Below are 248,452 nucleotides of genomic sequence, written 5' to 3'. Positions count from 1 at the left end.
AATACTTTGTGAAGTACAGGTATTACTTGTTCTTTGAAAGTTTTATAGAATTTTCCTATGACTCCATATGGACCAGCAGTTTCCTCCCCTTCTGCCCCACCTTGGTAGTTCCTTTACAGGTAGCTCCATTTGTTTTCTGAGATTAGGTTTTGGCCTTTAACAGTCTGGGTATTTCATATTTTTTCATAGAATTCATCCATTTCTTTTACATTTTCAGTTTTGTTAGCATATACCTATGCATAATAGTACTGTTTTTTTTAATTACTTTTAGTTTTCTTGTGGTTTTATCTTGCTCACTTGCTATTTTGATTTGATTTTCTAATCTTTTCTTTTTTAATCAGATTAGCTAAAGGTTTATCAATTTTATTAGTCTTTTCAAAGAACCAGTTCTAGTTTTGTCATTTCTGTGGATTTTTTTTTGTTTCTAGTTGATCTACTTCTCCTCTTATTTTTAACATCTCCTATTTCATGATTATTTTAGGTTTGGTTTTTTTTTTAGCTTTTTTACCATTTAAAAATGCATATTCATTTCATTAATTTTCTCTATTTTATTAATGTATGTTGGTAAGAATATGATTTCCCCCCCCAAGAACTGATTTAGCTGCATCCCAGAAATTCTATTATGTTGTTTTATCATTATCATTTTCAGTCATGTAATTATTTCTTATTTCTATGATTTGGTCTTTGATCTACTCATTATTTAGAATTTTACTGCTAAGTTTCTATTTGGGTCTGTGTCTTTTGTTAGTGGTCCCTGAACCTATTACTACTTTGTATTTTTGAATGAGATGATATATCTAAAGTAATTTTGACATATAAATGTCTGCTATAATTCCCAGACTTGATGATCTTTCAAAATTCCTTGTTAAATTGTATATTTTTGGGAGGATACCACCTTAAGTCACTAGGAGAGATCTTGTTCCCACCAGATAGAACAAGAGCAAAACAAAGATTATGTGTTCATGTGTGTTGAGAGACAGAGACAGAGAGACAGAGAGAGACAGAGAGAGACAGAGGGAGAGAGAGAAAGAATGGAGGAGAGAGGGATGAAGAAATAGACTTATACCAGAATGAGGGAGAAGACACTGAAAGGGAAATGGAAGGGCCCCAAAGATAAAACACTTATTGCTTCATGATTTTCCCTTGGGCTTATGTTGAGTTCCATTCACATAAGGGATACTTACTTATTGATAATCATAAACACAAGTGGTTACACATACTTCAGTGATAGGTACCAAACCCAGACTCCTTCTTGCATGGGTACTTTTACTTTTGATTTTGGCAAGAATTAGTAATTCTACAGATATTTATTTGGTTTCATAAAGCTGAAGAATCCTTCATTTCCAGATAGATCTTTTTTTTCCTGTAGACATATAAGTATTATAATTCAATGTCCATAATATTAAATAGACCAGATTCATCCCATATCTTAGGATTTCAACTACTTTATTCTGCTCCCAATGGAAATGGAGCAAAGCCCAAAGTCATTGTAGTAGCTAGAAGTCTGATGATGTCTCTAATCTGTCCCCAAAGTCTATGTGACCACATAAAAATCACTGACCTTCTCTGGGACTCAGTTTTCAAAGCTCTAAGATAAAAATGGATCTAGCAGGGATGGTGTGAGGATCCACTTTATAATGAACCAAGTTGGCCCTGGACAGATGGGGAAGTGGATACTTCTGAGCTTAAGAAGGCATTGGTCTGTTCAGAGACAGGAAAAAAAAAGTACTCCCTCCCCCAACCGACATGACTTCCCAACAGTCCTCTTTACACAAAGGATTATGTGGTGCTATAATACTCTCCAAGTACATTAGGCAAATATTAGCTAGAACAACAGACTTAGTTAGTGTGAAATTATTTACAAGATTAAATGAGGTATCACTCAATTTTTTAAGACTTCAAAGTGAAAAGGAAAAGAAGATGATGTCCCACTGCTTTAGGACTCTTGCAAAGATCCCTGTGATCTTACTTTTGGAGAAAGTGGCAGTTAGTTGGTTGAGTACACACTAGAGATACAGCAGAGGGTGTTGGAATAGTGATGTGTTCATTTACTGCATGAATGGCTGATGAAAATGGTAGTGGTGGAGGAGGAGATTGCTTCTAGGTGCCTTGCTTCTAGTGCAGATAGTCAAGGAAATAGAAGACCAGCCCTGAGTCAATGTCTTTATCTTCCAAATCCCCCCCCCCACCTCCCTCAGAGTTTTCAGAGCCTGTACACTGCCCATCTGAGGAAAGGGTTGAAGTTAGATATATTTCCATGCTCTTGACATTGAAATAGGTGGCCCACTGCATAGAGCACTGGACTTGGAGCCAAGGAGACCTGAGTTCAAATCCAGCTTCCAGACACTTAGTGATTGTGAGAGTCTGGGCAATTCACTTAACCTCTCTGTCTGCCTCAGTTTCCTCATTTGTAAAATGAAGATAACAAGAGCACTTTCTTCCCAGGGTTGTGATGAGGATAAAATGAGATGGTAATTGTAAGGCAGTTTGCAAAGCTTAAAGCGGTATGTAAGTGTTAGCTATTATTATGCTAGCTATCCTATCTTGACACATTTGGTGAAAACTAGGTGTTGCGTAGTTAGCGCTCTCACCATTCTGTGAAAGGTCCTAATTGTTGTGACACCTGAGAAGGGAAAATTCTTGGGCCATCCCAATCCCTGCTCTTGGCACTGGCCATGGTGCTTCCTGTCCTTGTTCTGACAGGAAGCTGCTCTCTGGTTAGTAATGTTCTGCTCCATTGGTATCATCTCTCAAAAACTTCCTAGTCTCAGAAGATTCTCAGGCTGTCTGTGTTTTCTTGCCTTTGGTAAAGAGCTTTGTGAGATCTGGAGAGGAAGCAGACATCTTCCTCCCGGGCATTTGAACAGCGAGTATCGGCTAGTTTCAAGAGCAGTTGTGAAGGAAACCAGGGAAGAGGCAGATAGAGAAAAGAGTCATGCACAGAGCAAAGAGTAGCAGCAGAGCAGGGAGAAGAGAAGTCTACTTGTCTTGACAGGCCCATGCTCAGTAGAGGTGAGATATAAAATAGCCAATGAACAGTTCCTCCCAAAGATGCTGATTGCAAATGTCTCAATGAGGCAACCCCAAATACTGAACCCAGGGAAAACCTTGAGGATAAGAGATGGGGATTGGCAAAGGTCTCAAGGGGTTGCAGCCTCAGGTTAGCAGTACCTGCCTGGCTAGCCACTATGCAAAACACTTAAACTTGAGGTATAGCACCTAGACCCAGACCACATTTTAGAGACTGATGATCTAAGGGACCACAGGGTTGAGTCTCATTATTTTTTTTTCTTCTAAAATATCTTTCTTGTCTTTTTTCTTCTGTACTTTCACCTACTATTAGGCTTACCAAAAACAGGATAGATACCTGGGACAAATTGTAGCATATGGCCTAACTTCCAAAAAGAAAAAAAAATACATTTCTATTGTATTTTGAGGCTTATAAAGCACTTTCCTTAAAACTGTGAAGGAGGGCATGGATCAGGCACTCCATTTCACAGATGAGGAAACTCGAGATTGAGAGATGAAAGTAAGCAAATTAGGCAACTAGGTGGCACAGTGGAGTCAGGAAGACCTAAGTTCAAATTTGGCCTCCCATACTTACTGGTTGTATGACCTTGGGCAAGTCACTTAATCTCACCTGTAAAATGGGGTTAATAATTGCAACTACCTACCAGGGTTTTTGTAAGATCAAATGAGATATTTGTAAAGTGTTTTGCAACCTTGAAGCGCCATTTTTAAATGTTAGCCTATTACTGTTCCCCAAGGTTGCCCAGCCAGGAGGCAGCACTGCTGGGATTCAAACCCAAGCCTTTCCTGATGCCAAGTCTAGTTCTGTTTCTCTTATATCACATTATTCCTCATCATGCCTCCTGTACTCAAAATAATGCCATTAAAAGAGTCCTCAATTTGGAATCAGAATGTCTGGATTGAAATTTTAATTTGGTTCAAATTTACAAGTGGTACGACCGTGGTATGTCATTGAACCTCTCTGGGTTTTGATTCTTTCATTTGTAAAATGAAGATAATAATGCCTGTGAGTAGATATTCTCACAGGGTTATGATAATTGAATGAGATAACACAGGTAAAATTTTGATATATATCAGGCGTAATCGCCAAATTCTCAGCTAAAACTTTCTTTAGCTATCCCCAAGAGACATGGATTAATCCAGGTGGGTCGAATACAGTGCCTGGCACATAGTACATGTTAGGTTTTTCATATTAGCTTTTCTAGAAAAAAAATGTTGGATTTCTCCCCCTTCCCCCTTACGTAACATCTTCTCTCTTTTTTAAATAACTCTGTCTATTGTCTTCATGCTACTCCTTGAATACTTGGGGTCCCCTGACTTGGCATCAATCCTACCCAGATTGCGGTTTCAGACCTGTCTAGAACCTTCCTCTCCCACTGAAGCTTATTTTCCTTTTTTCAGTTCTCTTGATAGAGAGAAGCATAATGTGACAAGTATGGGACAAGTCATTACACTTCAATGATGCTCTTAGTAACTGTGGATACTTCCTTCCTATCCAGGCCTTATTAGAGAACTTTAACAAATTGCTGTGGAAAAGAAAAAAAAATTCTGCCCAACCAGGTGAAGTTTCCTGAATTTAGCTGGGTTGATATGTGAATAAAACATTCAATCTCTCATGGGGAGTTACCCTGGAAACTTTTCTAGTTGGTAGTTCTTGGCAAAACTTCAGCTCACTACAAGCCTTGCAGATCCCAGGGATGCTTCCACTCTTTGCTGAAGCATTATAGGAAGATTTAAGTTGAAATGCTAAGTTGTAAACAGCTACCACTGTTTTATTGTTGTTCTTCAGTCCTTTTCAGTCAGGACTAACTCTTTGTGACCCCATTTAGGGTTTTCTTGGCAAAGATACTGAGGTAGTTTGCTATTTCCTTCTCCAGCTCATTTGAGAAAACTGAGGTAAACAAGGTTAGGTGATTTGCCCAGGGTCACACAGCTAGTAAGTTCCTGAGGCCAGATTTGAACTCAGGAAGATGAGTCTTCCCGACTCCAGGCCCAGCACTCTATCCATGGTGCCTCCTAGCTGCCTCTTAAGCACATGCTTAACACATTTACATTTTAACAGAAGCTTCACTTACCCAAACTGTTGAATGGGGAAATGAATTAAGGCACAAAGGTCCTTTCTCATAACCACTGAAATCTCACCACCCACATGATCATATAATTTCCTATTCTCAAGGCCAAGCTTGGATGCAGCACTCACATGCTCAATGGAGGAGGGTTTTTTCTTAGTTCTGACTTTCAAGACTATTACATCTTTTCAAACACAAAGTAAAAGGACTCAAGGAAGAGTTCTGAAAATTTTGGGAGAAAGGCAACTAACCAACAGTGGAATCTGCAAAGCAAGTTGGTTTGGCAAAGCTGATGCTGGTTCTGCTTAAAAAAAAATTCAATGAAAATATTATTATATTTGGACTTAAACACCCCCTGAAGGATTTGTTAGGTAGACACTGAGGCATTGTCTGGACTCTCCACCACCAGGAAGTCTGGAGCCCTGAAACAAAAGGAACTTGATCAGTCTGTTTTTCCTACCCAAAAAGAGTGAAGTGCCCCAAACATACGAAATGATACCAGTGGGGATGCCAGGTTTTGAACTAGGATGACTGGCTAGGTATTCTTGCGCTATATTTCCAATTCAAGAGCACCAACCAGATTTCTCCAATTCATCCTGAATTAAAGTGGAAGTCGGGTGTGGCACAATATTGTCTCAAATCCACAAATCATGTCCATTCCTTAGGTAAGAGGCAAGAAATACCCAAGTTGGACAATGGACTCTTGTCCACCCCATCTGCTCTACGATCTGGAATCCCTGTGAGAGGAGGTTCAGTACTTGTCAGCTTTAGGCCTATACCTAATATATTCTAATTTCCCCAGTTACTGCTTATTTGGGGAAAGAGAGGTGATAAAAACTACAGCTTGAATATTAAAAACACCTTTATAGAAAACGATTTAAATTGTCTGAATGCTTTGAGAGATGATAGTCTCAAGACCCAGATTTTTGCAAATTTGCCTTGTTTGACTATGCCTTTTGTTTATAAGGATTTCCTTTTCTTTTTTTTAGGGAGGATATGGTTGTGAGAGGTGAGAGAGAAAATAAATGCTTATTAATTGAAAGAAATGTAAAAGATACCGTTTCTCCTTACCAGAGGACTGGGACAAGTTAATGCCTTGACAACAGAAAAGCCCTCAAGCGTAGGCAGCTGGGTGGTGCAGTGGATAGAGCACTGGCCTTGCAATGAGGAAGACATCCTTAAGAGTTCAGTTCTGATCTCAGACACTACCTGTGTGATTCTGGGCAAAGTGATTTGACCCTGTTTGCCTCGGTTCCTCTTCTCAGGAAATGGCAAACTACTGCAGTATCACTGCCAAGAGAACCCCAAATGGGGTCACAGAGTCGGGCAAGACTGAAAAACAAGTGAAAAATAATTTCTTTCCAGCACAAAATTTTGAAGCCACACTTTCCAAAGATTTCCTTTTAACTATTCTTTCAAATCTTATGAGAACAGGAACAAAATCTCAGTCAAACTCTTCATAGTTTTTAATACTCTTTCTTGAACATCTGTTATTCTTTTTAGTAAGGAGGTCCTGTTCTCTCCCTGAAGGCAGCAGATAAATTAGGGTAGCATTAGAAAGAGGAAGCAGCAAATATTCAAAATGGAAAATACTGAGCCTCAAGATGCGTCCTGATAGGTTTTTCCTATAATGATGAATTTCTCTATTCTTCTCTAACATTATTTATTATCATTATCATTAGATATCATTGCCAAATATCAGTAAAGGAGGCTGGGGAAAATCTGTTGATAGCTATAATAATTATTGTTATTTTCTCTTTTAAAGGATGAAAGTGAAGGTGCAGTCCTGTGGAATGGCAGGGGGCCTGAACTTAATGGCCTATTAAGGCCTCTCCCACGTATATTATTCCATTATAAAATTGTATATCAGGGTAGAAGGCCAACCTGGGGGTAAAGAAAATTAAGGGTCAAGGCCTACCTTTGCCACACTGCTGTCATCTTGGGCCCAAGATATTTCTCTAAGACTAAATTGCTAAGAGTTGCTCATTTGGATGAGGGAAGTGTTTTACATATTGGGAGTTCCCTATACTATTATGTGGACAGGCAGATCCCCAATAGTTGCTGCATATGACATGTACAGATATATGGTTGATCACTTTGTGCCTTAAAAACAATAGATTTTATTGTATTAGTACTTCTGTGGTCTAAGTGCATCAAAAATTAACATTATTCTGCAATGTGATTAGATAAAGGTCAAGCCTATGTGTCTGTGGATTCCTAGTGAAAAAGTGCCCAGCACCACCTTTACCAAAACATACTGGTTACTTGGTTTGGAAGAAGATGCCAAGTTTTATTGTCACTAAAAGTGCTTTCCCTTGTGGTAGCATCTGAAGGATATATGTGTTCTGGAACACATGGATTCTTTTACTTCCACCAAGAGGGATGCCACCCTCAAGCTCTGGGCCTTCCCCAACACTTCGTCTCTCTGTGTACATGTCTTTTTTTGCCCTGTTCAGTAACCTTCAATAACTTTAATAACCAGAAGGTGGGGCTATGCACCTCACCCTTATTTTTGCATACTGGTGAGGCTTCAATAACTGAGTTGCAGAGGTGGTATTTCTGGGCCCAAAGGGAGAACCTTTTCTGCTTCAGCTTTTCTGATGAACACTTAAAGTACATGTTTTTACCAGATGCATGAGTAATGACTCTTTGTAAAGGTCAGTACAATGTCGGTGAAGCTACATGTAAATATAAACAACTTGTATGCTTTTCATCCATATTAACATTGCAACAATAACTTGACATACACTTTGTTATTCCTGCATGTGTTTTCCACTTAATTTTATAAATGCAGAAACCAAGTATGAGAAAATAAATTAGGCATGAGATTTCCATCTGTACAGAAAATGAAAAAATATATGGTTACTAGAGGCATATTAAAACTGTGAACGTGTAGGTTTTAAGTACTCCTGACTGAATGCATCAATCAGAATAAGAAACTGAATGTTTCCTAGAAAATAAGTACAAAATCATGAAAGAATGTGGTTCACTTTCTACATTTTATATTCAGAGTTGATAGCTATTGGAAGGAAGACACTGGAAAGCTTTGCTCTTCTAAGACAAGGCATAAAAACCCAGGAAAAGGAAGGAAATTCACTTGTCTTTTTGTCTTGTCTCCTGAATAGATGGTGAAGTACCATTAGAAGAGTGAAAAGAGAAATAATAAAAATAATAGTAGTAATGATAACTTGCATGTACATGGTGCTCAAAAGTCTGAAAAGAGCTTTACATCTATTATCTCATTTTATCTTCATAACAAATCTGAAAGGCATTTTTATCATCCCCATTTTACCAAGCAGGGAGAAGTTAAGTGATTTGCCCAGGGTCACACAACTAGTAAATGTCTGAGGCTAGATTTGAACTCTGGTCTTCCTGCCTCGCAACCCTGTGTTTTATTTACTGTGCCACCTAGCTCCCTCAATCTAAATATAAATAGGTACAAAGGGTTTTACACACATTAACTTACTGGTAGAAAAGCAAAGCTTGATATGAAAGAGGCCAAGATGAGAAGTTAATTATCTGTCTGGGGAACAAACATAATCATGCCCAATTTATTTTTGTAATTCTCATTGCTGATGCTAAAAAAAAAATAATAACAAACTTCTTGAATAAATGAACTAAGAATAGCACATTTAAAGTAGGAAAATAATTTAACTTAATGAATGGATATGTGTAACACATTTATTGTAGTTTTTATGCAATAGATATTTCACTAGTAATTCCAGAAGAAAAAAAACTAGCATATTTTCTTTAAGTTATCATTAGCTTTCCTTTTACTAGATCTAATGTAGATACTGCAGATCATTTCTAGAGTTATTTGTTAAATTGCTTTTTAAATAGACTGGGGAAATATAGGTATTTTTCATATCCATTTAAGAGCAGAAATTTTATAAAAAAGATAACATATTTATTGCATTAGAATTTCATTCTTTACAGGAGCCATAATGCAAACTCATAGCATTAATATACATGATGCAACCAAATAGCAATATGACCAATATAAGAAAAATGCAAAACCAGAATTTAACAGGCAGAGTTTGTGGTTAATCAAAATATTTAATATGGCTTGTAATGGAAAGAAAGTGTATTTTCAAATAACTTGTTATTGCCACATTCCATTTACTCCCCATCAAGTGAGGATAAAATCATCATCTCCATCTTTAAATTGCATGTACATTTGCTCTACACTAATACTATACATATTTTGCACCACATAGTATGCAATGATATATGAACTTCATTGAGTATATATATACAGTATACAGATAATTCTGTGGCAATACCCCTGAATATCTTCAATTTAAGCGATTACAATTTTCATAATAGAAAACTACTTGAAAACTTGGTTTAACTTCTTGATATCGAAGTTTAATCCTACAGAATTTTCAGGGAAAAAAAGTGATAAAACATTGGCTATAAACAAGTTCTTTACATAAAAATTGAATTGTGGTCCCATACACATACAATATGTACAATGAAGCAGTTTTTCAAAAAGCTATTTACATCTATTTTCCTTGTTTTTTATATGAAATGTACAGAATAAGTAAATGGTGAGAAAATTGTAGGCAGATCTATTTGTTTTTTCTATTGGCACATTTTTGTGTAAGTTCCAAATTTCTTCTTTTGAGTTGTTATTTACTTCTATTTGCCTTGTATTACTGCTGCTGCTGCTGTTTCTTTTGGTGCTCTGAGAACACTGGGTGACTTTACTTCTAGGTACAGGGAGAAAAGATTTTACTCTTGAAACACCCAACTCAGTTTTTGGTTTGCTGTTGCTGCATTCTACAGTTGGACCGCTGCTGAGAGGACAGACATCCTATGCGAAAGAGAAGAAAGTGAAAAAGGTCTTAGTGACAGTAGAAACTGTCAGATGTCGAGAGAAAAAAATTCACCAGGAATCAGCAGAAGCATTTTATTTTACTTTTAAATTTAATTTATTTTCAGTTTCTGATTTTCTCCCTTCTACCTCCCCCTTGAGAAAGCAAGGAAAATAAAACCTGTTACAAATTGGTACAGTCAAGCAAAACAAATTCCCACATTGGCCATGTCAAAGAAAGAACATCTCAATTCACATAGAGTCCAGCACCTCTTGAGCTGGAGGTGGAGAGCATGCTTCCTCATGAATCTTCTTGTACTGTGGTGATCAGAGTTCCTAAGTCTTTCCAAGTTTTTTGTCTTTATAATGTTGTTGTTGTGTAAACTGTCCTAGTTCTACTCCTTTCTACTTTTCACAATTTATTCAGCCATTCCCTAAGTAGTGGGTTGCCCTTAAGTTTCCAGGTCTTTGCCACCACAAAAAGAGCTGCTATAAACAGTTTCGTAATATGGGTCCTTTTTCTTTTTTTCTTTGATCTTTTTGGAGTTATAATTCCTCAAGCATTTGTCATTTGCCTTTTTTATAATCTTAGCCAATCGATGGGTGTGAGGTGTTAACTCTGACCCATTGTCCAGGTACCATCTAATTATTAGTGATACAGAGCATTTTTTTAATATGGCTATTGATAATTTGGATTTATTTCTCTAAAAACTGCCTATTCATATCCCTTGACCATTGCACATTTGAAAATGGCTCTTATTCTTACAAATTTGACTTGGTTCCCCATATATCTTAGAAATGAGTCCTTTACCAGAAAAACTTCATATAAAGACTCTCCCACATCACACATACCAATCTCCTGCTTCTCTTCTAATTTTAGCTTTAGTGGTTTTGTTTGTGCAAACATTTTTAAATCTTATGTAATAAAAACTGTCCATTTTACTTCTTGTGAACCTTTCAATATATTGATTGGTCATGAACTCTTCCATTTTCCATAGATCTGACTGGTAATTTCTTCCATACTCCTTTAATGCTGTCACCCTTTATGTCTAAAGCAATGTAAGCACTTGGACTTTATCTTGGTATATATGGTATGAGGTGTGTTGGTATAGGCCTAGTTTCTTCCAACTGCTTTTAAATTTTCCCAATAATTTTTGTCAAATAATGAGTTCTTGCATCAATAGCTGGGATCTTTGGGTTTATGAAACACTAAGGCTACTATGCTCATTTATTTCGGTATATTGGGGACCTTCCTACTGTATTCAAATGATCAGTCTCTCTATTTCTTATCCAATACCAAACTGTTTGATGATTACAGCTCTGTAGTATAATTTGAGATCTGGTACTGCCAAGAACCCTTTCTTCGTACTTTAAAATATCCATTCCCTTGACATTCTTGATTTTTGTTAGAGCTTCATCCAGATCACACCCTCTAAACATAGGTGTCCCACAGTGTTCTTTCTTTGCTCTTCTCTCTCTACACTACTTCACTTGGTCATCAGCTCCCATGGATTTAATTACCATTTCTATAATGATGATTTTCTAATTTACCTATCCTTCCCTGACCTTTCTTTTGATGTCCAATCTCACATCTTTGTCTGCCTTTCAGACATCTGGAACTGGTTGCCTCGAATACATCTTATTCTCAACATGACCAAAAATGAACTCATCATCTTTTGCCCAAACCCCTTCTTAATTTCCTTATTACAGTCAACACCATCTCAGTCCCTCAAGCTCACAATCTAGGTGTCATCCTTGACTCCTCACTATCTCTCATCCCCCATATCCAATCTGTTGCCAAGGCCTGTCAATTTCACCTATGCAACATCTTTCCAATATGCTCCTTTCTCTCTTTTGATACCGCAACCACCCTAGTGCAGACTCTCATCACACTTCATGCCTGAATTATTGTAATAGCCTACCAGTGGGTTTGCCCACCTCAAGTTTCTCCCTACTTTTAGTCCATCCTCCATTCAGCCACAAAGTGATTTTCCTAAAGACCATGTCACCTTCCCTATTCCACAGTCTACATATGATCGAATTATCAAATACAAAATCCAATATAACCTCTCAACTCCCCTTCTCCCCATTTAAAGTCCATGAGGACTGACACCTTACTCCCTTCTACATACCCTTTGATCAGTGACACCAGACTCCTCGATGTTCCTGGAACAAGACATTCCATCTCTCTCATCTCTGAAAATTCTCTCGGGGTGTCCCCCATGCCTGGAATTCTCTCTCTCTAAATCTCTGCCTCCTAGGTTCCTTCAAGTCTCAACTAAAATCACATCACCAGGAAGCTAGGCTACACTTTTTCCTGATATTCTGGCCTTTCACTGTATCTCCTCTAATGGCATTTTAGATGAGTATCTTTTACTGGGGATTCTAGAGAAGAAATGATTTTGCTATGTATCAAAAGCCTGTATAGTATTTGCTTCTATCAAATGCAGGTTGAGTTTTAAGATAGGAGATTTTAACTTATGCCGATAACAAGACCTAAAAATGGTTCTAACATCTGCCATCCTTTCCTTCCCCTCCCCTCCCTGATTAGCCCTGTTTCCTTTCCTGTGATGGGCTAAAGCATCCCCCCCACCCCAATGAATAACATAAGGTATACTTACATAGTACATTAAGGCTTATAAATCACTTAAAAATAGCACCTTGATGTATGTAGTGCGCATATGTCTATGTGTTACAGGTGAAAAAATATGATGTTTAGAGAGGTTGAGTTGTCCAGGGTCAAAGCTGGAAAACTTCTAGAACTGGGATTCTGAAGCAGGTCTCCTGACTCCAAGCCTTACAGTTAAACTTTCACCTGAATCATCCTGCCTTGCCACAAACACTATTGTAAGAAAACTGAAATAAAATGGGAACAAAAAAGAGGAGTGGGGCATCTGAGAACCCTTTTGTACTCACCACTTGCTTTCATTAGGGCCAAACTGTTTTCATGTTGTCTCTAGACTTCCACACTTATGCACTGAATACAGATACACTTCATTCACTACCAAGGGGGTGAGGAGAAGAGGAGGAAAACAAATTCATTCCTTTCCTCAGCACTAACATTTTGCAAGAGAGATTCAATTTGTGCACAAATGATCCTAATATAAGGTAACTAGAGGAGAGGATACTTCAATGAGGCACTGACACCCAAGATGAGCCTGAAAAAGACAAATACTAAGAGGAGAGGTGGTAGAATGCATGCCATACCTGGGCAATGGTTCATACAAATGCATGGAGGTGGGAGACAGAATGGTCCATCTGGGGTACAACTAGTGGTCTAGTTTGGTTGAAATACAGAGTTTTTGAATGGAATAGGCTGGAAAAGTAATATGGATTACAGAAGGTCTTAAATGCTATGCTGAGGAGGTTTGTATTTTTATCCAAGAAACCAAAAAGAGCCAATAAAAGTATCTGAATAGGGAGTGACATGTTCAGAACTAATCTGTGTCAGGAAGGATATTTTGATAGCTACATCGAGGTTGGATTGGAAGGGTGAAGAAAACTGAAGCAGGAAATGCAATAAGAGACTATTATAGTAGTCTAAGAAAGACATGGTTAGAGTCTGGTGGAAGAAGGAACGAAGAAACAAGTATTAAGCACATACTATATGCTAAGCACAGGAAACTGAGGCAGAGCATAAGTGAGAGTTACATAACTACTAGATGTTGGAGGCCAAATTTTAACTGAGGTCTTACTGACTTCAGCTCTATGCACTGCTCTACCTGTGTCTAGTGAATGCCGTGTGAGTGGAGAGGAAAGAGATGAAAGAACTCTGGAGATGTACCTGAGTGGTTATGGGGTCAGCAAGGGAGAAGAAAGAAGCAAAGAAGATTGTGAGGTTATGAATCTGGCTGATGAGGATGCTGGTGATGACCACAAAAGAAAGACAAAAGTTTGGAGAAGGGGTGACTCATTGGGGAAGATAGTTCCATTTGGGATATTAATACACCTACTATCCTGGGCTTCAAAGAACCTTAGTCTTGGAGAAATCCTTTGAAGTCTTCTAGTCTGTTGGTTCCTAGGCAAATCATGTAATCTGGAATGGCCTTTAATTTCTCTGGTTCCCTGATCTGTAAAACGATGGGATGAAACTAGATGCTCTAAAAGATCATTTTTTCCCCTAACTCCTCAAAATAATGTAAATTCCATAAGGGCATGAACTGTTTCCTATTTATCTTCTTTTGGGGGGTTGGGCTGGGGAGGTTGGCAATGATCATTAAGTGACTTGCTCAGAGTCCCACAGCTAGAAGTGTCTGAGGCTGGATTTGAGCTCAGGTCCTCCTGACTCTGGGGCTGGTGCTCTATCCACTGCATTACCTAGCTGCCCCGCCTATTTGTCTTTGTTATTTCCAGCACCCACCGCAGTGCCTGGCAAATAGTAAGCAATTAATAATTACCTTCTGACTGACTGAAGGTCCTTTCCAGCTCTAAAATCCTATGATTGGACAAGGATATTTTACATTCGTTACCTCTCTGATGATATGGTAAAAGTTCTTCAGTGATAGAAAGTCAATGACCTTCTGGTTTTGGGTTCTCAGTGACCCTGACTGTAATGCACCTGTAATCAGAAGGTCTAGGTTTAAATCCTGGCCCTGCTGTTTACTTACTCGGTGACTTTGAGCAAATCATTTTTCTCACCCCTATGGGCTCATCTGTAAAATGAAAGGGTCAGCCTAGATATCTCAGTCTTTTTTCAGCTCTGTGATTCTATCCATCAGTGCTAGACATAGGTAATCTTGAAAGATGATGGAGGGATGCTCTTCCTGAGAGCCCTTCCAGAGGTAAAGATTCTTTCTTCTTTTCCTCATATAAATGGCCTCCACAGGGACACCACTAACCAACCTAATGCTCTTTCAACCGGTACAGAGCTTGCATTTGCCTCACTGTAATGTCAACTATGTTAAAAATACATTATCTTTTGGAGGCACTGCTTTGGAAATAAACAGATACATGAAGGAATGACACCCTTCTCCACCCCATGCAAGTATTTAATAAGCACCTAATATGTGCCAGCCACTGTGCTAAGCGCTTTACAAACATTATTTCATTTTGTTTTTACAACAACCCTTGGAGGTAGGTGCTACCGTATGCTCCATTTTATAGTTTAGGAAACTGAGGCATACAGAAGTTTGCCCAGGCTCATGCAGGTAATAATTTACCTTAGGACAGATTTTAACTCGAATTTTCCTGATTCCAAGCCCAGTGCTCTATTCCACTGTACTGCTTGGTGGACTTTTTGTATTGCTCCCTTCTTCCTATTTTGGCTCAACTGCAATTTTCCTTACCCAGCTCATCACCACCAAGGATGCTTTCAACAGAATAGAACCTAAGCTTTGTATGCTCACCATACTGTGAATGCAATTTGGTATCTTAAAGGAGATACCTCCTTCTACAACTGATGAATATAAACGAGGTTTGTTTGCTTGTTGTTGTTTTACTATTCTGTGAAACAGGGACCTAAAGGAGACTATGACTCATCTATGTGAGCTCCTTGAAGGCAGGGGCAGTTGTACTGTAGTTTCTGAATCTCTAACATCTAGTACAGTATCTGCTACACAGGAGCATGATAAATACTTGTTTGTTGATTGGCTAATTTTCTGGACACTTCTGGGTGAAAACTGAGTTGTGGGAAACCAAATATTATGGCAGGCAAACTATCCAGACTAGGTAACCAGAGACTGAGGTGGATAACAATTGCCCTGGGTCCTAGGAGAAGCCCTGTGCCTCAAGCAGGAGACATTCACCATGCCTCAAGAGTTCCACATACTAATGGGGAAAAACAGCACTAGCTTTGGCATCAGAAACATGGGTATCCTGCCTAGGATCCAGTTACTACGTGTGCTACTCTGGGCCAGTCACTTCACTGCCATCAATCTCAATTTCCTTCTCTGTAAAATGAAGTGGTTAAACCAGATTGCCTCTGAGGTCTCTCCCAACATAGTGGCATAGTGGATAGGACACTGGACTTGGAATTAAGAATATCTGAGTTGGCTGGGTGACCCTACTGGGCAAGTCATTTAACCTCTCTCTGATTCAGTTTTCTTATCTGTAAAATGGGAATAGTAAAATCTATAACATGGGGATAGCACCTATGTCACAAAGTTATTTAAAGACTCAAACGAGATTTTTATACGTAGATAGATACATATGTCTGTCTGTCTTTTTGCAAACTTCAAACTGCTACATAAATGTTTATCATTATCTGAGTCAAAAAAGAAAAAAAAACCTTAGATCAAAATCAGGGTGATTTTTCCTAAAGAAAAGGAATACAAATTTATGTGGAAGTTCTAGCAATCCTTAAAATGTCTGCCCCATAAAGGGAGGGGAGGAGTCTAGTCTGTACACTCCTCTAAGGAAGTTCTAGAGTGAGTCGAGTTCTAAGTTCTAGAGTGGAGCCCAAGTTAGTCAATGCTTGTGTTTAGTTAAAGAGCTCCTTTCCAGGGCAGGGCTGAGGAGGAGATGGGCAGGAGGCCTCCAGATTGTGAATCTAGGAAGAAGGTCATACATACTGTGCGGTACTTTGGCTAAAGCAGGCCCTTTGCCAAGAAGGAGCACACCCCATGCAAATAAACAGCTTTCAGAACAATACCCAAGACAGACTGATTATCTTCTTGCAAGCACAAAGTTGTGAAAATCAGGCAGCTGTTGAAATACAAAAGTGCGTTAATGCTCTCAATCTCTTGCCAGTTATGGCCAATTGAGTTTCAAAGTTCAGGAGATAATGTTAATACCTCCTCCTTATACTTGTACAAATGACTTGGAGGTATCCAAACCATTTTTATAAACATTTTCTCATTTTTTTTCCTCATAGCTTTCCTATGAAATAGGCAGGGCACATATTTATAATCTCTAGTTATAGCCAATAACACTGTTATCATATGTGACTTACCCACAGCTATATAGCTAACAAGGGCTAAAACCTGCCAAGGTCAAGGGAAGTGATGGTCTTTGCTGGTCACATGACATGGAGTGTTATATTCAGTTCTGGGAATTATTTGAAGGGTGTCTTAAGCTGAAATTGGTTGAGTGAGGCACAAACATTTGGGTAAAGGTTTCAGAATGCACTCCATATGAGTAAGTGGGATTGTTTAGTCTGCAGAGGACACCACTTAAGGCAGAACATGATTATTGTGATAATTTAGTCATTTTTCAGTTGTGTCTGACTTCGTGATCCCATTTGGGGTTTTCTTTGCAAAGATACTGGAGTGGTTTGCCATTTTCTTCTCCAGCTTATTTTAAAGATGAGGAAACTGAGACAAACAAGGTTAAGTGACTTGCCCAGCATCACCCACCTAGTAAGTGCCTGGGGCCTCAGTTTCTTCATCTGTAAAATGAGGGGGTTAGATAATTCCTTCAAGATCTAACCCTATAATGACCCTCCATTGATGCAGATCACAACCAATCCATGCCTGCCCTTCCTGGTTACCCTCGCTCACATCCTCCTATAAATGTACTGCAGCAGGTTCACCCAAGCTAAGGCCTATACACAAGTACCCTTCAACTTGGGTGGAAACCAATGTAGCACAGCTCACAGGCCATGCAAGGATCATCCCTATCTTGCTATGGGACTGGCCCATCATTTTTTGCTAGTCTCCAGAAAGGCAATCCCATGAGAGCTACAAAGAAGAAAAACAATCCCTCTTTTAATATTCCCATTGTCCAGAGAGCAGAATAAAAGAAACCTGGCACAGATTATCTGATAAAGGAGATATGTTGCTTTAAATATATTTGAAAACATCTATCACATTCCAGGAGCAGCTAGATGGTGCAGTGGAGAGTGGAGTCAGGAAGACTCTGGCTTCAGGCACTTACAAGATGGGTGACCCTGGGCAAGTCATTTTATTGATGAAGAAACTGAGGGCCCCAGAGAGCTTAAGTGATGACCAAGGTCACGCAGCTAGTGATTGCGGAATCCAAGTTCAGCTTCTGTTGACTACATTAAACTTCCTCTTGAAGGGGTATCAACATGGATGGAATGACATATTCATGAGATTATTGGAATAATGGGAAGCTTCACACAATACAATTAGTACTCATGGATGGAAGTTACAACAAAGTGAAATGGACTAGACTGTGTGCCTAAGCAGAGCCTGAGGCCCTAGATACTTGCTTCCTAAAACCAGCCCAGGACCAGGCAGTCAGAGAGATACACGGAAACCTCATCTGTCAGCAGGGATGCTGCAGCCATACATACATACATTCGTACGTAAGCGATACAGAACTGCTGGCTATTTAAATGAAAACCACCCCTTTCCATTCCTGCCACTCTCTTATCCATAACCATGTCAGCCATACCTCTTCTCAGGCTCCTTCTGACTCTGGCTCCCTCCTTCCATTTTGCCTTCTGGAAGCTCCACTTAATTATGAAATTTCTGTTTATCCTAGACCTTTTCTTCTTGTACATCTCCCATCGCCTCTCATTTATACAGACCCAGCTTCCACAGAAGACATTACGTCTCTGCTAATCTTGTCCTGGATGCACATTCATGCATACCACCTCAATACACTGGCACTAGTGGATGAGAAGGCACACTCCTTTCCCTCCATTGACACTTCTAGACCCTCAATTCCTATTGCTCAACAATCTTTCCTTCTTGTCCAAGTTTTAGTGGAGTGGAGATGTTCAGAGAGTAGTGTCAAGGGGGTTAGTGAACAAGCTTCCTCTCCATCCCAACCCCTGCCTATACACTTGAGGACATCAGTTTTCACGTCAATGTCCCCTCAAGTACTCTGGACTTTCAGTTCATCAATTTCTCATCTCCCTTCACCTAATCCTTCACTCCACCTCAGCCACACACAAGGGACAATCAGGACTTTGTTCTCACCAGAGTCTACATGTATTTCATTTCTAGGATGAAGAACTCTAAAATTCTTTTAACTATAACCTCCTATCTAGCCATCTCTGTCTCTTATTCCTACTTAATAAATTTCTGTCCTCCTCATGACATCCACTCCCTCTATTCAGCACGGTTCCAGTCTTTCCTCTGGCTTCTCTCTCCTCCCCTCCCAAGCTTCAATTATACAATGAAGTTCAATTATACATTGCCCCCTGTGCTCGAAACACTTTGTAACTTTGTCTTATCACTCAGTCATACCTTGCCAAACCCTCACCCTGGATTACTCTTACCATTTGCTTTTTCTTCTCTTACTGGTTTGTTGCTGAATAGTACTGGAAAAAAAATCAGAATGATGCTGATTGGATCTATTAAACATTTATATTATATAATCCCAACACAGTCCTCATTGCCACAAGGCCTCTCTTTCCCAATTAACTCTCTAATATAGAAGTGTCAAAAACAGCACCTGATACCCAAGTGTCCCAAACCGGATTAAAACTGAAAAATATTTAACAAGATAAAAAATATAACACAGATAATATTACATTCAGTTCTGGGAACCATTTTAAAGGAAACTTTAAGCCAGAGTTTGTTCCTGGAGCATATATCCAAGCCCTAATCTCTCTTCTGATGGACATTTCAAACCAGAGGCTCCACTGACATCTTCAATTCAGCATATCTAAAACAGAACTCATCTTTCCCCTGAACCCTTCCCCCCTTCTAACTTCCCCATTTCTGATGAAGGTACCAGCGTTCTTCCAAACACCCAGCTTCCCACTCTCCAAACCATCCTTCACACTTCCCTGTGCCTTATTCCCTTCCCCTATCAAACCAGAAGGCCAATATTCTTGAGCCCACCAGAGGTATACACAGAGCATGGACCTGCTCCACATTCACTCTATGCCTATCTCCACCCTTCTCCATAACATCTCTTGCGTTAGTCACCTTAGTTCCCACAACTCTCCTAGCTGAGCTCCTTGTCGTGTCTTGCCTGGACTATGGCAGCAGCCTTTTAATTGGTCTCTCCACCTCAGGTTTCTCCTACATCCCCTACACAGCTGGCAAACTGATAATCTTAAACTACAGGTCTGACTGCATAATTTAATTGTTCCGGAAGCTCTCAATGGTCTCTAGTATAAAATAAACAATCCCATGTTTGACATTGAAAGCCCTTGGCTTCAGCTTCCCTTTTTACACTTATTGCCCATTAATCCTCTTTACATTCTGCATTACAGCTAAACTGACTATTGCTGCTTTTTTGTACAAACATTTTTTCTCTTTTCTTTAGGCCTTTTACAGGCTGTTGCCCCAGAGTATGAATGCACTGGATTTTTGTTTGTTTGTTTGTTTTTGTTGTTGTTCTTAAATTCCACCACCTGGCAGAAACCCTGGCTGCCTTCAAGTCTCTGCTTGAATGTCATATCCTACACGAAGGTCTTTCTGTATTTCCCACAGGGACTAGGCCTCTGCAAATGCCTTTCTATTTTACATGTCATATATTTAAATGTACTTATTTGCATCTGTTATTTCCCAATAGAATGTAAGCTTTTTAAGAACAAGGGCTATTTTATTTTTGTCTTTGTATACTCAGTGCCTAACACGGTGCCAAGAGCAGATGCTTAAAAATGTTTACTGAATGAATTTCTAACCATTAGAGCTGATTATAAATATAAGTTAAATTATAAAATTTGGTAAGCACCAAATCACCAGAAATATTCCAGAAATTCCTGAATAATATGTCAGGGTTATTCTGGAAAAGGCTTCTCCACAGGGGGCAAGGTATAAATAAGGTTCATTTTAAAAATTCATTTATAGACATCTCCAAAGGCCTCATCATGGGAAATGCTATCCACATCCTGAGAAAGAACTATGGAGTTTGAATGCAGATCGAAGCATATTATTTGCTTTTTTTTTCCTTCTGTTTTGTTTTGTTTCTTCTTTCTTGTGGTTCCCCCTAATTTTTGTTTTTACAACATGACTAATGTAAAAATATGTTTAATAGGAATATATAGGTAGAGCCTATCAGATTGCATGCCATCTTGGAGAGGGAGGTTGGTAGGGAGGAGAAGAAAATCTAAAACTCAAAAGCTTATGGAAGTGACTGTTGAAAACTAAAAATAAGTAAATTTAAAAAATGAAGTTAAAAAAAAGGTGGGACATGTATATTTTTGTTGTAAACAATTATATTAAAAGTGTAAACTGAAAAATAGCTAATCTTTAGAGTTATCTGAAGAGATTTGTTGAAAGTTTAGAAGGACCTTGAGAATATCCAGGAAATTTTTCACTTTATTACTGTTTTATTATTATTATCCTAATAATTTTAATATTATTCAAACTCCCTAATAAATATCTTCCAAAGCAAAAAAAAATTCATTTACAAATGCAACATATTTGCTTTTTTCTAACATTTTCAAGCTTCATGTGTGGTTTCTATAATTTTACAATTAATTATTAAGTACCTCTTATGTATAATGCATTTTTCCTGCCTCAGATAATTACTAGCTATGTGACCGTGAACAAGTCACTTAAGCTGTAAAATAGTAATAATAGTACATACCTCCCAGAGTTTTTATGAGGATCAAATGATAACCTACGTAAAATAGCATGTAAATCTTAAAATGCTAAGTAAATGACAGCCATTATTATTTCTAAGAAATGTTTCATTTCACTTAAACAGTAAAAGTCAGGCACGGCAGCTTCTAAACTAAGGGGAAAGGCAGCTATGTCCCTAAAGCTGTGTATCCTCCACCACAGGACAGTCATTAAACACTTGTCATCCCAGCTCTTCCTTCAATTATGAGACCAGCCAAGGAAAATAACCAGATTGCATCAAACTTCTGGAAAAAGTTGGGCTCTGACCTTACCCAGACCTGCACTATTGGAAACGTGAGCTGGCATGAACATTTAACCAGAAAGCTCCCGAGGGTTGACCTGACTTACTGGATAGCCAAGGTGGAGAGATCAGTCAACACAACGTATGGCAGGTCCAGAAGGGAAGGGGAAAAGATCCAGGGGTAGAAATGAGAATACTTACATCCTTCTATCTCCCTGAAAGGGAACAAAAAGTAAAACAACAAACGACAGTTTTGTCAACCAAAACCCAGCGTGTCCGGTACTATCCTAGGTATCACAAACAATGCTCCTAAATCAAGAATGAGGCAAGAAGTTTTCTCCCAAGAAGTTTATAATCCAGACAGAGACACCAAATTAATAGAAAGGAATAACTGGAGAATGAGGAAGCTGGATAGTACTGTAGGCCTGCAGGAGAGGGAGAGAACTATTGCCACCCCCCAAGTGGTCAAAGTCTATACAGGCCTAAAACTTGCCTTTGGACACTAGGAGTTACCTAAGAGGGGCCATAAAGGAAGTGCCTTCTTGGCAGATAAGAACAAGCTGCAGAAATACAAGTGTGAGTTGAGGAGGAACTTCTCTGGCACTTTGACGACAGGCTGGGAATATAAAAAAACCTAAAGGCATCTAGAAAGTCTTGCAAAGCCCAGGATGTCTTTGCCTAAAAGCAAAGAAAGGGAAATTTCTCTCTGGTCCTGTGAGAACAGTGAAGTTAGAACACTTTGATGGAGGCAAGAATCAACTGGCTAAGCCAGCTGGTGGCTAGTTTTGCCAGGAACCATGAAATTTCAGGCAAAAGAAAGAGGCTTCTTTTTTGTGTGTCAATTTTAAGGAGAAGAATGAGCATCTTCATTTCCACCCTAGCCCCTTTCACAATACCTAACCCAGGGTAGCTGGCAACTCTTGGATCTGTAGTTAAGACATCAGGAGAATTTACTTTCCACTCTTAGTTTCTTCACCTTGCCCTAGTTTCTCATTTGTAAAGCAGACCTGTTACACTAAATTATGTTATAAAGGAAGTGTGATCTGCTTGACTAGAGAAAGTATCTAGAAATTACAGATGATGGAAGTATGAAAGAAGTATATTAGGTAGTTAGATAAACCAGGGATGAATAAAGACATTGAATTCTTTTGTCCAAATAAAACTCAGGATTACTGATTTCACAATCACTAGTTGAGATAAAAAGGAAGAGGTCAAAGATTTACCCAAGGTACTTCATCCCAGCTCTTTTGCTTCTGCCTAGGTGATTTGAGCATGTTATTCAACATCTTTGGCACTCAGTTTCCTCATCCCTAAAATAAAAGTCTTCAACGCTTGATCTCTAAGGTCCTTTCAGCTCTAAATTTTGTGATCTGGTTAAAGATCTGGTGTTTAATGATCTTGGAAGGATGGGTGCAGGGTTTCTTTTATTAAATATCTATATGTTATAGTAAAGACTATTTCTACGAATGCTTGCAGCCACTCCAGCAGAAATGAACATATTCTGAGTGAACTGGTTTAGGCAAAAGAAAGGTAAGCCTCTGGTTGAAAGGAATTCTATTCTAAAAAATAAACCAAAATGATTTTTAGCTTCTAATAGTTGAAAGTAATTTAGTGATAGACACAAATATACACTCTCCCTTTATCTAGAACAGAGGTCCTTAGTCTGGAACTTGTGAACTTGCTTTTATAAATATTTTGATAACCATTTCAATAAAACTCAACTTTGTTGTAATCTATGTATTTTACTTTATACACTTTAAAACATTATTCTAAAAATGAGTCTTCAGGCTTTACCAGATGGCCAATGAAGTCCATCAAATAAAAGAATTTATAAACCACTGATCTTGAAGGCACTTTCTGTATCTTGCATGTAAGACAATTTTTTTATGCACAGTGAAATAGCTAATAACTTCCATGCACACTGAGACTGCTGAGTAGTTCTCACTGAGGATAGAGGAGACCAATGACAAATCACGGAAGGCAAAGTTCCCAGTCTTTAGTAGCTATGAGTTTAAAGGGAGAAGACAGTACACAAGATTATAGGATTTAGAGTTATAAAAACCTTAAAAATAATCTAATGCCAGCCTACTTACCCTGCTCCCCACCCCCCTTAATTTATAGTTTTGAAAACTGAGACCAAAGAAGGCAAAAGTGATTTATCCAGACTTTTAGAGGTAGGAGCAAGGTCCAGTGAAATTTAAGAAAAAAAAAAACCTTAAAGGGACTGCCAATATTGAAGGAATATAAATCAAGGGACATTAGGGAGGATATTGTGGAATACAGAAAAGAAGCACTGGATAGACTTTAGAAAGCTAGAGGCTACAGAAAGGGGGAGCAGGTGGTATCCAGGGGACAGCTACTGAATTCAGCTGAGGGTGGAGAGCACCTGGATTCAAATCCTGCCTCATTACTTGTGTGACCTTGGGTAAATCATGTAATTTCCCTGGGCCTCAGTTTCCTTATCTTTAAAATGAAAGAGTTGTACTAGGTCTCTCTCTGAGATCCCCTGCAACTCTAGATCAATGCCTATCAATTATTAAAGGGCACACGTGTAGACATCAGCTGTGATCAATTTCTGTTTGCCTTGGGCCTTTGTTAGGAAAGTTTGATTCCTAACCAAAAAGAGTTGATCAAGCTAGCCTCCCTTAGAAAAGGTGTAAAGCCTGCCACAAATAAAGTCTCACTTAGATTGCCCCTGAGCCAGTGAATGTTCTAAGAGTTTGGAAACAAGAGCTAACACAAAGGAATACCAGAGACCTTGAGCCACCATGGATGCCGGACTTGTTCTGAATATAAGATGACGTTTGTAAAATGGCAGAAGGGGCCAGCCTTGATGACCTCTACAGTGCCCTTGAGTTCTAAATATACAATCATATGATCAGATGTTTGCCTTTCAGTTATGGCCAAGTAACTGCTATGCACACACAAGGTCATACAAGAGGAAGAAGAAGGATAAAAGAGGACATCACTTTATCAAAAAGAATGAAATGTTTCTTGAAAAAATAGAAAAGCTTCAAGGTAAACACAAAGAAGAAAGAGGATCTTAAGAGGCAGAAGGGAATCCTGACCTGCCAGAAGGTTGGGCAGTGAAAGAATATGATGATACACAGGGGATGACGAGGGAAGAAGGTCCACTGAACAGCTGGAGATGGCACTGGGGCAATGCAATGTCTATACCTCTCCTTGCTGCTATTCACTACTGTCTGATCCTTCATGACCAGATCTGTGGTTTTCTTGAGAAAGATACTGGAGTGATTTGCCATCTCCTTTTACAGCTCATTTTTACAGATGAGGAAACTGAGGCAAATAGGATTAATTCACTTGCTCAGGGTCACACGGCTAGGAAGTGTCTGAGTCCAGATTTAAACTCGAGTCTTCCTGACTCCAGGCCTGCCACTTTATCCACTGTGCTACCTATGTGGCAAATACCAGTATATAAACATTCAATGAATCAACAAATGAAAAAAAGTATGCAAAAAACATCTCCGAAAGAACTGAGGACAGTGTACACTGGAAAAACAACAATAACAACAAACCCAGCTGTATGTTTACAGCCTAAAACAAAATGACTAAAAAATGGTTACTTGCTCTAGTGGATTATATAACAAAACATCCCTCCCAGGTAACACCAGCCATTAAGGGTTAATCTTTAAGTCCAATGAGATAACCAGTACAGAATCTGCCTAGGTGGAGAATTGTTTCAGGAGATCCCTACAAATGCAAAAGGCCCGCTTCTAGCACAGACATGCCCCTCCATGTTGTGAGTACTCTGGCCTCACTCTCCCAGAGACTGAGGTAGTATACGGGATTCTGTGCCCCTGGGTATTAGAAGTAGGAAATGCTAGTATTTCTGTTCTTTCTATATCTTTGAACTAAATATCCTATTATAAAAGATAACATGGTTCAATGGAATTAGTTTGCTAATCATTGGCAGTAAATACGAGGAAACAAAACAGGGGTTCATTAGAGAAATACATACCATCTTCTCAGGGATATCCTAAACATTTGAATTCTTAGATAGTATTTTCTTTAAATGGGTTAGTGCAATAGGGAAACCAAATGAACAATGGTTTTGGAGTCAGGGGAACTCAGTTCAAATCTCAGCTGTCACATACTGCCCTGATAGACCCTGGGTAAGTTATAACCTTTCTGTGCTTCAGTTTCCTCATTTGTATAATTAGGACATTGGACTACATGACCTCTGATGTCCCTTCCCACCTTTAAACCTCCCTAGATTTCAGTAAAGCATTTGACAAAACCTCTCATGCTATCCTTATGGACAAAATGGAGACATAAGTGCTAAGAAAGTTAGGCAAATTCTGGGATACATTTACTGATGATAGTCATAATACACTTGGTCCAATTTGTTTTTCCTTTCTTTATTTTTTTTTAATGTCAATTCTCTTTAGGTACTCATGAAGCTGCAATGTTAGAATCCAAGTGTGGTCACATCACTATTCACAGAGAAAAGTTTGTTAAAACAATTTTTATAAATCTCTTCCATTTTTTTTTTCTGTTGGTAGTTCTCTTTCCGTTTTCCTTTTTGATTACCCTTGGGGTGGCTTTGCTTAGTTCGATATCTTGCCAAGTGTTCTTTAAACTTGTTTTACCCTCCATTACAGAGAAGTTTATATTCTTATGTAGCATTGCTTTTGGCAGTCATTTCTTTCGGTTTGGCAAGTTTACTGACTAAGGCACTGTCTGGGCTCTTTTGGTGACCTTGTGACAGTTAATTTGCATTAGTTTAACTTTTGGATGAATTATGAGCATTACTGTTGTAATTATCTAATTTTTGATTTTCAATAATTTTTAAAAATAATTCAAGGTTAAACTGTTTTGCTATATGGAGAATCATCTTTGAGGTGATACACTTTGGAGGGTGCTGACTGACATAAAAGGTATCTGAAGGAGGATAAGACACTAAAGACATATAAAAAATTTTGAATCTCATTAAGAAAAAAACTGATTCAGAGGACATCAGTAACTACCAACCTATATACTTATTCTTTGACCTATTCAAACTCTTTGTGCAACAGTAAGGGCAACTTTGATGAGAGTGTTACTATGGACATGTAAGTGCTTGCAAAAAATATTCAGCAATGGACCATATCTTTACCACTTCACAATTAACAGAAAAAGGTGGAGAATATAAGATCTTTGATTACAAAAAACAACCAACCAAACAAAAAAACCCCTTGATTTAGTAGAACAAAATACCATCTTATGGAGTCTTTTATAGCAAGGCATCTCCCATCTAAAGATTAAGATAATTCAGAATTTCTTTGAAGATATGACAACAGTTCAATAATTCTCTGATTCCAAGCAAGGGATAAAATGGGGAGATACATGTGAGCCAAAGATATGTGTCAGTGTGATGGAGGAAATCTAGGATAGATTTTAAGTCAAGGAGAGATTCCCTATGTGAGGTTCTCCAGATGTTTCTGTTTGTAGTTGATGTTGTATTGGTTACATCAAGCCTCAGGACACTGCAGAGAATTTGGAAGAAATCTATAATTATTCTAAGGAATTCAACTTCTCCATACTAAAAGGATGCAAATGGATGAAGGATACCCATTGCCCAAATTTCAACATGTATTTAGAAGGCCATTCTCCAGAGCCCATCCAAATATGTATATGCGGATAGTACAGATGGAGAACGAGGTGGGCCCAGAGTTGAAAATGAGGGGCAAAGTGGGTTGGATTGTTTTCAGGAAATCATAGTTTTTATTAATCTCAAGCTTTCCATAAAAGAAAAACTCCAGCTTTGCATTATTAACAACTTATCAGTGTTAGTGCATAGCAGAGAAACATGGCAAAAGAACAGTATTACTCTCGATGAAGACCTAAGGACCAGTACCCACACACAGGGGGCTCATGGTAGGTTTCAACACATAAAAGGTAAGTAACTTAGAAGAACAGAAGTAAAAGACATCATCATACAATGATATGAAAGGAAGATAAAATAGGCTGGTCACATGACAAAAGCAAAGGATGACAAAGTATACAAGCAGAGCACTCCATAAGTACTTGCAAGATTTTGGGAGGAATACTTCTGGCATGATTCCCGCTGATGAACTTACCAGGAATATAGACTGGAGTCAAGTAGGATGGATCGCTATTTGCATCACTAGAGGGAACTTGCAAATTAATGAGACCCATAATGTGTTATTCCTTGATAGAGTAATTTATAAACAATGATGTTAAATATCTGACAACCTTTTACCTTTTCTTAAATTAGGAACTGACTGTAAAAGATAGTTTTATTTGGAATGCTCAAGACAAAAGGCACCAGGGCTTTTGTGAATAGAACAAAACAAACTGAGGCTAAACTACCAATTAGGAGAAAAAGAACTATGCCCTGGCTTTTTACATTCATATGACAATAAAATCATAGATTTAGACCTATAGGGCACCTTAGAGATAATCTAGTCTCACCCTCTCATTTTACAGATAAAGAAAACAAGGCCTGAAAGGTAAAATGGCTTGTCTGAAGGCAAACTTAGCAGTAGGTAGCAGCAGCTGTATTAGCCCAAACTGGTAGACTGCAAATCCACCACTCTTTCTGTGATAATGCATTGTTTCAACATACTTCTGCTAACTTAGAGCAAAGTCTGCCAGGGTGTGGCTGGGATGCCTTCTGATATGTACTGTAACTAAGATAAAAACTGATAATGGGGATGGAACAATGTGGAAAATGAAGTGTTTAAGCATTAGCTATTTAATGTGTTTATAATAAACATAAAGGCAAGAACTACGTAATATAAAATGTTAGATACCCACTTCATTGAAGCTTTTTTTTTTAAAGGATGGTATTCATTACTTCATTCCAATCTAACTCACTGGATAGCACAAAACAATACTTGAATGGTTCTCAAATATCTGTAAAAAACCAGACTAGCTGAATGAAAAAAGGGAATTGATTAATTGTAGATTTATTTTGCATGCATACATTAAGGGAGGGAGGTCACAGCAATGAAAATATATGAAAGGAGGTAATTATTATGTGTCTTGTGATTATCTGGACACAGTGAATAATAAAGTTAAAGGGAAGGGAAGACCCATCTGCTAAGGCATTATTGAGAAACAGGTGTGGTACAGAAACAGACCAATTAAATTCCCTCCATGCTTGAATTCCCATAAGAAATTACAGCTTCTTAAAATGTAACTAGCTTCTTGGACTTAGCAGTATCACCCCAACTTGCATTCTGTTGAGGAAAGAGGCAAATAAAAATGATTAGAAAACAACTGAAAACATGATGGGCTGCAAAATGACAGGTTAAGGTGGGTGCTCATCACTGGAAGCAACAGGAAGCATGGTGAATCTTGGGTAAAGAATCCTGCCATTATGCTTATATGTCCTCAGGAAGTTGATATGGGTAGATGATAAAGAAATGGAAAATAAGTGTTCTGTGCAGTCTGTACATATTATTCCCCAGGGCAGAGACTGTTTATATGAGAGAATGCATGCTAAAATCACCCCCCCCTTCAATGGATCGATGACCTCTTCAATGTAGGTATTCCCTGAGCTGTGGCATGTTTCAACAACCCATCCATGCCTTCACATCCTGGATAATTTGCGTCCATGGTCTCCAATGAATCTTCTACAGAGAAGGCTATGAGCTTTTTGTATTTCATGGATACAATGTAGCATTCAGGCTGTCCATCCCTTTTTTGTCAAAGGACCGGCCCCAATGCTAGTATACGTGTCTATATTCCTGAGTCAGATTCATAAGGTCTGACGACAAATGGTGGATAAAAAGCTGTCATCCGTATGCCTAGAACACACTCTCCTTTCACTTCTGTTTTATAGAATCCCTTGTTTCATTATTACTCAATGCTCAGGGCAGATAAAACCTCCTACATGAAGCCTTTCTTGATCCCTCAGCTTCTATTTTCCCCATGCTCTGCAACAATTACCTTATATTTTCTCTGTATACATTTTGCATACACTTAAATTTATACATGTTGTTAACCCCAAGGGAAGTAAGCTCCTTGAATGCAGGGACTGTTTCATTTTCATTATGGCCTTTGTATCCCCTGGCCTAACACACTGTAGGTGACTGAAAATGCTTCCTGACTGATGACAATGGGAAAAGACTGGGCCTAGGTCAGTGAGGGACAGCAACAGTGAAAAGAAGTAAAGAATATGACGGTGCACTGGCTATTCAATATGAAGGAGAACTAATTGCTGACAAGTAAACCACATTTGGAATTATTCTTTCATGATGTGTCATTAGAAAACCAAGAAATGGGAGGGTTAAGTAACAATGCTTCTTAAAAATTCCTAATAATACCTAGACCTAAGACTCACGACTACCTAAGACTATGTTACCAGAACCATAAGATCATAGATTAAGAGCCAGAAGGAATCTTAGAGATCTTCTAGCTCAGAGATTTCAACCTTGAGGCCAGCAAAACTCCCAAATGCAGCTGGAACCAGATGAAAATGTAAAAGATGTTCAACACAATAAATAGAAATATAATACAATAATACAGTTCACAGTAATTTGTGGTTTTCTAAGTTAATGAGTGGCCCTCATGAGGTATCTGTTTCTATTTGACACCGTTAGCTAAACTAACCTCTTCATTTTGCAGATGAGGAAATCGAGGCCCAGAGAGTTAGCAACTAGTTCAAGGTCACACAAAAGTGTGACACAGCTGAGATATAAACTTGGGTCTTTTGATTCTAAATCCAATTGTTTCAACCTTCATCCTTCCTTTTTTTGGGGGGGTGGGTGGGAATGAACTTAAGATTTTGCTAGTGGAGAACACTCTACATGAGGAAGCTCCTAATGAGTGAATGAAGAAACATGTATCTTAAGTGTTTACTATGGGAAAATCATTGTGTGAAGCACTAGGAACAGCAAAACAACCAAACAAAACTCAAGGAGCTCATGTTCTACTTCGTCACTTAACAGTCTGAGGGAGTTGCTTAGGGGTACTGCAAGGGTGAGTGACTAGTCAGTCACACAGCCAGTATGTTGGACTTCAGCACAAGACTTCCTAACACTGAGGCAGGCTTTCTGTCCAGAATGCTATATCCACCTCTCTCCTTTCCTAATATTCTTCTTAAAAGTTGTATGATTACTGTCAATCATTTACATTTATGAAATCAGAAACATCTAAAACTTGTAGATGCTAGAATCTAAGAGGTGAAGAGGGAATGAGTTCAGCAGTAGCTTGTGCTAAGAAATGTAGATAGGAGACTGAATTCTGTGTAGGAGGAACTGCAAATAGGCCAGACTGGCTGAAGTATAGTGTGTGAAGGGAAGTAATAATGTGTGATAAGTCTAGAAAGGTAGGCTAGTGCCAACCAATCTATGGGGATTGTCAAAATGGGCACAATGTCAGGTCAAGATATGAGAGATTCAAGGATGCTAGTATATGAACATTTCTGTAAATACTGACAGTTCAGGTAGAGAGTCAAAGAAATTCAGAAAGGGACTGACAAATTTGAGCAATACAGTGATGAAGGGATTAAAGGTTACTATGAAAAGAGAGAGTAGGTATACTAAGAATGAGAGTGGAAACACTGTGATTAAAGGGAAATTTCAGTTTGATTATCTTAGACACAAAACATTGCTGAGTAATAAATTCTCAGGTTTGGCTATGTCTATCAATAACTAATGTGAAGAGTAGTCATTGGACTTGAATTATGAGGACAGGAAAAGGCATCAATGTGAAATGTTGATCTTATAAAAGATGATGGTAGAAGATGAAGTTGAGAAAACAAATGTGAGCCAGGTGTTACAGTTACTGAGGAAACTGGAGGACTGACCTAGAAGATGCTGGAGAGGAGAAGCAGAAAATGCAATATCATTTTAGTCCATCATCCATCCTGTGATCCTCACCTCCTGTGATTTGAATTTGAAGGTTCTCTTCTAGACCTGAAAAACTAGGCTTATAGACAGGGGCAGGGAGCAAGGAAACTGAATTCCTCTTTTTGAAGTCTAATAGTGGTTCATAACAATTTTCTAGTCAAGAACATGAAGAGAAAATAATTGATTTCATGGAAATTATTTTCTCTCACATGTTGACTAGAAAAGGACAAAAGAAAAAAAAAGCAGCATTCAACCAAGAAGATGCTGGTTCAGTCAGAGTCACCTCCACTTTCTGAAAGAAAGGAAAACAAAGGTATAATATATAGTGCTCTTACACAAAAAGAGATGACAAAAGAGTGCTGGTTGGTGCTATTATACATTCCAAAGTCTGGACTAAGGCACAGGGGAAAACCCATGCTATAATCTTTTCTGGAAAAAATTATTTTTGGGGGGAGTGAGGAGGGAAGAAGACAATGGGTATTTGTTCATTAATTACTATCTTAGTTTACATTCTTTCAATTTTCCCCTTAAAATAGACATGACGGTAAGGTGACGGACTGATTGCCAGCAGGTGAAAGGCCATTATTATGAATTTCTTTTTAAGGCAAAGTAAGGTGTGCTGAATTGCAATGGGTTTAGACCACTTCCAATAATATTCTATTTAGACAATACTATGTTGTAGCAATTCCATGATAAAGCTCAAAAAGAATTTGTGGCACATGGAATGTTTACATTAGATTGTCAAATGAGGTCACATAGTCAGCCACAATCAATACTGTCCGTGGGATACTGTAATAGGTATGGAAATCAAGAGTCTGCAAAGAGTTAACTCAGACTAATTTGTAACCTTTGAAGCTAGGCTTTAGACACTGCCATCTCAAGCTACCAGTTTGCTTATATTTAGATCACAGAATCAGGGAGCTGAAAGGGGCTTCAGAAATCATCTAACTGCCTTAATTTACAGGTAAGGAAACAGAGAGTCAAAGAAACTTGCCTATGGTCCCATAGCAAGTTGGGGGCATTTCTAGTAACCTAGAAATTAGGCTACTCTCCACTGCCCCAGGTGGATATTTCATACAGGGCATCTTTTCCAAGTGCTAACAACCTTTGTTAGGTGGAGTTTCACAAGGTAAACATTGTGGCTTTAAATCTATTCCAAATGTTGGCTAGAGACTCTGCAATTTTCATATTTTCTTAAATCACCTTGTTCAAATTACTTCCGTTTTTATTGTGCCCTTAGTCAAATTTTACTTATTCAAAAATAAAAACACAAAGTATGATAGCACATTATGGAATATCACATTCCTACTCGCCAAATAGCATTTAAAGAAGGAAAAAGACGTCTACGTTAAAAAAAACAAAACAAAACAGGGGAAAAAAACCAAAACCTCTTCATACTTTGATGCTAAAAATAACTCACTAAAATCATTTTGATTGTATCCTACTGAGGCTTAAGCCTAATGAGGGAGTGAGAAAGCATGGTGCTTTGGAGTCATGGTGATGTTATGGGGACAGATAAGCATTAATAAATTATTATTCTCCCAACGACCAGTTCATAGTTGATTCTACTCTTCCATATTACTGGGTGTGTGTGTGTGTGTGTGTGTGTGTGTGTGTGTGTGTGTGTGTGTGTGTGTGTGTGTGTGTGTGTGTGTGTGTGTGTGTGTGTGTGTGTGTGTGTGTGTATGACCTATGGGGCACAAAAGAGTAGAACAGGATGTAAACTGAAACTAGCAAAACCCGGTGTGCAATCTAAATATATTAGATGATTCTTAAGGCTATGCTCTTATGAGTGATTTTGTGTCATGTTCATTCATGGTTTTTATAAGAAATCACATCTAACCTTTCAGTAACTAAATCCAAAAGCTTCCCAGCACCTCAGTCATGGAAACTACCTGAAATTAATTCTATTTAAATCTTTACTTTGCCTGCTTTTCACTCAAGCCTCCATTACTAGTGCATGTTAACATGTGCTTTGATATTTAGTGATTTCAATGTAAAATTGTGGGCAGGCATGTGATAGGATGGTGAAAAATGTGTCGGAAAATATGGTTCAGAAGTAATAAGCAAGGGCTTAACGGCTCATACACAGAAGTAAATCACGAATACATCTAGAAAAGGTTCAGAAAGGGTTGGACATGGCAAATACCAAATAACTAAATGTGAAACTGATACATTTTAATAGAGAGGAAATAGCTTATTACTGATGTGGGAATCATTTCTGAATAAACTATACACTTACAGTCAGACCATCAACGTGTTAGAACAAAGATAGAATTAATACCAAACCTGAAGGAAGAACAAAAATGACAAAGAAATAAGATAAGGAATTAGGAAAAAAAAAAGGAGGGGGGCAGGTAGGTGGCAGTGCAGTGGACAGAGCACCGGCCTGGAAGTCAGGAGGACCTGAGTTCAAATTCAACCTCAGACACATAACACTTACTAGCTGTGTGAACCTGGGCAAGTCACTTAACCCCAACTGCCTTACCCCAAAAAATATATATATTGGAAAAAAAAGGCAAGGAATGAGAATAAAATTAAAATTAGATATTTCATGAATGTAAAAGGAAAACAATGATTTCAGTCTTGTGTTTTTTTTGTTTGTTGTTGACATTACCTCCAATCTTACCGAATTCTAAGAAGCAGGACAGTACATTTCAAAAAAGGAACAGCTGAGACATAATGATGACATCTACACTGCTTCCCTCTCTAAAGTCTATCACTCAATCCACAAACCCATTTGGCTTTTTAAGCTCCATTAAATGTGTCCCTAAAACATGAGTAGCAAAAATTGTCCAAAACAAAAACAAACACATAAACATACACCAAAGTTCCCTCTCTTTCCTTTGAATTCATAGCACTTTGCAATCAGATAAATTGTTTTACTGGTTCTGCTCACAACATTTTCCATCATCAGTTTGTATAAGTCTTTCCAGGTAAGCTGCTATAAATTTTTTTTATATGTATGGGTCCTTTTCCTTTTTCTCAGATCTCTCTGGGATCCAGGCCTATTATTGCTGTTACTGGATAAAAGAGTATGCACAGTTTATCGATATGGGACTGGGGGGAGAGTTCCAAATTGCTTTCCAGAAGACTGGACCGAGTCACAACTCCATTGACAAGGCATTAACTAGGGTCCTAGGCCAACATCCCCTCAAATAACTGTCATTTTCCTTTCCTTTCCCAATCGAATGGGGGGGAGGGGACCTCAGGGTTTTTTAATTTGAATTTCTTTAATTATTAGTGATTTAGACTATTTTAAAAATACAGTTGTTGATAGTTTTGATTTCTTCCTTTGAGAACTGCTTGCAGATATCTTTGTTTAGTGGGGAATGGCCCTTGTTATTGTAACATATTTGAATCAGTTCCTTTTATATATCTTGGATATGAAATATTTACTAAAGGATTTTTAAAAAATTTCTGCAATTTTTCATAGTTTATTGTTTCCCTTCTAATTTTAGTTGCATTTCTTTTGTTTGTGTTAAAACGTTTTAATATCCTACTGTCTATTTTATCTTCAGTGACCTCTGTCAGCTCTATCGCTGACTGAATGTAGCACTGGGCCTGGAGTCAGGAAGACCCAATTTCAAATTTGGCCTGAAACATTAGCTGCGATGGATAGTGGCCAATTACAGCTGAATTATTCTTACTCCTTTCCCTTTTGGCTGGGTGCAATTGGTGACCATTCCTAAATATGTACCTTCATTTACTTTGCTTTACTTAACTAGTTTTATTTCTCACAAACATTTGCGAAAGGCTCAGATGTGTATTTCCTCATGTCAGTGGAGAGAGCACCGGACCTGGAGTGAGGAAACCCTAATGATTCAAATCTAGCCTGAGACTGACTGGCTGTGTGACCCTGGACAAGTAGCTAACCTGAGTTTGCCTCAGTTTCCTCAACTGTAAAATGGGGATAATAATAGTACCACCTTCCTCCCAGGGTTGTTGTGAGGGTCAGAGGAGATATCTGTAAAGTACTCAGCACAGTGCCTGAACATAAGGAGATATTTCAATGTTTGTTCCTTTCTCTCCCCTTCTATAGCTCACATTTGGTCATGAACTCTTCCCTTTCCAAAGTTGTGAATAGTTTTTCCTTATTCATTCCTTTAATTTGTTTACTTTGTAATCTGTTATATCTATCTCCTGCCTCTGAGCATTTACTAAAGCAGTCCTTTCTCAAACTAAGCTGCCAAGCATTCAAACTCTACTACAGAGAGTGCAATTATGATGGGCTGGCCACATTGTTTACACATGCTCACTTAAAAGACTATTTTATGGAGAACTCACACAGGGCAAGAACTCATCATTGTGGTCAGAAGAAGTGATACAAGGACACTCTAAAGGTCTCTCTTAAGAACTCTGAAATTGTTTGTTTTTTACGGGAGACACTGGCACAGGAACGCCCTGCATGGTGTGCTCTCATCAGAGAAGGTGCTGTGCTCTATGAGCAAAGCAGAATCGAAGTAGCTCAAAAGAAACACGAGATGCGAAAATTTAGAGAATCTACCCCAAATGGTCACATGGATTATTTGCGCCTAACCTATGGTAGAGTATTCTGAGCTTGCACTGGTCTGATCTGACACAGTGGAACACACTGTAACTTGACTCTAGCATAGTGTTGTCATTCTGGTCCTCAACAACTACCACCCCACACCCCACCCCACTCCACCCCCCTTCCTTCTCAACTCAGCCTCTCAGACTCCTTATCCTTCTTCAAAGATTAGTTCAGGAGCTATCTCTTCTTTTGAAGACTGCCTGGACTTCCCTATCTTCCATTTTTGCTTTTGTATTTCCAGTGCATCTCTAGTCATCCTGATTGACATCTGGCCACTGGACCCAGCTGGCTCTAGAGGAGAAAGTGAGGCTGGGGACCTTACATAGCCCTCCCTCACTCAAATCAAAGTCAATTGCAAGTCATGTCATCATCTTGGTCCTCTTCGAGAATGAAGGACAAACCACAACCATACAGCCTAACAAAATAAATCTTGGGGATTCTATGTGCATAATAATTTTTTTCTGAATTAAACTGAAATTCTTGGTCTTTTTCAAATGATACATTTAGAATTTTAATTTTAATAAGATGAAGCACCTTGTCATTATGTATTGCCTTTGTGACAGTTTCTGTTTGTTTGGTTTTTTAGGCAATTGGGTTAAGTGACTTGCCCAGGGTCACACAGCTAGTAAGTGTCAAGTATTTGGTATGAGGCCAAATTTGAACTCAGGTCCTCCTGACTTCAGGGCTGGTGCCCTATCCACTGCACCACCTAGCTGCCCCCTCTCAGTCTTTTTCATATAGTTCTCCTCCCTATCTCCCACCCCAAGGTGGGCAGTATAGATAGGAATAGAATGCTACACCTAGAAATAGGAAGAGCTGGCTTTGAATCTTTCTATAGTTTTTTTTTTTTAGTTTTGGGACTCAGTTTCCTCATCTGTAAAAAAAAAAAGATAATAACAGTACTTGCCTCAAAGGGTTCTTGTGAAGATCAAACGAGATGATGTACAAGAAGTGTCTTTGCAAACCTTTAAGGGGCTATAAACTTCAGGTGTTATTTTTGTTATTATTCCATCTTGCACATATGTAGTTAATTCTTTTGAGAAGTATATATGTTTATACGTATTTATATTAAGTTCCCTCTTATTAGATCTGCCTCGCCCTCTCACAACTTTTTGTATCCTGATTCTGTTGGCCAATGTCATAGCTTTTTATTGGAGCTCCAAGTCTTCCACAAATTCAGTAAGCATACCAATTATAAATTCATTTATTTTAACTACCTATAGCTCCCATTCTTAAGTCATATTTGGTCCAATTCTTCCAATCTGAAGACCACTCTCAGAGAGAAGGTGGAATTAAATAGCTGTTGATCAGTTCCAGTTTATCTCTGTCGTCTGTTAACATTAAAGTTACACTCATGTCTCACAATTGTTGGCTTATTCTTTCTGACAGAACAGTGCATAGAGAACTGGACTGGAGCCAGGAAAAGCTGGGATAAAATTGTGCCTGATATACACTGGTTCTATAACCTAGGCAGGTCACTTAACCTTTCTGTGTTCTAAGCAACTCTCTAAGACTAAAAGTACTAGTAAATGTGTTGACCTGAATGGGTAGAGGGAGTTGTTTCCTCTAGGAATGCCCTATACCAATGGAATGACAGGTGTAGACACTATCCCTTATTCTCTCTGAACACAGTCTTCATTTAAAACCAATGTTACAGATTCACAGGTGTCTCTAAAACTACCAATGAGATACTAAGAATGCATGAGGTCATCATATTATCATATCAATTATTACATTATATATTTGTTATATTTGTTGTCAAAAGCCCTGATAATAAATAATAAATATAACAAATACATAATATAATAATTGATATGACAATAAATCACAAGACCTGTGATTTCATCGTGATAGGGAATTTCTAGAAGAGGCAATGCCCTTTACCAGTGCAGCCTGACAACTTCTCTGTAACTTCTAGCTTTATAAAATTGTCCAGAATATTTGGAAGTTAAGTTACTTGTCCAGAATCACTCAGAAGGTAAAACTGGCTCCAAGGCCATCAGATCTCTATGCATTATGTCACACTCCCACTGCTGTGTCAAAGGAAAACATGTACAATGTCCTACTGCTTTCTATGTGAAGTGTGCCTCGAGGCATCATCTAAAGAGTGATCACTGTACCATGATGTTTCCTGACAAGTTGATCTCTCATGGTGTAACACTGCTTCAACCTTCTGCCTAAAGCCTCCAAAAAGAGGTGTTTTGTTTTGGTTTTTGTTTTTGTCAGGCAATCAACAAGCATGGATTATATGCTTACTGTGTGTCAGGTACCAGGATGTGATGGAGATATAATGTAAGGGAAAAACAGTTCCTGCCCTCAATGAGTTCATTTTCTAACAGAGGTAACAACATGTAATTAACTGGTAAATCTCTACAGTAAATGACATTCTGTTGTGATTTGTCCTTTATTCTTGAAGAGGACCATGACATCAGGAAGGTGATGCCATGACTTGCAAGTGAATTGGACTTAATTGGGAGGGGGGGTGCTGTGCAAAGTCATCAGCTTCACTTTCTTTTCCAGAGCCATCTGGATCCAGTGCCTAGATATAGATCAGGATGACAGGAGATGGCCCCAAATGGAATGTAATTTCAGAACTGAAGGCACTAGAAGCTAGAGGGACTGAGGAAAAAAAATCATATAGGAAGCAGGACCTGAGCTGAGTTTTGAAGGAAGCCAAGGACACAAAGAAGCAGAATTCCAGGCCAGGAGAACAGTCTGGAACAAGGACAGGAAATGGAATATTGTATGCAAGGAATAGTAAGTAGGTTGGCATAGCTGGTTTGGGGAGTTTGTGGTGGGGAGTAAATTGTAAAAAGATTGGAAAAGTAGGAATGGGCCAGATTGTGAGCAAATTTAAATTTCAGAAGACTATATTAAATGCTGGATGTAAGAGTTTGCTGCTCAAGTTGAGTGTGTGGGTGTGGTGGGGTAGGAGATGACATGGTCAGATTTGCATTTTAGGAAAATCACTAAATCATTTGTGTGGGGAGAGACTAATTAGGAGGCTATTGAAACAGCCCAAGTGAAAGAGGATGAGTGCCTTACTGGGAGGTTGTGTGAGTGAGAAGAATAGGCTATGTATGAGAAACATTATGAAGATAGAAAGGACAAGGTTTGGAAAACAGATGCAAACCTGGGAATATGGTGGTGCCTTCAGCAGTCATAGAGAAGATGGGAAGAAGATTTGGAGGGAGAAGATAATGAGTTCTGTTTTGGACATGTTGAGTTTGAGATGTCTATGTCAACCATTTCAAACTGTGACCCAAAGCTAACAACAACCTTTATCATTCTCAAGGTTTCCTACTGAGGAGCAGTGGTGGTAGGGACAAAAGGGGTCCTTACCTTTTGTGACACTGGCACGCTTGGATTAAGAATGGCTGCTGAAAATCCAGGGTTATTTCGTGAGCAACCAAATATCCGTAAATCATCCCTGGAATCTGCAATCTGGAAAAATATATTGCCAGTTAAAATTTTCCCTTATGTAAATACAATGCCTCACTGTAAAATAGCTGAATTAAAAGAAGGGTAACTGACCTGATCCAGCTAGGTTGCTCAGTGGATAGAGCTCTGGGTCTGAGGTCAAGAAGACCTGAGTTGAAATTCAGTCTCAGAAACTTACTAGCTAAGTGACCTTGGGCAAGTCATTTAAACTGTTTGTTTCAGTTTCTTTAACTGCAAAATGGGGGTAATAATAGCACCTACCTCCCAGGTTCTTGTGAAGATCAAATGAGAATATTTTGTGAAGTTCCTAATACAGTGGCAGCACATAGTAGATGCATGTAAATGCTACTTATTATTATTGCTCACAATTACTAATAGCCTAACACCCTTGGCATTTTTCTGTGCAGATAAAGTGTATTTGGATCCATGAATATTTTACTTTAATGACTTTAAGACTCAATGTGAATTAAAGAAATGAATCGAAGTGGAGACTTAACAAATGGCATTCTCCATGAGAAGATTCTGATTTAAATGGAAGTTAATAGATTTAGAATTGAAAGGACCTCAGAAGCCATTTTACAGATGAGGAAACTGGAGGCCTAGGCCCACAGTCACATGGTTAGCAGAGATCAGAGTTGGGACACGAACGTAGGGACTCTGAAGTCATTACTCTTTCCACTCATCTATATGGCTACTGAACAGAATTTACACAAAAGATTAAAATTCACTTAATAGATAATGAAGGTGGTAAATTGTAAGGTTATTTACCAAAAGCTTTTCTCCCCATTAGATTCTTTTGCTTTGGTTAAACTCACACAACATTTCTAATAAGGACAACTCTGGTTTGCAGATTGCATCTATTAGAAGGAAATAGCTATTTTTGTGTAACCCAGCAAGTCATTTTATTTCAGTTCTACCTACCTACATTCCCTTCCTGGCTTAAAGACATTTTCTTGATAGGCTGGCAGATGGAAAATCTCAGTCCCTGCAAACAATGGGTAAATGTGGCACTTACACACTTTCATGTGACTCCAGGATCAAGGATGATAATTTTTGTATGTCAAATTTTGTGATGATTAAAAAGGCTAGAGAGACATAGTTTCTAGGTAATTTAATCATTTTATTAATAAGGCCAGTAGGTTATTAATAAAAGGATGGTCATTTGACCATCCCCCTTAGACCAAAGATAATCATGGCGGTGGGCTCACAGTTTATATAACCTTCCAATAGCAGCTGATGTCAACCCATCATTACCTCACCCTTGGACAGAGAAAATATCTCTATACCAGGCCATTCCCAGCTACACCAGACCACTCCCAGCCTAGGGCTATCTAGACAAAAGGATCTGTCTCTACCCAAGCTGGGGTAGAACACAATGGGTTTTCCTTACCCTAGATTAAATTCCTTGTAAGGTTGGATGGGGTCTGACCAAGATCAGGAAAGTCAATGCAATCTCATTATCAGTAATGTCTTCAAGAAAACTGAACTTTTCAAAATGAGAAATTTAGAAAAAGTGGAGCCCTCTGAAACTCCTCAAGATATTGTTTATTAATAATCATTTCTCTCATTACCTCATTTGATTCTTGAGAGGTGTGGCCTCCTCAATGAATCACCAACTGATATGACCAACACTTCATCAAGTGTTTCTAAGTATGGTACGATGTGAGGGGGAAAACGGGGAGAAATTGATAGACGCATTGACAAAGCCAAAGTGAGCAGTCCCCTTTAATAAGCAGACCTCACAGATAAAAGACACAAAGGGAAGAACAGTAAAAAAAAAATTCATAGATGTTATGCTTAATGAAATATGGCTCTTATGCCTATACAATGATGCCCAAGGGCTGATGTCAATCACATGAGCCATGAATCTTTTTAGGTGCATGAAATCTTAGCAACTCAAATCCATTCACTACCTACCTTGCTGATATCAGATTCAGATTTGCTGGAACACATACTCTGAAGTTCTCTCACAAGGTCTACCTCATCATCTGAGCCAAGAGACAATCGTTGATCTAGATTCAATCCTTGTGGATGGTCATTCTCTAAAGAGCTATTAGAAATTTTAAAATAAAAAAAAAAAGATTTAAAAATGAGAAGCTTTGCTATCCAATACAGTATTAGGTGGGAGACTTCTACAAACTATTTACAAAAATCTTACAAATTCTATCCTATCTATTCCTAAGTCTTCAGGCTTGGCCAAGAAAATCTAGCAAGAAGTTAGGACAAAATTGAGAAGGATGGTGGTCTACAGCACTATCATTGGTCCTCCTTGGTAGTACTATCAAATGAATTCCAAACTGGTTTGGACACAGAGTTCAATCCGTCAGAAGACAATGTGAAAGGAGATTTGGATGGAATGCCTCAAGAATCTATTATTGGCCTTGTGTTAACCTTTTATCAATGGCTTGGATAAAGGCAAAATTGGCATACTTAATGAATTTTCAGATTACACAAAGCTAGGACGGATAGACAATAAGTTATATGATGGAGTCAGAATCCAAAAAGATAATGTGATATTTTATTTTCCTTGACTATTTATATTTCTTTCAAAGTCATCCAAAAAAATTTAATATAAATCTTAAGCTTCATCAAGAAGCATAGTGTCTAGAACAAGGGAGGCTATGATCATTCTGTACTCTGCTCTGGTCAGACCACACCTAGAGAACTGTGTTCAGTTCTGGATGCCATATTTCAAGAATGATATCAATAAGCTGAAGAGCATCAATAAGAGGGTGATCAGGATGGTGAAGATACCCGAGATCATGCATAGTAGGATTTTTAAAGGAAATTTAGAATGTCAGCAGGGAGGAGAGAACTTAAGGAAGAAAATTATAGCTAACTTAAAATATCTGAAGGATAGTAAAAGATAGATTCAACTTTTATTTGAGTCTTGTACAAAATGAATAATATGGAAATGTTTTACATAATTACACATGCATAACTTCTATCTAATTGCTTACCATCTCAGGGACAGTGAAGGGAAGGGAGGGAGGGAGGAACAGAACTTGGAATTCACAACTTTAAATAAAAATGTTAAAAAATTGGGGAAAAAATAAAGTTGATCATAATCCAAAATTATATTTACTATGTGACATGGAATCAAAATTACCACTATTAGGGTATAAGGTGGTACAATAACTTGCTTGTAAAAGGTCCATATATTTAGGTTGCAATATACATATTCCCCAACACAGGTACTCCCTTTTGTAGGCTTTGAGAACCAGAGGTCCTGTAAAAACAGCTTTATGTAGAGAAAAAAAACCCATTCCTAAATTCTGAACTTTCTGCTTGGCATGGGAAAAACAAAAGGACTACACACCTTTATACCTTCAGGAAAATAACAGCAAAACAACCCACCTACTCCAAAATTACTTTAATTCTTAAGCACATATAACTTTATATCATCATTTAAAAATGCATTAAGATTCTTTCCCAAATTTGACATTAAAAAATGAAGCCAATGATAGTGCATATACCTCCATGAAACTAACAACAAGAAAATCAATTGCTCAAAACCTACTTTAACTCTTAAGCAATGGTAATACAATTCTTGTATTATCCTTTAAAAATGCATTAAGAATATTTCTCAAATTTGGAATAAAAAATAAAACCAATGCCATTCTGACCTGGTTGAAAGGGACTACATATAATGATACTCCATTATATTAACTATAAGAAATTTTCGAATGCCTCACACTGAATTTGTCCTAACACAGAATCATTAGGTTAATGAAATACAGTCACAGCATAAATTAGTAACCAGAAAAACACAGTCTCTCCAGCTATGCCTTCTTACTCTTTTTCATCTTGCAGACAAACTCTTATGACAAACCAGGTTAATCTTTCATTTTTGCTAAAGGCTTGAAATTTGACAACGTACTTACTTTTGTTTCATTAGAGAAGCAATTCGGTTGCAATTTGGCTGCGATGTGTTCTTACTTTTTGTACCTGGGAAGGGGAAGAAAGCCATTTAGCAGTCTTCAACAGCATCTCACTGTTTGTCTCCACCACCAAAAATAGATCATGGTGACTTTGGAACTTAAGAAAAAGCTCATAGAACTTCTTGTGCATCCTACTCATTGTCTTATGGACAGCCTCTTCTGGTTGAGTGTTACCTCTCAAGGCAGAAAATTTCAACAGAAATTGTAAATTTTCGGGTGTAGGTATTGCATATGATGGGCGCATCATAATTTATCGCTTATTTTTGATTATTATCAAAACCAGCAGGACAGAATGGCTAGAGAAATGACTTTCTTTGTTCCTGATCAAATAATTTTTGTTAGTCAAGTGCCCATTTCCCAACCAACAACTTTTTTCAGTACATATACTTAATAAAAATTTTTAATGATACCAATCTTTCCTTCCCTGGTGACTGACCTAATGGCTGACAAAATCTGTTATTTCTGAAGTTGGTTCTCTAAGATTGCTATGAGATCCCTTCAGCTGGATTAGATCACCCAATCTCCTTGCAGTTTTCATCCTTAAAACAGCCTCTTAATATAATTTGTGTCTAGAAAAAAAAAATTTTGGTCTTAACCAATTTTTTAAAAAAATGTTCACCTGGGAGGGTCCCCCCCCCCCCGCCTTTGCAGAGGTTATTCCTTTTAAGCTGCTAATGCTTTTCCTGGCCCTCTCCTTGAGTTTTTTTTTTTAACCTTACTTTTTTTAAATTAATTATTTTTAGTTTTCAACATTCACTTCCACAAGATTTTGAGTTCCAAATTTTCTTCCCCTCTTTCCCCTCCCCCCAATCCAAAACGGCATGCATGCTGAATACCCCTTTCCCCAATCTGCCCTCTCTTCTATCACATCCCCCTGCAACCTATCCCGTTCCCGTTCCATTTTCCTGTAGAACAGGATAGATTTCTATATTCCACTGCCTGTATATCTTATTTCCCAGCTGCATGAAAAACAATTTTTAACATTTGTTTTTAAAACTTTGAGTTCCAAATTCTCTCCCTTCCTCCCTCCCCATCCCCCCTCACTGAAAAGGCAAGCAACTCGACATAGGTTATGCATGTGTACTCATGCAAAACATTTTCATAATAGTCATGTTGTGAAAGAATAATTATAGTTCCCTCCATCCTATCCCAACCCCCATTTATTCTATTCCCTCCTTTGACACTGTCCCTCCTCAAAAGTGTTTGCTTCTGATTACCTCTTCCCCCAATCTGCCCTCCTTTCTATCATCTCTCCTTCTCTTATTTCCTTCCCCCCTATTTTCCTATAGGGTAAGACAGATTTCCATACCCAATTGCATGTGTATGTTATTCCCTCCTTAAGTCAAATCCGATGAGAGTAAGATTCACTCCTTTTCTCTCATCTCCAACCTTCTTCCCCTCTATTATAAAAGCTTTTTCTTGCCTCTTTTATGTGAGATAATTTACCCCATTCTACCTCTCCCTTTCTCTTTCTCCCAGTACAATTCTCTCTCACCCTTTAATTTTATTTTTACATATCATCCCTTCATATTCAACACTGTGCCCTTTATATATATATATGTGTGTGTATATATATTCAAATATATAATACATATACATATATATGTATTCCTCCAACTACTCTATGTATATATGTATGTATGTATATATAGTCCTCCAAGTACCCTATGTGTGTGTGTATATATATGTATATATACATATATACACATACATACATATGTATGTATGTATGTATATATGTATGTATATACATATTCCTCCAACTACCCTAACAGTGAGAAAGGTTTCATAAGTTACAAATATCATCTTTCCATGTAGGAATATAAACAGTAAACAGTTCAACTTTAATAAGTCTCTTATGATTTCTCTTTCCTGCTTACTTTTTCATGCTTGTCTTTGAGTCTTGTATTTGAAAGTCAAATTTTCTATTTAACTCTGGGTTGTTTTTTTTTTTTATCAAGAATGCTTAAAAGTCCTCTATTTCATTGAATATCCGTTTTTTTCTCCTGAAGTATTATACTCAGTTTTGCTGGGTAGATGATTCTTGGTTTTAATCCTAGCTCCTTTGACCTCTGGACTATCATATTCCAAGCCCTCTGATCCCTTAATGTAGAAGCTGATAAATATTATGTTATCCTGATTGTGTTTCCACAATAACTGAATTGTTTCTGGCTGCTTGCAATATTTTCTCCTTGACCTGGGAACACTGGAATTTGGCTATAATATTCCTAGGAGTTTTCCTCTGAAGATCTGTTTCAGGGGGTGATTGGTGGATTCTTTCCATTTCTATTTTATGCTGTGGTTCTAGAATATCAGGGTAGTTTTCCCTGGTAATTTCTTGAAAGATGATGTCTAGGTTCTTTTTTTTTTTCTGATCATGGCTTTCTAGGTTCTTTTTTTTTTTTTCCTGATCATGGCTTTCAGGAAGTCCAATAATTTTAAAATTATCTCTCCTGGATCTATTTTCCAGGTCAGTTGTTTTTCCAATGAGCTATTTCACAATGTCTTCTATTTTTTCATTCATTTGGTTTTGTTTTATAATTTCTTGATTTCTCATAGAGTCATTAGCTTCCACTTGCTCCATTCTAATTTTTAAGGAGTTGTTTTCTTTAGTGAGCTTTTGGACCTCCTTTTCCATTAGGCCAATTCTGCTTCTTAAGGCATTCTTCTCTTCACTGGCTTTTTGGACCTCTTTTGCCATTTGGGTTAGTCTATTTTTTAAGGTGTTATTTTCTTCGGTATTTTTTAGGTCTCCTTTAGCAAGCTGTTGACTTGTTTTCCATGATTTTCTTGTATCACTTTCACTTCTCTTCCCAATTTTTCCTCTACTTCTCTTACTTGCTTTTCAAAATTCCTTTTGAGCTCTTCCATGGCCTGAGACCAATTCATATGTTTCTTGGAGGGTTTGGATGCGGGAGCTTTGACTTGGTTGTCTTCTTTTGGTTGTATGTTTTGATATTCCTTGTCACCAAAATAAGATTCTATGGTCTGCGTATTTTTCCCACTGTTTGCTCATCTTTCCAGCTAATTACTTGACTTTTAAACTCTTTGTTAAGGTAGGCTCTGCTTCCAGTATAGAGGGTGTAGTGTCCCAAGCTTCAGGGGTTTTGTGCAGGTGTTTCTGGAGATACATCTAGGGACCTGTAAATTTTCAGTTCTCCCAAGGTGGTATGATCTAAGGAGAGTTGTTTGCTCCTTTCGTGGCCTGTGCTCTGGTCTATGAGTGACCACAAGCACTCTTTTCTGCCTTGGAACTGTGAGGAGGATTCTCTCTGCATCACTGCCAGAAGATCTGCCATGCCAGCCCTCCTCCTCACCCCAAAACCGCCATCCCCGACTGTGACCCAGATCTAAGCACATGCAAAGTAAGAGAATCCTGCCTCAGCACCAGCAAAGCGATCCCTGCAACCCCTCTCTGATCAGCCTCTCGATTCCCCTACCATCTATGGCCTAAGAGCCCTGGAAGCAGCAGAGAGCTCTGGAAGGAACAGCCACTGTGCTAGGGCTGGGGCCAGACCTCTCTCACCCAGGTCTGGCAGACCTTTCCTACTGACCTTCTAAGCTGTCTTTGGCATTTGTGAGTTGAGAAGTCTGGAAAGTATGACAGCTGCCAGTGATTCAATACCCTGAGGCCTGATTCAAATTCATTAGGGCCCTGTCTTTGCCTATGAGGCCCATGCTGAACTGCACTCCTCTCACTGCCCAGCGCAACAGACCTTTCCCATCAACCACTCAGGTTGTCTTGGCCTTTTTTTATTTTTTTAGTGAGGCAACTGGGGTTAAGTGACTTGCCCAGAGTCACACAGCTAGGAAGTATTATGTGTCTGAGGCCAGATTTGAACTCAGATCCTCCTGACTCCACCTAGCTGCCCCTCAAGTTGTCCTGGGCTGGAAATTTGTTTTACTTTGTCTTTTTGTGGGTTCTGCTGCTCTAGAATTTGTTTAGAGCCATTTTTAAAATAGGTATTTATAGATTTTTATGAAAATATAGGAAATATATTTGATTGTAAGCTCCTTGAGGGCAGGCACTGCATTTTGGCTCTATCTGTATCCCCAGGACACTGTCTGGCACACAGTAGGCACTTAATGATCAACTGATTGAAAATGGCTATCTTGAATGCATTACAAAGTGACTTCTTCCATGTGACTGCATCTTCATTTGGACAGGAAAAGAAATCAGCTTAATTACTATCACTTTTTCTTATCAAGCTTCCATTTTCACTCAGGAATATATGTTCATGTATAGAGCTGTACACTATTTAAAAAGGTATATTTAGGAGTAATAAATTTTAAAAACTAAGATAAGACAATATTCAACCTTAGAATCAATAGGGAGAGGGCCACAAGAATTTAGTAAGAGAATGACATGGTCAGATCTATACTTTAGGAAATCTCTGGTGGCTATATGGAAGATAGACTTGAGAGAAGAGAAACTTTTGATAGGGAGACCAATTAGTCTAAATGAGAGGTGACAAGATCCTTAACTAGGGCAGTGGCTATGTCAATAAAGAAGGGAAATCAATTTAAGAAATGAGGAGAAAGAACCACAAACTTTGAAAACACTGGATAATATGGAAGAGGGGAGAGGGAATGTGAAGAGGCAAAGATGACATGGAGGTTGTGACTAGAAGAATGGTGACGCTTTAAACAACATTAAGGAAGACCTGAAGAATGGTGGGTTTAGAGGGAAAGAGAACGTAATGAGTTCTGCAAATCCATTCATGCCTGTTTATCCTGTTTGTCTTACTCTGTCCCACCCAAAAGAAACAAGTGGAGGCAGGCAAAACTCTTACTCATAGGTCACTGTCCAGAAAGGCAAGGACACTTACCACAGCCACAAGGGGATACAGGTGACAGAGAGGGGCAGTGGAGTTTTTCCAGTGTTACCTACACAGATGCTGTGGCCAGCATTGTAACTGCCTTTAGGAGCTAGCAATTAGGTGATACAATTGATAGAATGCTGGGCCTGGAGTCAGGAAGACCTGAGTTCAAATCTGACCTTAGACACTTACTAGTTGTGGGACCTCAAATCATTAACCTCTACCTTCCTCAGTTTCCTCAACTGTAAAATGGGGATCATAATAGCACCTACCACCTAGGATTGTGAGGATCAAATCAGATAATATTTGTAAAGTGCCTGGCACATATTAAGCTCTTAATACATGTTTATTCCCTTTCTCCTCCTCCTTCTCTTGATACCTAACTCAGAAATGGAAGGGGGGAAGGAAAGTAGCATAGGTGAGTGCTGGGGATTAAGGGTAGATAAAATTGTATTGTAGATAAGCCCTACAATTAATTGGCTATCCTAGTGAGGATAAGATGCTGCCAGTCTTCCCACCATGCAGTTGGTTGATCACACTTTGCCACAATGGACCCTACTGCTATAGTTAATGAATCCACTGACACGTCAAAGACAAGGTGGCACGTGAATTAAGTTTTGAAGGAAGATGGGGGTCTTGAAGGTCACAAATTAGGAGGGAATATATTCCAGGAATATGCAACAGCATTATGAATATACAGAGACAAGAGATGGAATGTCAAGTTCACGTGACAATGTCTTTTCTAGGAAAGCAGAATTTTAGGATAGTCACTTTGGAAGCTACGTGGAAGTTATTTATTCCAATCTTATTATTTTTCAGAGAGGCAGCATGGAATGGTGGAGAGAGCTAACTTTGGAATTAGCAAGATCTGAGTTCAAGCCCTTCTTCTGACAAATACTAGCTGTGTGACGCTGGGCAAGAAACTTTATCTCGGTGATCTAGGCAACTTTCTAATACTACAAAATGGAAAGTAGGTGCAAGCTTCCTCACCTGGCACTTACCTATACCAATGAAATCACAGGTCTACTCTCTACCCTTTTCCCTAAATTTAGAGATAAAGAGATGGAGACCCAGAGAATTTAAGTGATTGACTTCAGGTCACAAAGCTGAGACTAGAAGCCAGGTCTCCTGCATACCAGGTTAGTGTCCTTTCTACATTTTATTATGCATAATTTTGATATTAGATGAACTAAGAAAAAAGATAAGTGGTTAAGAACAGAGTAGATATTTAACAAATACCAACATAAATTTAAATAGCAGAATGAATATTTTCTAATACTGAGACCATCAAACAGCATTTTAAAAAACATACTGTATATTAAATTGAGAGGATGTCCATCAATTGGGGAATGGCTGTAGTATATAATTGTAATGGAATATTACTGTGCAATAAGAAATGATGAGCAGATGGATTTCAGGAAAACCTGGAAAGATTTATATGAACTGATGCAAAGTGAGGTAAGCAGAACCAGAACACTGTACATAGTAACAGTGATACTGTACAATGATGACTGTAAATGACTTAGGTATTCTCAGCAATACAATGATCTAAGACAATTCCAAAAGACTCATGATGAATGCTATTAACCTCCAGAAAAAGAATTGATGGGAGTCTAAATGCATACTGAAGTGTATTATTTTTCACTTTGTGTATTTTTCCCCCTTTGTGTTTGTGTCTTCCTTCACAACATAACTAATATGGTAACATATTTTGCATGATTGAACATGTATAATACAAATAAAATTGCTTACTGCCTCAGGGAGGGGGGACGAGAGGGAAAGAGAGAGAAAATCTGAAACTCAAACATTTTTTAAAATGAATGTTAAAAACTGTCTTCAAATGTAACTGGAGAAAATTAAAATATTGTTTAAAAATTTAAGAAGAATGTAAAAAATACTGTATAATAAAGGCTCTTTATATAAGATCAGAATTTAAGAAAATGAAGATGGGAAATTGTAGGAGTTTATCTAAGTTGGTATATAACTATAATAACAAAGGAATGTTTTTTTTCATAGAGAAAAGAAGCTATTTGCAACACATCAAGTCATATTTCCTTAGGAAGCTCCTTACCTTCTGGACTTATCTCTTGTTTGCTCCAGGCTTGTGATGTGGCATGGCCAGACTTCTTTCGGGGACTAGTGTTCACCTTTCTCCAGGAGTTACTATCTCCTTTCTTCTTGCTACAATTGTAACTTGAAACCATGGAGAGAGGGAAGCTTCCTCCTTTGAAATCAGCTATATACTGATCTAGCTCTGAAACAACACATTTTGCAATGTGAAGGACTCTTCACAACATATGTACAGTATTCTGGAACGTTTCCTGAAGAACCTGATTCACCAAATCACAGATACAGATATTACCCAAACAGTAAGAGATCCCCAAGAGTACATAAGAGGGAAATGATTTAGAAATAGGCAAAGCGGATAAACAAGGGTGTTGAAAGGCAGAGATTAGGAAAGAGGTCATTCCCTCCCAAGAGGACAATTGACAAAATTTTGCTTTTATATCTAGCAGCTAAATTGAATTTCTGTCACCGGTCAAAATACTATTTCTTTATAATGAAGATAAACAATGAGATCAGAGATCAGTGGAAATGGTGAGTACAAGTAGGTCCATAACTGTATTCGGTAATTGGGAGCTATTGTGTCCTGTGATTCATTTAATGGTAGGAACAAATAAATGGGAACTTGTACCTGCTCTGGGAAGAGGACAGCCATGCAGAACTGCCTTATTTAGCAAAATACTGAGAGCAGCCTTCACCACAGCTTGCTGTCCTTGGCTGGGTTGTTTTCGAGCAGTTGTCTGTCCCAGGCCAATCTGCCTTTTCACAGATGCTCTTGACAATATTGCTTCTTGAACTCTGGGAGCAATGACAGCATTCCACAATTTGGACATCCACCTGGGAAAACGGAGAGAAGTCACCATTTGGCTGAGACAGCAAACACAGTTTTTCATTCACATGGCTATGATTGCTCCAAACCACAGCAGTACAGAAGTATTCAGGTTGTTCTGGAGATTTTTCTACCTTTTCCAGTGTTGCTTTCATTTTGAAGTAAGTGGGAATATTTAACACTTCAAATTGCACAAGCGGTTTTTTTTGTTTGTTTTGTTTTTTGTTTTTTCTTATCAGTGTGCAACCAGGAAGACAATGGCATAATGAGCTGTTAATTTCCACAATTTCAAATAACATTTTGACGTCAAAGATTAATTATGTTTGCTTAAATGCCAATATTTCCCGGAATGCTACAACGGATGAATGTGACAATCACTTGATAAATTTTCTTCTTTAGCTTATCTGCGAGAATGGCTTGCTCTTGTTCATGAGGCCGCTAGGTGGTGCCATAGTGCACAGAGCTCTTGGCCAGGGGTCAGGGAGACCTAAGCTCATTTCTCTCCTCAGATATCTAATGGCTGTGTGACTTAAGGGAAGTCACTTCACTGTTTGCCATCTAATGGCTATGTGACTTAGGGCAAGTCACTTAACTGTTTGCCTCACTTTGCTCAACTGTAAAGTGGGGATAATAATAACACCTACCTCTTAGGGTATCAAATGAGATCAGGATAAAATGAGACAATATTTGTCAATATTAGCCCAGTGTCCAGCACATAACAGGTGCTATGTGAATGTTAGCTATTGCTGTTGTTCCTGCTGTTTCCCAAAGGGCAGTAGGTTGAAGAGGGTTTTACACTAACTATACAGAGGTACATCATGGTACAAAAATGTAGGCTTGAAAAACCAGGTAAATAATGCCATAGAAAGAGCATTTATTAAGCACTTACTATGTGCCGGGCACCATAAACATTCACATAAATTGTAAGATACATGAATTAAACTGGGAACTTATTTGCAGATCAAATCCCCTATTTTTTTTAAAAACCAGGAATCTTTTTGCAAGGTAACTAGTCATACTATGATTTCCTTTTCTGTTTCTTTAAGTTTGGATTTTTGCATATCTGATTTTATAAAAGTAGGTTATGCTTATGGTTATAGTCATACTAGGAAATGGAAGATGTAGCTTCTCCCTAGGGTGCCAAATTTAAAGGGTACCAAAATATAGAAATAACTGTCTTAGCAAAAATAATTAGTTCAAAAGTAGGAAGCTAGTGGGTGGTAAGCCAACCCACCGCCACCCAGCAGTGTTTTCACACCAGCATCTCAGCATCTGTGTCTCCTCCATCACTCCATGACCCTTTATAGAGGGCGCAGGTGTACTTCCCGTAAGAGCAGCACGTGGTGGTTGCCCAAAGCATAACAATTCTTAATTATGGCTCTGCACATAGTTGCACATTCCTAAGAATTAGAATATATCTTCCTTCAATTGTCTATGGTAAAGACAGGCAGGGAACAAATGAATAAATTAAGTCCACAGATCATTTACAGCTTCATTTTAGTCAATAATTTCTATTTCCTTCTCAACCAAATGTTTTACAATAGCCTTTCATAACTAACATGAATTTTGCTTTCTATAATTTTTTTTGTCTACACTGAAAGCTGGAGATGTTCATAAGTAGGTGGAAAACAGAATAGAGGAAATGAAGAGGTATCCATACACAAAGATTTTAATTAGTGGGTTTTTTAAAATAATGAGAACATCTTCAACCTTAACCACAGTTAGAGAAGAAGTCTTTTTTCTGAGATTTAAGATTAAGATTATCTTAACTATATTTTCCAAGCTTTAAAAATTATGTCATTTATATTTGCTAATAAATATTCCTCCACTATTTAAATGCAAACTGAATGGCTTTTCAAAGCCAGAACATATCTGGACATGAAAACCAATCACACCTTTAATTATAATAAGGAACTTGAAGGAAGTTTTTTGAGAGAGAGTTTAGGGTATTAGATAGAATGCTGGACTTAGAATCAGGCTAACCTGGGGTTGAATCCCACATTAGCTACTTAGAGCTTTTCACCCTAGGCAAGCCATATTACCTGTCTAGTCTTCATCAGTAAAATAAGGGGGTGGGGGCTAAATGCCCTGTAAAGTCCTTCCTACTTCTGTCTCCAGCTCCTATAACTGTTAACAACTGAAATAAAAAAGAAGTAGGTTCTTACTGACACATTTCCCCTAAATCTCTTGATAAGAAAAAAAATATTTCTCCTCATTAAAATGATTCTTTTTGAATATAGGAAGAGTCTGAAATTCAAAATTCAGCAAGAAAAGTAAAAAGTGAGTAGTAATAAGATTCTCATACACATACATCTCCACATAGTCTTCAGATTGCCTATAATTCCCCCTTCGCCTTGAATATCACAATTTCTCTCTAGAAGCATCCATTTCTACACCTTTGAACTTGAAAACAAAGAAAAAAGTCACTTACTTCACTGTTGCCTGAGCATGTCCTGGAACTACTGGACAAGAGAGGAAATATTTCGGCCCAATCAGTGCTTCAGGTGTGCCTAACTGAGACAAGCAGGAGTTCAGCTGGTGCCAGACAGTAAGAGTCCATTCTATGACCTTACACACGGGGTCACAGGGTGAGGGCACTTTACCTCTGAACTAGAAAGAGAGGAAAACAAGACAGGCTTTAGTCTAGTCCTATTGGCCTCGGAAGAGTCCCTTTCACTTATTTATAAAGACATTTGTAAAACTATTAGTTAAAAAGATGCAACCAATAAAAATGTGGCTAATACTGTTTGATGGATATAGTGACACCTTTATTGGGCCTATACCCAAAAGAGATCAAAGAGAGGAAGCACAACCCATATATATAAAAATATTCATAGCAGCTTTTTTTTTGTAGTAGCAAAGAAATGGAGACCAAAGGTGTCTCTATCAATTGGGGGATGGCTGAAGAAATTATGGTATATAAATGTAATGGAATAATATTATGCTATTTAAAAAAAGACAAAGTTCTGAGAAACATGGGAAGACTTGCATGAATTGATATATAGTGAAGTGAGCAGAACCAGGAGAACAATTTATACCATAACAAGACTGAAAGACAAACAACTTTTAAAGAGTTTGAACTTTGATCAATGCAATGGCCAGCCACAATTCCAGGGGATTGAGGATGATGTACGCTACAGATTTTGTAACAGAGAAATTTTGTTTTCAAGATGGAGAATGAACATGTTTTTGAACATATCCAATGTGGGAATTTTGTTTACTACATATATATGTTAAAGGTTTTTTTGCTTTTTGTCTTCTTTTTAAAATGGGGACAGGGTTGGAGAAAGGGGGGGGAAATAAATATTTGTTAACGGAAAAAAAAATGAAAAAAAATAAAATAAACATGGCTGAGTTTCAACTTACCTATCACCAGACTGAAAGTGGACTGGATACAGCAGACATGGGAAGGATGGTAGAAGGCAGGCAATGACTAATATTTATTAAGTCTCCACTGTGTCTAGAACTTGGTGCTAGGTATAGAGGGAGGTATAAATTTTAAATAAGACATGGCCCCTGTCTTCATGGAACTTAAAGAGTCTAGAAGGGATGGATAGGAAAACAAGTATAGAACAATAATGCAAAATATTACATGACAAGAACATCAAAGAAGTACAGAATGAAGTTTTATGGGAAGTCTTGGAAAGCCCAGTGTGTTGAATGAATACCTTCCCTTTCAATCTGAAATGAACGATGGTAAGTGATGATCCTTCTCCCAATAATGAACTACTCTGCGGGAGGCAGGATGGAAAAGGCACTCCTCAGACTCTGAAGCTTCTCCTCAAACCAAAACTCAAGCTTTCTGACTAGATAAGACCCTAGATAAAATAAGTGAGGGACAATATAATATTTCTTTGTCTTCTGTGATTAGGAAACACCACACATTCCCTGGTGGGGGAGACAGAAGTGAGTGCAATTTCCATCTGATTTTTAAAATTATTTTTTAATTTAAAAAAATTTATTATAAATTTGACAAACATGAACATTACCTTACCCTAAAAAAACAACAAAAGAAACAAAACAAAAAAGATTGTATATGATACTATGATACTTTTTCCCCTTCTGAACTTCATTTTGATTGATCTTTTTAATGTTTTATGGATGATATTTTCTTTCTTTTTTTGCCTCACTAACCTGACTTCCCTCAAGTTCCCCTCATAAGTGTCTCTCCTTCCGCAATTAAAAAAAAAAGCTCTTCTTTGTAACAAATAAGTAAAAACTCAGCAACACAAATCTATATACATTGGTCATGTCTGAAAATATGTCTCATTTGGCCCCTCTAGTTTACCACCTTTATCAGGAGGCAAGAAGCGTGATTTTTCATGGGTTTTCAGGACTCATGATTGGAGTTCTTGAATCTATCATAGTTGTCTTCCTTCATAATATTGTCATCATAGTATAAATAGTTCTGCTCATTTTACTCTGAATTAATTCATATTCCTCGGTTATTATGAATTCATTCATTTTGTCATTTCTTATAGCACAGTTACATTCCATTACATTCATTTACCATGATTTATTCAGTTACAGTTATTTCCCAACTGACAAGCATTCATTTTCCAGTTCTTTGCTATAACAAAAATAGTTGCTATAAATATTTTTGTGCACATGTATCCCTTCCCTCTTGCCTTGATCTTATTGAAGTATATCCAGTAATGATATCACTGGGTTAAAGGATATGCACAGTTTAATTACATTTTTGGGCAGACTGCCAAGTTGCTTTGAAGCAATTCACAATTCTACCAGCAGGACGGTAACATGCCTACCTCCTCCCAACAACCATCCTTCTTCTTTTCTGTCATCTTTGCCAATCTGACTGTGTGAGGTGGAACTTCAAACTCATTTTAATTTGCATTTGTGTTATTAGTAGTAATCTGGAGCATTTTAAATTGTGATTGTTGATAGTATACCTTTTTTCTTTTGAGAACTCACTTTTAACCACTTTTTCTACTGGGAAATAGCTGTTGTTTTACTCTCTTACCTCACTGTAGTTTGGGGGTAACCCTGAGTTACAAGTCAGAGTACAGGGACAGAGATGTCTATCAGCTGAATATCAACCCATCTACATTCATAGAAGCTCACTAATAGAGGTTTAACTATCAAGTGGATAATATTTTTGGCCCAAAAATAAATAAAAACTGTCTATTTACAGTCTATTGCAATGTATCATGTATATACCTTTTCTGTATCTACTTATTTGCATATTGCCTTTCCCATTAGATTGTGAGGTCTTTGAGAGCAGGTACTATCCTTCACTTTTCTACTCTCCGGTGCTTAGCACATTGTAAGTGCTAAATGAATGTTTACAAAGTATGAAAGATTTGTGATTTTTGTCAATGTCAGCAATGCCCATGTGGACAAAATCTCAGAATTTTTGAAGTAATGGGGTTTCAAGGAGAGAGAATTCACTGTAGGATAGGTAGCCTTAGTTTGAGGTAACATGTTTAATTTGGAGTAACCTGACATTATATAGATTTATAGATTTATAGCACAATGAATTCAGGGATTCATATTTTTTCTTAAATAGGGAAGTATTTAAACTAATGGTTAGCTCATATGGATTCAAAGACATTCATTTTGGTAAAAGTAATAAAATTGAATACTCCTGAGTACCTGTAATATGTTGGTCTTGTATCACAGTTACTGGTTAAGTTTTTTTTTTATCTAAAGTAGCAATTTATCTAAATTATCTAAAATTACCTAAAGTAGCAATATTTGTAAATTTAAGGAGTTAAGAATGAATAAGAATACAAAGCAGCTCTTCCAGATCAAAGGGGCTTATATTCACTTTGAAAAAAAAAAGTGCTAATTTTCAGCAACATGCCACATAATACTTATGGTAGTATCATTTTTTTCAGGAAACTGTATTGGATGAAATTCAATTTTTTCTACATCTTGTCACACTGAGGTCATGAATCAGACTATTTACTGTTTAAAGAACTCCAAACTTTTAAACTATTGTGAAATATGATATAGTAATTGACTTTTCTCTTTCATTTTTGATGAAATAAAATCTCTGCAATGTCAAATAGAATTTTGAGAAGGAAATGTGAAATGTAGTTATGGCATGGTAGAAGCAAAGCAAAATAAGAGACTTGGTGGGGAGGGAGGGGAGAGGTTATCCAAGAACACAGGTACCATGAAAGTTCAGTTTTTTATTATCATTTATAAATATTTTTGTTTCTAACTATTACTTCTACATACATCTTTTCATAATCTTTCTCATGGAAATATTCCCATATGAATTCTTAACTCAAGATTTATAAATGAGGACTATTACAGCATCCAGACGTTGTTGAAAATCAGTTTATGGTTTAAGTCACACTCCATGGTGTGCAGGTGACTTGAGATTCCAAGAGGCCAGGCCCACAGAGTGACAACTCTGGCATCTGCCAGTCAGCCAATAACAGACCCAGAAAATTAACTCTAGTTCGAGACCAGACTAGTTAGCTTTAGAAAAGCTTATCACCAAAATATTGGCTACCAAGTGATTTTTTTTTTTGGAGGGGGCATAACAACTTATGAAACTCTCTACCAAGGTGCAGAAGTAATGATGAAGATGATAAACATTTATGTAGCATTTTAAGTTTTATAAAGCTCTTTACAAATATTATCTCATTCTATGGTCTCAACAACCCATAAAGTATATGTTCTTATTATCCTCATTTTACATTATTATTCTCATAATTATTCAGATAAGGAAAATGAGGCAGGCAGAAGTTAAGTGACTTTTCCAGGATCACAGAGCTAATAAATGTGTGAGGCTTCATTTGAACTCTGGTCTTCCTGACTCCACATCTAGTGCTCTATTGATCTGCATGGCTGACAGGAATTCCAGAAACCAATGAGATTAAAAATCACATGTAGTAATGATCCAAGATAACGCTGAAGGACTCATGATGAAAAATGCTATCCACCCTCAGAGAAAGAACTGATGATATCTGAATATAGACTGAAGCATACTTTTTTTTTCACTTTCTTTATTTTTCTTGAGTTTTTTTGGTTTTTTTTTTCACAACATTACTATTATGGAAATGTTTTGCGTGAGTACACATGCATAACCTATATTGAACTGCTTGACTTCTTGATGAGGAGTAGGGATGGGGAGGGAAGAAGGGAGAGAATTTGGAACTCAAAAGTTTTAAAAACAAGTGTTTAAAATTGTTTTTACATGTAACTGGGGAAAAATAAAAATTTTTATTTTTATTTTTATTTTATTTTATTTACTAAAAAGTATCATGTGTAGCACTGAACTATGCAAATAGATGTGAGAGTGAAAAATTTAAAAGAATTGCAGGGATAAAAATGATCTTTTTAAAAAAAACCCAGCTTTCTTACATGATGGCAAGAAGGTGAAAGAAGAAATTAATAACAAGAGGCAGTTAAATGCTTTAAGATTTGTTCTGTTTACCTTAAGTCAGAGTTCTTAACCTGAGGTCTGTGAACTCTTTTTTTTTTTGATAACTGTATTTCAATATAATTGGCTTCCTTTGTAGTACTATATTTTATTTTATGCAGTTAAGAACATGATGCTGAGAAGGCCTCCACTGGCTTTGCCAAGCTGCCAATGGGTTCCAGACCCAGAAAAGTTTAAAAAGCCCCCTCCAAATCCTTCCCCCACTCTAAGGCTGCTGATATGCTACAGTTGCTGTTCATTCTTATATGTTTTCCTCCAGAATGAATTTTATTGATCTATCTGATCTGCTTCTTTTGTAAATGAAAACACTGCTGGTTGGTCTGTCTCTGTCTCTCTCTCTCTTTTCCCCCTCCCTCCTCCCTTTCATCCTCCAATCATTCAGACACAATGGAAAAGAGAGCAGTATATGAAGCTTGGAGCTGTCTTTTCCAAAGGAAAAAAAAAGCCAGCACTTTGCTTATTGCCTGAAATAATGCCAATGCTGCAGGATGAAATCTGGCCTATTCTGTATGTGGGCATGTGACCTGAAGCAATGTAATTCATATTTTAATCATGATGAGGCTGTAAGAATATCAATAATAGGAGGAGCTCAGACACATGCTACTGATCTCTGCACACCTGGTTTGAGGGTTTGTAGTGCCTTTGGTCATAAGCCATAAAACCCTCATTGGGCAATCAATCTTCTGGTGGGAAGAACTTTTTAATAAAAATGCTAATCTTCTAGCAACAACCGTATCTTTTTCATGATGCCTAAGACTAATAGAACTGCAAAACTCTTAGCTCACCTAACAAAATCTTACTTCCACTGTTTATATAGCTAAATCCTGACCTATGCCCTCAGGCTAAGCTTCAAGGATAGTACCCCTTCCTATAACATTTAGTGGCATTTTTAATGGAATACAATAATATGACATCCTATAAAATATGGATTTCATCGAGGGACTATATAACTTCTGGTCCTTCTGCAGATCACAAAACAAACTGAATGGTGATCAAATCTAACAAAACTAGTTGGCTTAATTAGTTATTTCAGACTGACAGCTATGAGGACATGATAAAAATGTTACTTAAAAATTAATGTACACATGTAATGTGTACAAAACTAGTTGGCTTAATTATTATTTCAGATTAACAGCCATGAGGACATAAAATGTTACTTAAAAATTAATGTACACATGTAATGTGCCTTTTTAAATTTTTATCTTTTGCTCCAAATCTGTGATTTTATCAATGTAGGGAACTCCGTCAAGTGATGCAGATAGGTAAATCTCTTTGTAACTTCTCGTCCAGGGGTAGGGAACCTGTGGGCCCCCTAGGTCCTCAAGTGTGGCCCTTTGATTGAATCCAAGAAGTTCTGTGAAGTTTGGATTCCGTCAAAGCACCACACTTGAGGACCTAGAGGGCCACATGTGGCCTTGAGGCTGCTGTTCCCCATCCTTGTCTAGTCTAACAAATCTGCTTGGAGCACTGAGGAGTTAAGTGAATAATAAATGCTCATAGTTTTACAAGCAAGTGTATATCAGAACCTGAACGTGAATCCACATCTTCTTGCCTCCAAAACTGGCTCCCTTATCAACTATGCTACAATGCTTCTCAAGTAGTGTATAGGTATATGTGTGTGTGTGTGTGTGAGAGAGAGAGCATACGCGCGGAAATTACATGATTTATACATGTGTTTAGAAATGTATTATATACACACGTATAAATCTATATACATCAATGTATATAGATGGTACAATTCATATATCAAAGTAAAGGAAATATAGTACAACCTTCCTTATGATTTAGTCAATTAGAGATCACAGCCCTTACTAAGCTTCATTCAGAACACTGGATGGATAGGCCAATATGTTAGCTCCTCCTTCTCCATTACCTTATTCATAACTTTCCTTCTTAAAAACCTCTGTAGCAAGCCACGCATTGGTTCTCCATCCCATCTTAGCTGAACCCAACGGAAATGTTGCTGGACCAACAAATCAGAGCCCTGGAGACGGGATTTGGCAATTGTCCCCAACAGAAAGCAGTTCTCGTGAAAGTAATAGGATTCAGAGGTTCCATTTCCTAAAAATGAACCAAAGGTAACAAAGACATAACAATCAGGTTTCATACAGGCCACAATATGGAAGAAATGCAAGCTTAGCCATTAAAATAAGGACAGACATTTAAATTATCCCAAATGCAAGGAACCAAATGCAAGGAGATGAAGGCTTCCTGATTTGCCCTCTCTTTACCTTTTTGAAAAGTACACGGGTTTTCAGTGCCACGATTTTCAAGTGGTGCCAGAAAGTCTCCCAATAGCTCAGATAATGAAGCTTTTTCCAAATTCTCCAAGACAATGATGACTTTCTTACTTACAGGAGGTTGTTTCACTGGGATGAGACAAGCTATGAGAAAAGGAACAACAAAAGAATTAAAGATTTAATAAAATGGAAAGCAAAAAAAAGTATCTAAAAGAAAAAAAATGCAAAAATACAGTCATTTGCCCCCCTTCACATAGAATAAACAAGTGGCTAAGTGGCACAGTGGATGGAGCACTGGCCTTGGAGTCATGAAGATGCATCTTTCTGAGTTCAAATCTGGGCTCAGACATTTACCAGCTTTATTACCCTGGACAAGTCACTTAACCCTGTTTGCCTCAGCTCCTTCAACTGTAAAATGAGCTGGAGAAGGAAATGAGGAGCTAGAGGGCCACATGTGGAGAAGGAAATAGATTAGCCAAAAATCACTTCAGTATCTCTGCCAAGAAAACCCCAAATGGGCTGACAAAGAATTGGACGTGACTAAAATGATTCCATGACATGGTGTAGTAGAAAGAACATTAGGTTGTGAATCACAAGACTTAAGTTAAATACCTAACTCTGCTGCTCCATACGTGACATGAGACTTTGACAAGTCTCATAACCAGGCTGGTGTCAATTTCCTTATCTATAAAATGAATGGAGTTCAGAACCAATTAATAAAAAAAATTTTTTTTCTTGAGCATTCACACAGTGCTTTATAAATATGATCTCATTTAATCCTCACAACCACCATGGGAGATAGGGGATATTATTATCCTCATTTTACAGTTGAGGAAGCAGAGGCAAACACAGGTTAAGTGACTTGCTGAGAGATCACAGAGCTGGTGTCTGACACTTAATTTGATCTCAGGTGTTGCTGACTCCAGGCCCAACACTGTGCTACCTAGCTGCCTTGGTGAGGGTGGGGAAACAGGATAGCATAGGAGATACCATCAGACTGGTGCTTTAGGAAAATGACTTTGGCAGTTGAATGGAATATGGTTCAAGGAAGGGAAATATCTGAGCCAGGTAGACCACAAGGAGGTTATCTCAATAATGCAGGTGAGAGGGGACGAAGTCTCACAGTACTAGGGCAATGCCCATGTGAGTGGAGAAAAGGGGACATATATGAAAATTGTAGCTTTAGAGCTGGAAGGGACCTCCAAGGTCATCTACTTCAGTCTCATCTTACAAATGAGGAAACAGAGATTTGGGGTGGAAAATTAAGTGATTTTTTTTCAAACTCTTATTGATAGTAAGTGGCAGAGTTAGGATTAAAATCCCAGTAGGTCCTCTGACTTTGAATCCATCACTGAGTTGAATAAGATGAAATCCATTTTAATCTACAATCTTTTCAATACATTCAGTTAAATTCGCCAAGCACTGACCAAAGGAAAGGTGTTGGGCTAGGCACTGAGGGTGCAAAGTATCAATGCAGAAATAAGACAGTATATAGAATTGAAGTTCCTTTAAGCCAGAAGCTGTCTGATTTTTGCCTTTGTACTTCCCAGGGAACTAAAAGTCAGATAAATTGAGAGATCGCTGTTAAGTCATACAACTAGTTTTGGTGGAGGCAGGATTAGATTTTGTATTCCAGTGGTATTCTCACTATGGTATGGATTAATAAACATATATGCTTATACATGTATGTACACACACGCAGATAAGTAATTCAACAGAAAGAGGAAAGAAGATAAACCTGCTACATATTAATTCAAAATGAGATAAATAGTTACAAAAATTAATATTTTATGTAGGAAATAGATTGGCTAAAATATCACATGTAAGTTTATCATTTACATAATATAATCACTTTCTTATCAATGAAAAATTCTGAAAAATTAAATTTAAAAATTTTATTTTGAAGCTTGAGAGCCTTTATTTAGCTAACGCTCCCTAATTTTTTGAAAAAAAGAAAGAAAAGAAAGATCCATTTGAGATGTGAAGGATCATCCTACATTATTCCAACAAGCCAATAACCACCTAGTCTCTATTCTTGATGTTGTACTAATAATTCACTTTCACATTCAGAAGAACTCCTTGTGTTTTTAATGCCTATTCCTGAGCCTGAAATAGCTTTTTGAATTTTATCAAGCTCCCAGGAAAACAAATCTTCCACAACCTCAAAAAATGCCTTGGCTGCTCCCAAATTTGATTTGTATTCTGCAGTAAGCCATCACGTGAGCATCTGCTATGTGCCTGACTAAATTATTTTCATCATAAACACTACAGCAGTGAGGCTGCTGTAAGGTTCTAATTCTCAAGAGACTATGATATTTTCCAAAGATAACATTCATTACAGAGATGCGATGAACCTGTAGGTATAAATAAGCTATTAATTTTAATTAATTTTAAGCACATATAGACTGTTTTTTAAACCTCCTAGCGACAAAACAAATTGACTAGACTCAAGAGTATATGCTTTTTGTTCATTTAGCCATTTATTTACTTGTTCCTGGCAGCTGGAGGTCTTGGCTTGGTCTCCTCTCCTTGTACAAACGTGTCTGGTTCTCCACTCATTTTCAAATGAGAATGGAGCTGCTAGAAACTAGGTGAATAGACCCAGCTGGAACACGTCTGTAGAAGGCATAGCAATGGATAAGTCATTCTAATGGTGACCACAATCAATGAAAAAGCACCTATCAAGGGCTTACTAACTGCCAGGTGCTAGAGAAACAAAGAAAGGCAAAAGCACAAAAAAGTCTTTGCCCTCAAAGATTTTCCATGCTAATGGTGGAGACAACCTATAAATAAACAGGTGCATACACAATAGATAGAGGACAGATGGGAGATAAACTTAGATGAGGGGGTTCTTATTTGGGTCATGGATACAAATTGTGTCATTCTTTATTTGTGTCATGGACCCCTTTGGCAGCCTGATAATACCCACAGACCCATTCTCCAAATAATGTTTTAAATGCATTAAATAAAATACACGGGATTACTGAGGAAATCAATTATACTAAAATAGTTATCAAATTTAAAAAAAGCCAGCTTACAGACCCCAAGTTAACAACCCCTGCCTTAGGTCACATTACCAATGATCTAAAAGCTTAATCAAAAAATTCTAAATCAAAATTTACCTCCTCTTACCCTTAGCACCCCATCGCAACCTCACATTATTATAGGAAATGACATCTTATTTAAGAGAACACTGAGGCTATCTGACCTGAATACCCTCAGTTCCTGGTCTCAATTCCTCAATCCCTCCTTTTTCCTCTTTTTCGATAGTCTCAGAAGAGATATCTTCTATGCAGGCAGTATTAAGGCTACTTTTTCTTCCTGGGCCATTCATTCTCCTCCCTCTCTTTTCCTGTGTCATGCTCTAGCAATCAAATAAATCATCCCCCAGCTCTCCAGCATCTTTGTTTTCTTTCTTTTCATTGGCTCCTTTTCAGCTGCCTATAAACACCCTAGTGTCCCCAACCCAAAATAAATAAATAACAGCCTTCTCTTGACTACCCCCCCTACCACTTCTAGGCAATGTATCATCTAAACTTCTTGAAAAAGCAAGTCTATACCCAATGTCTCCATGCCCTTACCAGGCCCTTTTCCCTTTAATACCTTACACTTGGCATTATCTCCACCCCCAACCCTCAACTGAAATCAGTTTTTCAAAGATCAGCAAACTTAACAACATTTGATTTCTGCACAGCTTTTGACAATACCTATCACTCCTTTCTTGGCTTCAGAAAAGCCACCCTCCTGGTTCTCCTCTTACTCGTCTCCTCTAACTGTACCTCTGCTGGTTCCAAGGTTCTGTCAGTGTCTATCTGTCTGTCTCTTCTTTTTCTCAGCAATCTCATTAACTCCTAGGATTTCAGTTATTATCTATGCAAATGCCTCCCAAGTCTATCCTCAGAGCTGACTTCTTCCCAGAGCTCAAGGCCTATGTCTGTCTTTACCTGCCTATAGGCTATCTCCATCTGGTTATATAAAGGGACCCTAAAACTCAACATATCTAAAACATAAGTTTATAATCTTTCCTCCTAAAGATGTTTCTCTTTATTACTTCACTATTTGCTTATGGTACCATCATTTAGCCTGTTTCCCTATCTTAATGTTGGAGTTATCTTTTATAATTCCTTCTCTCTCACCTCTCATATCTAATGGGTTCTCAAGTCCTACCTACTTCTAAATATCTCTTCATATGTTGCCTCTTCCTTTTCCCCACTACTACTAATCCAGAAGAGATCTTCCTTACCATCTGCCTGGATTTGGCCAATAGGTCTTCATGCTTTGACTCTCTCCTTTCCAATTCATCTTTGAAACTTCCGTTAGCTTTAATTTTCTCCCATGGAGACCTGGCCATACCAGTCCTCTGCTCAAAAATCTTCAATTGCTACCTACTATGTGGAGAGTTCTTTTGCTTGAATGTCAAGGTCCTCCATTAATATTTGGTTATTCCACCTTTTGTAGCCTCATCATGAACCAGACTACTCTCCTGCCCCAACCTTCCACTCTGATACCCTTTGAGTTTTTCTTCCTGAAATCCTAGGATGACATTGTTCAGATCCAGAAGGGATATCAATGGATGCCAAATAATCCAAGCCTCTCATTTTACACATCAAAAACTGGTGCTTTTAAGAAGGTGAAGATAACTTGTTCAGGATGAGAGAGCAAAGAATGGCAGAGCTGAAATTCTAATCCAGGTCATCTGACTCCAAATGCACACCTCTTTACGTGTGTCTCCCAAAACTACTTTTGAATTGTGACAAAGATCTCTCTGGCAGGCTGCCTCCTTAGCCGGTTCTATTTTCCCTGTCAAATTTTCAGGCTTCTACAGATCCAACTTTATCCATTTCATGTTGGACAACACTCTTTCCTATTTCTGTGACCAAGGCTCATGACAGATGCATATCAGTTCCATGCATACCATATATTTAAATGCTATTTTCTTTATAACATCTCCCTAATGATTTACATCTTGATATTTCAAAAACAACTTTTATTAGCTTGTTGGGCACCTTTAAAAGTATGGATAAGGGCACACTTATCAGTGAAGTAGAAAATTCCACCCCACCTTTGTCTGGGGGTGGGGAGTCCATTGTAACCTCTACTAGCACTGGGGGAGTAGACTTTTTTTTAAATCACACTCCAGAAATGTAGTCACTGAATTTAGAGTACTAAGAATGTGAACTAATTTTTGAGAGATAAACTTAAAAAATTAAAGAGAATCAAACATCTATTGATGCAGGATCAAAAAATGTAGTATCACTCTAAGTTAATACTAATAATCTAATTATACATAATTACTAAAACATTAACTGTTCTTATAAAATGTGGTTATTTCATAAGTTCAAATTCAAATTTTTACTCTCTCTCCCCCTTTCTCTTTTCCCCCCTACTTCCACACCTCCCCCACTCTACACACACACACAGCATTTTAACAAAATAAAGTTATCATTCACTTCTTGCTGTTGTTCAGGCATTCAGTCATGTTGGACTCTTTCTGATCCCACGGACCATTCTGTCAATGGGGTTTTCTTGCCAAAAATGCTGGAGTAGTTTGCTATTTCCTTCTCCAGTGGATTAAGGCAAACAGAGGTTAAGTGAGTTGCCCAGGATCACATACCTAGTGTCTGAGGTCACATTTGAATTCAGGTCTTCCTGACGCCCAGCACTTTACCCACTGAGCCACCTGGCTGCCCCTTTCTCATTTACTGTTGTATCTGATTAAAAAAAAAAAGTATCATTCACTGTTGCATTTGATTTAAAAAAAATCTGTCCTACTAACCTAATTCCTTACTTAGCCTTGGGTAGAAATTTGACTCAACTCTATCATGCTAGCATCTTACCCAAAATGACAGAGCCATATGATTATTTCCAGACAACAGCAATGTGAGAAACTAGATGTATTAAAAAACTGAATCTCATTAGCTTAAATGCTAAGTCTGTTTTACATTGTCTTAAAGTTTATCTTTTCTATTTTTAGTTTCCCCCCCTCATTTTCTCAATTTTTCACTGTATCCATTTTAGATTAAAAAAAAAAACCACACACACCACAGTACAATATTTCCTTTCCTTACCCAGTGAACCAGAGAGACAAGCCTCAAGGGGGTTTAGATGCTAAGATCCCAGCATGCCTGCATTTCCACGAGCTATCTCCCATATCTGGATTGTACTCCCTCCTCAAATCTACCTGTCAGTCCTTGTCTTTCTCCAAAGCTTAGCTGAGGCCCTATCAATTTCACACTGTGTTTCCCATACTCCTTAGATACTAGTGCTCTCACCTTCAAATACGTGTATATTTCTCCCTAAACCCATTTAAATTAGGATCCTTGAGGGAAGGGACTGTGTCCTCAATATACTGAGCATGATAGATACAATGTTTGTTGAACTCAATTCCTGAAATACTGTTACTAGATGTTTTTTCCCCCTCCTAATCTTCTCCCAGTCCCTTTCCCCACTTTCTCCTAGGCTCTTCCTTTGTCCTTACTCATTCCCTTCCTCTCCCTCCTTTCAAGCCTAAGGCTCCCTCTTTAGATGAATTAAGAGTAAAGGCCAGATGTTTCTTATACAAATAGGTTTCAAATATACCCATTTTATTCATACTTCCAACTGCGGTTGAGCATTGCTATGCCTAAGTGAGATTGGACTAGTTCTTCCTCTGAAGTGCAATTTAAGACTAAAGTGAAAAGATCTGTAGTCAATTCTCGGTGTTTCACCTTCCCTATACACCACCCCCTCCCAATAAATACATCTGAAGGGGACGTAAAGTTTAAGATCAATCCAGTCAACTAGCATTTACTAAATGCCTACTAGATGCCAGGCATTTTAGTGAGCATGACCCAGTAGTCAGTCAGTACAGGGGAATATTTAGTAGGTACCTTTGGAATCACAAGATCATAGGAAGGGAAGGAACCTCCACAAACCAATACATGCAACCAAATGAACTGACTTTTAAGTAATCAATCAATCAATCCTTATTAAGCAACTACTATGTGCCAGGCACTGTGCTAAGCACTGTAAGTACTGCAGATTTTTAGGCAAATTAGTGTAATTTTCTCCCTTTAAGATCCTGTTCAAATGCCACCCTCCTACATGAATCCTTTTCTGATCCATTCAAATGGATGGATTCCCTCCACCCCAAATTATCACGTATCTATTTTGCATAATCCTGTAATGTGTAATCATACATATTATCTCCCCGAATAGAATGTAAGCTCCAGGGCAGAGACTGTCTACTGCCTCTGTATCCCCAATATTTGGCCCACAGCAGGTACATAATAAATGTTTGCTGATTATCTGAAAAGTAGTTGGGTTCTTGCTTACCACAGGATTTGATCACTTATGATACTGAGGGAAAAAAATTAAAACAGGGCAACCCAATGAGGTTTTCCTATCTCTGTTATTACACAGAGTGGGTTAGGAAATTTGGAGTTCCCCTTTCTCGGGAAGACAGAAAAAAGCCTGTCCTGGATTCAAATTCTACCTCAGATGTGCCTTGAGTACATCACTTAACTTCACCTTTAGTAGGTCTGTGAAATGGGGCTAATAACAGATAATAAAGGAGATAATAAAAAGACCTACTTCACACAGTTGTTGTGAATATCAAAGGAAATAACATGTATGGCAGTTTGCCAACTTTAAAGCTTCATATAAATTCTACCTATTATTATTATTATTTTATTTTCATTATGCAGCCTTAAGAAATTCATTTTTATCACCAGGTTGACATTATTACACATTAGCACGTTGCTACCCTACACTTTGAGCCTGTGCTCAACAGGATCTAGGAGGAAGAAGGCAATTCCAATTCTCTTATTGGTTTTGAACTTAGCTTCCACTGAATAGTCCCTCAAATTTAACTGGCTTGCCAATACTCCTAAGATGCCTGCCTTTAGCATTTGTTTTCTTGCCCTTTCTTTCTTCCAACTTCCCTGCTACCATTCTGGATTTGTTATTATTGCTTCATCGTGGGTCCCCTAACAGCAATGAGTCCCTGACACTTCCTCTTATGGCTCGCTTAATAAACCAAGAGAATCAATGATCCATTCCTGTCTCATAGCCCTTGGAAGTGCTTTACCAATTTATTCCCTTTTCCCTTCAGCGTAGGAAGGTAAAGAAAGGTATACTGAGAATCTCATCAGGTCTGTGCTAGAGCCTCAATTAAAATTTATAGCCCCTAAAATTCCAGTCTGTAGTTTCATCACTCTCAGTTTCCGTGAAACATTTTTTGCTCTGCAGTTAACTTTACTGTATAAAGGACTGACTTGCTGAAGCTTCCTTTAGAGATAGAAAAAAGAATGGTGATGTTTGGCACCTGTTTATTACTGACATAAATCAAAGTAGCATAGTGGATAGAATATTATACTTGAAGTCATGAAAGACCAGAGTTCAAATCATGGCTTTATCACTTATCAGTTATATGATTCTGAGCTAGTCACTTAACCTCAACCTCAGTTTTTTTATTTGTAAAATGAGGATAACAGTAGTATCTACCATATAAGATTGATGTGAAGTTCAGATGAGATAATATATATAACATGAACTTTAAGGATCTATAAAAATATTCTCTATTATTATTAATGAAAGCACCTATATCCTATCCTTGTGTGTAAAATATGTAATTTTACTGCATAAATAATGAAGTCATAGGTTGGGGATTTTTTTTTCATTATGTTACTCCCCTCCTCAAAAAAAAAAAAAGCCACTAAATCAAATCCACGTAGGTCCGCATTGGCCTCAAGGCTTTCCATCAGTTTTTCTATGACAGGCCACATGGTTCATTGGACAGAACATTGGATTTGGAATCAGAAACCTAGCTCTTGCTATTTAACTATCTGTGTGACCTTGGGCAAGTGATTAAATCTCTTTAGGCTTCAGTTCTTTATCTGTAAAACGAGGAGGGTTGAACTAGACAGCCTGTGAAGGCCATTCCAGTTCTAACTCCGTCTTCTTATGATCACTCCTCCCAGACTTCTCCAATACTATTTCTCAGTATCCTTCCATTATGGTTCTTCTATTCTAGTCAGGCTTACTGTCTCTAAAACACCATCGCTGATTCTTTTTCTGGAAAGCCTTTTCTTCCATTTTCTTTGCTAATATTATCCATTGAATCCTTTAAAACCTAGTTTATTAGTCATATACCCCAGCAAACTCTGGATCCCCAGTTAACTCTATCCCAAAGAAATACAATTAAATTAATTTGCATATTCTGTTTTGTTTTACTTTGCAAATGTTCTTAAATTCACAGAATCATAGCTAGAGAGCTGAAAAGGGTTCTAGAGGCATTAGACTCTTTTTCTATGATTAAATAGCAGAATGGATTCATAATTTCATCATTCAACAAGCAATTATTGAGTGCTGACTATATGCCAAGCACTGATAAACTAGGTGCTGGGGATACAACAAAAACAATCCCATCAAAATAAGTACTCCTTCCAACAGTGCATTTCACAACATATTTACGTATTCCATCTCAACTATGTGACTCTTGCTTACCTGGCCTTCTCAATGTATTTGATGTCTTCTTCTTGTTCTTTTAACATGTAACTGCCATTATACCATCATGGTCATCTATTTATTATTGACCATTCTCAATACATGATCAACTTACTTTTCCAAATCAGAAATTTCTTGGATCCTATCTTTTATATCACTTCTCATACAGAAATTATCATTGGTTATATATTTCAGGCTGATCCCACCATATTTTTCTCCAATTACCTCTGGGTTTCCTGCATTTTGATGCTTACACTAATTATAAGGTACCACAATTAGTAGTCATATAGAATCATCCAAACAATACTGGTGTTAAAAAGATAGGGTCTGTGTTAAAGAAACAAATTAAGATTGTTGGTTGTACTATGTAATTTCTAATCTTTTCTCTTCTTCCTATCCAGAGGAGTGAGCATGATGCAGAAAAAAGAACACTCAAATTCTGAGTCAGAGAAACTGAGTGTGAATTCTGCCTCCGCTACTGACTATCTATATGACCTTGGGCAAGTTACTTAATCTCTTTGGGCCTCAATGTCCACATATGTAAAACCACATTGCAAAGTTTCCTTTTAACACTAGATTTATGCCCACCTGAAGTGTCTTTTCAAGATTAATATATCAGTGAACCAGCTCATTGGACATCCCCATCCAACTGCACATCCTAGACTGCACAGTAATAATGCAGGTCAAAGCATACTAGTTTCACTTTATTTTTTTCTGTTTCTTTTTTTGTTTTTTCCTTTTGGTCTGTTTCCTCTTCCACAATATGACTAATGTGGAAATATGTTTTACATGATTGCACATCTATAACCTATATCAAACTGCTTACCATCTTAAGGAGGGGGAAGGAATGGAGGGAGGGAGAAAATTTGGAACTCAAAATTTTTTTAAATGAATGTTAAAAATTGTCTTTAAATGTAATTCTAAAAATTAAATACTATTTAAAAAGAAAAAATATGGTATTATTTTTGCTTATGCTGTTAAATTACTAGAAGGAAGGCCCAACTTGGCAGAAATTGGGGAGAGATATGGAATAAAAGCTGAATACTTAATAAGGGATGGCAAGTATAAAAGTGATTGGAAAAAGTGGTTAGATCATGGAAAAAGACTGGTATCAATGGCCAAATTTTGCTAAAGAGTATTGGTTCAGTGGTAGTTGAGAGACAATCAAATGTAATTGTCTACGGAAAACAGAGCTCCCACTTGAAATACAGTGTTTGCCTATTTCTGCTAGGCTTGCTTGGACTTTTTGAACTTCCAAGTGAAGTTAACATGTATTATGTGCAGATGATCATTTCCAACTGGCATGAGAATGAATTGGTGAGGAGTTAGATATATACAAGGATGGAAGACAAAGTGCTGTGCTAGGTTGAGAAATGAGAGTTTTTAGATTCACATTCATCTTGGGAAAGGTATACAAACTGGAAGGCAACCAGAACAGCATGATCAGGATGTTGAAGGACCTTGAGATCACACATAGGAAGACTGAAGTAACTGGGGATGTTCAGCCTAGGGAAGAGAAGACTTAGATGGACAAATGAAAAAGTATTGGAAGGACTGTGAATAAGGGATCCGTAGTTTGTTGTAGACAGCAGAACCAGAGTCATGGATGGATGTTGGAAAGAGGCAAGTTTAAGAAAAAGACAAAACACAATAACCCCTTACTAATCCAAGCAGTGTCGGCTTCTCCTCACTGGAGTTCTTTGAGCAAAGGTTGAATGGACATTCATTATGAATGTTAGAGTTTGGAATTCTTATTCAGATTTCAGTTGGACTAGATGTCATCTGAAGTCCTTATCAACTTAGACTGTATTTTACTCTTCTATCTACTTGAAATGTACTGGACAAGTATGTTATGCATTTTCCTTAAAAAGTATCAGGAATATTAAAAGCACATGTTTCCCACGTAGGATTTAAAACATTTTAAAAAACAATTGGGACTTAAAAATTTACTCTCTTATTGTACCACCAGTCAGTCATATCAAATGATAGTATAACCCCAAATTAAACAGTCCTTCTTTTTATTGTACTTTTAAAAAATATGGAATCAAGGGACTGATAATTGTATGTCATCTTTGAGGGGATCTGTATGAGTTACTGAAAGAGAAAAGAAATTAGTTCCTGAAAAGAGGAGACAGTTAATTGTCAAGAAGAAAGAACATGTGAGAGACTTGAACAGTTAACCCTCTTGGAGAAAATGTTTGTGAGAGACTGACAGTTAACTGACATTGGAGAATGAGCCTGGTAGGGACTTGGAAAATTTACTGTCATCCTTGAAAGAGTCTGGAGTCATTTTGAAGAAAGTGAATGTAACATTTTCATTTCTGCTGAAAACTGAACTGAGTTAATTTTTACTCTTTAGAAGAGGAAGACACTTTTATGGAGAAGAAATTCTGAGGGGAATTTCTGAGGGAAACCAAGACATATTAACATCTATGCAAACTCAAACAAACCTAAGTGCTATATTCTTAGGAGAGAGGTGCAGTTAACTGCCAATTCTAAGAAAAATTGAGTATAATGACATTTTGAGAGGATATGAGTTAATTACATTTTTTAAGAAAATGAATTATCTGACTGCAGTCTCAATGTTTTGGAGGAGTCAGCAGCGATAGCCAATGGTGAGGGAATTCTAGTCAACAACTTCTTTTGCCTACTTTTCCAAGGCACAAAGACTCTGGCTGTGACTTTTCTCACAGGTGCTAAATGACTTCAACATTTATTCCTGCCCTTATATTATTTATTATCATTAACATGACATTGTTAAAATCAAACTGTGCATACCCTTTGATCCAATAATACCACTATTAGGTCTGTACCCTAAAGAGATCATTAAAAAGGTAAAAGAACCTACATATACAAAAATATTTCTAGCAGCTCTTTTTGTGATGGCAAAGAATTGGAAACTGGGGAATGGCTGAATAAGTTGTGGTACATGAATATAATGGAATACTATTGTGCTATAAGAAATGATGAACAGGTGGATTTCAGAAAAACCTGGAAAGACTTAGAATGAACTGATGCTGAGTGAAGTGAGCAGAACCAGGAAAACACTGTACACAGTACACAGTACACTGTGTGATGATCAACTACAAATGACTTAGCTCTTCTCAGCAACACAATGATGAAGACAATTCCAGAGGACTTGTGATGGAAAATGCTATCTACCTCCAAAGAACTAACAGAGTCTGAATGCAGGTGGAAGCATACTCTTTTCACTTTATTTTTTTCATGGATTTTTTCCCCTTTTTGCCTTTTTCTTCTTTCACAACATGACTAATATGGAAATACGTTTTACATGACTGCACATATATAACCTATTTCAAATTGCTTAACACTCACAGAGAAGGGAGGTGAGGAAGAGAGGGAGGGAGAAAATTTTGAACAAATTAAAAAAATGAATGTTAAAAATTATCTTTACATGTAATTAGAAAAAATTAAATACTATTTTTTTTAAAAATGGCATTGTTTTTGCATTTTCTTCATACCCTTAGCACTTAGCACAATGTCTTGCACATAACTTCATAAATGTTTGCTGATTTATACATTTACCTAAGCCTAGACATTTGCAGTCTGAGCCTCAGGCTAATTAATTAACTAGAGATTTTAAGAAATATCTGATATAATGTTAGATCATATTTACTAAGAACCCATTAAGAGAAAAAAGATGCATAAGGTAATAAGTCAGTAGCAGAATGAAGGAAGATGATGTTTGTCCAGAGAATACCTGAGAGGTTTTGGTCACACTCTATATCATAATACTTCCATATCTCCAAAAGAGCTCTCATCTATGGAACTGTTAGATATTACTATTAAATGTGTCAGCTATGACAGCTTTGCAAATACTTTAATTATTCAAGAAATGCTAAATAAAAGAACTAAGGGACTAACAAGAGAATAAATGAAGCATTTTTCTTCACTGAAAGGAATCCAAGTTCAATTTTCAAATAAATAGCCTACTTTGGAAGCCAAATGCAATAGTGAGCATTATTATAAAAATAATATTCAGCGTGACTGAACTTAAGAGGTAACATTATGCAGGGGAAAAAGCACTGGCTTTGAAGTAGGATGATGTGAGTTCGGATTCTAGCTTGGTTACTTAATAATCATGTGTCTTTGAGGACCTACTGGAGCCTCGGTTTCTTCAATTTCAAATGGCATTCATATACTTGCCCGACATCTGTTACAGTGTTATTTATCAAAAAAGATAAACATTGTAATTTATTTCAATAGAATTGAAATCCCATGGGGAAACCTGCCACCCAAACTTAGATGAGATTAATCAGCAAGATTTGAAAAGGCCAAAGACAAAGAAAAGGAAAATAGGCTTCTAAGTGGTAAACAAAATTATATTTACACAGATCTGGTCTGTCATTTTTCTTAAGAGTTCACTTGACACAGGTGTCTTCATCTCGAGGTTATCTGAATAGCTAAAAATGTTATTAAAATCTGCTGAGGGCTACAGAAGGTTTTTCTGTCAGTCATTAAAAAAACCCCAAAACAGTGAAATCTACTGAAATGGTCTTACCACTACTGATGAATAATTCTACTAGCTGATGCTTGGAGAAATCAGCATCCACTTCAGCTCTCACTATTTCACAGGTGAATCCTGCAGCTGTTTGCTTTTGCTACGTTCAAAAACAAAAAACAAATCGAGTTTCACTGAAGCTGTGCAGCCTCTAATTTCTGAAGGAAGATGGCAAGTACGTGAACTGTCAGTACCTTCATGCAGAGTGCAATCTGATGTGCTATGTAGTCTTGTAAGCTTCCTTCTGGGCCATGAAAGATAACATTATGATATTGCTCAACCTGTTGAGAAATTAAGGGAAGATCACTTGAGAAAACGTCACACTGGTAGCAAATATATATGTATGTATGTAAACAAAACATTTTGTGTTACATATACATAGATTTATAGATATCTATTTTTATGTGTAATATTGGCCCTTTGTTGTCTTTAGATATGGATGAGGATAGAAAGAAAAGTAGAGCCTGCCTCATTTTTCCTTTCCTACCCTATTTTTAAGAGCAAAATGTGAGTCCTGTTCAGTCCAATATCCTTTTCAGGTGCTGAACAAATGTTTGTTCACTTAATCCCAAATTACGATAAGAAATTCTACTTTGGTATCCTACAAGTATGAGGCAGACACAGTAAAAATAATGTCAACAAGTGAAATCAGGACAGGTTTCTAAGACTTGCTAAATAGCTCACCCCTGAGATTTACAAATATATTGCTTAGCTTATCTTGGTTGCCCTTTATCTGAATTGATGAGGGTGTCTCAGTACAGAAAACAAGAGTGTTCCATTCATTATCGCCATCCTGTCACATTGCTTTCAGAGTCTGAAGATTGATGCTGGGATGATATAACAGCAAGGCAGCCAATCTCAGAGATAAGATGTCTTCAATTTCAACACCTCATTTGTTCTCGGATTGTAGGTTGGCCAGCACTGCAGGCTGGCAACATTCAATTAGGGTTTTCAATAAAAGGGTCATTGAGGAAGAGCAAGCCCTTTGTGTTTACATGAAGGGCACACACTTCCAGAACACTCCCTAAGTCACACAAGCTATTATCAGACACTCTCTTCAACTCAGCTCAATTGTTGCACAGAATGGCGCCTTCTCTCTTATCAAACATCTATGTATGTATGTTGAACAGTGTTCAGGATCTGACTTAGAGCCCTCAAATAAAATGTCCTCGATTCTGTTTCTCTGACCAAGGAAGAGATCTATAATTACTACATTACTCCCAAAAGGTTGATATACTGGGCACACAGAACGCATATAGTTCATGCTGCCAGCAGAGGGAATCTTATGATTAAGCATTTGGATGCCTTAATTGCATCCTCAAATCGATTTGTATCTCTATACAAATGATCATGTCAAAATAGCTGAATTCCTGTTGTTCAATTGTCCCATCATCTATCTGATGACATGCTTCTATGTCTGTAACACACTGAATGTGTTTTCCATTTATTCTGTGCATTATGGCTGTCATGATCTGTACTGATTACTTTTATTTGGATAACTTTAGAATCTATTCAAAAACACTTTATCACATTTCAATTGGTTTTATGAGTCAAATGGCTTCTGGACTAAAAGGAACAGGTTGACACTAACACTATGTTCTCTTTGGTTTTGTTTTCCCTCTTCCCCTACAATCAATGGCTTTCATTTGAATAGATGCTATTAGAGAACATAACATATTTGCAACTATTTTGGATTTCACGTTCACAATGTTTCAGGACTCCAAACATTTTTGAACAAAACCTTGACTCTCCCCTTAGAATTTTTGCTGTTCAAGAGGCAGATTTAGGTTGAGTTTTGATGAACAAGTAAGCTTGAAAAATAATAACAGAAAATGGGTTTTACAAAGTCAATAAAAGTGAGATAACTCTAACCAAATGTCTCATGTTTCATATATAGTAATTTAATTCTAAACATGTGTGACATTACAATTTAAAGAACTAATTTATTCATTACTTGAAATCTACACATAGACATCAAAATACAATGTTTTCATGTAAAATTCCTTAATGAAAAATCGGAACAGCTAGAGTTTAGGAAATAAACAAACAGAATGCCTTACATCTGAAAAAGCTGAAGCCACATCTCTACATCTGAGAATCCAATTTCATCCAACAAATATTTATTAAGTATCTACCCATGCAAGACATGATTCTAGGTCTTCGAGATACAAAGACAAATATCAAATGATCCATGCCTTCAAGAAGCTTACAATTTATTAAGTAATCACAAAGGCAAACTAGTGTGATTTGCCACTGTGGAGCGTTAACAAGTTTCTGCCTTGGTAACCCAGGCCTTTGAATCATGGGGATTTGAAGATAAGAACAAACCTGGCTAGCCGCCTTTTGCCACCTCACACCTCCCCTTCCCCTCAATTACATTTGCCACAGGTACCAGAATTTCTAGTTACAGCATTGCTAATAATATCCTGAGGCTGTTCTAAATTCTAAAAGGCCAAAACGTAACTGTCAATTGAATGCTTTACGATTATTATAGCCAACTTATCACTCTTTGAAGCAGCTAGGTGGTTCAGTGGATACAGTGCTGGGCCTAGAGTCAGGAAGACTCATCTTCTTGAGTTCAAATCTGGCCTCAGACACTTATTAGCTGTGCAAGTCACTTAACCCTGTTTGCCTCAGTTTCCTCATCTATAAAATGAGTTAGAGAAGGAGATAGCAAAGCACATATTGTGTTTTCTGCTCCAAAGTCATCAGAACCATAATTGGCTGGCTGTTTTTCACTAATTGAGATCCTTAAAGGTATTTCCAGAGCATCTATGAAGACAATCAGAGAATTCAAAGACAAGAAGGAGATGGCACTTTGCCAAGAAAACCCCACATGGGGTCATAAAGTGTCGGACACAACTGAAATGACTGAACAACAACAATTACTCTTTAATGTCACTTTTTTAAAGGTGTTTTTTGTCCTATATGTACATTTTATATAGAGGCAAGATAGCATTGTGAATAAAGTGCTGTCATCAGAACTTCGACAGGAAGGCTTTCCTGATTCCTTTGAATTCTAGTGCCTTGCTTCTGTTGATTACTTCCAATTTATCCTGTCTATAACTTGTTTGTACATAGATGTCTTCATGTTGCCTCCCTCATTACAGTGTGAGGCAGGGACTGCCTCTTGCCTTTCTTTGTATCCCCAGTGCTCAGCACGGTGCCTGACACATAATAGACACTTAATGGTTTTTTTTCCAGCCAAAGACAAGGTTTATTAGGAGCCTGAATATTAGTGAGCTATTGGCTAGATTATAAGAATCTGAGCCACTTAATGTTTATTGACTGACCATGTAACTGAGCAGTGTGAAAATAATAATGCACATTTTTGCAACATTTTAAAGTTTATCAAGCACTTCCCTTAAAATAGTCCTATGAGGTAGGACACTGAAGTATTAGTACACCCATTTTACAGATGAGGAAACCGAGGCTCTGAGACATGCAGTGGCTTGCCTTTGATCACACAGCTACTAAATGTCGGTACTGAAATTTAACACCATGCCTTCTGACTCCAAGATGCTTTCATTGGTAACAGAAGCTGAGTACTAGAACTCTGTACATGACATTGTGTAGCATACCTACCAGTCGGAGGTAGTTTTGTAGGATCTGGAGAGGGATCATGGATGCATAAGTCACACTGCTGAGGCAGCCTTCTTGAGGTCCTTTGAGAAATAATACATAGCAGGGATAGCAATTCTTTCTTGACATAAAAAAATTACTAGGTGAAGTACACGAGACTTTAAATGTTTCCCAAACAAAAGTGGTACCCAAATATGTGTGTGTGTGGTGTGTGTGTGTGTGTGTGTGTGTATACATATACATAAAAGAAGCACATCATCATACCATTGTGAAGCACTTTACATACATTCTCTCAGCAACCCTGTGATGTAGGTGCTACTGTTAATCCCATTTTATAGGGTAGGGAAACTGAGAGAAGGAGAGGATGATTTACTTGCCCAGGGTCGCACAGCCAGTAAGTTTCTGAGGTCAGGTTTGAAATAAAGTCACCCCAACTCAAAGTCTAGCATTCACTCTACAGTGCTACCGAGCTTCCTTATATCAGACAATGTTGATTTCATAACAAGTACTGCTGATCCATCAGGAGGTCTGAGTTCAGGATCTGCCACACAGATGGGGAGTTCAACACTAATTTTCTTCATGGTTTTCATAATGGTTCTTCTGCTCCTTTGATGTAAGGGCGTAAGGTTAAATACCAATCCTATTTCAGGACAGTCTTACAGAATATTTGTTTATTTTGGTGATGTTTTTTAAAGAAACATAATGAAGTTTCACTAAGCAGAACTCTGAAATTTATAATGAATCTGAAGTGTATTTCTGATTCTTTGATTATTTAAAGTCTTAATGAAGAATCTACTCTGAAATGAGGAGCTGCTTTAAGGCTCAAGAAATTAATGATTTTATCAGTGTGCTTTCACTTTTTGGAGTCTAGTAATTAATGCTTATTGCTTACCAATCAACAGTTATCAAATATCTACTATATGCCATGTACCTTAGACATAAACAAAAGCAACTAAATGTGGTATATTATTATGAATTGCATTTTAAAAATTAACTTATGAATGATACTATAAAGTATTATATATTTGAAAATGTCATTAATCTTAGTACATATATGTATGGAGGTAAAAACAAATGGTATTTCTAAGAATATGTTCTATGATTCATGACCTATTGTTCTTCCTCTAATGATCCCAAATGAAAGAAGTTTTACTGTAATCAGAACTAAAGAGTAAAGCACAGGTCTCAGGACTGCAGGCTTTTCCTCTTTGCTTTCTTTTAACTAAATATCTCAGATGCTCCCTTTCCACAGCAGAGCCACAAGAAACATGTCAGATATAATATAAAAACTCAGATTAAAAGCTCCCTGAGGGCAGTGTAAGCTCCCTGAGGGCAGGGACTATGTTACTTTCATATTTGTATCCCAGTCAGTTCCTGGTATGTAACTGGCAATTAATAAATGCTTTTTGATTTATTAACAAATTGCTGCAAAAACAGTCATGTAGGAAACATTTTTCAACCATTCAATTTGTGTCAAGAGCCTTTACCTGACAAAAACACAGTAATATGGTCAGCTTTATTTTTCCTCATAAAATCCCATGGTGATTGAGGCAAAATCTGGCCTGTTGACCATGACATATTTCCTGGTTGAAAAAATAAAATAAAATAAATGTTAAAGGGAAAATGTATTATTGTTTTCATCATCAATTATTATTACTTACCATGTAGTCAAATTTATGAATCCATTTGACATCTGAAGGCAGGTTAATAATTAAGTTCTTAGTTATACAAAAATAAACTCAAGTGCTAGGCAAATGACATCCGCACCTCACAAGGTTTTAGGCGATGACATTGTCACTAAGTTGGGTTCCTTCAGCTTCCTGATATCTCAAGACTCAATATTCACTGAATGAGCTGACCCTCAAGTCTTAGACAGTGCTTAGAGTAATGCACTATTATTTTCTGCCCCATCAATTACTGCTGGATAGGGGATGCTAATAATGGCAGCTCCATAACTTCAGTCAGATGGAGCATAAATGGTTGTGGCTAGAGTTAATAGCCAGAGGTAAAGGGATCGGAAGAGCACTCACTCTGGTGCATGAATGGCTGTACAAGAATATGGGCAAACCAAAAGAGGTGTTCAGAGGCAGATTTTGAACCCAGGTCTTCCAGACTCCAATTCCAGAACCCTACTTCCACCACGAACCTCCTCAAAATCTAAAATTGGAGCTACATTTTGAGACTTTGTTCTCAGGTTTATAAGATGGCATCTATAATGTGATTTTTTTGGTTTACAATTAGCTACAAAAGCAAATACACTGCAAAGCTTCAAAAACTGTTAGTATTTAAGTATCATTTGAGGCATAAAAACCATCTTTAACATGAAGAAGCTACTTTATGTAGCTGACATATATCATACAAGCTAGCAGCTGCCCTAAACAGGCATTGAATATACTTAATTAACAAATTACGCACTGTACTTCACACACCCCACAGATACCAAGGAGGCCCCAGATTTAACTTTTTTTTCTTGTTGCAAGACTTCAGCTACCTAGCTTGATGGATTGGATGCTGTTCAGATTTAGGCCGATGCTGGATTCAGTAGCGTTATTAAACGTCAAGTTCTCCAGACTTCTCCATCCATCAGAAGAGATTGCCTGGAAATGGTTTGTCAGAGCCTGACTCACTGCTTTCGAAAGATCATCCCATGTTGTCTGTTTGTGGATATTTAAAGCACATATTGTGTTTTCTGTTTCAAAGTCATCAGCAGCATAGTTGGCTGGCTGTTTTTCACTAATTGAGATCCTTAAAAGTATTTTAAGAGCATCTGTTAAGACAATCAGAGAATGTAAAGACAAAATATGAGAGAGGAAAAAATAACAGTGAAAAAGACGGAGTCTTAATAAAAGTGATCATTCAAAAAAATTTAGCTATCACAAGGTTTTAAATACTGTTCAATTATTATTCAATTTATTTATTCATTTTTCAATTAATTTATATGGAACTATGTATACTGTGGTTGCCTTCTTCCCTTTAAAACTTTCTCTCTAGACTTACTTCTCCTATACTTAAATCTATAGGACACACCACTACTTACATTCAGATGACTCATCTATATTGTCTTCCTCATCATTTCACCTCGTTCCAGTCACAAAATCATAAATCTTAGAGCTGGAAGGAATTTCAAAACAGAATCTAGCACAGATCTCAGGGTTCAGACACGTATTATTCGCATTCTTTTAGGGAAGAGTTTAAATTGCTTGCCAAGACAGCACAAACAAGAAACTGAGGAAGGGAACAAGGACTCAGATCTCCTGCCTCATTATACGGTATTCTCTGTTATTCCCAAACCCTCTTAATTCTAGTGTCTTTCCTCTGATAATTATTCTCTATTTACCCTGTATATGGCTTGCTTTGCATATATTTGTTTGCATATTGTCTCCCCTGTTATATTGTAAGCTTCTTGAGGGCAGGGACTGTCTTTTGCCTCTTTTTATATCTCTTGCTTTTATTTAGCACAGTGTCTGGCCCATAGTAGGTACTTAATAAATATTTATTGATTGATTATACTGTTATTTGACTTACAGTTGCCTACAAAAGTCTACCTGTGGACTATCTTGCAATATTTCTAAAGGGGATCATCATCTTTCACAATTTCACATTACTCATTTTCTCTATTAACATCCATCCTTCTGAACTCAAAAGACTCATAAACTTAGGGATTAATCTTACTCCTTTCATGTTATAGCTGAAGGCATTGTCTATACAGATTTTTTCCTCCCAGATTTGCTTTTTTCTCCCCACTTTGCCCCCTAAATTGAGTGTTCTATTACCTCATAGCCAAATTGCTACAATAGCTTTTTGATAATATCTCCTCACTTCCAATCTCTCCTCATTCTAATCTATCCTATAGAAATACCTAAACAATTTTCTTCAAACACCACCTTCATCTATACTTCTGCCTCTCAATATATAATCTACAATGGCTTTCCTTTGATGATCATATTAAATCTAGGATTCGAAACCCGCAATTCTCACTCTTCCATCAACTGGCCCCTTTCACCTCTCTGACCTCATATCACTTTATTATTCTTCAACAGCCCTACAATAACTCCCTTTCTGCTACAACCCTAGGCCAAACCACTTGCCACCTTCCATACAAACAACTAGCTAATAGCTTCCTTTTGCTCACCCTTGTTTTCCTCGCTCAGAATTCCCTTTCTCCTCTGTTCCACTGACCCATTTGTCTGACCTTATTCAAAACTCACTTCTCCCAGTGATCCTAGATTCACTCTACCATAACCTTGGATCAATGCCTGTCTCTGCCATCTCCTCACTCTTAATTTAGTTTTTACTGTACTGCATTGTGTGTACCGACTGTTGGCTTTATGTTTTAGTTTTTGCACATTGATTATTCCCAAATGGATTGTATGATTTGAGGTCAAAAGTTTCCTGCCTTTTGTTTTTCCTTTGTAATTCTCCCACAATACAGTACAAGGTATATGGGAAGTGCTCAGTGAATACTTACTGACTTAATTTGCTTTTCATATGGCATAATTTAAATAATGACTTTTTAAAGTATCAAGAATAAGTTATTAAATAGTCAAATGGTGGTTTCCCTATTTTCCATTTTCTTTCTTAGGTGAGCTTTCTACTATACTTACTAAAGAGCTGACATATGAATAAAGAATCATTGTTTCTGAATAAAGATTACTATTTATATAAAAAGCTTACTCAGCTTCTAAAGATGAACAATGACATAAATGTATAGGGCCTAGAAATCTAGATTTCAAAAATATGTTAAGCAAAGTTTTCCTAATAGCAAAACTAAAAATTTAAAAATGAGAGTCTTGCATTCTCTCCCCATAACTAGTTCCCAAGTAAAGTAGTTTATTTTTATGTATTTTATACGATTTCTCTTTAACAAGACAAAGCCCTCTTTTCTTGAAATGTTTTATTACACACTTAACACTAGGACATAAACCTTGAAAAACACACAAAAAAGATTTTAAAACTATATTTAAAAATCAAACTTTCACAGTTTCTAGCTTAATGAAACTGAAAATTAACACCAACAAAGTAATATCAAACTCATCTTATTTGATTACATGCCTTCTTATTTTCTGACTATTTTGTCAGTTGTGTTAGTCATTGGTCATTATTTATATGGTTATAATTTGTAAAGATATTATACTTTTGAATTTCCTTTCCTCATTCTGCATCACTGAATAGCTATAGCCTTATCACATTGAATATGTTTGACCTCATCTCTTACTCTCTAAAGGAACAAAAGAACAAAAGCCTATATGCTTAGGGTGAAGACAAAAGCATGAGGTCATTAGTTTGGGCTGCTGCTAAATTACAGAAATTAGACAAAAATTACAGATGCTTATGATTGACAGGGATATGACAAACATTAGGAGGGCAATTACAAAAGATTAAGATCTTATTCCATACTGTGTAGATTAAAGAAAAAAAATACAGAACCAAGCAATCCAGAAAATAGCTAACTATTGGTATGCAAGTATAACGTTGGCATGAAAGAGCCTAAATAATCATGTTAAATAAAATTAAATAATTAAAATAAGTAACTAAATAAATGTTGACAGTTAAGAGACTTTGGTCAAGTCACTTAACTTCTCACCTTTGAAGGCAATTCCCTAGGGATATATTTATTAAATCAAAAACTGGTTCTGAGGAACATAGGTGGAGGGAGTTTCCACACTGGGACTCTGCTTGTTGAGATCACAGTTCCTTCATGTATTCCTGTTAGGGACTTTAGAGATTATCTAGTCCAACCCTTTCATTCTAAAGATGAGGAAACTGAGGCTTAGACAAGCAACTTGCCCAAACTGAGTCAGTGACAAGTTGCTGTCACACTACAAACCCAAACGTTTATTTAGAAATCTAAATAGAAAGAAGAAATAAAAAGTAGTAGTTACTTATGTTGATGTCAATTTTTAGATTACTGGGAAAAAAACCCAACACCTAGCCCACATGAACAGCAGGAATTTATTCTAATAGTCATTTTATAATACTCTAATAGTCATTTTATAATTTCAAAATGGAAAGCAATTGCCGTATTTAAAAATCAATGAAATAGTTTTGTATTACTTAGGGTTCAAACAACCTATTCAGGGAATAAGAAGCATACAAGAAAACTGTGGTTGAATCAATATCCTTTCCATTCTCTCCTAGGCTCCAGGATTATAAATATTTCATTGTGAGAAATCTATAAGGTGTCACTCACTCAAGTTCTCTAGGAGATGTTTGCAGTCATCAGTAGCAACATCATGCACAGTCCGATTGCACTTATCTCTCTTTTCAGCCTCAAGTCCACCGTGGCTACATAAGATTTCTAGGCAGTTCTGCAATGACAAGAGCTCAATTACTTGCTAGTCTAATGAAATTAGCTGAAGCTATGTTCCCAAGAGAAATGCTGGTTGCTTGCAGCAAGTCACTGTGATAATCTCTCATGTCTAGTTTGCCAAAATATGCAGATTAAGGCAGTGCCAACAAAGGCTGCAGGTGAGAAGGCAAGGGGCACTTCACTGTGATGTGAATTACTGGATCAAATGAATTTGGCAAGAAAAGTCTCTCAGGTGTCAAGTGATTAAAAAAAAGATTAAATGACAATAATTACTAATTTATTTATGAGAAAATGGAAGTGAAGAAAGCAAATGAAGATTCCAGGCAGAACTCCCTAGTTCTGTGGTACTGTAGCAACACATAGCTAGTAAGTGTCTGCAGACAGATTTGAACTCAGGAAGATGAGTCTTCCTGATTCCACGCTCAGTACTATCCACTGCGCTCCCTGGCTGCCCAAAGACACTGGAGCGGTTCATCATTTCCTTCTCCAGTTCATTTTACAGATGAGGAAACTGAAGCAAACAGGATAAAGTGACTTGCCCAGGGTCACAGAGGTAGTGTCTGCAACTGGATTTGAACTCAGGTCTTCAAAACTTAGGCCTGGTGCTAAATCCACTCTGCCACCTAGCTGCCCATCTGTATATCATAGCTGCTTAATTAATATTTAAGGCTGAAGATAGTCCTGAGTGGTGTCCTTTCAAAATGCAAATGAAAAGAATGGAAGATGAACCTTTATACGAGGACCTTAACATCTTTAGGTTTAAAAGTGATTAACTTTCATTTTTATAAAATTCTAGTAGGTTGAAGAGATCTCACTACAGTCTGAGAAACAGTCAGAGAGGGATAAATACCTTGCTCTCTCCCTGCGGCTAAAGCTTTACCCTCTATGCTTATATTTTATCTTTTCTCTATTTATCTTTTATGTGCCTTCTATTTACATGTTATTCTCTCATTAGAATCCACATTTTTTGAGGGCAAGGGGCTGATTTTGCCTTTCTTTGTACCCCAGAGCTTAGTTCTTATAATAAGTTAATTCATTAAAAGTTTCTTGTTAATTTATTGATCAGATACAGCTTAAAAAGTCAGTGGTAGAGATGGAAACACATTCAAATTTTAAAACCTGTTATTGTCATCAACTGTCATCTACCAAGTGTTGTTTTTCAGCCATCTCCAACTCTTCATGACCTCATTTGAGGTTTTCTTGGCAAGAATAATAAAGCAGTTTCCATTTCCTTCTCCAGATCATTTTATAAATGAGGAAACTGAGGCCAACAGGGTTAAGTGACTTGTCCAGGGTCACACAGCTAGTAAATGTCTGAGGTCATATTTAAACTCAGGAAGATGAGTCTTCCTGATTCTATCCACTGCATCATCTAGTTGTCCAACACCTCTCCTGGCTCTACTGGATATACAAAAATACCACAAGGTATCTATCTGCCCTCACAATATTATGATTTAGTTGGAAAAACAATGCTGACACATGAAATGGGAAAAAAAAACACATGAGCTAAACTTCAGACCCTGATTCATTACAGGAGTTTAAGAAAGTAAGAGGAAGTCAGTGTAGACTCAAATAGTTGGTAACCGTTACATAGGAGAAGCAGGATTTGCATTACAGGTTAGGATTTCAGTGGACAGGAAGGGGATAGCATTGCAGGTGGTGACAGATTCTAAAGCAAAGGTGTGAATATGTAAATAAGCACAACATGCAGAGAAGACCATTTTTTTAATGTAGATTTTTCTTTTCTTTTTTTTCCAGAAGAGATGTGTTTGAAGTCATTGTGTCAGGCTCACTGCCAATCACAGGTCGTACAAATTGCTGTACGTTCATCAGTCAGAAATACTTTACACTTAAGAAGATGAAAAGTGATGATGACGATGATATTATTATTACTAATTTTATATAATGCTTAAAGTTTGAAAAGTCCTTTATAGCCACCATTTCATTTTATTCTTACAACTACACTGGGAGCTAGCTATTATTATCCCTGTTTTTACATATAAGAAAACTGAGGGAGGCTAAATGACTTGTCCAGGGTCACTCTGAAGACTGTTTAACTCAGGTCTTCTTGACTCCAGGTATAACATTGTGCAGTAGTGGAAATAAATTTAAAAAGATAGTATGGGGACAAATTACAGAGGATTTTTAATGACCGCACAGAGAAGTGTGGACTCAGTACACAAGGCAACAGAAACAACCACACACTCAATTCAAAAACATATTTATTGAGCCCCAGTTCTACGTAAGGTAACGTACCAGCAGCTGCTTCTAGAGGAGAAGAGCAACACAGTGAAACAATGGTTAATAAATCTTAGGTTATCAGTGATCTGGAGGATGGGGTGGAAGGGAGAAGACAAAAAACCCGTGAGGTCTGCTAGTGGGCTGCTCTAGCAATTTAGACATGCAGTGAAAGGCTGGTCTAAGCTGGTTTAATTCAATTTGATAAGCATCTGACAAGTATTTATTAAATGCCTACTATGTGCCAAGCACTGTAATAGGTCCTGGGGATAGAAAGACAAAAAGAAAATAAAGAGCAGTCCCTACCATCAGCAACTTTGCATTCTACTAAGAGATAAAAGATAGAAAAAAGATCCAGAATGCAAAGGGAGAAGTGGGTCCAAGATGTATTATAAGGGAACAGTAAGAATGTTTGGAGACAAGGCTGAATGTAAAGGATAAAAGAAAGAGGAAAGTCAAAGGATAGAAAGCTATAGCATAGTAGAAAGAACATTGGCTATGGAGTCAGAAAATCTGGGTGTAGATCCTGCCTCTGCCACTTACTGGTCTTATCAATTCCACAAGGCATTTCATCTCTTCTCATCATTAAGCATTTATTAAATGCTTACTACCATATCTTCTAGGTACTGGGGTGCAACAACGAAAAAGTCCCTGCTCTTAAGGAGTTTCCATTCTATTGGGGAGACAGCATATATATATATATATATATATATGTACATGCAAAATGTATGCACGATAAACATGTGGTAATTTTTTTAGGGGAAGATGCCATAGATTCATGTAGAAGATATCACTTAAACCTACTTTTCAAGGACATTAGGGAGTCTATGAGGTGGAGACCAGGAGGGAATGCACTCTAGGCACAGAATGTCTTTGTGCCTCAATTTCCTTATCTGCAGAATCCAAAATATAAATTCACAGCTTTTTAGAGCTGGAAAAAAACCTTAGAGTCATCTAATCCAACCCCTTAGTTTTTTCAGAAAAGTAAACTGGTATGCAGAGAAGTGAAAGACAGCTAGTTAGTGGCAGAGCCAAAATTCAAACTCAAGTCTCCAGAACCTTAGTTTGGCTACTCTTTCTACACCATACCAAACTGCTTATACTCAGAGAACTGAATGAAATGAAATAACTAATGTAAAGCATTTTGTAAGGCATTCTAAAAATGCCCACTATTACTAGTCCTTCAAGGTTTCTAGCTTGGAAGGCTGGAAAAAAAAACCCAACAACAATGCCCTCTTTGGCAGAAAGCTGGAAGTTAGAGTAGGGTGCTGCCTTGTTGGATAGGGTTTTGAAAAACGATGAATTTTGTTTTGGGCACATTGGGTCTGAGGTAACAACAGGCTAAGCCTAGAGTTCTCTCTAGACAACTGGAAATGTATGTTTGAAGCATGAATCAGATTTAGCTCTAGATATACAAAGATCCGGGACTCATCAGCATTGAGCAGCTGACTGAAACCACAAGAGTGGAGAGATCTCTGCAAAGGAGTAATAGGAGAGATGGAGAAGATCATGGAATTGAGAAGAGTATCCATGGAGTCAAGCTGAATAAGGAAGTCAGAGGAAGAAGAGCAAAAGGGATGGAATATGTTCAGAGATGGGAGAATTTTTAAAAACTGTTATGTAAAGCTAAAAAAGGTGAGTTTAGAAGAGTAAGTGATCAGTAGAAACAAGAGAGGAATGAAGAAGGAAGAAAGGAAGGAAACAAGTATTTATTAAGTGCCTACTATGTGTTAGATGCTTTACAAATATTATCTAATTTGACCCCCAAAACAACCCTGGGAGATAGGTGCTATTTTTATCCTCATATTTACAGTTCAGGAAACTAAAGTAGGCAAAGGTTAAGTGATTTTCCCATGGTCATACAGCTAATAAGTATCTAAGGACAGATTTGATCTCATGTCTTTCTAACTCCAAGTACACTGTTCTATCTACCACATCTCTGAGGCACTGGAAGTCTGAGGACCCAAGACTGAGAAGATGAAAGTGAATTTGGCAAAATGGAATCTTGAGATCTCCAATCCGTGGTTTGACATCAGGAAACATACTAGCAAATCAGAAGGTACAAAATGTACCAATAACTTCCTCAATGGAGACGTTAAAACTCTAAAGCATCTGCCCAACCTGCTTCTCTTGCTAGAAATGATGCTATCAGAGTACTAGTAATTAAACATATAATCACACAGCTGTGCCTCCTTTCCATTTAAGTGAGGTGAAGGATGCCATCATCAGATCAGCAATCTATATACAATAGAAATGGTCCAAATATTAGGAGAGTACTCCTATTACCAAACATCATGTTATTTGGTATATCCATAGCTTTACCCCAAGAACCGCAAAAAATGGCTCAAAAGAGAGGAGCGGAGAGTAACTTAGAGACTAAATCACCTGAAAATCTGCTCTTGGGTTTAAAGCATAAGATCTGATAGATATGAAAGAATGCATGCTACACAGAAAAATAATGTTCTCAACTTGCCCATGCTATCCAACTAAAATATTTTAGTTATTCCTAGTCAGAAATGTAAGATATTTAATTTTTCCAGAAGAATGGCACTTAGTTATAGATAAATTATTCTTGATCTGATAAAGCTTCCTCACTTCGACGCAGTCAGAATTTTTTCCAGGAGGGGCAGTGTGTTTATACTTTCCCCCTAAGGGGTTAAATCAACATGGAAGGCAGAGAGAATCGATGGAAATCACTATGGAAAGAGGCAAAGTTCTAGCTCCAGCTCTGCCACTGTGATGTCAGGCAAGTTAGAACCTTGTTGGACCTCAGCTTTCTCATTTGTGAAATGATCACCAAGGCTCCTGCCAACTCTGAAATTTTATGGTGCTTCAAACTTTTATGCTTTATGGTCTTCAGACTCTACTATTTATATCCTTCCTTTCTCTGTCTTACAAATTGTGTTACATAGTTATTACAAGATAGATATACTTTTATACTCCTATGAATTTAAAAAACATTTGTTCTGAGAAAGGGCTCAGAGGTCTCAGCAGACTATAAAATGGGGTCAGGACCTATCCCCGACTCCATCCCCCCAAAAGATAAGAATCCCTGATATCGAAGTAGAAATATTTCACAGTAAAAGAGTTATTATGTATCAGCATCTGAAGATTTATGCAATAGTAATAGGTGGCACAGTGGATAGAGTGCATGGCCTCCAGTCAGAAGACTCATCTTCCTGGAGTTCACATCTGACCTTGGACACCTGCTAGCTGTGTGACCCTGGACAAATCACTTAACCCTGCATGCCTCAGTTTCCTCATCTATAAAACAAACTGGAGAAGGAAATGGCAAACCATTATCTCTATCAAGAAACTGCCAAATAGGATCACAAAGAGTCAGACATGACTAAAACTAGTGAACAACAATAGTTTTAAAATTCTGCCCCCAAGACTACAAATACAGTAACCCTCTAATGAAGGAGCATTCACAGACTTGTAGAAAATGCTGCATGTGAGTAGAACTGATCATCACCACTGAATCAATATGTATTTTCATACTAATTCCCTCCTCCAAAAACTTCATTTGGCTCTTCTGACATTTACACAGTTGAATTATTTTACATTCAATTCTTTGGGCATTTACTGACTATCCACCATTTGCATGACTTTTGATCTTAAAGAATGACTAAAGAATGGACTGCTATCAACTAATACCAACACCTTAAACTAAACCACTGCTTTTCTTCCAAATTGCTCATGGAACTTCCCATGATAATACCAACTCACCTGGGAAGGAAGATTATCTACATTTTTACTGAATCCCAGGAAAGGTATGTAACTGCTCAGAAACACAACCAGAAAGTGAAGGAATGAGAAGGAAGGAAAATACAAGCCTCCAACCCAAGGGGAATCCTTCTATTTGGCCACATCATAATCCTATTGTCAGTCTGATTTGGGTATTTTTTCCTACGTTATGAACATTAAGAAATATTTCCAAATAGCCCACACATTTCCTACTGAAAACTCTACCCACAAATTCCAAGAAGAGGAGGAGATTTAAGGAAGGGCTCTGCTTCTTATTCCCTTTCCTCCATGTTCCCACCTCCATAAATGTCTGTTGGATGCCAAGAAGGGAAATTTTCTTTAACTCCTAATAGTAACCCTCAAAAACACCCCCTCTAATTATTTAATATAAACATGTATGAATATTTTATTCCCAACAACTCACTTGCGTCTAAGAGAAGCGGGCTTAAGTGAACACACCTTAAGGCCTTTTGATGCAGCTATGTGGGCAGCAGTCCAGCCTTCTTTGTCAGCATGGTTGATGAGATCTGTAGGAACAACAGGCTTGGCTTGACAGTCAGAATTCTCCTCTCTGCAATCCAAGTCAAAAATGCCTGAATGGGGCTCCATATCACACATAAGGTTTCCATTATCAGGTACCCTATAGTACATAAGGAGCTTCAGGCCATCCACATTACCAGAATCCACAGCAGCATGAATTGGGGTCCAACCATCCTGAAAACAAAAATTCAAGGTGGGGAAAATTTATAAAATAGTGTATTATGATGTTTATAATAGCTCTGTTCCAAGTGCATCTTTAGTGAGCTTTTAGGATGAGTCTGCAAGCCAGAAAAAGCATGAGTTCCAATCACGTCTAGCAGGATGGGCTGAAGGAAAGTGATTTGACCTTAGTTAGTTATATTTCCCATTTTGCTATGATAAAAGTTGTCTACTGTTTCCACTTCAAATTAAGAGGCCTATTAGAGAACAATCTGATGAGCAAAGGTATTTTCTGACATTGTGTTTGTCTGGTATATGTCGTATATGGCATACAAGAATCTCAACCCTACTTAGAAAGCAAAATGTGGTATTAATTCTAGATTATTATGTCCTATCCAAAGGATATTTCTCTCATTTACTCATGTATGAAAATGCTCCATTGTTATAAGCTAGTCCCTCTACAAACAGTAATGAGCGACAGGGAATGGACCCCAAGGACAATTTTATAGTAAAATTCCAAGGCACTTGATTTATTTATATACATATATGTACATATACTTGATTTGCTATGTAATGGTAAATTTCACAACTGAAACTAAATACAACCCAAAAGGCAAAGAAGAGATGCCCCATATTGTCAATGATTATTTATATGTGAGAACTTGAATAAAATATTTCATTGAGACCAGTATGACAAAAAAAGGAGGTGTGCTCCCAGTAAAAGTAAAGTATTACAGTCAGTCCAATTATTTAAGTAGTATGCACAAAATGTTAAAAGGCCTAGGTGAAGGATGCTAGGAGCATATTAGGTGGACACTCTATGGAAACTTGAGGAAAGGATGTGAACAACTATGCAGGAATATGCTTCTTACGGGCTTTGATTTTGCTTCACTGGTGGAGAGGGCACCCACATAAGATTACACAACTCACATGTCAAGCTCCGGGCGACAGGGATTGGATTGCTTTCTCATAACATTCTAAATATTAAGAACTTTTGACATGGTACACCAGAATTTAAGGGGATAATGTACCTATACAAGAAAAATAGATAATGTCTATCTGAACAATGAAGGGGCAGCTAGGTGGCACACTGGATAGAGCACTGGCCTTGGAGTCAGAGGAATCTGTGTTCAAATCTGGTCTCAGAGCAGACACTTGACACGTACTAGCTGTGTGACCCTGGGCAAGTCACTTAACCCCAACTGTCTCTCAGTAAAAAAAGAGAGAGAGAGAGAGAGAGAGAGAGAGAGAGAGAGAGAGAGAGAGAGAGAGAGAGAGAGAGAACGATGAATTTCAATTAGCACTGCTGCAGTGAGTTGAGGGTAGCTAGGTGCCACAGTGGATAGAAAGGTGGGCCTGGAGTCAGGAAAGCTCATCTTCCTAAGTTCAAATCCAGCCACAAACACCTACTAGCTGTGTGACCTTTGGAAAGTCACTCAACCCTGCTTGCCTCAATTTCCTCATCTGTAAAATGGGCTGGAGAAAGAAACGGTAAACCATTCCAGTGTCTTCGCCAAGGAAACCCCAAAAATGGGGTCACAAAGAATCTGACACAACCGAAACAACTAAACAAGAACAACTGTTCAGTTCTGGGTGCCATGAACATTTTCAAATGAGAAGACAACCAGGACTAAATTGGATTGGAATTGGAAATGCCATTGGAAACCATGCAGCCTGAGAGGCAGTTGAAGGAACTATCGAAGTTCATCCTGAACAAAAAATGGTATTCACATGTGGTAGGGAGATCATGATAGCTACCTCCAACTATTTGCAGGGTAGTTAAGAAGGATTTGGCTGATTTTATTTTGCTTCAGAAGACAGAATTAAAAGCAATGAATATACTTTTTTTAACATATGAAAAAGCCCTCCAGGAATGAGAGCTATACACAATTGGAATGAGCAGCTGGAATAAGGAGTGAGTGCCCTCTCTCTGAATGTCTTCAAGCAGAAGATTTCTGTTCAGGTATAGGTTAGATTTGGTGACATCTGAGGGCCCTTCCAAGACTCTAAAATGCTGTGATTCACCTTCACCTCTTCATTCACAATATCTTCTTATTTATCTGGACACATCTTATATTCTTCTCCAAAGCAGAATCTAAGTTCTTTGAGAGAAGAAACTTATTTTTTAAAAAATCTCTAACGCCCAGTACAGAACATATTAGGAGATTAATAAATGCTTGTTCATAAAAACTGAAAATGGATGTTTTTACCTCTCCCTGTCCTTTCAGATGATAATCCCAGATGAGGTCAGCAGATAAGAAAAGACCAAAGCAAGAAGGGAACTAAATAAATGAGTCAACATCCCTCATGCTCCAGGCAATTAATAAAACTTCATGACTCAGTCTCTGTCAAGTTGCTAATACTGTTCTCAGCAGCGCAGCATGGTGCAAAAAGCACTGTACCTGACATCTGGAGTGACACGGTCTCAAGGCCCACACGTATGGCAGTGTGAGCAACAGTAAGCTGTGTCCTTTCTCCAAGTCTCAGCTTCCTCTTCTATATATAAGACATAGGTAATATCTGCCTTATCTACCTCAGCAGAGAGTTGTTATATGAATGAAATAATGTATACCAAGTGCTTTGTAAACCCTCAAGATTTATAGAAAGATAAGCTATTTTGGGGGGGGGGGGAGAGATCAATTCGTGCTCATTAGCACTTTTCTTTCAAAAAGGTACTATGTTAACTCTTCCTTGAATTACCATATCGAAGGTAACATAGCTGCTCCTAGAAAAACATTCCACCTTCCAATATCCTATTATGTCCTTATATTAAAAGGCCAAAGTAAGAGTTAATTGCTTCCTTAAGCCCCATTGTTTGCGCTGCCTCATCTTTCTGGACGCTTCAGCTTCTTTACCTTCAAGTTGCCCAACAACACCTCATTAATATCTTACATCACTGTATAGGCTGACCCCCTGCTATCCAACACTAAGAAAGCTTAATAACGCATAAATTTTCATATAATCATCATAGAGTTCATTTGCTTTCCTTTTGTAAAGCAGAATTAATAAGGCAGCAACGGATAGAGTTGTTGTTTGTTGTTGGGATCTGTTTTTCATTCATGTCCGACTCTTTGTGACCCCATTTGGGTTTTCTTGGCAAAGAACTAGAGCGAGGCAAACAGAGGTAAGTGACTTGCCCAGAGTCACACAGATAGTAGACAGGGTACCTGGCCTGAAATCAAGAAGACTCATCTTTCTGAGTTCAAATCCAACCTCAGACACTTACTAGTTATGTGATCCTGGGCAGGTCACTTAACCCTGTTTGCCTCAGTTCTTCATCTGTAAAATGAAATGGAGAAGGAAATGGTATCATCTATGCCAAGGAAAACCCCAAATGGGGTCACTGAGACTGAAATGACTGAACAGCAACTTCCTGAAGTAAACGTCACAGACTAGATTACAAAAGAAAAAGAATTAAATGAAGTGAAATCACCAAAATTCTAAAAATCTTATTGAAAGCCTCTATAGAATATATGAATTGAAATATACAGTTCAGCCCTGACTTCTCTCCCTAACACCACCCTCTTCCCATTAGCTTACAACTTGATATTATGTAATCACTTCAGACTCTTCTTCATCCCTCACTTCCCACATTCAATCAATTATCTAAGACCTGTTAATTCTACCTCTCTGCTTCACTCCCCACTTGCCTTTGCCATTTCATTAGCTTAGAGTCTCATCACTTGTACTACTGCAATAGTGTGCTAATTAGCCTCCCTTTCCTTAGTTCATCCTTCACAAACACAGTTACCAAAATAATCTCCCGAATGTACATACGCGACTATGCAACATCATAGGATCATAGATTTATAGTTGGAAAGGAAAGAAGAGACCTCTGAGTCCTAGTGTCTCATTTTACAGATAAGGAAACTGAAGCCCAGAGAGATTAAATAACTTGCTTAGGGTTGCACATCTAGTATCTGATACAGGATTTGAATCTGGGTAACTCTACCACCAGTGCCTTAACCATCACATACCAGGCTCATGTGTTACACTCTTGCTTTCCCTTAGGGCCAGGAACAAAATCCCTAAGCTAAAGTTTAAGTACTTTTTTAGTCTCTCTCTCCCATCAACAATTCTAGCCTTAATTCACATACTTTGTGCACTCTTCATTCCGGTAATAGTGAACTTCTGGTAGCTACTCCTATATATCATTCTGCCTCCTCTTAAGTTATCCCTCTTATGTGGAAATCACCCCTCCCTCCTCTCTAGCTTCTGTTCCTTAAAGGGACAGTTCCCAATAACCCCAGCTGAAGGGGATCTGTCCTTCACTGAATTTTCTCAGAACAATTAACAACAACAACAATAATACTACTCTGTGTATCTCTTCTTTGCCTCTATTCTATTTTATCTTGTTTCATACTTAGATGCCTTCATGTTGTATACTCACTAGAGATTCCCAAAATTATTTGGCCTACATACCACTTTTCAAAAAAATAAATTACTCGGTAGCCCCCTGGAAAACTACTTTCTTTAACCCTTTAACAGTTTTTTTAAATTTGCATAATTTCAAAAAACTAAAATATGCTTTTTAAAAGTGATGCATCTTAAATCTAATAATTTATTGTAAATTTGTGGGTTTTTTCCTGCATTGAAATTTTAAGGACACACTACTGCATCATGTAACCATATAGTATTGTATTATAAACAAGTCATCCCATGCACATATTCCTGCCAATGCATGCTAGACTTGCCGACAATGAAGGACGTGCTCACCTGCCAACACTTGCTTGTTAAGACCTGTTGGTAGACTTGACCACTGATCAGTCATAACTTGTATTTTACATGTTTATTTGGAAAATAATGTATCACTATGACTTTAACTCTGTTACACAACAGATGAAAGGGTTTTTCAAATTACAAATGGTTTTTCAAAATTTTCTTATCTTCTCTTCTTTTCTTATGCTTCATCCACCCCCTTATTTTATCCAACATTCCTCAATTGCACCCGAGGCTACTACTGCTCCCCCAATCATTCCAGCATCCTCCAGGGGGCAGTACTGCCCTCTTTGGGAAGGGACTGTCAGTTTTGTTAAAGTGTGTGGGTGGGGAGACGAGGGGGTGGAGTATTGTTTGATCTTTGTGCACATTGCCTTGCACACAGAAGGTATCCAATAAATATTTACTTATTTGAATTAGTATGGCACAATGACATCCTTCCACCACTGAGGTGCCCAAGACATATTACTAAACTCTTGGTAAGGGGGCATGGTGGTACATCCTACAATTCAAAAAATTTTATAACACTCATCCCAGGGACAGGTAGGTGATGTTATGGATAGAGCACTGAGGCTGGAGTCAGGGAGACCTGAGTTCAAATTAAAACCTCAGATGCTTACTAGCTGCGTAGATCCTGAGCAAGTCACTTATCCACTATTTGCCTCAGCTTCCTCATCTGTAAAATGAGGAGAATAATATTTACACTACTCACCTTCTTATTAGAAAAGAACTCTGTAAACCCTATGTAAATAACAGTTGTTTCTATCATTAAATAAGAGTAATAACATTTTTTACTTACACTGGTTTTTACATTTCGGTCTGTTCCAGCTTCCAACAACAGTTTAATACATTCATTATTTCCATTTCTACAGGCCAGGTATAGAGGTGTTTGTCCTCCTTCAGCAGCATGGTTAATGTCAGCATGACATGCAATTAGTAATTCTGCACACCTAAACACAAAAATGGAATGAAAAAAAATTCTGTCTTTGAAAGCAAATGCATTATATGGTAAGGGCATTAAAATGAAAAAGCAATGTCAAATAATGGTGTATTAAAATGTATTCGTTATTAATATGATGCTTATGTTCAGATGTGCAATATGATTAAATTGATACTACAAGTTAATACGCACAAAATAGTTATAAACAAAATGAAACTGGAGAATGTACTTTTTGCAGGCTGGGGAAAAAAATCTTAAAAAAAAATTAGAGCCGTGAAAATTAAAAAAACAAACCTGTGAAATTAGTAGCTTTGATAAAGTGTGACAATCTGGCCCAAAACTTTAGGATCATAGCTTTTTTTTTTTTGCATTTTTTCCAATATTTAAAATAGTAGTCTTTGAAGGAAAAAATTTTTTATGTTTAATTTATGATTATTATGTGAAATAGTCTATGGTTTGTAATTCAAAACAGTAAACTCTCTAAGAAATCAGTGTGCTGATTACATCACCTGAGAGATGGGGATGGGGGGGATAAGGAATGACACCATATGACTCCATTAGAAAAGGGAAAGGACATTTGCTCTAGAAAGAGCTGGGCTGAGTTCTGAGAATCAAGAGAATAATACCAAGTAAATTCTAGATGGGGTGCCTCTGATAAAGTTGAAAACTACCACCACTACCCCCAGCCAAACCCCTTTACTTGGTATTACTTAATTTATTGATTAATACTTGGCATGTAACATCCTATTATTATAAATACTTTTATTTCCTTAACACAATGGGCTGTGTACTTTTTGCTGTAGTCCTAAATGTAACTGCATTGAGGATACTGTGCCTGCTACACAGTTCACAGGCCACCTGAAGGCAGTAACTAGAGGTAAGAACACAATCTGGAAGAGATGAGAAAGGCCCATTTGGGACTCAAATCCCTAGTTTTTTTTTTCCCCAACACAGATCAGATGACACCTTACCAATGGCCTTTTCCTAGATCTGCCCAAGTTAATTCTCTTTCCCCTTGCCTTACTGTATCCCCCTTCAGTAGAATGTATGCTCTTTGAAGGTAGGAGCCATTTCTATTTTTGCGTCTGTACTCCCAGAGACCTAGAAGTGTCTTGCAAACAGCAGGAGCTTAAAAAATGTTTGCTAAAAATTGAGTTGAATTTTCATACCCCCAACATCCCTGTGACCTTTCTGTGTGACTGATTTTCAAAGTCTCTTTAAGGTTGATTTCAGTAGGACAAGATATATTAGAAGGTCTGAAAAATGACTAAAGATTAACCTTAAAAGAGCAATCTTTTGAAATTTTCATGACGTTAAAATATTAACTAATATACACAGGAAATAAGAATTTGTACATCAAGTTCAAAATTTCAAGTTGTACAAATAAAATGGTTCTAAGCAATCTTTACCAAACTTAAAGAACAGAAAAGCTTACATTCCCATTATTGCTCATAATAAGGACTATCAACTTTAGAGCCAGAATATACAGAGAAAGCTGGGTGAATAACTGTATTCTCTTCTCAACATGAAAATATTGTACCCTAAATTACACCAGTTATTCAACTGGCCTAGTAAGCTTACAGAGGCAATCCCTCCTAAGGTCATATGTATTTTGGGGAATGCATAATTATTGCTTCTGGCTTTATGCTGACCCCCTTTCAGAACAGTCAAGTTCCTGTTTCATGGTTTAAAAATAAAAGCTCAAAATAGGATGAGTATCTGGGATGTAATTCTGAATAAAATGTCTATTACCATAAGTGCTCATCAACTGCTACCCCACAATCACAAGTACTCTGAAGGTCAAATTCAGTGCAAATAAATATCTTTCTTTTTCTTAAAAGATGCGGCAAGTGATTCTAACCTGACAAGTCTTCTCAACATCTTTCAGCGCTCACTATAAAACAGAAAATGCTAATATAAAATACCTATGGTAGGTATGGTTCTAGAAATGTTTAATTCATACTAACTTCTGAACTAAGACATCTCTGTGCTCCGTGCGTAGGATTATTCAAAAATTGCAGTAGAAGGAGTTTCTGTTCTTTGGGCGTATTTCTTTGAATTTAAGCCCTCATTTAGGTAACATATTTGTTTGCTATTGACTCACATTTGGCCAGAACTCAAATGTGTATGTAAATTGAAGGGGCTCTTTTCATAAAAGAGAGAAATCTTAGAATATCACTTACTTGAAATGTCCCTGAGCAGCTGCTGAACACAAGGGTGTGAAGCCATTTTTATCAGCAGTATTAACTTGTGCTTCTGCATTCAGCAGCAATCTCACACAGTCTAAGGATTTTAACAGAAAACCACTTTAATGCCTCTAAGTCAGCAGATAAAAAGAAAAACACCCCTCCCCCACCCCAAATGATATCCAAACTAAGGATATTTGCTAAAACCCACAGGGCCTGTGGATGAGCTGTTGGTCTGATAAACATGTCATGATGGATTTCTCATAACCTACTTAGCAGTAGTTTCCAGGGACACCCGAATTCTCTTTCCCAGTATGAGGACAGACTTGAGCATTAAATCAAAATGGGAGTATTCTGTTTAAATCTGAAACAATTCCCTCTGGTTTTAATTACTTTTCTTGAAGATTATGATGAAAGTTGAAAGTACTAAGGACTCAAAAAAAAATAAATAAAAAAGGCTCAACTAACAAGCCCTGCCTCGCCTTTCCCTACCTCCCACCCTCTATCTCGACATTATTTTCTTAGTTGCTTTGGGAAGGGCTAGGTATAGACAGCTGTCATCTAAACTGAAAAATCCTCCTTTCACATAGTGGTTTAGTAGATTTTATCACAATCACCTCACTGAAAACGTTTTAACGTGCACAACTAAACCTTTTCAATAAGTCTAAGAATTATGCATCATCTTGTATTATTGCGGCATTCCTTCAAGTATTTGACATTTATCTTGAAAACATTTGGAGTTGTTTCTTATTTTTGTTTATCTTATGTCTTATTTCCCTAGCAGACAGTGAGTTGCCTAGTCAGGGACCGGCTTCTTAAATTTCTAATTCTCTCAGTGCCCAGCACAGCACACTACACTACACAGAGTGAACATTTAATAAATACTTGTTGCCACACGTATATCCTATATCAAAGTACTTGCCTTCTCAAGGAGAGGCAAGAGGACATGGAGGGAGAGAACTGCGAACTCAAAAAATATAAAAAACAAATGTTAAAAAGTGGTTTTACATGTAATTGAAAAAAAATAAAAAACATTCTTTAAATAAATATTCGATTATTGTGTTGCAACAAAGTCCTAGGCACTGTTAAAGTAGTTCAACATGAGAAGCCGGTGTAATTTTATCAGTGGAAATGACGCTAAAGAAACATTAATATCTACTTTGCCACTGTACCCTAAGGACCCTGGAGCCTTTCCATCTGACTTGCAGCTGAAACCTTTTTTTCTGTGTTTTCTCCCTTAAGAACAGAGACTGTCTTGCTTTTCTACTTCCATCACTTGAGCTTAGTACAGTGCTTTGCACACTGTAAGTGCTTAATAAATGTTTTATTGGTTAATTTATTTTTAACAAGAAACAGTATAAGAGTGTACTCAGGATCACCTGGGTCAGGCACAACGAAAAAGTCAGGTGTCTCGCTCCTCTAGTCTAAAGCTCTGTTTAATAACAGTGCTCTTATTTATTCTGGGAAGTCTCTTGGACCAGTTCACGACACATAGATGAGCTCCAACAGTATCAGAAGCTGTTTCTTGGTTGAATGCTTTAAAGTACTGCGGGGGGGGGGGGAGCTTTAAAAAAAAAAACCCTCCCAGTTATCTGAATTATACTGTTATCATTTGAAGTGGATAGTTAATGCTAATTTATATATCCATGAATGCTGCATCAGTAGCCAAATACTGTTTTTCACCCCACACTAACACAGTATGTGTGACATACTTAACTATGGGATTCTTATTTTAAGAACAAAAATAATTCACAGATTTTATCACTATGCCATTTTAACTAATCATCACATTCAATCCTCTTAAAAAAATACCAAACAAACATCTAATTAACTATCCACTTTGCCACGCTGCTTTAAGACTCTAGACCTAGGACCTTTTCTAACTTTTAGAAATGATGTAATTGAATCAGAAGTTAGTGAGGGCCTAAAGCCTCTTCTTTTGCTTGCTATGTAGACTAAATTCTGGCTATTTATTCATGCTAAACCAAAGACATCCCAGATGGAATGATTTACTGAACTAGAAAGGCACTTTGCATTGACGAGGAACTAAAGTTAGTCATACAGAATTCACTGGTGTTGGGAATTAAGAGGACAAAACTTGTTTCTCATTAACTGACAAATCTCCTTATCAGGAAAGATATTTGGGGATATGTATGCATATGTATATACCACACATACATATGTATGTATATATAGATATTCAATTTGATTCTCTTCCACAGAATTTGTTACAAAGATCAAATATATAAATGGACACTAAACAACATGAAAGTAGTAAGGAAGTGCTCTTTTATATCTAAGTTGTTCCACTCCTTTGAGAGGCGAGTACCAGATGGAAGTATTGAGATAACGCATTCTTTACCTGTATGTCCATTCTTAGCAGCAGAATACAAGGCAGAAGAGCCATCTTCACAGGAGTAATTAATGTCCAGTCCTTCTTCATTAAGCAGCATTGATAATAAAGTGACATTTCCCTGGGCAGCAGCTTGCTGAAGAAGGGTGGACCTGCCAGCCAGGGAGGCAGGACCACCACTCATTAGCAAAGGGGTTAGGGAGGGTGACCAGCCTGTGAGTTAAAGTGACCCAAGTTAGATGGGGAGGTGAAAGAAAATGAATATTATCCTCCTCTCTTTTAATCACACACACATACACACACACACACACACACACACACACACACACACACGCATCCCCACAACATGGGGGTACACAATTTCTAACACTAATTGGTCTGTTAAGATTTAGTCTCTATTGTTATTTCACTCCTTTCTATCGGTCATTAATTTAATCTGCATACAGTGATGATAGGTTATTTTTAGTTAAGACAGTCTCTCAGTTTATTATCACAGGTTAATGTAATGAGCAATTTTAGAAAACATCACAGATGCTAATTCTAAAATTCCTTTTCCAAATTCCAGTGCTAATCAAATATGAAAAACAGAACATTTGTGTCTGTTCTATTTTTTTAATTCAAGATATTAAAATAGAGTGATATTGCAAATATCAAAATATAATTGTGATATGAAATGAAGGGCCTTTTTCCCCCTTTGCCTTAGCCCCTCACAATAATTGAGAAATGTGATTGTTATCCATGAAAAGGCAGCAAGCATGGCTTAGGACTTCAAATATATGCCTTTAAATTCTATGTTTGGAAGTAAGATCTAATTAAAGTAGGATATGATACCATAGCAATGATCGATGGAATATACACATGATCTACAACTTAATAGAACATACATTCACTATATCTCAAAAATATATGAAAAGAATTACTTTGTCAGCTGATCACTGTCTGGAAAAAGCTTAAGTCACCCAACAAAATAGGACAGAGTATAGAAAAGAATTTTAATAGAAATTTCAAGAGTTATCTTAGTTAGATAGTCTTTATCAGTATTTTGCAGCCTTAGAAATGAATCTGTTGACTGTGTGAAGCCTGCTATAAATGCTATGGAAAACTTTCTGAACTCTTCCTTGGTCAAAAGGCTGTAAAAAACAAAAAAAAAAAAAGAGAAAGTATAAATGCTTAATGTGAAACGTATTTATGAACTCTGTGCAAACTTCCAAATGAATAATTTTACAGTTACTCTCCTAGAAAACTCAATGAACCACACCCCTAACCAATGTGTGTGTGTTATTTTCATATGTATGACTGTGATACCCTGACAAAATATAAAATATTCGAGCAAATTTTATGCTTCCATTATATCAACACTAGGAGAATGGTATGCCTATGTATGCAGACATTATATCTATTTGGTTCTTACACTCGACTAGTTGATTTAACTAGCTTCCCACATGGAATTTTTTTTTAAAACATAGTTTCTATTTTCAAAATAAAATAGCAAAGCTGAAACTAAATTATTTTCCTAGCTAGTAAACACAAAGAAACAGAAGCTATATGTATAATTTCAGCGACTGTATTGCTTCAAATTAAAATCTGGGTATTAATTTAGGTACATTAATTATGTATGGCTTTAATCTTTACTAGATTACAGTGCCATACACAACCCATGAATTTATAAAATTAAATATCTATGAAAACACTATAGTCCTTTCTTCATATAAATACTTTTAACTATTTTGCCTCTCCAGAATTCTCCCCTTTTGGAGTTTATCTATTTATATATTTTTAAAACCACAAAATTAAATCAGGTAGAACTTTCACTGATTCACAAAGTTTGCAGAGATGAAAGTTACAAACTAGAGACATTAACTATGAAACAGGATACAAACAATAGCAGGAATACCTTGGCCCCCAAACCAGATTCCTTGGACTATCTCACTATAATCATCTTTAATAAACTGTAGAATTTGGTCCAAAAGAGCTTGGCCTCAATCCAAGGGGCTTTCGTTACTTAAGGCCTGTTATGAACCCGAAGGCTCCTCGAGAGCACCAACATTACTTGATTTGCCTTTTACTTTAAGGTTAAGTTTTTTTGAACTACAACAAAATAAACATTTTAACTACGGCCTTTTAATGTAAACTACTCTGAGCCTTTTAGTTGCGGTTTCCTGAGAATACAGTGCATTTCAAATGTAAGCATCAGAAAGATAAAAGGGTTTGGGTTGGTTTTTTTTTGTTTGTTTGTTTTAAGAAGCAGTGTTTTTTATGAGTCTTTGGATAAATGAACAGTCTCACAATTAGCAGCCAGGCAGGTTTGAAAGTTGAATATATTTTAATCATACTCTCTAATTTTTTTTTGAAGGTAGAAGCACATTTTTAAGACCTTTTTACAAAGTAATTAAAAATATCCAGGCTGACTATCATGTTTTAACATAAGGTGAAATGTCATACCTTTACTATTTTCTTTTGAGAAAAGTAGATAAATGTTTAAGTTATTTTATGAAACCCATTGAAACATAATAGATGGAACCCTTCTAAAGAATAAAGTAAAAAGACCACCACAGAAAGTTTATTTTTCATTTAAAATTCCTATACATTGATAAAAATGGTAGGCCTTCACTGACTTGCAAATAATATCTAGGAAATGACAGAACAGGACTGTGTTCATCCAGGATATTTTAGTAGTGTTAGGAAAGGTAAGTTTCATACTGGAAAGTTAGTAAACGTGAAGCCACTGTGAAAGCTTGCAAAGCATGCAATGAGGAAGGGCATGAGGACAGAAAACAGCTTCTGGCACCAGCTTCAGAATGTGGAGGTGGTTAATTTCATAGCCCACATCAATTCCCTTTTTTTTTTCTGATTTATTCCCTAAGCCAATCATATACAAATAATAGAGAAATTGTAATGAACTAAATCAAGATACAGAAGAATACCAAACAAAGAAAATGGAAAGAAAAAAAATGCCAAGGGTATGGAAATTCAGCTGCCTGGAGTAATTTCTATTTTAAACATTTGTTCATCTGTCAAATGAAACATGATTATTGGGGGGCCTGAACCATAAGGAAAATTTTCATTCTCCTCAGAAATGCTTCAACTACTTTCCCCCTGAGAATATTGCTAATAAAGAATTACATTAATTTGCAGTACGCTGTGGTCATTAAGAATGCTGTAGTTTTATTTCATCTGGCCATATGATAAATATGACTACACCCTATTGTAAAATGACCTTCTGAGGCTAAAAAATACTAATTAGGGTCAATATATAATGGAGTATAGTGGAATAGCTGTTCTCAGTAATGATCTCGTAAGCAGTATTTAGCAGGCTCATGACTGCCATTTGGGGAAGGGAGAGGGAAAAGGCAGAATGTTCCCTAGTTAAAACAGTAGGCTGGAGGAAAGTAGCCATGCTGCCTTGTTTCTTGGAGCGGTAAGAAAGGGACTGACCCTACTTGGGTAGTATGTGAGAAAATCTGGATTTTATACAGAAAATTTCAAGTAAGCCTACATGCAGGGATGATTTCTATCCTATAATGCATGGTGGCAAGGACAGTAATTCCCATCCTTTCAGAACTAAACACAACAAAAGACTGCCATTCTGTGCCTTGCAATCTTGTCCTTCGGGAATGCCAAAAAAAAAAAAAAGGAGGGCATCGATGGAGAAACTAGTTGGGCTAATCTTGAGCTGCTGCCACTGCTGCTACTTTGGCCCTCTCCTTTGTAAGTTCTGTTCTTAAGCTATAAGTGAGGTAGTTTTTCAAAGGATGGATAATTGAAGCACTGTAGGTGATATCTGCAGTCCGGTGCTGTATCCTATCATTTACAAAAGCCATTCTTAGAGCCTAATGACCACTTGGTGAAAGTCATCACTTTTAGACAACAAATACTCAAAGACTTACAGTTCTTGGGACCTGGCTAAAAAAACAGTTCTACATTGTGAGGTCAGATCACGGACCACTTGGGCACATCATTCCTAACCCCCAGAGCCACAGGAGTAACACTGGAGAGACCAGGCAAAAATACAAAATGTGACTAGAGCAACGGGACAATTTATACGGCACAGTGGAAAGAACCTTGGGTTTGATTCCAGGCTATGACACTTAATACCTGTGTGACCTTGGGGAGTCAGTTAACCACTAAAGACCCCATGTCCTTCCTGTAACATGTCATTGTTCGACTAGACGCCCCCTCTTTGGTACCTCCTAGCTCTAAAACTACGATGTTATGAAAATTAAACATATATGAGTATTATCCTTTAAAGTAGTAACCTTGGGATGCTAAGCAATTTTTCTAGGAGTAAGAGGTGCCATTTAAAAAGTATTATAAATGTAATTATCAACAAATACAAACATTTTAAATTACAAGGAACACAAAAGAGCAGTTATTTAGCCACTGGGCTAAATAGAATAGATATATAGGATCATAATTCCAAAGCTGGAAAGGATCCCAAGCCTTTTAGATCAACCCTGCTATTTTAGTAATCAACAAACTGAGGCCTAGGAAAGTAAAGATGACTTGCCTTAGGTCATATAGCTAATAACTGTCAGAGGAGGAATTTGAACCCAAGTCCTCTGAGTCTTACAACAGTGCTCTTTCCACTATATCACACTGCTTCTTAAGAAGTTATACACTTCTTCCAAAAATGCTACCTACCATTACTCCAAGTATTTTGAGAACGTCTCTTTGGAACCTGCCCCCACAGTCTTAGTAGCTTATTTTACATATCTCACTGGTGGCAAATTTTCATACTCAAGGTCCAGGGGAATGGGGTGGGAGGTGGGGGCGGGTTTAGATATTGGGAAACAGAAAAATGGCAACTAGAACCATGTTTGACACATACTATAAATCAATCCAGGCAATGTAGGCTGGGGCCAAAAATGGGACATGCTACCATAAAAAGAGACAGATTTTCTTTTGTGGATTATCACTAATTAGCAGACATTTTTTCCAAAGAGTCAATCCAAAAAGCACTGTGAACAATGACAACAATGTACAAATTCTGATACACTTTTTGAAATCACTATCTCATCACCATGCTGTTTCTTAAAAGATCAACATGGGACAGACAACACAGACCTAGAATGAGAAGGGCCTTGGAGAAAACTCAATCTAACTCTCTCATTTGACAGACTGGAAAACTGAGGCCCAGAGAGGTCACCTGATTTGCTCAAGGCCAAACAAACCCAGCTCGCAAGTGTCTGAGGAAAGATTTGAATGTAAGTCTCTCTGATTCCAAGGCCAGCACAGCATCTGGTTATCACCAGTCTTTCCCCCAAGTCCCCATAATAATCTATATTGAGTTTGGACGGGACTAGATAGAATCCTAACTTTCCTTCAACCCCACAAATTGCCCAGAAATGGTAACTTTCTTGATATATTCCAAAATATCAGGAAGTCCATCTGTGATGAATTATTAGGAAGGATGTAGCACCAAGTTAGATAAACAGCATTTGAAATAATCTAAACTTAAATCAAAGGTGTGTGAATATATTATACTTCCTTCTCAAAAAATATAAAAATTTCCAAAAAGAATAGTGAAACATAAATATTCCAAAACATAAATACTATCCCATAAATAAATAAGTTATGGAGAACTGGCCTCAGAGTCTGGGGGAAAAAATGGGTTTATACTCTGCCTTTAACACAAGCTTTGAGACAATCTCTTCACCTCTCATTTCCCACTGTGTAACTTTTTAATATTAGTACTTGTTGATCTGCGTTGGTAGAAGGAGTTTTCTAACCAAAAGTACCCTAGAACAATAAAATTAAAGGCTCAGACAAAAAAAAATAAATAAAGACAGAACCAGTCTGATTTCTAAACAAGTTTAGTTGATATTTTCTGGTTGGTAATACTGGAAAGTGCCATCATAATCCACTTTTAGAATTCAAAGACAATATTAATGTAAGGTATCCTACTAAAATTCAAGGCTTACAAAATAAATACATGTTAAGCAAAACTTTTCATCTTTCCTGCTTGTTTCAAATACCCAAAACAAGCATCTCTGTGTGCTCCAAACACTATTTTTAGATCTTTGTTTTTAAAAAACAGAAAGTTTATGAGAAAACTAGATATTATTTGGCAAGATGAATCACCATATCTTTGAACCTTCAAGAAATAAAAGAAATAAGAAAACATAAGAAAAAGAAAAGGAGGGAAAGAAAAAAAATCACAAATGTCAACTGAAATCAAAAAGGAAAGATTTCAAGACGTTGTAAAGAAAGCTGAAGCAACTGAGAGACCAGTTGTACAGGATAGAAAACATTCTCAGGAGAGGTTGCAACATTTCAATCCCTTTACCTGATGCTGTTACCAGGAGGCTGTCTGAGGCACATGGTCTACGGGATGAGGCACTAACGGGGTTTATGGAGGAGCTACAGGCAATGGTGGTGGGAATGACAAGGGGATGTTCTGAACATGCAGGTTGGCTCAGTCCAGGGGTTTCAGAAGGCCAGGCACCCACCTGAGAAGTGGCCATGGCTGAAATGGCACAGCCTGCAGGTGCCACAGTTAAATCTATGGTTGGTTTTGGTGGCAGCTGAGGGGAGGGTGACTTAGAGAGGTTTTCCTCATTGATTACCCTAATTCCTTGTGGTGAACTGGAAGGAGATGAAGCCGTGGTTTTGTTATCAACTTTGGCCCCTGAATTAGAGGATCTGCTGCTATCCATAATAACTTTGATCTGAGGGTGTGGTGGTGAAGGTGTCTGGGAGAGCCCTGGCTTTTTTGGAGGGATGGGAGGAGGATTTCCTCGGTCAACTCTTGGTACACTGGGAGTCTTTAAACTCATTCTACCAACAGGGGGACAGGTGCCAGCTTCTACTGGATGGGGTGCTCCAGGCCTCACCGGAGCCCCTGCTTGAGGGCTTGTAAATCTTGACAGTGCTTGGGTTACAGTATTCCGAGCTAGCTGTTTGGCTACTAGGTTGTCACGACTCGTGGGAGAGACATCTCTTGATGGAGGGCTTTGGGTAGTATTTCCATTTTGGTCCTGGTCATTGGCATTGCCCTGAAATCTAAATCTAGCTGCTTGGACACGTGGGTTTGGACCTGGATGCAAAGATGCATTGGCACATGGTGAATGTGAACTGTGCATAGATGAAGCTAGTGAATAGTTCTGAGAAGCTATGCTTGGTGCTGGAGAGGTGGGAGGGGCAGCATTACTGGGAAGGGGGGATGTGCTACTTGGTAAAACTGGTGTTGAGCCAGTACTTGGTCCATTTTCCTCCATTCTGTTTGGACTCGGAGGTGGGATAGTAGGTGTAGGGGGAGGAATCAAATCACTGTAGGAAGACTGCCTGTCAATAACTGGCTTTACAAAAGTGGCATTGGTGCAAACACTCCCTTTTGCACTGCCAGAAGCGAGGGGACTTGCTGTTGAAGGCTTTATGGGTACAGTCAAAGGCAACTTCTTAACATGGTCAGTACTATCCACTGTGTCGGTCTGGCAAGCAACCGACCTTGATGTAGATCCTTCCGTTCCCACAGATACAGAAACCAAACGTTTGTCTTTTGTCTTGCGGGGAAGAGAAAGGCTCGGTTTGCTATCATGCCCCCTCTTCAGTTGCTCAATCATTTTTTTCATCTTGTCTATCTCTTCTTTGAGGTCAGTAGTGTGCGCTTCCTCTCTGTTAAGCTTGGCCCGGAGTTGTTCCCTCTCTGTGTCAAATTCAGAGAGTTGTTTCTCCATCTGTGCTTCCATCTCAGCACTTCTTTGTTTCTCTGCAGAAAGTGCTTCCTCTAATTCGTTTGTCTTTTTCTTTTCCTCTTCAAGACTGGCCATGACTTCTTCCAGCTTCTGGGCTTCCTCGATGATTTTACCAGATAACTGTTTACACTCCTTGACCAGCATTAAGACGACATGCTTATTTTTGCCACGTTCATCCTCGAGGCGAGCAGATAACTTCTTGTGCTCCTGCTCCAGTGTCTGTAATTGCAGCTTTTCCATTTCCAGCTGAAAGAGAAGGAAAAAGTAGATTTTTAATTAAAGCATAGAAAATTACACAGCTGAATGTGTAGGAAGGACTATATAATTGTATATGAATAATTTTTTTACATGGTATGAGTGTTTTTGGTACACTGGAGGGTTTTTTTTTCTTCTTCTTTTTTGCTACTGGAGTAACTCCTGAAAAACCTACAAGATTAATTGGCAACTTCAAAGCAAAAAATGGAGGTCAGGAATGTATTTCTCATTCCTAACTTAAAAAGCAGCTATACGCAGAGGATTCTTCTGTCTTACCTTGACATATTTTATATTGTCTAGCTGATCACTTTAGGTTATGGAATAGTCTTAGTATAGGTGAAGGTTGATTTACTGTATTAGCATATTTCCATGCAAACAAACAACTGATTCAAAGGTAAACATTTTAAAGTAAAAATGATTGGACAGAGATAGAAAAAGGAGAGTTTCCCTGTTAACTACATGTCTATGCCCTAAGTGTTTTATGTGATGTTTATTTTCTAGCCAACTTTAGAGGAAAATGTTGGTTTGGAAAAGGGTGAACAATCTACTCAGCTGGCTCAGAGTATAGCCCTATGATTAACAGCAGCAAAAATAAAGAAGCTCTCATACTTCCATAGCACTTTAAAATTTACAATGCATTTTCTTCACAACATCTCTGCTAGGGAAGTGGCATGGATATTATTATCCCATTTTATGGATGAGGAAACATGCTCAGAAAGCCCTTAACTGACTCACACATCATCACATGGCAAGGAAATATAAAATCTGGGAAGAAAACCCACATCCTCTGAAATTGTGCATTCTTTCCACCGCACTACAAATCAGTCAGGTGTATGTTAGCTGACTGCTAATTCAACCATAAGGAGTATTGGATCTACTCAAAATGTAATAATTAATGGTTTCATGTCAAATTTTGGGGGGAGAAAAAAAGTCCTCAGTGGAATGCACCAGTAATCTATGTTTGGCCCTGTGTGGTTTTAAAAAATTTTTATCAATTACTTAGATAAAAACAAAGATGGCACATTTATCAAAAGTCTACACAACACAAAACTGGGAGGGCTAGCTAACACCCTGAAGGACAAAGCCTGGACACAAAATGATCACTGAGCTAGATCTTAGAGTTATATTGAACAGGGACAAATATAAGGTCTTGAATTAAAATGAAGCATAACATGAGTTTTAAAAATTAACTAAAGTTATATAAGATGGGGGAGATATGGCTTGATAGGTTTGTCTGAAAAACAGAAAAGAATTGGGGGAGGTGAGGAAGGGGACAAGATTACTGAATTGTATATTCAGTATGTTTTAACTTTGTGACAGTCAAAGGAGCCAATGTGTTCTTGGGCTTAGAGTCAATCTGATCAATTCAATTCACCCCCAATAAGCTCCTATTTGTTGTTATTCACTTGTTATTCAGTTGTGTCTGACTCTTTGTGACCCCATTTGGGGTTTTCTTGGCAAGAATAATGAAGTGGTTTCTCATTTCCTTCTCCAGCTCATTTTACAGATGAGGAAACTGAGGCAAACAGGGTTAAGTGAATTGCCCATGGGTCACATAGCTACTAAGTGTCTCAGGCCAGATTTGAATTCAGAAAGATGAGTCTTCCTGACTCCAGGCTTAGCACTCTACCCACCGAGCCACCTGGCAGTCCCCAATTACAAGCTACAGGTAAGAATAATCTTCCTAATCCTTTCAGAAAGAAAAAAAAAGGCAGAAATTGCCCAGTACACTGAAAGGAGACATTTAACTCATGGAAAAGTATTTCTACAGTACATGTAGAGAATGAAGCACATATTTTTTTCTTTAAAGGATGCTATAAATCTATTTGTTTATTTTTACATGGACAAACTGTCTTTGATTTATTTGAAGATGATGATAATAACAACCGTAGTCATAGCTAGAATTTATGTAGAACTTTAAGGTTTACAAAACACATTACAAATATCATCTCATTTTATCCTCACAAAAACCCTGGGAGGTAGGTGCTATTGTGTTTTTTTCCCCCTTAATAGCATTTTTTTCACAATTACACATGAAGATAGTTTTCTACATTCATTTTTGTAAAGTTCTGAGTTCCAAATTTTTCTCCCTCCTTCCCTGCAGTATGCTTTGATTGGTGTTCATACTCCACAGTTCTTTCTCTGGATGTGGTTAGCATTTTCCATCACCAGTCTTTTGCAATTATCTTGAATCACTATATCACTGAGAAAAGCTAAGTTTGTTATAGTTAATCATAACACAATGTTGCTGCTGCTGTATACAAGGTTCTCCTGGTTCTGCTCACTTCATTCAACATCAGTTCATGTAAGTCTTTCCAGGTTTTTCTGAAATCTGCCTGCTCATTTCTTATAGCACAATAGCATTCCATTACATGCATATACCACAACATGTTCAGCCATTCCCAACTGATGGACATCCCCTCAATTTCCAATTCTTTACCACCACAAAAAGAGCTGCTATGAATATCTTTGCACAGGTGGGTCCCTTTCCCTTCTTTACAATCTTTTTGGGATACAGACCTAGTAGTGGTATTGCTGGATCAAAGAATATGTATAGTTTTATAGCCCTGTGGGTATAGTTCCAAATTGTCCTCCAGAATGGTTGGATCAGTTCACAACTCCACCAACAATGCATTAGTGTTCCAATTTTTCCACATCTTCTCCAACATTTATGATTTTTCCTTTTCTGTCATATTAGACAATCTGATAGGTGTAAGGTGGTACGTCAGAGCTGTTTTAATTTACATTTCTCTAATCAATAGTGATTTAGAGCATTTTTATATGACTATATATAGTTTTAACTACATCTGAAAACTGCCTATTCATAACCTTTGACCATTTATTGAATGGGGAATGACTTGTATTCTTGTAAATTTGACTCAGTTTTCTATATATCTCAGAAATGAAGCTTTTATCAGACACACTGGCTGTAAAAATTGTTTCCCAGCTTTATGCATTCCAAAGTACATATTTTTAAATTGTTGCATAAAAAGCAGCATTCTTATCTGGAAACTAATTGGAAGTAGGAGGGAAGGGAGACACAAAAGCAGACAGTATACTTGTAGGACAGAGATTTTTACTACAAGTGCTAATAATCAATTTTGCCTATTTAATTTTGACACAATAGCTAATTTCCTGTATGTTTGTCTACCATAGTGCTTTGTACATATTAGACCTTTAACACAGTCTCCAATATCACTATTTCTAGAACTGTTTTCAGATGTACATCTACTTCTCTTTCTTGAAAGCTAGAAGTCACCATTTTAAGGTACTTTTTATATAGGGTCTAATTAATAGAGGCCAATTTTCTTGCTAAAGGCTGTTTAAGGAGATGATCCCTCAAAATGCACCTTAGGACAGTTTTTTAATATATTTTAACTTTTCTAAGATTCCAATGGTTAATTTGATTGTAGAGAAATGAAAGAGTCACGTAGCATGGAGCAAACATTTAAAGGAACAGCTTGGTTTCTTAAGTAGAAAGAACTATGTATTATTCATGTATTCTTTTCACTTTTTTCTAGCATTAAGGTTACAGAACAATATAAGAAAAAGACAAAGTTGGGAGACAGCAGACCAGAGCTCTAGTCTTGGTTCTAACATTAATTAGCTATACAAATCAGACAAATGAATTCACTCCTTTGGGCTTTGGTTCCCTCTTCTGTAAAATGATGAGGTTGGCCTAGATAATCAATAAAGTTTCTTCCAATTCTCAAAGCCCACAACCAGATGACTGCTAAGATCCCTTCTACCTCTGACATTCAATGATTTCAAAAACTATCATTTCATCTTTCCTAGAAATAATCAACCAGCATTCAAGTCAATCAACGCGTATTTAAGTGTCTACTATGTGTAAAGCACCCTGCTGGCACTGAGGATACCAAAATCAAAACACCATACAGTTCCTACCTCTAAGTAACTTGAATCAAGGCGTAGGGGATGGAAAAGAGGGCCCAGAGAGAACAAGTGGTAGGACATAGGGACAAATAACTAAATAAAAATAAGGAGCATAAGAGGCAAAAGCTCAAAGTGCTCTCTTTTCACAATTGTCATGAACACAATTCTTTGTTGTACTGTTCAGGTGAAATATTAGGAGGCTATCTACATTTGGTTTAGATCAAATGATTTTAGTGTTATGTTTGTATACACCTTCTGAACAATGTTTAAAAGGAATATTTTCTCCACTCATTCAATACCTGTTTCCTCATCTTAAGTCAGGGGATTTCTTTTCAATTCAGCAAGCATGAGTGATGATGACGACGATGATGAAATTGATGTTAACAACTAGCACTTACAGAGTATTTGCAAAATGCTTCATAAATATTATGTCACTCGACCCTCATAACAACCCTGAAGGCAGATGCTATTATTACTATCTTCATTTTACAGATGACGTAACCGAGGCAGAGTTTTTTTAAGTGACTTGCCATTGGTGACACAGCTAGTAATTCTGAGAACAGATCTGAACTCACGTCTTCTTTCTTCCAATGTTAGTAGTCTATCCACTAATTAGGCCAGTAGTTCATCCACTAGTCACCATATGCAAAGTGAAAGGCAGTATAGCATAACAGAAAGATAGCCACAGAAAGGTTCCACAGATCTGGGTTCAAATTCCACTTTTGCTTTCTACTGGGTGTGCAATCCTGGGAAAGTCATTTAACTTTTTTCAATGCCCAGGTAACCCACTAGGACTTTTAAGTTATGGAGAAGGTGCAGATTTGTATTGGTAGAGAGAATTATTCATCAGGCACTCTCTACACTGGTTTAATCACGGGACCAGTTTTTTTTAAATGTGCAAAGCACTTTTGGCACTGGGTATACACAAATACAAAAATGAACAACAATACTGGGATAAAGTGATGAATAAAACATGGTCAGTGTCCTCCAGGGGTATTAAAATCTAGCTGAAGGAATGAAACATATACTCTCATACAGAATGAGGCAGTACAATGTGGTATGTGAGTGACAGAGTTCAGTGCTACATTTGAGAGAGATGGTAAAAGGGATTTTAGAAGAGCTAGTTGTTTTAGTTGTTGTTGTTGTTGTTGTTGCTTAACAGCGTGCTTAACATTCCATTTTCAAAGAGCCAGAACTATCAAACTTGGTACGGATTAGTGCTAACAGCTCTGCCTCATTATAGTGTCTTCCTGTACAGTTTATGCGATTTAGCAGATGTGTCAAATATGCAGCCTTTGGACCACATGCAGCCCTCAGCACTCCTGAGTGCAATATGAACCAGATTAAAATATAATTGGGGAATATTTAACAAAATAAATAAAAACGTAATAGAACATAGATAACATTACTAAGGCAATATGTGGCATTCACGGATCCTTATGTATAGATTAAGGGCCCCCTTTTCTATTTGAGTTTGACACTACTGCTATAAAATATTCCTAAAAAAAATTATCACCACGAAGGTTACTTGGATGGAGAGAGGGAGCAATGAAAGTTATGACACTGATAGTGGGAAGCATTGGTTCTTTAAATATGCATTAAAAAAAATCTTTCCTATAGATGCAGAATGTCATTAGGAATGGGCATAATGAGACTACAGCTTAGACATATGACTGCCTGCAATGTCTGGTCAAATCAAAAGACATTTATTAAGCACCTACTTTACGTGAGGCACTGTACAAAGAACTGGAAACAAAAAGACAGGCAGAAAAAAACAGTCTTTGCTCTCAAAGAATTTATAGTTTAAGGGGGGAGACAACAAATAAACCACACAGACAACACATATACACACACATATATACAAGACAAACTGGAAATAATCTGAGAAGGAAGATACCAGCATTAAAGAGGAAGGGAGGGGAAAGGCTTTTTTTAGAAAATGGGATATTAGCTGGGATTTGAAAAAAGTCAGGAGAAAGAAATGAAAATTGCCTTTGTTATACTGTACCGTTAATGTCTCCCTGATGTATGTCTACCCACAACTACTTCTAGGTAATGGTTCTGGGTGGTTTTTGTGGTATGGGCCTTCACAAAAGAAAGAGATTTTGCAGAAGGATTTGCAAGAATAAATGTTAAGTTGGTTGGAAGGAACAAAGTGGGTGGTTGTTTCAAGAATAGCTCACAAAGCCAAAGTGGGAGAAATGAATGAAGAGGAACACTGAACACATGCTGTTGCAAAACCAAGAAAGAAAACTATGTAGGTGGATATATAGCAGTAAATGCAAAGCCAATTAATTTCAACTCAATGTGGAATACAAAGGAGAAACTATAGACAAACTAAAGAACGTGAAATGATGTGGCCATTTACAGACTAGGAAAACATGAAGAATACTCTCAAAAGTAAGTCATAACTGTAAAAGATTCTTAACAAATGCATTTTATTATTCATATGTATTTATGTTATAACTGTTGGTCTTTCCTGCAGCACAACAATTTCGCAGTTTTTTGCACAGGTACTATGGCCAATCAGGTCAGAATTAAGTATTTGCAGGCTGTGTATTGCTATTAGTGAGAAATTTCAGGGATGGAAAGAATAGATGTAGGAGAAAGGGTCAGGAGGTAGAAGAAGCTGTTCTTTCTTCATTCATATAGCACATGTCACTGTTTAGAGGTACAACCTGATGTCTCTGCTTTAATCTCAAAGGAAACCTACCAAATCCATTGGGGTTCCAATATTCAGTGTGAGAAAGTCTGATTTATAACAACAAATTGCACAAAAAAAGTCTTGAGAATGAGCTAAAAGCAATTGCAAATGTAAAAAGTGCCACAAATACTTTTGCAAAAAATGTTATTGTTACACAAGGTTTTGTGCCATGCTATTTCTCCATATAAACCTCCATGGTAATCTTTATAAGATCTTATGAGGTGAATAGTGTAAGGCAGCCGACTACAATGAATACAAATCAATATGCTATAATAAAGCATACTTATTTAAATGAGGCGGCAAAACATGCTGTATAAAGGAAAAACAAAACTGAAATCTCTGTCATGCAACTGACCTAATTATACAGAGCTATCACTGAGGAAAAGCTGTGTCTGATACAGTAAGCTATTGTTAGCTCTTTCCCTGCAGAAAAAGAATGTTTTGGCTTCTTATTTTAAAATATTGCTTTCAAGGCCGTTTACTTACTAAAGGATAAAAAAAGAGGCTAGGTATTTTTCACATATTTTGGAAAAATACATAGCCTAGCTTCAACTTCAAATTAAAGTAAGAAATCTATTAAAGAAGATAAAAAAAAGAATAGCAAAGCTTTAGGTTACTGACAAATCCCTAGGAGGTTAAGAGAGACAAAGCTCCTAGGCAATTAACAGTCTTGGTTCATTTCCAAATTAACTGCTGTACACATTTTAGCATCACACACAAAAAAATCCAAAATCGTTAACCTTCTTCTTAGGAGCCTCAACAGAAATGAGTACATGGAAGGTCATGCTTTAAAGCTAGACAGCCAAGTCCGAGTTCAAGGTAAATGTCCTGAAACTATAGCAGAGGGATTCAAACTTCAGCTAAGAAGACTCTTCATTAGTAGATGAAGAGGCCTTTACTTTCTTAGTCATTCATTTTGTTATAGGCTGCAAGGAGGGAATTAATGTACAATTATGTTTTCCTAATTCAAATATTCCAGAATAGTAAATAAACATCTTTATCTACAATTCAAATAAAAATGAAAACACATAGGTCAGGTATTTACTTTCAGGCAACAATGAGCAGGCAAATTTTTAAAGAAGACTCCTTCCTACTCCTACCCTATCAATTCTTGTCCTACAGTTCTCCTAGTTTTCCAGCTATAGTTTTATATCTCTTCTCTTTCTCTAGAAAGGATATTTCATTCTTCTTGGCTCTACATCTTCACCATCCAAAGCGGTCTTCAATTCACTGCAATTTGGCTTTGGCCCCCACTATTCTACTGAAATTTCTCTCTCCAAGGTCACCCATGACCTGTTCTCAGTCCTCATCTTCTGTGATACTCCTGTAACATTTGTCACAGATCACCTGTGCTTTTGACCTGTTCTCAGTCCTCATCTTCTGTGATACTCCTGTAACATTTGTCACAGATCACCTGTGCTTTCTACCGGTTCTCTTTTCCACTGCCTTCTGATACCTCTCTTGGTTGTCCTTCTACATGAACTGCTACTCAGCCTCCTTTGCTGTTATCCTAAATTTGCATGCCTTAATGCCCTATCAGTCTGTTCTTCTTCTTGCTACACTTTCTCCCTTGGTAATTTTATCCACTTTCAAATAAAATTTCTACACAGGTGATTCCCATACCTATGTAGGAAGCCCAGTTATTTCCATTCAGCTCAAATTCTCTATCTCTAACTCCACCAGGATGTCCTGGTATGACCTCAAACTCAGAAAGTCCCTAACCATACTTATCATCATCTCTCTTCCACCCCCAAATCTGCCTCTTCTCCTAATATGTTTGTTTCTTGAGGGCAGCATGATACTTCTAGCCATACAGATGTGAAACACTGGTATAATCTCTAATTTTTCACATCCCTTCCTGTTCAATCACACTATAACACAATGCTCTGGGCTCTCGTCATCTTTCACTTAGGCTTTCATGAGAGCATCCTATCTGGTCGCCTCACCTCTAGTCTCTTCTCTCTTCAATCTACACTTCTTTTCAATGGATTTGTAATCTCATCAGTGTAGGTATGCTTTCCACTAGTACCAAGCAAACCGCCTCTATGCATCTTTTTTTTTTATTCTTATCTATGTCTTTCAATAAATCCACCACAGAAGACCTCTCTAATCAATTTATTGAAGGCTGTCTTCGAAGGTTGTTTTTTTGCGCAGTTTTTTTTTTTTAGTATTTTACAGATATGTTGTCAATTATTTACTTTCACTACATGACTGGTCTACCTTCTTTTAATTCCTCAGAGATAACAATGTTCCACCATTGCATCCACCTAGCACCACTAGGAAGATGTCAGTGTTAAAAGATGGATTTTTAGAGCAGATAATAACTTTGGATTATTAAATGTACATACAATTTTCCACATGAAATCCAATCACATAATTTCCTCCAAAGCCAGGACCTACCTAACAGCCAAAAATGCACTAAATCAGTGAGTTGTCCATGAATCTGCATGCCATAATCTCAGTAATACGAAATCTTCCATTTCGTTTTACTGGGGCCAGAGGATAAATGAATGTATTGCTTTTGGCAACATCTATTTCTTGCCAGAATCTTGGACCAATCCCCTGGGAATCCCCTGGGAAGGCCAAGGATCATCAACATAAAAATTATTTAAAAAATTTAAAGCTCAAAAATGAAGTCATCAAAATCATGAATATTTAGTAGAACTTATATTCTAGGGCTCGATATAATCAGCCAGATATCATCTGTAAATAAGAATCTTATCACCTAGAGGAATCTTTCTTCCATTTAGAATTTGCACAGGATATCAATAAATACTAACCATTAGCAAGCACCTCTTATATACCAGGTACTGTGGTATGCATATGCGACAGTAGTCAACATCTTTGGCAAGAACGGGTTTCTCTATTTTGTGCCCTACTCAATACTGATAATCAGGGGATCTTTGAATAAAGTCATCTCTCCATTTGCTTGGCTCCAGGAATCTTGAAAAACCTTAACATATGCCTGGGAGAAAGGTATATTTATTTTTGTTGGACGAGAGAATTAAAAGCCTCATTGTCCTCTGTCCATTCAAAAACAAAATGACTTGGCAAAAAAGAAAAGAGTGGGAACTCGAATTCACTACATTTTTATTAGCTCTGTGACAGTGAAAACAATAGTTTGAGAATCTCCTCAACACACAATATTATTCTTATTAAGATTTTTATACAGATGAGAAAAAAAGCACAAGGGCAAGCAGTTATTGATACTGTCTAGGTTAAGTTACTCTTCCCATTTATGACTTTTAAAGAAATTTTTACTTCTGATTTAAAATTGTGTTGCTTCTAGAATTTGTTATATGTATATAATCTGGTCTAGCCACTTTTCCTGAACTGAATGCCATTTCTACTTACTCATATATCATACTCATAGCATCAGTTACAGAGGAAAAGAAGTACCAATTTGATGATCCCATTCTCATTAGTGATTAAAAAAAACGATATGGAAATGCTGGTAGAACTGTTTAATTTTATATCTATTTTTTGCATTTCTTCCAGTTTCATCTATAAATGTTCTCAGGATGATCTAGTTTTATTGGATTTTGTGCCAAACTACCTTAAGGCTTCTTATCTTCTCAACTACTTTCTCCATTTTGTGAAATGCTGCTGTTTGTAATCCTCAACAATCTTCTTCCTTAATTTTTTTTTAACGAGCATATACTATAAAACAGCAGTTCATAAAACAGGTCTGTCTTTCCTCTTGAGCAAGAGGTCAAGAGTTTATTGTACATGATAGTTTCTGGGCTGTTTTGATGACCTTGTGGTAATGGCTGTTTTTAGATCTGTTATACAAGTCAAAGAAATAGAAAGTATCAGAGTCAATGTCTTTAATTATATATACTTGCCATCAGTCAGGGTTAACAACTAACTCAAATAGTAAGTAGTGAGAGTTAGAGCTATAACTAAGCTAGAGTTATAACTTCCCTATAGTGTCATTTTCTTGAAAAAATATTAATGTTTTGTTTTGCACCACCATTATTTCCCAATAACATCTCCTACTACCAAAAAAAGCTCTCCGATAATACAGAGAAATAATTCAGCAAAAGAAATGAATATCATCAATCCTATATGACAGCAGATACAACATTCCACATTCTTTGCCAATCACACATCTAGAGAAGGGAAATGTTTCATCATCAGTACTCTGAAATCAAGATTAGTCATTAATCTGAGTTATGATGTCTCTTAGTGTTGTTTCCCTTTATACTGTGATGATCTCTGAGTACATAATTCTTTTGGTTTTCCTTTCTTCATTCTGCATCAGTCTCTAAGCACAAATCTCTAAGTATCTGTCCGCTGAATTTGCCACTTCAAGTTCCTGTCCAGTTCTGTTCCCACCCATTTGTATATTGCAATTTGGTTTACAAGATAAGCTACTCTTGGATTTAGATACTTTGTCTTTGTTTTTCCTTTCATATCCTTGCCAATTCTTTACTTTCTGGTATTTGATGCATAGTCCTACAGCTTCTTCCATTTGTAGTTTTTGTTCTCCAACCAAGGTACCCTGCAGTTTGTCAGTCGTGTTCCTAATGCATTATTTTGGGGAGTTTTCTCTGCTGGTAACCTTGGAATCTATCAATTTAATGTAGCCCTCTGGTTCTGACAATTTTCTTTTATGATTATCTGAACAATGCTATCTGGTTAATTTTGTTTTACCATACCTTTCAGGCAGCCTGATGATCTGCCTTGTTTTACATTTTATTTTTAAACTAAACTTTAATATATCTAGTAGTATCACTGAAATTCTGAGATGGATTTCCTCCTTTCTCTTTTTCAGGGTATTACGTTAAGTTTCTTTTTTTTTTTCCAGTTTCTGTTTTTCCAGTAAGACCTGTCATCCCATTCCTTATTCTTCTTTCAAGGGTGTGTGTGTGTGTGTGTGTGTGTGTGTGTGTGTGTGTGTGTGTGTGTGTGTGTGTGTGTGTTTTCTGCCCTTTTACCCTACACTTTCTTGTAGACCATCCATTTTATCTTCTGGAGTTCTACAAATAATTAATCTATACTTTTTCTCTTCTTCTGAAGTTTAATCCTGGGATTTTCTTAACAATTACTATTTCTTTATTTTAATTGGAATTTCCTTTTGTAAGTTCATTTCTTCAGTATCTTTTTCTCTTCTCTCTCATGTTCCAACCCCAACCCCCCTGATGAAAGTTGGAAGGCTGTAGTTGAGTCACTTTTGGGTAGCATTTCTACTAAATATTATTGATTAAGGTGCACCCCACCTGTTGTTGCTTCCAAACTTCTCTCAACTCTGAAGCTGCATGAACCACTGTTAAGAAAAGTCCTCAGAACAGAGGGCTATAGTATGGATGGTGAGCAGGAAAGTGGTAACAGCCATCGTTATGTGGAACTCCTGGCCTTCGATGTGTCATTCAGAGTGTAGACAGTGATCAAGGAGCCATCAGTAGGCAGAGAGCCCCTAGCCTTCAGAGGAAGATCTCTAGTGTAGAGCCATGAGTAGGGTGTTGACACCAGCTACAAGAAGCCCTAAGTTTTCAGTGTCAAGTTTGTGGCAGGAATGATAAGTAGAGAGCCAATAAACAGCTATGCAGCGCTCTCCCGAACCCTGGAAGTAGAGACAAATACAATGGGGAACAAGTAATGCTGCTATATCTTCTTATTCATTCATGGGAATTATAAGAGATTTTTTCCCCTATATTACTCTTTCAAATATTTTTGATTCATTTATTACCTTAAAAATACTCAAACAGATCTGTGACCTCACAAACTCAGGAGTTCCTATCAAAAAGATGCAGATGACAACCAATCCATGTCTGCCCATCCTGCACAACTTCTGTCAATGCCCTCCCAAAAGGTCACCATAGGGCTCTCCCGATGCACCTGAAGTCTTTATCACTTACTCTCAACACTATGAGAATACTAGAGGAGCACTTAGTCCAACTATCTTAGTCCACCTTCCCTCTTACCACATGACTGGTCTATCTTTTTTTTCTGTCATTCAGTGGGAAGGGAATAAACATTTACTAAGTGCCTACTACTCATTTCAATTCTTTTATGACAACCTTCATTCTTTTTCTTCAGAACTCCTCGTTGGTTGTATGCTACAGCCTTTTAACACCCACTATATATCTTTCCACTGCCCTCTATATATTGCTCATCTTTAAAATGTCAAAGGCAGTCGTATTTTAGGTCTCACTGCCATAAAATAAAACTGATAAAAATGAATATATATATACACATATGTATATATGGTTTTGCAATGCCCTGGTACTTGATACTATCAACACAATGTTATATACAAATAAGAACAGTTACAGAGCTTCACAATCCACTGGAAATCCCTCCTTGTTTTGAACTTGACACTGGATCACCACCATCTCAGTGATAAATACCCTTGATGAGTAAACATCTTTCCATTTTATGCCTCACCTGACTTACAGAAGGAGGAACAATGCACTCTTTACATTTTTGGATCCTTAGTTTCTGACACAGTGCTTTGTATAACTTAGAAAGCCAGTAAAAATAAGTTATTCCAAAATAGGACATTTTAAAATTTAAGGACATAATTGAAATGTACTATATCCAAGAAATACAAAATACGTTTCAGTGACATCAGGCGAAATGCACTGGATCTTGTCAATGTGGTTTGTGGGTTTGTTGGTTTGTTTAACCTCTGCAGACTTCAGTGGTTTGCTACAAGGCTTTGCAGAGGTTTTGAAAAGTCTAGAGTAAAATTTGTATGAATTTGCCGAACTTCACTGGACAGCACTTCTTGATACACTGCATTGTATGGTTCTTTTAAGTTCCAAGGATATATCTTATGGTAGAAGTGCCCCCTCTGCTATCTTTACTCAGTCCTAAACTAAAAGAAATTTGGCTCTGTCCCCTAAATACATTGATGTATGCCTCTGTATATGTGCAAATATAACACCAGAAGCTAACTGAAACAACGTCCTTAATATTCAGCATAATGGTTAAGTAAATTTTTTCCCTAGATGTGAAATATATTTAGAGACATTAAAGTCCTCTGAAAAGGAAAAACAGAAGAATTATTTCCATTATACTTTAATAATGGGTGAAGGAAGGAAGGGAATAAACATTGATTAAGCACCTAGTATGTGCCAGGCACCATGTTAATTATCTCATTTTATCCTCACAACAACCCTGGGAAATAGGTGCTACTATGATCCCTATTTTATAGTTTAGGAAACTGAGGACAGAGGTTAAGTGACTTCTCAGGAGACACACAGCTACTAAGTACCTAAGGCCACATTTGAAATTAGGTCTCCCTGACCTCAGGCCCAACACTTTATCCTTTACGCTTACCAAGCTGCCATGAGGAAGCATCATAGTAACACGTCAGTAATTTCTAAATAATTAAAGGAAGCACGTTTAGTATTTCTGACCTTATTACATTACTTGAAGTGATCAGGTGGCATAATAAATATTGTATTGGACTTGGAGTCAAAAAGACCCAAGTTCGAATCCTGCCTCAGACATTTAACCCATGGTAAATACTTATTTACCCATGTGTAACCCATGGCAAGTCACTTAACCTCTAAGCCTCAGTTTCCTGATTTGTAAAATGGAGATAATCTAAGTATCTACTCCATGGGATTATTCTGGGAATAAAATTCAATAATATAAGTGAAGCACCTTGTGAAATGTAAAGCACTGTTCTCAATGTTAATTAAGATTATTTCTCCTCATAAAAGGTCAATAAATACTCAGCAGCCTACCACAATGCCAAAACCTGTTTTCTTAGTCTGCAAAACAATTCAAGAGGCAGCTAAGGTATCACAGTGGATAGAGTACTACGCTTGAAATCAGGAAGAGCCATCTTTATTTGTTCCAATCTGGCCTCAGACACTTCCTAGCTGTGTGACCCTGGGCAAGTCACTTAACCCTGTTTCAGTTCTTTATCTGTAAAATGAACTGGAAAAGAAAATGGCAAATCACTCCAGTATCTCTGCCATAAAACCACAAGAGGGATCACAAAGAGTTGGACACGACTAAAGCAATGGAACAGCAACAGCAAAACAATTCAAATTTTATATACATAATAAGTTTATAGGCCACAAAGGAAACCATATCCAAAAACCCAAGCAAATGGAAAAAAAGACAAAGATATCAAAGTTTAAAAAAAAAAAAGCATAAGGACCAAGTTTTAACAAGGCCCAAAAGTAATTTCACAATCTTTTCCTTTCAAGTTTCCTTGAAGTATCCTTTCCCTTTCATTGATCTTATTAAAATTTAAAACAAAGTGCTTTCCCATTATTGTTCTTTTGTGTGTTTTTGTGCTACACTAACTTTACTCTCTGTTCTAATTAAGTGCTACTGCAGATCAATGACCTTAGAATATACGCCTAGGAATCAGAGCAAAGCCCAGAGGACTGTCACACAACTGTTAACCAAAAACTTAATTTCAGTGGGCAGAAAAGGCTACAGACTATAATAATGACAGAATCTTACGAGGAAACTATAATGTACTCATATAATGCATCATATTAATATGCTAACATAATATATGCAATATTATAACTCCAAACTTTTCCAAGCAGTCAATGACAACCTTGACTCAATGTTGGCTATGTATCTAGTATTAGACTAGACCCTCTGAAAGTGATGAAGGCATTTGAATAACTGGTCCTTATACTTGAAGGAACTTAGCCATTTAATAAGCATGAGACATCAAAAAGATCTCAGATCTACATAACAAATATTCACACATTAATAATTGTAGCCCAAAATGTGCAAGTACATAGGAGGACTAGAGATTTTCTGCCACGATCCTGTGATTAATATGAGAGTTAGTGAAGAGGGGAGGGTAGCGCATGGAGGAAGAGAATAGTATTGTACTGGTCCATAGTTGCAGACAAGAAGTGGGAGGGAGGTCATGTTTGGCATCGTGGCATAGCAGACAATACTATATACAAGGACACAGGACCTTAGGCAAGTCATTTAACTTCTGCTCATCTATAAAATGACCATTATATTACCTGCCTGAAGGGAGAGAGTGGGCTGGATGCTTTAATTAATCAAGAAAGCAAATGGAGGTCAGAAGAACGTTTTTCCTAATTGGAGGAGAAATGAGAGAGCCAGACAATCATGAGGTTAACGAGTATTTTTAGTCTGTACTTATACAGGCTGGACTGATCATTACATAGCAGTTAGAAAATATGTTTGGGATGCAAAAATATCTTTTTTTTTCCCCCTTTCCTTAAATATGAGATCAGGAAGCAAACTTCACTATTACCCACGGAGGCCTTTTACCTTATTAAAAGGTAACTGAGAGCCATGGCACAACTAGATGGTACAATGAATAGAGGGGCAGGCCTGAAGTCAGAAAGATTCATCTTCAGGAATTCAAATCTAGTTCTCTGTTTCATTTTACTTATCTGTAAAATGGGATAATCGTACCTAGAGAACCTACTTCACAGGGTGCATATAAGGCTTACATGATCCTGTGTATATACAATTGCAAGCTTTAATTTGCTATATACGTGTTAGGGAGGTGGTGGATTGTAGTAGATATAGACCCAACCTCTGAAGTCCATGTTCCAGTCTTGCCTCTGACATATGCCAGGCTGGGTTACCCCTGGGCAAGTCAAATAGTCTCTTAGTATCCCAGGAAACTCTCTTTAATATTTTAAGCTGCAGAGAAGGTGCTGATCTGCCCTGGGAGAGGAAATTCCCCACTGCAAGACCTCTACATTAGTGAAATCTCAGGTATAGCAAAAAAATAAAAATGCCTACAAATACTACAACAACTCAGAGAAGAGAGGAAGAGGAAACTATCACCACATTTGGGCACAAAATGGTGAAAAGCTTAGGTGAGAGGTATGGAAATGAAAAGAAAAAAATTGATACCATAAGTACTTATATACTTCTAAAATCCATAACTTTATCAGTTTAGGTACTCCTTCCACCTTCTACACTTTAATATAAGGTCTTTATGAATTGTTGAGGACAAAAAAGGAATGAGCTTCTCTGAATTTAGCAAATAGGGTCCTTGGCTAGCCACTGAATATAATCTATTCCTGGGTATATACCCAGAAGTTTTTGCTAGCTCAGTAGGACTTCTTAGTAGAGCTGACATTCTGTTGACATATTCTTTAAGAGTCCATGCTGTGACTGGACAATGGAGTAGGACTTTATTGGAGTACCATAAATATTAAGGAAGAAAAATGCCAGAAATTTTGAAAATAGAAGAGGTGATGGGGGAGGGGGAAGAGGAAGACAAAAATGATAATAATTTAAGACTAGAAAGCAATAGCTGAAATAGCATATTGGGACAATAAATAAGTTAGGGAGGTGATGACTGAGGGAAGTTGAAAGGGATAGTGTCACACACACCTTCTATGGTCCCTTCTGGCTGTGATCAGTGGAGAAAATGGGAATCATCCACCATAGCTAGTAGCTAAAAGTCTTGTTGTTTGTCCTTTGTTCTCAAAGAGGACCATGACATCAGGAAAGTGATGTCATGCTACTATGCAGGCAGATGAACTACCGCCAGAAGCATATCAGGATAGAAAAGAATTCAAAACTAAATCACAGAGACTCAAAATTCATCAAATGAAAGAAGAATGAATATTTTTGAAACCAAGACATAAAAGGCTTTAAAGGAGAAAAAGGGACTAATGGTAAGAAAAGTCTTGCCAAAAGCAGAGGAGTCAATGGATTTGTCCAGGAGTAATTAATTGATAACTTTGATGAAAGGAAGGAAGGGAAGAAATGGAGTGAAAAGAAGCCATAAATGGTTGGGGTTGAGAGCAGGGAGGAAGAAGAGACATTCAAAATTGGGGATCTATCCTTTAGAGGGCTAAGTCTGAAAAAACAATGTAAGCTGATAAGGCCTGGGAAGATAAAGATAAAGTAGGGCATGAGTTCTCTCAGGTGGCAGAAGATCCATTTTTAGAGTATAGCTATTGAGTGTTCCCATGAAGGTAACGAAAGAAATATTCTGACCTGAAGCTCCTGGGAAATAAGACTAGATGATATAAGGGGATGGGAGTGGGGAAGAGAAGAAGATGAGAATACAGAGATTTAAAGCCAGAGGAATGTATGTCTCATGGTCTCCATCTTTTCCAAGAATTAGTTACCAGCTGTGAAGGAAATAACTTTAAAAGCAATTATAAAGCAGTTACGGTAAACTGCAGACTAGATAATCAATGATGGAGAAATGGTAGTGGTTCAAAGCAGTGTCTATATGAGAGCTGGGTCATGAGTATTCAGTTCAGCAAATATTAAATATCCACTATGTGCAAGACATATAGGATCTGGGGAAACAGAGATGGAAGAAGACCCCAAACCTGCCTGCCAGGAGCTTAAAAAGCAGATAAGCAGGATAAATCTTCATCTTATCATGATATATAGCAGAGAGTGATATGCACAAAAGAAAGGCTCACAAATATTTATGTGCTCCTCAGATCCCATCCAGTGATCCACCTCAGGTACTATGACCCCCACTGCTACTTGTCCCCTTTTCTCCCCATCTGAACCAGTGACCCTTCAGAGAAGACTTCTTGAGACCATTCTCAGTACTTCCTGATGTGGATAATCCCCTTAGCTTTGGTGCTCTTCCCTGGAGCTACAATGCCTAAAGGAGTAAAAACCCATCCAACCTACTTTATGTAGCTCACCCCAGACCATGCTTCACATTCCACTCACTTGACCTAAATATCTTGTCATACTCTCTGCTATTCACACATAACCTCCAAACCCTTTTTCCAATTTTTACTTTGAATGGTAATAGAATAAATACTATCATTGCTTCTGAAAAGGGAAAGACATTTGACTACTTTATGTCTTTACTCACCATCTGTATAACTCCCCAGACTGAAACACCTTTCTTTATCACCATTTCCTTATTAGACTTCATTAAAATACACATGTTATCGGGACAGAGATTGCTTCATTTTTGTATTTATATGCCACCCCCCTCCCCACAGAACCTAGCACAGTGTTTGGTGTGTTATAGGTACTTAATAATTGCTTTTTATTCATTCATTCATATATTGTAATTCATAGGAGTAATCATTCATTCTGCCGCATATCATGATGAGAAAGCATGTTTCTTGGATTTGTCCTCTAACATACCACGGACAGGAATAGAAGCAGCAAATGGAAGAGGGGGAAGGATCCAGGACTGAAAACTAGGATAGAAGGTGGGTGGTAAGTCCAGGAGCCCAGCTAGGTATTATGATGCTGAGTTATTTCAGTCAGAAAGGCAGGGCAAAGAAAGTAGTAAGAAGCAGAACTGCAACTCAGAATATAACTACTTCAGCAGTTACATAATTTCTGTATAAAAAAGGCATTTCATTAAATTTGAATTTGCAAAAATGTCTCCAGGATTTCTATTTCACTTATCATTTATCTAAAAATACATACTGCTTGCTTTCAGTTTTAGTTACCTCAGGGAACAGCCTAGGAGGGGCCTAAAATTGATCTTAATGAATAATACTAAAGAAACCTTCAAGGCCCTGGCTGCCAGTATTTGTCAGTTAACAAGAAAAACTATCAGCAGCTCTACTCTACCTTAAATATTACTGGAGAATTTGGGCATAAGGCAGAATTTACTCTGGCTGGCCTATCACATATTCCTTTCCATATGAATAAATACAAGTAAGGCAGGAAGTGGCAATCAAATGGCAGACCAGCACAGGATTTCAGAAGATAAGGGTCAATTCTTCCATATCTGCATGAAAGCTTTGCATATTGTAGCTTTTTTTTAATCATAGTTTCCTCTGATCTAGTAATATTATAGTTCATAAATACATTGTTATAATGTGTTAATTTAAAAAAAATAAATTGAGAAATCCTCTAGAAACATTGTGAATTATGGATTTTGTCATTAGGTGACATTTACAAAAATAAATCAGAGGAATATTATATAAAACCAGTTTCTAATACACATACTAGAGCAGAGAGATCACTTAAGAATTAGTTTTAAAAACAAAACACACCACTAGAAGGTTGCTCTATCCTGACTGCAAACACTACATCTGAACTACATAAATGATGGTATGACAGGGTTCAGTTTCATTTAATCGATGCTTATTCTCACTGCCTAGATACATAATACCACCACCTGTTACCTTTCAGGAGTGTTAACACTTAAGAGTCTATTATCTCTACCACTTTTGGTTTGCTACAGCAGACCTGGAAAGACACTCAGCTGCATGGAGACAAGAGAACCAGTAGTTGAAAGTGAGTGTTTAGACTAAGGAGCAGGGGGGGAATGGAAATAGAAATTTTTTTAAAGAGTTTCTTAGCAGTTAAAGTACCTTCTTTTGTCTGTTTTCAGCAGCAGCGAGCTGTGTAGCCATTCTCGCCTGCATTTTCCTGCAATGAGCCATGACAGCATCCAAAATGGAGAGTGGGTTGGTACAAACTGGCTTCTCTGCATCACCAGCACCTGCTTCATAGTCCCTCTGCAGAGCCAGGAATGGGTCATTTAGGTTAAATCTTCCATATCGTTCCTGAATAAACACCTCCTTCCTTCGTGCCTGAAAGAAAAATAGGACCAACTTAATAAACCATTTGTTTTCTGTTAAACATCATTCACAAATCGACTATTGATGACTTCCCTAGGCCATCTCCAAAAGTTATTCAAAATGAATGCTGTTAGTAGTGTCAATGGACTTTGTCCTTGACACATTCAGGGCCTCCTGCATGCTCTGGGTCCAGATTTTCTGGAAAATAAGGCAACTCAAAGAGATAAGTTCAAGGGACCACTTAACAGCCCTTAACATCAGTTCTGGATTACACCAGAGGGAAACTAAGAAAACATTATAGTAGGTGTGAGGATTTGGGGATATTATCTCACTCATTTTGTCACTGAATTTTATTTGCTTAAAAATCATTATTTAAATTGTATAGAAATGTTTTATTTCTGCCTGGATACCTTGCTTTTTCATAACCCTCTAGCACTCTTTGAGGAGGATACCTAGTCTTAATTGATAAGCATTTATTAAATGTTTACTATGTACCAGGCACTGTGTATAAGCATGGAAGACACAAAGGAAGGCAAAAATAGTTGCTGCCCTTAGAATTAATCAAAAACGCCAATTTAAAATATTGGGATTTGTAAAGGACTTTTTAAAGAAAATATTTCTTTGAAATTAATAGGAAAATAAAAACAAAAACACATTAATTGCAAAGCAAAATGAGGTACAAACTTATTACACAAAGACATAAAATTACTTGAGAATACTTTGTAGTTTTCTAAGACAATTTAAACAAAGATCAAAACAAATTGTCTACAATGGCTTAAAATAAACCCAGACAGAGATTCCAACCATTTTCATTTTCCAAAGAAGAAAGACTTTATAAAAATGTGGTTTATGATGGGAAGCCACCCTATTCATATTCACTAGTTCAGTACTTTCAAGAATGTCAAGATTCTGTGACAAAGTTCTCTAAGTTAAAGGAAAGAAAACAATCTCTGTCTGATTTGAAAGGTGGCAAGCTATCAGCGTCATTGTACATTTCATGTCCACTCAATGGCCACCAAATGCAATCTTCTGTAGTTAGACTAGAACAGTTCCTATATAAAATGTAAATTAGAGATTAGCAGCTAGGTGGTGCAATGTATAGAGTGAAGGCCCTGAGGTCAGGAAGACTCACCTTTGTGAGTTCAAATCTGACCTCATTAACTGAATGGCTGTGTGACCCTGGGCAAGTCACTTAGCCCTGTTTACTTCAGTTTCCTTATTTGTAAAATGACCTGGAGAAGGAAATGTCAAACCACTCCAGTATCTTTGCCAAGAAAACCCCAAATGGAGTCATGAAGAGTTGGACATGTCTGAACCACTGAACAACAAGAGATTAGCTGATAGCGGTAGGAATAGAATTAAATATTACCAAGATTTTCCTGGTCCAAATAATTCTAGAATATATCTATATAAAGTTAGGCATCAATTAGTGTGAATAATTAATCCTATGAAGTGGCTGCATTATTTGAAGTTATAATTATGTAAAATAGGGTAACTGGTTCCAGCCCAATGGAAATATGCATTTCGAATTTGAGTAACAGGACCACTTCACGGAATTCATTATTCCCACTAATCAGGACCTAACTATAGAATTAAATTCAATTGAATATATAAAAATGAAAATGTTATATTGTCATCCCTAGTACAAAAACTACTCCAACACCAAAACCAAAGAAAAACTCCAAGTTTTTTGTTGTTCAAAATGTTAAATAATAGGTGTTGTAAAGATATACTGGGCATTTTATCAGCATTTGTATTGAACAAATTATGCTTCCATCTTTAAGACAAGATCAGAAAACCAATAATTAGCCACTTTCATATTCCACATATCAAATGGTAAAATCTAATACCTTTTTCTTTAGCCATCACCAACTGTATAACAAAAATGAGAGAGACAAATTCTGCTGACTTTTAAAGGATGAATCAACTGAGTTACAAGCCCCAGCATTCTTAAATCCTCCGACCTTAATTACCATAGACATCCATCTACTGACAACCAACAACATATTTTCTAATATACCATATTAACATAACTAAAGCAGGTTACTTTATGTTTCAGAGTTTACAAAATAATTAGAAAAGTGTGGTATTCGACAACTGAAGAATACACAAATTAAAATATTTGTTGTTCCGATGTAAAGACAGATACACACACACACACACATTGTATTACATCTTATGAGTTCATATACATTCCACTGAAGAGCTGATAATTTTATTCATACCATATAATCTTCATGTAATTATTATTGCACTTTTTTTTATTCCTATGAAATAACCATCGTCATGTTTCTCATCTAGAATCTCTCCATATCTACTGGCTCCTTTCTCTGTAGCTCTCCCCCTTCCTTTTTATATGCTTTTATTTGATCTCACTATTCCTTTAAGCCATTATCCTACATGTCTTTTCCCTTTCAAAGCCAAATTTTTAGCTAGATTGTCTATACTTTTGCTTTCATTTCCAGGCCACAGGAAACTCTGGCTTCACTCCTGGCTTTTCCCCACTATGAAAAGAATAATATAGTAACTGTTACTATCTGGTAAGTTTTTCTGTTTTTGCCAGGAACCAGGCCTCCGTGATATTTCCTGTATTCTTATCACGGCTCCCACATAGGTATTCTTCCTCTCCTTTCAACTACCCTCTTTATGTGCTATCTTTCCCCCATTAAAAATGTAAGCTCCTTGAGGGCAAGGACTGTCTTGTTTGCTTCTATCTGTATTCCTAACTTTTCAGTCTGGCATATATTGAGTACTTCTTAATTCCCTTGCAAACTGGCTTCTGATACCATCACTCAAGTGAAATTGCTCTCTCCAAGATTATGAATAATCTTTTACCTGCTAAAACCAATGGTCTTTCTTAGTCCTCATTTTATTTTACTACTCTTCAGCTTTCAACACAGTCAGTCACTCCTGCCCCTACTGGATATATTTTCCTCTTCTGGGTTCCATAGCAATGTTCTTTTCTTAGTTCTCTTCTTACCTGTCAGACCACTCTCAGCATCCTCCTTGGGATCCTCTTCTTCCTGCCAACTAAGCATGAGCATCTCCCAAGGCTCTGTCCAAGGCCATCTTTTGCTTCTCTACATTCTTTCTTGGCGTTTCTAACTAGATTTCAGGAACTTACTTTAATAAATCTTGTTTGGTTTTTTTTCTTCTTCAAGTCATTACTTATTCAAAAGGTTCTGAGTTCATTTTGGCTCAAATAAGCATCTACAACTTTGAAATAGTATCCAAACCACCTGACCTCAATGAATTGCATATTGCAATCTAAGATAAGGTGTTTTCAGCAATTTTATCTTCTACTTTCTAGAGGGCTTCTGCCTGATAATGCAGTACGCGTTTAATAAGGACAGTAATTTCATTGCCTCAACCCACTCTCTGGACTTTTTTTGTTCCTTTATACCAGCTGCCTTATCACTCTGGAGGAACCTTTCCCCTGAGACTCAGCTAAACTAACTGGTGACTCAACTCTTTCAGACCACGACTTCAGAAAGGATCCCAGATATGCTTTTCCTCATCCAAGACAACTCTCCATACTTCTCCTCCTTGCCATGTGTCAGTTCCCCTTTACCTACCATTCTCCTCCATTAAAATTTAAGTTCCTTGAGAGTAGAGATCATTTTGTTTGCTTGTGTTTCTTTCACCAGCACTCAGCACAGTGCTTATACACAGTAAGTGCTTAATAAATGCTCTATGTCTCTAACTTGATATTTGTGTTAGTTTGTCTCAAACCAAATGAGTTATTAATGCTGTGAAGTAATCATTTTGAGCAAAGAAGATATTCCCTAAGGAAGTGGATAAATGAAATCACAGATAACTTCTTGATTCATGAACTAGAAGAGGGCTAAGGATGAAAATATTCATTAGGGAAAACAAGTCATTATGAAGGAGAGTTCTTTTGTTTTAATGATTTTAAAATTGGTTCTTCAAGGTAACCTTATATGTTTCTTAAACACTGTATCTATCCATTAAAAAGGGGATTTTCATCACAATTAATGGTCTTCTAAAGACCTTATTTAAAGACCTGTTATAAAACTTCACACACTGTACATGGAAATTATTCACTCATATGAAAGGATTTTCAGAGAAGAGGTAGAGTTCTAGCCCTTGGTTTTTAAATTGTTTTTATATAATAAAAGTATTTGGACAGGTTGGGAAAGCAATTATTGCTATTAAAATAATACAATTAAAAACAACCCACTATATTCAGTAAATTTTCTTTTATGTAATTCTCCCTAAAGGCAAAAGCTCAAAAGTATATGCTAGCACTAATTCCATCCATACAGGAAAACTCCTTTAAACTACACAAACATAAAATTGATGTTAATTTCTCTTGTGAAATGAAGGGAAAGTTACCATAAGAAAATGACAGTGTTTTAGAGTATGATTAGGTTCCTATGCAGACAATCTGTAAATCAGAAATGATGACTGCAATATTTCAGAAATTACTAGTGAGCTGAAAAGATTTTTTTAAAGTTATTTCATTGAGTCCAATTCATAGAGCTACAAATTAAAAAAAAAAAAGGGAGGGAGAATCATTTGGTCTCTTCATGCCCTTGGGTGCAGTATTTGATTTTCTCTGTAATTTCACCTTCATTAACATTGTTTTAACCTAATTTTCTCAGACAAATGCAGTTTTTTTCCTCTTGACTCTTCAGCCAACAAAAAGTGTTAAAAATGAAACCTTTGTGATTTCCCTAAACAATGTCTGGCTTATGGCAAGTAAAAGGTAGGAAAATTGAGAATAAATGTATTACAAAAAACTATTAAGGATAAAAGAAAATATTATAATGACAATAATAATAACTGATGTGGTTTAGGGGGGCTCAGGGGTGCTGAACTCCAAAATCACAATGCAAATCCTGCCCAAAAGAATTTGACCCAGGCCTTCTTTCAGCCAAAAAAGGTTTATTAAAGATCTGCCATATTAGCCAGAATCTTAAGTAATGTGAGCTATTGGCTAGACTGTAAGAATCTGAACAGTGGCTAGATTTTAAGAATCTAGGCATCTTAATGGAGACAAGATGGACTTTATATACAGAAAGACTACAGGAGGGATGGGGGAGTGGCCAAGTAGTCTATGAGGTAACAGAACTCCAGGGACCTGGACCATATGGCCAAGGGAGAATGGAGACTAGATAGGGAAGTGGCCAGGGGCCACAGGGAGGTAAGACAATGGAACAGAGAATTGGAAGATTGGGTGTAGCCACCATGAAAAGCCAGTTCATGGGATTATATGTAGCCTTAGGCCAAGGCCAGAGATTTGGCCATAAGGGAAAGTCCAGGGTTTTTCCCTTTTGAGGTCTAGATCCCAAACTCATCAATAACTACCATAGATGTAGTGCTTTAAAGTTCACAAAAGCGTTTTACAAATATCATCTCATTTGATCCTCACAACAACCCTGTGAGGGAGGTGCTATTATCATTCACATTATTTAGATGAGGAAACTGAGGCAGAGGTTAAGTGAGTTCCAGCTAGTAAGCTTCTGAGGCCTAATTTGAACAGTCCAACTTGAGTCCAAGGCCAGTGCTCTACCTACCATACTGCCTAGCTTGTCAAATTAATTCATTTAACATAAACCAATCTCAGGGATTACAACTCCATTCAACAGAGAGGGGACAGAGATGAATGCACAGAGACACTGAGATTTTGGCCAGTACCAAACCTCAAAATCTCCTGACACCAAGTCGACCGACTTGTCTAACCAAATCAAAATACACAGTACACTCTAATGTGTCCCATACTTTGCCACCTGTCTTTGTTCAAGCCATTCTCTAAACTTTTAATCCCTCCCTTCATCTCTCCCAGCTGAAATTCTACTTTTCCAAAAGGATTCAAGTCCACAGCTATTTTCCCCCAGAAAGTCTTTGATGAGCCCCTATGATTCCAGCCCCAAGCAAAACTGATCTTTCTTTCTCTGGGCTCTCATAGCATTTTGTTTCTATCTCATCTTCCTAAGTGTACATGCATGAGTATGCCTAAGTGGATACACACATCTAAATGTATCTATTTACATCTTATCAATTCAATGATTAAAAGCAATAAAAACAAAAAGAATGAAGGCTCCTAGGAGGGGAGAACAAGATGAGCAAGAATTGGAGAATACAAAAGTGCAAGGGGATGAGAGGAGAAGAGATTACCATTACCCATGGGAAAACACTAAACCCAGGAGCTCAACAGTTTTTGAGAAAATCTCGATGGGAATTTAGAAATTCCTGGATTTTCTCTATATTTTTAGTTAATTTTTATGACTGCCAAGTGAATGAAAAGAACACCCATTCTTCCCTCCACAAGCATATTTCAAAACCTCCTTTGTATGCTTAGAATTCAAAGTAAGGATGACAGAAATGAAAGGGAGTGCCAATGCTTAACCTGCTTGGCCACAGACCCTCTGATGCGCAGGCCCTCACCCTAAGGGAGGGGCAGTAGAAGGTAGGTCAAAAAAAGGGTGTTCTTCCTTCCATCTGTGAGAAGCTCCATTCTTCCCCCGAGGTCACTCCCTCTTCATCCCCAGGCAATACTCAGGCAGTCAGCATGCAGTGATTTACATGTCAGAAATAAACAAAGTTTATACCAAGAGCTAGATATAGAGGTTGAGGGACATTCAGATACTGGGGACAAGAAGTGCAGCTCTTGCTGAGATAAATCATCCACTTTTCACTCAGAAATATGGACCATTCATTGTATCAGGCATCTAGTCTGACTGCCCGCATTACGTTCAACAAATGGTTATTTTCTCAGAAAAAGAGACTAAAAGCAAGAATAACTGGCTGAGTAACCCACTTGTCATTTGACCTCATTTGATGAGATGATAAATGAAAAGGATTTTGCAAAACCTTAAAAGCATTGCATAAATGTTTGTTGTTGTATCTCATACGATCAGTCTTAAGAGTTAGGAGGGAATCTTGGAGGTAAATCCAGCCTAATCCTAACATTTTACAGATGAGGAAACTGAGGACTAGAGAGGTCAAATAGTTTGCCTAAGATCACATAGCAGTTAAGTGAAAAGGGCGGGATTGGAACCCTGATCTTCTGACAAGCTATGTGGCCTTGGGCAAGTCACTTAACCCTGTTTGTCTTGGTGTCCTCATCTATAACATCAGCTGGTGAAGGAAATGGCAAACTTCAGTATCTTTGCCAACAAAACCCCAAATGAGGTCATGAAGAATTGGCCATCACTGAAACAACTGAACAGCAACCTCTATCTCCAAATCCAGTGAATGGTCTTATTGTTGTATCCCACAGATTTGCTCTAAGGATTCAGTCACATTTAAAGAGTACTTTGAATTTTATAAAAACGCTTGCTGCACAACCCTGTAAAAAGAAGATTTAAAATACTTGTACTATTTGCCTCACAGGGTTAGTATATGGTTTTAGAAACTATTTACTACAATAAAGGGTCTGTTGAGTCCTATGCTTTTTAACATTTAAAAAAATTTTTTTTGAACAGCAATAGATACCGAATTTTGTCAAAAGCTTTTCAGCATCTACTGATACAAGTATGTGGTTTTTATTATTTTTGTTATTTTTATGCAACACTGTGTTTAGTCTTATTTAAATTAAATAAATTCTGCTTCCCTGATATAAAACCAAAACTGGTTGTTATGTGAAATCTTTCAAATATGTTGTTAGAGCCTCTATGTTTACTATATTATATAATGTTTTATGTTGATATTCATAAGGGATATTAGTCTTTAGCTTTCTTTCTCTGCTTTGTTTCTCCTTGACTTGGGTATCAAAATCATATTTGTATTATTGAAGGTGTTTGGAAGTATCCCTTATTTTCCTATCATTGCAATGTTTATGTAACATTAGAATTAACTGTTCTTTGATTAATAGAATTCATTTTTAAATACATCTGGTCCTATGGCTTGGTTTTGTTTTGTATTTCCCTTAGCAATTCATCTATGGCCTGTTTAATTTCTTTTACTAAAGTTGAATTTTCTACTTCTGTTAATATTTTTGTAAATACTCATAAATCACTAAAGTGATCATTTTTGTTTGCATCTAATTTAGCAAAACGGTTTCTGAGAGTTTACTTCTTCAATTATGATTTCTTTTTTTCCCCTATATTTCTTCTTTTTAAAAATCATACTATTTTGAAAATCTTCTCGTTTTATTTATCAATTCATTTTTTTCTTTCAATTTTGTCAACTCTTCTTTGATTTTCAGAATTTGTAATTTGGTATTTTCTGATTTGCAATTTATCTAGGTGTGTGTATGGGAGGAACCATGGTCTCGAGGGCACATGTGACCCTCAAGTACAGCCCCTTGACTGAATCCAAACTTCATAGAACATATCCCCTTAATAAAAGGATTCCTTCTATAAAACCTGGACTCAGTTGAAAGGCTGCACCCAAGGACTTAGAAGGCTTTATGTGGCCTCGAGGCTGCAGGTACCCCATCCCTGATCCAGGTTTTTTTGGTTGTGTGCCCAATTTACATACCTCTTCTCATATTCTCTCTCTCTCTCTCTCTCTCTCTCTCTCTCTCTCTCTCTCTCTCTCTCTCTCTCTCTCTCTCTCTCTCTCTCTCCCTCTCACTCTCCCTCTCTCTTTCTCTCTCTCTCTCTCTTTCACACACATACTGATAAAAGCATTTAGATATATAAATCTTCTCCCAATGACTGTTTTCACTACATGTCAAAAGTTTAGGCATGTTGTTGTCATTATTTTTTATTACTTTATCTATTGTTTCTGTGGTTTTTCTTTGACTCACAAATTCTTTAGGATTAAATTAATTCATTTCCAACGGATTTTAATCCTATATTCAAAGGCCTCTTGTTGATTATAATTTTTATTACACTATAGTCAGTAATACTTTAATATTTTTGCTTTTCTATATTTGTTTGCAAGCTTTTTATGTCCCAAAACATGGTAAATTTCTGTCAAGGTGTCACTTATAATTGAGAATTGTGTATATTCCTTTTTGTTCCCATTCAGTAATTGCCAGGAATCCAAAAAAACTAACATCCTAAATTTTGTTACTTATCTATTTATCTTATCAGATTTTTCTCCCCCCTCTTATCCTCCCTCCCCAGGTCTAAAAGGGTTACACTAAGATCCTCTACTATTATGGCTTCATTACTTATTTTCCCCAGTAATTTGATCAACTTTCCCTTTAAGTATTTCAATTTTGATATCAAGTACATATATGTTAAATACTGACTTTCATTATCCATGGTACTGTTAAGCATACTATAGTTTCCATGTTTATCTCTCTTATTCATCTCTATTTTTACTGTTGCCTTTATCTGTCAAAGAGCTGCACTTGAGGATCTAGAGGGCCAAATGTGACCTTGAGGCCACGGTTCCTCCAACACACACCTAGATAAATAGCAAATCAGAAAATACCAAATTACAAATTTACTGATGCTTTATCTGAGATCATAATTTCAACTCCTGAGTCTTCTTAGCTTACCTGAAGCATAACAGAATTTGCTCCAGCCTTTTAAGTGTGCGAATCTTTATTTTTCAAGTGTTTCTTGAATGAAGCTCCAATTTCATTGCACATTCATTTGTTAAATATTTGAACACCTACTCTGTGCAATGGACTCTGCTGGTGCTAGGAAAAATACAAAAATAAGTAGAATACCATCCCTATCCTCAAGGGATTGATGATGTGATTCAGATGACAGGGAGAGACACAAAATTAATAGGGATAGGAACTAGATCTCCGTTTTCATTTGTATAGGAAACTCTCAGAACTAAGAAGCTCCTGATACTACCGCAGATTCACATATTCTCTGCCATTTGTAGTCTTTGAGAGATGCCTAGAACACTAACAAGTTAATTGATGTGGCCAGCATGTCACAGCCAATTTGTCTCAGGAATGGGGCACAAGTAATTCAGTAACAGCATAGATGTTTCTAAGAGAATAACATTCAACTATGAAATCAGCTAGGAGAGACAGGATCAAGGAAGGCTTAACAGAGATGGCAACATTTGAGCCATGCCTGGAAGAACGGTTGTCAATAAATGAAAATGGGACGTAGGGCTGCTTTCCAGGCATAAGGAATGTTGTGAGCCAAGGTATAGCAGCAGGAGACCAAAAGAATGCTTAGGTAAAAACAAATAGTTGAATTTGATTAGTATATCAAGTAAGGAAGAGGTAGTTCAAGGCAAGACTGGAAAACAAGATTACGAAGAGCTTAGAATGCCTAATTATAATGATTAGACCTCTACATTCTGATTAATGTGGAAGGGATGTGTAAAGCAGGATGGAGGTAGATGGGGGTGAGGAGTGGAGAAGGGAAGAGTGAAGAGATTCTTGGAAGGTAAAAGGTTGTCCTCTTAAGAAATAAGATCCATAAACACAGATGTTTTGAACTGATTATTAATTTTCCCAAACACTGACAATCTGTGATTATTAAATTATTTTGATGAAATAGAATGAAATGGAGTCATAGACCTTCCCAGCACAAGGATAAAGGAAGAAGGGAACTCTACTCCCAGATCCCTGTAACATCTAGCTACGGTAGCTGTGAGGTTAAAAGCAATTTTGCTTTGAAGTATTTAACAAATTGTCCTGGGCTGTAATTGAAGAGTCTAGAGCATGAAGAAAGAAACATTTGAGAATTCTGTGCCACCTGATTTCCTTTCCTATACAGTTAGATTTATCACCAACAATAAAAATAACAATAGTTAACATTTATATAGTGCTTACAATATGCAAGGCACTGTACTAAGAATTTTGTAAACATTTTTTCATTTGATCCTCATAATCTGAGAGGTATGTGCTATTATTATCTTTATTTGACAATTGAGGAAACAGAAGCCAACAAAAGTAAAGTAACTTGGCCAGGATCATATAGCTAAAAAACATCAGAGGTCAATTTGAACTCAGATCTTCCTCACTTCAAGCCCAATGCTCCATCCACTGTACCATGTGGCTGCCTGCGTATTAAATGCCCTGTACAAATTCTTGAATAGACCTAAGGGGGATCACTCTGTTAAGACATCCTGCTGATAAGCAGCAATGATGACTGGGGACTGACACCTGGCCATTTTACCCATTCTGTCTAATCTAGACAAAAATAAAGTGACTTACGTACCTTCTACAGAATAATTTTACTTAAGTACATAAAGGCAAACATACAGTCAGACAGACATAACTACTGCAGTCATCAATATTCTCACTATTTAAAACAACTAAATTTCACTAAAATTCAATTTTAGAGAGACAATTCGCTAACTTAGAGGGAAAAACAATTTAATACAACCCTTTCTACTTCAAAGATCCCTCTCAAGTTTGATGAATAAGATTATTTGCAAAAGTGTAAGCATTCCCATTACATTCCCTTAGCTCTGTGCTTCTTTGAACTGGAAAAGATAACTACCATAAGACTTAATTATACATAGAAATGATTTTCCCAAAGAAGTTGCAAAATGATAACAAAAACTAGGCTTTTTCCTAAAGCTATTACCATTAGTTATGTGCCATAAACATTCCATCCAAAAGGGCTTTTTTGCATTTGTTATATTCTTCAGTTAAGAGATGCTATCTTTGATCTGAATAGGTACCCACATTTAGCACAACCCACATTGCAAAATAAATCAATAGATCCCCAAACACTACTACTCCAAGTATGAAAGGACTGTCTTCTTGTGTCTCTTAGCCTGTGTCTTCTTAGCTGAAGCCCATGGTAAAAAGTGAATATTACTAAATTTCTAAATTAAATCAAGTCTAGATTTTTAGCACCATCAGGAAAGCCTGACCCGTAATATTTTTAATAAAATAGCACATAAGCATACATATACTTAATAAGTGGCCATTTCAATCTTTTACAATTTAATTTTAAATTTCATTAAACTATTACATGTACCAAAGCTTTGAAATATTATTATAAAACATCCCTATTCCAATAAAACTAATCAGCCTATCATGTGGAATTAGATATCATCTTTCTTATCCTTTGACATTCCCTCTCAATACATTTGCAAACTCCATTTAAACTGTCTTCTCCAAAAAGTTTTCCTGACCAGCCCCATCTAATTAATCCTTTATACTTACAGTCAACTCAGATATTAATTTACATTCACTTAACACTCAGGTTTGAAATTTTTTTAACTGTGGTCTGTGTGTTTCATTTATGTAAGTTTTTAAGTTTTTAATTTATTCTACAGTCCCAGTAACACATAAAGTTTTCTCTAGGTGTTCAATAAGTGCCAGCTGAGAAAAGTAAATGACTAATAATATATATGTTATATACATACATATATATATATATATACACACACATATATATATAAATTATATTTGAGAACTTTGAAAATTTATATTCTTTAATTATCCTTTGAAAAAACACTGATCAGTATTCTTTCTACTGCACCATGCATAAATGCCTTATTTTTCTGATATTCCCAGTTCTAAGAGTTACATATGATGGACAGGAACTATAATACATCACTTGAAAAGCCACAGAATGATTTGACATTACACCGACAAAGGGAAAATACATTCTTCCTGTTGTATGTAGTCTGGGAAAAAAAGAACAACTCTGCTTTTTCTGGTCTAATCTTTCTCTGTCCAACAAGCCATCTATAATCCAGCTTCATCTTCTGCTGGGTACATCCTTTTTGCTGTCCCTTTTCAGGAACCTTCCTTCTCTGGAATCTTTCAGGCTTGGAACCACCCACCTAGAAATTTACAGTTTTCTTAGGTGACTGACACCTCCCTGAAGTCATGAATGGGAAATAAACCAATCCTCCCTATAAAATGCCCTGTCCTAAGCTTCACTGATGCATGGAATGATGATTGGCCCTGAAGTCTCAGCAAAAGTCCATTCATAGGAGCAATATCTCAAAATGCCATCCTTGAATTCCCCTTTCTCACACGATGGCTTGAAGAACATTGTACTCAAGGCTTCCTGGCAATATCCCTGGTGATCTCCCTTCCTCGCTCTTCCCTACCCTTCTTTTGAAGTCTCAGCTCAGGTACCAACTTGTGGGAGGTTGATAAATTGCCTGAAGGTGGAAATGTCAATCCACGGATCTAGTTTGGGAGGTGGTAGCTGCTCTCTTGGTTTGTGGGTGAAGGCTCTCCTAAAGCTTTTTCTTTGTTGCCCCTTCTCTTCCTCCATGTTTCATTTAGTATTTCTGTTTTTACTACATGGCTTTCCTTTTAAATGCTCCAAGCAAAAGAAACGATTGCTTTGGGCACCAACTGGCTCCTTCAATTTGCTTTCAAAAAGCCCCTTTTTATACCAGCAATGGACCTCAACCATTAAAGTGTTGATGCTTGTCCAGTTAATTACATAACACTTCTACAAGCAAAATAAATCAGTTCCTATTAGGCACTGTACTGTTATTTAACAAATTTAGTTCAGCATTTACTGAAAGTCACCTACTATCTCCTCAGGAAGCCATAAATACTATCATATTACCTGGAAGTGGGATGACGGTGATTACATGACATTCCATTTGAATGAACAGTACTTAACAATGAATGGGCAAATTCCATAAGATACAAAGTTTAAGAGTTTTCTTAGAAAATAATGTGGTTGTTCTTGGTGTGCTCTGTATTTGTGTAAGAACAGACTGTTACTCTCACAAAAGCCTATAATCTAAAAACAATGCTATATAAAGAACATCCAAACATAGTTCATAATAAGGAATTGCTCCAGGAATGTAGTACTTTCCTTGAATTAGCTCCGAAGTCAGTAACAACCTAATAGGTATAAATGGTAGGTGTGTACTTCCTTCATGAAACACTTCCAGACTAAATCAATATTGACCCAGGCACTTACATAACTTTACTTCTCTTCAACATAACTTTTATTTTTTCAAATTCAAACATTTCTCTTTAGCTTTATTCAGTGTATCTTTCAGTATCAACATGTACGCATTACTTACCACGGTGAAGGGAATGTACTGGGCACTAGTGCTCTACATGAGTGTATAGATGTAAATAGCTAATAACTGGTAAACACTTATTATGTGCACTGTGCTGAGTGCAGGGGATACGCACACGAAAAAGAAAGATGGTCCTTGCTCCCGAGGAGCTGACAGACAATGCAAAGAAGAAAGCTGAAAAGGAGTGCAGGGGCAAGAGTAGCAAGGCTAATAATTAATTAGATCTTGCAAGATGCATCTTTATTCAGTCTCTTCTGCCCAACCACAAGCCCCTCCTAATTCCCATAACTCTTCAGAGAGACCAACATAGTGTTGAATACACAGCAGAGAGACTCAAATTAACTTTTAATGGTCTAAATACCTACCAAAATGGGATGGATGCAAGTCTATTATAATCCTTCATAACATCTTATGAATCTATATGAATATGGTACTGTAGAGGTAATTACATGTAATAAGGATCTGTGATTTCATTTGTGTAGGTAGTCACTCCAATGACCAAGACTACAACCCCTCCCATATTTTAGTACATACCTTTGTGAATTACTGTACCCCAAAACAATTACACAATGGTCAACCTTTTGGCAATCTGCCTCTCTAAAACACCAGACTAATCTGTGGATGATTGCCATACAATATGCCACTGGCCCATATATGAAACCTCTTCTCTTTTGTAGAACCTTCAAAGACTTATCCTCTCCTGACATGGTCATTGAGAACCCAGGGTCATCACCATGCCACCGTGAAGGCATATCGTTGAAACAAATATAATAAAAATGCAATAAATGACTTTAAAGAAATATTTTTTTTTCCAGAAAATAAAGGCTGAGACCACAAAGCAGAAAAAAGACTTTTAAAAAGTAATACTTGCTATCATGTAGATTAAGACACATTACATGTAAAAATTCATATAACTTAAAACTCTGAGGGTGAGGTTTTAAGAAGCTTACTGTGGGTGACACAGATATAGTCAGACAAAGGGTAGAGAGTTAATGAGATCTTCAGAGTCCCTGTGTATCAATGATGGAACATAGAAGGGACAGGAGGGGTAACCATAAACTAAATACCACTCCTTGCTTACATATAGAAAAGTACTAATTAATATTGGAAACCAGCATTACAAAATAGACCCTAGGTAATTAAAGTACTAACTGTTCTTACCTGTTATTGAGTAAATACCCTGATTTTCTTCGAGAAGAAAAAAAAAGACAATCAGAAATTTTCCCATTTCCTCTAGCTAAAACAACAAATTTCCTCAAACCCCATGTCAGTTCCAAACCAAAGTCTTGAGTTGGTTAAATCTCCTAAATTCTCCTCTAAAGCCCTACTTTGATGCCTTCTCATGGCATGAAATTAACATGAGTTCTTGAACTTTAAGTCAGCAGAGCCTAAGCTGGTACTGGTAGTCTCAAGCTGGAAAGGGTTAGAATACAGGCATGGAGGCTACTTCTGTGATAGCTAAGTACTCAGTCTTGATGAGTTCAGTGAGTCTTATTACCAAAAAGTTGGCCACAAGGAGATGATTTTCTTTCTTTCTTTTTTTTTATCCCTAGCCATTTATGAATACCACAGGACCACAGAATCACCCATTTAGAGTCAAAGGGAACTTTTGAGGACATCGATTATAAATTTTCATTTCACAGATGAGAAAACTGGGGCGCAGAGAAGTTAAGTGATTTGCCCAGGGACACACAACTAGTAAGGGTCTCAGGTGGGATTAAAACTCAAATTCTCTTTACTCCAAATTCATCATTCTATATCTCAGAGGAACTGGGTTCTATACAAATACAGGGAGTATCCATGTTGATTAAATCACTGAGACAACAAATAGTGTGTAAATGGGATAAAACACAAACCCCACCACAAAGCTTCCCACAGATGATTATTTTTTGTTAAAATAAATCAATAAAAATTACTATAGAGACAACTAGGATGGCACAGTGTAATATTAGGTTGGAGGCAAGAAGACTGGGTTTCCAATTTCTGCCTTGGACACTAGCTGCATGATCCTGGGCAAATTACGTAACATTTCTAGATCGTAAGTTTCCTCAGACCTAAAATGAGGGAGCTGGCCTTGAGATCCTCGCAGGTTCCTTCATGTTCTATATCTAGGATACTATGACCTGACAAAGGAACACATTTTCAGCATTTATTGAACTCAACAGTTTAATAATAACTGAGCAGAGAATGAACCTGGATTTGATTCTAAAATGTAAAAACTTTTTGAATGTATGTGTGATCTGACTGATGGGAATACTTTTTCCAATAAGGCTGACCACCACCTTTCCACTATCTGTCTCTTTGAATAAGAGGGTCTGGGGAGAAAAGGTGGTTTGATATCACTGATGATGGACGCTCTTAGATTACACCTTTTGATGAAATCTTAAGCCAAAAGCTTTTAACAGGTGTTACCTCCTAAAAAAACAAAAGCATTTCTTATTTTTACTAAAGGGACCAGAATTTAATAATACCTTGAAGTATCCAGATAAGTCAATTGATGTGGTACATTTATTTTTTTTACCCATAAAGCAAATAGAGATCATAGGATAAAAAATTTTATTTCAAAGTAATGACATTTTTTGCATTAGTTATGGTACCTGGCCCTTCTGGAATTAAAAACTATATTTGTCTATTCATGATTTGTTTTTTTTAACCTCTGACGAACTTCTCAGCCTAGATGAGGTATCTTGAGCATAGCACAATAGAATCTCAAAGAAATGAGAATTATCAGGGCAGCTAGGTGGCACAGTGGATAGAGCACTGGCCCTGGATTCAGGCGGACCTGAGTTCAAATCTGCCTCAGACACATAACACTTACTAGCTGTGTGACCCTGAGCAAGTCACTTAACCCCATTGCCTATCAAAAACAAAAAACAAACAAAAAAAAAAGAAAGAAATGAGAAGTATCTTTTCTGGGAATATATCAGTCTTCCAGGGCTAAAGAGGGTTCATCAGGGTATAATTCTGGAAAGCCCTATCTATTTGTGACGTAAGAAAATGAACGTGAAAATTACAGGGACGTGGGAACAGTGATGACATAAGTCTCTTCACACTGAAATGAAAAACCAAGAATGTCAAGATGGTATCTAATCCACTGAGGATAATATAGCAGATAATCTCTGAGGGCAGAAGTTGTCATTAATCCTGATGAAAATCTAAAACCATGGTCTCTTTTAGTTGTCCCAGGAAACATAACTTTTAGAAATCAGATGTGGACTTAAAAATAAGAGTGGGCTAGATGGTTTTTACTCTTGGTAATTTTCCTTACAGAATCTAGCCATCATTACCAAGGAATAATTCACCAATGACAAGAATTGCTGAGCAGCTGGAAAAATAAACAGAGTTTGAAGTGTTCTCCATCTACCAGCTGAAGATGACTCACTCTGCATCAAAACAATGAGGAGAAAAGGAAAGTCAGTGATTTCAGTGCAGTTTTTATTCAACCTCTGCCAGGGGTTTTATCACGTGTCACACCACCACTTCCTTCCCCTTTCTTGGAAGAATCCACACCTTGTACCACACTGTATATCACAGCATAGAATGTGTAGACCCTATAAAGGGGTTCTGGGCCCTGCACTGATGGCACGGTCACTCAAGGAGAAAATACTCACTGTATTAAATTTAGGGAGATGAATACTTTACACAGACTGGGTGAATGACCCTATTCTTGGAGTGACTACAGCTGTAGTTCTCTTAAAAAATGAAGGCAGAGTTGGGGCAGGGGACAGAAGAGGAGAATGGGTGGGACTTTTCTGCAGGTGGAAAACATGGCTAGAGTTAAATATCATATGCTGATTTCTGGGGTTTTGTTTTTCTCTCATTGTTCTTATTGATCAATAGGTTACAACTAACTAATCTGTCAGTATCTAGTCACATTGATGGGATTAGATCATAAAAATGATAGAATGTCAAAAGTGGAAAGAATTTTTTAAATCATCTAAGAAAAACTTCCTTTTACAGAAGAAAATAGGGTCCAGGGAAGAAAAATGACTTGCCCAAGGTCACAGAGGTAATTAATTGCTCTTTATCTGTATTTTCTCAATAAACAATTCTTACACATCTATCTTCTACTTCTGAAATTAACTGTGTGGGGTTCTTTTCTTGCCCCATCCTTCATCCAGAGATGCTTCTTTAATTTAATTTTAGGTGTACTGGAAAGGATGTTGCTGATGGGGTAGGAATGACACAGGTACAGGTCAGTCCTCCCCTCTCCACCACTGTCCTATGACCTAGACTTTTCTCTACCTTCCTACTTCCTTACCTACCCATTTCTCAGGGCCCTGCTTTCTCTCAGCACTGAATTAAGCAACTCATAGCCAGGAAGATAACTAAATGAATGGTTGTAACTAAATCTAGTTTTCCCTTATCACTAAAAATTAAGTAATCCATAGGAAATAAAACAACATTAAAGAGAAGGAAAAAAAAATTTTCCTCACAAGGAAAAAAAAACAATCCCAATACAGAGACTAAAAAAAAAAATGAGAAGGCAAAAAGGGGCCCCAATACTACAAACAAACATTATAGGGTAAAGACAATTAAGGAAAAGATACAGAAGAAAGGAATAATAATGAAAATATATAATGAAAACATATTCAGAAAACTATTGCTATAACTAATAATATTAACAAAAAAAATCACACCATTAATACCACAAATACCTCCCCCTCAAATATCTATACATAATAGAGCAATCATTTATTTTAAAAATGGTAAAGAGCAAAGTGTTTAGAAGGAACTTTCCTTAATATGATCAAAAGTATTTATTCAAAAACAAGAGTTAGTATTATTGGCAATGTAGAAATATTGGAAACTTTCCCAAAAAAATCAAGGTGTAAAGTGAGAATGTTCACTCTCCCCAACAATTATTTGATATAGTATTAGAAGTGCTATTTATAACAACTTAAGACAATAAGGATAGGCAAATCAGAGGCAAAATTATCTCTATTTGCAGATGATAGGATAATTTACTAAGAGAAGCCTAGAAAGAGAACAAAAATATTAACCTAGGAAATAGCTACAGCAAGGACAATGATACAAAATAAATCCACAAATATTATCACAATATTGCTAGGAAAAAATTAAAAAGAAATAAAAAAGAAGACATTATATTTAAACTAATATAAAATTCATTAAATATCTAGAAGTTAACCTTGTAACACACCCACAAGCCTTTTGAAGAGACAGCTACAAAACAATTTTAAGAGAAATAAAGGAAGACCTAAATAATTGAAGAGATAGTAAAATATCCACAGCAGGATCATAGTAATACAGTAAAATGACTATGCTACCCAAATGAATTTATTAGGGCTCTGCCAATCAAATTACTAAAGAGATATACTATAGAATTAGACAAAATAACAGTTTATATGGAGAAATAAAAAGTCAAGAATATCAAGGGTAAAAAAATAATATTAAAAAAAGTAAAATGGAAGACAGTTTGTAATTATCTAAAATTATGTTTAAATTAGTAATTATCAAGCCAATCTCGATACTGAATTAAAACAATTAAAATCCTATAACTGAAACAGATTAGATAAGCAAGATATAGACACAGATGAGTACCAAATCCTACTCTCTGGTTACCTCAACAACACTTTATTTGACAAAAAGTGATTAGAAAACCAAACAGTTTGGCACAAGATGAGTTAGTAAGAGTATATCCCAAATATTATAAAAAGTTCCAAATGGATAAAAAAAATTGTGATTTTATTTTAAATTACAGCACTAAAAAGTGAGATGAGAATACAATTTCTATTCTCTATTTCCATTCAACTGTGAATAGGGGGAAAATTCATAATCAAATGAGAAAGTAGAAATTATAAAACACAAAAGAGATAATTTATTACATTAAAGTGAAAAGGGCTTTGCAAAAAAAATCAATGAAGCTACAATAAGAAGGAAAGGCACAGATTAGGGGAAAATCTCATTAAACATCACTGATAATAGTGTGATATACAAAATCAACAGTGAATTTATATAATTATATAAAACTAAGATCCATTGCTCACTCGATATGGTCAAAAATATGAAGAAATAGTTTTTAAAAAAAGCTTTCAGTGACCAGCTGAAAAAATATTTAAAGTGGAAAAAAGCAAAGCTGAATTATCACCTCATATCCATTAAATTGGTAATTTGGAAAAATACAGATTTTTTTTTTAAGTTAGAAGACCTATTAGGAGAGATGGACAACAATTCAGGGCTCACAAAATTGTGAATTTTGGTAAAAAATTTTGAATAAGATGTCACTAACTTGTTTATGTCCTTTGAGCCAGCAATCTCAATATTGGGCTAATACCCAAGGAGGTCAATGAAAGCCAAAAAACATTCATGTACAAAAAAATATTCACTGCAGTATTTGCAATAGCAAAATGCTAGAAACAATATTAGAGAAATGGCTTAACATATTGTGGTATATATGAGTGCAATATCACACTGCCCTATAAAGAATAACAAATATGAAGACCTGACAGAAACACAAGAAGATATTTTTAAGTGATGCAGACTGAGGGATGTACAGTGGTTTTATTGTTGTTGTTTACCCTTCATTCTTGAAGAGGATCAATGACATCAAGAGACATCATGATGTTTTGACTTCTGTGTGAAGTGGATCTGAGTGAGGCAGAACTGAGTACAATATACACAATAATGATGACATAAATGAAGACAACAAAAGTCACGTCAGATATAATGGACAAAGGTAGCACTGGTCCTTCATTTCTTTCAACCAAAAGTAAAATATGAAAGCAGAAAATTATATGCACTATTAGTGGCAATAAATTATTCTACCAAGTGGTTTTGCTTAGTTGTTTTTTTGGAAACTTTTTTTTTTAGAGAGGGGATATTTAGATGTGAATTGGGAAGTGATTGCTGGTAAAGAAAACCCAAAATATCAAAATATGACTATTGATAGCTTGTGGAGTACAATGTAGAACAGGAACATGTCACGATAATAATAGCATATAATAAGAATAGTAGTATTTTAGAATTGGAAAAAATTGTGTGGTCCAGTTCACTCATCCCTTTGGAAATGAGGGAAATGAGGCTCAGGAGGGCTAGATGACTTGCTCAGGGTCACAAACCTAGTGAGTAGCAAAGCCAGGGCTCAAACTAAGATCTTCTGAGTTTTCCTACAGAAGAGGCTCTTAACCTTTTTGTGTGTCACAGACCCCCTCTACAATCTGATGAAGCCTATGGATGCCTCTCAGAGCAACATTCTTAAATACACAGAGTTAAAAAGAAAACCAGTTACACTGAAACAGTTACCAAATTTTTAAAAAGATGTCACAAAACCCAGGTTAAGAACTCCTGTCTTATGGCATTCTTTACACTAAATGACAGCTACCTACCAGTTACATATTAGAAAATATTTAACCTTTCCTTTGACTATTTTCCTCAGAAGTATTAATGGCTATACATTACTGGAGAGAGAAAAAAAAACAACCACCCTAAATAGAGAGCTTTTTTTAGCCTTACGAGCAAGAATCTGTTTCTAATTCTTCAAGTTCTACCACCCACTTTATAATAGAAAGTAGAGTGCAAAGTCTGAAAGCATTGGTGGCATCAGCCCAGATGACAGCATTTTCTCCGTGTAGGTGGCACATTACAGCTCTTGCTGGAACCTTATGCAGGAAGTTCAGGATCCTTCCATTTCCTCCCCCACTATCCTGGATCAGCTATTCCCTAGAATGGAGGCATCTGTTTATGTACTTGAATATCCTCAGGCTCCCAGTGAGAGTCCTGGTTCACAAAAGCAGAGTGAAAAATAGAAATGAAGATCATCCCTAAAATAGTGCAATGGGTCTGTTGCATATATCTCAAATGATAAAAAGAATAGGTGGCATTTATATAGCACTTTAAAGTTTGCAACAAGCTTTACAAATACCTCATCAGAATGGTTCTAGAGGGCTCATTTATGAGGAAAAAAGAATATTTCCAGAAAATCAGTCCTTATATTTCTATTCCTAATTCCATTATCCATAGCATTGCGGAAATAGCATCAATTTGTCCTTTTTGTGGTCTCAGAGTTGTCCTACACATAAAGAAAGATGCTGATGCTAACTCCTCTCTTAAGATATATCCACTCGTGTTGTTTCTCTAGCAGTGCTGAAAAGGAATCTAAACATTTCTGCCCATTTGACTAATGAGCAAAGCCACACATTCACAGTAAGACTATGCAGAGTTGGGGGAGTAATCCATGACTGATAAAAGTGTTTATTCCCTTTGGTAGTCTAGTGTGAAGTCTATGGACCCCCTTTCAGAATAGTTTCTAAATGTATAAAATAAAATCAATAGGATTATAAAAAACCAAATACATGGAAAAACAATGCGCAAAATATTTTTAAAAATCAAGTTCACAGATTTCATGTTAAGAAGCCATTTCTTAGGAGTTGCCACACAGCAATAAGAGGTTAAGTAAGTTATCCAGGGTCACACAGATAATGAGTGTCAGAGTCAGGACACAAACCCAGGTCCTCCTAACACCAAGGCTATCCTATAACGGATAGGCAAAAGTACTAAATAAATGAGTTATTCAACAAATGTACTTGAACTTTAATAATCCCCATCCTTTAAATTTGCTTTGGCTGTGTTAATTACATTATATGTTCTGTTGAGCCAAAGGGCCACACCAGAAGGCTGGCTTGCAAGATCTTAATACTGCTCTGCCAACAACAAAACTCTGCAGCTAAGGAAGGACCATGTCAGTACCACCATACAAAGCACAGCACAGAAGCTCAACTACGATTAACCAAATTAGTTAGTATCTGAGTCAAACCCAGCAGGGAGACATTGAAGCCCAATCTGCATTTGGCATTCTGATTTCTTTCCACTCACTTTCCTCATGTAAAGATTGGAATTGGGAACAAGAGCACAGAATTAGACAGCCAGAATACTACCACTCTGAGAAACTTTTTTTCCACAGAACAGCTACATTATTTAGAAAGAGAGGATCAAGGGAGGCATTAGATTCACTAAATAGTGGATTGTTTTGCTACAGCATTTGCTTTTTATTTCTCCAGTATAAATGTCCCCTCAGTTGAATAAACACTGTTCTTCCTTGGCTGTATGACACTGTAGGCTCTATCTACACAGGAAGTTAAAAGCCCTCTCAGTTTGAATGAGTGAGAATTTCACAACTGGTTTTGCTTCTCAAGATTACAATCTATATTTATATTCCAATTTTCTTCTGTAGAGACCTCCTAAAAGTCCAAGGATCTGACTGGCTAGAGATAGGGTAATGATGGCTCCATATGTAGATTGTATTTTGTCGAAATAAAAAAAGTTTCTGGGTAGGTAAAGGTATATTAATCCCAGCTACGATTTTAAAAAATCATTTATGCTTATTACTGGTTTTATTCAAATGCAGAAAGGCAATTATAAGAACTTCCAAATAAAACTAGCATTATATGAGATACTTTCCATAAACTGAAATGCTTATGATTAATTCCAGGCTTAGTGGTGGAAAAGTCTCTCCTCAGAGTTTTAGAAAAGGACTTTCAAAAGAACTTTTTTGTTGGTGTTAAAAAACATTCTAATCTATTGTGTATAAAAAGAACGAAGAGCACAATCAACATTCGATTAAATGTTAAGATAGAACATCTGAGGCCTAGATAATCCCCAATAGCAGATAATCATTTATCATTCACAGATATATATGTATATATGTTTTAGTAATTGGGGTTAAGTGACTTACCCAGGGTCACACAGCTAGTAAGTGTCAAGTGTTTGGTCTAAGGCCATATTTAAACCCAGGTCCTCCTGACTTCAGGGCCAGTGTTCTATCCACTGCGCCACCTAGCTGCCCCCTTTTATCACTTGTATTTGACTTAGAAACATTCTTTTATACTTATGTTTAAATATCTTTCTGATAACTACTCATATTTGCATAGCTAATGCTTCCAAGTGTACAAGACATTTTCCTCACAATTACTCTATGGTAGGTAGAGTTCTATTTACTGGATTGAATAGGATTATTTACATTTTACAGATAAGAAAATTAAGGGTCACATGGCAAGTAAAAATGTCAGAATCAGAATTTAAAACCTAAAATCTATGGATTCCAAATGCAGTAATTTCTACTACTAAAATAAGATTCCTCTCTAGGATAAAGGAATGAAAAATATTAGACCTCTGAAGAAAAAAAAAATGAAAGTACACAATTAATACCTGATAGGCAGAAATGAGAAGGTATGCAGTTTTCCATCCTACCTTCCTGATCTACTCTCCCTATTCCCTGCTGTGAATGAGCAGTATCAAATTGTCAAAATGAATGAAAGCACCAATATAAGCAAAGCTATCACCTTTCCTAGAATAGGGATGTGTGTTCAGGTTTCAAAGTATTACAGTCTGTTGGGCTTCTAGCTGAGTAAAAATTTTAAAGAAAAAAATGAACTTTAAGGTGCCAACTTAATCCTCTGCAACATAAGTTGGTCTATAAGCTATAACCATTCTGAAGAAGTATCATGGCAGTGTGGATAGAATGTTGGATTTGAACAAGAAATGAGTCATGAAAACCCGGGTTCAAATACTGCTTGTAACACTTAGTAGCTGTCACCATGGACAAGCCACTTAAACTCCCTACATCTCAATTTCCAAATATGTCAAGATGGAATTAATAGTGTCAATGAATACACCAATAAACATTTGGTAAATGATTATTTTGTGCCAAGCACTCAGCTAGGTGCTAGGGTTGCATGGAAACAATTCCTAACTTCCTCACAGGGTCTTCTCAGGCTCACAGGACAAAATAAAAATAAAGCTTAAAGTGCAACCCAAATGTCATGCATCAGCAGAGTAGTTACTTTGCTTATCAGTTATAAGCAAAGAAGAGGAGAGGAACAGTTGTCTCATGAAGTGATATGTCATATCGTTTTAGGGCATGATGAAACTAATTTTGGGAACAACTGCATTTGTTTCTCCAAAGAGAACTAATGAACCTTCCTTCCATTTAGGTGTATTTTCCCAATATCTTTCAGATCAGTTTGCAACAAGATTATAAATAATGATTCAGTTGTATATCTTTTCATTTGTCCTCAGTCAACAAATTATTTATTAAATACTTCTTATGTGCCAGGCACTATGCTAAGTGATGGGGATACAAAGGAAGGCAAAAAAGATGGATAAAATTCACATTTAGAATATTAAGTTAAATTAATATGTATAGCTGGCCTAAAAACTATGCTTTAAGCACTCAATCATATCTATAGCCTTAAAATTAGACATATTTTGAGAAAATTCAACCTGAACTATCCCAACTTTATTGAAATAAAAGAAAACTTTCACATGAACACTTCAAGGATGCTAGCTATTCAGGATGCCAGGATAATTTTCCAATTTTGTTTTAAGTCAGCTCTGATTGTATAAAAAGAAAATACAGGTAGCAGAGTGCTTATTGAAGAGGTAAGGCTAGATATGTCTGTCCTCTCCAAAACAAATAAGATGATCCTGGCTTTTCAAAAGCCAATTCAAGAAAACCAGAACAGGTTTGACTTGTTTCTCTAGAAAAAGCTCTCTGAACTCCCTTCAGCTATATGTGACTGTGTTTCAACTTTATTTTACTAAATGGAGAAGGGCATTCTCTGAATTTGTCTGCTTTGCTAGTATGTAAATAGAAAATAGTTGATAATACTGGTGCTTTGAGTTAAATGCTTTTCCTAACACAGCATGCCCACTACATAAATTAGTTGAAAATGTAAAACTCCCAATGAGGCAGAGCTGAGACATGAACATCCTTCAAGTGTTTCTGACTCAGTCTCCTTCCTCTGTGATTTGAGGACAACATGATAGGCCACTAGTCTGTCTTGTCCACATGTCACATCTTGAAAAACAGGCATGATTTTTGTTTACTCATTATCTTGTAGCTTAAGGCAGAATTCATGTGGAGGAGAACCAGGAAGGAAATAGAGAATTTAAGGATGGAAAACTACACATTTCAGGTAGGTTGTTTTTAGGAAACAGGTGCAGGGATGGATCTGCTTGTGAATTAAAATTTCTGGGTAGTCTGTGGCTAATGCAGTATAACAAACTTTTATTTATAGGTTCTTGTATATTAATTCTTGCTAAGCATAAACTACTATTAGGATTAAAAGTAACTGATTTTTATTTTCTTGCTATCTCCACACACTTTTCCCATTACATCTTTAAAAAAAATCTCTACATAATTATCTTTGATGTGAATAATTATAGTAGTATCAAATGAATCAGACAGTCAGGTGGTCCTTCCAATGGCATGTCTTTCAAGGGGACTCTCCTCTACTCTTCCACATAAAGTTAAATATTTACTTATTAAATTAATATCTGCCTGAAAAAAAATTAAATGCTTTATAACTCCTAAAATTCCCTGCTTCTCACATCCTCTTACCTCTGTCTTACCTGTTAATATCCTACCCATTCTTCAAAATCCAAGTTAAAGACCACTTTCTCTGTAACTGTTCCTGATTTCTCCAGATATAAATGATTGCTCTCTCATCTAATCTCATAGTACTTTGTACTCCTAAATGGATAGTTGTGTTATGTCTATCTGTATACATGTTTTATCTCTCTTATTAAGTTGTAAGTTCCTTGAGGGCAGATTTATTGTTCTATCTATCCCCAAACCCAGTGTAGTGCACTCTCTCATGCTTTGTGTGTTTTTTTTGTGTGTGTGTGTGTGTATGTGTACACATGCACACCTTGGGGCACTGAGAAGTGAAGTGATTTATGGAGTCTCAGTTGGTGTGTGTCAGAATCAAGACTTTAACCCATTCTTCTGGATTCCAAGGCTAGCTAGCAATTAAATCTTCCTCGCCGACTCTCATGAGAAACTATTCATAGTAGGTGCTTAATAAATGGTGAATTAATGTTGTGCTTGTTTGTATCATGACATCTAACATCCTTTCTCATTTCCCTTCTATATTCTACCCTGGCTTCTCCATACCATGCTACTTAGCCCCCATTCATTTCACACAGCATCTTTGTCAGCTGCTTCTTGACAACTGAACAGGCAGAGTCAAGCAAAAAGGGTGATTTGGAAATATAGGGTAGGCAAGCTGGATATCATGGTCCATGCTTAACCTCCACATCTAGGTAAATTACTCAAAATTAACATCGGTGCAGCATCACCAGGATATAGGATTATTTCTATTCCTAAATTAGATTATTTTAGTACTTTTTTATGCAACACTTCCAAACAACCTGGACTCCAAGATTCTCGAAGTTTTTCTCTCCCAGGTTGTCTAGTGTACCTTAGAAGAAATTCAAGTAATATTCTTTCAAAAGAACAGAATTAACCTAGCAGCACTAGTCATACTCTCGAAAACCTTTCACACCATTTTTACAGGTTTATTGCTCTGAAATGTGGCACATAAAATGTGAGCCCATTAAGGACAGGGGCTGGTTTGGTTTCTCATTGTATCCTCAGTACCTAGCCCATAGTAAGCACTTAGCTTATTGACTAAAAGACATCTAATGAAGAAATCTATCAAATGCCAATCATGACATATTCTAGAAAGACAGATTCAGAAATCTGCCTTTTAATACATTTTAAGTAGCTCTATTTTTAAATCTTCTACATCCTATTGTTGGTCAATACGTCTTTACTGAAAAACCTAGACATGACAGCACACTTTTTAAAAACTATGTGAAAGATAAGGATTCCATATCTTATTACAGTTTATCTGCAATTTCAAGTGACAAAATGTCTTTTATGGTATCTGTTTAGCAGCTGGTAATCATGTGCTCTAGCTATTATTTAGCATCTAACATTTCTCTTCCTTCTACTTCCAATGCATGTGTGCGCTCCAAGTAGGAGTAAAAAATAAATGTTCATGATTCAGGAAGGGATTAATGGGATTTAGAGTTGAAAAGAACCTTATATCTAGCCAATCCTCTTATTTTAAAGATGAGGAAACCAAGGTCCAGAGGGGTCAGAGAAATTTCTTAAGTCGCATAAATATGTGATGGAATTGTGGTTTCAATCATGATCTTCTGGACCCAAGTCTAGTGTTCCTTGTGCTTCCATAGAAGTGGACTAGATGACCTCTAATGTCCCTTACAAATCAAGATTCTGTAAGCTATTAACCAATGAATATACATTCTCCATGAGACATTTAGTAATATTCAGACTAAATGGTCATTTTGTGACATAAACACAATTCTTGCTTAATATAAGAGGATTCCAAAGATCTCTCCCTCTCCTCTTAGGCCTCAGCATGGCCCTGGCCCCTCCCCAGCTCTGCAGTCCCACAGATAGAGTGGCTTCACTGCCAAAGAAGCTTCAATGCCTGGCACAGGGTTATAACTCCCAGACACAGGAGAGCGCATTTGTCTAATGTGAATTTACATAAAGTGGCAACTGTCTTATTACTCAGCCATTCTCTCAACGTCGTAAATGCCTAAGTGTGCATGTTTCTATGCTAGACGATGCTTGAATTCTTCTAGTCCTATAATTGAGAATTTAAAATAACTAGTAACTATAATTGTCCTATAGATAAATATGGGAAGGGGGGAACCCACACAAGCATTTTAAGGGTAATAAACCCAGGCTTTAGTGGCATTAATAAAAGACACCTAGATTAAAAATATTCGTATCTTTTTATAAGTTCTGAAAAAACACACAGAATTTGCTTAATATTATGTGTCTTCTAAGAAAAACAACAAAAACTCTATCCATGTTGGTTAAAGTCATCAAGAATAAACTAAAATGAATCTAGATATTCATTTAATTTGAAGAAACACTATCTTAAAATTAGGTCAACATTTTAATCTTATTTTCATTCTTCTTAATACAATCACAACCATTCAACAAATATTTATTAAGCTTCTATCTTACAAACGTTAATATCACCTACCATTTCCACTGTTGCATTGTTGTACAGTCATTTCAGTCATGTCCAACTCTTTGTGACCCCATTTGGGGTTTCTTGGCAAAGATACTAGAGAGGTTTGCCATTTCCTTCTCCAGCTCATTTTACACATAAGGCAACCTGAGTTAAGTGACTTGCCCAGGGTCACACAGATAGTAAGTATCTGAGGCCACATTTGAACTCACAAAGATAAGTCTTCTTGACTTAAGGCCCAGCACTCTATCCATTGTACCACAAAGCTGACCCACTTACCAATGCCACAATTATGGTATGGGCACAATGCCAGGCATTATGAGGAGATATACAAATGAATAAGGCATCAGTCCTAACCTTTAGGATTTTATAATCTAAAAGATGTGACTGAAGTAATAAAAATTGTTATTTCTCAAAGTTATTTCTTTTCAAAGAAATATACTCTAAATTTAAGAACCAGCAAAGCATGGTGGGAAGACATTGACTGCTATGCAATTCTGGGAAAGCCCCACAACCCCTTTTGGTTTCAGTTTCCTAATTCGCCAAATGATACTCTTGGCTTTGATAATCCCTTTTATCTCTACAGTTCTCTGGTCTCTACAACTCTGCAATTTGGAATCAAAGATAGTCTATGGAAAATTGAAATGAGGTCCTTACCTAGCATTGAATTTGTAAATTGCTTTGATATCTACGAGCAATTCTTCATAAAACACTTAGTCAATAATCCAGTATTAACCAATTAAATTTCCAAGTTTGACATATGGGTAAAATGACTGTAAAGCAACAAGGACTTTTAGTCTGATTCTTATAGAAATTAGGGAATTTTATTTAAGGATTTTTTAAATCTTTAAAATTTACATTAATTTTTTTTTTAAATATTTAAAGATTTTTAGTTCTAAGTCTGAAAGTAGCCAGAAAAGTATATAAATAAGCTTCTGGGAGTGGAGCAACAGCCTCTGAGCACTCACAAACAAATGAGCATAGATGAGAAAAGTCAAAGGCTGAAAGCTTACATAGGACCATATAGCTGCTTTCTCCCATTTTGTAAATAAGTGATACTAAGCTGAAATCAAAGTCATTTTCAATTAAGTTAGGGCTTTTAGGTTTGTCATGGGAAAAGCAAATGGCCAGATATGTCTAAAAACTACCAGTATTTTTTTTTCTGGATCCCAAGAAGCTTAGGAGAAGCAATCAGGAAAGGGGCTAGAGCAGAACCTATTGTGCTGCAGCTGAAGGTAAAAGAAAAAAAAGGCAGGTGTAGAAATCATGATCTCAGACAAATCAAAAGTAAAAACCGACCTAATTAAAGGAGATAATTAGGGAAACTTTTTGCTAAAAGGTATTATAGACAGTGAAATAATACCATTATTAAGCATACATTTAAAAAAACATATGCACCAAATGGCATAGCCTCCAAATTGTTAAAGGAAATGTTAAATGAGTTATAGGAGGAAATTGACAGTAAAACCATACTAGTGGGGGACCTAAACTTTCCCTTCTTAGAGCTAGATAAATCTAACCAAAAAAATTAAATAAGAAAGAAGTAAAAAAAAATATGAATAGAATATTAGAAAAGTTAAATATGATAGACCTCTGGAGAAAACTGAATAGGAATAAAATGAAGAAGCAACCAGGAGACAGAGACACAAAAATGAAGAAAAGTACAGGTATCCACAGTAGAAGCGGTGATCAGAGAAGGTGACAGAAAGTGAGCTGCAAAAAAAAAAAAATCTGGCAGTGGAAGAAAGGCAATGATGAAGGGACAGAAGACTGAATAGCTCTTCAATCTCCCTGGGGGAAAGAAAGAGCCACCTACATACATTTCAGTGCTCTAGCCCTTGAAGGCAAAGAATAATTGAGTAAGTGACTGGGGAAAGGAGAATGGAGGGAACTGTAGTTTTACTTCAGTAGCCCAAAGTTGCCAATATGCCCTACCAGAGGCACTCCAACCAATATAGTTGGGATGTTTTTGCCTTATAAAGACCATTGAACAATTTAAACTAGAATGTAATAAAGTAATTTAGCCTCTAAGATGGCATACATGAAAGCAACACAACAAAACTATCTATATTATAGAAGCCATTTTTATGACAAAGATTCTAATCAGCCTCTTTTGTAACACAAAGGGCAAAATAATTAAAAGTTGGTGCTAATCATAAATTAAAAGGTAGATGGCCCATACATGACTTGAAATAGAAGAACATAGGGAAATATTAAAGCAAAAGTACACTCTATCCTAAGAAAGGACAATTGTTGGAAAACCAATTCAGGACTTGGGAAATGTGAAGGTTATGGAAGAACCCCTTTTGCAATGAATTCAGCCCAAAGTGTTTAGAAATAGCTCTCAGTGAAAAGATCTGAGGGTACCCCTATCTCAATGTTCATTCAAAAGTTGCTGGGTTTTTTAAATCAAATTCAATTGACAGACGTACATTTCTGCAAGGATGGCTTTGGTATTTCAAAGTGAAAAAAAAGCATTAAAAAGCTAGACAGAGCTAGTGAAAAAAATTGCAAATTATAACCCTACAGATGAAGTGAGTGGTTTTTACACGGAAGCTATTTCTTACTGTCCTCAGAATATTTTTGCTATAATAATAGAAGTGGTCTAAATTGACGTTTGCCGTTTTCTAACCTGTCAAGTGACAGCAAATCAAATCTCCTCAGGTAGAGGGAGAATAAGAACAGGTTGAGTCTTTTTCATATATGCTAATGATACAGACTCTAAATAAATAAAACCTTTGTTCAGTAGAAAACTACATCTCCCAAGAGTTTTTGAAGGTGTCACATATTCACCAGTTGTTTATGCCATATAAGTGATAAAGATGCTTGGTTCTTTCCGTAGCTTCCATGAAAGATCATGTTAGAACCACAAGTTTATTTAAGGAGAGAAGCATTATTCTATTGCTGGACAACTGTCAAACTCAACTTGTAGAGCAACTTTTCATTCAAAACATAAAATGTTATTACAGAAGAAATCTCATGACAAAGTTGACCCTACTGGCACTATTCAGCACTTGTAATCTTAATACTATTTTAATTCTGCTTATGTCTTAAATTCTGTTCAAACACCACAGAGAGCTTGAAGAAAATCATGGCCTGGTGATAGAGCCTTAAGAGTGAACTGACAAGGAAGAGCCAAAGGCCTGCTGTGCTAATGAGGCAGAAATCCTAGATGTTATTCTGAATGGGCAAAGAATGCTAGGGGTAATGGTGGAAAAGATGCCAGTTCTGTGGAGAGAAAGAAAACTATTTGGGGAAAACGCTTCTTTGACCCATACGATGCTAATTAATTCTGTAGAAAGGCAGCTATCTTGCACTGCACTGGAGATCAGGAAATTACATTTTACCTTTATAAAAAAGGCACAGATCAATCACCATCAGGAAAAGATTAAAAGAGACCAAGAGGGATTATTAGTACATACCTGGAAAACACTCCAGGCTGTGAGAGAAGCATCTCCTTAACCCTGAGCACTGGAGAACAAGATGAATGATTTCAAAGAACAACTTAGGAAACTTATTTAGAAATTATTTTATCAGAACTTTACAGCCACATACACAATATACAGGTAGACATATATGGCATATAATGTTTCAGTGGCACTGTGGTAACTAATTCAATCTATCAGGAAGCATTTATACCAAGTGATGAGAACACAAAAATAGTGCAAAAACTGTCATTTTTCATATGAATTTCATCAAGTATATGCTTCATTTTCCATTCACTTGTCTTCATACTATCCAATTTCATCTATTATGGACCTGTCTTTTTTCTTTATTTTGAAATCACTTTGTTATAATGTCTCACCTGTGGGATGCCTCTAATGTATTTTTTATGAACCAAAAATGGTTTAAGATGACTCAAGCACCTTTTTCATAATGAATAGTGTATTGATTTTGGAGAACTTTGTTGCTTCTCTTAAAAAGATAGTTAAGGGGCAGCTAGGTGGCACAGGGGATAAAGTACCAGCCCTGAAGTCAGGAGGACCTGAGTTCAAATCCGGTCTCAGACCAAAGACACTTACTAGCTGTGTGACCCTCGGCAAGTCACTTAACCCCAACTGTGTAAAAAAGTAAAAAATTAAATTAAATTAAAATAAAATTAAAAAAAGATAGGTGACAAAGGATTAGTATGCTGGACATGGAGTTAGAAAGACCTGAGTTGAATCCTGTCACTTCCTAGCTAAGGCTGGGCAATTCACTTAACCTCTCCAAGTCTCAATTTCCTCCTATGTCAAATATGGCTAAAAGCACCTATGTCACAGAGCAAAATACAAGCTAACTAACATCAGGGCTCTTGAAAGGGAGCAAGTTTGAAGGTTACTGATTAGGCTAGTAAGTATCTATTCCTATATCTGTTCCAAATCTACCTTGGGATTTGCCTTCAGTATGTCATAATATCTGAGGCTTATAATGATAATAATAAGGGCATCTAGGTGATACAGTGGATAGAGCACTGGGCTTGGAATCAGGAAGACTCATCTTCATGAGTTCAAATCTGGCTTCAAACACCTACTAGCTGTGTGACCCTGGGTAAGTCACTTACCCCGGTTTGCCTTAGTTCCTCATCTGTAAAATGAGCTGGAGAAGGAAATGGCAAACCACTCCAGTATCTTTGCCAAGAAAACCCCAAACGGGGTCACAGAGACTAAAACAACTAAATGACAAAAATGATAATCATAGACCACTTTTAAAGAGTTAAAATATATCCAGTATATTCTGTTTATGAAGCAAGAATAAGACATTTTTGAAGATTTTACTTTTTTTTTAAAAGTTATGTCAGTTATTGAGACAGCTGAACTACTTGGCTATCCAGAGTATCTCATTCCCCAAAGTTTCTGGAAAGCTATTTGTACGTTCCTAAAGACCAATTAAAACCTATTCCTATGCAACACGTGCAATTTCAAAACTACTGTAAAACCGTGACTTCAAAACTTCACACAAATCACCTAAGCAGTCATACTAAAATATTTTTTTAAAATGTAATTAGTAAAAACCACTCTAGAAGATGTGTACATGTTATAATGCTGTCATCCAAAATCAATCCCCATAAAGTAATAAAGTCTTATTATTTTGCTAAGTAATCTAAGAATCTGAAAAACAATTATTGCTATTTTGAAATACTACTCTTTTTTTTAAAGTTTATTTGTTTGTTTTTATTCATTTATTTATTTTTGGCCAGGCAACTGGGGTTAAGTGACTTGCCCAGGGTCACATAGCTAGTGAGTATCATCTGTCTGAGGTCACATTTGAACTCAGGTCCTCCTGACTCCAGGGCCAGTGCTCTATCCACTGTACCATCTAGCTGCCCCTGAAATACTACTCTTAACCCCAAAGAAACATCATAACACAATATGTCATGAACAATTCAACATTTTAAATGTCATCTTATAGGGGTAGCCAAACGTATTAGGAAGCTATGGTAACTGGTACTGACCAAAACGTATACTAGGCCAGTTATTGTTTGCAGACCAACTCTCTCATAAAAGGACACCTACATTTAGAACAATAACAGTAACAATAACAGCTAGCATTGACTTAGTGCTTTAAGGTTTGCAAAATGCTTTACATGTTCTAGCTTAGTTGATCTTCATAAAAATTGTGATTTTTTTTTACAGATGAGGAAACTGAAGCTGAGAGAGGTTGTGAATTGCCTAGCCTCATAGCTAGGAAGTGACAGGATTCAAACTCAAAGTGTTCCTGATGCCAAGTCCATCACTCTAATCCTTTCAGCCACCTAACTATCTTTTTAAAAGAAGCAATACAGTTCTTCAAAATCAATACACTCTTCATTACGAAAAAGGTGCTTGAGCCATCTTAAACCATTTTTGATTCATAAAAAATACATTAGAGGCATCCCACAGGTAAGACATTATAACAAACTGATTTCAAAGGGGAAAAAAAACCCAGGTCCATCAGATGCAGCTCGATAGCACAAAGACAAGGGAATGGAAAGTGGAGCACACACTTGATAAAAGTATAATCTTTCCACATTTGAAAACTGACAGTTTTTGCATTATCTTTGTGTTCCCATCACTTGGCACAAATGCTTTACAAACACTTCTTAATAGGCTGAATTAGCTACTACTGTGCTACTGAAAAATCACATGCCTTAAATGTCTGCCTGGACATTGTCAGAAAATAATATCCTAAATAAATTTCCTAAGTTGCTCTTTGAAATAGGTCATCTTATCTGCCAGAGCCCAGGTTTAATGAGATGCTTCTCCCACAGCCTGGTGTGTACTAATGACTCCTCTTGCTCTCCCCAGGTCTTTTCCTGGTAGTGATATATGCCCCTTATAATGATTCAAACACCATTTCTCAGAAATTTTTGTCTTTTTCCTTTACTTAAAACAAACAGAAAACCCACAAATGGTTGAAGGCAAGGGTCACATTCATTTGGGTAGAGCATAACAAAGCAGTCCCTTGGTGACAAGGGTGGACCTCTTGTCCCAAATAAGGAAAACAATATGGGGGAAAAGACTGAAAGTCAAACTCTAAATCCAGAGGATTTCTAGGTGGAGGGGACATGGGGGTCATTTACTTCCAACTGTCCCATTTTACACATGAGGAAACTGAGGCCCCACGAGGTTTAATAGCTTGCTGAGTGTCATGAGACAAGATTTGAATCTCAGTTCTCAGGCTCCACATCCAATGCTCTTTCCAAGCAATTTAGGCATGGCCATATTGAGTATATTTCAGACGTTCATCTTACAGGTATATTCTGATACAATTTTAAATGAAAAATCCTATATGTACACAGTGAAATTTACCTTTGCAATTTGGTACAGATTTCCTTTGGAATTTGATATGCCTTACCTAAAATATTCTGATAGGGGAAAAAAAGTAAAGAAATGAAAGATACATTATACAAAGTGTCCTATAGAAGCAGCCAAACACTTTTACACTCCTGTAACAAGCAACAAGTGCTATATTTCAAAAGAATATCTTACCTGATTTTCCCAGAGAAACAATGTACAGGCAATCTCTCACTTTGGTACAACTAATGACCACCGTAAACGACTCCAGAGATGACCAGTGCCACAGGAATTCCTCATTCCTCTTTTCCAAGCCATTCTTTGCTTGGGATTTTTCTTCCTCCTTAACCTCTTATTCTACTGGCTACTTCTGTTCAAGTCCACATAAACACATAAACCCAGTCCATAAATTATTAGGGCTACCTCTAACAGGCCTGAGTGTTACAGGGAGAGTCACAGTAATTCAACAGCTACTCATCTTATGCTTCAAGACAGACATTTTCTTGTTTAAAAAAAATTCATGCTACACAAATGTGTGTGTGTATACATATATGCATACATACACACACATTGCTGTTCAGTTGTTTCAGTCATGTACGATTCTTTATGACCCCATTTGGGGTTTTCTTGGCAAAGATACTGTAGCAGTTTGCCATTTCCTTCTGTAGCTCATTTTATATTTGAGTAAACTGAGGCAGAGTTGTCATTTGCCCAGGGTCAAACTCAGGGAGAGGAGTCTTTCTGACTCCAGGCCTAGCACTCTATCCACTATACCACCTAGATGTGCTCTGTCTGTACACACACACACACACACACACACACACACACACACACACACAGAATTTTTAAAACTGGGCCAAATTTGCTTTATTCTGTTGTTTGTAATAGGTTTTTAATTTTACTTGCTTTCTCAATGGAAGGAGGATTGGGGGAAGACAGGAGAAAATTGGAGCTAAAAACAAAATAAAATTGAATAAAGAAAAAAAGAGAGAGACACTGGGCCTCCCAGTGACACCCAGCCTGGAAATGCAAGAGCTATTCATATGTTCAATTCCACTGCTGACTGGCATGGGATCTCCGACCTGAGCTATTTCACCACTTTCTAGGTGGCCTGCTGTACCCTCCTTACTCTTGGTAGTTCCACCATACTGGTGCTTAGTGTGGATTCTGGGTCAGCACAGTCCACTAAAGCTCAGAACTCCCAAACTTAGGAGATCGGCCAGCCCTAGCTTCTTCAGCAGCTGCAATCAATTACAGGCATGTACCACCATGCCCTTCTCCTTATAGAAAGGATCAATCCACTTCCTTTGTGATAATACAAAATAGCTGGGGCAGGGTAGGAGGGGGAAACAGAAAACAAAAGATACTGATGCTTCTCTTCATTATGATAATGGCTTTCAAACATATCTATAATCAATGTTAAACATAAAGAACACTTTTAAAGGTACATTAAAATGACATTGTAGATTATATACCATTTTGAATTATCCTTTGCACTGTTCTTCCCCCCACCCACTTTGGCTGGAGCTGATTGTATATGAAAGGAGCATCCTAGTAGATTAGATTACCCACATAAAATGACATTTTACAAGTTTTATATCAAATTGTTCAAGAATTCATTATGATAATTCTAGGTGACATAAAAATAGCAGTAAGACCATAGATTTAGTTTTAGAAGAGTTCTTAAAGGTGATTTAGTTCAGTCCCATAATGGAATACTTAAACATCCATGTAACTCATTACCATGAACATTTTGTACAGATGAGAAATTATGCATATGGCTAAGTAATTACTACTATCCTCTTAGTCACTTTTTTATTTGGGGGAGAGGTATAAGGTTTGAAACTTTTTAATGTCTTTGGTGTCCTCTCCTCTTCCCTAGAATTAGGGACTGAAAATCTCAATGATCTCAAAATTATGTTGCCTCCAGCACCAAACTCCTCTCCATATATACGTGGTCTAGTTCAACTACTTTTCTCATTTGTTTTCTGTGATGTCATCTTCACTTCCTCAAGTAATATATCCAGAAACACAAGTGTAGAGGATCCACTGTATTTAATAATGAAATGTATGTTATAAACATCTTTATAGGTCATATCTAGTTTTTGTCTGTTGTCCTTTTTCCAGCTTCATCTTTAAATGTCCTTTGGATGGCTTAGCTTTATCGAGTCTCTCTCCAAGCTTTCTTTAAATGTGTTTTTTGTACACAGTGTTTCATTTTTTTTTCAAGAAAACAGTCTTGCTCAGAATTATCTACTATCCTCCTCCATTGGTTGGTTCTGCCCTTGCCTGCCATCTGGGGCAGCCAGGTGGCACAGTGGATAGAACACTGGGCTTGGCATCTTCCTGAGTTCAAATATGGCCTCAGACACTTACTAGCTGTGTGACCCTGGGCAAGTCACTTAACCCTATTTCCTCACCTGTAAAAATGAGCTGGAGAAGGAAATGAAAAACCACTCCAGTGCCTTTGCAAAGAAAACCCCAAGTGGAGTCATAAAGAGATAGATGTGACCGAAAAAAGACTGAAAACTGAATGCTATCTGCTGAAGGACATCAAGTATTCCAATGATGAGGTAGTTACTTAGATCTTTCTCCACCTCTTCACTGACAATCTATATTTGCTCAACTTCAGGAAATTATTACAATCAATGTCAATGTCTATACATCTATCCAATTACCTTTTTTGTTATAAAAATTTAAATACATTGGATTGGAATTGTTTTAAATGCATACCATATATTTTCTCATTTTTATTTTCTCCTCTTAGCACAGTACCTGGCACACAGTAGGTGCTTCATAAATGTTTACTGACTGATTGTTCAGCATTAATTCTGGTCTTTATTCTAACAAGTTGTCTGTTGAACAGTTAACTCAGGAATGTTTTCCACATCAGTAATAGATAATTTTGGCCAATTAAAAAATATATATATATATGTATCTATATATATATTTTTTTCTTTTTCAGATATTTGGTGCTTGCCATTTCCAGCACATTACAACTCTTTTTTCAAAGAAAATGTTAACAGTATATATGCATGAAGCTTCTACTCAGTGTATGTCTTTGGCTTTTCCAGTTCTTACTCCTGAATTATATTTTCCAACTTTTCCTATTCCTTAGTCTTAAACCAATATTTCCAATTTTTTTGGCCTTCTTCCTCATGCCTACCTTTGTACTGAAGTCACCAAGCATCAGAATCCTACTCTGAAACATCACTACTGTGAGGGTGACACTTGGCTCTCAAAGGTTCTGACACCCAAAAACGAGTCCAGCATGTTTTCCCACACTAGGGCTCTGAGTAAGGTGCTGGCAAAGTAAAGTGCTGGCAGAGGCCCCACTATTCTTGATAGTACTGGCAAGCACCACCCCGATAAATATAAAAAGGTTCAAGTACCACTAGGCTGGCCATTTGGGGATGAGTTCTTTGGCCATGACAACTCATGAAAAGAAGAAAGATGCAGACCACTTCCTTTTCTATAGTTGCAGAATGTCAAAAAGGGATACAGAATGTACTAAGAATAATAGTTTTTCAAATGTCTATATACTTTAACTTAGCTGTTAGTAATCTAATTTGTCCAATGACAAGTGAACAGTCACACAATAGAAGAAATGAATCACACTGATCTTGATATTAAACTAGAAGAGAAAAAGTTATAGTTAAGGGGAAGAATGGCTCACAAGTTCTTCTTGGAGAAAGCAAAAAAAGGAGAATTTAGTTTTTATCACAGACCTAAGGATAACAAGAAATACCATTTCACTGGACATTTTGTCATCTTGTGCTATAGTGTTCGTGTTAAGTATTGGCAGGAAAAAAAAGGAAATTTTAGCTCACACACCCACATTGGTTACCAATGACATGAAAGTGAAGACATTCTAGGAAAAACACAATAAAACCCTCAAAATCAAACCTTCCTTAAAACCATTTGAAAAAATTCAAAATTCATCTAGCCCACCAAAATTCGATAGACCATTTAAAAACTTCACTAGTCCTATGCCCATTTACTACTGCTACTTCCTTCCATCCAAGACAGACAGCCTTATCATCTTGGGTAAGATAACATCTTAGCAGTAAGCAACAGCTGAAACCATCAAACTCAGGAGTCCTCTAATAAACAGATTTCAACAAACCAAAGAGGAAAAAGGAAGGGAAAGTGGTGGATGGCAAACTTGAGCCAACTGCCTGAATTTCAATAGGTTTTTCTCCCATTGCAATTAGTCCCTGGACTATTTCATGCCTGCCACAAAGGTCACCAGTGAATGCCCATCTATATTCATCATGTGTCAATGTAGATGCCAAATTTTAAAGGTTCAAGAACTTTAAGACTGGAGGGCATGCATAGTCCTTGACTTCCCGGAGTCATCATTTCTCCATTTTACTGAGTTCTTTTTAAAGTTCTTCTTTATTTGCTTTTGGACTTGCTGAGTCCTGTGTTCCTAGACATTGTTAGAGCCTATCTTTTTTTTTCTTAACAAGAAGTAATTAGGTGAACTTCAGCACTGTAGCTCTCCATTTAAAATGTGCCATCATGAGGCTATTAGCATAGAATGGCTTCAGTTGTTAATGAGTTATGTTTTTTGATCTTATCAGGCCATTTTAAAAGTATGTATATCCTACTTTCGCTATTTCAACCCATCATACTTCAAATAACATGAGAAATGAACTTGGTTATTAAATTTAAGCTGTTGCAAAACATAGTAACTATTTTAAACCTGATTTTCAACATCTATACAAGTAAATTTGCTTAGTAAATATATTTAAATTTTAATGCATAACATTCAGTCACTCCCTCTGGGTCTCCATTGGTATTGTTGTTTATGCATTCATTCTCTTTCACTTTTCCTCTTATATAATTGTATTTATAGTGTGTACTTTGTCCTTTTCAGGAAACTTTAGAGTTCTTTCAATGACTCCAAACTTCTCCTAGAAACAAATGCCCAACTTTTAAAAAAACAATATCCTACTACTGTTTTTATGGTTGTGAGTCATGAAATACTACAGTCTGTAAGTATCACAGCATGCATAGTGAATAAGGCACTAGATTCAGAGTCAGAAGAATCCGAGTTCAAACGCTCCCTCAGGTATTTCCTAGCTATATGACCCCAGGAAAGTTATTTAATCTCTCTCAGCCTCAGTTTCTTCATCTGCAAAAGAAGAGTGCTAGACCTGATGATCTCTTGGATCCCTTCCAGCTCGACACCTATGATTCTAGGATCCTGAAGGTAATGGAGAAGTACATGATGCGTGTGACTAGACTATAATATATACATGTGAACACATGTGTGTGTGTCTTTGTATCTATATTTATATGTATGTATATGCAACATTTTGGATAATAATACATATAAAACAGAGATAAGGTTATTATACATAACATATACACACATATATATTTATTTATTTCAAGATGGACTGGAGTAAAGGATATCACTTAAGAAAAGGTTGATTAAAAAAGAAGATGGGCTGGTAACAAAGTAAGAATAAGAGATAATAAAGGGATCCCAAGTCCTACAATGGCATCCTCTCCGTGTCAGAAAAAATTAAAGAAGGTTCTTAGCATGGGTGCTTATGGTACAGGGAGACATGGGTCAAAAGTCATATAGCATGGACAGGTATAGATGGGTTGTGATCTACTTAGAAGAGTATATCCAAATTGATGAGGGGACAGACCTACTTGGATACTATATCTTAAAAGTCTTTCTGGATTTCTTCTAACTACTCAATCAATGTACCACAATTTATTTAACCATTACCCTTTTGTTGGACATTTAGGTTCTTTTTTCTTCAGTTATAAACATTTGCAAAGTGCTTTATACATGTTATTTCACTTGATACAACCACCCTGGGAGGTAGGTGCTATTATTATCCCCATTTTACAGATGAGGAAAATGAGGCACAGAGAGGTTAAATGACCTGCCCAGGATCACAAAGCTAATAAATGTCTGAGGCAGGATTCCAATTCAGGTCTTCTTGACTCCAGGTCTAGTGTACTGTGCCACCAAATTGAGAAGAGCTATATATAAAGCCACTATGAATTTTTATAGGCAGCTTTTTTTTTCATAACACTTTCAGTAGATTTTTCCCCAAATAGAATTATTGGGTCAAAAACTAATATTATTATTTTTTTAATTTTTACTAATTACTGCCAAAATGCTTTCTAAAAAAGACTTCATAAGTTCAAAATTCCACCAGCACTAAATGAGTGTACCTGGTTTCTCCACAGCACAGAGAACACTTAGTCTCATTATTTTTAATAAGTTTGTCAATGAGATTTTCAATAAAGTAAACACTTCTCTTCATGTGTTTTAAAAGTATGAAACTCTTAAATTGAAGGGCTTCTACTAACATACGGAAATGAACTTGAACAGAAGGAAAAAAGACATAATGTATTTTTATGGCACTTTCCATATGATTTTAAATTAAAATTTTACTTTGTGAAAGGATAACAACTTTTTAAACAATACACAAATTCTCGATGTATTAGATTCCATAATATTTAATCTTAAACTGAACAGTGCTTTTTATTACTGATTCTTTACTTCATCATGCAAATTAACTGAAGTATGAAAGCTGAGGAAACAATTTTTTCTTGCCAGCTATGATTAACAATTGAAAATGAACATTTATAGAACTGATAATTGATTTCTTCCTTGTTCCTTATTAAGGCATTATTTTATCCAAAATGGAAGGAATTAACATTTTTCATAAATATTCTATGTTTTCAAAAATTACTATTGAAGTTCATGACAAAGTTATCCTCTAAGCTTTCAGCAACTAGGCAAAAAAAAGAGAAAGAAAAAGAAAAGAGGAAGTAAATAAAACAAATATATATATATATATATATATATACACATATATTAAAAATTTATAAATTGAGAAGTTTTGCATAAATAAAATCAATGCATGTAGAATACAAAAGGAAGATGTCACTTGGAGAAAAAACTTTGTGTTAAATCCCTATGACCAGGGTCTAATATCAAACATATGTAAGGATCTAACACAAACACAAAAGACAAAGATTCATGTCAGGGTCAAAAACTATGAGCAAACAATTTTCAAAATGAAATTGTTTCATCAAACTGGTTTAACATTTTTTTCCTTTTTTTTTTTTCAAGGAAGGGCTTAATGGGGATAGGGAGAAGGTAGGAAAGAGAAGTAGAATTGAAAATTACATAAAATAGATCAATAAAACGTGTTAAAAGAGAGAAAAAAGAATTATAAACACAACCCATAAAATTATGCTCCAAACCATTAATAATGAAAGAAATGAAAATCAAAACCAACTCTAAGTTTTCACCACACACCAGCAAAGCAGCAAAGATAACAAATGATGGAAATAGCTAACACTGGATGGCTGAGTAAAGACAAGGTGGTTCCTTCTTGGTGCAGCTGTGAATAAGTCTAACAATTCTGAAAAAGAAATATATAATTATGCTTTTTATAAAAATGATTAAAATATCCACACACTTGGAAGCAGATAATCCAACTGCTAGGCATTTATCCCAAGAAGATGAAAGACCAAAAGAAAAAAGCCCCCAAAACAGTATGGTGATATTCATAGCATCATTTTTTGTGGTAGCAAAGATCTAGAAACGAAACAGATTTCCCATCAATTGTGGAATGGCTAAACAAACTGTGGTCCGTGAAACTAATGGGATGCTATTATACTATAAGAAAAGATGAATATGAAAAATTTAAAAACTAACATTAATTGATGTGAATAAATTAAGCAGAACCAAAAAATATATACATGAAAATTACAATGTGAAATGAGAAAAGAACAAAAACAGAAAATGAACACTGTATAATTCATGATAAAAGTTTCTCTGATAAGAGACTCATTTCCAAGATACATAAGGAATTGACTCAAATGTATAACACTAATAGTCAGTCATTCCCCAACTGACAAATGGTGAAAGGATACGAATAGGTAGTTTTCTAAGGAAGCAGTCCAGGCTAAAAATAGCCATATGAAAAAATACTTCAAATTACTAATCAAGAAATGCAAACTCTGAGGTTCTAACACATATTCACCAAATTGGCAAAGCTAACAAAAAAGGAAAATGGCAAATACTGAAGGGGCTGTGGGAAAACAGACCTATTAATGCACTAGTGGTGGAGCTATAAAATGGTACAACCATTCGGGAAAGCAATCCCAAGCACCCAAGCTCCTAACTGTGCATCACTCTTTGACTCAGCAACACCCCGAGTAGGCCCATATTCTAAAGAGATCAAAGGAAGAGGAAAAGAATTCATATGAACAAAAATATTTATAGAAGCTCTGTGTGAAGTAGCAAAGAACTAGAAACAGGGATATGGTTGAACAAGTTATCATATGTAAGAGTAATGGAATTCTATTGTACTATATGAATTGGTAAAAGAGAGTTTCAGAGAAACCTGAAAGCCTCATATGAACTGATACAGAAGGAAGTGAGCAGGAGAACAATTTATACAAATGACAGCAATGTTGTAAAGACAAACAACTTTGAAAAACTTGGGAACTCTGATCAACGTAACAGTGAACCATAATGCTAGAGGACTAAGTGATGAAGAATGGTAACTACCTCCTCACAGAGGTAATGGACTCAGAGTACAGACTGGGACATATTTTTCAGATGTGGACAATGTGAGATTTTACTTTACAATGCATATGTCTTACAAGAGTTTTGGGTTTTTTTTTCTTCTTGGGGGCTGGGTTGGGAGGAGGGAAAGAAAGAAAATGTTTTTATTAATTAAAAAGTAAACTAAATTTTACAAAAAGGCTGGAGAGCTACAGGTATGGAACATTGTGTATATGGCCAGACTATTGATTTGTTGGCCAATTTTGCTGAATGGCTTTCCCCCCTCCTTCCTACTTTATTCTTTCTTACAATAAACAAAAAGGCATGTTTTGTTACTCTGGAGAAGGTAGAATATATTTTTAAATGAACATAATTTTAAAAACTGGGATGGTAGAATTAAAAGAATGCTGACCTGGGTTTTTAAGATGCAATTCTGCCAATTTCTAGCCATGTGACTTTGGACAAATTGCTCAAATTATGTAAACCTTGGTTTCCCAACTCTCCAATTAGAATAATTACACTTTCAGTAGAGTACACAATTCAAAGGAAATGTAAGGAAAGTATTCTGCAAATTCTAAAGCATTTTATCAGCAAAAGTTTTTGGTGTAGATATTGTTGTATAGGCTGAAGTGTTAGATCTAGAAGGGGCTGTAGATTGACCCACTCTGAACTCACTTATTTTATGTGTGAGAAAACCAATTTCCTAGTGAGGGCAAATGTCTTACCCAAGTTAACACACTGAAAGGGAATACAGGGGTTTTTTCTGCTGATCAGTGCTTCCTGCTCACGGGCATATGCTGCAAAGCAAATTAGGCTGCTCCTCAACCTATGTGGGTACCTACAGCAATCTCTGGATAAGAGCTTATCCACTTAGCTTTGAGGTACAGCTAATGCTCTAACCACTGTACATACAGTGACTAAAAGCATCTAAGACCTTAAAAATTGTGTAATCTCTTTTTTTAATGTTTCTTTCGATTTTTAAAATTTTTTTCCAGTCATTTTTATGAGATTTTGAATTCCGAATTTTCTCCCTCCCTTCCTTCCCTCCCCCTCCCCAAGATGCCAAGTAATCTGAAATAGGTTATACATGTGCAATCATGTAAAATGCATTTCTAAATTAGTCATGTTGTGAAAGAAAAAAACAGAATAAAAGGGAAAAACCAGGAAAAAAACAAAGAAAGTGAAAACAGTATGCTTTGATCTGCATTCAGTTTCCATCAGTTCTCTCTTTGTGTATAGATAGCATTTTCCATCATGAGTCTTTTGGAATTGTCTTGGATCATTGTATTGCTGAGAAGAGCAATAGTATTCCATTATATCATATACTACAACTTGTTTAGCCATTCCTCAATTGATAGGCATCCCCTCAATTTCCAATTCTTGGCCACCACAAAAAAAGCTACTATAAACATCTTTGTACATGTGGGTCTTTTCCCCTTTTTTATTATCTCTTTATACACATCTAGCAGTGGTATTGCTGGATCAAAGAGCATGCAGAGTTTGACTGCCCTTTGGGCATAGTTCCAAATTGTGCGATTTCTTCTAAAATTACATAATAAAAGTTAGAGACTATTTTCTAATATATCATATAGATACAGAAATCTTGTTCGTATAATAGTTGTTAGCAAGTTGTCTCCTGCATTAGATTATCAGAGTTTTGAGGGAAGGGACTGTTTTGTGTTTTTTTTGCCTTTCTTTATATATCCCCAGTGTAACTTGGTATAGTGCCTGGCACAGAGCAGACATTCAATAAATGCTAGTTGACTTAATTTGACTAATGACACTCAATTAGGCAAATATGCCCTCCACATTTTTATTCTGTTGGAACCTTTAGCTTATCTTACAGTGAAGTGCAGGGGAACATGCAATTGAATGCCTCGATGGAAAAAAACTATTTGTAAAGTATATTTTGGGAAAACGTATAATAGAACCTCTGGTCCAGTTCTAGACAGGCAATTCCCTGGTGAACTTCTGAATTTTTTGGTCATTTGAGAAAAAGTTCCACCCAGCAGAGAACTGAAATCTTCTCAGGACAAAGGTTTTTTGGGGAAAAGAGATATTTTTCATTTCACCAGAACCTGGAAATCAGGAAGCATAATGAAATCAAAGGTCCCTAAGTGTAAGAGTGGAGGAGGCATCATGCCAACCACGCTTTAAACCTCACTGGGAATACAAGCCAACTGTAAAAAAGAAGGATGTAAGTGGCCCTTGGTTTGCAGCTCTACCAATAGATTCTAATCTTTTTATCAGTACTCCTATTCCTAGCGCAATTCTAAATGGAAGGAAGCATCTCCCTAAAGGCTACACAATGAAAATAAATATGCTGCCTGGTCTACAATCAGCCAAAGGACTAGTGTGAGTCTGAATGACATTTGCCATCACAGTTATGTCTTATGTACCTAAGAGGCTCTAGGATATCAGATAACAAATGTTATTCATCTGGGAAAAATGATTTCCATAGCTTACCCTCTTCACAGCAATCCTGCTAATAGTGAGATTTGTCATGAATGGCCAAAAGGAAAATGCTGGTAAAATTCAGTTATTGTTGCTGCTACAGAGAAGGATAGCAACATTTATACCAACCAGCCCAAAATGGCAGGACCAATTACCAATTTTAATGGGGTCATCAGTCTCATTTCACTAGGATAGATGTAGCAACTATTGTGCCTGCTACTTATTTACTCCTAAAAGCAAAAATAACAATCATAATCACTTCACATTTACAGAGTGCTGTAAGCTTTGCAAATTTTGCAAAAGCAAATTCGTTAATGCTGAAGAAAGATATGAATGAATGCTCAGTATTCAAATGGGCTGCAGAGTAGGAGAACTTAATTAACACTGCTTTCAAAAACCAGCTCCTGACATTTTGGGAAACACTGGTTTGTTTCTGTGAAACAATGGAGTGGACAGCTTTGACACTCCTTTTCCTTTTTCCAAAAAGAGAACAAAAGGGCCATCACAGCAGAGATGCAAACTTAAGCAACTTACATTTCTATAAATTCAGATCTGTTTAGCAAAAAATAATTTCTTCTAAAGTTATAAGAGAATTTCAGCATTACAAATTGGCTATATATTTCTCAATTCAACCCAGTATTTATTAACCTACTACTGCATGCAAAGCATTGTGTGAGGTGCTGGGGAAACAGAAACAAAATAAAAAAAGAATTTCTGCCTTCAAGGAGCTTAACTGAGTTTTTTTCTGGGAGAATACAACAACAATATAATAATAATAATAATAAATTTTATTATGATATAACATATTAATTATAATTATATTATCATAACATATCAATATAATAAGATTATTATTGAATTTATATGGTCCTTTAATGTTTTCAAAGTGCTTTACATGTATTTCATTTGAGCCTCACAACAATCTTGTGAGATTGGTGCTATTATTATCCTCATTTTTCAGATGAAACTAAGATGAGGACCATATGTAAATATATAAGACTATACAAGATAACCGGAGGAAATGGAGAAAGCATTAATAAGGAAAGGGAAAAGGAAAGTCTTCCAATTGGAGGCAGCACATAAGATGAGCCTTACAGGAAGAGAGGGATTCTATGGTTCAGATAAATGGGTAACCAGGGGTAGGGAACCTGTGGCCTTGAGGCCACATGTGGCCCTCTAGGTCCTCAAAAGCAGCTCTTTGACTGAAATCTGCTGAGGCTGCAGGTTCCCCACCCCTGGAACCCTTAAAATGACACCCGTTTCAGCAAGCAAATAAAAACAACAGAATGGCATATCATTTTATAGCTACTCAGGAGACATGACGTAAGAGAAAAACCTGTATTTAATTCTCTAGGGTGATCTGTTATGTGATATACAGTGAACTTTTCCAAGATGACCTCTTTGTTCTATCCTGGGACAAAGATTTTTGGGAGTTTTTAAGTTTTAAGGTTTAATGTGAAAGACGAGAAAGTCAAGTGTTTCCTAGATCTTCCTATCTACTTGAATGCTAAAACATTTTGCTTTTACTAAAAAATATGTGAAAACTGATAACATGAGAAGTCTTGAATTGCTAAATTTGAGAATGTAATTGAAGGAAAGAAGCAATATCCCTTAAGGGAAAATAATGACTTGTGTTGTCAGCATCATAAAATTGTACCAGATTTATTAATTTAGTCTGAAAATTTGCTTGTCTTTGAATGATATTACCTTGAAATGAAGTCATAACCTTTTTTCTTTGTTTAAACTTTTAAAAAAAAACAGTTCAGATTTTGCAAGTAGGGAAAAAAAAGATGTATTCACATGAATATTTAAAAGCACTGATTTAGAGAAAGAGTCTAAACCCAGTAAGTAAATCTGAATTAACTCAAGATTAAAACATCCATTCAAAACCATTTGTTTTAAATGCATAAAAATTTTAATGGCCACAATATGAATTTAGTAATAAATTAAAGCCATTTAAGTTTCAATAAAGCTTTACTACAAATTTGTCTTCTGGGTACATGCCACAATGTTGCACAACAGATAGCAAGATAACAAGGTCTTTTCTTTAGTATGTGGAGTAATGAAAACCCTTAGAAGTTAGAAAAAGTAAACTCACACTTGCAAATCTAGTATAATTCTGAAATCTGATAATTTTGAAAAGAATCATCATTACTACAAATGCCCAGCATTCGTTTGTGCTATTACTGGATCAACACAGCTTTTGTTGTAAAATAAAAAGTGAATCTTTGATGCGATATTCCATGACTGAATTGCTAGCCCACTTATCTGTCCCACTTCAGTATATAGTGTGAAAATTTTACAAGTGGAAAAAATTTACAAGTGTATTTTCACAAGTACAAAATGGTCTGAGCATTTAAAGAAAATTTATTAGTGACTTTAAAAATACGTAACTTTTTTCATTCTTATCAGATAAAAACAGTTCATTATAGAGCTGGTTGGTGAATCTGATCAGAAATCAGGACATTTCAATTCTTACTTTAGAGATTTTAGGTATTTTCTCCTAATGCTAAATAATAATAAAGGTTAGGATTATTCTTCCTTTCTCCAGAGACATCATTTTCTCTCTAAATGGCATTCTTGGGGCAGCTAGGCGGCACAGGGGATAGAGCACCATCCCTGAAGTCAGGAGGACCTGAGTCCAAATCCGGCCTCAGATCAAACACTTGACACTTACTAGCTGTGTGACCCTGGGCAAGTCACTTAACCCCAATTGCCTAAAATAAATAAAGAAAGAAATAGATGGCATTCTTCACCTATTTAGGTGAAGAAAGGCACAGAGCCTTTAAAATGCCATGGAGCAAGTATTTTTGCAGGCTCCAACTACTCCTCAATGGTAAAGAATTGATTGTTAATGAAAAACACTCATTAAATCATAAAATTGAATTTTCTGTAATTGTTACTTATATTTTCCAACATGCTGATGATATGATGAAGACCCCACCTCCTTTTAGATAAGATTAGATCTGAATGCCTCTAGTGTTCCTTCAACCTCTAAAATCCTCTCTTCTTAAGTATTTACTTCATAAATCAATCAACAAGAATTTATTAGTGCTTAGTAACTATCAGACATTGTGCCAAGGATACTAATACAAAAGCTGACAGTTCTTGCCCTCAAGGAGCTCACATTATGCTGAGGAAAAGGAGATGTTCACAGACATGTAAATTTATATATATATATATATACACACACATACATATTTTACATGCATATAGAGCACACATATAGAGCACATATATATGCTCTCTCTATATATACATAAATACAGACACATACACAGGTAGAGAACATGTGGATATATATTGCACATATATGCATATATAAGATTTATTAAACACCTAAAAATACAAAGTATTTTGGAGAAGGTAGGAAAAGGTAAAAAGGAGCAATTATTTCATAAAAATGGGGCATGAAAGGAAGAACTAATAAAGGAAGAGGGCAGGGGTAGAGGACTAGTAACACTGGAACATCACTCCTATCTTAGTTGAAGATGAAACAATGCATACATCTGGAAGGGTGAGAAAATGATGACAGGGTTGGGAAGGGACTTTTAGAATGGTGTATAGATTAAGATATAGGAGGGGGAAAAAGATAAGGAAGGGAATGTTGGAGGAGTGGGTAAAATAAGGACATAATAACTTTATTATATATTTATAAGGAATAGCAAATTGCACATGATAAATTTGCAGTTTCATGTACAATCATCTTCTTTATTATACCATGTTATAGGGAAAAAAAACTAGGGGAAAAGAAAAGGCCTCTGGAAGGAACTAGAACTTGAGCTGACTCTTGAAGGGAGTGTCCAGAGGAAGAAGTGGAAAGGGAGATCATTGTAGAGATGGAGGACAGCCTGTGTAAAGAGATGAAGGTAGGAGATGGAGCATCATGTATGGAAATTAATAAGTGGGCCAGAAAAAACACACAGTGCATGAGGGGTAGTGCAGCCTGAGGAGATAGGACAAAGTTGTGGTGTGAAGGGCTTTACATTTTAAACAGATGCATTTTTTTCTCCTAGAGACAACAGGAAGCCACTAAAGTTCCTGTTCAGGAATGAGATAGCCGGGGCTGTTCTTTAAGAAGATCAATTTATCAGCAATATGGAGGGTAGATTAAAGAGGAGATACTGGAGGCCAATTAGGAAGCATCTGTAATACTACAGGTGACTGGTAATGACAATCTGAACTGGGAAGGGGTCATGTAAGTGATGGGGTAGTAGCCAAGTGCATGAAAAGAAAGTGACTGGGGAGAAAGATGTTGGAGAAGCAACAGAGCGGATCTGGGAGAGTATGTGAGAAAGAAGAGATAAGGGTAAATCCTAGCTTCCAAACCTGGGTGACTGGAAGGATCATATTGCCTTAGAGAGAAATAGAGAAGCTAGAAAGAGGGATGGGTTTGGGAACAAAGTTAATGGGTTCTGTTTTGGGTAACTTAAGTTTGAAAAGATGTCGAAGTGAAGATACCCTTCAAGTAGTTTGCAATATGAGACTGGAGTTCAGTTGAGAAATAAGGGCTGGATAAGCAGATTTGGAAGTTATCTCTATAGAGGTGAGAGCTGAACTCTTGGAAGCTGATATGATCAACAGAACATAACAGAGAGAATATAGGAGAAAGTGCACAATGTATAAACATATTTTAAGTACCTATAATCTCATCATTCAGAAAAATCACCATCATTCAGAAGCACCTGCACGCACAGTGGGAAAAAATCCAAAACTAACCCCAATTCCAGCTGCAGGTCTGCTACTAACCAAGTATAAACCCTTGCCAGTTATTTAATCACTCTATGCCCCCCACTATCTTATCTGTATCATGGAGAGGTCAGACTAGATGATCTCCTAGGTCCCTGAGCATGTTAATAATATGCTTTTCCCCCTACTGCTATTTGTACATGACAACGCTGCCCTTTAAAGTCTACCAAAAATCACATGCAGTTGCTTACAAAATGCATAAATACACAAACCCCATTAAATTCCCTTAAGGTTTGTATGCCAGGTACAGAAATAAGTTATCATGGGGAGTCAGTTACACACTAGACAGCATCTCCCAGGATAACTGTGAAAAGGACAGAGAAAAGACTAGGCTACAGACAGATTATTCCACTTTTGTTTGGTCAGAACAAATGATTCAATCAGCCTCCATAAGGAGCTGTGCATTTGTACCCTCTCCAATCTAATATATGATGGTTATTTGGATGGTCATCATTCTGTTCTGTGCCCACATTAAGCATTCCAGTAAATATATCTTTACTCAGTGATCATTATACATTGAGATGGAAACAAAATGAAGACCACAGTGCCAAGCCAACAAGCTCAGCAAGACCTGTCATAAAAAAATCCTTGTAATTTTGGACTCATGTATCACTACTCTGAGCACATTCCCTCTGTCCTGAAGCATCTTATCTTCCTTCTTTGAACTAAATGACTCCTACCAACACTATTGTTCACCAACCCTGGCAAGATTTTGCTGTAACCAATTTCAGAAGATAACTACTTTCTCAGAATTCCATGCTTGCTTTCTTCATGTTGCACTGGTTGGAGGCTGGCATATTCTAAGGTTTGCTACAATCCATATCTTTCTCTCCACTTGACCCATCTTCCAACCTACCTTCCTTCAGTACTAGATAGAGAAGAAAGCTCACTTTTGGCTCCCAAGGCACACTGTCTTCCCTATATTCTTTTACATGTTGAGCCATGAAATGAACAACATTCAAGGCAACACATATTTATTAAGTGATTATTGTTTGCCAAGCAATATACCAAGTGCTATAAATACAAAGAAAAGAAAAAGAAAAAAATCAGTCCCTGATCTCTAAAAACTCACAATCTAATGGGGGTGGTGATGGGGGGTGGGGAAGGCGGAACAACTTCCAAATGATTATGTAGAAACAAGATCTATAGAACATAAATTGGAGATTATCTCAGAGGGAAGGCATTAAGGCTTTCTGCACAAGGTGGAACTTTAACTGAAACTTGAAGAAATCTAAGGAAACCAGGAAGGAGAGAGTCCAGTGTATGGGGACAGCCAATTAAAAGTTTTGGGGACTAATTACCCGAGAAGTGAAGAATTATCAAACAGCTATCTACTTAGGTATAATGTTCCAAAGTGATAATAAAGCACTATTTTTAAAACTTACTATGTGCTTAAAATAACATAACAAGTGATGAAGGGGCATTGATGAAGGTGACCAGCTGAGCTATCAATCATCTAAACTGACTGAGTCAGCTTCCCTTCCCCTTAAGACCTTTGTCAACCCTAGCAGAGGCTTTCAGGACTCATTCTTCTCAGCCTCATATATGCTAAGGGAATTGGGTCTCAGGTGCTATTCTCCTTTTCCCACAAATTATCCCTACAAATATACAAAATATCTTTAGGTAATGCCTTTGCTAGGAATATAAATTCCAAGGAGGTCAAAGACAGAAACAGAGCTCATCTAAAATATTCATTGCAACACTTTTTGTGATAGCAAAGACCTTGAAACAAAGTAGAGGACCATTCATTTGGGAATGGATAGATGATGTTTGCTACAAGAATATAATGGAATATTCTTGTGCCACAATAAAAACCAACAAGTATAAGGAATTCAGAGAAACATAGAAAAATTTATATAAATTGATACAGAGTAGTGAAAGAAAACAACACACACAAAAGCTGCAACAATGTAAATAGTAAGAATAATGATGGCCAATCTTGGCCAATAGAGAGATGAGAAAGTGTACTGTGTTCCCTTTACTGAGGAGGTGAAGGGCTATAGGCATGGAATATTTCACATGCTGTCAGAGTCAACGTGTTAGGTGGTGCTAGATTTTTTTAAAAAATCTTTGTTACAAGGGAAGGTTCACTGGGTAAGATAGAGGAGGGATACATTAGGAAATGAATGTGATGTGAAAAGTAAAGCCATCAATAAAACTTGTTACCCAAAAAACCCCCAAAACCGTTATAAATGGAATATGACACTTGGAGCTGTTTGAACAAATAAAAATCAAAGGACCTTGGTAGAAGGATTAATTATACCTGAATGTTAACATGGCATTAGAATCTGAAAAGCAGCTTACCCTCAAGGCCTCTATGACAAGGTCTCTAGCTTCCAGTTCTCCTTCCATTACACTAAGGAGCATTCGCAGCTCTGGTTTACTGAGTGTGTCCACATCAAATTCTTTTTTCTGTAAAAGAGAAATAAAGTGTTGAAAACATCACTTTTTAAAAGAACTAAAGAACTATGTGGCTCAGCTCAACATTTCCATTCTCCAAATGTTATAAAAATAGCCTAGCAATTTTTATTCCAATTGTTTGGCACATCCATGGCTGGACTATCCCACCAGGCATTTGGATATTTGCCCAGTGGCAGCTGGGTAGTCCTCATCCTTCAGGAATGGAAGGTGGAAATGGAATGGCCAGCAGCCAAACTCCATTTCTGCCCTTAAATCCATCAACCATCATCAAAAGCCCTCCTTCCAAGGAGCTTCCCCAGCATATGGACAATATTTTCCAAATGGAATTATTTGGACGACATCAGCACACATCCACCACTCAGGCACATTCAAGGGTCCCAAAGCCCAGGCTAGTACTCAGGCCCACTGAGCCTAACTATAGTAGCTCACATTCTCACATCATTTTAATTAAGATTTACAAAGTCATTTCCTCACAACAATCCTGTGAGGAAAATTTTCCAAGTATTATTAACCCCATTCTTACAAATGAAGAAACTAAATCTCTTAAAGACTAAGTGACTTGTCAAATCTTCTTGTTAGAAGATAGAGGTAGAATAGGCTGAAGTGTATAGAGAACAGGCACATTTCATGATGTGCATTGAGTTTGATTTGAGTTTGATTTCCACAACGAGCCCAATAGGAAAGACCCTCAAGATTATTCAATCCCTGGATCTCCCAAGACCTGAACAGAACCTGCCACCAGTAATACAATTCATGTACAGCAGTATATAACCTTAATATTTCTAAATCAGATTTTTAAAAGCCAGTGGATATTTTCATAAAGGCAATAAATACTCCCCTCACTTTTATGCCACGAGTTCATTTTTTATCCACATAATGTCTAAAAGTGGCAAACATAATTTTTTTTAACAATTATAATCATAGCTAGTATTTATGTAGCATTTTAAGGTTTTCAAAGTGCTTTACAAGGATTAGCATGGTATTATTATCCTCATTTTACAGATGAGGAAACTGAAAAAGCAGAAGTTAAATGACTTTCCCAGGCTCATGCAGCTATTAAGTGCCTAAGGAATGATCTGAACTCAGGTCTTTCTGACTGTAGGTCCAACACTCTACCCATCGCACCATCTAGATGCCTATTTTAATGAGACTAGTTAGTGCATCTTCCCTATAGGAGGCATCTTTCGGATCATTACATTCATTTCATTTATGCTCTTACATAAGATTTTAAGAAGAAGAACAAATAGAGCTATTAAGTTTCCAAGACAGTGTTTCTATCAACCAGTAAGTGACTGCTCTACAACATGGCATTGTGCTATGGTGGAACAAGGAATATGGTTCCCAACCCACAAGTCGCTTCTAATCTAACTTTAGTATCTCTCTGGACCCTTCCTATCATCTATACATGAAACTATACTCCCATAATAGGATCACAGAGTTGTAGAGGATACTATAATGAACCAAATCCCCCTGTGATCCTGTGCAGACTTAAGTCATAGAGAGGTTATGGGACTTGCCCAAGGTCACATAGTAATAGGAAACACAGGTAAGATTTGCACCCATGTCTTCTGACTCCAATCTCATCACTCTGCACTATATAATGCTGCAAAAAGGAAATATTTAAAGTAAAGAGAGGAGCACAGGCTATTGATCTTTAAGGAGTAGTTAATTGTTGTTAATACTCTTTTTTTTTGTGAGGCAATCAGGGTTAAATGACTTGCCCAGGGTCACACATCTAGTAAGTGTCATGTCTCTGAGACTGGATTTGAACTCAGGTCCTCCTGACTCCAAGGCCAGAGCTCTATCCAATGTATCATCTAGCTGCCCCTGTTGTTAATGTTCTTAAGGTAAGTTTGAGTCATTTTTTAATTGCTCTTGGATCAACAATAGGTATTTGGAGAAATAAGAAGAGGAAAATAAGTACTGTTAGCAAAAACAAAAAAGAATGTGTAGCCTTAGTGATCGACTATTTCCAAATCTACCTTGCAGCCTTGCCCTTTATATGTGAAAATAGCTGGAATCAGGAAAACGTATTGCTGACAGGTAAAGACAGGATGTGTTTCCTGAGATCCTATTTCTTGGGAAATTTTTTTAATCTTGGTCCAATAACTTCAACATTCTGACCATAATAAAAGACAGACACTTGCTTTTCCCACTGAGCTGAAGGAAGGAGCTGTTATTTATATATTGTTTAGAGTGTCATGTTTAATTAATGTTGCTTCAGCTTCTTTTAAAGACTTGAGTTAATTATTTTCCAAAGCTTCATAAACCAAATGTTCCATCTTACCAATACACTCACTTCTTATATTCTCTGTTCCAGCTGAATTAGCCTACTACTAGCTGCTCTATGTACAAGACATTAAACATCCCTCTTCCATGTCCTTCCACAAGTGATCTACCATATCTGGAATATAATTCCTCCTCATCTCACCCCCCCCCCGAATCTCTGCCTTCCAGGGGCCACCTCCTACTCAAAGCTTTTCCTGATCTCCTTATTTATTTGCATTCTCTCTTGAAATTATTTTTCATTACTTTACATATACATTGGCTTTATTTATTTATGTTATATCTTGCCAAAAAGAGCAGAGACTATTTCAGTTTTGGGCTTTGTACCCTCAGTCCCTAGCACCATGCCTTACACGGAATAAGCACTTAACAAACGTCTACTGAATGAAGGAATGACAACTAATATAACGTACTATAAGGATTTTGATTTGTATTGGAGAACAAGGCATCTGACCTGGTTATATCTCACTATACACCACATACACACACACACACACACACACACACACACACACACTCAATTATATGATTAAGGTTTCCTAACAATAAGATGGAACATTAATAGAATCCTGGCATAATTAATCTTGATATACCACAAATTCACATATACTACAGGTCCAATGCCTATGAACAAAGTGATATGCTACATGTATCCCAAGAATAAACCACTACTATAATCCTTGTCTTTTCAAAGACATGCTCATATTATAATAAATTATACCTTATTCTCATTTATTCCTTTATTCTAATTTATTAAAGTATATAATTTTAAAACTTTATTCCCATCCCCACAGAAATGCCATGAACATTGAAAATCATGTATATGAAAATAACTAAAAGTTTCAAGTTATTCTACAAATAAATTCAAGGTATTTTGACCAAACTGGAAGAGAAGGAAAGAGGAAATAATCATTTATATAGCACCTACAATATGCCAGACACTGCGTTAAGTGCTTCCACAAACACTGTCTCATTTGATCCTAACGACAACCCTGTGAGATAGATGCTATTAGTATTCCCATTTTATAGTTGAGGAAATGGAGGCAAATAGAGGTTAAGTGATTTGCCCAGGGTTACACAGAGAGAAAAATGTCTGAAGCCAAATCTAAATTCAGATCTTCCTGACTCCAAGCCCAGCACTCTATCCCCTGCGCCACAAACTATCAGCAAGAAATGTAACTTCACAGCTCTTTTTGTGGTGGCCAAGGACTGGAAATTGAGGGGATGCCCATCAGCTGGGGAAAGGCTGAACAAATTGTGACATGAATGTAATGGAATACTATTGTGCTATAAGAAATGGTGAGCAGGCAGACTTCAGAAAAACCTGGAAAGACCTGCATGAACTGATGCTGAGTGAAGTGAGCAGAACCAGGAGAACATTGTACACAGTAACAGCTGCACTACGTGACGATCAGCGATGACTGACTCAGCCCTTCTCAGCAATGCGAGGATCTAAGACAATTCCAAAAGACTCATGATGGAAAATGCTACTTATATCCAGAGAAAGAACTATGGAGTCTGAATGCAGATCAAAGCACACTATTTTCTCTTTTTTGTTTGTTTGCTTCTTCTGTCTCATGGTTTTTCCTTTTGGTTCTAGTTCTTGTTTACAGCACAACTAATGTGGAAATATGTTGTTTTAAAAAAGAAAAATGTGCAAAAAAAGAGAAATATAACTAAAATTGTTTTCTTGGACGTGGATTTTATCAGTATATACAGGAAATGGCAGGAAATATCCTCTACCAATCAATCAACAAGTATTATTAAGCATGTTCTATATGCCACAAGGACCTTCCATTTTATCCAGAGAGACAATATGTACATAGATAACTATACACAAAATAAATAAAACATAAATAATTGGGGGGAGGAAGAGGAATGAAAACAGACACACTACTGAGCTTGGGCAGGGGATCAGGAAAGGCTTCATGTAGGAAGTGGCACTGGAGCTGAATTTTGAAGGAAATTGAGGATTTAAAGGTAGAGATGAAGATGTTCTCGGCAGGAGATTAGCCCATGCAAATACACAGAGATGGAACATAGAAAGTTGTGCCTGAAAAGAAACAAGAAGGCTCTAGAGTAAGAAGGGACATAATACACAATAAATCTGGAAAGGCATTTGGAGGCCAGGTTGTGAAATGTTGGTATTTGGTCCTAAAGGTAGCAGGGGGCCACTGAAGTTTATTGAGTAAGGGAATAATATTGTTAGACCTTTGCTTTAGTAAAATCCCTTTGGCAACTTTGGAAGGTCAACTGGGGAAAAGATCTGAGGCAAAGAAGTCCAATGAGGAGACTATTGCAATGGCCCTGGTGAAAGGTGATGAGGGCCTAAAAGAGGGCTGGGGCCATGAGCAAAGATGTAAGAGAAGTTATGGATGTAAAACTGATAAGACTTAAAAATGTAGTTTTCGATATTGCCTGGAAGTTGATCCCAAGAGGGATAAGTGCCTTGTCCAGGGTCACAAGCTCAATGTATATGGGAAGTCACACAAATTCATGTCCTCAAGATACTGTGGCCAGCCCTCCATCTACTATGTCCTGCTGATCCTTTCACTTTTGCACAAACAGAATTGCCAGGTAAATAAATTTTGAGGTTATAAAGAAGAGAAGTTGGTTGTAATCTGTTTTTACAATTACCATTAAATCTGGAAATTTTCTTCTCTAACTTTGTTTTTCAAATTATATATTTTTGTGTTCCTCAAGAAAAAAATATTAAAACATTCAGAAAAGAACAAAGAAAAGTTCAAATAAAAATGAAATTTTCTATATCTTCAGATGATAAGAAAGCCTGTCTAACCTCATTTCCCCTAAGCATTCTCAAAAGAATTTTATCTACATAGGAAGAGATATATAAGACAAGAGTTATTATATAATGTCTATAATTTAGAGGGGGAAAACATTATACATTGTCCCCATTTCTCTTAAAAAAAACCCTTTCACTTGATGCTGCATCTTCTTAAGCTATCATTTTATCTTGTCTTCCTTCAATAGAGAACTAGAAAACGCTATTTAGGCTTCTCAACCCTTTGCAATCTGGCTTCTCACCTTCTCACTCATTAAACTGCTCTCTACATTACCAATGATCTATTAATTGCAATAGTTCACAGCACCTTACATAATCCTCTTTCATACTGTGTTGTTGTTGTTGTTGTTGTTGTTGTTGTTTTATACACTGAAATGTTTGTTGGTTGGTTTACAATAAAAGATTTTTTTTAAGTGAATGGCCTTTTCACAGTGCTTACTCTTTTGAAGTTCTCAGGAACACCTGATACTTCTGACTACCCCCTCCTCCTAAGTAAACTACCCTTCCAGAGTTTTCATGACATGGCTCTCTCCTGGTTATCCTGCCTATCTGGCTGCTTCTCATTCTCCTTTCCTAGATCATCCCTATGCCTCTTCCACATCCCTGTTTTGAGTTCCTCAGGACTCTGCCCTATCTAGAAGAGCTTATCAACCATCATGTTTTTAACAATTGTCTCTATGCAGATGATTCCCAAAACGTATCTCTCCAGCTCAAATCCTTTCTGAACTCCCTTCCTGCATAGCCAGCTGCCTATTGGACATCTACAACTGACCTTGTAACACCTCTCAAACTCACCATTAAGTAGTGTCTGAAGAGTTCTGGACTTGGATTAAGAAAGACCTGGGTTCAAATCCTGTCTCTCACAACTACTTGCTATAAAACTCTGGGCAAGTAACAACTCTCTGAACTTCTGTTTACTCATCCCTAAAATGAAGGGCTTGGAATCAATGGTCTCCTCCAATTCTAAGCCTATGATTCCAAGACCTATTTATTCCCTTCTTGCCATCTGTACTACCACCACTCCTGGTCAGCCACTCACCACTCTACTAGACTACTACAAACAGCCTCCTAATTGGTCCCTCTGCATCCAGTCTCTCCTTTCTAATTCATCCTCCACACAGCTGTCAAATCTATATTCTCAAAGCACTGGTCTGACTATGTCATCCCCCTGCTCAAGAAAATCCAGTGGCTCTTTTTGTTGTCTCCAAGCTCAAAAACAAACTACTTTGGCTTTTAAAGTCCTTTCTGATATGCCTCCAGCTAACTTTTCCACATAGTACTCTCTTTCAAGGACACTATGATCTGGCCAAGACAAACTGAATGATTTGCTGCTTCCCATTCACTTCATTCCATCTTTCATCTCTAGTCCTTTGCACAGGCTGTCTCACAGACCTGAAATGCCCTCTCTCCTCACCTCTAATTCACAGGATCCCTCGCTTCCACCAGAGCTACAGTCCAGAAGCCAACCTTCCTTAAGTATATCCCATCTGGACCCCTGCAGCTGCTCACAGTTAGCAATTTCTACATGTTTCCTCCCAACAAAATATATTTTTTAAGAGCAGGAACTATTTAATTTTTGAGGGTTTTTTTTATGTTGACACCTAGAACAGTGCCTGGCATATATATTCTTAATCTTAATTTCACTTGCTGAATTAATTATAACAGAGTGCTCACTAAATCATTCAAAATGGCATTGATCAGTAGAACCAAGATAACAATTTATTTAATAACCACATTAACTGTAAAAGAAAATCATACTCGGATACCTCACAGCTCTGATGAATGCAATGCCCAACTGTGACTTAGGCAGGTAAAGCATGGCTCCCACTTCCTGGCAAAGAGATGGTGGATTACATGGGCAGAATGAAGCATATATTTTCAGTCACAGTCAAGGTATTGATTTGTTTTGCTAGACTGTATTTGTTACCAGAGAAATGGGGAGGGGTGGCTAAGGTGGAGGGATCTATCACTGGAAGGTGATAGTGATGTAAAAAAGCAGAGGCTTAATGGAACATTAAAGGGAATCTCAGTGGAAAGTTTTAAAGAATAAGCTTTATAGATGGTGCTTGATTCTCCCACTTCCTTTCAATTAAAAAAAAATTACTTCTCAATTCTACAGAGGCCTGAAAAGCACTCTCATACATGTTGTGGCCCATGACATCTACCAAGAAAAATACTGGGGCGGGGGAAGCTTTTTATTTTATCATCTAGTTGTAAAGCCTGTGTGTAGTAAACTAAAGGTACTCTGGTTGTTGGCCTCTGGAGAAGCAAGCAGGGGACACAGCACACTCACAGAGCAAAGCACTTATGTACAAAAGTATATTCTTAAGAAAAAGCAGTCCATTAAATCCACAGAAACTATTCAGTACAGTTCTGTTTTCAATTGCTTTGGATCATTTGGGAAGGAAAAAATAACCTCTATCTCGGCTTTCTCTTGGTAGGCACATATCAAGAGGAGATAGACAAAAAAAACCAACACAGAGCTAAGTACGTTCTAATTGTCACTGCTGAATTTCTGCAAAAGCCAAGCTGACACCTCCCAGTCAAAAGTAAAGTACTAACTGTGCCAGCAGATGCAGCCTACTGCTCCAGCCATGTGGTGTCAGAGAATGACAGATCATTGGTCTGCAGACAGCAGTGACCCAAGAAACCACATAGTCTAATCCCTTCATTTTAACTCAGAGAAAATGAAGTTCCAGGGAGACTAAGTGGTCAAAGCCCTTCTAAACACCTTCCCCCTCCCCACCTTTCCAATCCTCTTACACCTTACACTGCACCCAGTGACAAAGGCCTGCCGGCTGTTTCTTAAGCAAAACATTCCATTTCCCTTCCTAGCTTCCCGGGTCTTTTTTAACTTCCTAGTTTAAATCCTACCTTCTACAAGAAGCCTTTTCCTCAAATCTCTTAATTCTAGCTCTTTTCCTCGGTTGATTGTTTCCTATTTATCCTGCTTGTTTTACATAGTCTTACACAGTTTTACATCTTGTCTCCCCCGTTAGAAAGTGAGCTCCTGGAGGGTAAGGCCTGTCTTTTGTCTTTCTCTGTATCCCCAGAACTTAGCAGAAGGCCTGGCACATTAGAGTAATTTAATACATGTTTCCTGACTTACTGACTTGTCCAAGGTCACAAAGAACAGTGAGCCTCTGAGGTAGGATCTGAAGCCAGGGTACACCGAGTACAAAGTTAGGGCTCTTCATCCAAAACTATAACCGCCTCTTTACTTTGGGAAGCATTCTGTTAGACATGGCAGGGCAAGGCTGAAGTCAGCCAGTTGAGAAACCAACTTGTCATAAAGTACAGTTATGAGACCGCACAGTAAGGGGATCGCCTCTTCAGTCAACTCCTAGGATGAAACACTGGTGGTATGAATAGAAACTATGAAGCAGGGTTGCACTTCAAAGCAAAAGAATGAACTCCATCTTTCTATATGTTGCAACAATGAATTCTGAAATAAGCAGTTCAGAACCCAGTTAGTTGTTCTTGAAAGTTAACACAGGAAACATCACGTTGTAGTGGAAAGGAAATGGATGGGAGTTAGAAGACACGGGTTCTAGTACCAGGCCTGCCACTGGCTAGTTGTGTAATGCTGCATGTGTCACACCCACTCTAAATCTCAATTTCTTCATCGGTAAAATGAGAACGGGTTGAGCTAGATAAGGGACATCCAATTTTTTTCCCCACATGATTAGAAATCTATGTGTGCAGTCTGCATCCTTTTAAAAATGACTAACAATGACACACAGCCTGTTAATTGTTTTAAAATATGGATTTCTCCTCCCGATGCCCCCCCTACCCCAGAACTACAAAAGCAATACACAAGAGAATCTGAGTGGCAGCTGACCTATAGGACGTTCCTTGGGGCTACTGTCCCAGATAGACCACTAGATTGCAGGAAACTTCTTACATAATTATCTGTGCCTAAAACATTGTTCTAAAGGGCCTAGAAAATTTGTTTAAGCCACTTTCTACTGATTCACCTTTTTATCTCAATATTTAATACTTTGTTATAAATTTTACTATTATTAGGTAAAAAGTATGAGACAGTGGAAGACCACAAGATTTGGAGTCAGAAGATCTGGGTTTGAATCCTGGTTCTGTCATTTACAACCTGTGTAACCTTAGGCAAAATCACTTCATCTTCCTATGGCCCAATTTTGCCATCTGTAGAATGAGAATGATCACTAAGGTTCCTTCCTTCCAGTTCTAAAATTCCATGATCTGTGATTGTGTGGTGCTAATAATTAGCATTTAGAACTGTAACATTTAGAAACTGCCCACACTGTTTTCTTCTGGCTGATTCAATATTTTATCTAAGGATATGTGGTTTTGTAGCAACTGGGAAGAACTGATGGGAAAAAAGAGAAGAAACCAATAATGAGTCTTTTGAAATGTGTGGGCAAAGATCAAGTTTTGAAAACTTTGAATACGGAGAAATATTAACATCCCCAAAGTCACCCTTCCAGCAGAGATCAAGCATACATTTTCTCTAAGTCACAAAATTTACATTGTATCCAACTACAGCGCCAGGGTGCTCTAGTAGAATTAATCTTACAAGAGAAACGCAGAAAGGAAAACTGCATTGAATATTTCTAAAATGCTGGATCTTTTCAAGGTACTTTCAAACTACATAATCCCTCTTCATATCAACACTACTTCATTGGTTAACACCTCTATCCTCTCTTTTATTAAGTTTAAGAAACTAGAATACAAGGAGACTAAATGACTTAGTTAATGATATACAGTCAAGTAAAGTCAAACCAGCTCTTTGGTCCATTGAAAACTATGTTATTGCTTCCTTTGTGCAAGGTAGGGTATAATCTGTCTATCTGCTTTGGTATAAAGCAAGAGCCTACGCAAACAGAGTGAACAGCAGGGCAGTCTTCATATACTTCAAAGCCACAGTCATGGTTTCATGGCTCATTCTTAGAAGCAACTATTACTACAAAGTGATGAAAAACTGTGTTTATCAGGAATTAGTACAATCAACATAAGCTTACAATGCTAAAAATCATAGGGTTAAAATGAATGCATCTGAATATTTCAAGTTTGCCCATTTTAGCTCTTCTCTGACCTCCTCTGGACCTCTTCTTTCTGATAAAATACATCCACATATACATGCACATACATACAATTTGCACTTATATTTAAGACAGCAAAGCAGCATGTCATATGAAATCAGGACAAGATCACGAAGCAATAAAACTGACTAGGAAACAGAAAGCGACCAGACCTGCTGCTCGGTACAATTAAATTTGACTAAGAGAAACCTAAAATGAAAACCAGAGAACAAGCAAATGATGGACACAGTCTCAGATAACCAGGGCTACTTCCTACTTTCTCCCTAAGCTCATCACTCTTTTAGAAAAGGGTATTTCAAATAGTACAAAGCAATGTGTCCTATTTCTATTTTTTGTCTTTCAATGTTACAAGAGCCCTGTAGAGGGTCTTTGTTTAAAATAATCTGCAGGAGCCAGCAATCAGATGAAATAAATATTTATTTAAGAAGCTCAAATTGCAATTATAAATATTCTCTCCAAGATCCAGCTTGAGATGGCAAATCCCAACACTAATATTCAAGAGTAACCTGAGACACCTAGAGATTAAATGATCCGCTTTCAGCTGGAACTCAAAGCTGGAACTCAGACGTTCTAAAGAAATGCTGTTGTTGTTTAAACAGAACATTAAAATTTCAAAACAAAGGCACTCAGGAAACAAACATCCAGTCCCCACAGCAATATTAACTCGGCTATATTGCATTTGCTGGCCATAATGTTTTAATTGGCACTTAGCCCACTGAATGGATGCAAATATTTAATACATTCAGTGTGAGCAAATAAAAAGAATTAAAAGGCTACCTACTGGAAGTCACATGGCATTAAGATGGTTCTCAATATTTGTGTACATAGTTCTTACTAACATCAACAGTGAGCTCACGGTCACAATTATGACAGCAAAATGACTACCATCAACTCACTTGTTTTATTTCTATCTCTAGTGCCTAAAGCACAGTAGGCACTTAATAAATACTCCTTGACTGATAAATTGCTTCTTTTCACTGTGCTGAGGACTTTAACAAAATTATCTTCTTTCTGCTGTTGCCTGTTTCCAAAAAGGACAAACCAATGCAGGAAATTTAATGTTACGTCAGCCTTGCTTACGGTATATTCAGATAGAGAAATCCAGCCTCTGAACCAGTACTTGTGATAAGGAAGAAACAGGGGAAGGCATGAAGGAAGGCATTATTCAACTTCTTCTTCGAGTCCATTTAATAAATTTGCCCCACAGATCAAGTATGACTGAAAGGGACCTCGACAGCCACCTAGGAGTCCAGCCTCCCTCGTCTTACAGGGAGACAAAAAGGTTAAGTGACTTCTGCTAGGTTATTTAGGTAGTAAGCATCAGAAGCGAACCCAGGATTTCTGAAGTCAATTCACAGTCAAATCTTTCTACTGGACCACAATGTCTCCTGAATGATTCATAACAGTTTTTCCATGCCTTCTCTCCACCTCTTGTTATTTGTATTTTTTCCCAAATCTCAATATCTCAGTGACAACCATGACCCATCAAAAGGCCTACCAAGACTGAAAGGAGAGTTCAGAACCCTTGGGAGTCAATGGCGGAAGAGGGTGAAAAGGAAGAATTGTCATTCCCACATATCAATCCCTGTTCTCAATAAAAGAGTAAAAGAGGAAAACTTATAGTCACATAAATTAAAATGAAAAGGGAGGCAGAAGGCAGACAGAAAGTAGCCAAGCAAAAAGAGAAGAAATAAAGTCAGACATGGTAAAGAGGAAGTTTTAAATATGTTGAGAGTATCACCTGGGGAAAGGCAGGGAAAGACCAATGATGACGTTCACTGAATTAGCTACAATGATCCACTGTCAATCGTTTGTTAACTTGCAGGTCAATATTTCTCTTAATATACACATAAATACACAAAGTTAAACTAAGAAACCAGTAGGAATGCACACTCCCTGTTTTCTATAATCAGGTGAGTTGTACTAACTCATCTAATACTCATCCATGCTGTGCTTGGGTAGAACAGTGTGTACTTTTCAAATTGCTGATAAGGATCTGTAACTGTGAACAATATTCAGTGTGGAAAATGAACTGGCCTCTACCAGGACTAAATCTTAGCTTCCACAGTACTACAGCTACACAGCTTTATAGATATATAACCAGACCTATGATTGCATTGCTATAGGGGGCTCCTAGTGAAGAATTTCTTTGACCAATGCAGATCAGTGCCTTCCCTGCAATGTATAATCAGAGAGTTGTCTGGGGACATTGTGAGAATAAATGACATGCCCAAGACAGTACAGTCAATATGTGTCAGAATAGGAACTTGAACTCAGCCCTCCCTGACTACATGGCCAGGTCTCTATCCACTATACCATATTGTCTATATGTATACAATGCCTGTTCTCACTAATAGTTCTCACTATTTCTGAGGAAAATTCAACCTACATACAACAGGCAGCACAAAATGGAGGCCTCCAAAAAATCCCAGAAACCACTGTAGCTAGACTCTTGGATTCCAGGGCTATGTAAAGCGACATGTTATCCTAGCTCCATGACAATTTAGGGCAGTAGTGTCAAACTCAAATAGAAAGGGATCCTGCTGGGCAGCATAATGATTTAGAAAGCTATATATTAACATAATCTATGTTGTACTGTACTTTTATTTACTTTATTAAGCATTTCCCAATTACATTTTAACCTGTTTTGGCTCCACTTGGAGTTTTGGGGCAGCTTGTGGCCAGTGGGCTGAAAATCTCACACTGCTGATTTAAGATACAAAACAGAAGCACTTAACAAAACAGCAATAAATAATACAGGGAAAAACAATATGGTGGCGGAGAATTAGCAATTTTTAAAAAATTACTATCAAAGGGGAGAGGAAAGGTGAATGAGAAGTTGTTAGTTAAGCTGACAGATATGCCTACTATGTTCTGATGTCTCTAAAATCTTTATGAGAATGATCTGTGTCTATATAGAGAATATCTTTGTTAAAATATGAGAAGGGAAGAGATAGGCTTTTGCAGATAATTCTGTGCAGCAGACCACACGCTGCCAATCACTAAGCGGTCTAGCAGGTACAAAGAAGACACGACATATTCATGATCTGCTGATTACAAAAAGCATTTGATTTGGTAGGGCAACATATAGCCTTACAGGCTCTATTTCTACAAGGTGTCCTTCAAGCATATTTTAATACAATAACAAGAAGCCTGGATAGTTGCAACCACAGTGATAATTTTGCTCAGTGATGCTCTGATTACCAATGATAAATAAGTCAGAAATGAGAGAGCACACTACACCCTTGCATGCTCACCAAGGTTTACACTACTGTCATGGAGTTCACCCTGCAAAGGGTCCAAATAAAGCAGAGATTTCCTGTAAACTGCAAGGTGTCATGTACGTGCTACTGTTTGCAGATAATAGATAGTGCACTGATGGCATCATCTTAGAACACTACAGGTCTCCTCCTCAAGAGATCTGACCATTCAAAAAAGATTAGCCTTGAAAGTCACACAAGAAAAAAACAAGTTGATGAAGAATCTATATCGTCTAGATGAAGGTAGGCGGGCAGTTAGACAGACAGTCCACTGTGTTAGCCCATGAATATATCACGCAAGCACTACAGCTGAACAATGAGCCAGGCCCAGGACAGAATACAATGAAGAGGACCGCCTGGGTTATATTTGAATAATTAAGCAGCACTTTCAAAATCCTGTAAGATGTCCCCTGACACAAAAATTCATTTAAAAAAAAAAAACACACTGATATTTCCCCCATAGATGGCTTCAAATTAAGGATAGCTGAAAAATCAAAATGCAGAGTGATGTAAAAGGCAATGGAGAAATGAATGGTGCATGTAAGTAGATAAAAACAGCTAGAGATTACTTGAGGACATCAAAGAGCAATAAAGATGTAAGCAAGGTGATATTGAAAAAGGTCAAGTATGAAGAGTGAGGGATGTTAACATATGGCCAGCCTAAGCGCAAGGCTAGTATTCACAAAATGTTAAAAATCAGGAGGTGGATGTTAGTTAAATTTTCTATGGAAAATTTATCGGAAGGTATGGACAAAAATCACACAGGATTAAGAAAGCATTGATGGGCTGTGATTTCTACCAGTGGAGAAATTACTCACAAGAGTCCAGAAAGGTACTAAGGTATGCACAAAGATAACTTACGTAACCACATTTTCAATACTGGACTGAAGTTCTATCGTTTAATCTCTTCAAAGGATCATAGATTTAGAGTAGTAAGGACCCTTTCAGCTCATCTAGTCCAACACCCTTATTTTGAGGATACTGGCCCAAAGACACTAGGTGACTTCCCTAAGGTCACGTGGCTAATAAATATCAGACATAAGATTTGAACCCACTGTGTTCTCTGGTTCTATCCCTCCAAACTCCAGCCCTCATTCTACTACACCATGCTACCTACCTACTGCCACTCTATTATGCTGGTCAAGGTTACAGAGTGAGAAAACAATTCTAATCTGGGTTCAAGTTATAGAACCTAAGGATACTTAACAATATCCCAGATGTTTCCACTAATTGTGTGACTCTGACCAAATCAGACACTTAGACCTCAGTTTCCTTGTCTATAAAATTATTTCTGAGGTCTCTTCAAGTAATAAAATATATGACTATGTCAACTGAACATTTCTCCTTTTCTCTAGCACACATCGTCCTAGATTACAGGAGTTTTAACTGACTATTTCCCATGCTTGGAAGGCTTTTCTTCATCTCTACTTCCTGGCTTCGTACAAGTCCCAGCAAAAAATCTCATTTTCCGGGGCAGCTGGGTGGTGCAATGGATAGAGCACCAGCCCTGGAGTCAAGAGGACCTGACCTCAGACACATAATGCGCACCAGCTGTGTGACCCTGGGCAAATCCCATTGCCTAGCCAAAAAAAAAAAAACAAACCTCATTTTCTATGGGAAACCTAGGTGATCCCCCTTAATTTTAGTGCCTTCCCTTGCTGATTGATTCCAATTTACCCTGTATGCATCTTGCTTTTTTGTAGATGTTTGTATGAACAACTTGAGAGCAGGGCCTGCATTTTGTCATTCTTGGTATCCCTAGATTTTAGCACAGTGCCTGGTATATAGCAGGCACTTAAATCTTTGTCTGAAAAGGAGATAATACATCCTGTAGAGCACTTTTCAAACTTTAAAATGCAACAGAAGTGTCAATTATGATTATTAAAAAGGAAAATGTCAAACCTTTTAAAAAATGCTAAATATCATGCCTTTCCCAGCTTTGGGCAAGAATGTAAGTCAGTAATTCCACAGCTTTAAATCCAGTAAATCTTTGTTTTGCAAAGGCATCCATCACATACAGCTATTTGATAACTATGTTTTTGCTGTATTTTGAAAGAAAATGGCTTAGCAATAATTTTCATTTCAGTTAAGACAGATCTTTTCATTGCTGGCTCTACCCCAAAACTCACCTGCAAGACATCAGGAAAATTTATAAAATGTGACAGCTATTTTTTTTATTAATACTGTCATTGCAGGTGTAAGTCATTCAGTGATATTTAGCACGTTTTAACGAATCCTTGCCTAAGTTTTCCCCTGGCACTATCGCTATGACAACAAAGAATATACACTAAATCTTTTGCACACATACCGACTCCTGCATGTGGTCCAGGAAAGCCCAGAATGATCTCTCTCTCCTGCTTCTCAAATTCTTAGTGACAATTAAAAAAAAAGCATTTTTCCCATGCTATCCTATACATTAGGAGTTATTTCCACTGTGGAATGATAATATGAATTCCCAGAATCACAATATTTGGCTAAGAAATTGAAAACACTACTGGATCCTTGGAATGGTTGACAGCACTTGATAATTGATACGATAGCACCAATAGTACTGGCTGACTTAATTGTTACCATTCCTTTCATTGCACCAGCTATGCTTTTAGGATTTAAATAGCTAAACAAAACTTTCACAACCTGAATTAAAAACACTCCCCTGGAAATCATATTAAACTGAAAAACTATAAATTCAACTTGTTTCCAGGCAACCATCCAAATAGATCAACTTTCAGAAAAAAAAACTCCCAAAAAATAGCCTACTTTGCCTTTAAGGATCATTTAAATCATCATTAGCAAAAGAAATACACACCCAATTTGAAATAAAATGGAAACTATGTTAAAAAAAGATATAAAAAGCCATAGTTTCCAAAATATACAGAATTTAAAACGTAGCAGGAAGGACTCAATCAGCCAAGAATATGTAGGAGTGTGAAAATGTCTCTTGCTTTTAAACACTGGGTGATAAATTACATTTGTATGAAAATATCACCTCTCCAGCTCCTCTTACTTTAATTTAAAATTAGCCTTCAGGGCATCAACTGACAATGGAGAGTGGGTGACATAATGAGTAAACAAACCTTTAAAAAAACATTTTTAAAGGAAAAAAAAAGCTTTCCCAGCTATTAAAAAAAAACAGAGGGGTTACTTAAAAAATAAGTTGTAAAATGCTAAAAGATTAACCTTACCAAAATATATCTAGTCTAAAGGAATCTCTGGAAATAAAAAGCAGGTTAAGATTTCTTTGGCAAGTCTCAGGAGTAAACCTCAAACTAATTGAACACACACACACACACACACACACACACACACACACACACACACACACACGCTCCTGGGATTTTATGAATTATTAAACAACAAAAAAGAGAATTAACATCAACATCACAAAAATCAACCTAATCATCGTCATCTGGATCTATGGCCTAAACAAATAAATAAATCAGATAGAGTCCATAAATCATGTATTTACGTTTTGCTTTACTTTCAGTAGGTGATTAAAGTCCTGAGGCTCATAACAAAGAAACCCATTCTAAGTATGCAACGAGACCTAAAAAGTAAACCTTTTTTTTTAAAAAAGAAAAAAGACAAAACTCTTTTTCACCTTCACTACCTCGCCTTATCCATCATCACACCATGAAGATCCCTGGTCATTTTCAGTAACACATAATTGTTTTCTGGCTTAACAGCAGTCTCGATTGTGTTTCACGTAGGGTTAATGGTTTGCTTTCCACATCATAAACTGGACTATTTCATTTGCAATCTTAATGCCTTTAAAAAAAATTCCCATGTCAATAAAAACCTAAAGACCAAAATCTAGCAATTGCAGAAGTAGAAATCAATAGGTCTCCTACTTCTCTCCCAAATTCTCACTTCTCTTGTATATTTCTCCTTTCATTCCTTGTTACCGCCATGCACCCACTACCCCCACCCCTTCCTTCTTTTCTAGCTAGGGAAAGTTGAAAAGATTTTAGCTGTTTACTCTTGGCCCCGTCCCCTGTTTGTAACCGAAACGTAAGCTCAGTTTAAGCAGTAAGAAACAAGAAGGAAGACTGCATGGTACAAAACAGAAGCGTTGACAGAAATTCTTATTTCCTTCACTTTATCAGAACCGCACACTGGAAATAACTAAAGTAAGAGGGGGGGCGAAGGGCAGGCAGGCAGAGCTGTTTTTTTTTTTTTTAAACAGGCTCCATGCTGCTCTAAACAGCCAGGCTGTTTCCTCAAATATTGAAAACATTTTCCACCCATTACGTGGGGTTCAGCTCTATTCAACCGCAGGGGCTTGTCACCTGCTCTGATTTCCACCCACAAGGTAAAAAGATGCAGGCGGAGGAGGAGAGGGGCAGGTATCACGGGGCATGTAGAAAAAAACGAAGGCGATTTAATGTCAAAACCTCGTCCTGAGACCGTCAAAGCCTGTCTCTCGCTGTTTCAGTCTCTGTTAGTCTTTCCCTCCCCCCACCCCAAGCTTCTGTCAGCACTTAAAAAGGGGGAAAAGGGAAGAGTGAGGAGGGGGTTTCAAGGAGTCAAAAGAAGTGCCAATGCTCGGTCACTGGCAGACCCGAGCCCAACCCACTCGTGGATTTCTGCAGTGACTTTCCCCAGAGGCATCTCCAAGCATCCTCAAACACACAATAGGCAGCTGCACACCTGTCCTATACCTAACCATGGATCGTCCTCTTCTCCATCCCCTTCTCCAAATATTTCTGAGATCCCTGGCTAGGTGACAAGCGACCACCTCTAAGGCTCGCCAACACATACATACACACACATACACGCACACACATACATACACATACACACACCCCACAAACACGCGCGGCAGAGATGCAAACAATAGGGTTTGGTCAAGTTCGCTGGGAAATACAACACAATTCACCCTCGGCCAAACCAGCTGGGGTTGGGGAGAGTGGGAAGGGTTAGGGGAGAACAGGAGGAGGGCGTGCAAAGAGGGTGGGACCCGGGAAAGCAAGCTTAGGGAACGGGTGCAGGCGGCTAGAGGGGCGGGCTCCCGAGAGGTGCCCCGCAGGGAAGGATCGCCAAGGAAGACTGGAGGAACGGAAGGGGTGCTTTCCAGCTGCAGGGGAAGATCGGGAGCAAGCCCCGGCCACCTCCAGTTGCAGGGGTGTGGCGTGGGGACGAAAGGTATTCCCGGGAGGAAGGTTTCAGTGCTTGGTAGACCGCGGAACCCGCCACCTTAAGCCCCAGCACCCCGCACCGCCACCCGCAACGCGCCAGCCCCTGGAGCTCGGTTACCGCCGCCGCCGCCGCCGCTGCCGGGGCTCCCGCTGGGTCCTCCGTGGTGCGGGAGAAGTCAGACTCGCAGCTTGCCCCGTCCGTCGCCATCTTCCTGCTCTAGCGGATCTGAATGCGAGCACCGAGCTGCAGCTCCCCAGCTCAGCCCCCTCGCTCTGCACGGGAGGTGCTTAACCCCCTGCGCGCCGGACAGCCGGGCACTAAGACTAGCCGGGAGGAGAAGAAGGAGTCGGGAGTGCCGAGTTCTGCACACCTCCCCAGCTCCGCACCCCCAGCCCGCAAAACACTCCTCCCCTTGCCTGCCCGCCCCCGCCGCGCTTTAACCCGCTGCGCGCTGGAGCCCAGCCCAGCGCGGAACCCCGGTGCCAGGGAGGGGCCCGCGGCACGGCGCAGGCGGGCACCCCCGCTTTCTCGTGCTGTGAGCCTCACTTCTTTCCGGCTCCAGAAACCCACGCCGCCAGGCATCCCGGTGGAAGGGTCTCTGGGGAGGGTGGGGGTGACCTTGGTCGTATACCCGCCTCCTCAGTTTGAAAGACAACCCAAGTGTTTCCAAAGCACAACCCTATTCCTTTCTCTTCTTAGTGAAACAGACTAGAGATAAGCACGGCTCTGGGGTTATGGCTCTGTCCCCTAGGCAGATGGGGGAATCTGAGGGGCCGAATATAAACTGTCAGTACACCCCTACGTGACAACGCTGCAGAGTTAAAACTCAATTTCAGGTCTCCCAAATTCTAACTCCAAGTTAGGTCAAGAGTAATCGCCTTCCCTCCCCAACTGAGATAAAGCACTGTTTTCATCTTCAGCAATTTCCTTTTATTCTTCCGACAAAAGTCACTTGTCAAACCTCCTATCTCTCAAACGATCGACTATTTCCCTACTCCAAATGGCCACCAATTTTAAACCGAAGATTTTCTCTCCTGGTCTCCTATTAATAGTATCTCAGATTTAAAGCTGTGAGGACCCTCAGAGAGCATCTATTCCAACCTCCTCGTTTTAGAGATCAAGAAGTAGGGCCCAGAGATGCAGTGACTTGCCCAAGGTCACACAGGTAGTAAATGAAGAAGAATTTGAACCACGGTCCTCAGACTTTAAAACCAGGGGACTTTCCACTGCGTTGATTAACCATTCCACTGTTGCCCATCCCACTTCATTCTTGACTGTGCTGCCTTCACTTAGACTTTAAAGAACTGGTTACACGTGGACAAGTACTTCTGTTTCCTCATCTGACTAAAGCCTTTTCCATTTCTATCATTTTGCAGTGGATAGAGTGCTAGGTTTGACGCCAAGAACATCTGGGTTCTGGTTCTGTCTCAGACACTTACTAGTGTCTACTACACTATTACTTGCTATTTGGCCTCTACTTTCCCAAGTGTAAAATGGGGATAATACTGTTGTAGGGTGTGACCAGTAGTGCTGGGTAAATAGAAAATGAGATAATTAGCTTTCCAAACCTTACAGTGTTAGCTTTCTAAACCTTACAGTGTTATATGAATGTTAATTTTTTGGTTTTTTGAGGATGATTCTAGACCTAGCCAAGGAGTCCTCTTATGGGGACAAGACACTGATCTACCTTACTTCTTAAACATTTCTTAAAGGAAGTGTGATATTGTGAGAAAAGCACTAAATTTGGAGTTAGGTTCTAATCCCAGTTCTGCTTCTTACAGATGAGTGATCTTGGGCAAGTTACAACCTCTCTGGCCCCCAATTTCCTTATCTACAGAATAAAGAGATTTAGTGCCTCTATGACTATGCTCCTGTTGACTTTCCCTGGGGATGATGGGGTACCTTTTTTTTTTTAATATTCCAGTCAACCAAACAATTAACAAACGTTTATGAAATCTCAACCTTGTGCCAGACTCTAGTCTCTCTATTCTGATCATTAAACGAGTAGCCCTGAAAAAAAGCCTGGGGGAATTAACCTTGTAATCTGAAATACTAACAACTTGGGGGGGGAGAACCATTTTTATGAGATTTTTCAAATATGAATTTACAAAATATTTTTAAAAGATCACTTTTCTATATAATTCACAAGGGATTTTGGATAATATTAGAGAGTTTACCCCATACTCCTTTGCCCCCACCCACACCTGATTCAGTTCATGCCCTTTCCTGCCAACTACCATGTTGTGCAAATCTATCCCTTTATCAGGACCATATGGTATAAACCCTTCTAGAATTGCTAGATATCCTAAAAATGTGTTGAAAGCATGAAATCAAATCCAAGCATCCAAGCTGTGTTTCAGTAAAGTAGCAATGAACTAGTATTTACTGACTCCTTAGGAAAAAAATAGACTTGAAATTCTAAGAGATCATTAGATTATAATTTCCAGCCTGGGCTCTGACTAACTGGGACCAATGTTCCTGTTTTAGACAGGTACATATCCATATTGGGACTTCTAATTATAGGTTCTTCACACTCTAATCGCTCAATTTACAAATTGGGCCCAAATCTGACACAAACCAGGGCAGGGAAAATATCTCCTGTAGGGTCTTGAACTGGAGTTGATTCATTGCCTGAGAAATGTTAACTCTTTAATTTCAACTTTCTGGAAGACTCTCAAACCAAATTTCTGTGCTAATGATCAGTCAGATGGTCTGAGTACTTTCTCACCGAAGAGATTAGGGCATAATTAATTCTTGAATAAATACAAGTTCTTTATTTTTCTTTGAGGCATGGACAAGTACTTCTTCCTTTAGCTCTTTGGATTTACCATCTCTATTTCTCAAAAAAAGATAAAAAAAAATTCCTCTGAAATTGATGCCTTCCTCTAGAATCCTAACTCTGCTGACAAGATAATACAACAGTACCTAATAAGTAAAAGTTATCTGCTGAAGAACTTGAAATTAAGAGAAATGAAAGAAGTTTGCTCTTTCTTTTCAAGAAACATTTTCTTGCAAAACAAAGGAGTGAATTGTCTTGTATTGCTATTGGATTATAAACCAGAGAGTTAACTATCTCACTGCTGAAATGGAAAACCTTCAATGAGGAGTTAAGAACTAGCAATAGGCTAATATTGTAACATGGTTTCTTCAGGAAGTAGCATCTAAGGAGTTTATGTTGTTGTTATTAAGACTAAATGTTTGCAGGTTCACTGATGACCCCAATGAAAATGTCCAATGTCATGAATCAGACTCATTAGTGCTAAGGCTATAAAAACAGAATTATCCCCACAAAGACAGTTCAAGAGGCTTTAACTTGATCAGAGGAGAAGAGAGACCTTACAAATAAAGGTAATTTCACTTCTAAAATACCACTTTTATACTGGTTAATTGGCAACTTTTTTGCTCTGCTCATCCAGTAGCCAGACCACTATGAGTTAAGGACCTTACCACTTAAATGGCCTAGTCAGTGCAGCATCACCACTAGGACACTAGTTAATTTAAACTCTCTTCTGAGAATCAGCCTGTGTGGAGACTGAAAATTAACCCTTTCTCAGAAAGAGTCTTTGCACAAACCACAACTTCCATTAGTGTGAGGTATCACAGAATCAAAAGCAACAGCTACTGGCTGGTTCTGCAAATTAAATCTTCTGAAGCTTCATTAAATACTTAAATAGAAAGCTCATCCCAGTGCTAAGGAAGTAAATTTTCCACTGGCAAATTTGGAAAGATAGTAGGGCAAAAATGGAGGAGGAGGAAAAGGCAATGAATAAGAATGAATCTTATTTTTAAATCAATTACATTTAACATTAAATTGGAAAGATCATGAATTCTATTTATCACGCTGGAGAACCAACTAGTCTCTCTTATATGTGTATCCAACATGATTGGGATTTGTTATTTGGATTTGTTTTTGTAGTAGTGATGAGTTTCTATTGAGCCAGTCTTCCATGTGACCTATGAGATGACAGGCTGGAGTCAGGATTCAGTCTGTGACTGAGGAACAGTTTTTTGGTTGTTTTTCCCGGAACCCATGACCTTGACCTAATTGGCATTATTCTCCGATTAAATGAGTTGAACAACCCAGGGAGTTCTATATGATAAAGCCATTAGGATTCCCAATATCCTATGCTGAGATAAAGACTCTCCACTGATCTTAGAGTAGTTTTCCTCCCTGCATGAAAAAGACTGTAATCATTCTGGTCCCTGCTATACTAAATTGGGGAGGGAGATGTTATTAGCTCTATAGAGCAAACCATTTTTTACTCAGACTTTGTGCTTGTCACAGGACAAAATTACTGATTATCAAATCAACTCTGTCTGTATTATCAAGGCTTTAGTAATAAAATTTATAAAGTACCAGATTACTGTCATTCTTCTCTATTCCCTGGTATTTGACATGATAGAGCTCCACTCCTTTTCTCATGAACACTAAAAAAGAAAGCATCTGAGACCTGAACTCTTTGTATCTGCTTTATAAGAACAAAACCCAAAGCACTAGGAATTAACATACATGTATTTATACATACACACATTTCTGTTTGTGAAAAAAATAAAGTTCCTTCCCTCACTTTCATTTTTATGACATATCCATAATTCCCTGGCAGTCAACCATTGGTTATCCACATGTGGTTTAGATATTTGGTAAATTTGACTTAGTAAATTTCTAAGTCCTGTCTCATTTACCCTTGCTAGCCAGTATGGTATGGTTTGGTGGAAGTCTTCCACCACAAATACCATTTGGTGTATGCACAGGGAATACAAAATACTTTTAATATTAGCTTAAACAAAACATAATTGGAAAAGTAAATCTCCAGCATATAATGCAAGCCAGAGTCAATTACAAATGACTTATAGATAACCTATTATTACCACCAATGCTCCTTTCTAATAATACAGATAAATGAGAGTAGACTTGTCGTTCAATTGTCAAAATGGTGGGCAAGAAGAACAGTGTTACATGTGTCCTGATACAGTGATGGAACTGCTTCCATTATCTGCCCATTCTTTTTTTTTTCTCTCAATAGATTTTTATTGATAGCTTTTGTTTTTAAATCACCTGGATTTCCTATGTATTTGTCTCCTTCCCCCTCCCAGAAAGTCATCCTGAATAACAAAGAATTTTATTTAAAAAGAAAAGAAAAAGAGATTTAAAAAATTGGCAAAACCAATCAATACATTAAAAATGTTGAACTTATATTAATGTTATGGGATATCTTCTCTTAGCTCTTTTTCACAACCACGCTTGTTCTTTATCATTTCACAAGATTCATTTTCAACTGTTTTGTAGTAGTTTTCGCCTCATTTTCAGTGCTGTAGTCATTGTGTATAATAAAATATAAAATATAAAAATTTGCTTTCCTGACTCTCTTTACCTTGTATCAGTTCATCTAAGTCTTTCCAAGCTTCTCTGGACTCATCATGTCCTTTCTTTTAGCTTAGCAATATCCCATTACATTTATGTAACATAATTGGTTTATCCTTTCCCAAATCAGTGAGTACATACTTTGTTTCTACTTCTTTGGTGCCATAGAGAATGCTGCTATAAATATCTGGGGGCATATGGAGCCTTTCTTTTTATCAGTCACCTCCTTGGAGTATGTGCTTAGGCACAGAATCTCTAAGTCAAAGGATATAGATATTTTAGCTACTTTATTTGTATAATTCCAAATTGTTTTCCAAAACAGTTATACTAATTCACATTTCCACCAATACTATATTATTATGCCATTCTTTCCACAATCCCTGCAATATTGCCCATTTGTATTTTTTTTTATCATCTGTGCCAATATTCTGGGTGTGAGTGTAGCCATTCCTAGCAGAGAAACTTTCCATGTTGAGAAACTATAATACTAATATAACAGGGTTAGGAAGATCAGAGCCCACTCAGGAGACTCATGACCTTGCCACATCTGGTGACCCAAATGCTCTGGCCCCTTTATCCTTGTTACACAATTAAAGCTATAACACATTTGGGGCCATTGCCTAATTTGGGAATGCCTAGACTCCCTGCTCAAACATATTACCTGCACTTTTATGTGTCCCAAAAACATTTCTGGGATTTTATTAATAGAAAAGGCTTTCCTACGGTCCTGAATACACTGATTTGCTCAATGTCATCATGTGTATTTTCTGAATTGCATTCTAGTGCTTTTTGATTTTCTCTATTTAAGCAATTTAAAAGCAATAGGTCACAAGGGATATTTATTTTAGTGTGAGACAAGTACAATCTTGAACTTAAAAATAAATAAAAAAATTTAACACAGTAGTCTGGCCCAGAACTGTCTCTCATCCACCTGAATTTGAAATTAATCGAAATCTCTTCATTTATTTGGGTCTCTTTAGCAATCCAACAGACCTGCAGTATGTTAGTTGCTAGGCAACTACTGAAGCAATGGTGTTTATACCATTAGACATTAATTATAGCCTTTTTTCTTTCTTAGAAAGTTTAAAAACTATATAAATAGTCAGGTCATAAGATTAGGCATTCTTCCTCCTTGATAAGATAGTTCAGTCTTTAAAAAAAAGTGAGATACCAAGATTTTGCCTTCCAGGTTAGAAGATATATATTTTTTTCCAATTATAAGATGAAGTATAATGTTTGAAGAGTTAATGAGGAAAAGCAGAATTGAGCCCTTCAATCTCAGTGGTCAAGCAGACAGCCTTTAAGATTGTCTCACTGAGGATTTATTTCTATTGCAACTGAAAGGAGATTGGCCATAAATGTGTGTCCCTCCAGTCTAAAATTGTGAAATAAAGTTAATGTATCAGCATCAAACAGCCTAACACGGGCAATATCAATACATCAGAAACTACCTCTCAAAGCCTGACGTGCCTCTGTTCCACTTGAGCCCACTTATTATCATTTTATATAACCCCAAACTTCACCTGTGAAAAATTCTTTTACATGGGCCAGGCCATTTTTGTGTCAATTTGATAAAACTGCAACCATTTAATATCAGCTAGAAATGCTGATCCTTGCTTCAAATATCACTCTAAAATATCACAGGCAGCACATTACATGATTCAATTTGCCAGTTAGATATATACTTTACTCTCATCTTCTCACTTTAGCTGCCCATTTCATACATTCAAGAATTCTGCAAAACAAAGACGTGAGCAGCTTTGAAGAATTCATTTCCTTTTTAGGATTAGAAAATAGAAGGGGGGGCTTCTGTGATGTCATTTTCATTCTGAGCAAGGTCAAATCATTTGCTGAGGAGCAGTAGTAGCTAATGTCAAAATGTTTATGGCAAATTAATTCTGTGGTTAATGTTAGGCAGCCTGCCCTGTACTATGATATTCTGGCATCACTGAAGACATATATAACTTTTTGTTCAAATGGTTTTGTGTTGAGATCACATTTTTTTTCACTCTCTATAGGGGAGCTACCAGCCAGAATCACAGCTACACATCAGTCATCATTATCAGCATAGTTATCCTCTTCCTAATTGTGGCACCACAGGCCAGGACTTAGTGAGAGGGGAAGTCAGGACACTTCCCAAAAAACCTCTGCCTTCAAACAATCAATCAACTAATGAGCATTTGTTAAGTGCCTATTACATGCTAGGCACTATTCAAAGCACTAGGGGTACAAGGACAAAAGTAGATGCTCACTATGGTTGGATTGTAGCATGCATGGTGAGGAGTGATAATGTAACAAGACTGGAAATGTAGGAGTAGAGCTGTAAATGCTGGACAGAAGAGGTCATATCTGATCCTAGAAGGGATAGACTCTGGCTTGCATTATATGTTGGAGATTTACTTTTCCAATTATGTTTTGCTTAAGCTAATATTAAAAGTATTTTGTATTCCCTGTGCATACACCAAACGGTATTTGTGGTGAAAGACTTCCACCCAACCATACCATACTGGGGAGCAAGGGTAAATGAGACAGGACTTAGATTAGGCAGAAAGGCATGGTAAGACTTGAACTTTGGGAAGATCACTTTGGCAGTGATGTGGAGGATGGACTGGAAATGGGACTTAGGGCAAGGAGAGCAAATAGGAAGCTATAGCAATAGCTCAGGTGAGAGATGCCTTGGATTGATACTTGTCTTCTTGGGGCAATTGACCCCAGGACCTTGATTATTCCTAAGCCTGTCCTCTAGGTCAGTTTGATCCCTCTTCCACATTTCAACTTTTACTGTCACCTTCCCTTCCCCCATCTGTCTTCTCTTCTCCAATTCCTTCACCTGACCCTCAAATGGGATGACCTTAAGAGTTCACTATTCAGATTGCTTTCTTCTGGATGTTCTCCAATGTAGCAACATCCTTCCTAAAATGTGGTGCCCAGAATTAAACCCAATAAAACAGATGTGATTTGATCAAGAAATAGTGCAGTGGGACTTTCACCTCCCTTGCTCTGGACACCAGGTCTTTCTTATTGTAGATTAAGACGTTAATAGCTTTTGTAGCTGCCATATTATATTGTTGACTCATATTGAAAAGCAGTCCAGCAATAGTCCCAGATGCTTTTTTAGATGAATTACCATAGCTTCCCCATCCTGTCCCCTAAAATAAACTGATTTTTTGAAACCAAGTGTAAGACTTTACATTTATAGTCATTCTATTTTATGCTATTACATTTAATCCAATTAATCAATAAGCATTTATTTAGTGCTTACTCACTGTGGATTTTTTTTAATATCCTGACTTTGTAATCCAGTGTTAGCAGTTCCTTCCATATTTGGGTCATCTGCAAAGTAGATACTTACATCTATAGCGTTAGCCATTTTTTAAACAAAAGGACATATCACTAGGGAAGTCCACTGGAGACTTCCTAAATGAATGTGGAACTCTTTTTTGAGCTTAATTATTTCAACAATTCCAAATCTACCAAATTATATGATTTTCTAGATCATATTCTCCATCTTTTCCACAAAAATGGCATTTAAAAAAACCTGGTCAAGCACTTTGCTAAAATCTGGGTAAGCTACAAAGCATTCCCACAACCTACCAGTATAATAACCCTACTGAAAAAGGAAATGAGGTTATTCTGACACGATCTATTCTTGATGAAGCCATGCTACCTCTCTGTGATTACCACTTTCTTTTCTAGATGTTCACTAATCATGCCTTTAATAGTGTGTTCTAGAATTTCCCCTACCCAATCGAGGTCAAACTCACTGGCCTATAGTTTTCAGAGTACCTTCTCTTCCTTTTTTCCCTTCTTAAATTAGGATAACATTTGTCCTTCTCAGTTCCACAATTTCATCTTTTTCTTTCTCAGAAAAAATTGGGAAGCTGACTTATCTATCAGTACTAAGTTTATTACTCAATGATCCACACACAGCATGTGAATTATAGTGTATGGGTGAGGGAAGAGAATGAATCAATGGATCAGTTATTCCCACTTCACTTGAAGTAACTAACAAAATTCTCTAGCCCTGATACCTTTATCAAGTGAGAAAAGATCTAGATTGAAAAAATTAATTAATCGATCAGGGATATTAGGCTATGTGTGAAAAGTCCTTTGAAGCCATTGGATGAAATGAAGTCAAGCTGTACAGAGATCAAGCTATTCTGAGATCAGCTGAAGAAACTCATCCAATGGATTTTGTATAAAATAGCAGTCCATTTCAGAACTTTGGTAATTCCAGGGACAAGGGAGGGGAAAGCAATTCCTACCAAGCCCTTAATAGGAAACACAAGAGGCAGAGAAAAAGAAGATTTAACCTTTCTTTCCCCATTTTGATAAGAAGAGGACCTTGTTCTGGAGAATTTGGGCTTCTTTGCTGGCATCCTAGTAGTATCCCTGGAATGGGGACAATTGTCTAATTGTCTATAGATCTGGCTCTCAATGCAGCAGTGTCTACATTGGGAGCCAAAGACAAATAAGACATACTGGAGAAAGGCAGTTTCAAGACTCTACACGGAGTCCAGGAGAGAAGATATGCCATGCCTAAGGAGAGCTTCATGAGTATCTCACAATGAGGAAAAAGGGACTTCCAACATCCAAGGTCTGTCAGTTGCCCCTTTGCAACATATGGTCTCTAAGCTTGATCCCACTTTCTCCTAGACTCTGTATGTACTGTAGAAGAGTAAGTCATAGAGTTTGGTAGGGAGTGAGGGGAGTTTTTTGTACCAACTGTTCTTCCTTAATAAATAGCCCCTTCCTCAAAGCTAATTAAGTATATTTAACTAATTGACTGGTAATCATGGGAGTTGGGGGAAACACACCAGTGAGGGCCTCATGAGCTATAATAGAGAAACCCACCTCTAACCTCTCAGAGTCCCCTAAGACTCCAAGGAGAGAAGTAGCCCTCAGACCTCCAGGGAACTAACCTGCCAGTTCCTGAGGGTGGGGTAGAGGATTAATAAGAGTTGACTGCGTACTCTATACTCTAGACTTTTGCTATTTTAGGATCCTCGATTTAGACAAAGGGAATTTAGAGGCCACCAATTCCTACCCTTTCATTTTTCAGATGAGAAAAGTGAGAGAAGTTAAGTGGCCTGCCCAGGGTTGTACAGGTGCTTCCTAGGGGGTTTGTGCTAAGGGCATTTCTGTCTATCAGCTGTTCAGATAAAAATTTCCTAACCTGTGCTGGGTGTTTTGGTTTCAAGTAGACACCCAGTTCCTTCTTGCTGACCCTTCCTGCATGAGAGAGACTTCCATTTCCTACTAGCACTTTGAAAAATAACAGTTTGGCTCCTGTGCTATTCTCTGTAGGAAAAGCCTGGGAAAACTTGAATTTGTAATAGGCACAAGGCACATTGCCTAGGAATTTGGCTTCTACAATATTTGGTGAATGAGTAGCCCTGGCCTGCTCAGTAATACCATAGAGATTTTCCCAAGGCTTCCTTTTGCCTGTTCACAAATCCACAATTCCTGGTCTCTTAGATTCTCTTTGACTAGAATACCAAGCTCCATTCTAACTTCCTGTGTAATGAGATTAATACCTTCTTTTGAGCAACTTCTGTTACTTGAGATTCTGGCTTGAACTGTAAGAACATGGGTCTTGGTGCATCTTCCAGATCTCAAAATGCCTTGTTCATCCTCACCAAAATTATAAGCACCAACTTCCTTTTTCTTTAGGCCCTGTGCTTATCCCAGAACATGAATCTTTTAAACTCCCACTTAAAAGGAAATATACTATAGAGCACACCCTATGGGAAATATATGGCAGGGCAGGGTGGGAACTGAGAGAGGCAGTAGCAAAACTGGGTAAAGTTTGCAAATCTCAAAGGCTCTTAAGCCTTAACCCTCATGCAATGTCCTAACAACAGGGAACTAAGTCAATTTTTCTTTGTTTCCCTTTCCCTTCTGATTGACCTCTTTCTGCAAGTTCTTGTCCTTGATATGAGCTCAAACGTAGGTCTCTTTGTATTCAGCTGTCAAGGCTATTGGGCCTAAATCTTAGGGAATCTGTTTCCATAACCCTTAATGCTGACAGTGGGAGCCAAAGGCTGCCACCTTTTTACTTCAGCCCTACCACATTGACAATTCCACATGTAGTATTCCCCACATACTTATAAACACTGTTCCCCAACTTCCACTGGTCCTGGCAGGTTGAGTTCTCAGAGAGTGGTTAAGTCCAACTACCTTGGGCATTCTACAGATAACCCTAAAGAGTTGTACCTTTTAACACTGTAGCTCGTAAGCCCCCGTTGGTATACTCCCCATTATCAATCAGAATTGGTTGAACTCCATTAAGCTTTTAGAAAAGGGATTTACTGAGCTATACCAAAAAAAGTAATTACAGAAACATTCTTCACCCCCAAACTTCAGACATACTCTCCCCCTCTGCATATAGGATCACTGGAGAAAATGGATTTAAATATAAAGTATAATTGTATATATGTAAGAGAACAAATGGCAAAGGGCTCCCTTCTGACTCTTGACACAGGAAATTCTTTTGTCCTTTCATGGAGTTCCCCTAAAGTTTCTGTGAACTCCCTGAAGCTGCCCTTATCCTCATGTGACCACCTTTCCATATCCTCCTTCAGGCACTTCTTCTGTCATCAGCCATCATTCCACGGCCATTGCTCCTACCTCTGGTAGACTCTGCTGCCTAACTCTAGTTAACAGTGGGATTCTGATGGTGCTGATGGATCTCCTTAACACTCAAGCTTGCTACTAAACAATTCTGTCTATGGATGCCTAGTTGCCTAAGATCAGAGAATAACAAAGACAAAAGAAACAAGGTGCTGTTTGGTTATGAACTTATGATTAGGGTAATGCAATTTGCTGCTGCTTCCCCACTTGTTATATCTCAGAAATTCTTCTCTCACTTACCACTAGGAAGGAAAGAGACTTAGAGATCTTGTAGCTATCCCCTTTGTATGCTGAGTTGTGGCTCAGAAACTCCTGAGTCATCAGAAATTCCAGCTTTCCAGCCAATTAGAAAGCTTCATCACCACACAGCACCAGAACTTCAGTCATGCATGGTTGGAAACAATTCCACCCCTCACCTTGTTACCTCCACTCCCACTCCCAACTTTCCTCAAGGCCACTCAGACTTGACCAGGCAGGGAAATATCTGTGCTTCAAGGACTAAGTTCTCATTCCTTCCACCCTTCATTACATTCTTCTCTACCCTTCCCTTGTTAAAAATGTCCTGTACTCAGCAAATCAGCTGAGATACATTTTGAACTAGTTGTCCATATTCCCAATCCAGAACAGGTCTCTAAGGTCCCATGAAGACTCAATTATTTAAACTTTTTTAATGCTTTCCCCCATACTATACAAAAGAATCTCAGTAAAGTCCATGTGGCACAGATCTTATACTGACCCAAAGTGACAAGCTGGAATTACAGTCATTCACAAATACAGACTTACAAAAATTCAACAAAGAACATTTTACAAAACTTATCAAAGATCATTATTTGCCTAGTACTCATAATGGGTCTGTCTTGGTGCTTGAAAGACTACATATAGGATACCTCACCCTTTGTAACTGAAAATATCTCCCTTTTCCCCTAGCTCTCAGATGAGAAAGACTCTTTTCTCTATGAGCGAATTTAGTTCAAGTGCTTTCTTTCTTTATCCCCCTCCCCAGACACTAGTGCCTGCTCCCCTCCAAAAGCTACCAAGGAATTAGCTTTTATTTACTTTTTATATATTTTATTTTATTCATACAAGTACATAGGCTTGAGTAGGCTGTAGATGCTCAGGCATACCCTAATATACCAGAAGCCCTCTCACTGGAGGTTTGCACTATAAAGATAGACATAGCTTTCCAAATCTCTGGAGGTTTTGGTGAATGGAGCCATCAACTACTTCCATCATGTCCACTTCCTTTTTCTATTTCCCACTTACTTTTCCCACTGCTTCCTGAAGGCTACAGTGTAGAAGGAAGAAGGAGATGCCTCTGGTGACCTGATTACCTCTGCAATCCAATGCCTCTCTATGACATCCTTTTCAATACCAGATACTAGAGTCAGATATGACTCAACAACAACAACAACAACAAAGGCAACAAAAGCACTTAATAAATCCTTTGAAATTCACTCATTCATAACCAGTTACTGTAGTTTATGCTCACTGACACTGAGACACTCTACTAGACCATTACAAAGTTCAATATATATAAGGGCACAGAGATTGTAACCCATATGGGCCAACATCCATCCCACGTCATTATTTATGATGGCTAAGGCAAAAGAGCTACCATTCATTAGGGAAACCCCAGGACATCTGAATCCCATAAGACCTATACCTAGACACAGAACTTTGACTAGAAGGAACTGACAGTTGGCAAGGAGAAGTGTCATGCAGAGAAAGTATTCATGAAGTATTCCAAGTACAGAATGCAGGGAATAGTCCCCTCAGAGCTCTTTTTCTGGGCAGCCAGAAATAAATTGAGGTACTTAAGAGACAGAAATAACCTCCTACAATGATCAAGACTATTCATTACTAAAGGCCACAGTGATAAGAAGGAAGAAGGATCCTATGGATGAGTTTTCAATGGATTTCCTAAATTCAAGAGTACAGATAGAACTGTGAAAACCCTGGAGCAAGAAAATCAAACAAGTAGATACAAGAATTATATGCAAAACTTCACCCTGACCATGATAGAGGTGATGAAAATGCCTGAATTTTTCCCCAGATCAGGTCTTCCCTAACTCTAATTCTAGCTCTTTATCTGCTAAGTCAAGCCACTTCTCATGAGTAAATACTAAAAATCTTAATGGTGGATATGTAAAAGTCATAGCATTAGCAACAGATGGTTGAAATGGACTGGAAATTCTAATTGCCTTCTACTACATTAACAGAATATTTCTCTACCCCCAATTGAAGCAAAAATTTTAACTAGTAGCCTCCCATGTCAATCATAACAACAGCACTGGGAATGCTGGGGTATGGGACCTGGACCCCAAAAAATGCAACCCAGCCCAACCTTCAATTCTCTGTTATCTCTAACCCAGCCCAGCCCTACATTGTCTGTTACCTCCAGATCACCGTAGGCTATTTGTCACTCCTTGATCTCATCCAAATCTTCCCACAATCTTTTTCCCTATAAAAAAGATCAGTGTTGTCTCTACTAAAAGTGCAGATCCTTAAAATCCTGCCTGCTTCTATTGGTTACACAATAAATCTGGTCTCTGACTGAAAGAAGGCTAGAATTCTTTCCAGGTGACACAATAAATCTGTTCTCTGACTGAAAGAAGGCTAGAATTCTTTCCAGTGCCCTTTTGCCCTTGAATTTTGGGGTTCCCAGCACCTCTGGACAGAAACTGGAATGGCTTATCTATTGCCTTTCTAATTGTTCAACTGGTGGGTAAAACATAACTCAGCTCTAAAAGATAAGAAATCTTTTATCTAATTCAAAGAAAAGTTGAAGAGACTCATTTCTCCAAGCATCCCAGACTCCTACAAAGAGCAGGACTCTACTGGCTCCTGGCATCTTCAAAATCCATGTCAACAATTCAGTCCAAGGCTAAATTCAATAGAGCCTTCAGTGTGATAAACATTGGATTCTGTCAGACCCTGCCCTCCTCTAAGTGACTTTATATCACCCAGTAATAGCAAATATGAATTGAAATGAACATAAATCAGAACCAAAGCACAAAAGACCTTGAGTTCCCCATACTCTAGGATTCTATGAATCCTTCAGTTGAGGTCAGCAGGTAGAACACATTGCCACTGTCAACCTGAATTCAAGAGAAAACAGCCAATATAGCAAAATGGAAGTTTTTAATGGGGGAAAATGAGCTTCTTCTGGGGGTGCTGTACAGCAGCAAGTGCAGAGGTACCCAAGGACGGGGTTGGAAACAAAGTTTATAGAAGGTACTAAGGCAGAGGGAAAGGCCAGGCTGCAGGCTGGAGGGGTCAGGTGGCTCTCACAGTTTTGCAAGGTAAATTGTTTTGCATAACAAGTGAAAGTCCATAGAGAGAGCTTGGGAATCTCCTGGAGGGGAGAGTTTGGGACCTTTATAAAATACATGAAGGCTGGGAGTGATAATGTCTGGTCAGCCTCAGGTAACTCATGGGTCTGGGAACTGGGACATGGTCAGATTCAGTCTGCAGAGTTTAACATCATTAACCTTAATCCTAATGGGCAAATCATCAGGAATATATTTATCTCTTGACTAAAGTTGCCACTTAATTGGGGTCCCAAAATCTGGGATCCTCTGTCCAATACACATTTTAGATTCTGACCTCTTCTTCACTCAGTGAAGTCCTTCTTAGGTTAAAGTACAGGAGACAAATTACACCCACACCCACATATGCACAGGTATATGTTATGTATACATATGCATATGTATGGATACACATATATGTACATAGGACCCTTAAACACATGCACAAAGATATATACACACATACACACATAGAAAAAAGAAGAGGAAGCCCCTCTCCAGTTGGGTGAGATATATGTGTGTATGTGTATATTTGTATATACACAAATGTGTATGTGTATAAATGTGTATATGTACACATGTGCATGTTTATATGGCATGTATACATATGTGTACACATACATATATGCATATGTATATATTTGAGAAGGGCTTTCTCTTCTAGTATATACCTATATATTTGGGGGGGGGTGAATTTCTGTTAGATAAGTTTTCTAGAAATGTTAGATTTAGAAAATGTTTCAGTTGGTTTCAATCCCATTTTCTATTTCTAGTGTCTACTGAACTAAGTAAAGCTACAGTGACAGTCCTATCCTGCATATAGCAACCTTGGAAAGACACTAAGAGGACCCCTGTCCCAAAATATCACCACCATTGGCCTGCCCTAACATATAATATTCACATGACTAGTTTTGCCCCTCAAGAATCTAAAGACCTATTCATATTCATATAATTGAGAGACAACTTGGCATAGAAGAACACAAACCTTAAATTCAAGGTCTTCAAGGATTCTGGCATTTCCAAATATGCCCCTCTCCTTCTCTTACCTATTAAAATTTCCCTTCTTAAAAAAAAAAAAAGGTTTTAATGACTTCCGGAAGCCAAGGTGGCAAAGGAAGCAGTAAACTGCCCTCATTCTCCCTTATTGACCCTGAAAAACCCAGAAAATACCACCCCAGGAAAAATCCTGGAATAGTGGAGCCAGCAGAAAGATGGGGTGTGTAGTCTTTTAGCTTATGAGCTAAGGGGAGTAATGGGAAGGGTTCCTCTTGCTGTGGCTGAAGGGGACCAGTACAGGAAGGGAGGTGTCCTGGAAAACCTCACCTCAGCAAACCAGCGGGAGATCTTGAGTCTTAGGGTGCTGGAGCAGGCAAATGCCAATACAGAGAACCACCACATGAGCTGGAAGACAGGCATCCACCAGCAGCTGAAACTACCCATGCTCTAGCACAGCCCTGGGTGAGGAGATCTTTAGTGGCCAGACCACCCCCACCCTCAGCCCTCATCCCTCATCCCCTAAGCTTCAGTGTAAGCCCAGGGGATCGCAGACAGGCCCCACCTGGCCTCTCCACACATCAGCTATCACCACTAGCTCCAGCTCAGCTCCAGTAAGCTATCAGATACCTATAGCCTCCAGGTGCTAGCACCTGAGGCCCCAGCAGACAAAGCCAGTAACCAGGCCCCAGCCCCCAGCACAAGAAGCATGGAACAATGGCCCCTCTGCCCCAGAAGCAGAAATTAACTTTAAAATCCAGGAAAATGGCAAACACCATGAGCAAAAAGCAACAAAGAAAAACAAAGCCCATAGATTGTTACTATGGGGACAGGGAAGATCAAAACACAAATTCAGAAGAGGACAGAATTGTCAATATACCCACATCTGAAACCTCAAAGGGGAATATGAACTGGTCTGAAGCCCAAAAAGCCTTCTTGGAAGAGCTCAAGAAGGATTTTAAAAGTCAAATTAGAGGTAGAAGAAAAATTGATCAATTCCTTCAAAAATACAATTGACAAAATGGAAAAAAGTACACTGAAGAAAAAAACTCCATAAAAAGTAGAATGGCCAAATGGGAAAGGAGGTTAAAAAGCTAACTGGAGAAAACTATTTGTTAAAAATTAGAATTGGGCAAGTGGAAGCAAAAGACTCTATGAGACATCAAGAATCAGTCAAACAAAATCAAAAGAATGAAAAAAAAAGAAGACAATGTAAAATACCTCATTGGAAAAAAAACAACTGACCTGGAAAATAGATCCAGGAGAGAGAATTTGAGAAACATTGCTCTACCTGAAAACCATGATCCTGGACAGCACCCTTCAAGAAATCATCCAGGAAAACTGCCCTTAAGTCCTAGAACCAGAGGGTAAAACAGTCATTGAAAGAATCCACTGACCACCTCCTGAAAGAAATCCCAATTTGAAAATACCAAGGAATATTGTAGCCAAATTCCAGAATTATCAGGTCAAGAAGAAAATACTACAAGCAGCCAGAAGGAAATAATTTAAATATCATGGAACCACAGTCAGGATTATGTAGGACCTTGCAGTTTCTACATTAAAACAGCAGAGGGCTTGGAATATGATATTTTGTAAGGCCAAGGAGCTTGGATTACAACCAAGGATCAACCACCCAGCAAAACTGAGCATAATATTTCAGGGGAGGAGATAGACATTCAATGAAATAGGGGACTTCTAGATCTTCTTGATGAAAAGATCAGAGCTCAATGGAAAATTTTATCTTTAAATATAAGACTCAAGAGAGGCATAAAAAGGTAAACAGGAAAGAAAAAAAACATGTTATTCAATAAAGGCAAACTGTTTACATCCCTACATGGGAAGGCGATAGCTGTAACTCTTGAGAGCCATGTCATTATCATGACTTTTAGAAGGGACATACATAAACAGAGGGTGTGGGTATAAATTGACTTTGAATTGATGATAAAAAAACTAATTAAGTGGTGAAAAAGGATTGTAATGGGAGAAGAGGAAAGGAGGAGACAGAAAAGGGTAAATTACCTCACATGAAGAGGCACAAAAACATATTATAGTAGAGGGAAAGAAGGGAGGGAGATGAGAATTGTTTGAATTTTACTCTCATCAGATTTGGCTCCAGGAGGGAATAACATACTCAGTTAGGTATAGAAATCTAACTTACTCTATAGGCAGTAGGAGGGGAAAGGGGAAAGAAAAGGGAGGGGGTGGTTAGAAGGGAAGGAAGAAGTAGTAAGGGAAAAGGGAAAAGGGTGCTGATAGAAGGGAGGTGGTGGTCAAAAGCAAAACTCTTGTGAGGAGGGAAAAGGAGAAAGGAGAAATAAAAGCATAAACAGGTGGAGGGGGGAGGAACAGGATAGAGAGAAAGATACAGATAGTAATAATAACTGTGAATATGAACAGGATGAACTCTCCCATAAAACAGAAGCAGATAGCAAAATGGATTAAAAACAATATGTTGTTTACAAGAAACACATTTGAAACAGGGATATACACAGAATAAAGGTAAATGACTGGAGCAGAATATTTTATGCTTCAGCTGAAGTAAAAAAAGCAGGGTTAGCAATCCTGATCTCAGACAAAGCAAAAGCAAAAATAGATCTTATCTTAGAGATAAGAAAGGAAACTACATCCTACTAAAAGGTGCCATAGAAAATAAAGTAATATCATGATTAAACATTTATGTACCAAGTGGTATAGCATTCAAGTTCTTAGAGGAAAAGTTAAGGGAGTTGCAAGAAGAAATAGACCAAAAAACTATACCAATGGGGGACCTCAACTTCCCCTTCTAGAGCTAGATAAATCTAACCATAAAATAAACAAGAAAAAAGTCAAGGAGGTGAATAGAATTTTAGAAAAGTTAGATATGGTAGACCTCTGGAGAAAACTGAATGTAGATAGAAAAGAATATACCTTTTTCTCAGTGGTACATGGCACCTACACAAAAATTGACCATGATTATTGAAAACTAAAAATAAATAGATTTATTAATAAATTTTTTTTTAAATTTAAAAATAAGTTTAGCAAAATCAATCTATACATGCAACATTCCTGACCCATAATCTCCCATCTCTCCAATGAAAGGGAGAAGGTCCATTTTCTCATCTGTTTTCCAGGACCAAGACTGGGTGCTATTGTTCTTTCTGTTTGCATTGTTGTAATCCTTCTGCTTACAGTTTTCCTGGTGCTAATTACTCAACACTTCTTCAGTTCATATGTCTTTCCATGTTTTTTTTCTGAATTCTCCATATTCTTCATATTCCATGAGGCACATTTATAATCCATTACATTCATGTACTACAGTTTGTTCTACCAACCCCAAATGATGGACCCCCACTTTATTTCTAGTTATTAACCACCAAAGAGTGCTGCAGTGGGCATTGTGGTACATATGAGACTTTTATTTCTATCCTTTACCTCCTTGAGGTATGGGACTAGCAGTAGGGACTCTGAGTTGAAGGGCATGGACATTTTAGTGGTTTGCTTAAAATAATTCCAAAATGTTTTTCAGAACAGTTAGACCAATTAATAACTTCATTAACATAGCATCAGTATACCTGTCTTTCCCCAATCTTTCCAGTATTGACCATTTTTATCCTTTTCTATCTTTGTCAATTTTCTGAGTAAAAGGTAAAACTCAGTTATTTGAATTATCTTATTATTAGTGACTTGGAGTAATTTTTAACATGGTTATTAACAATTTGTAATTATTTGAAGAACTGTTTGTTTATATCCCTTGATCATTTATCTATTCAATCAGTCAACAGATTCACTAAGCAGATTCCATCTGCTTGGCATTGTGTGTACTGGTAATATAAAGACAAAAATAGAATAGTTCTTGCCGTCGAGGAGCCTACTTTTTAATGAAGAATCCAATCTCTCGAACATTGAAGAACCTCCTGAATGATATTTATAATCATTCAAAAGAGTTCAGCTTATCTAACTCCAGCAGAAAGCTTGGGTACCCCAATTCCCTATTCTCTCTTTTTTCTCTCTGAGTTTTGGCTTAATCGCCCCAACCTCCCCTTGCATGCTGATAGGTTGGAGTTTCTCAGCAAGTAGAAGCATGTCCAACAAGGATGGATATAATACTGTTGCTTGATCTCAGTGCTCTTGATGTAACCCTGATGTGCGGGAAGAACTATAATTTTATTCCTAACGGCTGTAGCTCTGAGTCCTCACCGGTATGTTTTCTATTTAACAAAGCAGTCAATATACCATTAACTCTATCAGAAATATTTATCAAAGTGAAGGCAAAAGCAAGAATAATTAAAACGTAACATTCTATCCATAAACCAGGATTGCACCCCCCCCCCGGCTCCCACCCCACCTCAGCACACACAATGTCTGTGTGGGAGAGTGGGCACAAACTTACAAATATATAGAACAGAGGCACATGCATAGGGAGCACATGTGCCTTGGGTAACTCACAATTTTGTACTGCAGGTCTTGATGTATTTGGTATCAGGGTTTCCTAGTTTTCCATTTTAAAGTCTTCATATCTATCACGCATGAATTAGAGGCTGGAAAATTGGACGCTTTGGCCACCTTTATTCTGGAAGAGTATCTTTTCTCTGTGGGATTACTTTTTCAGTGTTCCTTACACAGTTGTCTTTGTTTCTCTTCCTTTGTATTAATAAAACTGTCCAAATAATAAAAGGTTGCTACTTCTTTATATCTCAGTGGAAAAATAAATGTATAAAGCCTATTGTCAGTAGACTCCATTTATGAAATAAATGCAATATGTCTCTATCAAAATGCAATGAACACTGACTCTGCATTAACTTTTCTACCTTAATTTCTCTTGCAATGCTAATTGCCTTAATATTGAATCACAAATTTTAAGTTATTAAAAATGTTTTGCATTAATACCACATGCTTCTGTGGGGGAAAAAACTCATTAATGTTCATTTTTTAGGGCTTCATTCCAAGAGTATTCTGAATTATCACTTCTCTTCTGAGCAATGGAAGTTAGGGGATTGTGTGGTCAAAAATTGATGAGAAAAACAGAATAATTTGTAACAAGTAATTGCTTTCAGCTTGTTTTGCCCCAGTATATGTTTTTCCCCTTTCTTATGCAGAAGGAAAAGCTGAAGAGAGGCTGAGACTTTGAACATGATGCCTTTGCTTTTGTTTATATCATTTTCTATTCCTTGCTCCGTATCATCATGCCTTATTCTGCCCCTCCCTTTTTTTTGGTGTTTAAATTCTTCTCACTTTTCAAAAGACAAATCAAATTCTTAGTTTTGATAGTTTTGATAATTTCTTAGTCCACCGAAACCCACAAAAATCTCTCATTCTTATCAATTCTTTTAGTACTTATTGTCTATATAATTCATTTGGCAATTATTCATTTTTTCTCAAGACATTTCTTGGACGGAAGCCATTCGTAGTGAGGTCTTTCTCAATTCTAAAATTTTTTTTCACAATTATAACATATTTATTTAGCACTTTGAGGCTTGCAAGGTAATTTTAAAGGGTTAATTTTTATTTTTTCAATTAATAAGCATTTTAAAAATTCATTTCTTCCTCCTACTACCCACCATGAGCAAAACAAAACACACAAACAACCAAAACAACCTTAAAAATAAAGCCCTTGGGGGCAGTTAGGTGATGCAATGGATAGAGCACTAGCCCTGGAGTTAGGAGGACCTGACTTCAACTCGGGCCTCAGAGACATAACACTCACTAGCTGTGTGACTATGGGCAAGTCACTTAACCCCAACTGCCTCACCAAAAAAAAAAAAAGCCCTCAGTACATAGCTACAGTTTGGTGGAACAAATTCCTACATTAGCCTTGTCTGAAAATGTATGCCTCTTTCTGCATTTTAAGTCCATAATGTCTCTGGCAGGAGGTAAGGGACATGATTCATCTTTTAGATTTGTGGTTTTATCCTTGCATTGTTCAGAGTTTTAAAGTCAAAGTTATTTTTTTTCTATAATATTGTTACCATTGTATAAACTGTTTGCCTAATTCTGCCCATTTCTCTCTGCATCAGTTCACAGAGGTCTTCCCAATTTCCTCTGAAATTCTTCGCATCATCATTTCTTATGGCACAAAAGTATTTTGTTACATTTATATATTACAATTTGTTGAGGGTACCCCCTTGGTTTCCTTTTTGACAACCATGAAAATAACTGTTATAAACATTTTTATATATGTAGATCCTTTTCATTTCTTTGATCTCTTTGGGTTATAGGCCTAGTAGTGATATAGTTGAGTCAGAGTATGATCAGTTTAGTAACTTGTTGGTTATAGCTCCAAGTTGTTTTACTGAATGTCTGGACCAATTCACAGTTCTACCAACAGTGCACTAGTTAAAATTTTTTTTTCCCCACAGTCCATCCAATATTTGTCATTTTGCTCTTTTGTCGTTTCTGATTGTCTGACAGGTGTGAGGCAGAATCTCAAAGTTAATTTAATTTATATTTCTCTATTAGTGATTTGGAGAATTTTTGCATATGACTGTTGATTATAATCATATGAATAGTTCAGGTTTTTTCCTTTGAAAACTGTTTATTTATGTACTTTGACCATTTATCTAACCAATTCTAAATCTCAAAATTCTTTGATGTCTTCTTCCACTTTCTACTTTGATCCAGTCTCTAATAATGAGATGGCTCTTCTCTAACCAAGTCCTCATCTGCCCCATTTGTGTCTTATCTCATCCTCTCCCTTTCGGGAGCTTGCCCCTTCTATCTCTCCAATCTTAAATTTCTCCTCATTCACTGATTCCTTCCCTGCTGCCAAAAAAATAGGCCATCCTCCTTGCAAAACCTTCATTTGACTCTGCTGTTTCCTTAAACTACTCTTCTATATCCCTCTTTCTCTTTACACCCTAATCCTAGAAAAAGCTCACTGTACTCATTTCTCCTTGTACTCATTGAAGCAGCTAAAGTGATACAGGGGGATAGATGGCTGAACCCGGAGTCAGGAGGACGTGAGTTCAAATCCAACCTCAGATACTTATTAGCTGTGTGACCCTGGGCAAGTAACTTAACTTCTGTTTGCCTCACTTTCCTCATCTGTAAGACAGGGGTAATAATAGCACCTACTTCCAAGGTTGTTTGTGGACCAAATGAGATAATAATTGTAAAGCATTTAGTACATGTAGTACTTGGCACATAGTAAGCACTATGTAAATGTTAACTATCATCATTACTATATAATCACAGTTGTAATTCTCCATTTCGCATTCACTTTTCAAACCTTTGTAATTTGGTTTTTGTTGCTGTTGTACAGTCATATCTAACTCCTTGTGACCCCACACGGGGTTTTCTTGGCAAAGACACCAGAGCAGTTTAACATCTCCTTCCCCAGTGGATTAAGGCAAACAGGGGTTAAGTGACTTGCCCAGGGTCACACAGCTAGTGAATGTTTGAGACTGGATTTGAACTCAGGTCTTCCTTATTCCAGGCCCACTGTTCTATCAGCTAAACCACATAGCTACCTCCATTGTAATTTGGCTTCTGACCCAACTACTGGTCTGAAAATACAGTTGTCCAAGGTAACCAGGATCTTTTAAATGGTAAATCCAGTCCTCTCAGTCTTTTTCTTCTTTTCTTTTTAATTGCCTCTGAAGATTTTGACCCTATTGATCATCTCCTGTCCCTCCATACTCTTTCTTCATTTGGATCTAATGAGGCTATTCTCTTCCTACTTATTTGATGGCTCTTCCTCAATGACCTTGGTAGGTGCTTACTGTCATCCAAGTCCTGCCCCCTAAGCAGGGGTGGGGAGAGGGGGCTGGGTTCTGTCCTAAATCGGCTTCTTTTTTCACACTCTTTTCTTTGGTAATCCCATCACCTCCTACGGATTCAGCTGCCATTTCCATGCGGATGATTACCATGTTTCCATATTTGGTCCTGATTTCTCTCTTGCTCTCCAGTCTTCCACTACCAAAAACATGCTTACTTTGTATAAGCTTTGTACTTATGCATCTGCATACATGTATTCCCTAGCGAACCCTAAACTCCTTGAAGGTAGGGATTATGTTCTTGTCTGTATATCCCCAGTGCCTAGCACAGTGCTTAGGAAACTGAATATCCAACAATTCTTTATTTCTTATAGTATTATATAAATTCCCATGTGCTTATGTCCTATCTCTCCAGCTAGATTGTAAACTACTTCGAGGCAGACACTATATCTTCTACTTCTTTTTATCCCTACCTAAAGCACTTAGTATGGAGCAACCAGGTGGCAAAGTGCACAGAGCACTGGGCTTGGAATCAGGAAGACCCCGAGTTCAAATCTGGTCTCTGACACTGGGTGACCCTGAGCAAATCGCTAAACCTTATTTGCCTCAGCTCCTTATCTTAAAATGGACTGGAGAAGGAAATAGCAAACCACTCCAGTATCTTGACCAGCAAACTCCAAGTGGAGTCACAAAGAGTTAAACATGACTGAACATCAAAGCACCAAATACAGTTCCTTGAATAACATTTATTTTCAATAAATATGTGTTCATTTATTATCAATTCATAATACAAAAGAAGTAGGCAAGATTAGATAATTTTAGAGTAAGAAGAGGCCTTGGTTTGATCTAGTCAAAATCCCTAATTTTATAAATATCCCTTGAGAGTCTGAATGACCTTCCCAAGGTCAGACAGCTGGCAGAGCTAAGATTTAAATCAAAATCTCCTGACTACTTGTCCAATGCTTTTTCTACTATGCTACACAATTGTGATTAACTCAACACATGGCTTAAATAAAATGACCTGGGTTCCAAACCTATGTAACCAAAAGCAAATAATTTCATCTCTATTTCAATTTTCCAATCTGTAAAGTTGAGGTTGTAATATAATAGAATTGGACTAATTTCTTACACTCATGTTCCATTGTGGCATTGAGGTTATTATGCAGGGTCCTTGAAGATTTTAACACCATAGCAGAAAGTCTAGAATTCCCATTTGTTTGTCATTCAAGGACCAGCTTAGTTAAGTACATCATGAGAAGGCTGACCACCAGGTGATGTGTGTGTGTGTTTGTTTTGGGTGGTGGTGGGGATTGGTTGTTGTTATTATTATTATTGTTTTTGCCAAAGCAATTCATGAAGACTGTCTACCAAAGCACTGAAGGGATGTGATGTGCGTTAGTGGACCATTAGTACCATTAAAATCTCAGACCCTTGAAATAATAAATTAATATAGTAAATCTCATTATAACATGGCTCATTATTTCATTAATTTGGTTATTTTGCAAGTCAAGTCATCCCCTGAAATTGTAGCCTAATTACATTTGTTCCATTTTTGTTTCAAAATCCTCTATTCCAACACCTTCGTTATGCTTGATGTCATAAAAGGGTTTATAGTAGCTGGCATTCCATACCTTGGTGGAATGCTATAAGGCTCTGACTGGGTAATTTATATGAAATTTGAATTCTTAGGAAAGAGACCATAGAAGGTATCAATAAATCAGAATTATGAATGGAAAGGCCAGTTTGATTTAGCACATATGAAATCTGAGTTAGAGAATTTTTTTATGACATGAAGTTCTATTACTTTTAAGTATAATCCATATTCAGTTAAAATATGAAAGACTAGATAAAGTGAACTAAGTTAATTGAAAAAACCCATAATAATTCACAATATACTTAAATGTCATTATATCAAAACATAACATTTCCATAACTTGAATATAGTTGAAGGAATTCTTAATTTACAGAACCCTTAGTTTTAAAATGTTATTAAATTTAGGCAGAATTCATCTTATTTATAAGACCCTAAAAATTCGGAGAAGATATTATATCAAATATTTGAGTCAATAAGTATCACACATACCATGTCCATCTCTTAAAAGAAAACCAAAAAACCCTCTTCTGATGCCTCATCATGTGTAGAGGCAAAACTGATTTCTTAAATGCTGTACCCTAATCACACACAAGCCCTGACAGGTTCAACCAACCTAGAAACATTTTATGTACTGTGTGGTAACAGACTATATATGCTTTGTTCAAGGATCAGTCTAGTTAAGTCTAGAGTAGGACATTAGATATGGATTCTGTGGACATGAGCATCTATGAGACCAAACACAAACAAAAAAAATCTAAATGGTCTTTGGTCCTATGCAACCCCTCCATCTTCCATAGTGGTGATGGTAGAGTGGCAGAAAAGGAAAGAGAGGACATTAAGAATCACCCAGTTTCCATTGTTGAAAAATGGTAATTTAATTGTTACTTCAAATGTGACATTTTTATCCAGTGTCCAATGAATTCATATGCCACTAGAGCAAGGTCTTCTAATTTGGGGTCCATGGAATCCACAAGGGTTCCATGTATATGTATGTGTATATATATATATTTCAGGGGGTTTGTATTCTTGTTTATTTATTCTTTGACAACTTTATTTCACTATAATTGGTTTCCTTTGTAATCCTATGTATTTTATTTTATACATTTAAGAACATTATTTTGAAAAGGGATTCATAGCTTAACTAGACGGTCAAAGGAGCCCATGGCACAAAAAAGGTTAAGAATCCCTGAACTATAGTAACTAAAACCCCCTAAATTTTGGCATTCTCACTTAAAATAAAACCTGAACCCATAATGTCTTTGCAACTAAATGGAACAATGGCTCACAATTTTTCTTGGAGAGATGAATAAAGGAATTGGTGGAGTTGGTGTCGTCATGTGCCCTACGGCACAAGAGCCTAATTTCATGGCCTATGTGCTTATCTCAGCATACAGTAATGGTGATCCATGTAAGCAAAAAGACCACTATGGAAAAAATTGCAATTTATGGGCACAAATTATCGGGGAAGATGAAGTGAAGAAATTCTATAAAGAACCTACAAGATGTTCTAAATCCAATCAGTATGTGCTTTGATACTCAGTTATTTCAGTGCTAAGGTGAGAAAAGGAGATGATTAAAAATAATTAAGCTAGGAAATACATTCAGAGTTAAGAAATGAATGATCAAAACCTTGTATTCAGATGTCATGCTTGCTATTATGATTACTTTCTTCAAAAAGAGCATAGGAAAGTGATGAATGTGACAAGCATCGAACAACATCACAAAAAAGAAATTGACTTAGATCACAGATTTAGGACCAGATGGGATCTTTGAGATCCTCTAGTTCAACCTCCCTGTCCCATTTTTTTTCAATGAGGAAATCAAAACCCCATAACAAATAGATGTGAAATGAAATTCCACTTTTCATCTCCAGCTATGTCTGGTTTGAACTTCATGGAATAAGATGCTCCTCCCAGAATAAGCTGATCACTTGAAATCTCAGCATCATGCTGCTAATTCAGCATTGCATATTCAACACCTTCCCAACTCCCTCAGCCTCCTATCCCTTTTAATTGGAAGGCTGAGGGTGAAGAATTACATTCTTCCCAGAGCTTTCCTTTAAAGAGAGCAGGATCTGAACTTTCAAACTCACTCTCCACTTTTCACCAGCAGCTCTGTCTGGTTTGAACTGCATGAAACAAGATGTCCCTGCATCAGATACTCTCCCATATCCCCCCCCCATCCTTTCCAGCTTTCTTTTGTGTTTTGTCTTCCCCCATTAGATTAACTTCTTTGAGTACTGAGATTGTCTGTCTTCTTATTTTTATCATCAGCTCTTAGCACTGTGTCTAGAACATAGCAGACACTTAATGAATGTTTATTGAATTGAATTTAGCATAATTTCTGTAAGAATCTGTTCCCCAAAGGAAGACTTTTCAATGCATTTTCTACAGCTGACCACTTTGACTAAGGGGTGGAGACTACAATAGCTCTTAGGGTTTATTGTTTCTTGATGTGTCTGGCAAGTGGTAGCTACTTAATAAATTCTAATTGATTTAATTTACAAAAAAAAATACTTAGTAAAGGGAAATGCATCCTTAAAGGCTCTTCTCCAGCAAGGTATCTCCTATGTAATTGTTAAGATCATTTAAGATTCTGTTATATAACCACAGATAAGTCTGTTCAATGATGCTACGATTATCATTACAACAGGAGGAATAAAGAAGTAACACCTGTTCACTAAAGGTGTGTATTAACATCATGGAGGATATTATATGCCAAATCCAAGCAGAAGAGGGATTTCCTAGGAGATCCTTCAGTTGTGCCTATTTGCAGATTACGTTTTGCTGATTACATCAGTCCCCAGATTACTAGGAGACTTCTTCAATGACATCAACAAATATTAAGAAGAAATTTATCAAATAATCCATACAGGACAAACCAAGGAGAAAGGATGTATGTTGTCAGTCAGTTAGCTAGCATTCACTAAGTATTAACTATGTACCAGGGACTATGCTAAGTGCTAGGAATACAGAGAAAGGCAAAGACAGCCATTGCTCTCAAGTTGCTTACAATTTAAGGTTGTCCTGATTGTGTAGTAAAGAGTAACAAGCTGGCCATACATTTGAATGGGAAAAAAGATCATCCCTAGGAGTTTAGATTTAGAACTAGATTAGAAGATTAGAAGTCAACTAGACTGCCCCCTCATTTTTTGGATGAGGAAATGGAGTACCAGGGAGATCAAGGAATATAAAATATATATTTTTGTATAATATAATAAAATAAAATAAAAATAATATAATATAATATAATAAATAATATAATATAATATAATATAATATAATATAATATAATATAATATAATATAATATAATATAAAATAATATAATATAATATAATATAATATAATATAATATAATATAATATAATATAATATATAAATATATAAAATAAAAGGGTGTGCTAGGGATATCAGGTCATACAGTACATTGAGTGACAGAGTCAGGATTTTAAATCAGGTCCTCTGACTCCAAATCCGGCAGGATGGATGGCCTTTTAGAAATTTCATAGTGCTTTCAATGATCCTAAACTGTCTCCAGACATGAAAACTCCAGACATTTTAAACAACAACAACAACAAAATGTAACCCCAGTGAGACTACATGACTTTAAATCATGAAACAACATAATTTCTGAATAATCAAAATTGTGGATAACCCAAAGAACAATGGAAAGACTATTATACTGCCAACAACGATTTCTATAGAGGTATCATATTGATCAGGAAATAAGAATGCAAGGATGAAAAATAGCAAATGGAAAGCCTAAATACTGCGGTAGTACCCACAAAATGGTTGTTGTTGTTCGTCATTCATTTCCTAAGAGGACCAATGATGTCATAAGGGAGGTGTCTTATATATGAATTGAATTTAAGTGAGGCAGAGTTGTGAAAAGCTGTTTGGCTCACTCTTTCTTCCAGAGACATAGGAGTCCAATGACAAGACAAAAACCATGATGACAGGCTATGGTCTGGGATGCAGTGGATGATCTTGGTGTCTTCGACGTCTGACCAAGCTCTAAGTACTCCACAGTACCTGCTTCAGTCACCTTTGTGACTATTGGAACACACTGTTCTCATCTGCTCATTCCACTGGGGGAGGTCTTCATGTGTTTGGATTAGACATCCCTTTAACTTACTGATGTGTTTGAGACCTTTTGGTTATCCTCAACCTGATTTAGTCTGTCTGCCGAGACAATTTTGCCAGAGGATGACCACTGCTCATCCTACAGCTTCTTGGAGCCACAGATGACAGATGAGTGACAGGTGGATACCAAAGGTGAATGAGCAGTCCTGAAAAGTGCTCAGCAAGTCCTCACATCAGAGTTGCTAGTCCTCCCTGACATCCTTTAGCATATTGACTATCCCCATGTCGGATTCATGGTAGGACATTACCAAGAATTACATAGTATGAGAAGGCACAGATATTTTGGAGCCTGCCCTGGTGCAAGGAACACTGCTATTGATGCAGTAATAGGTCCATTTAAATATTCTAGTACATATATCATATCTTAAAGATCATGGATTCTTATCTGAGTCTGATTACTGACTCTCTAGTTAACTATTCTCAACTAATGGAATCCAGTTTTGTTAACTATATAAGATATAGATAGGGGCTGTATCTGAAACCCCCTATGCCTACACAGGTTAGCACCTTCTCTGAAACTTATAGTCTTAGACAGTTGTCTAGAGCAGAGGTATCAAATATGCCACATGTGGCCCACAACACAGTGTTGTGTTGTGTGTTGAGTGTTTCCAGGATCAGATTGAAATACAGTTGGGAAATATTTAGCAAAATAAATAAAAAATACAATAAGATAATTTTAACATGTAGTTTTCCAAATCAATATGTACCCACAGGGTACTTATGTATGGTTTAGTAGCTCCTAATTTCCATTTGAATTTGACATCACTGGTCTCGAGCATTGGGAGGTTATGACTTGACCACAGAGATATATAGTATGTCTCAGAGGTGGTACCTGACCCCAGGTATTCCTATTTCAGGGCTGGTTCTTTATCTACTATACCATGTTGTCTCTGATTATATGTTGCCTACAAAACTAATACAATAGTATCTAATTCTCTTTTCTTGCTATCAGTTTCTTCCTTCTCCAGTCTCTCATACCTATTACCGCCAGAACTATATTCCTAAAATAGTAGTTTTGATACCACTTTTCTGCTCAAGAACTATCAATTATTTTTTCCTACTGCCTAATATATCAAAAACAAATTCCCTATCCATTTTTCCAAGTCTCACTATAATATGGCTTTATCCTAGCTATACACCTGACCATTGCAGAGTCTACAAATGGCCATATCCAAACATAACCTGTCTGCTCTCATCAGACTCATCTTCTTACTTCTTACCCCTATAAAGTCAAATGAGATAATATTTGTAAAAAAGCACTTAGCATAGTGCCTGGCACACGGTAGGTACTACATATGCTTATTCCCTTCCCCTAAACTAAGCTCAATCGCATGCTTTTCTTCAAGTTGTTCATTGTACCTGGTATGTCACCATTCCTTCTCCTTCTATATGCATTCTTCAAAGCTCAGCTCAGGTTCCATCTTCTCTATGAAACCTCAAATATTCCAGTGATATTTCCCTTCTCTGAATTCCTATTATACTTATGTTGTTGCTGTTGTTTAGTTGTGTCCAACTCTTCATGACTCTGTGGACCATACTGTCCATGGGGTTTTCTTGGCAAAGATATTGGAGTGGTTTGCCTTTATAGCCATTACCATATAGCTTCATACTTAATTGTTCTCTAATCATGGACTAGCATGTTTTCCTCTAATAGAATGCACGCTTCTTGAGAGCAAGGACTGTGTTACACATATCTTCTAAATATCCTAGGTCTTTTAGTTAAAATATATATATACATATATATATATACACATATATATATATATATATACACATATATATACACACATATATATACATATATATATGTATAGATAGATATAGATATAGACATAGATATAGATATAGACATAGATATAGATATAGATATAGATATAGATATAGATATAGATATAGATATAGATATAGATATAGATTAGATATAGACATAGATATAGATATAGATATAGACATAGACATAGACATAGACATAGACATAGACATAGACATAGACATAGACATAGACATAGACATAGACATAGACATAGACATAGATATAGATATAGATATAGATATAGATATAGATATAGATATAGATATAGATTAGATATAGACATAGACATAGACATAGACATAGACATAGACATAGATATAGACATAGACATAGATATAGATATAAATATAGATATAGATATAGATATATGTATATATGTATATATGTATACATATACATACACACACACACACACACATATATATATATACATACATACATTTGATGGAGTGGATGGGCAATGAACTAGACCTAGAAATGAACAACAGGAAGACAGTGGGTTGTATTGCCTTTGGGAAACCACATAGTGTTTCTAATAAGTCCAAGCTTCACTTTTAAACAACGATGCTATATAATTATATATCATAGAATGCCACAGACTCTGAAGAATTAAAATGGTGGGTGATTCTCTGGACAATAGCATGGTCCATGGTGGCTATGAATAGACTGCAACCTATCACCAACCAAAAATTTTGGGGGGCAGACATAAAGGATATCATCAGAGAAACCTATGGCCATGTAAATGGAGAAGGGCTGGTAATGTGGCAAGAACTAGAGATAGTGTATGGAGATACAGAATGAAGAGATCTAGAGATATATCCCCAGCATGTGGAATGGAGCTCACATGGGAAATTTATGATAAGACACGGACGTGGGTCACACAGCATAAGAAAATACAGATGGCTGTAATATGGCAGTTGATAAAGTCCCATATCCAGAAGCTTTTCCAATCCCTCTAAATCCAGTGCTTTCCTTTTGTTGAGTATTTCCAATTTATCTTGTATATAGCTTGTTTGTACATAATTATTTACATGTTGCCTCTCCTATTAGATTGTGGACTCCTTGAAAGCAGGAACTGTTCTTCTTGTATCTCCAGCACTTAGCATAGTACCTGGCACATAATCGCTGCTTCATAAATGTTTATTGGCTAACTGCAGTATATAATAGAGTACTAGGCAAATAGTGGGTGCTCAATAAATACCTGCTGATTATTCTATAAGAAGGTTCTAGTGTACCACATTGTATTGAAAAATTTAGTTATGAAACAATCACTACATATGAAAGGGATTCACAGCCTATTATTACTTTATTTTAATGAGTCATATAAGAAGCATGACTATGAGGTCACACCCCTGATTCCATAAACCCAAACATGAAAATCAGTTTCAACACTTGAGAATCATGTCTTGTACACATTCATGCACTGGATACTGATAAGAAGACTGAAGATCCTACAGTTGAAGGAGTTAGTGCTAGTTAGTGTTAATTGTTAGGGGTTAGTTAATCTTTACAGTTACTGATTTGTCTATTTAGGGGCAGCTTTCCCCCCCTACTGCACAGCATTAGAACATTGTGGTTTAACCACAGAATACAGTTTAATTCAACAAATGTCTATTAAGTGCCTGCTAAGTTAAAGGCAGCATGACATAGTGGACAGAAAGCTGGTCTTGAAATGAGCAAACCTTGGATTCAAATTATGCCTCTGACACTTACTGGCTTGTGTGTAAATAACCTGAGCAGGTAACTGAACCTTTTAGGGATCTAGGCAACTCTCTAAAACTAAACATTGCAGAGATGGAGTCTATCAATGTTGGTAGAGGGATTTTCCTCGTGTAAGAGTTCCCTAAATGAATGGAACCATAGAACAATCCCTATCCCTATCTTACGTGTGCTGTGCTAGACGTGGGGTGGGTGAGGGATAGAAAGACAAAAGCAAAACAGTTCCTGACCTTAAGGAGCTTATATTCTATTTGAGGGATACATGTACAAAAGTAAATAAATATAAAGTCTATTAATTTCGAGAGAGGGTTTACTTGACTGACACTCTGAAAATGTGAGTCAGCCCATCATACTAGTCCTATAATTGTAATATAAACAAGTTATAATAAGAGCTGTGAGCTCTTAAGTAACCCCTAATAGGCTGGCAGCTAGGTGGTATAGCAGAAAGAACACTGGGCTTGGAATCAAGAAGACTCATCTTTATTAGTTCAAATCTGCACTCAAACACTTACTAAACGTGTGACCCTGGGAAGTTCCTTAATGCCGTTTCCCTCAGTTCTTCATCTATAAAATGGGCTGGAGAAAGAAATGGCAAACCACTCTAGTATCTTTATCAAGAAAACCCCAAATGGAGTCACAAAGAGCCAGACATGAATGAAACAACTCAACAGCAACAACAGGTTGAAAAAAGAAGGAAAAAAAAATCTCTTGGCATGAGAAACCTTTTATGTTTTTAATCAAACCCCTGTCTTGCCTTAAACATTTATTCGATGAAATGAAACTGTCTCTGCTTTACCACCTTCTGGCTTATATTTCTCTGTTTCGTAAAATTTTTAAACTTCACAATTGTGTATGTCCCTTTCTTGTTTCCTTCCAATATAGGAGCAGAGTTGTTAGAATTTAAAAAGTGTCCTGGAAACTTTAGAAACTGCTAGGGTAAGAAGGTTGGATCAGTACATAACAGTTTATAGCAACCCCTTTGTTAGAAATGTAAGACCCTCCTGAAAATCATGCATGAGTTGATTTAAATAAAACACTTATAATTAAAATTAACCCACCTGTTGGTTGGTTGGGAAGCTAGGTGGAGCAGTGGGTAGAGCACTGAGCCTGGAGTCAGGAAGATATGAGTTCAAATCTGGCGTGTGACCCTGAACAAATCACTTAACCCTATTTGCCTAACTTCCTCATCTGTAGTGTGAGTTGCAAAAGGAAATGGCAAACCACTCCAAGAAAATCCCAAATGAGGTCACAAAGAGGCAGACATGATTAAAATAAATGAACAACAACAACTTCTCAGTCACTGACACCTTAGCACTAGTTTCTTTCACTAGAATAAGAATATCTGCCATTGGCCACTATAGTAAACAGAAGCTAAAGAAACCTTCAGTGTTACGATTAACAATTGCAAATGGTAATAAACAATTTGTATGCTAGGGCTGGCAAAAACATGACCCTAAGCAAAACATGTGTTCCATAGACATAGACAATATGACATTACGACAATCACATCATGATGCTACCTACTACCATACTTCCCGCTTATTGCATTAAGCCATACATACAAAAATATTCATAGCAGTACTTTTTGGTAGTAAAAGAACAATAAAGATGGCTCTTCTTTCTTGCTGTCAGTTTAATTAGTAAATGCAGAACTATGATTGCTAAATGTAGATAGCTTATTTCTTTTCTAAAAATTTATTTTATTATGAACTTTGCTAGAAACAAAGTGGATGCCCATCACTTGGGGATTTGAACAAGTTGTAGCTTAGGAATTTAATGAAATATTATTGAGCCTTAAGAAATAAAGGATTACAGGCAGCTAGGTGACACAGTGGATAAAGCACCGGCCCTGGAGTCAGGAGGACCTGAGTTCAAATCCGTCCTCAGATGCTTGACACTGAGGCTGTGTGGCCCTGGACAAGTCACTTAGCCCTATTGCCTAGCGAAAGAAAGAAAGAAAGAAAGAAAGAAAGAAAGAAAGAAAGAAAGAAAGAAAGAAAGGAAGGAAGGAAGGAAGGAAGGATTTAGGGAAACTAGGGAAACCTTGTATGAACTAAAAAATAAAATGAGCAGAACCAGAACAACAACTTATAGCATGACCACAAGAATATAGAGGAAAGAAATTTTGAAAGACTCAGAATTCTGATCAATGCAGTGGCCATTCATGACTTCAGAAGACTAATAATGAAGAAACCTACTGTTACTTGGCAAAGAGATGGACTAGAGAAGCCAAATGAGACATATGTTTTCCATACCTAGCCAAGGTGCTGATTTGCTTTGCTGAGTATAAGGTATAATTAATCGTTATGTGGGAAAGCTTTTATTTGAGGTGGGGGTGAGTTAATGGGTAGTGACAGGGATTAAAAAAAAGAAATAAAAGAACACTGAGAAAACATTAAAAATACAAGGAGAAAAACACAAAGGTTCAGAAAAGGACACAAAAAGGCAATTTTGTTAATCTTTGTTAAATTTAATAGACACTTAAGAAACCAAATTATATGTCACAGAATAGCTAGCATTTATCTAGTGCTTAAGTTTGAAAATCACTTTACATGTTACCTCATTTGTTCCTCAAAACAACTCTGTAAGATAGATGCTATTTTTATCCCCATTTTACCAATTTGGAAACTGAGGCTGGGCAAAGTTAAATGATTTATTAAAGTAACACAGCTAGTAAAAGAATGAGGCAGAATTTGAACTCGAGTCATCTTGACTTAGAGCCCAACACTTTGCACTGAACCACCTACCTGCCTGAAGGTCTTGATTTCTTATACAATCATAAGAATATTGAGTCAGAGCTGGAAGAGACCTTAGAGGCCATCTAACCCAACTCTTTATTTTATTGCTAGGAAATTGAGGAAGAGAGGGGCTAAATGAGTTGTCTGGATTCACACAACCAGTAAGTATTTGAGGCAGGAGTTGAACCTTGGTCTTCCTAACCCTATCCACTGTGCCATGTTGCCTCTTAAATCTTTTTTCCCCTTTTGTACATTAATATATTTGTGTTTTTTGATGATAAAAAGGAAATGTTTGAAAAGAAATCATCTATATTTTGAAAACCCAGTACATCAAACCACATCTCTGAATCTCCTAATTAACTAACTGCCTTTCTGCGAGAAGGATGAGGCATCCTGCCCTTTCAGCAGAAAGGAAACTAGTTGTACGGCTTGCGACTTAACCTTTTTTTTTTTTTGACAGGGAAACTACAGAATCAGAACAATGGAAAGAAAATTAACCTGCTGCAACCAGCTAGATAACAGAGAGACACCATACATGCTTTCTGCTCTAACTCACTCTGGGAATTATAAGATTATCCCTTAATAACAGCTTTCAGTGGCTGTTGTCAGAGGAGCTGGAGAATGCCAGGGTTGACAGAGCAAGACCGTTTATGCTTTCAGCAGCTTTCTGACCTAGTATGAGGAAAAGCAAGAGACAGAAATAGATTGGAGTTTGTTGAGGGCCTTTGTACACTAGATTCCTATGTGGAGTGAATAATTCAATTTTCCCAAGTAGTGCTTGCTAGGCATCTGACCTCTTGGCATGTAATTTCATAATATTTCTTAAACTATGCTCAAAAGTAGCATTCTAATGATTTCACAATAATCATGTGGGGTTTCTGCTCTTTCTTGGTCCTAGAAGTGCCTCAAGGTTCTTGTGCCAAGGATACCTGCTTATGTGATTGACCTGAAGTGATCTTCATGTAAATAGGTAACTAGTGGGATGGTCAGGCCCCAACGTACTCTCTTCAATATGGGTGTGCTTTAATTCAAGAAAATATGATCTATGAAAATATACACCAAATTGACCAGTCAGTCAACTAACAAACATTTATAAAGCACTATGGGCAAATGCTATGGATACAAAAGGCAAAAAATAGTCCTTGCCCTCATTGACAGAACATTTTATTAGGGGAGATAACCTGTAAATTACTAGGTATACATAAGATATAGTTATACAGGCATACACATTTTACATTTATATTTATATGAAAGACTGATGATGATGATGATGGCAGTCTGATGACATTAGACATGGCGGCAGGGTTAGAACATTAGATCAACAGGGATTGAGGTGGTGGTAAAGGTTGAGAAACAGTGAGGAATATCCCTGTATAAAAGGATTTACGTAAATTCTTTTAGTAGAGTCCACAAAAATAATGAGCTTTCTAGTACATTGAAAACATGATTCAATTTAGAGAAAAAAATGCTTTACATATGACTTTTCGTCACCATGTTTTATGTAAAGCAAGGTATGCTTTTAACACGCCTAGGCTGTTCTGACACTTTAGCCAGTAACAACAGGGAAGGTAGAATGTCAGCAAAAGCAGTCAACACATTTACTCATTAATAATTTGTTTATTTATAATTTACATCCCAACTATATTAAGTGCCTACTATGTGCTGGACATTGTGCTAAGTACTAAACTTAGAACTAAAAGAGGAGGGTCCAAGTATGAACTCTGCTGCTTACTGGAAATGTGGCCAATCCATTTAACCATTCTGAATCTTAGTGTCCTCATCTGTAAAATAATCATTGTACTTACCTACCTCAACAGGTGGTTGTGAGGGGAAGACCAAGTGCTCTAGAAGTGAGCTATTATTCTAATTGAAGCTAGTCAGTGCTTAGGGCAGCTAGCTGGTGCAATGGATAAAGATAGGGCCTAGAGTCAGGAAGACCTGAGTTCAAATCCAGCCTCACACACTTACTAGCTGTGTGAACTTGGGCAAGTCACTTAGCCCTGTTTGCTTCAGTTTCCTTGTCTATAAAATGAGCTGGAGAAGGAAATGACAAACCACTCCAGTTTCTTTTGCCAAGAAAACCCCAAATGGGATCACGAAGAGTCAGACACAACTGAAAAATGACTGCACAGCAACAACAGACAGTGATTAATGAAAATTCTGTTCAATCAATCCACAAGCATTTGTTAAGTACTTACTACTACGTTCCAGGCACTGGGCTAAGCAAGCTTTAGGATTTCAGGATCTATAATAAGCCCCTTGCTTTTTGGTCTCAGTGCCCTCCCTGCCCATGATAAGTAATCAGAATGAGCCAGGGCTGCCTTTCAATCCAGCAAATTCAATAAACATTCGTTAAGTACTTACTAAGTGTGGGATATGCTGGTGCTACAGAAGACATACTTTGGAGAGGCGAGGGCCCTTGCCTTCATGGAGCTTTTACTCTAATTAGACACTATAAGAGGTGTATAAATGACTGCAACATAAAATAACCTATAATGATATTTGATAAATGGATGAAAGGTGCAAAAAAAAGGCAGAAAAGAGGTCATTATTGGCAGGATGGGGAGGAATTAGGAAGATTTCATGGAGAAGCAGACATTGAATCGGGTTTTAAAGGATGAGGAAACATTCAGGTGGTGGGTGGGAAGGCTTGGGGAAGAGCACTCCAAGAAGAAGAAACAGTGATCAAAGACCCAGAGATAGGAAAGTATGGGGAGTGGAGGTATATTGGGGAACAGTAAGTAGTTCAATATTATTAGGTCATGGAATATAAGGAGAGTAAGATGAGATAAGGCTAGACAGGTAGGTGTGTACGATTACTCAGTGTGCCTTTCCACCCCCACTTTCCCCTCAAGGGAAGGGAACTGGGAGCAAGCTCAGCTGATACAGGCCAGATAAGCAGTACTAGACGAGATTTGGTATTACAGTTTGATCACCACTTATTCCCACACTTAAAAATGCTTTTTCTGTCTAGGCTTCATGAGGCCAATACAAACAATGGGGCTATCCTCTGAGCCCCAAAGTTATAACTCGAAGGGATGACACAAAAGGCTGAGAACTTACAACACTTCCCACCCGCTTCCCAGCTTCTCCAGATTTCTCCCCACCAAGGGAGCACGCTTCTCACTGCTCACACTGTGCTCTTATTTTGGTACTTATAACATATTTCTTGACCATCCTGCAATGTTTTAACAGTTAGTCTGCTCTGGACGCATGAAGGCTGATCTTATTCATTCTTACTTCATCGTACACAGTCTTCATGGAACTCCTAAATACCCTAATGGTATTGCAATGAACCATCCTCACCCCAACACCATCAGTGATGAGCGCTACGGATGGAACCTTCCCACTCCTCCTACCAGCCCTACAGGATCCTAATCTCCTAACAATCAGTTGGCATATTGAAAGGCCTTAAATAGTAGGCAAGGCTATGGTGTATAAGTTTTCCTCATTAAGGGAGTAGGGAACCATTAAAAGAAGGCAGCTAGTTGTTGTAGTGGATAGAGTGCTGGGCCTGCTGTCAGGAAGACTCCTCCTCCTGAGTTCAAATCTGGCCTCAGACATTTACTAACTGTGTGACCCTGGGCAAACCACTCCACTGTCTTTGCTAAGAAAACCCCAAAAGGGGGACATGAAGAACCAGACATGACTGAAAAACAACTGAACAAAAACCATTTAAAGATTTGAGAAGAGGTGTGGTATGACCCAGCAGAGAATAATAGTCTGGCATTCATGAAAGCTCACTGCTGGTAAAGCCTTTTTCAGGACACATACCAACTCCACCAACTGCAAGCAGGGCAAAAAAGCAGTTAGCTAGTAGATAGGAACAAGAACCCATAACAAAAGAGACAGAGGAAAGTATGGAGGCCAAAAAGAATTTTCCATTGACCCATGGAGACTGAGCTATATTTGTTTTTCTGCCAGTGCCAAATAACAGCTATATGTACAAAAAATGGAAGTTGTTTTTGCTACGACAGTCTAGGGGGAATGCTTTTCTGCTTTCCGCTTTATCAAGGAGAATGAAGTGTTCCTGGAAAGAATGGGGCGGGGGAAAGTGCTTCAAGGGAAAAGCTAAGAGAAAAAGAATTGGAAGAAGCAATCTCTTCCTGTGTCGGGAGCTTAGGCAATGTGATGCAGTGCAAAGAACATTGAATTTGGAGCCACAGGGCCAAATTTTTAATTCCTATTCTACCATTCATTGCCTTTATGACTTTGGGAAAGTCATTGAACTGGTCTGGTCCACAGTATCCTTATCTGAAAAAATGAAAGATTGGTCTAAATGACTTTTTAGGCCCTTTCTAAATCTAGATCTAGGGACTTATGGTCTATGACCATAAGAAGAAACTGAAAAAAGACTCCTGAAATTTTGGAATCCTCCAGTTTTAATTTCTTTTCTTAGAAGGTAGACCTGAACCCATTGAGAAAGAATAAGTTTCTTGTTTTATGAAAGTAAATATGACCAGGACCTTCAAGTGACAGGCAGAACTTCAGAGTTGAAAGGCACAGAAGACAACTATTTCATCTCCTTTCTGAACAGGTATTCCATCTATCCCATTTCTGGCAAGTGGTCAGCCACCCTCTGAGTGAGAAACTCTCTTCATGGGCTGCTCACTACCTTCTGAGTCAGCCCATCCTATTTTTGGGTTACTCTAAGCTTTTGAAAGTATTTACTTACAGTGAACTGAAACCTGCCACACTGCTAACTTCTACCCATTGCTTCTTGTCCTGCCTTTAGGAGATAACCAGAACAGGTCTGAACACTCTTTCACAAGACAGCTCTTCAAATACTTGAAGCTAGCCATCAGCTGACCTTTAAGTCTTCATTCTAAGCATTCTCAGTTCCTTCAACTTTACATGGAATGTTCTCTAGTCTTCTCACCACCTCAAACATCTTCTAGATGCAATTATTTTAGTGAATGCTCTCCTAGCCCAGATGGCCTAGTGGATAGAGTGTTAGGCTTGGAGATACAAAGACCTCCATTCAAACCTTGCCTTGAATATATACTAGCTGTGTTATGTTGGGCAAGTCATTTGACCTCTACTTACATCAGTTTTCTTATCTGTAAAATGGAGATAATAGCACCTATCTCTCAGGGTTGTTGTCATGGCAAAATGCAATATTTATAAAGTACTTTGCAAACCTTAAAGTACTATTTAAATGCTAGCTATTAATTTGTGCATATATCTTCAGCCACTAGCACAGTGCCTTATACTAATGGTACATCACATTTCTTAATAAATATTACTGGTTGATCGATTGGATGGAAAAGAATATGTTGAATATGGTATAACCAGATAAAACATCAGTGGATTTTTCACACTGTGCTTACTTTTTCCTGAATACTTTGCCTCTATCAGCAAAGGTTACTTTAGATTTTTTTGGCTAATAACACACAGTTGACTTATATTAACTGTGATAAAATATTAAGGTTTTATTTGTAGAGTTGTGGTTTTTTTTTTCAGCGAAAGACAAGATTTATTAGAACATCCATCATATTGGGCAGACTCTTAAGGAGTCTGAACATTAGTAAACTATTGGCTTATTGGCTAGATTATAAGAATTTAAGCAGTGGCTATATGTTAGGAATCTGAGCACCTTAATGGTGACAAGACAGCCCTCATATACAGAAAGACTGTGGGAGGGATCTAGAAGCGGCCAATGTAAAGTTGATTTTTGAACCTAACATTTGTTTCTATTATAATGTATCTTATTTAATGTGACCCATACATGTAGCTTTTCTAGAACTTTTTAGCTCTTCACTCTATCACCAATGTGTTAAGCTATCCAGTATTGGCCAGATCAAAGAAAAATGAATTATAGTAGATAACAAATTCCTGTTCAGGGAACAGCCAGTGCAAAAGCACAGAGAGGGAACTGGAGGGTGGTCATTTATCTACTTGACATGAGAAATAGGGAAGTGTGGTATCTTCCCGGGATATTCATCTGAGACATGATGAAGAGCCTCCCCAAAACTGTCAGATCTAATGACTATTATCTACTTCTGGTGATTCACAAGGGGGATTAATGGTACTACCAGGAGGAATGAATAAAACAGAGCTTATTAAGTACTAAGCAAGAAGTTAAAGACCTTAGTGGCACCAACTAATGGGTTTGATTTTTGTTTACATACCTGCCAGTTGAAGGTAGAGGGAGCCAAAAAGCAAAATGGATATGAACAGCTGTCTAGATGTGGCCAAACAAAATGGAGGACTAGACACTTTTTCTGGTCTGGATGACTTTTCAAACCTCTCCAAAACAGAAACTATGCTTCAAAGAGACACATCATCTCTGTCCATGATCTAGGACACACAGAACACAAAAGAAGGTTAAAAAAACCAAACTATGAATTGATGGCTACTTTGAGCTTATGCAGTAATCTTCTCCTTTATTGCTCATCATACTACCAGCAGCAAGGCTACACTGGTTGACCCAAGGACCTGAACCATGGGCTTAAAAAAAAAATGCAACTCCATATTCTGGTCTCTTTACCACACCTCCTCTTTCTAGTGCCTAGAGATCTGAGCTCTAAGCTATGGAAGTTTTCTGGAGCTATAACAGCCAGCCGACAACATTCTGTGTTGCAAAAGATCTAAGTAGAAGAGCAAGGAACAGAGGGAGAGAGGCAGTCCATGTGTCTGGACTTGAAATAGAGCTCAACATCTACACCTTGACCTTTCTCCTCCTCCTCTTCCTCTTCCTCTTCTTCCTCCCTTTCCCTTTTCTTCTCCTTCTCCTTCTCCCAGAGTCTTGGAGATCCAAACGACAGAAATCAGCCCCATAGCACCAGTGTGACAACTCTCTGAACTGCCAGTTCTAGGCCAGAGAACAGAGAGAGTGAGATAGGACACTGGGACAGGGGGCACTATGTGACACCCCAATAAGCCTAAGGGAAAGAGCCCAGCATCTAGCTGGAGACAGTTCTGTCCCCCAAAAAGTCACTCAGGTTAGAGACATAGGTGGGTAAACTGCGAATTACCCAGCATGGGAAGAGGCTGAGATGCTTTGAGATGTAGCCCCCTTGGAAATCTGAAAATCAGAGGGTAAGGGTAAGAAAATGAGTAATAGGGGAAGATAAGGGAGGTGGGGAATAGTCTGAAATTACCAAAGATCTTGGGAAGAAGAAAACTAAAAAACCTTTAATATAACATGACATAATAACAATAATGATAATAACATAACTGTGAACTAAACATAAGCACATGAATTAGCGGAAAGTAATATAGCCTCAAGATCTAGTAAGCAAGTTCAAATATCTACAAAAAGATAGTGCAAAACAAAGAAAAATGATCCAATTCTTGATGGCACAGAGAATGCTGTGGAATTTGAGGAGAACATGGAACTACAACATGTGATTACTGAGTGATTTAAAAAAGAAATAAGAATGATGAGAACAGAATTTATGACCTACACAGCAAAAACAAAACAAAACAAAAACAAACAAACAAACAAAAAACAGAATAGAAAAACTGAAATGTGTGATGGGAAGTCTCACTAAAGAAACAAAAGAGAGAATAATCAATTGGGAATGTAAATACACAGAAGTAAAGGACAATCCAGAAGAAAAGAAGCAAAAAGCAATAACCTTAAAAGAAAATATGCTCATTATCCAAGCAGAACACACTGATCTTGAAGACAGGATATATAGAGACAAGATCATAGGTCTCCCAGAAGAATATGACAAGCCAAAAAACCTTAATATCATAATACAAAAGAACTGCCCAGGACTTCTGACCACAGAAAGTGAAATACCAATTGAAGGAATTCACAGATTATCTCCAGAAAAAAAAAATAAAAACAAACAAACAAAAAGTTAAGGCTGTAAATTCCAAGACGTACAGTGGTTAAATTTAACAATTCAATTTAGAAACAAATTCTATAATTAATCAGAGTAAGACCTTCAAATGTAAAATAAAGGGAAATTTAAATAACACAAGACTATTCTGCAACCACTAGAAAACACAGGAGGAAATGGTATAATGTGTTCTGAAAAGCAATGGAGTTCAGAATGCAGCCCAGGATGACCCACCCTGCAAATCTGAACTTAACTATAAATGAAAAAAATAGATGTTCAATAAACATTAACAATGTAAAAAAAAAAAGGCAAACAAGGAAACTACATCATGTTGAACAATAGATAACAACTTAAATGTTTCAAATGCCTTAGCATTAAAATTCATGAAGATAAGTTTAACTGAGGTACAAGAAAACATGGACAGTAACAAAATAGTGACAGGAGACTACAAAATCTCTCTCTCAGTCTAACAGAAAGATAAGGAAAAGGGAGAATACAGAACTGAACAAACTGCCATGGAATCTAGAGTTAGACTTATGGCATCTTCTAAATGGACTGAAAAAGAATATATATATATATATATATATATATACATATATACACATACACACATGCACACACACACACATATATATGTATATATTTCTTATTCTTATGTGGAACTTTTACAAAAATTGGCCATATATTAAGGCATAGAGATATTACAAACAAATGTAAAAAAGGAAGAAATAGTAAATATATACATACATATATATGTATATATATATATACATACATATATGTATGTATGTATTTTATACACCATAATCCAATAAAAAGTTATTGGTTCAGGGACCACAATTAAAAGATACAGACCCAAATGGAGACTTATCAATGAAATCCTAAATACTGAGTGAGTCAAAGAACAAACATAGAAATAATTATGTGAGAGAAAAATTATAATGATGGACAACTGACTAAAGAGATTGTATATGATTATGATATTTAGATTTCTAGATCACAGGTTTTCCTTTCTTCTTTCCACCCTTACTTTAATCAATAATAATTTATTAAGCACCCACTACATACAAATAACGTGAGTACTACAGACGGAGGAGACCAAAACTAAACAGTCTCTGACATCAAGAAGCTTACATTCTATCAGGGGACACAACATGTCCATATTTGCAAGCATACATAAAGTAAATACAAAGTAATTTTGGGAGAGGCACTAGCAGCTGGGTTGTCAGGAAAGTCTGGATTTTAGATGATGGCTTTTAAACTGAGTCCTAATGAAAACGAGAGTTTCTAAAAGGCAGAGATAAGGAGACAGGGAACTTCCAAAGGCACGGAGAAGAGAGATTAAGTACCATGTTTGAGGAACAGCAATAAAGTCAGTTTGTCCGGACCATAAAAGGCATGGAGAGGAATGCTGGGTAATAAGCCTGGAAGAATAAATTTGAACCGGGTTGTGGAAAGCTACCTTAAATGCCAGTCCAAGAAGGTTCATATTTAATCATAGAGGTTATAGAGAACAAATTAATAGAGCTCCTTGAGCAGGAGAGTGAAGTGGTTAGATCTGTGCTTTAAAGGTCATGTTATCAGCTGTATGAGAATAGATTATAGAGAGAAAAGACTGAAGTTAAGTAAAGCTATCAAAAGGCTATTATAATTATCTGTCATCAAGGTGACCAAAGCCTATTAGGGTGGCATGATATGAATAGAGAAAAAATATACACGATGTTGGAGAGGTAAAACTGATCAAATTTTCAATTGATTAGTTATGACTATGATTGGAGTAAAGGTAGGTGAAGAGTCAGGATGACTGTGAAGTTGTGAACCTAGGTTACTGGAAGGATGGTGGGAAATTTGGAATAGGGCTAGGTTTGGAGGTAAAAGATAATGAGCTCTGTTTTGGATGTGTTGTGTTTTATATGCCTGTGGGACATCCAGTTCAAAATATCCAATAGGAATGTGACGAAATGGCACTAGTATGGGAGAGAGATCAAGGCTGTATGTATAGATATGGGCTTCTTCCATTCTTTCCTTCCTTCTTCAAGGTATAATGATGATTTGATTCATTGTTCATCTGTGTGATGAGATGAAATGGGAACTTGAACTGGCTTAAACCAGTTTTCTAAAAATTCTTAAGCACTAATTAAATTCCTGGCTCCATGCACGGGCAACATGCCCAGTGAGGTAGCTACATTGAGAGTTTAAGTTTTGTGTGGTTAGGTATTCTCATTAAAGAAGCCCAATTATTTACAAAATTGGATATTTACACAAAAATATGTAATTTTAAACACAGACAAATGTGTTTCTTCCTAAACAACTTCTCAGTGGCTTAGAATAAATTGCTAACCATATTAGTCAGTTCCTTAGATTACAGTATTGAGACTTCCCACTGATGTCTTTGAAAATTTTGCCATAGTGTTTCTGTCCAACTGTCAAATTGCATATCTAGATCACATACATACAACATGATACAAGTACCTTTTCTTGTGTGCCTTTTTTCATCTCCGTGGGATTCAGTCATCCTACAGATCCCCGTTTTGTCCGTGGGTGGTGTGTTTGCAGGTCAAAGCTGAAATGTAAAACGTGAAAATGTGAAAAAATGTGGTACTGACTATGTCTGACCACCCCTTCACATTACTTTTCTCTTATTCCCCCACTCCATCTCATTCTTTAAACTTGTGATAGTACATTGACATAAAAAGTTGACAGCATTAAAATGTACTGATGCTGAAAGCATTAGGTATGTTATTCTTTTTCCTGTACATTCTTAATGAAATTCCCACCTCCATGCTGCACCCTGTGTGTGAACCACAAAGAGCAACTGACTACTGTGAGAGTCACAGTAAAATCCTTAAATTCCCTCCAAAGAGAATTCTTCTAACAAAAAAAGGAAAAAAGAAAGAAAAAGAAAAATTCTCCTTTTAGCATTCACAGTGAAACATACATAATGGCATGGTGAACCACAGAGCAACCACAATGAGGGTCCCACAGGGAAGCTGTCTTTT

General features: G+C 37.3%; 1 protein-coding gene across 3 annotated transcripts; it reads right to left on the bottom strand.

The window, feature by feature from the left end:
• Nucleotides 1–8,758: 8,758 nt before the first annotated feature.
• On the bottom strand, nt 8,759–202,043 carry CTTNBP2 (cortactin binding protein 2). Of its 3 annotated transcripts, XM_078154098.1 has the most exons (24): nt 201,783–202,043; nt 182,986–183,093; nt 129,290–129,511; nt 107,782–109,435; nt 101,505–101,708; nt 99,140–99,239; nt 96,816–96,966; nt 91,058–91,312; nt 84,494–84,611; nt 80,795–81,070; nt 79,791–79,886; nt 78,307–78,386; nt 74,916–75,002; nt 74,722–74,821; nt 60,705–60,857; nt 60,347–60,534; nt 53,488–53,666; nt 50,859–51,064; nt 50,235–50,417; nt 43,287–43,350; nt 41,320–41,452; nt 39,304–39,405; nt 19,043–19,084; nt 9,828–9,915 (listed from the first exon to the last, which is right to left on the bottom strand). In XM_078154098.1, the coding sequence occupies exons 1-23, from the start codon at nt 201,870–201,872 to the stop codon at nt 19,061–19,063; spliced, it is 4,773 nt and encodes a 1,590-aa protein (XP_078010224.1). In that variant the 5' UTR covers nt 201,873–202,043; the 3' UTR covers nt 9,828–9,915; nt 19,043–19,060. The 3 variants fall into 3 exon arrangements, with proteins under 3 accessions (XP_020831699.1, XP_078010226.1, XP_078010224.1); XM_020976040.2 differs by lacking the exon at nt 19,043–19,084 and having other exon boundaries at nt 8,759–9,915; XM_078154100.1 differs by lacking the exons at nt 19,043–19,084; nt 129,290–129,511; nt 182,986–183,093; nt 201,783–202,043 and having other exon boundaries at nt 8,759–9,915; nt 107,945–108,028.
• Nucleotides 202,044–248,452: the final 46,409 nt, after the last annotated feature.

This window comes from Phascolarctos cinereus, unplaced genomic scaffold (assembly GCF_003287225.1).
Source record: "Phascolarctos cinereus isolate Bilbo 61053 unplaced genomic scaffold, phaCin_HiC Scaffold_1;HRSCAF=81, whole genome shotgun sequence".
Classification (NCBI taxonomy): Eukaryota; Metazoa; Chordata; class Mammalia; order Diprotodontia; family Phascolarctidae; genus Phascolarctos; species Phascolarctos cinereus.
Note: the sequence above shows the minus strand (reverse complement) of the source record. Positions and strands in the feature narration are given on the sequence as shown.

Bases quoted from the DNA above. Each gene is read 5' to 3' on its own strand.
- CTTNBP2 (XM_020976040.2), bottom strand. From the start codon at position 201,872: ATGGCGACGGACGGGGCAAGCTGCGAGTCTGACTTCTCCCGCACCACG. The intron at 96,967-99,139 runs GTAAGTGATATT...TTTTGTGTTTAG, and splicing joins GCTGCTCAGGGACATTTCAA to GTGTGCAGAATTACTAATTG. The intron at 60,535-60,704 runs GTAAAGAGAGGG...GTTCATTTTTAG, and splicing joins CCCGTGTACTTTTCAAAAAG to GAAATGGAACCTCTGAATCC.